General features: G+C 34.9%; 3 protein-coding genes across 3 annotated transcripts; 1 reads left to right on the forward strand and 2 right to left on the reverse strand.

Moving 5' to 3' along the window:
- Positions 1-11214: 11214 nt before the first annotated feature.
- On the reverse strand, positions 11215-114590 carry LOC149807269 (serine palmitoyltransferase 1-like). The gene is made up of 16 exons (XM_089964262.1): positions 114496-114590; positions 106133-106237; positions 100684-100787; positions 91600-91693; positions 89499-89571; positions 83890-84022; positions 81125-81254; positions 80092-80181; positions 79327-79434; positions 69689-69784; positions 64712-64808; positions 57188-57242; positions 41608-41725; positions 40829-40902; positions 26055-26150; positions 11215-18130 (listed from the first exon to the last, which is right to left on the reverse strand). The coding sequence occupies exons 1-16, from the start codon at positions 114550-114552 to the stop codon at positions 18121-18123; spliced, it is 1440 nt and encodes a 479-aa protein (XP_089820388.1). The 5' UTR covers positions 114553-114590; the 3' UTR covers positions 11215-18120.
- An 11257-nt stretch (positions 114591-125847) lies between these two features.
- On the forward strand, positions 125848-181842 carry LOC149807270 (uncharacterized). The gene is made up of 11 exons (XM_089964275.1): positions 125848-126020; positions 133995-134034; positions 135603-135856; positions 139200-139281; positions 140536-140737; positions 144333-144400; positions 152146-152222; positions 153822-153931; positions 155209-155300; positions 159085-159240; positions 169862-181842. Exons 1-11 carry the CDS (start codon positions 125955-125957, stop codon positions 169978-169980), a joined length of 1266 nt encoding a protein of 421 aa, XP_089820401.1. The 5' UTR covers positions 125848-125954; the 3' UTR covers positions 169981-181842.
- Positions 181843-183682: 1840 nt separating this feature from the next.
- LOC149807271 (tetraspanin-18-like) lies at positions 183683-234935 on the reverse strand. Its single transcript, XM_089964287.1, has 10 exons — positions 234859-234935; positions 221107-221186; positions 217781-217901; positions 214793-214947; positions 214438-214512; positions 211877-211981; positions 209436-209606; positions 206688-206771; positions 198707-198837; positions 183683-187858 (listed from the first exon to the last, which is right to left on the reverse strand). The coding sequence occupies exons 2-9, from the start codon at positions 221164-221166 to the stop codon at positions 198709-198711; spliced, it is 900 nt and encodes a 299-aa protein (XP_089820413.1). The 5' UTR covers positions 221167-221186; positions 234859-234935; the 3' UTR covers positions 183683-187858; positions 198707-198708.
- Positions 234936-243454: the final 8519 nt, after the last annotated feature.

The following is a 243454-nucleotide window of genomic DNA, read 5'->3' on the forward strand; positions in this document are numbered from 1 at the left end:
ATTCAACATATCTCATACTGGATGCCAAACGTTGAGCCCTATATAATAGCACAAGCCGATTGGTATCTGGATATATAAAATTATACTGTTAGCAAATGCGTGTGTACAGACAAACATATAAAGCAAAATATCTCACCAACAAGGACAGGTGCAACAAATACGACTAATCAACTTTTTTGTCATATGTGTTGCCTTTCAAGCAGCTGCTCGAATTAATGATCAAACACAACACAAAATCATATTTCCTAGCTAATTAAAGGCACAAGTGCGACACATTATCTTCAGACAGCATTAATCCAGATAATTTAAAGGTGAGCTGTGTGAAAATGATGTTACAGTACGCAATGAATAAATATAAGGGAGAAAGTAAAATTAATATAGCTGATTATTAACCTTGCATCCAATATATGATTCTTATGCATTAAACACAATGAGTAATTAATTAATCGTACGTAAGATACTATAATAAAATGGCAATTAGAATACAATTTCAATTTGCAGGTGCAGTTACCGCATATTTAGTATTGTGTCATATCGAGTGATCGATATATACGCATGAGTACTGTCATGAAAGGATGAATATCTTACTAAAATATTAAAATGTATGACCACGATTAAAGTAACAGGTTTAAACTCAACAACAAAAATTTGTTAGTTATTGTCGAGCTTATACTAAGAATCAGCCAACCGAAATAACATTAAGACTAACAAGTACATCTTTGTACAGATGAATTAATTATGAATAAACAACACTTGTCTGAATTCCTCTTGTAAACCTGTGACATTATGATTTGGTATACATGATAACAAAGAAAATATTTAAGCACGCTAGCAAACAATGTTTTATCTGATATTTACTATTTATAAAAAGTCATACCATAAATATTGCCCTCATTAGAAAATGTTCTTCTTCCAGTAGGCTTAGTTGCCTATCCACTAAGGTAACAGAGAAGACCAAAGCCGGGTTTGGTATTCGGAAACAATCCAGGTAGAAATTTAAAATTATCTCATTAAATATGATCGAATAATATAAGATACCATACATTGAATTAAGATTAAATTTAACATAATATCAAAAAGACCAATTACGAGAGTCTGCAAACAAAACAAAAACAATCCAGCAAGTTGCAATTGGGCTTAAACCATCTCTATTACATGCGAGTGATAAACTGCTATCAGCCAAAGTGCAAATAAAAAATATCAAATAAAACAAATCACGGTCTTGATAAAACAAATGTTCACTAAGATAGCTTGTAGATATTGCTGAAAACATATTTCCTTACATATTAGGGTCTCGTGGTAAGGATATTTTAAGAAAGTTAGCCAAACACCTTTACCAGAAACAATAACCAGATTTTAAAAAAATGAGCTTCTTAAAATGCATTGATAGAAAAATGAAGAATAAGCTAAAACAATCAGAGACCGTTGTAAGAAATATATGTTGACAAAAATTCGAAAACAAAAGGAAAGCATCGTTGTTAATATGGAATACGATTTTAAAGGAAATGGTAGGCATGGGATTTCTCTTTATTATGGTTCTAAAATGATAATATTTGATATTTGCATCGATCTAGGCTGCCTCCAAGTGATATTATTTGCAACGTGTATGATACAAAGTAATAGGTTAATTATTCACAATAGTACGCATGTACAGCACTGATTCTGCTGCATGTGTGGATAGCAGTGTGTTAATACATTATCCACGGTTTTAAAGTTGAGCAAACAATTAATAGATCACCGAAGTTTAGACATCCATATTTAGTCTAAAAATATATGCAAGAAACTATGTAGAATAAGTACATAAATATAAAAACATATAGCCTGAAATGCAGAAAAGAAACATAAAAATTAAGTTTGCATGCAAACAAGAACTGGCGGGTACATTATGAAAGGTAATTGTGTACCATATAATTATGCTAAAACAAGAATTCTGTTATAAAAAACAAATGGTAAATACGATAATCAAGTTTACAACAATTACCAAAGATGAACTGATGCTAACTTTTATAATTACCGTGGTCCTGGAATTACATTACCTGAACGGTCCAACAATCAATTCACTTGATTCAATAACTATGAAACATGAAACATGAAACTTGAGCTACGATGCAAATACTAATAATAAATAACAATATGACAAAGAAATGCTGGCCTAGTTAAACGCATACGGTAAGGCATTAGGTCAAAACTCACTGAAAACATTCGTTGTAAGACTTAGTATTAATGTCAAATATAAGCTTGACCCCCCCCCCCCATTAAATTAAAATTTAGCCGAGTTGGAAATAAAAGAAGAAAAAAATCACCTCAACACAGTGTATTAAACGAAGAAATGAAATATATTTTATAAGGTTGGCTGATTCATATGATAAGAAAACATTTTGTAAATGGAGCAACGGTAAAAATATTTCCTAAAAAGTGTGGATGGGATTAAATTATAGCGAGGACACTGAAAGCAATTTCGTGAATGATATAGTTTATTTATTTATAATGAGATTGAGAAATGAACACTAAACTTGTACGCATCAGTCCAGAAATGGATTAAACAAAAATGATGCGCACCGAATGAAACGACTAATATAAATTACATGATCTCGTTCCTAACTCGATCAAATCATTCATCGAGTAATCAAACAAACGTGAAAGGAAATATAGTACATGGATGATCATTCTTAAGAAGTTAAACACATAAAACCATGTATCACTCACTATGGTTATCAAAGTATAGGATTTACACAACATTGAATAAAGTATGACTCTTTCACCTCTTTCACCAAGGGTGACCAAAACATGGCATTTGTACAAAAATACGAACAATATTTTGCCCACAATATACATTTTTGATTTTTGCTTACGTAAAGTGATATGTGTGTGTCATTTGGATTTTTCACGTAGCTTAACAATTTGTCAGTCATATCGCTACGATGTCTGCAGTGTGACAGTTTATAGTGATATCTAGCTTTGGGGTATCATGTCGCAGACATGTAGAGTGATGTCCCACCCAATCACATTAATCAGGCCGACCAGTCTTAACACTAACCTCGTAATGATGAGCGCCAAGCTAGGAAGCTGTTAGTAACATTTTTGTAAGTTTGTGGTATGACTCGACCAGGGATCGAACCCACAACCTCCCGCATTTGCATGTTAGTGATACTTAGTTAACAGCGGAACATATAATGTAGGCGGCTTCCAGCTGACGATCAAGAAGTATTTTCAGTTCGAACCATCTCGTCGAATGGCTAAGAAGCCACCATATATGACCCACCCCTCCCAGTCTGTCGAAGGCTCCCTCAAGAGCCTTTTATTCGCTGTCGACCCGTTGGTCCTGAACTTGTAGTCTTTCACTACAAGAAAACCACTATCGTCCACCAAGCCAATACCATCCCCGACAGGAAAACAAAGGTTATACGAAAACCCCCAGTCCTACGACTTCCAATCAAAGATATCATCTAAAAATGACTAGAGCTGCATAGTACATAAAACATTGTCAAGTACAAATGCAACGATTTACGTTAAACATGTTCGTACGTGAAGTTGCTTGTCACATACTAAATCATTTCATCGGAACACTGTACGAGGTTATTGTTATAACAACCAGGTTCTTATATGAATCTGTATCCGACAAGAATAATCTCACAGAATTATAAGTACTCGAACATTTTCTTTTCCTTTAATACATGCAACGCATAAATGTATTCATCTGTTCAATTATGAAATGGCTAACTGAACACATACCTAAGTATATTTAATAGCATGACGTTATATGACGTATGTCGGGCTATCTTTAACATTTAAAATAAATACTGCATAAATATATAAAACAATTATGTCACTTAGTACGGAGAGCAAAAAATGAATGCAATTTTATATTTTACGTATCTCTACAGCTGAAGATTGCTCCTGTAAAGTAGAATCTTTCTGACAAAACTTGTTGTCCTCTGACAGTAGTGTCGGACTTAACTCATTTGGATGCATATGATGAATCACAGATTAATTCTATATACATACCAAAACATCCAGTGTGTTCAGTAGGTATCTTTGAGGGGAAAAAAGGTCTTCTCTAGTGAACAAGTTAACAAACTATAAGAAGTGTCTCTGACATTAAGTTACACAACCGTTTACACTTGTTTCCACATCTTGACGTGACGAATATTGGCAGAGAATCACAGACTGAAATATAAGAAACGCCACTCTGTACTTCGCCGGGTACATAGCATAATAAGAGGACCCAGTGTAATTCAGCTTCAGTTAAATTGTTTGAAACCTGTGACTGAAACCCTTTGTGATTGGTCTGGTGATAAAAGAATGGTTTAAAGCTGTGACATTAGACAGGACTCGATAGATGTCATGAAGGGAGCTGAACATAAGTGAAGGGATATAGAAACCAATCCGTGTGTAATTATAATCCTAGTTAACATGTATTATTGAATCTTTGCCTTACTAGTTATTTTACTCGAGTACCAGTTTACAATCACTATGATGAGAATTTTTTTTCGCTTTGTAAAAGTTTTCGAATATGTATTCCCCTTTCAGGACCCATTTCATCAGAAACAGATAATGAACACAAAACAGTACGCGATAGGTAAGCTGATCAAACCATGTCACGTGTTTTCCTTGTCATAAAACTATTCTCATTTGCAATCTTTTCAGGAATAATGCAATTCCATAAAAGTTCTCTTTTTATTAATTTATTGCAATAACCGCTGTTAAAAACGAGTTACGAGGATGTCAAAAACACAAGAACATTATGTGCAAATTGTTAATGATAAGCGACGTTAAGTTTACGTTTTATTAAGATGTAACCTTTGTGAGAAGTTGGCGGTTACGGTTCTGAACAAGGTTTGTCATTAGCAATTTTCGATCAGTTTACAAAATAAGTTATCTTAAAAAAAAACAACGTGTAAAACTGCTCTGACAGGGTTTAGTCAGCAAAAAATATTATCTTCAATACCTCTAAAAACGAGTCCAGTAGGAATAAAAATGGCAACATTGTTTCTGCCATCTTGTTTCAGTGCATGACAGCTAAAAAGGGCCTCCGTCTGTGTCTACTATCTTGCTTATCTTCAATCGAATATAAACCTCGTTTACAGTTTGGTTGGACCAATGATATCGAACGACCGCAGACAAGATAGCCGAAACCGTTGACCAATCATCAAAGTGAAACGTAATTATGGTCATAACACCGCCAAAAGACAAAAGACGATTAACCTGGCTAGACAGAGAAAGGTCTTATCATCTGTATATTTAATGCGAGGCTTAGAGCCGTATATTGAGGAAAAACGATGAACATGGGTAGACAATCATGCTACGGAATGAAAGCAATATTAAACCCAGTTGAATGAGTTTATTCCTTCAGAATACGTGTCAGTATCATCTTGGTGCAATGACAGATGGTTGTTGTTGTAGGGTTTAACGCCATTTTTCAGCACACGATAGGCTATACATGGCGGCCAGTATTAATGGTGGAGGAAGAACCCGGGAAAACCCCGGAAAGAACCACCGACCCACGAGAAGCTACTGGCAAGCTTTCTCACATACCCACATTGGCTGAATCCGAGACTCGAACCTACGCAGACAGAGGTGAGATGGCAGTGATCCGTAACGGACAGCGCTTTAGACCACTCGGCCACTCGGGGCCCCATGACAGATGGAATGACGAAGATAATTCTACAAACTGAAAATGAATGTGATAGCTCTATTTACGACACCTGCAAATAAATGTACGAACATAGACTCTCCCAGTCATAAAACCATACTCCAGTCATAATCTTATGTTAAACTATTCAGACCAATCGAAAGACTGCACTTGTTATTTTTTTTCAACAAGATTTCTGACTGTAATTACATTTATTACTTAAAGTAACAAGCTGAGTTTTGTGAAGGAGATGCCTGGCCCCTCCATTATAAAACTTAATTCGGCTCTAAATCTTTTTCGAAAATATTCAGGCTTATGAAAAGGCTGCATTTTAAATTTAAATACATTTCCACATCTGGAGTACTACTTATTTATTACTCGAATCAGTGTAATGTTTTATGATGGCGGAGTATACCACGACAATATTTTCTGGTCGGATAGTAGTGTTAATAGTTTCCTGCTGCATAAAAACGTGGCACAGCTGTTCAAGAAAGCCACGAGTAACAGATACAATTTAGATATGTATTTTTTGGTGCCAGATATTTGTTTCTTAACATTAAGAAAAGTATTTTCATTCATGTCGATTATACAATTTCTCAACTTACGGAAGAAACTGCCGATTAGTGCACGTTTTTACCAGTTGATTTAGAAGAAAAAACCATAGGGAATATAGGAAACTATGTAATCAAAAACAACCAGCGCAACGGTCGGCAAGTTCCCTATTAAGATCAGATTGAATGTCAGCGTATATTAGATACCTTTATGCCAGTTGCTTCTCGCTGCCATTTTAATTGTTTGTTTGGGTTTATTTTTCTTACCGAAAATTATGTTGTAAGCCAGTAAATGTTTTGCTATTGGAACAAAGCAAATATTCAAAGTTGACAAAAACGTAAATACGTAGATTAAAGAAGTTTAGCTTAAGCGGGATTGGAGTACCCTCACCCATCCCAAACCCCAGAAAGAATTAGTCAGTCAGAAGCTCAGTCAAAACGAATGTCAGCCTTTTCTGAACGCGAGAGAAAACGCTTGGCTGTTGGGTCAGCAGAGCCCCCCCCCCCCCCCCGACGTGCGCAAAAATAAAACGGGGGGGAGGGGCATTCGCATTTACATCAGTTGGTGCCGTCTTTGACTGTTGTGCATCAAGCCACTTAAGCATAGCAATCTGATTTTAGTTATTTAAGGCAGACGCGAACCTTGTTTCAGAGCTTCCGTGGTTTTAAATACAAATGGTTGAGGGATTACCTCCAAGTATACAACAAATGAAGGAGGGGGGTGCGCAAGGCCAGGGGACAGCTTATCGCCCGTGCTAGCAATGCTGGTCTTAGCATGTCGTTCCGAACGAAAACAGAGGAAGAGCAACCTGTGCTTTGTTTTTCAGCTGGTTCAAACAACAAAGAATAAAATTACACAAAGCTTAGAATGAATTAGCAGCGACTGTTCCGCGAACTACTAGTGCCACTTCGTCGATTAAAACCGAGTTGTATGGCTTGGGAGTCGCAGCTTGTATTGTATTTTCATCGTTAAGCATTTGTTGTCATTATCTGAGTTACGCCTGTGCTCTTCTTAGGAGATAGCACAGTCGTGCGTCAAGTTAGATATGTGATCTGCATTATGCTTAGCTTCGTTTCGGCTAAAACGTGGTTTCAAGGTGCTTTTTGAATTTCATGGACAGTTGGCACCTGATAAAGACTACATCTGTCATCTTGAGGCGATTGCCATGTGGTCAGCAACTATTGTTGACAATATACAAGTCCCGCTGTACACGGAGACACAGCCAGTTGGTGCCAACACCAGTCAATGCGTTTACTGTGTGCTTGTAACACTTTTATAGAGCGCGCTGTTGCTAAGCCCCTGTCGGTAAGGTAGGTTTCAGTTTTGCAGATTTTTTTTTCTCAGGCGGACCATTTTATGGGTCTTGCATTTTTGGAAAGATCGACATCATAATTCCTCTATAAGCCGAGTGATTTGAAACTTTAATTCGGACCGATGGCAATACAAGTGATATCAAAGACGATATCTATTTGCTTAATATCACTAGATCTGGAAATAAGACGGGCTTCAACACCTCAGTCAACATGCCCGCCAAGAGGCACAGACACCAAGCATTTTGCCCACAGATGCAGGGACTGATTATCTTTCTACCCGATTACTGCAATTCCACAGGGCGCGTCCTTTTTAATACAAATGGTTTTTTATCAGGTGGAACGAGTGATAGTGGGCCCTACATACTCGAAGAAAAATCCATTAGCAACCCCTGCTCCTCTTAGGGATGTAACATCGGCTGTTGTTCCAACAACGAAATCGCAACTCCCTAGCAGCTCGCGAATTGCTTAGGATGCTCTGCGTAGCCACAATGCTCAATGTGCATCTTCTTTGCAGCCTCGTTTCACCCCACTCTGAATAGGTACATGTCAAGTACGAAGAGGAGTTAATACCCTCGCTCCTAAGGTTTGTTTTCCTTGTCGATGGTAAAACCACTAATGTTCTGCAACTTTAGTGTTGAATCCCAGTGATAGTAACAAGACACTTTGTTGTAATCCCGAAAACCGATGTGATAATATCGCTCGTTAAGGACACGACCTTCAAAGCTGCATCAGTGCTTGTGCTTGCGCTGGCCGTACTAGAGCTATCCGCCAGGTGGTAAAGAGTTTAGCATCTGTGGGCACTTCTGAGACAGCATTAAATAAGCGCGATAGCCTGAAGGCGTTAGCAGCTCAATTACTAAAGATGCCTGGACCAAACTGAGTATGCAAGCACTACTTTTGATTTCACGGTAACAGTGCACATCAGCATATTATCCGACGATCGTACTGAGATCTCCTGATGCTACGTAATCTGCACCAATGTGATTTTCCATAGAAGACAGTATGTATCTCCCAGTAGGACTCACCATACAGACAAATAACTTATAGTAAGGTGTATTTTCATTTTTTTTTCTACAAAGAACACTCTCGTCTGTGAACGAGGCAATATAAAACCACGAGAAGTTGATAAATGCTGGGGCACTGACTGCCGTGTGTACCTACTCTATAACACCTGGGTAATCCGAATCCAAAGATGGGGGCGAGTGAGTTAAGATAGAGCTTTTAGTTTAAAAACTCATGGTACTAATTCGGGGCCCCGAGTGGCCGATTAGTCTAAAGCGCTCACCGTTCCGGATCACTGCCATCTCACCTCTGTCTGCGCGAGTTCGAGTCCAAGGCTCGGCTAGCGTGGGTATGTGGGAAAGCCTGCCAGTAACTTCTCGTGGGTCGGTGGTTCTTCCCTGGGTTTTCCAGGGTTCTTCCTCCACCAGTTATACTGGCCGTTATGTATAGCCTATATTGTGCTGAAAAATGGCGTTAAACCCTAGAACAACAACAACAACATGGTACTAATTCAGTCCCCATAGTACACCTATGGAAACACCATGATATTAAAAATTCAATAACTTAAAATTTTTGAGTGCTCATGATCAAACCTATATTTATCAGTATAGATGAAACCTGGCTGTCAGCTACAGTGTAAAGGTTAGGATATAAGACGCAGCATTTTTTGGACCTGCATGTGTTTGAAACATGTGCATTCAATTCCGCACCAAAGTAAAGAGTCAGGTGCTACGTTTAGTAATGAGTGTTCCAAACTCAAGACTGTTAAAGGACTAACGTTCCATCAATAAAACGTCTATTTTTTTCCACTTACAACTAGGACAAGCTCTCAAAAGATTCTTATTCCTAAAACATAACTTACGTCAGCCTAACCCATATATACTCTATTTATGTTCATCCATTTCCAGGCTGGTTCCCATTTTTCCATACCATTAGTACCATGTGTCCTTAAGAGTGAGTGTGATGCTGACCATCCCAGTTACAGCGATTTGAGAAGTCTGTCCTGGAATATAAACCTGCATTCTTTTGAATGAGTATGAACAGGCCAGCATTAACCCACTTGCAAGACAAGCATGTTATTACAACTGTTTAAGTGTACACTGACACTATGCAATGAGTAGAGGTAGGGCCTGCATGCAAAGCCACCAAACACCACAATGTCAATAAAACTGCACTATCCATAACTAGTGTGACATAAGGGCTTGTAGCCATCTAGTTTCTCACCTCTTGGAACTTTTGTCATGCTTTGCACCTTCCTTGTTGTGGTGTCTACAAGCTATTTTACTAGTGACTTGTGCAGAGGGGCAAATCTTGGGGCCATTATCATGATACTGAGTGCTAACATATACTCGGCCAGCCGCTAACTATGCTGAAGGTTTTATGTAGAAATGATGCAGCTTTTTTTTACCCATTCTTTCATGCTGCTGGTGTCAGATCTGTGTTGGAATGACAGTAGGATGGTGTCGGTAATCATGCACCACCTGTATTTGTGATCTATAGTGATAGCGTGTTCACAGGTGTTTGGCGTGGGTTGTATCCTCGTGTAAATTTCTGTCAATGGACTATTGGTTCCGTATATGGTATGCAGTCATCCTTTATGGTATGCAGTAGTATGCATTCGTCCTTTAGCCATTGAATACATTCTTGTATATCCTGATGTTTTATCTTCTACTTCAGCCTTCTTTCTTCTACAGTGATGTGTTTATCAAGTACTTTAAGCTTGGAGATTAATTATAAGCTTGCCACAAATCTGTTAAAGTGACTGTGTTACGGTCCAGTACATGTATCTTGCATTCGGAGGTTTTCATTGCATACGCTAGTTTCTTTGATTACCACTTCCTCTGATTCTAATGCAATGAACTAATATCCACAAGCCTACATGCATCAGTCAGGATCTCTTCTTGAGGTATGGCAAATAGTCTTCATGTTTGTGCTGATAACGGATTATTTTTAACCCTACTGTTCAGAGAAAGTGAATACCCTGCTTTTGTAGTGTGGATGGGGCTGAGAATTCTCTTAGGTCTCTTTTATGCATCAGCAAGATCCAGTTCTTTCCCTGGTCTTCTGTGAGGGCACCAGGCTTAGTTCGCTTTTAAACTCCAGTTGCTGGTGAATTCCATTGTTTTGTGGTACACATGAAACTCAGCTGTGCATTGTTCTAGTTCCCCATCAGAGGATGTGTCTCTTTTTTGCTCTGACCCACCTGGTACCTAGTTGTCACTAAGCATGGAAGAGGTTCAAGTCATTTACCTAGAAGTGGAATCTGGAAATGCCTGTATCTGTTGTAGCTCCTGGTAAGCAAGGCATCTTCTTCCTTGGGTGGAGGATCCTCTTCATGATCAAAGCAATTTCAAAATTTTCAGTCATGATTTGACTGCTCAACAAACTGAAGAGATGGCATGTGAACTTCAATATAAAAAAGCATGTCCCAATATGGAAATAAGCTTGACACTCTTTGTTGCACACTTGGAGCAAAAGAAATGTGAAGCATTGTTGTTATGACTAATAACCAAAGTACCATAGACAAAAACCTGCTGCTATCTGCGGATTTCTAAACTCCATCCAGAACAAAATTGTTCAGGTACTGCTATGCTTACATTTGTAACTGCTAAAAACAGTGGCTTGCCAACTGTACAGTCATTTACAGTTTTAGCACCATTTTTGGCACAAGATACCACCAACTAATAACTGTCCATAAAAAAGGAAAAGATCATGTATGGTATGGATTTTAATGATAAAACAAGAGCTGGAACTAATTTTATAATCCAGTATTCTGATTGGCTGAAAATGAAGTCCAATTTAAAACTGATTAGTCTAAATTTCTTAAGTCTAGGCTGAACTTGAAAAATCATGCTTTTGAAATTGAAACCAGATAGTACTACAAACAAACAGCTTTGATGCAAAATTGTCGGCCAATATTATGATGATGATAATAAATTGGTTTATCAAACCGTGATTTGTGCTGAACAAACCTGTTATGAGATAAAGTGTTTAAAATCAGACAGCAAAATGATCTACCTATGTCATTTGCCATATTACTGGACCTGAATGATGATAAAATACATTGCAACAAACACCATATTAAGTTCTATGAGTTCCATCAGTTAACTTTAATTAGTAAAAAAGTACAACTAAAGCCAATTTATTATAATTGCACAATTTTAATGTCTTTTTTGGAAGTTATGCAAAAAAGCATATTTATTAATTTACTATCTTTGCCATAATTTTTCAGAAACTGTTACTTTTAAGAGACCCTTATAAAAAAAATAATTCATGAACTCAAAGTTTTCAGACTTGTGTAGATGACAATCTGATTTTGTAATCTAATTTTTATACAGTAAATAGGTCAGTGATAGTTTTCCTTAGAAAATTGAAAAAATTCTTTTTGTAATACAATCCCTAGTATATGAACAAGGCTAGTTGGACATCATATCACTCACTTGAATTGGACAAATTTGCTTGAATCATGCTCTGAAACTGTACTATGGAAAGAAAAGTTTCCAGGATATTGCTGCCATGTTATTTATTAATGCTGGTGACATGCTTTTTTCCTCGATTATATATATATATATATATATATATATATATATATGTGTGTGTGTGTGTGTGTGTGTGTGTGTGTGTGTGTGTGTGAGTGATCACTTGATTGGCATAAAAGGGATAATGTGTTCATAATTATGGCCTCTAGAGTGTTCACACGCTTAGCCAATCAGATGTTGCTTATAATCTAACTCAACTGGGATCTTGACTTTATAAACTGACATGCCAGAACTCATCAGAAATATGGCCTCAAGAATGCTCACAAGTTTAGCTACAAGACCACTTTATTAGAACAAGCAGTTGTCACTTATAACTGAACTCATTAGAGAGCTTGACAGTATAAGCTTACTTGGTAAATCCGACACAAATCTCATCAGAAATATTAAACTCTAGAGGGCTCAAATGCTCAGCAAAACAGAAGCAAGATCACTACATTAATGGGTACAGACATCGCTCATAATCAAATGTATCAGACTTGGAGGATATTTAGCTCACATACCAATCTGATCACAAGGTTTCACATGCTCAGCCACTCAGATGCAATATCATCTAACGATATGTGTAGATGTTGCTCAAAGTTGAACTCATCCAAGATCTTGATGATGTAATATTACTTACCAAATTAAACAAAAATCTCAGAAATCTGGCCTTTAGAGTGCGCTCAGTAATTCAGTTGCAAAGTCACTCCATTAATATATGTACCTGTCATTGGCAACAAAATATATCTGAGGTTTCAATGATATATGCTTACATGGCAAAACTGATCAGAAAAGAAGCCTTTGGAGTGTTCTTCAACAACTGTTGAAGGACACATGGATTATGACAAGTGAGACAGGGCCATACCATTTGTTCATCTGGCCAGGTGAGTTAAAAACCAAAAGAATGACTATGTACACTGCCAATAAAAGACTGTCAATAGTTGCCATTTTTCTGATGATCAACATTAGCTTCATATGAATATATTGTAAAAATTCAAGATTTCTTAAATTTTACATTATCTATACATCGGCATTATTCTAAAGTCAACATCAATCAAAATGCATGACAACAGCAAGGTTCATATCAACTGCAGTAAGTTTGATGGTCAGTTTCTTGTCATTTTGTTGATGCCCTAACTTAATTATAAATGTCTCATATAAAAACAAATTGCATTTATTTCAACTTTGATTTAACAGATATTGTGTATGAAAGAAAATATCTTAGTTTGGCAGATTACAAAATTTGCCAAACAATTACCTGCAATTTAGAATTTGTAAACCTCATGCTAACTGGTCAAATTAAATATTACTCTCCATTTAGGTTGGTGATATTAGTCTTGTATGCTTGTCACTGAAAACTGCTTGCTTAATGTTGAAGGAAGAGAGTGAGTGAGAGAGAGCTTCTAACCAAGATTCTCCAACATGATTAATGTTCACCATGTTAAACATGAACCAACTATTTTGTCATGTCAGTGTAAAGATTTGGACTGTAATAACTTATGGCACTATTCTCAATTCCTCTTCATAATGTATGACACTTTATCAACAGTCCACTGCTGTACAGGATGATTGGTTATTTGTTCAGGCTGCATGAAAATAACAGCACACAAAATGAACAATACTGAGGACTACCATATATACCTGCTTATAAGTCCAAATGCAAACTACACAGACCCAGTTCTGCCATCACATAATGTGCTGTCATATCTGGGTCTGTGCAGTTTGTTATGAGTGATAAGCAAAACAAACATCACACACCCTGATCTGCAGGCACATTATGTTATAACAGGCAGGGATCTTTATTGTTTGCAGTCTGACTTAACTTAAAAGTGATTATATATGTCTTCACTGATGAAATCTGAATTAAGGAAGCAATATGCCTGTGATTTTTATTGCATGAAGGCTTCAGTATTCTTACAGTCGCTCTTCAATATACCAATTAAGCAAAACCAGTGTAGTCTTATATACTATGAGGTGATCATGATCAAATGTTCTGAAAACAAAAAACTTCAATGATGTTTAAAAACTGCCATTTCAATATAGGCTTTTGTAAGTCTCGAAATAGCAGCATTTACATAAATTGTCAAAAGCAAATGATACTTAGACTACACAGATTTTTATTTTGTCATTATCAACCTTGAAACATAACTGTTAATTAGCTTGAAAATAGTGGTAAATCTTGCCCCTTTCATATCCTAAGTTTCTGAAGAATTTTGTTAAGACTTATTTTCTTTGTCCCTAAGTTTTAGTACATCGAAAAAGCTTAGCATGTTTTGGCAGCCAAAGTCATAAGTCAAGATGGTATCCTACAATTTTGTTCCATAAGTGATTTATGTTTTTCTTTAAAAAAATACAAAAATATTAACTATGTACTTTCAGTTCTACTAATTACACTGTACTGAAATGGAAGAATCTATAATATAAATAAAAAGATTGCAATTTTATATCTTCCATGGATTCTCTTTCCATTACAACAAGTTGTTATAGTACACAGACCTGTAGCATAAACTGTCTTACAGCTCTTTAGTAGTATTATTCAATCACAAATTTAAAAGACAATACTACGCCAATACTTTACACAAAATATTATAAAAATCAACATTAAAGAATGCGTAACAATTCTGCTGTGAACGGCTAGAAACAAGCATATGAAATGACAAACACATTAGTGAACAAATTTCTACACAAGAATTAACACAAAAATAAATACTGCAGCAAAGCATTGTTCTGCTAATGATAGCTCACATTGTTTTTCTATGAGATTATATAGACAAAAACAAATAATAATAAAGACAATACAAGTACCAAAACCTTGATTTTTCCTATGCATGATAATTTGTTAACGATTCAAATAATAACTTTTTCAATAGCATAAAAGTCAAATTTTTAATTATATTGGACAAAATAACAAAACAGAATTATGCATACTGAATACATCTTTCCAACAACTGTGCTGTCTTGGCTTATGTTATTTTGTGATGTAAGTGTTTAAAAACATGCCAAACAAATGAAATGAAAAATACTATTCTTAATGCTGCTTTCTTCAATGCAGCAAAGAGATCCATAATTCAACCACTCCATGGTAACATCATTTGATCTAAAGTTAAACAGCAATGATCACACACACACACACACACACACACTGTAAAAAAACTTTACTTTTACAATGTAATATATATGCATTTATATGTTATATCAAATAGGCACTAAGAGGGACATAACACCACACAAGACACCTTGAAGCTTGAAGGGACTGATGCTTCACTGGCCAAAGGATTCACAGGAGTCCACTGTAAATATTTTCTCCTGTCCTTTTATTCATTGTAACTGCTAATTACTGAAACATCTCCGACATTCTTGAGAAACTCCAATTTGGTAACAAAATTATTTTCTTACACGTTCAAATTCACAAGAAACCTCAAATGCAGTGCAAATTATTTGGTAATTAACTCTGACCTTGAACCTGGTATCATTGACAGATGATCAATGAACTTATCTGTCTTGGGTACATTCAAGGTATACCCAAATGCTAAGTTTGGTTAAATATGTAATCATTATATTTTGCTAAAAAGAACAACAAATCAACTTACTGAAATGGGTACCATTCAAGGTATTATTCAGATACATCTACAAACTGGATTTTATATTAATCCATTCATATTTGTTTGTGTTATCATACTTATAAACCAAGCACAGCTAAGTACAAAATTATTCACAGACCTTTAACGTTAAAATTGTTCTCAAAATGGTATCATCTTGTTCACTGGAATGCAAGCAGCTGCAAAATCAGGACAAAATTCATTCGTTTATGTAAAATTCATTGTGTTCGTAAGCTCAATGATGTATAAAAATGCAAGGAAGGCCAATCAGGTCTGATTTTCAAACACCTTCACAAAAGTACAGATATGTAGATGGTCAGAACTGTGCCAATTCATTCAGAACCTATTACATATTAAAGTGTTTTAGGGGAAAAGGCAGTGCCACCATTCATGCATGAAGACAAACAATGAAAAGATTTTCATAATGACCACAGCTATGCCATACTGGAGGCAAGACTATTTTCATTCAGAATTAGTTATATATTTGTTTGGTGGGTTTTTTTTGGTGAAAACACATGTTGATCTGATCATCTGTTCAGGAGAAGCATCTATGTTGAGAGGTTCAAATTGGCCATCTAGGCAACCATTTTGGATGCTGGATCTCCATCACTGAAGTAGGGGCATAACAATATATTGCAGGAAATTAAGTTTTTTTTATCTTCTTAAGAAAACAATCATAAGCAAAACAGACCCATATTTATTTAGCCATCCATTCAAGAACAGTAATGTAATGTGATTTTGTTTACATTTTGGAAGGTCACAGTGGCATCTAATTTATTTTGGAATGACTACATATGGTAAGAATTGTTTTTAGTGAAAACCCCATGTTGATAGAACCATACCATCAAGAGGAGTTGTAATAACAATTTTCAAGATAATCACCATGGTTATCATGTTATTTAGGACCAACTAGATAGCACAAGTCTTTGGGGTAAGTATCATTAACAATATTTACAAGCTGGGTAACATGGCGACAATACTGGAGATCCGATGGCACAATTTTCATTAGGACCAACCACATGTCATATTAATTTATTTTTTAAAGTGGAAACCTGATGTCACTATGCCTATTCATTCTGAATAACTGGCAATAGTTTGATTTTCAATATGCCCCCTTGTTGGCCACAATAGAGATCTAATCTTCATCTTCATTTAGGATCAACAAAATAAGAAAAGGTCCTTCACTGAAAACATGTCAATATGACCATCTGGGCAGAAGAATTAGCACTGTAAAATTTTCAAGATGGTCAAAGTGGCCAAAATGATGGCCAGGTTGACAGTCAAATTAGCAATAGTTTCCTTTAGGATTAACATGATAAAAAGTCTTTCAATGAAAACCCATCTCACCATAGTGACACTGTAACACACTGGTGACACATAGTTCAGAAATAGTGACACTATTTGTAAGATGACCATGGCCATACTGGATGACAGATCAGCACCATTTAGGATCAATTAATCTTTCAGTGAAAACCCTATGTCAATTAGCAATAACAAGATTTTCAAGATGGTGACCATAGTGTCCATGAAGAATATCAGATTGACACCATTTTCAATTAGAACCAACAATATTGGAAGTCTTTAAGTGACAACCCCATGTCAATGTGATAATCCATTCAGGAGAAGCAGCAATAACAAAATGTTTAAGATATCAAAATGGAAGCAATATTGGATGCCAGATTGCTACCATTTTGCATTCAGGACCAACTAGACATCATAATAAGTCTCTTGGCACAAACCAGTCATATATATGACCATCTGTTCAGAATGAGAAGTTACTGTGCAATGAGATTTTCTAGATGGTCACCATGGCAACCATACTCGATTTCTATTTTATTTAGAACCAACTAGACATTGTAATGAATGTGTGTGTCAAGTTGCATATCAATCCTTCCAGTAGTTTAGAAGGAGCTGAGATAATACATTTTACCATCACACAGACAATGCATGACAGGCCATCACTCAGTCTCTTCTAGATCTTGACCACAAAAACTAAAAATGTTTTAAAGAAGCAAATGGTTATAGTGTAAAGGCACACCACACACTATAGCTATGTACATTATATTGTATTATGAAAAAAAACTATAATCAACAACAATAAATAAAAAATCCATCACCTTTGGGAGATTAAAATTTTACTCAAGATTTAATTATGCTACATGAATCACAATTCATTACATAGAAAAATTCATTTAGCAAGTGGAAATTGTAGAAAATAAAAAGTACATCTCCTGAGGATTCCTGGGCCCTACTATAAAAACGTAAAATTAAAGCCCTTGTAATATTTTGGTAATTTCCATATAAAACTAGTAGTTCATTTTTAATTGTTGTGGTCTACAGATATTAACTGGAGGAATAACTAATGTACAAAATGTAAAATTACTTTATGACATACAGGAAATGGCTGACAGACAAACAACATGAAACTTTACAAGATATCTAGGCCTGACTTCTTAGAAAACTACAATTGTCTCCACTTCTGGCTTCCTAGAAAATGTTATCTGTCACAAGGAACTGAAAAACAAAAGATTTATTTGAAATGATATATTTCTTTTATCACCAGAATTATTTAAATATAAAATTAAATATTTTAATCAACTTAACACTTTTAAAAATATGCGAATTTATCATTACATATCTGACAAATAAGAAAGGTTCAAGGACATTTCAGCAACACAATTGGAAATGCTCCCCATAAAAATGCATGTGTTATGCATAACATTTGGTCCCAATATGTTAGTTCTTCCAAAAACTACACATTCCTGAGTATGCATACATTTTTATGGAAATGTGTGTATGTGTGTGTGTGACTTGGATTTTTAATGCAGCTTTAACAATTTTTCAGTCATATCGCTACGATGTCTGCAATTTATAGTGATGTCTAGCACTGGGGCATCACACTGCAGACATGTAGCATGATGTCCCATCCTGTCAAATTATCCTGACACCAGGCCGACCAGTCCTAACACTAATCTCCTAATGCTGAGCGCCAAGCGAGGCAGGTGTAAGTACCATTTTTGTAAGTCTTTGGTATGATTCGGCAGGGATCAAACCCACGACCTCCCACATCCGAGGTGGACTCTCTATCCACTAGGCCACTGGAGTGGTTATAAACAAGTAGCCAATCATATTATCATTCGAAAAATGGCTAATTCTCAAAACTGACAATATCAGCTGTTTATTGATTACAAAATCTACAGACCCCGAAATGATTTTTTTAAAAACCAAATCTGCACTTCATTTGAATTCCATTTGTATTCCATCATCATTTTCATTGTTGGTCTCAAAAATGCATCCAGTTATTGCTTTCATCAAACATTTCCTTTGATTTTTCTTCATTAGAATGAAAATGTATTTACTAAAGTTGGGTTTCCCATTTCTGCACGTTAAATGGAGAGAACAAAAGCTTTTGTACCTGGTCTTAATAAAAGTGTTGTACTGAAAAACAAATACATTAAATACAAATGACAACTGATGGTACAAAATCCCCAAAACTGCAATAAATGTAAAAACACAGTTGTCGAATATTTTGTTAGAGAATTTTATATTCCTTTTTTGTTCATTAAAAAATGGTTGTACAGATACAATCAAAGGTGATAATATTGTCACACTGATTGTGTTTTTATCGCTTCCCTAGGCTAGAAATATACCAGTGGCTTGTACATCAAGACACTGTTGGTCAGTGTGAAGAATCCAATCCTGAAGTATGATGCAAAACAGGTATCATTCATGGAAATTTAGCAGCTTGAAAACAATCAATTTTTAAATCAATTCATGCAATACATGTCTTTGCAAAAATAATTTATTAACTCATTTTATCCACGTAATAAAGATCACTTTCCTTGACAACTACTTCTAAAGTGGTCATGACATATATTTGGTTGTTTAAATACAAATGCAGATCTTTCATTAGCATAATTGATTAGCTTCCAGTGCAGTACTGGACATGGAAGGTAATCATCTGTACAATCAAAAGTGAAAGATTGTTGTTGTTGTCGGGTTTAACGCCATTGTTCAGCACACGATAGGCTACATATGGCGGCCAGTATTAATGGTGGAGGAAGAATCTGGGAAAACCCCGGAAAGAACCACCGACCGACGAGAAGCTACTGGCTAGCTTTCTCACATACCCACATTGGCCAAATCCGAGACTCGAACCCACACAGACATAGGTGAGATGGCAGTGATCCATAGCAGAGAGTGCTTTTAGACCACTCGGCCACCTGGTGCCCCACAAAAGTGAAAGAATAATTACTGTCATTTAATCAGTTCATAACAGAAACCAATGCTGATGTTAGTACAGTGCCTTTCACTAATTCAGTTCCACTGACTTGATGCACTGAAATAAAATGTGATATCCTCATTAGTATCTGGGTTGAGTAAACACAACATAACAAGTCTATGTAAAACACTACAAATCAATCATGCAAATTTGTTTTGCTTGAAGAGCTAGGGAACCCTCTGTGCCATGAAAGGAGATTCCCTCCACAGGTGCATTTCCCTGGATTCTGAATCAACAGGTCAAGAAGATCTTGAACCACAATCACTGGAGCCACAGGGATGCAAGCAGGATAAGCCTGGATTGACAGGTGGCAAGGCACAGGCATACAGCCAATCCCACTTCAGTTTGATGGCATACATCATTCATGTCTCTTGATCTGGCACTGAAGAGACATAGAGAATAAATTTCTCTTTCAGCTTTGTTCCAACAAGTCTACCAATTGTTTTCCCCACGGATGAAAAAGTGTTTCATAGATCATTTCATGAAGACTGCTTGCCTGTCTGCACAGTCTGTCCATCAAAACATTCCACTTGCGCAGAATGAGGCACGCCCTAGGAGTGATCTCCACTCTGTCCAGTGGAGGATTCTCCAAACTTCCATGCTGAGATAAGGGCATACATGCTTGCCTGGCATCTAAGGTATGCTGTGACTAATGTATTATCTCTGCCAACAATGACACAGTGATGTCTTATGTGGTCAATGCACAGATTGTTCATGTGAAGGAAAGGTTCTTCCTAAGACCACAAGCCCTGCAAAACTATTTTCTCAGGCACTAAGGGAGCCCCCTCCCCCCCCACCTGAATCTGTGGCACTGGTGTAAAGGATGAAGTCAGGTTCTGAAGCATGCATCTACACTTCAGTCAGAAATAGATCCCGATTTTCCAACCCAGATGGTGATAAAACCTGGATCCTGGGCAGAGGGTCCTTGTGAGGTCTCACTTTGCAAGAAGCAAGAAACAGAAGGGCTGCATAAGAACCCTTCCTAATCTTAAACTTTTTTCCTTTCCTAAGAAACTCAGGGAATAAAATACTATACTTCTTAAGTTTTTCGTCCTCCCTACTGTGTCCTTCCTTAGAAGAATGAACACCTTTTCCTATAGAAATATCAGTTGGGACTGGTAGAACAAAATGGGGTCTTTGAAAGAGGAGGTAGGTCCTGTAGATGAAGCCAAAAACCCTCCTTAATTGTGAAAAGGCTTAATCTGGTACCTAAAGGGATATTAGAAAGAGGGGAGCACAGCAGGCAAGGTTGCATCTCCCTGTCTCCATTAATGTACCGCAACTGCATGATGATTTATCATATTAATGTCAATGGATGAACAACAACAATAATAACAAACAGTACAAAAAATTATATTTTTATTATCTGACAAGACCCTAATGCTGTACTTGCAAAATGATTAATTACTTGCTAGATTATTTTAATTTCTTTTACATCACAGTATTTTTATCTATATTACTGTCTTCAGGGAAACCTATTCTGATTGATGGTTACTGTTTTACTCTGTACTTGAATAAATAATAACCACCCATCAGAACCAAATGTGACATATTTCACTGCATGTCATACCAGAAGTGTAGCCCTCAAATTTGATCCAAGTAGACAAGATATGATGCAACAGAACTTTGCATAATATTGCTTATAAAATGATCAGGAAAGTACTTAAATCATATATGGGGAACAAATCTGGAATATCTTCTTTACATTAACATACTTTGTCAGTGGCTGATCATACTGAAGGGATAAAATAATTAGCATGGAATGGGGGGGGGGCAAATTTCAAACCATGTGTGTTAGTCACTTTGTGTTAATTTACAGAAGGTGAATGGATGTTGTCACGAGTTTCTCTCTTTTACTGACATACTGACTGCATATACCTTACATGGCCATCTCAGATGAATTCTCTTTTAAAGAATAAAACTGCAAATGACTAATAATTATACATGACTATTGAAAACTGAAGCATCAATTCTTCATATCTCGTACAAATATGGGTATCAATATGGAAAAAGTACTGACACATCAATATATAGATTAATCATTTCACTCCTACTTCACAGATTGTTGTTACAGTGGCAGTAGTTTCTCGGGATGCCCCATACCACAAGTACTCACAAAATTTAATGATTCATCCAGTGAAAGTACTTAAGTGCATGACAACTGTACACAGTCAATCTGCCATCAGCAAAGAGACATGCAACATGCATGACAACTGCACACAGTCAATTTGCCATCAGCCTAAAGACATCTAACACACATGACAACTGCATACAGTCAATCTGCCATCAGCATAGAGACATGTAACATGCATGACAACTGCACAGTCAATTTGCCATCAGCATAAAGACATGTACCATGCATGACAACTGCATACAGTCAATTTGCCATCAGCATAGAGACCTGTAACATGCATTAAGAAAGTTAAATCTGATTATACCAGTGCTTGAGTTCTAGATAAACTGCCATAATCATGCACTTACTAAGTGACCTGCAACTGAGCAATGAAAAGCTTTATCTAATAAGACCTAACCAGTTAGTAAAAGCAGAGGTTGTACAATGGTGGACATGCAAGTTTTCATTATTCATTGGTAATGTCTCTGTTGTCGGGGGGTGGGGGGGGGCGCGAGCATGCCATATTCTCACAGTACTAAAAACAGAAATGAATCACAAATTTAAGACAATCATTTACCTGCTAATGGAAGTTTCTGTACTTGTTTATTTATCATTTATCTCCAATCCTGTATTCAGCAAATGATGCCAATTTTGCAATAAACAACATCCAATATGCTGTGTTTACAGCCATATGCTAAACAAGATCCTCAAATTCTTGGCAAATGATGTAATCACATAGAGATTCATACCAGTTATGAAATGAACACAACCTCACTAACAACACAGCAAATCATTGTCCAAGGCAGAAAAATGAATATTACCAATTTTAAAAGTATTTACATATTTATCATCATTGTGAAACAATACAATTTTATATCCAGTTATTCTCAGAAGAGGTGATATTGGCACCTGAAAGCATGTCTGCTCCCAAATACTCAAATTTCTGAGAAGTATAGCAAGTCCACAAAATATTCCTTTATTTGCAACAATCAGCCATTGCAATGAATAAGTTTCTTATTGGCAACAACGGCAACTTTCAACTTTTCCAAACCTCTGCTCTTATACACACTGCTGTTGAGTTTGTCAAAAGGCACCTGCTCTTTAGGAGAAGTTTTGTGGGGTTTCCTTTGGTTTTTTATCTCTTGTTTTTTTATTTGCATTAATTTGTCATCTTTATTTTGGTAAATGATTGATGGTGTTACTTGCCCACTTTTTATGGACATGTGTTTAAAGAAATAGATTCTTCAATTTGAGAAAGGACTGACTTTGCGGGTTTAATGACATTTTTCAGCATACAATAGGCTATACATGGCAGCCAGTATATACTGTGGAAGAACCGATGACCCATGGGCAGCTACTGGCAAGCTTTCTGACATACCCACACTGGCCAAGCCATGATTCAAACCCAGATGAACAGAGGTGAGGTGTGAGTGATCTGGAAAGGTGAACACCTTAGACCACAAGGCCACCTGTGGCACCTTTAAAGGCAGCTAATATGTTATTATATGTTCTACAAACAACACTCCTCCATTTTCACTTCTTTAGTTCCCTAATTGTTATATATTTAACTGTATTAATTATTCATTACAGCTTTTCTTGTATTTATAGGTTACTGCATTTGTATGGGAAAATATGAACCAGTTTTTCGGATGGGAGTGCAGTATATCCAGCCGACAAAGTGAGTTCATATTTTCCCATACTAATGCAGTAACCTTTTTATTATATGCTAATTTTCTTATTCTACCTAAGGTTTAATTATATAAATGAAAATACACCACAAGAAACAAAGTAACTGAATGTATGCCATATATCAAACTAAATACACAAGCGCAGATTCATCATTACACAACAACAACATTATTAATGCACACATAACTCCGCCCAGAGAAATTTGAATTTAGATGTGCACTGGACATAACTCTCAAAATAAAATGGCATTTTTGTCAACTTAAAATTGAAATTTGCAGTCGTATTGTGAATGAATGCGCACTGCAGCAACTTTTCCATTTGATCTGGAACGGATATTTTTTGGTATTTTTGTTGTTGGACTGCATATATCTGTACCAATTCTACATGAAGTACATCAGACTTCAGCGGCAATGAAGCAGCGTGTTGAGATCTGCAAGTGTGTTTCTGTTCTGTCACTGAATGTTTGAAATCATAATGTGGAAAAAAAATGAAGTCTTTCAATTGCAATTATCAAAAAGATGCTATTAAATATAATATTTATTTCATTTTGAATGCAGTAAGGAGGATGTAATTGCACCTGGAATATAGTCAAAATTACAGTACAATTTTGAAATATGTAATCAAGCTTGAAAACCCAAGACATGGCTCATGTTATTCAAATTTGCAGAACTAAGAAAGTACATTCTGAGGAAATTCAGGATGTAAAACTAAGTAGAGTTTTTGTCATTCTTATTATCAGCTAAAGAAGACAGTTTATGACTTGTCACGCATGTTATTTGTAGGAACCCAGCAATTTATGAAATCTAATGTCTATTGCCCGCCTAAATCCGAAACATTTATCAAAAAAGTTAACACGGAATGTAGCAAAGCAGCTGCTATGTGGCAGTCCATGAAACATCTGCTTTAGTTTAAACAGAAACAAATTTAATCAATGAAAATGTAAAGCGCCTACTACGTGGGTGTACATGATTTGTTTACAAAGTAGTTACCATACAGCCATCGCCGCATATTTCTGATATCGCGTTCATTTACCTAATGCATTGAAGTTTTTTTGTAGTCTATGAATTCATCCACATTGTCAAAGTTGGCATCTCTACTTTCAGCTGGTTCACTTCATCCACAGACAAATAAGATAAATCAAAAGTGCTGGCATCTGTGTCCATTGTTTGTTTACAAACAGAAAGTAGTTCCTTTATTCATGTGAGTTCAATATGAAGTGTGTACAAGTGAAATATCAAAAAATACTGAACAATTTTGACATTGTAAAAAAAAGAATGAGCACATAATAATACTTAATATGAATAATTAGCATTATTTTATTTATAAATTTTTTCATATCATTTATTTATAACAATTAAAAGAGTCATACTGTAACATTCTAGGATGCCATCAAGAATTGAATACAATGACCCTTACCATGTACCTTATTTTGGGCAGCTAGTGATATGAAAGAAAGTTAATCATGTGACTAGACTTGTATCACTTCAAACCATCAGCAACTCAATGACTTTATTCAGTCATGCAGGACAAGATTCTGCTTTTAGTATTAGACACTGGAGACTAATATTTGGAAGGGGAGAGGGGTAATGGGAATGTAGATCTTTGATAAATTTTATATTGATTCATTATTTTATTCTTAATTTCAAGAAAAAGAAATGTTGTTGAAAAACTATGTTACTAATTAATATCAAACAATAACAAAAACACAGCTACAAATATCTGACATATAGTGTGATTACTGATTTGGAATGGAAAGAGTCCATACTGTAACATTAGGTAATCTGCAAGAATAGCAGAAACAGGTATATATGCAGCTCTAATGCATCTGATGTAGTGTCGTCATAACACACAAGTGCTGCCAACTGTGCAAATAATGAAGATAAACAATAATTTGTATCTCTGTTCATTAAAAGTTATACATCACATACATTTGCTGAAACATAGTATACGGAGATCTACTTATAGATATTGTTCTCATAGTGCTCCCTCACCCCATAAAAAAAATCTCCCCCTTACAGAAATGTAATACTCCTGGAGAAATCTCTGCTGGCCATACTATGTGCCAGTACATATGCTGATCTATGTTTTACTTCCTACATAACCCAGGCTATTTCTGGACCGTTTGCTGGCCTAATAACTGGGATCTGGCAGCTACATGGCTATGGTTTGAGTAAGTCTTGGTTTTGTTTTGATACATTTCCTTTTTTCATAGTATTCAGAGTAGTGAGGTTTTGATTGACTGAAATACTGTATTGCAACTGAAAAAAGAAGATTTTTGATACCAGAAACATGACTGGTTGCAAAAGGATATGAAGCTTAGGTCTTTAAAGGTGTTTTAAAGGGAGAACACTCACCTGGTGCACAGCACTGTTTTACTTGCTTCTGATATTGTTCCTACCACCTTGTCAATTTCTTCATCTGATAGCTTGGCATTCACAGCCACTCTTATGCTGAAAACGGAGACAAAATCTGTGTGATAAAAAACACAAAAAACATTTTAACTGCCAACATGAACAGAAAATTCTAGCTAAGTCAATAGCCTTTACTGAGGTCAATGACGGGAATTACAGAAATTCAAAATGTTAAGGAAGAGCATCTGTACTGTAAAGCTCAAACAAATGTGTACAGGTGAATAATAGTTAACTGTATGTAGATATGATTGTTTATGAAGTCATAAAAATAGATTTACGAAAAGATAGACTGATAATACTCTTGGACTTAATTTGCCTGCAGCAATAACATCCATTTAAACTCCCCCTACTAAAATAATGGTGTAAAAATTACAGTCAAACATGTCTAGAAAGTGCACTTAGTAGTTGCATTTTGAGGACAAGTGTCTTTGATATGCAGGTTTAATCTGAAAGTGAAGTGTTCACAGATGTCCTTATCAGCAGGTGTCCCTTAGACAGAGGTACCTGCTGAACTTTCACTGAATGATAATCATAAAATCATCATTTTTTTGAAAATATAATATTCAGCACACGTGGTATACACTGACTTAGAAGTCAAGACCAACAGCAAGCAGCATTAATCCTGATCTGCCATCACATAATGCGCTGGCAAATCAGGGTATATGTTGTTTGTTCTGTTTATTACTCATTGCAAAGTGCACAGACCCAAATCTATTGGCACATATGCGATGGCAGATCTGGATCTGTGAAATTTGCAGTTGGATTCAACTTACATGCATATATATATGGTAAAGTAAAATCTGAAATTATAAAATTCATTCTAAGATAATAAAAAGCACTCTACCTAAAATAAAATATCGCTGCTGCAAGCTAAACGCTCAGTCATGAGGATAATCCATAATTAAAAGCATTTCTCATTTCTAGGAATTGAAGTCCGCTACCCACCTTTATTACATATGTCCTTTTGTTTTGAAAAATAGAACAAAAAAGCTGTATGTTTTACAACTGTTTGTCACAGCATCACCTGATTATGATTTCTATCTACAGTGTTATATCAGTAATTAAGATCAATCATACTGTCATATGGCTCCCTCTAACAAAACACAAATTCATCACAGTGACAAATAATGTTCTAGCTACAACAAATTTCAACCACAAAAATAACTGATAACCTTATTTGTAATCCTTTTTAATATATTTGCTCTCATTTTTTGAACTGCTTTTTCATTCACAAGCCATATTAGTGAATCTGAATCATTAAACAAGGCGTTTACTTGTAAACATGAATCACTACATCAACACGAGTACATCAGAATATCTCACATTATACAAATTGTTACAGAGGTAAAGACAAGAGTCACTCAGGCCTGAAATGTCAGCCTCAGTAGTGAGCAACCTTTGATATTGTTGAGTTTACTTTCCTTGAACTGTACCTACTTAACACTTTTCATGAGTATAGGTGAAATAAGGTCTAACAGAACCGAAACTTTATTCAATATTAAGTTGTATATTATAATTTATAGTGTAATGGGGTAGGGGTCAGTAGGGCTTAGAGAGGACTAAGATAAAACAAAATATGTACATAATTTAAATTGCATGTGTTCATTTTATATAAAGAATTATTTAAGATAAAAGATGATACTGATATAATTATTATAAATACAAATCCTCCATTCCTAACCTTCTTGTGACATTTTTTGATCTGCAATATATGTAAATTTTGGTAATGGATCCCAAAATTTTCAGAAACAAACATAAACATGATAATCTTTACTTTAACAAACATACTTTATCTAAATACACGAGTCTCAAATCCCTATAAAATGTTAATACAACTAAAGAGTAATGTTCAGTTTCAATTGCTCCCATATTAAAAATATAGACCTGTTTATATTCTTAAATTTTATATATTGATGATGTAATGAACAGATAACTGAAAATAAAAAAAGTCACATGAAAACTGGGTCACACTGACCTATAGATGATATTGCTGAGTTATAAGTTACATTCTGCATCCATACACCAAATGTCACAAATTCTTATTTTCCACATAAAAATGTATAATATGATATGAGAACTAAATGATAACCAGTCTACTTGACCAATCTGACTTCCAAAATACTTGGATAGACTTTAGAAATATGTTTAGTGAGAGCATGCATATAGCAACTGAATTTCAAATGAGTGACAGAGTTCCACAACCTCTGAAATTCTGGTTAGGACTCAATAAATTAAATTCATGATCAGTTCAATTACAACTCAAGTACGCATTTTTTTATGTCATTGAGCGATGGCAGAAAATTCAGCGTTTTTCCCTGACTTCCATAAATATCTGCAAAATTCATGGGGTTTTCCATGTCAAGAACAAACGTGTTCTTTTTCCTGCCCTTTACCCAATTTCACAGTTGAATGAACCCTATCCAATAATTGGCCCGATATTCTGAAGCTCGTATGTCGAGTTTTCATTTCTCATATTTTGCGAAGTATGAGGAACAAGTTATCAATATTTAAGGCAATTATATGAAATCTTCCATGTAGATGCCAAAAGGCATTGGTAAATTTATTTGCCCTTTCGTTACCCTTGATATCCATGTGACTAAGCCACCAACAGTACAGAATACCTTTTCCTGATCGAAGGAAGAAAACATGTTTCTGTACGATTTGGGATATACATCAATGAAGTTTTGCATGCTTTTCAGTATGGAAAGAGGAAATGAAAAGATAATGGAATTTGTTTTAGAGAGATTAAATTTGAAAGTTTGGCTCCGGTGGCCTAGTGGTTAGAGCGTCCGCCTCGGATGCGGGAGGTCGTGGGTTCAATCCCCGGCCAAGTCATACCAAAGACTTACAAAAACGGTACTAACAGCTGCCTCGCTTGGCGCTCAGCATTAAGAGGTTAGTGTTAGGACTGGTCGGCCCGGTGTCAGGATAATGTGACTGGGTGGGACATCATGCTACATGTCTGCGGCATGATGCCCCAGTGCTAGACATCACTATAAACTGCCACATTGCAGACATCGTAGCGATATGACTGAAAAATTGTTAAAGCTACGTTAAAAATCCAAATCACAACACAACACAAATTTGAAAGTAGTTCAAAGATTTGAATATGACTGTAATTACAGTTGCGAAAAATGGAGGCTACATCTTGTAACTGACTTGAAATAGTACAATGGCCATTGCAATAAAACCTCTAACCTTGCCCCCCTCTTCCAAACCAGAGACACATGGCCACTACAGGATACTCTGATTTAACTTAATTTATATCGAAAAAGGGATGCAATTTGTTGAGGACATTCTGAATTGGCAAGAGCAAATATTATTTTGTGGGGGTTGTAACAGTTCAAGGCAGTGATTTTGGAACTCAGAATTTTACAGTAGTTACAACAATAAATTTTGCTTTTTCTATTTGGGTGAATTTGCATACCAAAAGGTGGAATAAAAATTTGGATTTTGAGCATCTGAAGGTTTGATATTTGGGTACAAGTAATACACAATATGTGGGGTTATATGGGTTAGAAGAAAGTATGGTAGCATGCTGAAGAGTAAATTTTGTTGTTGTTATTGTTTTTGTTGTTGTGGGGTTTAATGCTATTTTTCAGCACATGATAGGCTATGCATAGCAGCCAGTATTAATGGTGGAGGAAGAACCCGGGAAAACCCCCGGAAGAACCACCGACCCACGAGAAGCTACTGGGAAGCTTTCTCACATACCCACACTGGCCGAATCCTGGATGTGAACCCATGCAGACAGAGGTGAGATGGCAGTGATCCTTAATGGATAGCGCTTACGACCCCTCGACCACTCAGGGCCTCCAATAAATTTTGTTAATCTGAGATAAAAGGATGGAGTGTCTACTGCAATATTAAGGCTTTCTGAAGGGATATGCACCTTTGTTTTGCCATGAAGTGGAAGTAATGCATTTTAGCCATGTGTTCCCATCATAGGGGTACATGCTATGTGTCGTGTAATATACTCTTCTTAGTGGTACATGGTATGTGTAGTGTAATATAACCATCGTCAAGGTATGTGTCACATAAAATACTTGAAATAAAAAATATCATATGCAAAAGTTAATAAGGCTCCATATGTGGTCAGTATTATTTTCTGCCCCACTGGCTGAAGAAAAATCATAATGATTTGGTCTGAGTATTTCATAGAACTTGCAAAACGTATTGTACAGTGTACATAAAGTAATTAGTTTCAAAGTTTAATTTTTAAAACAATCAGAAAATGTTGAACAATACTGGTAATCTACATCTACACAGTTGTATCTCACAAAGTCCCCGTTCAGAAAAGTTGTGTAATACTAGGTCCCTGTAAAGCATCACTGTGAATGTTCATATTTTATATATTTATTTTGTTCATAAAACAGGAAGACTATCCTTTTATTTCAAGCACATCTTTTTACTACATATTATATGAAAGCAGTTCACAGTGGTATCTATTCAAAAAAACTAACGTGTAAACCTAGTTTATTACTTTTCTGGTCACCATTAATGTTATTGTGATTTGTTTTTAAAAGTTAAATATTATAAAAACAATTGTTAGCTCCTTGACAACAAAGTTATGAGGGAGGTAGAGTTATGCACATTTGTACATTATTCCGTGTTTCTTTGTGCATTCGTTACATGGTCATTACACCTTTAGTATGTTCATAACACCTTCAGTTTCTGTGCTCCTTTTTCACCAGTACTCACAACAAATTGTAGGTGGATACATCTTATGGCAAGTAAAAAATGTACCAAAATTCAGGTCATCATGAATCGATGGCATTGAATTTATGATGAACCCAAACACAGTCTGTACCACATCTGTAGGCCTTATTTTTGACCGTAAACTAGCTTTCATTCCACATAAATGTATTAGATACAACATGGACACGTAAAAAAGCCCTGGGTTTATCATGGGTCATGGCAAAACCAGATTGGGAAGCATATTAGAAGGTCTTGATCAGGATATATATACATCATTAGTAAAATCTGAATTTGACTATGGCATGACTGCATACAGATCAGCTTGTACATCTCACCTGCAGGTGCCCACACACAAAATATTTTTAACAAAATTTTAAAAAGATGAACCGATTGCTAGTATCATAATCGAAACAAAACAATTTGATATCACATTCATCTCTTAATTATGTGGGACTTAACACAGAAAAAAAGAAAGCAGCCAGCTACATGGAAATTATTAATGTTTAGATATTATCCGACAGTCAAAAAAATACATCTACACGATATAGTCTATTTATATTTAGCAGGAATATTAAACTTTCAATATGTACTTCTCACTTCAAGGTGAAAGAATATTATCCACAAAGACTGATGAAAGTAAATTAGTATGCTGAGAATTATGAAAACTAAACTGACGGAATGTTGCCATTCAATAACTAGACAGCTAGATATGTAAAAAGAAGCTAAATAAGGTATCTGTATAATATAATATATATTCATATATATTCTGAAGGAATAATCAAATGTTGATGCCCAGGGATGCATGGCGACATGATCATAATTTTATAACACATCATTTGTGACTCAGTAAATTTGGAATTTCTGAATCTGACAGCATGTGAAACAAATGTACGGAACATAAGCATGAAGCACAGATTTCATACATTATGTATAGACACACTTATAAGTCAAGTCCAACTGCAAACTACACAGACCCAGATCTGCCATCACATTATAAACTGACAGATCTGGGTCTGTGCAGTTTGTTAGCAGTAATCAGCACATCAAACAACATAGACCTTAATCTACAGGTGCATGATGCTACAGCAGATTAGGATCTTTGTTGTTTGCAGTGTGACTTGACTTAAGAGTGAGTATATACGGTAATTACTCAGGAATTATAGCCATGTACAAAGGCATATTTACAGGGAAAAATGTAATAATAGATTAATGAAAAGATTAGTGACAGGACATCTGAAAAATGGGTCAAATCAATGTATCATTTAAATTTCATTAATTTTAAGTGTTTCATAATGCTTCAAAAAGGAACAAATTTAGTTAGTTGGGGAAAAAAACTTTTAAAACAAAATGAATTTAAGTTAACTTCTTTCAATACACTTTGTAACAGAGTTTTATCACTGACTCACATTTCCTAATTAAATCCAGTCATCTGCAAATGAAGATAACAAAATAAAAATACTTGGAAAATTTCACTAGTCTAATAGGTTTCTGTATAATTGTACCAAGAAGGTCTTCACTCCAAAATAAACACAACAAAAAGACCACAAAGTACAAAAACTAATTAAAAAAAACAAATAATATTCAAATAGTCTAAAATTCTAGTCACAATATTTACATATGCATGTCAAGATGCCTATTAAATCTCATTTGTTCTTAAAATGGATTAATGACAAATGTACAGACGTTTGGACATACAGACATATGGATGGAAAATAATATGCCTGCATTCTGCTTTCACAGCAGAGGCAGGCAAACATAGCAGAGGCATACAAATCAGCTGATCAAATGAAAACAAACCCATAACTGTAATTATGTTGCTCAAGTGTTATACACACAAAAGGCATTGTATTATAGTAAGTCCTAAGTAATGCAAAATTATGTAGTTAATTTGTCATGTGGATATCTTAATGTTATTTTTCTGTATATTATAGTAACTGAATGACACAGTTTACACTAGCATATGTCAAAAGAAAAATATTTATGTGACTGATTGAGCACATGTGTGGTCAGAAAAAATGTTTAAATGTTTAATTTAAAGACAGATTCCCAATACTGGAATAAATATAAGATAGACATGTCAGACTGTATACACAGTGTATCTTGAGATGAAATCACCATATGAAGATTGATGAAAATGCAAATGTTATTTCCAGTTTTTATTGTCTAGCACACAGGCATAGGCTACAATACTTCAAGGAATTTGGTGATTGATATCAAATATCTGTATGAATCACAACTTTAATAATACTTCCTTAACTATTTCAAAATTAAGTGACAGCCTCCCTCCTTTATTCTTTCAATTCATGTTTGTGGGATAAAAGTTAAAGCTACCATATACACTCACTTATAAGATATAAGACAAGTAAAACAGCAAACTACACAGAAGACAACAAGGGTTTCTTTTTTTAAAAGTAGTTCTGAGCACATGGACACCTTGACAGATGACTGGTCTGAGATGACTAGACTGAGATAAGAAAAGTAAGGTTAGCAAAACAACTAGATTTCTGTCACATGGAGGTGAAATTAAAGTAACTGAATCACACAGTTTACAGTTGCATATGTCAAAAGAAAAAAAATTCAGGTCTTCTAATCAGAAAGAAATAACAGAGTGCCATTAAAATGAATGAGAACATGTCATATACATTTTAATTATATAAATCTGTAAATAAATTTCATACAAACAAACTTATACACACAAGGCAAATAAAAATGTATAAACAACTAACATGTTTAAAATGACAATTCTTCAACTGGAATGTATGGAAAATGGAATATTTGTAAACAAATTACAATGTTATGAATGAAATAATACTAACCTAATGATCTCAATTTCATAATTGTGTATCATGCTTTTTCCAGTGCAGAACAGTGATGGGAAATTTCTCAATTCTTTTCCACAAAACTGCTGTATTTCATCACACAACTTTCTACTGAGCTCATAGTGCATGCAAACTGGCAAAACTTCCCCAATTTTCATCACCACTTAAAGGTTCTTTCACAACTTTTAAACCTTAATTACAAAACATGAAGGTTCTAAACGTGCTGTGGGTAAAGTTGGTGTCCCATGTGCAGTTATAAAACAAGCTAGATGTAAAGATTCTGAAAATGATATTGCTGTGATTGCCAATTTTTAAATTCCTTTCATTATTATTTATTTTAAAAAATCAACTATACATCAAAGCTGAATCGAATATTATGTATTATTTTTTGTCTGTCTCATTTAACCTTTGGCATTCTTGGAGTCTGAATATTCCTATCCTACTAAATGCACATTAAGTATTCTTTGATCTCTTGCACTGGCCACGACAACTTGCTGTTCCTAAAACAGAACACTGGCATTTGCCTCATCATTCTTTACATCCGATGTGATTCTGTTATGGTGTAAAGTCTGTTAAATGTCTATGGTGAGCAAGGTGGGGTGCAATCATCAGGTAAGTATTATTTCATAATGAGGCAGGTGGGGTGTAATCATCAGGTAGGTATTATTTCATGGTGAGGCAGGTGGGGTGTAATCATCAGGTAGGTATTATTTCATGGTGAGGCCAGTGGGGTGTGATCATCAGGTAAGTATTATTTCATGGTGAGGCAGGTGGGGTGTCATCATCAGGTAAGTATTATTTCATGGTGAGGCCGGTGGGGTGTAATCATCAGATAAGTATTATTTCATGGTGAGGCAGGTGGGATGTAATCATCAGGTAAGTATTATTTCATGGTGAGGCAGGTGGGGTGTCATCATCAGATAAGTATTATTTCATGGTGAGGCAGGTGGGATGTAATCATCAGATAAGTATTATTTCATGGTGAGGCAGGTGGGGTGTAATCATCAGGTAAGTATTATTTCATGGTGAGGCAGGTGGGGTGTCATCATCAGATAAGTATTATTTCATGGTGATCAGGTGGGGTGTAATCATCAGGTAAGTATTATTTCATGGTGAGGCAGGTGGGGTGTCATCATCAGATAAGTATTATTTCATGGTGAGGCAGGTGGGATGTAATCATCAGATAAGTATTATTTCATGGTGAGGCAGGTGGGATGTAATCATCAGACAAGTATTATTTCATGGTGAGGCAGGTGGGATGTAATCATCAGGTAAGTATTATTTCATTGTGAGGCAGGTTGTGTGTAATGATCAATTATTATTTGATTTATAAAAATGTAACCTGATTGCAAATTTTACAACTGAACTACAAAAATAATATTTACGTGATAATAACATATAGGGTTAATGCCAATTTCTGAGAAATTCATATCTCCTTTAGAACAGTGTGTATGTAATATTCCATCATTCTGTCAACTAGTCAGTTTATACATTTATATACAAGTGTACTTTAATTTCCATCTTTTTTCTTTTCTTTTTACTTTTGATGATTTAACTCCATACAGTTTACATTACACATTAATACTGTCCAGTCCTGATCATCTACATTATAAGTAAGTATTAAAACTGTCCAAACCTGATATACATGTCAATATTGTCCAATCCAGATCATCTACAACATACATTAAAACTATTAAAACCTGATCTAGAACATGCATTTATAGTATTAATTTATACTGTCCAATTTTCATCATCTACAAGATACATGAATACTGTCCAATTTTCATCATCTACAAGATACATCTATACTGTCCAATCTTCATCATCTACAAGATACACGAATACTATCCAATCTTCTTCATCTACAAGATACATTTATACTGTCCAATTTCATCATCTACAAGATACATTTATACTGTCCAAACCTGATCTAGAATATGCATTCATACTATCCAATCTTCATCATCTAGAAGATACATGAATACTGTCCAATCTTCATCATCTACAAGATACATGAATATTGTCCAATCTTCATCATCTACAAGATGCATTTATACTGTCCAATCTTCATCATCTACAAGATACATTTATATTGTCCAATTGCATCATCGACAAGATACATTTATACTGTCCAAACCTGATCTAGAATATGCATTTATACTGTCCAATCTTCATCATCTAGAAGATACATGAATACTGTCCAATCTTCATCATCTACAAGATACATGAATATTGTCCAATCTTCATCATCTACAAGATGCATTTATACTGTCCAATCTTCATCATCTACAAGATACATTTATATTGTCCAACTGCATCATCGACAAGATACATTTATACTGTCCAAACCTGATCTAGAATATGCATTTATACTGTCCAATCTTCATCATCTAGAAGATACATGAATACTGTCCAATCTTCATCATCTACAAGGTACATGAATATTGTCCAATCTTCATCATCCACAAGATACATTTATACTGTCCAATCTTCATCATCTACAAGATACATTTATACTGTCCAATTTTCATCATCTACAAGATACATTTATACTGTCCAAACCTGATCTAGAATATGCATTTATACTGTCCAATCTTCATCATCTACAAGATACATTTATACTGTCCAAACCTGATCTAGAATATGCATTTATACTGTCCAATCTTCATCAACTACAAGATACATTTATACTGTCCAAACTGATCTAGAATATGCATTTACACTGTCCAATCTTCATCATCTACAACATACATTAAAACTATCCAAACCTGATCTAGAATATGCATTTATACTGTCCAATCTTCATCGTCTAGAAGATACATGAATACTGTCCAATCTTCATAATCTACAAGATACATGAATACTGTCCAATCTTCATCATCTATAAGATACATGAATACTGTCCAATCTTCATCATCTACAAGATACATGAATACTGTCCAATCTTCATCATCAACAAGATACACAAATATTGTCCAATCCTGATCATCTAAGTACAACAACATTCAGAAGGTGCTCTACAGATATTATACACTGAAAGAGTGAAATGTGAAAGGTGAAATTTTTTGCATCTGCAATATACACAATGGAAAGAATGTTGGCATACCTCTATGTTACTTTCATGTACGACTGCTCTGGTGGCCTAGTGCTTAGAGTGTCCGCCTCAGAAGTTAGAGGTCAAGGGTTCGAACCCCAGCCAAGTCATACCAAAGACTTACAAAAATGGTACTAACAGCTGCCTCGCTAGGCACTCAGCATTAAGAGATTAGTGTTAGGACTAGTTGGCCTGGTATCAGGATAATGTCACTGGGTGGGACATCATGCTACATGTCTGCAGCATGATGTACCAGTGCTAGACATCATAATAATCTGCCACACTGCAGACATCGTCGCAATATGACTAAAAAATTGTTAAAACTACGTATCACACACACACACACACACACGCACACACACTTTCATGTACTGTGGCTGAAATTTCTTTGGATATTGTACTTGTGGAAACTGCACATGATCTAAGCTCACAGTTAACCAAAATGGCTGTTCCCATGTGCGTGAAAAATCAGCCTGAATTAGTTTAAATAACTCTATCTATAGCAGTTATTAAAATAGGAAAATAAAACATTTGCCAGACTAGACAATACAAGCTTCTGAAAGTGCAATGAATTACAAAATATTAAAATAAAGTATTTAAAAAAATGGTATCAGCTCCCATTTTTCACAATTTACCTTTTAAGTCCTGAAAATGAAAATGACCAAACTGAGCAAGCAGTTTTTTGATAGGTGCTCATCTGAAGTAAGGCCAAGCTGTGTATTCTATAATCCAAAGTACATTCATCAATCATACACCAAGATAAAGGGAATTAAACATTCTTTTAACGACACCCAAGATATACAAGGTCTCTATCTAAATAGCCAGGATAACCAGTAAGGAAAACATGGAAAATTCTTTTGCGTTAAAAATCTAACCATATGCAAAGTACGAAACTGTCGAGTGCCACCTCATTAATGTCATCCATCATGTGAACCAACTGATCATTCATCTGGATTCGTCTAAAAACCTGAAAGTAATCATTCACTCAGCCAGACTAAGGAACTCACCAGAAAGTTAGCTGTAAAAGTTTCTTCCAAAGTGTCTGTATTTATTTCTTTAAAGAGAACTTAATAAAAGTGGATTTTCTGCCCAAGGTGGCAAATAATGATGCTCCTTTAAAATAGGGCCAGAGAAGCACCAACACTCTTAGTTAAAAAGCCTCTTACTCTTTTAATTTTGTTCCCATTTTCTTTAACCTTCTGTGGGTTGACTGATGTGGAATAGATCAGATGCTCTCTCCAGTATATACAAAAGGTGAGCTAAGGTGACCCCAATTTTTTTTTATATAGAAATCCAAGATCAAATGGTTTTTTCATTTTAACTGTTGAATGTTGAAACCACCTTGTGGCCATTCTATGTTTAAGACTGGCATCTTTTTCATTTAGGATCAACTAGACATGAGACGTCTTCTATCAAAGTCTCTTACTGATATGACCATCCATTCAGAAGTAGCAACAACAAGATTTTTAAAGATGGCAATCATTGTGACCATACTGGATGTAAGATCAGTGCCATTTCCATTAAGATTAACTAGTTATCATAAGAGGTCTTTTGGTAAAAAACCATGTCAATATGACCGTTAAATTATAAGCAATATTTATAAGATTTTCAAGCAAGTCACTATGGTGGCCATCAGCACAATTTTTAACAATAACCAAATAGACCCCATAGTCTTCTGAAGAAAACCCATCAGTGATATGACAATGCATTTAGGAGTAGTGATACCAAGAATCTTAAAATAGCTGTAGTGGTGGCCACATTCATGTCAAATCAGGACCACTTTCATTCAGAACTACCCAAACATCATAATTAGCTATTTGGTGAAAATTCCATGACAAATATGACCATCAATCAAGGAGATGTAAGATAACAGGATTTTAATGATAGCCAGCATGGTGGCCATATTAGAGTTAAGATCAGCACATTTTTTATTTAGGATTAAGTGGACATCATAAGAAGTCAATTAATGAAAACCCATGTCAATATGACCATTTGTGACAAGAAGATTTTCAAAATAGTCACCATGGCAGCCATAATGGATGTCAAATGGGCACCATCTTCATGTAGATGTCAAATGGGCACCATCTTCATGTAGATTTCAAATGGGTACCATCTTCATGTAGATGTCAAATGGGCACCATCTTCATGTAGATGTCAAATGTAAAAGGGTTTCACTGCACCTCAGCATAAAAATGGCTACATGATGCCAATAAACTGAAAGGTTTTAAAAATGTAAAAAAATGTCGAATTGCAAGAAAATTTAGGAAGATAAATCCTTCCACATAAATGTGCACATGATTACTACAAAATAAATGATACATGGTCAGGATGTTAATATTCTGTATGTAGACAATCAAATGTAAAGGAAAAAAAGAAAATTCTTAAAAACATTATGGTCAAAATTTGTTAAGTAGACCACATCTCCTCAAAAAGATTTTTTCTTTTAGAGCATGACCGTAAAGATGGTTCATTGACTTCACATCTTAACTTACCTGTATGGGCCATCTGACATAATACGAAGTGAAATGCCCACGTCAACATGAACTAGTAGCGATAAGCCTTTAGAATCAACTAGAATTTGTCTGCAAAGTTTGGTGGCAAACCTTCCAATCATTTATAAAGAGAGGCAATAACAAACTTGTGCAAACAGGCTATTGCAAAAGGTTTTCTGATCCATGACCAACAGAGCTAAAAATGATCTTTCTCTGGGTGTTTGTTAGTTCTAAATATAGGCTTCATTGTTGTTGTTGTAGGGTTTGATGCCATTTTTCAGCACACAATAGGCTATACATGGCAGCCAGTATTAATGGTGGTGGAAGAACCTGGGAAATCCCCAGAAAGAACCACCCACCATCGAGAAGCTACTGGCAAGCTTTCTCACATACCCACATTGGCCATATCCGAGACTCGAACCCACGCAGACAGAGATGAGATGGCAGTGATCCATAACAGAGAGCACTTTAGACCACTCGGCCACTCGGGGCCTCAATATAGGCTTCCACTTACTCAAATAATACATATAAATGCATCCAACTCTCAAATACAGGTATGTTACAACTCTAAAAATCTTAAATAGCAAAACTTTAAGCAGTGTAAATATGAGGTAACTTTTCAAAGCATCAGAAGTTATCTGAATACAGGTAATTATTTTTAAAAATGATCACAAAATATAGTGTTGCATCCAAAATTGATCAGACAAATACAAGTAGGCCATTGTATTTGCCCCTTCCAACACAGTAATGAGAGGATCTTTTCTTCACTCCTAACTTGTGAGTGAACTTCACAATGAAAAAGTTGTGTCTGATTGTAAAATTTGTTAACAAAGCCCAGTTCGGTTGGTGCATGAGCACAGTCAAACAAAACTGACAACATAAGATTGATAAAATAATGTAATTAAATCACTCTGTTAATAAGTTTCATAACTCAGTTTTTAGCTTCATACCTGAAATGATGATCGTGGCACATAAGTGAACATTGATAAAGGTTTTAAAAGTGTAATTTTAAAAACAATGTTACGTTTCTTTTTTTTTTCTTTATAATAATGAGACCTTTCCTGTTGACCTAAATATGCAAAACACTAGTATATTCTTGGCAGGTGATGAGAAAACTTGACACTGTTGTACCTGGCATGTTTTAGAAAAGCAACACACCCAGCCTTCTTAGGTGGCACCATGCCCTCTCTGGACTACAACCTGCCCTTCTTTGGGGGGGGGGGGGAGAGGCAGCCCATTCTTAAATCTCCAAAGGTTTCTTTCAAAGCATATGCTAAGATTTAACAGATGCATTGTGAGTATCATTCTGGCATCATTAAGCTTGTTAAACTCTATTTTTCACTGATGTACAATTTTTATCTTAAATGCACCAGCAGCATGCATAAAAATACCCTCTCTTATAAAGATAGTACCCTTGGTAGCAGCTTTACTTTGCTTAAAATGCCCTGACAGGTGACCAGCACTCTACCCTGACAGGCAAACAGCAACCCATACTGATAGGCAACCAATAATACCCTTTCCTGCCTAATGATCTGGGGACAAAAACTGCTAAGCAATGGTCTTCATTCACTTGGTGGAATGTAACACACTCTAAAACCGATATACAAATCTTACCTAGGAAGTGGCAAGTGGTGTTCCTCAGCCTCAAGATATCGTGCCAAGGTCAGAGCTACACCATTCTTTATTGCCTGAAAAACGACAGGTAAAGCATCAGATGTGAGTATCCCGTCATCATTTATATCAACCTCTGATTTTATTATTTAACACTGAAACCCCAATACAATATATCCTGCATTTTAGAACTTGATTCAAAAGTTGAGTACTATCACAGTAACTCCCTTGCTGCTACGTATCTGAATATAACATCACAAAATCAATGGATTTTGACAGATACATATTAAATAAAATCCTGCCTCATTCTACCAGACCTAGCATATAAGACTCATTGTTCTTTAAATGAAAGTCCAATTAACAATCTAATAAATTGGCAATTTTATTAAATGGATTGGGATTAATTATTGCATTTTAAATAATCAGGTGGGGTATTTTGTGAACACCACAAAACTGGTACTAGGCGAAAGGGCCATTATCATTATGATGTCATAACAGGAGCAATACCCAGACAAATTTAGAATAAGTTCTTAACTTGACTTGCTCTGCACAATCGGAACACAGTTACAAAGTTCTTTAGTTTTTATTTTGTCAAATTGTTCATGATAAACTACAAATATGCCGCTTATCTACAGCTACAAGTGTGTCCCAATTTCTTGACAGAAAACACTGCACTGCCAATTTTAAATCATAGTTTTTCAACCATAAATTAATGAAATTACATGTGTTTGAATATAAAACCTGAACACAGAAAAAAGTACATGTATTGTAAAGTAACTTACTTCATCAGCAATCTTCTGAAGAGTACATGTATCCAGGTCACGGTCAGCACTGGGCTCCGTGAGGTACAGGTGCTGGATTGGGGCTAGTGGGTCACTCCTTACATGGAAGTATGAAAGCCTACAAAGGATGAAAAAAAAGGATAGAAAACATCTGCTTGTGCTCAAATTGGAGTGTTTAAATTTAAATTTACTGGGATGCATCACTCTTAATCATTACAAAATATCTCTATTTCACTGCTTTACTGAAGAGAACAAACAAATAACAGATACTGATGTAAATATGCATCAAGGAGAAGGTTAGATAGATAGACAGGGCTATCTGTCTAAAATGCAAGTACAATACCATTATGTTATAAAAGTTTAATGCTACATTATTTGTTAACTTGTAAACAACTACAATACCATATCATTATACAATGAAATACCTGCTACACTGAAAATAGTGTGATTACCTACAACACTGCTTATGAAAATAAAAATATTTCATGTTAACACTGTTTACATGTCGAACATCTATTTGCATAGCTTTAAAAAGTGTCTTTTCGGGCCATGAGGTCAGGTGCTTCATTTTCACGTATATTTTGTATACCTATCTATTTAAATGATACGATTTCAAATACAATTCAACCAAATGTCATAATAACTTACTAATCATTAAAACAAATTGCTTTTGGAACTTGCATAGTAAAAACAATCAAATATCAAAGGGGCAGTAACATGTGGCATCAATTTTTGAGCAACTTTCAAAAACAAATTAAAATTGAATAAATGCAGGGATTTCCTTAACAGCCACAAACCAAGTGATTTAACTGGCTGATAATTAGGGGTGTACTTCAGTAATGCAGCAAAATATCCTCTAATATTACTAAGAAGGAGAAACTATCAGACTACCATAACAGGAAATAAAAATTTGAGCGACAAATTGAAATAATGGCAAAGATGCATAAGAATGGTCTTTAAATCTACTGACAACCTTGTGACTAAGTGAGCTGGTTGCAACATGCTGAGTGAAGGTGACATCGATGCAATGGTTAATAGGTAGAAACTGATAGCAAGCGTTGTTGATAATGAATTCAACTTGCAGCCTAGTCAATCTTCTACAAAAATGGAGACTGTAGTAATAGTAATAATTCTGGCACTATTACCTGGAAGAAAAAAACAAATATCAGTGATTCTGAACCCAACCTGCAACCTAGTCACATTTCCACAACAATGAAAACTAGAGTTGAAAAAAACAACACAATGCCAATGTTATTGCTAATCAAGGGAAATTAATAACAGTCATAGCTAATTCAGGCTCTGATTTGCAATCTAATCCAACAGACACACCACAGACAACAGTTACAGAAAACAACGAAGATGACATTTATATCAGAGAGGGTGCTATAACAGGAAATGTTGATTCTGGCCCTGGCTTATGTACCTAAAATATGGAGACCTCTTTGGGACCAATGAACTACAAAAAAATAAACAACATGACTACTTTTAATCTAGATAAGCACAGTAATGTTTTCTTTGTCTTTTCAGCAATGAAAGCTTGAAAATGGTGAAGTCTTTATTTGAAGTCCATGGATCAAGTATTCTGCTTGTGTATTAAGTTATTCAACTTCGATGCAAAATCATCCATGGCAATATGTTGTCCATTCTCATAAGTCATGAAAAGTTACCCAATCATTTTCATTCATATCAAACATTAATATGGGCTGAACCAAAACAAAGTATGAAATAAAATGCTTGTACTGATATAGAGCTTTGATGCCAAAACACATGAACCAAAACACTGGAAACAGGTTTTACAGTGATTTATTAGTGTAACTCTCTATCAATCAAAACATAATATGGCTTGCACTGGCTAATCTGACAGGCTCTAAGCAAAGAATAGTAGAAACTTCTAACTTAAGAGAATCTACAAGGATAGTATGCCAAAGTTATAAAGAAGCACCTGAGGCATGTGATGTCCAATGAAGTAATGGACCATTACAGTGGGAAAATAATCTACAAACTTAAGATATAATTGAATTAATGGCAAAGAAAATTATCAAAGACAATTTTACAAGGTTAAAAAGTGCCCATTACTACTCACTTACATTAGATTGTATGTCAAATGTAAGTCATTCTGAAAAGTTGTCTGTTATTGTGAGATACTGACACATGATGGCAATGTTAACATTAAGAATATTTCATTTGTTTCATAGCACTGAACAAGACAATGGAGGAATGATTGACAAGCATAAAATCAACATCCAAGACTGCTGAGGCCAAGCGTATGACAACAGCACAAACATGAAAGGAAAACAATGGTGTGCCAGTTAGAATCCTCTCTATCAACCCAAGAGTCTTTTTTCATTCCATGCACAACTCATTCACTCAATCTCATTGCGAGGGACACAGTATCATTTTCAGTCTGGTGAGCAAGAATATGTCAAGCATAAGTAGTGATTTTGCTGCATCCAAAAATGATAAAAATATGCCTTGAATACTTCCTTAAATACAGTGATGTAGAGCAGGGTTTCGAGAAACGTTACTGAAGACAAAGAAAATGGCTGAAAAAGATGGTGCTAATCCAGTGTTTAAGTCATCTTCAAGCATTCATCGTAAGAAATGCCAGTTTAGCTATGAAGGTGAAGCTGTAGTTAGTATGAACCTGGAAACCAAGTTCAAAGTTTACTTCAGTGAGCTTGTAGATACCAAAAGAATGTCAAAAAAAGAATGCTTAGAACAGATGAAACAACCAATGGACCTTTAGCTTTTTTTATGACCTGACACAACTTCCTGACAATAAAACTTTAACAAAAATCTTGATGGCTCATCATCACACATTGAAAGACAGGAACAGCTTGGCAAAGAACTTTGCTATGCCTAATCACTGCAGCATTCCAATTTATTTTGAACAATAATCTTCGTGACAACTTCCCAACACCTGTGTATCTCTCAAAATAGTATTAACCCTGCATGACACAGTGGCAAGCGGATCTAGGACCTGAAGCTCAGGAAGACTTCCCTGTGATTGTCCATAAGACAGGACTGGCTTTCTTCACTATTTACCTTTTCAATTGAGAATAATGTGACTCACAACATAAACCAGTTAGATTTTGCATAGACAATGTCATGAAAAGTGTTCTTCTCAATGATTTTTGTTTCCATATTGTAAATTAACATGTACACCATATAAATAATGGGAAATGGGGTAGGGGGCCGCTGAATGCAAAGTTCAGACAGGTCATAATTTTGCCTGGGGCTGGCCCTGTTCATGAGAAAAAAGAACAATTTACTATTGTTTCTCTTTGTCTGATTCTGTCTCTTGCCTTTCTTTCTCTCTCTTTCTGATAGGGATAATTAATGGTAAAACTTTTAGTGTATTAATTAAAATGAAGAAAAAAGAGGCAACAGAGGTAGTCTTGGAACAGTAGGTCAATACATTAAAACCTTTCTTGAGGGACTACTGTTGTGAGAGACCATCTGTTTTGATAAACCAGGATCATTATGCACAGATTTAATGATTATATAGTGTTATGACCAGTTGTGAAAGACTATCTGTCTTGAGAGACCATTTTCTTTTGGCAGAAGAGGGTCTTTTGAGATAGGTTCTACTGTACTTGTCAAAACAGAATCAATGGTGGTATTAAATTCAGAACAAGAGACATCCCGTCAAGTAAAATCATTCCTCCACTATCTCTATTATCATCTCAGTCATAACCTGATGCTGTGTTGCTTCTTTCAAGTACTTGCTCTGGTTTACAAAATACTGAACTTGACACTGTGTTAATTAGCAAGCTCATGTACATACCAAATGACAGAAAACACACGAGAACAGACAGCCTCTACTCGAGCATGAGCACTGCACTGGAAATACCAGTCTATTACATTACATTTATTAAATTCAAACCAACTTGTACAATTTCAAAGAAATGTATCAACTCTGTATTTTTTCCATTAACAAACCCTACTGCACCATGGTAACAAACAATTCATAATCTTCCTTTTCATTCATATCTTTCTACATACAGTCAAACCTGTCAAGAGTGGTCACCCATAGGAAAAGGCCAAAGTTTCCTTGTAGACAGATGATGTCTGAAAGAGGGTTCAGCTCTCAGCTTGGTTCATGACAAATGCAGGTACTATGTACCAAATATCATTAACATTATTATTAGTAGATGTATCATTATTATTTTGCATGTATTATTATTAGCAGTAGCAGTATGCTATCATGATGCATGTATTTAGTTTAGCTATTTAGCAAAAGCAAATATAACAAAATAATTAAATAATAAGTTCCAGACAAGATTACAGTATTAATCCACACATTAATCCATCATGTACATTAAATCAGCGCTGACTCTCATATCAGTCACATGATTTTAAGTTTTGATAAAAAATGTACAGTTCCTTTCATTTGCATTCGAATATTACCCGTGATTGTGAAATGCAGGACTGACTTTTTGTTGGGCCAGCTGACTTAATATGGCATGAAAACTAGTGTTCACACTTCAAACAATTGATGGATTAAGTAGTTGCTCAAGCTGAGACCAATCAGTGAAATGAAAATGTAATTTCCTTCAGCTATTGTTAGTAGCATATAAACCAGTGATTCTCAAACTGTGGGCTGTGGGACACTAGTGTGCCGCGAGAGATTTGCAGGTGTGCTGTGGGAGTTTTGAAAAATATTTAAAATTGCTAGCGTTTTGAAACCTTGTACATATCGAAAAATTAAATGGTAAATCAATGTCGCAAAAGTTTAAAAAGTAACATATATAAAAACACAATCTCTGTCAGTCTGTCATTCATTGGTTCGTTTCGTAATGCGAGACTTGTGCAAGATCTCATCCCCGAAATTCTGGACACACTGAGAGACCTACAATCAGTACTGCAGCATTACTTCCCATCACATGAAAATGATGAATATGGATGGGTGATCAATCCATTCGGAAACAACGAAACTACAAATCTTACAACCGAGGAAGAAGAACGATAAATTTTTCAGTCAACATTTCCCGAAAAGAACCTGGATGAGTTTTGGATCTCAAGAAGTCATATCCTGCAATCAGTTCAAAAGCAATCAAAGTAATTCTGCCATTTGTGTCTTCGTGGTTTTATGAGTCTTAGATTTTCAGCACTGACTGAAATCAAATTGAAAAAGAGAGAGAGACTTCTTAAAATCGACAATGAAATGCGCGCTTGTTTATCGACTTTGGAGCCTTGCTTCAATCTGATTTGCTCTCGAAAGCAGGCACATCCTTCACATTAAATAAGTTCTTCACCACAAATTTTTTAAAATCTTGTCAGGTGTGCCATGAAAATTTTTTGATCTTTTTGGTGCACCGCAAAACAAAAAAAGTTTGTGAAACAATGATATAAACCATAAAGGATATCACAAGTGTGGTTATCTGTACTTAAATGTTTTTTTTCATTGGAGACAACTTTAATTCAAAATCTTAAAATAAAAATTAACAGATTGATCCTATTAATATTGAAAAACAAAGAAAATCAATTTAAAAATAACTGTACACAAAAATGGAATCTGATACAATAAAAGCTGAAGATAATGAAAATATACCTTTCATACTGGCACAAAAGGCAATGGTAATTCTGTCCTTGCATCTTTTTCCCTCAGTACAATCTTCACCCTTGACAATATATGTGGAATTTGTTTCATGGAAGAAACATAAATTCACATGATATGCCTTTATCTAAACAAAACAATTCCTTGCTCATTGAACAAAAGAAGTGTTTAATTTGCAAACCTGGAGTGGTCAATTCTGATATGTTACAGTGACCGCTTAAGACCAGGTGAAAATACTGTTTGGTAAATAACCACGCATGGCAGGTGACCATTAAATACAGAGCATATATATATATATATATATATATATATATATATATATATATATATATGAAAATTGCCATGGGAATCAGAATGACAGTTGTGATCAGGTGACTGTTGAACACAGGTGACCATGGGGACAGGTTTGACTGTATATAAGAAGTTAAGCTGATATGCAAAGTGTTACATTTCTTAGGTTCTTTTCCTCTATTTTAGGAAATGTATTTGGTCCTTTCCTCTAATTTAGTAAACTCCAAAGTTTGATCTCCAATCTTTTCCAGTTTGCAATTGTCTTTTTAAGTCCCTCTTCCTTTAATGTTCCTAAATAAAGCTACCCCATCACACACTTCTGAAAATGAGTTCTTTTTGGTATCTATTACAAAATTCAGAAACTATTTTGACATAATCAATAATGATAACGATTTGTGTATGAGGTACAGGTACTACATTACTGAGATATCTCCAAGCTTTTACTCCTCCATTGACAGATTCCAATGGTCCACATATTCCAGTGGTTCATACAGCCCGAGAGTTATTTTTCAAGGAATTTTCAAAGCCTGTCAACAGTTTTCATGGACTATTTCTTTCTTACCAATATTTTTTCATAGTTTATTGTGAATTTCACTCCACAAATTAATACAAAAAACCTGGAGAAAAATACCTCATAAGTAATTACCACACCACTACAGCAAGGGGATACTACTCTATCCGGTAACTGTGTTGTGCATCATTTAATCCATCCAATTTTATGTCATTTTATTTATCAATTACATGTATATATGTTTTATTCAGTTCTAACATCCTGAGCTCCATATAAATTCAGTGAGTTTGAGGAAAATTTAAGGAGTTCTTTGACATGCTCAGTTTCAAGACAACTTCTCAATTTAAGGATTTTTAAAAATTGTACAAAGCATGGATTCTGTCATCCAACTAGTAATAGTCAATTCAAAGTGTTTCTCTCTTCTGCAATATGTTGTCCTTTTTGAAGAAATGGTGGCATTTCTGACTGTATCCCAGGACTATTTAATAAATCAAAGTAATCTCTGAATTCTCTGAAAACTACTTTTTTTTAAAAAACTTCCTCTTTCAACCATGTGTTTATTTCTTCCTCATTTGTTGCTATTACATACTTTAGGAGGATGCACTGCATCCATTGTTCATGCTGTCACTCAGTAATGGCCCAAGGACAAGAGTGTGAAAGGATTCCTTCTCATTTTATTGAACATTAATTATTGTGATCTAACGTATTTCTTTTCAACGTTTCAAATAATTCAACAATGACCACTGTTGTGTAATGACCTGTTGCTCAGTTTTCCCTATGTATTTAAATCTCAGTACATGACATATTGGTAAACATTTTGACATTATAGATGAAAATATATTCGCATGCATTAAATCTGAGCAACAGTTACAAAATTAATAATGGATGTACTTGGTCTACCCCAGTTATCTTGAGATGTCTTATCAGTTGAATACTATGAGTGATGTAAAGACAAGAAGCTAAATGGTCAGTCACAAGGATTCAAGTGACAAAACTGGTGCCCAACCTGTAAACGGAATTAAAATGATGTAGCTTTCTGCAATGGCAGGCAAGACAGGAAACTATATGTTATGGAACAACATTTTTACTTTCAGTAATATCACTCCAAGGTTCTAACTGAATACAGCAAATGATGTATAAGATATGTGACATTAAACTATTTCAAAAAGAATCTTAACACTCCAATGCTATTGTTGCAGGCAAGACAGGCAATTTCTCCCAAATATCCAAGCTTTAAACTGGCATCCATTGAGCTTGTCAGCTGCCTGACACAACAATGTCACACCCACTGTGGCATTTCAAATCCAGTGAAAACTTCTTGACTACATAGTAGTTTCCCATTCATGTTGTCTTGCTCGTATGCAGGCAGTGTAGCCAGCAGATTTTGTTTTTAAATGTTGTTAGCTCATATTACATGTTTTACCTTGCCTGCTTAGTTCAACTTCTGAATAATTAATATGGCTCTATACTGATATCACACTAGCATAATTGTACAAAATTCATCTTTAAAAAAGGGCCACGTTAGGTCTGATAATTGTGTGAACTTAAATAGTGGGTTTGAGGGAAAGAGATTCACACTTAGGAATGTACTGTACACTTTCTGGAAAAATATGATTTTTCAGCCATGGTGTTTGTGTGAAAAATGTTGGATTTTCAACATGTGTATCTTGATGGTGCAATTTTGCAAAGTATATAATACTATTTATAATTTGTTGTTGTTGTTGTTGTTGTGGGATTTAATGCCATTTTTCAGCACACAATAGGCTATGCATGGCGGCCAGTATTAATGGTGGAGGAAGAACCCAGGAAAACCCCTGGAAGAACCACCGACCCACAAGAAGCTACTGGCAAGCTTTCTCACATACCCACATTGGCCAAATCCTAGACTCGAACCCACGCAGACAGAGATGAGATGGCAGTGATCCGTAATGGAGAACGCTTTTGACCACTCGGCCACTCGGGGCCCCCTATAACTTTTTGCAGGGAAAGGAGATTTTAAGAATGTTATGACTGAGAAACATACTTTTTTTTCCAGAATGTTTTTATAAAAGGTCAAAACTTGTATGAAACAGTAATGAATTTGTCAAACAACATACATTTGTATAACTACAGTGTGACACCGCTAAAGCGCGCTCTGTTATAACACGCATTTGGATATAGCACGGTCGTGGCATGGCTCCCGAAATTTCATATACATGTATTTTTCTTGTGCAAAAAAAAAATTCTTTCTTAAAAAGAATGAAAAAAACATAAAACGTTTGTTATCATTTTGGGGAAGAGATCGTGTATGAATAATATAAGACGATTGTGGATTGGCTCCTGAAATTTTATATGTATATTTCTTGTATAATTAAAAGTACTAAAAAAAAACGCCTAAAAAGTTTATTCTGGGATTGCGTAGGTCTTCGCCAATGTCGCAAATTTTAATTCTTTTTCCTTATTGGCTGCAAAACAGACCATGTGGCTTTTTTTATTATTGGCGACATCATTGGCTGCTTAAACTTTTATATACAACCACTGGTTAGGAGTGCGGAAATTCAAAGGCCCCATGAAAGGAAGCTGCAAACTGGATATAAAATACACTGAAATTTATCTATTGTTACATAAACAAATTCTTTGTCCATATTAACAAACCATCTAAACAGTGCATTGTTATATCATAATCCGTATATCTTGACATCTAGCATGAGTTCTGTATGTTGTGAAATATCCACTCTTTTTGTTGTTAACATTTCTGGTAATGGAGACCAACCGGATGAGGCATTATCTTATAATCTATCTTTCATCGGATTTTCGCTAGTAATTAATATATTTACATAGACTGACATTTGTATGTAGATGGTAAGTAAAATTCCTCTTCTTTTCACTCAGAATTAACTCCTTCAGAACACACATTTTCTGTAATAATCCCTGTCATCAGAACACCTGCGTCTCTATCATCCGTCGACCCTTTGTTAATTTTCAGACACATGCGTGGCAGGCAGCATCACGCTGCTACCACAAACGTAAAAAAATTATAATACATCTTACATATTGGTTTAATCAATAGGCATGGAGGGACAGTAACTAGAATAGTCCAAACGACAGCCAATTCCTTTTCAAAAATGAACCCAGATAATATAGTTTGCTGAAATTTCAAAGGAAACAGATTACCTCTGAAACACCGAGTGTTATGAAAACTTACTCAGCAAATCGAAAAAATACCAGTCTCAATCATGCAATACAATTATCTGATGTTGCTGCCACAACAAGAAATGGGCATTTGTTTGGTTCTCCAAAGCTGTCCTTTAGTGGTGACTTCAATAACGCATGCACCCTTCATCAAAGAAAGCAGACTACAATCTTTCAATAACAGCAAAGAACTTTTCTTCAAAGGAAGTCAGTACCAAACTCAAATAAAAGTGACGGAATCTGATGGATTTTTGCATTTTCCAATGTGACTGGAACACATTAACTGTCCTGTGAAAGTTTCCTTTTTGTAGGGAAAAAGTTGATGCTTACAAACACTACCAATGGTGGCTTAAAACACAAACTAACTTTTACCGACTTGGAACGTACTAAAAAGTAAATGTGCTTCATCATTCATTACGTGACTGTGCTATGTTTTTCCACCAAATTCAGACCAATATGACCTGTTACAAAATTATTGAATATTTTAAAGCTGTGTGTGTGCATATTTTCGATGGAAGCACTTGTATTGTGGATTCAATGTATATCACGAGGTTCGCGGGTGAGTACACGGTGTTAATACTCTATTCATGATAAACATTAGACATTTATATATAAACAGGATTCACATATATGTACCAATTCTTGGTTCTCTAAGTAAAGTAAACTATTATATATGTCTTCTCTGTTTTCACTACAGGTGTATTTCTGATTTAACATGCATCAATTTAAGATAGTAACTGTGCAGATGAAGCACGTATTTTACCACCTGCATTTATTACCTACACCCCCCACAATTTTTGAGGGGTACATTTTCTTCAGCTAACTGACCTGGTCACTTATAACACAGTTTGGTCTATAACGCAGTCGGGTTCTATGGCTCCCAACTACCATGTTATAGCGGGGTCACACTGTACATGTCATAAAAGATAAAAGTAAGTTTTACCATCCAATGAAACATGCACCAGTAAGTGAATCACAAAAATCATTTTTATGTGAAATCATCTTCATTCAATAACTTGGCTGCTTCATGGCAATCACTAATTTCACAAAAAATATCATGGTACAACATAATTACATTTCAATTGTGGGTGTCGCAGGTGTGAGAGTGACCCTATCAGGATTAACATAATCCAAGAAATCAACATCCTAATTACCAAACCAATGTAGGCTTCATGCACTATAACAAGGGGAACATCAGCAGCAGTATCGTTACCACTAGTAATTACATGTTTGCTCACTATGCCAATACTTAACAAAACAGGTAACAACACAATCTGTGGAAACATCACAGTATGCGCAAAAAAAATTTCCTGATATGGATATTAGATTTATTTCATGTGAAATTGTCTTTTCTCTAAAGGCCTGCAACGCATCTTTATATTAGAGCAAATTCAACTTCCCATATTTTTAATTTGAGGATTTGTGTTTAATGAAATATTTATATTTTGTCTAACTGGCAAATTTTCATCCAATTTCACAAGTCAAAATTCAATATGAACACAGAAAAGACTGAGCTGTACCCAGTTAATCATGATACATGTATAGAACAATAGCTAGAGGATTTACAAAAGTTACTTAGTTAAAAAGTACAAAACAGAAACATTTCCTTTTATGATTTAATTGTACTAAAGCAACAACCCATGATTCTAATAAACCAATTATGAAGATCTTACTATCATGCTTTTGTTACCTGGTGTCTTCTTGTTACTCCTTTGTTATTTAAATGACCACCACTGTTTATTTGACTTTGGCATGTCAGGTGATAAAAACATTATAACTAAGCCAATTTTCAGTGGCAGACTGCACAAATCATACACGGTAACCAATTAAATGTTGAAAAAATGGAACATAACAAAGCATTAGGAATACACAGTAATTAGAAAGCAAATGCTAAGTGGCATATCTTGGATTTTAAAAAAATACTAGAGGAATGGTGAAAATTCTGCATATGTAAATATATTCCCGATTTCCCACATCCCACCTCTACAACCTGATGAAGAAAAAAGCTCTCACAAAATCCTAGGAAGTACAACGATTTGTCCATATGTGCATCTTTATATGATAAACCAAGTCCCACAGCAATCCATACAAAACTGAAAGACAATTTGCATTTGAAAGATTCAGTCTTAAACTGCATTCAGTTGCAGGATAAAAAAAGGACAATGACTTGTTCAAATAAACTTGCAAAAGCAAACTGATTTGCTGACATAGAATCTTTTAAAGAAGGCTATAACACAGTTTCATGGAGATTCAACAAAAACCATAGGATCACTGTGATCTGTTGGTATGCACATCTTCAAATGATGACAGTTATGTATAAATGTTTCATGGCAATCCACAATGAAAATGTGAGAATAGTTCAAAAGTCAACAAGGATAAAAACTCTTATAATGGAAAAGTGACTTGACACACACCATTTAACAGCAATCCATCAAAAACTGGGGGATTAGTTGCTCTAATGATTGCTCATGTCAAACAAAATGGCAGACAGAAAGAGACAAGTGGTTCACTGGCCATACCAGCACTTTAACTAGCTGGAGGCAAGTTGAATGGAAATGTGCAGACTAACCAAATAGTACATCACGTCCTTACCACAGAAATTACCCTGGTGGGCAGAACAATGCTGTATCAGCCATCCTGCAAGATTGACTTACAAGGTAGGACAATCTGCAAGGTTGATTGACAGGGTAGGGCAGTCTGCTGCAAGCTTGACTGATTAGGTAGGGCAATATAAAATCTAGAGCAGATATAGGAAATTCAATGGGATCTTTAAGTCTTTATTGCCATGCCTCTATTAAAGTTTCAGCAACTGACACAGAAGATACAGAACGTTTAAAAACTTTAACACGAATCATAATGCTGATGATGACAGCACTACCATCATTATCACTGGCAGGTATGGGATAGCTATTTCTTGTTATTTTCTGGTGTGATGATTCCACTGACCTGCATACACTAACAGTAAACATGCCAGTGCTTCAACTGTTCTGCTGTGGGACTGCAGAAATAATGTCTAATTCTTCAATCTGAGAACATTTTCCACACTTTTTATCCATACTTCTTTCTTTCCTATAATGCCTAAGTATTAAGCTTCTGTCATCATTACAGGATGTTAGTGTAGAACCCATGATCAAGATCATATCAACAAGACAAGTTACCATTTGCAGTGGACTGACATCATTATGTAGATATGATGACATATTACAATCCTTAGGATGTTATACAATTTAAATTTTTCAACTGCTTTAAAGTACACCTGTCATCAAAACATCTTGTCTACAGCTGTGATATATACCACAAACTGACATCAATATCAAAGTAAAATCCAGAACTTATTATCATCACATTTGTTGACATATTTAAATATAACACAAGATATCTCTACTGAAGTTGATATATTTACTTTTCCTATCAAAAACTGATACAGAAACATGTACACTGACTGCACAGTGTGAATGTAGTGGTGATGTAAATATGGATCAGAAGAGGGCTCCGAAGGGCAATGAAATTATTGTACAGTGGTTGACTATTCCAAAATGAAGAACATGAAGCTGTGCATACCCGTGTTTCAAGTACTGTATTTATTATCAGATGTGCAAATTGCAGCTGATGATAGTAGGAGCAGTTTAATTAAAGAATTAAAGATCTCAGTTCTACAATGGACTAATTTTCATACCAGCAGAGTAATAAGTCACTCTTAGGAGCTTCATTCCAGGATGAGGTTGACTATCTTCTTAAAAATTTATGTTGGCCACATGATTAGCTTGTGTTTTCAAAATTCTCACTGAGCTTAATCGATATTCTTCAATTAATCCCATTATTTTGAAGGAATTCATTACCTTTTGACAAGTTATGTCAATTAATTCTTAGAGTATTGTACAACTGTTTGACAATATATCTCAGTTGGATTTGAGAAGATTAGCTAAATATGGCATTTCTCTTTGAGCATTCCATAGTGGCTACTCATCGATCTTGGGCAAGATAAATGGTCACCTATGCCACTAACAACCCAGATAACTGGACTGCATTACTTTGATGGAAAACTCAATGAGCTGGTAATTAATGGTTCTCTCACCAGCCTAAAAACTGTTCAAGGCCTTCATGAAAAATACTAAGACCAAAAATAAAAGAAAAACTAATGCAGAAAATGATCACACTTTTACTAAACCATTCAGCTGTTGTTGTTGTAGGGTTAAACATCATTTTTCAGCACACGATAGGCTATACATGGCGGCCAGTATTAATGGTGGAGGAAAAACCCAGAAAACCCCGGAAAAAACCACCAACCCATGAGAAGCTACTGGCAAGCTTTCTCACATACCCACATTAGCCAAATCCGAGACTTGAACTGATGCAAACAGAGGTGAGATGGCAGTGATCCGTAATGGAGTGCACTTTAGACCACTCAGCCACTCGGGGCCCCAAAGCCATTCAGTAAACAGACAAAAGGGAACAATGAGCTCACAGAATTCAACAACACAGAATATATCATCTGTTACCAAAATAGTGAGAAATTCCCTGGTCAGTATCAGTGATCCATAAAGCTACTTCAAAACGTGATATAACCTTGGCTGACTGATACAGTTGTTGTTCTGGTTTAGAATATATAACAACTTCCAATTCCACCAGGAATGACATGGCTAAACTGCTAATGGGTACCTTGTAATAAGTATGGATGATGTAAAAATCAAATGATGACACTGGAGAAAGGAACCTGTTGCAGGACTACTATCAACACCTGATCAGAAATGTGACCTCCAGTGTGACAGAACTTCAGAAAGATGTATGAATGTTATCAGAGAAAATGAAAGGTATACTGGCACAAAAAAATGTGTCCTACTAACATCATATCCATAAACATCTAGAAACACAACAATGAATGTAAACATGTGAATTGGACTACACTTCTTATACATGATTCTAATGTTCCTGTCATTAAAACAACCAACTAAATGGGAATGTATAGCAACAACCAAAAAAAAAAGCCACTTTCAACTCTTTAACGCATTCCTGCTTTTCATAAGTATATGCAAATAATATATCATTTTTTCCTCAGAAAACAAATGAATTAGACCTTCACAACGCACACATCTATGAAATCCCACAATTCTATTGGCAAAAATTTTAATGAATACCATAATATTTTCTCAAGAAAGGCAGCCACTGAACTACAAATCAGAATTAAGTCTGCCTGATCCACCAAGAATTCAGGTCTCCTGCAACTGATCACTGGGGGTCTAAAACTAATTCCTGCCTATTCATTTCTACACTATAGGGATTTTTGTCCTTTTCAGCCATCCAAATATAAACTCCATCACTCACTGGTGCCAAACTATTGCCCTTCTCATCCTATGTTCATACACATGGTTGCAATATAGTTAATCATAAAGGAAAATCCATTTTTAACAAGTCCAATATTAATGGTTCTTATAAGCAATAATTTGCAAGTATGCCAAAAATGCAACAGAGATCACATTCAGACTCCTTGCAAACAGTCTAGTATATTACTACATGGGCACACAACTCAACCTGGTAGAGAAATCTTTCTGATGATTTATTTGCACAAAGAAAGGCAACCAATCCAATTTATATCAAAACAATGAATTGGACAGTCAATGAAAAAACAAGTGCTGAATATTTATGTCAAAGACTAAAAATGGATTTTGACTTGAATTAAGATGGCATTTTTTTTCTCAAAATGAAGATGACATTTTGGGCATATATTATGTCTAAAGTCAATACAATGTGATGACAACATGACTGACAGTAAGAAGATATTTATATATGAATTCATAATAGTGTCGACATAATCATGTTAAAGCACTGTAATTTGTCTTGGTGATGTAAAAGACATCTTTATCACCTGTGCCATCAAAATATTTTGCCATGATGATAGCACCATAATACTTCCAAAGAATTAGTTCCGATGTAAACACCCTCTCAAACGGTGTCCATAATGCATACTGCCTCTTGTATTTCTTTAAAGTACGAAATAATGAAAGAACAAGTGCAGACAAGTAAATAGACAGAAAGGAGGAAATACATACTGTGACAGACCATTATGGACCTTTCTACAATTATTTCTCAATGCCTGACAGATTTCTGAAAATGAACAAATCACATAAATAACAACAAGCAATAGTCTGAGACATTTACTGGTATCATTAGTGTACAAGCCTCTAATAACTTCTATTCTTTGGTAGGGGAATTTCAAGCAGCAAGCTAATTAACCTATGACCTGATTATACTTTACATGAAAAATAGTTTGCAAACACTGAATTATATAAGTTTTTTTACTCATGATCAAATAAGTTTTAAACTGGAATTCAAAGCGTAGATATTATAATTATTTACAGCAAAATCCAAACAGAAATATCATAAATAGGATATTTACACAATATCTAACAACAAAATACATGTGAAAAATTTGTTCCTTAAAATAACGATGCTTTTTAAATAGTTACTCCATCAAATATATATGTCCATCTCATAAAGGTATCTTTTATTACTGCATGTAAATCATGTCCTCCCACTCACACATTTCTGAAAATTGAAATCTTGTTATTTGAGGGTTTTGAACGATGTTGCATTTGGTAATTAAGTTTGTGGATGTCTCCTCAGGAAAATCAATTTTTAAAGAAAAATCTGTTTCTTTGATAATTCTTACCCACTCATAATGTAAATAGTATATGAACTACCTAAAAAAATCCATCTCCCCCCCATCACCATAAAAATATACACCATAAGCTAAAATAGCTGTTCCCCATATCTTCAGGCTTGTTTCAAGTGCACAAGTGCTACAAGGTTATCTATTTGACTAGGCAGAGGTTAGAGTACACTTCGATAGAGGAACCAGCACCAAATCCCATTAATCACATAATTACTGGAATGGATTTACCTTTTCTTCCAGTGATGTAACTGCAGAAATGGCTTGGGAGGGTGAAACTATACCATGATTGAAATGTATTGTAGAACAAAAATATTTGCCTTTCTACAGAAGAGTTCTATTCCCTCACACCAGAGTTGACTGCTTCTGGAATCCTAATGAATGTGAAGCAGCTTTGAGTTCAAGTGAGATACAGACTTGAGTCTTATGCATTAATACAATTTAGAGAAAAAAAATTGTTCCCTCAAATTTACCAAGTGGTGTAACGAAGTAATGGAGTAATCATTATACTGAATGAGGCCTCACTAGGACAAAGTAAGACATTTAGGATAAGAGGTCTCTGAGGTAAAGTTTCGGAATGACCTCTGTCCCACTGCTTGGACGACACCAGTTAAAGAGTAGTTGCACTTGAATGTCATGCAAGTGGTGACTGCTCTAACCTTATAATCTCTGTGTGTGTGTGTGTTTTGAACTTTTAATGTAGCTTTAACAATTTTTTCGTCATATCGTTATGATGTCTGTAGTGTGACAGTTTAAAGTGATGTCTAACACTGGGGCATCATGCCACAGACATGTAACATCATGTCCCACCCAGTCACATTATCCTGACACCAGGCCGACCACTCCTAACACTAACCTCTTAATGCTGAGCACCAAGTGAGGCAGCTGCTAATACCATTTTTTATAAGTCTTTGGTATGACTCAGCTGGGGTTCAAACCCGCAACCTGCCACATCCAAGGTGGAAGCTTTAACCACTAGGCCACTGCAGCAGTCCCTTTACAATCTAATATATGTAAGAAATTCCTTCCGTCATCAGTTAGTTCTGTCTATACTCAGCTGATTAAATGACTGTATCTAGAATGGAGCCAGATCAGATCATCCTTCTTGTGGTAATAACATATATGGTCCAGATGCTGCTGGGGATGATGGGTCCAACGAAAAATGCAGTTTCAAGACAAAGGAATTTTTTTCCATGAAAGCAGGATCCATTAAAGAGAAATCAAACCACAGTGCAAGAACTACAAGTGGTCTGGGTTAACCATTAAGGTTCATGACTCACTGATTCTATCTGCTGTAGGTAAAGTGACATGAAAGTAGGCCTTGTACAAGAGGTGAGTCACTGAGGTTCTGGACACTGCTTCAAAAGATGTCATATTCAGCCACATCAGAACCCACACATGATTCCATTTTGTACAGAGAGGTCATTGTTTTGGCATCTACAATCCTATCATGATGGCAATACATATCTGATATAATGGAACAGTAGCCCTTGCTTGTGATGGGAGCTAACTTTCCCACATAGAACAATTGGAGGAAGTTAGCTTTTTTTGGCACCAAAGCTTTAAAGGGACAATGTATTCTAGTCCGAGTTTCCTCAGACCCTTGTCACCCCATTTTTGATATTTGGACATTTATGTTTGGGTGTAGAATCCATTCCCTATCGAAAAGTTGGAATTCGCCATTTGGTGACGGCATGGGGTAGCCGCTTACTAGCTGGCCCAGCAAACATGAACGACCTTTCATCGATATATACCTGCATGAAATCGACAGGAATATGATTTATTTTCTCAAAATTTTTCGCATAGCATTCGTCATGTCTTTAATTCGCTGACAGAGATGAAAGTAAATTATTGCTGAAATTTTTCCAGGATCTGGCTATTTGCATCCTGAGTCACATGACTATACAAATCTTGCAACCTACATGTCAATGACATCAGAGGTCATATAGTCATGGATCTCCATCATGAAGAAGGATGGCAAAAGTGGCCAGATGAACAAGATCTAGGGTGAGTCCAACATGACTTGAATGACCCAATTGTTTGTTGGAAAAAAGCTGATCCAAGTCTGACAGAACAGGAGGATTCTGGCACCCACAAGGTCACCAGTGGGTGAGAGTGCCTGTAAATCAGAATCAGTTTGTTGGAGACTGGGTGAAGAAGACACCTTGTTTTATCTTCCCTCTCCCAGTCTGCATGTGGAAGTTATGAGGATATGATTGCCTGCAACTCACTCAGCAACTAAACGGTTGCTGCTGTTGCTGAAAATTACCAATGCAATCGTTTTTATTGACAATCATCCCTTCTCTGGGTGCCCCTGATGGGGTCACAAAAAAAGAGAGACTTGCACCAAGAGCTGAAGGACAGCTCTTGCTTTTTCACCTCCTCAATATGAACCCCAAACAAAAGAGGGAAGGAAGCACAGGCTCACTGCATGGTGGGATTTAAGAGAAAATTGCAGGAGTGTGTCTCTTATTAATAATAATAAAAATAATAATGAGGACTTTGTATAGTGCCTAATCTATAGAAGCTCTAAGCGCTTTACAACATTAGACAACACTTATAATATAAAAATCACTAGGTCTTTAAGTTTGTTCTTGCAGTCAAAATAAATTAGTTTTTTAAAAGCACTCTGGAATGGGATCACTGTGTCTTTGTGGTTCAGTGGGCAATTCATTCCACATTGCTGGGCCCTGGTATGTAAAAGAACGTTGTCCATATGACTTCGTTTTCATAGTGGGAATAATGAGTATACAATTGTCAGAAGAGGAGTGTTAAGTATCTTGCTGGTGTGTACACATGGGCAAGGTCAGATAGGTATGTTGGACTGGAGTTTGACAGTGAAACAAAGCACAAAGAACAAATTTTGTGTTTGATTCTGGATCAAATGGATAGCCAGTTAGGGTACAGAGCAGTGGGGAGGTGTGCTCTGATCGTGGTACTCTAATATGATCTGAGCAGCTGTGTTTTGAACTTTTTGAAGTTTCTGAAGCAGATACTGAGATGAACCTGACAGAAATTGAGTTACAACAGTCCAGTCTTGAAAGTACTAATGAACACACAAGTGTTTTAGTGGCATCAACTGAAAGATATTTGCGAATGGAGCTGATGCATCTCAGCTCAAGATATGCAGCCTTGCATATGTTCATGACATGTTGATGCAATGTGAGAATACTGTCCAGAGTAACACCTAGGTTTCGTACTGACTGTGTGAATTTAATGTAGGTGTTTCTGATATTTATTGTTTGATGTAAAGGATGTGAATGAAAAAGTCTTTGTGTTGTGATCAGAATGGCCTCAGTTTTATCATCATTCATCTGCAGCTTGTTACATGGCATCCATGATTTCACATCAGAAATGCACCTCTCTTTTGATGTTGAACTTACAGCAGGTCACTAGGGGATTAACCATTATACAGTAAGCAACCGTAGTAACTACCTTGGCAATATGGCATATTGATTTCCAGGCATGGTCATTTTCAGCTTTATTAGATCAGCAAAAGATTACAAGAGATGCTGGGTTTAGTAATGAGGAAGTCATCAGAATGTTCTTGACCAACTAAGATTTAACATTTAAAACTTGTCTGTCCACTTTAGAATATAGAAAAGGAGACATGTTAATGGCAGTAATATCCTTGCCTGTAAATCTCAGAGTGTGATCTGTACCAGTGTGGTGAGAGAGTTGCTGACAAATCACTCAGCAACAACAGCTTAAAATTGTTCCCAGGTTTGCAAATTTTATCTGAGAGATACACCATAGTTTCTGATATCTTTGACAGCTGTGATAAAATTCTGAAGGATGGATGTTCATTATCTTCCTTAATTACAGACTTTCCAAAGATGGACTGGATGTCCAAGTTACCCCTGCTGTCAACTGGGGGATCCTCAGCACATTCCGCTTCCAAGGGAAAGGCTGACTGAGGCATGTCCAGCATGGGGCATGGTCTGGCTACGGAATGCCAGTCTGATGTGGTCATTAAGGCCGGTCCAGATAGCTGGATAGATTATTCCCATTCTGATGCTGATCTGCCATGTACTGGTATTATGGATATGGTTGTTCCGATTGGCCGATTTGGATATTATCAATGTAAAAACTGTTGAGTGACGTGCTATTTACCATGCACGATGACAGATTCTTTTGTCAATATCGCACACATGCTACATCCATATGAGGAAGAACATTGTTATGTATATTTAATTTGTATCATTTGTTGGCTTTTCTTAATGATTAAATCTATTATACATTGTATTTTGTACTTGACTTTGCCTAAAATCAAGATCAATGTGTACCTGTAAACAACATAATTTATTATTAATGTTTACTAGAATCTGAGCTTAGGACATTAAGTTTTTCACATGGAAATTCCTAAAATTGTTGACAACTCTGAATGTTTCATTGAGGAGACTGACCTACATCCTGCCTCTATTACTGGTCTTACCTTTTCATATAATGTTGTTTACTGAACAATTATTAATTCTTACCATTATATCCAAAGCAGAATCTGTCTTATTGTTGTGTTCAGTTTTAATTTGGGTCGATTTATTAATTCAAAAATAGTATTCAATAGAATTACAAAGTGCTCAATAATATTCTTTAACAGAAACATTAATTTGGAATTACAGTGAATTCAGGCAAGGACGTTTTGGATTATATTATTGTGAAACATCAAAAAACTGTTAGCACATTGCCACATTCCAAGACATTGGTACACAGCATGTTTGTGACAACAGGCACATCAACACATTCAATACTGGAATTTATTTGGAAAGCAACTTCATTTAGAACTTCATACATCTGGATTTTTTAAAGAACGTTTAGGACTATGTGGGATTTAATTCACAAATCTGTAAGTTCTTTCTGATAGTTTCTATTCTAGGGAAATAAATTATTTGTGGAATTTTACAAAATTTGTTGGTTTTCACTCTTTTCTGTTACTTAAGACCAACAAGTCATAACAACATTTTGTGCAGGCAAGGCATATCTCACAGTTGTGCCCTGAAACTTTAAAGTTTCTGCACACCATTCACTTGACTGACATCTCCGTAATGAAAGAAGAAAAAAAAAAAAACAAGTACATACAACAAATATACAAATTGCTCAAACAGGAAAAACTGCTATAAGAAGACATCCTAAACAATAGGTACTAATCTGAAAATTAACAGCAAAATGCAATTACACGTGTTACACTTATCTATATTTTTGTAACTCCTTGCACATGGTTTTATCTAATTTTTGTAATTTTTATTCATGACTGCTATTTGTACAGAATATCTTTAGTTAGATTTTGCCTTCGTGACCTGATCAAAAATTACATAGGATCTATAAATAGGTGTTTATATACATGTTGACAATTATTCATAATAATCTTGATAATAAGACTTAATGCAACCTTTGGATTAATTTCTCAGTGGCTGATGGATTTTTGATGTTTCCAGAAGAATTCAGTAACTTCCCATTGGTTGGGCTGGGTCACATGAATGGATTTGATGCAAAATGAGTAATAAAATGTCACACAGGGTATATTGTGAAATCTGTCACACAGGGTATATTGTGAAATCTGTCACACAGGGTATATTGTGAAATCTGTCACACAGGGTATATTGTGAAATCTGTCATACAGGGTATACTGTGAAATCTGTCACACAGGGTATATTGTGAAATTTAGTCACAGCAGAAGGTGTCTGATAGGAAAAAGCTGATCAATCAGATTCATTCCGATTTTGGAGTCATCCTCATTTCTTGTGTCCCTGTTATAAGTCTACAGATGTGTTTACTGTTGTACTTAGATATTTTTCAAGAGGATAAACAATGTATGGACTGTTCAGTGGAAACAGAAAGTGTTTATTATTTGAACTATAATATACAGAATAATATATTCAACTGTTGGGAATAATTTTAAGGAGTTCAGAACGATGTCATTTTAACGTCATGATTCTTAGTGGACCAGTACATTTCCGGTTTTAAATTTACACTGAACTTTTCATTCATTTAGGACTTTCACAGAACTTTATGACGGTTATTCTGGATTCACATCACAATACTGCAAGTTCCACTCACATTTTCATTTATAAATTTCATAATTAAATTCTTTGTTAAGTTTTACAAAATTTGTTGGTTTTACTTCTTTCTGTTACTTAGTTTATAACCACAGGGTTGTAACACCTGTGAAAATTTGATTACATATTTGTATCATGGAAGAGTCCATAAATATAAATAAATTCACCAGGTAAAATGCAACTGTTGTATACATCAGGTACATCAACCTATGACTTACTATAACAATGAAAAAAATTGATGGATGAGCCAAACAGATTATAAATTGCAACTGATTCTTCAGTAGAACTGTTCACAACTGCAAGTGAATGTTTAAATTGGTAACATCTGGGATACAGTTGGCCACCAAGTGGAAATATGGCGACTTCATCTGTAAGAGTTACTTCCCTTAATCTATATACATAGAAAGATGTTTTTCATCTTTCAGAGAGGGCTAGATTTGGATGGTTATGCATTTGACTGAGAAACGAAATTGTGGATAATGTGGATATGAACCACACATCAAATACGTTTAAGAAGTTTCATAACGATATCTCGAACAGTTTCAGTGCTTGTAGATTGAAATACAAACATAGGAATAGCTCAGGGCATTACCTAAACACTGGCAGCTGGATAATTTACCTGCCCAAATTTTCCAGAGCAACAGCTACTTTTTTCTAACCCCTACACCTGTTAGTGGAGCACCTTCAATCTCCATGCCTCCACCATTACATTAAAATCCTTACCTGCTTTTTCCACTCCTAAGGAATTATGGACTGCCTTGAAGTTAAATCTTCTCATATACATGGATGTGCAAAACAAAATGGGAAGTGGGCGTGGGAATAAGATGTGAATTCATGGAATTTCATCTTACCTGGATCTCTCTCCATAATATTCAGGGCTTCTATTGCAGCTGTGGCAAGCATGGGAGGTAAGGATGCAGAGAAACAGTAACCTAACCCTGACAGCCTCTGAAATTCAATAAGAACACATTTTATGAAATGAAAATAGTAAAATGTTTGTAAAAGCTATTCAGGTTGAACTCGCATGATTATTATTATTGTCAACAGACATACAAGTTAGCATTTTGTTTAATTCTGAAATAAATAGGTTAAATTTTCAACACCGGCTCAGTTGGCACTAGAATTGTCCAAGTAATCACAGAATGTTGCTCTAAACAATACAAACCTGTATGATTATTTAGTGAACCAGAAAAAGATCTGTTTATGAAATTTTCCACTCTGGATTTGACTTTTGTTACTACCCATTATTTACTTTCACAATTCTCTCATTCTAACAGAAATTTCATTTGTGTCCAATTACAGCACTTCTGCTATCCATCATTAATGTTACACTAGCAGACACCAGCTACTTTAAGGCAAAAATCTAAATTTTCAATCAACAAATAGGTTACTTGTATTGAACTGAAACACTATCTGAACATTTTGATCACCATGGGTGATTTTGTTGATTGCTCAAGCCAACCTAGATTTTAAACATAAGAATTTGAGGTAAATTTCTTCTCAAAATACACAACAATCAAGAGGGTTGTTGTTGTTGTTGTTGTTGTGGGGTTTAACGCCATTTTTCAGCACACGATAGGCTATATATGGCGGCCAGTATTAATGGTGGAGGAAGAACCCGGGAAAACCCCAGAAAGAACCACCGACCCACGAGAAGCTACTGGCATGCTTTCTCACATACCTACATTGGCTGAATCTGAGACTCGAACCGGCGCAGACAGAGGTGAGATGGCAGTGATCCGTAACGGAGAACGCTTTAGACCACTCGGCCACTCGGGGTCCCCAAGAGGGTTGTAATCTTATTTACTGTGAACTTCAATACTGAAACTCTCTGCATTAGGGATTAGTTAGGGTCAACAGGTATAAATTCAGAAAAACAAAGGAGTTTTATAACTTTTGGGCTAGTATTGATAAACTGGATTCCCCCCCCCCAAGCGAGGTAAATCATAATTCCTTTAGAATTCAAATGGTTTCTATCGGGTACAGTGAGGATATAGAACATTATTACCTCATAAACAAAATTCTACAAATCTAAAAATATGGTGGGTCAATTATCAAGTTATAAAATCCAGTATTTGTTAAAAATTATTCTACCTAGGCGTAAGACCTCAACTTAGGTCATAACTAGATCAAGTGATCTACAAGTGGGATCAAGTCATATGACAAGTAAAATACTCAACTGGGTGAAACAAAACAGTGGACATCCTCTGCTTCTAACGCTAAAATGCAAGTATCTAATTGATGATCTGAAAATTTACCGTGTCCAACACAACTTTAGACATACTTCAGAAATACATATGCATTTACAGTTTGCAATATATATTAGTGATTCAAAACACCAGTATTTGCCATAACATTTGTCCCTTTACCAGAAAAATTGAGACTGTCAGTATTCATGTACTGACAAACTGTAAAATGTATTTTAAGTCTTGAAAGTCAACCTGCTTAACATAAAATTCTGTCAAAAACTCATTGATTCTTTTCAGGCAATTGTATTCCTATATTCCAACAAACTTTTATCAATGATCAACAACACATTACCATAAGAAGAGTCTCCTCATCTCATTGATGGTATCAGGTGGCACCATAGGATATATATACAGCATAATTATGCCTCCCTAGTCTTTGTGAAACAGACAATTTACAGTAGGGCTGGAGTTCACATGGTTATCAAAGTACTGAAACATAACATTGGATTGCTCCTGCAGCACAAAAAGCATGGAAGCCAAGTAGCCAATTTCAACATGTGTAATTGCTGTCAAAACAATGCCTGAAGCCATGATAGATACAAGCTGATTCTACTATTGAGGATGAGTAATTGCTTGTGCAAGAAGCAATACAAATTAACTCATTAACCCCTGAAGGTTTTTGTCATTTTCGCCTGAAATGCAAGTAGGAAACACACTTTGGGGGCTATTTCTAAATATGTCCTAATAAATTGACTTAAAAGAAATTTTTGGTTAACCTAAGTCCTAGTTGTTTTAGAAACGTCTTTTTTCAATGGCTCTTTCGTGCGCACATGAGCAGAAGGGTAAAAGTTGGAGATCTTTTTTTTTATCCTTGATGGATCCATCATTTCTGTATCCAGACCACTTTTTATTTCCAATCCCCATCTTACCATACCTTTTGCAAAGGTTCACCTGTCTGTGTGCAGTTCATATCATTCTGCCTTAGATCTGAGGCCATAAGTCCACAAATCAGACACCAAATCCAATTTCGACAGTGGGTGGAAAAATATTGGGTCCAAAAAACTGTTTTACCCTCTGTAATTTGTAGTGCGACTATAAAGTCCAGATTATTTGGTATCTTTGTAGAGCTACATCTAACTTTCTATAATACCACCCACTTGAGTGTATCTTAAACGACCATGATGCTACAAAGCTCAGAAGTAGGGTACTACCTCCTGACAAGCAAATGAGGCACCAGGGGTTAATGAGTTAAAGTACCCCTATTGTTAATTCAAACTTTTTTTTCTTTCTTTTTTTTAAAACAAATTAATACCCACATGTCTGTTTGCAAAGGGACCAGCTTGGTTTGGATTTGGCCACTTTCTGTTTATGGATGATTGTTAGTCACATTATCTTATAAGCCATGCTTACGTTGAAGAAATTAGCTCATAGCAAGCTACTAAATTTGAACATCCCATGCAGTGCTTCACTATAAACTTTGTAAGTAAACTCTAACCAAAGCTGTTAACTGTGTGTGGATTAAGTTGATGACTGACAGTGATGACAGTGGAATAGGATTACGTAGTCTGAGATTCCTCTGACCCTTCTCACCCCATTTTATATATTTTTACATTTATGTTCAGTTGTGGGGTCAGAGACAACTGACTATCAAAAAGTTGGAATTCACTGCCACCTGGGGAAAGCCAGATTCAGAGCACTTGTCAATGGTGACATGTGCCCTCTGCGTGATGAATCTGTTTTTCTCCTGGTTGCTGTGAAAGCAATATGTTTCTGGTTTTTGTTCTTGGAATAAATATGTTGAGAATTAAGTATGCTTTAGTCCTTTTTAAAAAAATTATGTGACTTTCATTTAATATTTTATAACTTTCTGTACAAAAACATTGGAAAGTTTTTTTATATATATATCACATGACTGTTGGACCCTTGATGTTGTGGACATATTGGTTATGAGATATATTTAATCATGTGACAGATAATACAAATGGCAAGTGGCATATCAAATTTCATCAACACTTAGTTTTATCTTGTCTGCCCTCAGATTAAACACATAGGGAATATTATAATGCCAATTTCTGAGATGAATTCCACCTTTTCTAAAGGCAACTGGATCTGACCCTGCACCCCAACTATACTCTCAAAATATCAAAAATGGGATAGGAAGGGTTAGAGGAAACTTGGACAAGGGATTACTCTACTCTCATGTTGTTGATCTGTGATGTTGTCTATTATCAACACAGCTCCTGTAATGGGCAGAAATGAATTCATTTAATTTTCTTTCTCTAAAGTATTGTTTACAACATAATTTTCTCTTCTTTATGCAAATGATAAACCAGGCATAGACAATACTAGCTGATTAGTATCTGTACTGGTAAAATCTGACCTTGTACCAACACTGTTCATCCTTGTCAGTACAATGGGCCTACAGTTGTGCAACTCAAGCTGAATCTCCGATATAGTGGTTAGAGTATCCGCATCGAATGCAGGAGGTCGCAGGTTCGAACCCTGAACAAGTCATACCAAAGGCTTATAAAAATGGTACTAACAGCTGCCTAGCTAGGCGCTCAGCATTAGGAGATTAGTATTAGGACTGGTCGGCCTGGTGTCAGGATAATGTGACTAGGTGGGACATCATGCTATGTGTCTGCGGTATGATGCCCCAGTGTTAGATATAAGCTGTCACACTGCAGATATTGTAGCGATATGACTGAAAAATTGTTAAGCTACTTTAAAAATCTAAATCACCCACATACACACACACCAATATAATCGTTTAAAAAAAAGTGTTTTGACCTTTGACACCTACATATGTCTCAAAGCAACAAACTATTAATGCAGTTTTGCTGTCACCAATCATAAAGTTGTCACAAACAATGAAGCCAGGCAACCATACCAACAAGAGCAAAGGGTGAAATTAGCAACTAAATTGTCTTGCCATGCTTAAGCCAATTTTTAGTCACATGATTACAGGCTTTATTAATATAAATATACTACACTGGAACCAGACTGAGAAAAAAAAGAAAACTTAAATTTCTCACTAATAATTGTGTGCATGCTGGAGATTTCTTTGAGTGGCAGAAAGAAAGAGATACCCCTAAACTCAGGAAATCAACCAACCCATGTGGGAGTTTCATATGCATGTTATACCACTTATTCATATGTTGCACTTATGGCCACCATGCTTAAAAATACACTTCCCATCAAAGAGCACTTGACCAACTTAATGGTCCATTGACACAACATCCATTCATTTAAACACAATAAAACTGGTACAATACCAAATGAGACTGAATAATAATAAGCAATTATGAATCCAAACTGAAAGTCTATATACAAGCAATCCAGCAAAGAAGTACAATAGCAGCATGATCATGTTTCTGATTCTTTCAACAGATCTTTACTTTCTTTTTAAAAATATTTATATTATTAAATTCAGTGTCTTCCAGTTAAATGTTTTTGTTTTGAAAATCAAACATTCTTCAGCGACTAATGCTTTCAAGCTCTTTTCTAGGACTTTTGGAGCTGTCCTCAAATAAAAAGCACTTTCCAAAGTAACCACTGCAGGAAGAACAAAATTACATTAATAACTGACATTTGAATCTTGAAAACATCTGGATATTTTACTGTTCTTGTTGTACCTACCTGATGATCAATAACATATTTCTTCCCACAACAGAATCCACCACAAGAACCAATAGAATTCTCCAGGGATGCTGCAATCAGGTCAATCTCATCCACCTAAAATACATTTGACATTATTACAAATATAAAAAGATTACAAAAAAGGCTGCTCTGTCATTTGCCAAATTAATTTTCATTTGATACGTATCTATGGCAGACTAAGCTTAAGTTACTTTATCTTGATCTCTTTGCCATTTGGTACTGTACTTATCTTGGAAACTTTAGAAACACCACCCCTAGCCCCATAAAATAGGAAGGGACTTGCAGAGCTGAGGTGACCTTAGCTAATATATATTTAATGCCCTGAAAAGTTTCAAATTAAACTGACACTTGAAAACAACTACTACAACTATAACCTAATAATTAAACGAAGACTTGGTTTGGTTTGTTTGTTTTCATGTTTTCAAGTGTAGCAACACAAATAAGCTATTCATTGACAATACAATCGGATTCAAGTGACTTGCCTCATAACACAGTACAGTACCGTAACCATACCCATTCTGACTGAATGGTGGGATTCAAACCCACACCCTTTTCAATCAAGAGTTTCACATGCAAACCATCAGGGCTCCTATGTTAAGACTTTGAGATTCATAGTGTGCTTGGGAGACATGTCTGCTTTCTACCTCTTCAGTACAAGGTTTAATTCCCAAAACCACAAAATGCATGGGCAAAAGGTTATCCAGGATTATTGGTTTCCACAAATTTCCCTGGTGTTTCCATCTCAATGACCACCTAATGTTGACATCTGTTCCACTGAGAGTACTTTACAGAAGTTCAAAAAAACCTGTCCTAGTGCATTTTAAATCTAGGATAAATAAATGTTAAGAGATGTTAAAAATATTTCCATACAAACCATTATCTAAAAAAGGTTCCTACAGCACGGAATTTATTTATATTTTATTATCAACTTGCATTGTAATTAAAATGAAGCTTGAAACAGCTCATGCTTAAAAACAGCACTATTATGCAAAGGAGTTTGTTTAACATATGCACTTTTACAAACAGAACAACATTCTGTTTTATGATTTACATTTTTTTTAAATTAAATAAATGACGTGTAATATATTTAATATATACGTTTAGTAAAAATAGTGTTCTTTTGTTATGAAGTACTTAATCAACAACCAATGCATCTGCCATCATATTTGTTCACAAAAACTATCAATTTTACTGTATTATAATGCATGATAACCAGTCAATGCTTATGTCTTCAACACTCATCATAAACTTGATACTTTTCCTTCATATATGACTGATCTTCAGCCAAAAGATAAGAAAAACTGATCAAAGACTTTTATACTATTGACATTACTGCTCTCCAAACTGAGGATAAATTCTGTCATCAAAATAGCTGCTTCACTTGTTAACCAGAGCCTCTACCAAAACCAAAATAAAGAAAATTCAGCAACCTCCATTTTGAAAAAAAAGGGGAGAATTTTATTAATATAGGAGAGATTTAATGAGAAAATAAAGGTAGGACTTGAAAATATCATGTGCAAAGTCACACATTCAGTTGAATTTTTCATGCAAAAAAACAAACTCAAATCTCACAATCAAGCATCTTACAAGAGATCCTGTTAGCAACAACAACAAAAACAAGACATGAAAATTAATTATTTCTAACATAATTCAGCCAGAGTGAACTAGTGTTTGACATCTGATATATTTACAAAGGCCATGTTCATTTAAGAAACACATATGGACATACTGATGCATCCTACTATGCTATTTTTGTTGATGTGTTAATGCTAATACCAGTTTAAGCTGAGTGATACAAAGACAAGGATTCTTGCATTTGAGGTGTGATAGGGTAATTTTACTTTGAGAAACATAATTTACTAAACAAAATTCTACCATAATTACACTTTTAGACAGACATGGCTTAAGTTCCTATACGAAGGATAAACCACTCCTCTTAATGGGAGGCAGCAAAAACAATGGTCATATGACATGTGAAATCAACACACCACTAATAAGGAAATTAAATGATGTTTCCTTATTAAGAAAAAATCCAGGCATTCTGCGAGGTGGTAGTTGGTTTGGCAGTTGTCTAAACCACAGCCACTGTACCAGCCAGGTTTCATTCATTTTTCAACACTAGCTCTCAGAGATTGAGAAGACTGACACTACCTGCCAGTGAACAACCTCAAAGATGTCTTGGATTGAATCAGATAAACAAGGTAACCAAGACTGCTTGCATTTTGTGAGCTGAAATTTTCATGAGGCATATCTCATCCTGAGAAACTCCAGAGTACTAAGTGTAATATCGACACAAACCGAGACACAAACATTTCAGATGTTATGCCATGTTTCCTGGCATTTAGCAAAAGAAAGAGGTGTTGCTGGGTCCCATGACTGTTTTTCATGCATTTCAGATAGCATCCAAGATCTGTCCTATCTGAGTGGGGCTATCAGCCCTCACTTTTCATTTTACCAACAGTACCAGAACTGTCGTGGGGAAGGTGGGTAATTTGTGCTTCCAATGGATGACTAGACCATTTTGTATTAAGTGTCTGGCCTCTTCTCAACAATGAATGGACTAGGATAATACGATTGCTGTAAATGTGCCTTATCTACACCATGATATTGAGCTAAAATCACTGGTAAAATTCCTGAATAGGATGCATAGGTTGGGTGATTTTGTTGGTCATTATTTGAGGAAGTAGATCACAATCACTGAGTTATGCAACATTATGAAAATTATCCTTCCACAAAGCTGATCCTTCCAGATATGAAATGCATTTACTGCAGCCTTCATTTCTGTTAGGTATATATGAAAGGCACTCTCATCCAGCCCCCAGCTGCCATAATCTGGACCATAATCTTCAGTTACGGTATTTGCAAGGGAATTCCTGATGTGAACTATTGTTTGTCTTAAAACTAATGCAGGAACTCTCATCTTGATTCTAATCACTTTGCCTTTTATTATGACAGTATGTAAGATATGTATTTGTTACTGTGCATGTACATGATAAAACGGATAGGTAATGTGACCAGAGATACCGTGGACATGTGTTTGGGACGCTTTTGTAGGATCTACAATGACTAATAAACTGTATTGTGGTTTGAAAACATGAAACAACATTTTGTTAAAATAAACTGTTTCTAATAATAAGTTTTGTTAACAAACATGTTTCTCAAAGGAAAATAATGCAGCTTAAATAAAAAGTTATCAGCATTATCAGTAAATCATCCTGACATGTAATGTTGTGTAACGTGTACTGCAACCTAGTCTACTCAGCTTTGCCTTTTCTCAACTTGTGATGCCACATTCAATAAGAACATTATCCACACTTTAAAAAAAAATTAACACAAATATCCTACTGAAGAGTCTCTTAAACAGACATATGAATATACATAACTTAATTGGAATGGGTAGTTTCTGTCACTGACAGCCATGTGCATGTTCATATACACGTTTACAAATTTTGTATGCATTTACCATCAGCAAACCAAACTAAGCCATTTACATGTGTCAATTTTGCAACCTTACTTGGTATCTAAACCAAAGGAACATGTGTGAATGCAGATGGATAGAGATACGGAAGTATGCATCAATTAGGTCTATGCTGCACACAAACTCATCTCTTCTGACTGAAAAACTGAAATAAAACTCTGGAGAGTTTGGCTTGCAAACCCTCTCCACCGCCCACTTGGTCAGTAAAGAAATTCTCTCCTTTTTGGAAACATTTCTAGTTTCTCTAGATTGAAAAGAACCTGCCATGGAAGAGGGAAATGAAAGGGGACAGCCAGGATATAGAAAATCTACAGCCCATCAGAAACAATTTCAATTGCCCGTCTGTTTTTCTGAAAAAAGGTTGATCAAAGCCTGCCAAAAAAGGAGTCTTTGTGCTGTTGGTGAGTGGTCAGGCTGACAAGTCACTGGCGACTGTTATGAGGATTGGGGAAGAGAAACTTAGCTTCCTATCCAGTCATATTCAAAACTAAAGAGCATGCTGCTATCTGAAGTTGGACTGCAATCAAGACTGCTGCAGATGAATGGGATTCAGCCTTTTCTCTTCTTGCCTATGACCATCTCTCTTTTATGGCTGACTGATGTAGCTGAAAAACTGGAAAAGTTGGCATAGAAAGCTCAAAGTGTCTCTGTGCTGTCTGCTTCTGCACAACTTTAATACTGCCCCTGAACAGCAACAATGTACCAAAGGGCAGTGAGCATAAAGCCAGTGAATGATAAGGCTTAAGTGAAGACTGGGAGTACAAGGAATCTCATTTCACCACCATATGTAAATTGCAAGAAACAGTCGGGCCATTGTCCATGGAATGATGAGTGATTACGTTAATCCCCATTGCAATACAAACAGCACACTCCCATATATGCTAGTTATCAGATTGTGTTAATCCCCGTTGCAATACAAACAGCACACTCCCATGTACGCTTGTTGTCAGATTGTGTTAATCCCCGTTGCAATACAAACAGTACACTCCCATGTACGCTCATTGTCAGATTGTGTTAATCCCCGTTGTAATACAAACAGCAAACTCCCATGTATGCTCATTGTCAGATTGTGTTAATCCCCGTTGCAATACAAACAGCACACTCCTATGTACAATCATTGTCAGATTGTGTTAATCCCAGTTGCAATACAAACAGCACATTTCCGTGTATGCTCATTGTCAGTGTTAATCCTCACTGCAATACAAACAGCACACTCCCATGTACGCTCATTGTCAGATTCTTCAGCAAGGCAAAATTGCAAATGAGGCCAGATCAAGCATAGATGATGTGACCATGATATTTTGCACCAATCTGATAAGTCGTATGAAAAACCTAATTAATGGAAATATGTGGTTCACACAACCACAGTCACAATGTTCTTATCCAAACTCAGCATGTCACCATTGTACAAGTCAAAGTGTGTCTGTTACCAGTGGGTAGAGAATTATGCTGGTATCTGACACACTGAAAAGAAATCATTTTAATTCCTTGGATCTTGGATTCTGTCATTTAGATGTTTAGAGATTTATTTAATCTTTAATGACTAAGGAAGCAGACATCATGCTGATGTCAATGGCCTCTTGTTGCTATCTGAAATAGTCTGATGGACAGCTGGACTGGCTGGTCAGTGACTGGATTGGCAGCATATGGCACAAAAAGGGTTATAAAATATGCAAGTGAGGGCTTACAGAACTAAGGCCATGCTCAGACATGCAGGGGTACTTGTGCCAAGTCTGTTTTGGAGAGATGTCATGAATGTTAGGATATAATCTGTCCAGAAGCCAGCAACTGCAATATTGCCTACTGAACTAATCTCCTCATTTCAACTCGAGCAGTGCAAGTCATTGCAAAATGGTCATCTCTGGGAACTGACTGTTATTGCAGGCACAGTTTTCATTATTACAGATGGGGGAGGAGCCATTGTAGCATCTCCCACTATATTGACTGATGTCTGACCACCCAGAGCAATCATTGCATGGTTTAGACGAGGAACACTTTGTACAAGAATGGCGTGTCTTGTTTGTGCTCACTGACCATAGGATTCTGGTACTTTCAGCATTCAGTTGTCAGTGTGCAACTGAAATGACTAGAAACAAAAACAATGGGAAATAGCAACCCATAAGTATTCACAATAAAAATAACACACTTTTTAATAAACAAATAAAATAGTTCAAGCAGTCCACAAACTGGAAAAAAGTTCATTATTTTTCACTATAATACAAAATTAACATTGCCGATATCTAGCAAATAACTTAATAAACATTTAAGATGGATGGGAAGAAAGCAAACTAACTTCCGATGGATAACAAGCAGCAATGTGGTGCAATGATGACTGCATAGTTGCAAAACTTTAACTGGTAAACATCTGTACATGGGTGGCCATTTATCAGTGGTAAGGAGAGGTAATTAGTGATTCTTGCTTCAGTCTTTGTGAAATATAGAGTTTCTCTTTCCAAGGTTGCTTATATCAAGAGATTGCAGGTTTTATTTTCCTAACATTGTCATGGAGAAGATATTTGATGGAGAGAAAACATTTCATTAGAGAAGGTATTTGATGGAGAGAAAACATTTCATTAATACATTATGTTTTTCTGATAATATTTTCCCAAACACAATAATGTTGGAAAAAAAGATCTGATATCTCTAAAAACTGGCAAACTACGAATTACCAGTTTAAGCTGAGCAATATAATGTGATCAGGTAAGTATGCTCAGAGAAACATAATTAACCAAAATCTTAACTTTCTCCAACAAATGTATTATCCAATCACATTAACAATAGGAGAATAGGTAAGAGAAGGAGGAAATGTCTGTGTACCCAACTTCTACCATTGGTAACCTCCTAGAAAGAATGGCTGGATTCCACATGAAGCCAAAATGCTTTCCTGTTATGAAGACACCACAACTGACAACAGACAGTACTGCTGCACAGGAAAACAATATTCACATAGGAGAAAATATAGAGTTAACTATCGACAAATCCAACAAAAGCCCCAAATCCACTAGCGAGGAGGCTGTGCCATCCTCATATGGTGTGGTGGTCATCATGGGATACAGCCACTCAACACAACAAATCCAAGTCTCATCTCTGTGATCCTAGATCTCAAATATAAAAACTCATTAAGATTCCATATATATGCAAACCAGCAGCTATTTTTATATCTTAGATATAAAAATGCAGACTTGATGAGACCACTGCAATCTCATGCGTGGAAATCCTTGCAAGGATTATTTTATCCTGTTATAATTCTAAATACACCAAGCATATCACCCACTTCAGCCATGGCAAAATGGAATAGGGGTTTTATCCTTGCAAATGACAAATATTTCATAGTTTACTAGATGACATAAAAGCGACCCAAAAAATAATTCATCTCCTTTACTAACACTGAACTTACCCTGTGTTGTTGGAGGATGTTGTCTACATAGGCCACATTCTCTGCTGATGAAGCCAACCAGTGACAATGCTAGATTTATATCCCAAGTCAAATAAAGACTACCAATGCTAGATCTAACAGAAAATGTTGCCACAATTTTATGTGCAAGGTTTGAGGTGGCATAGAAAATATTATCATCCACTTAAAACAGCAGGGACATCATATTCACTGCTGCAATGTTTTTATCTAATGTTGCAAACTTGGTGGTAAATGTCACTGATTGTGTTTGATACCAGCATGACTGCAACACTACTTGTAGCTGGCATTCAGAAAAGAAAGCTTTAGAATTGCCTGGATAACAGATCTCCTTGATAGATGGCCTAATATTTCTCTATCTTTGCTGACAGCAGCAACAGACAGATGGAGATTAATCCTCCTCTGACTAGCCTTCACCTAGTAGGCTTGGCCCTCAGTTGGCAATGCTGAGGATTCGGAAGTGCAACACACACACTATATTCATTGACAGTCACTGCCCATTCCATTCCAGAGTTGATTAAGTGAAGTCATCAAGTGCTATCTCAACACTTGCTGTGGGAGTTGTCTTGATCACTACATTGACGTGCAGAACATTTCTGTTTGCACGGATGGGGCCCTGCCATTGTCTCTAACTGCTTCATGATATTTCTCTGCCAGATAAGCTATGAACAAAAAACTCACTGGCTTAATCAGTGGAATGGACAGCTAGAGAATATGAACAGCTGCCAGATGGACAATCTGCTCAGAAATCATATATGCAGAATGTGCAGTAACAAGGATGGAATTGCCAAAGTGATCCAGACATGCACTACAAACAACAGAACTAGCAGTGATGGCTTGGTTAAGTGATGGTTTGGTCTTTGGACACTGGTCTGGAGATATGACTAGCCAGATGCCAAGGCTGTCAGCTTGGAAAGTGCCAATACAGAATGTGCAGCAAAATGGATGGAAAAATGAACAGAGTCCCAGTATGTAGCATGGCACACTAGTGTGATCAACATTAAGTTTTTAGTCAACATGTATGGTCAGCAGGATGGCTTGAATGGCTAACTGACAACCATATCTGCAGTGTCCAGTATGGAAGGATGCCAATATGGATCATCAAAATCCAAATAATATCCCATGCACCTAGACCTACATGGTGCCAAGGCCATGCCTGGATATGTGGTGGGTGACATGAGGTAACTACACTGCTAAAATAAGGAAAGTGATTCTCCCTTTAATTCTAAGCCACTATCGGAAATTACTTTGCTTTCTCTCAACCAAGACTTATCTCTTTAAACGTTTTCACACAATTGTGGACTAAATCCCTTCCAGCAACTTTACATACACATTGCAGTTAAAATATTCAATGAACAATCTATGCAAGTGAGACAAGTATTATGCTGACCCTGGCACACAATGTCATCATTTAATCTGAAATGACAAGGACGAAACAGATATCAGAATAACAACCCAAAAGTGTTCACATATGATAATAACAATGCTGGAAGAATCATTTGTACAAAAGAAACATGTTTCATTCATGTCCACATTAACTTTTGCATTAAGTCATCAGTTAATCTAAAATGCACATGAACAATAAAAAACTCTTAAAATAACAACCCCAAAGAGTTCAAGTATAACATTTAACACAAGTAAACAATACATGCAAGTGTGCACAAATAAACAACCAACAATGAGCAGCAATGGTATCAAGTTGGAGCACACGGTCAAAATAAACCACAATGACAAAAGATTAATGTAAATATGGATCAAACATCAAACAAAATGGTCAAAATATGTAGCAATTACATTAATATGCCATGCAATACTGCTCCTTTTTGGACAGATGGGTTGAAATCACAAAAGATATTCAAGAGTTTTAGGACATCTTGCAATACTATGTTAATAGTACTGTTTGATAGCTTAAAACGTCATGTTGATAGGTAGCACTTAGCAATAGTAAGGAAAGTAATGTGTTCCATTTTTCTATGTGGTATAAAGATGGAAAAAATTAATTTTTCAACCTTTCAGGAGGGATGGGTTTGAGCCTGCAGACTTTATTTTGCTAACATTAATGTGAGCAGGGAATGTATTCAAAGAAGAAAATACATCTTTGTTGGTACTTAAATTTCTGGATTGGTCTGAAGTGGTCCCACTATTTCCACATAATGATCATGGTTCATTTATCCCTTAAATTTGTTTCTTGCAGGAACCACAAAATCATTAACAGTAATTCTGCTGCAAAACTTTGGTATAATCAAGAAATCTTGCAAAGTCACAATAGAAAGAAAAGTATATTATTGTGATCTACTTCTATCCACAGTTAGAGGCATCCCTCTCAGTAAATTTACCCAGCATGTCTCATGAAAATGCAACAGTATCAGAAAACTAAGCTAAATAAGAAAATGTAATGGAATCACCAAATCATGAAAAGTAGATAGCTGGGATGCCCTTTTAACTGTAATAAGCAGCAAGGGCAACCATCAAGTTTCCTTCTGTACATACAGCAGAGTCAGAGTAACTGTGCTTAATGCAAAAACCTAAGACTGACACCTTATCCAACAAAAACAAAGACAATACCACCAAGAAACTGTTTGGCCTATGCTTCATACACGACAGAAAATGGCATCCAGGACACACAGAAAATAAATTCACAGTATGGCACCTCTTCCCAAGAGCATTTAACACAAAAACACCACAAGTTTATGTCACTCTTATTTATACATACATTAATTTACATACATTAATTCCAAAATGCTCTGTAACTCCTCTCCCACTGGCTCCAAGGACACCAAAGGAAAAGCTCTCTTCCACAATTATCCTGAGCTTGTACTTCCATTTCAACTCAATCTGAATTAAAAAAAATGAAAATGTTGCTACTTTATATTTATTTATTTTTAAAGAGCAATTACAAAGTCAAGGAAAGTAAGGGGGACAGAGAGAGTATTGTTTGCAACAATTATACATGTTTCTGAGGATACAAGACTATTTTTAGCATTGCATATTTGCATTAGGAGAGGATAGAGTTACAACTGCTCTGTAGTGAATGCAAGTAATTGTCTATACAGGTCAGCAAATCTCAAGGAAAATCAAGAAGAAATATTAACTATTTTATTATGCACTATGAAAGGATACAATAGCAGCTGACTGACTTAATTAGTGTCGTGATACCTGAAAGAATGGCCTTGACATCATTTATGAGGCTGCATCATTAATAAAACATTTCTGTAACTAATTCAGGTTAAATGAAAATTGTCTCTTCAATTAAACCAAAACTATTGTTGTTTATTCATCTCTTTGTCCTCTGAAGCAGCTAAAATGCTCAGCCTTAAGTTCACTACTGAAAATCATTCTTAAATTAAATTTGTAGCAAAGCAATTCATCCGCTTTTCTTCTGCTTTTACTTCACACAATAACTAATGAATGTTCTACAATGATTTAATGTTTATTCAAGTAAATTGTTATCACTCTTATGATATGATGTCACTGAAAAGGGATCAAACATACCAACTTTGGAAGTGGGCAGATATCTCCATGTTTATTATACAGACCCTCAACTACAAGAAATCTCCTTGTGGCTTTTGCCTTCTTAGGATTCTGTAAATAGAAATGGATAAATAAGAATGAATGTGAATAAGAAATGAAATATCTCATTTTGTACACCACTGTGTTGTGGGTCTTTTATTTGTTTTAAAAACTCATTTATCAATAAATGAATATCATAATTTTAGGAAACCATTAACTCATTTCCCAATCCATATCAACCATTCAATCAATCATTAAATCATTCAATCAGAATAAAAAATATGTGAAAGAAATCAATAAATCAATCAATTTACTAATTCATCAAACAAAGATTTCATTAAACATTATCTCTTGCCTATGCAGTGTTACATTATAACATAATTACTGAGACCACATCAAAAACATCACTTTTGTTTCGCCACATTGCTAATGCAGGCAAGATAATTAATGCAGTGATTTTGACAGATAAAAGACTGTGACTAACAAATGTTACTCCAGATTTGGAAATATTACTGGAAATTGACAAATGCAGGAATAGTAGTCGGAACCTTTTGAAGGAAGGCCTCGAGTCAAGTCAAGTTTCATGATAGACAGGCCAGTGATACTAAATAGATAACTGATTTATCAATATGCAAGACCTGGAGTCAAAAAAGGTATTATGATAGACAGGCCAGTGATACTAAATAGATAACTGATTTATCAATATGCAAGACCTGGAGTCAAAAAAGGTATTATGATAGATGGGCCAATGATAATAAATAGATAACTGATTTATCAATATGCAAGACCTGGAGTCAAAAAAGGTATTATGATAGATGGGCCAATGATAATAAATAGATAACTGATTTATCAATATGCAAGACCTGGAGTCAAAAAAGGTATTATGATAGATGGGCCAATGATAATAAATGGATAACAGAATTTTTGAATAAATAAAACAACACCCAAAAGACATAAGCAAACAAACAAAAACAGGATTGTATGTTCTAAATAGCTGATAAGGATAATTACTGACCTTTTGATCCTCTGCCTGTTGTTCTAATAACAGCCTCTCCAAGTCTTCCATATCATTGTGTTTGAAATATTTTATCAAACTACGTGAGGCTACCAGTCCCTTCTGGATGGCAAAGCAAACACCTTCATCACTGAAATAAAAATACAACTAGAACAACTAGATTATTTCTGGTTACTATGCAAATTAGTCAGCATATAGACCATTTAGTTCTGGTTACTATGCAAATTAGTCAGCATATAGACCATTTAGTTCTGGTTACTATGCAAATTAGTCAGCATATAGACCATTTAGTTCTGGTTACTATGCAAATTAGTCAGCATATAGACCATTTAGTTCTGGTTACTATGCAAATTAGTCAGCATATAGACCATTTAGTACTGGTTACTAAGCAAATTAGTCAGCATATAGATCATTTAGTTCTGGTTACTATGCAAATTAGTCAGCATATAGATCATTTAGTTCTGGTTACTATGCAAATTAGTCAGCATATAGATCATTTAGTTCTGGTTACTATGCAAATTAGTCAGCATATATCATTTAGTTCTGGTTACTATGCAAATTAGTATATAGATCATTTAGTTCTGGTTACCATTAGGAGTGAAACGATTCATCAACATATAACAATACATCAATACTTTTGCTCTAACAATACACACATATATACAAGGGATGGGGAATCGATACAAAACAATACTTATCATATGCAAGTGATTTTAGTATTCAGTAGTCATGAATAATTATTACTAGTTTGCCTCATTATTCTTTAAATTTGAATTCATCTGAAACAGCTTTTGCAGTCACTGACACTCACTTTTGTTAGTAAAAATGAAAAAGACTATTGAGAATACTTGCTCAATGTCTACAAATGAACACAAAGTAACATGGTTCATAATCTGTTATCCCCTCCATGCTCATTATCTTAACCCAGCATCATGTTCAGCATAAAGGATACATTCTAAATGTGTTCCACATGTATAATGAAGTACTTTTCTCATCATTAAAAACCACTTTTATGTGAAGTTTCCACACAGAACTGTATCTTGCCTACTTAGGTCAATTTGAAAGCTACCAGAGTGTCACTCAGTGAAATATGTTACATTGAACTCTCACTGGTGGTTACTGCTTGTTCTGGTCCAAATTAAACAATAACCACCAATCAGAAATTAATGTAGTTTATTCTCTGCAGGACAAACAGGAAGTATTGGAAAAGCAACAGAGAAACTGCATGCAAAACTCATTAATAAAGTACTTAAATGAGATGCTGTCAGGGTGCTCAATTGTGTGAATCGTGCAAAACTTTTTAAAAATTCTTGCACTTGGAAAATAGAGATACGCAAGAATTCCCACAAATTAAAGTCCCACATATAAAAATGTGCTCCGCAAAGTATACAATTTTTATTTAACAAATCTTGTTGTAACATTTGCTTTTCAGGTAGGCAGCTGTTTTCACACGTCGTGGTTCTTCAAGCATTACATGGATGGTTGTTAAACAAAATTCGATTGTCACATTGTGCCCTGGAATAAGCATTATTGTGTAGTTTGAACCTTCCATCAATAAAGTTTTTAAATGCATGTTTAAAATGCGGGCTACCTATAAAACCAAAAATGTCTGATTCCGGATGTGGTTCATCTTTTCAGATTACAATTTTGTTACAACCAACATAAGACTTTGATTTTAAAAAAATATTCTACAATATTTGAAAATGACAGTTGTGAGATTCTGTGTGCTCATGCCACTAGCAATCAAAATCGTTAGTCCCAGCTCAAATGTCAGCAACACATTAGTTTTATCATCTTTCAGCAGATTAAAGACAATGATTTTAATACTCGCAATTTCTGAGAAATTTAATAATTTTCAAATCGATTTCATGCAGGTATAACTCATTTTAACGACATTTAAGTTTGCTAGCCCATCCTCTAAGTGGCTATGCTTTAACACCACCATAGTGGATTCTTGTGATCCTAGATTGGTTTTCATACCTTCCATATCAAAAAAGATATGGATATTGAGCTATCTGTGAAACAAAAAGTGTACTAGACGAATCAAATCCACTTAGTATTTGCATTGTCTCAATAAATATATTTATGGCAAGCAACCAAATGATCCATACTGCAACCTCCTAATATTCTGGTTATAACTTGACAACTTTAACTCATGATCAGTTCAGTTACGACTCAATTACATAATTGTTTTGGGCATTGTGGAGAAAAAGTCTCTGGTTATTCCCAACTTTCATCAATGTTTGCAAAATTCAAGGACTTTTCACGGTCAGGGAAAAAAAAATGATCATTTCTCCCAACTTTTTCCAGACTTCCCAGTAGCGTGGCAACCCTGAAAGAACCATGGTCACTCCACTCAAAGCAGTGGGCCACTTGCCTCTTGCTTATGACAGATCTGCAATTAGGTGTATCAACAGTGACAGATGCCTTGTACAATCAACATACTGTACAAATTAGTAAATGGGCAGTGTATAAAAGTACTCTTGCTCATCAGGAGAAAGTACTGGATAGTTCATTATTGATTCGACAAGTTTTGAAAGGTATAGCAGGGTTAGGAAGTTTTATCATCCTCCTCCAAGGGATTGATGATGCCACAATGAAAACAGAAAAACTAAAAATGACCACATAAACAAATGAACTTAAATTGTACCATCTTAACCGAAAATGCCATTCATATCCTGATTTTTATATCAATAAATAGTCTCATTTATTCACGCAACAAATTATGATGTCCAAAGTAGAGCAGGCATTAGAGTAATCCATACCAGAAGATAACATCTCCCCTCTTGGAGTATGCAGGTATAGCACTGGCAATGGTAGCAAATCCATAAGAGTAAAGAATAGCTTCCTCACAGTGCATGAACTTGGCTAGCCTGTCCTCCAGCTCAAGGTGAACATCTGCAATTATAAAAGTAACAGTAACAAGACGAAAATGATCACAAGAACAATAAGACCTCTGTCAAAGGGTCACAAATCTGACAAAATATCTCACATGTCAGTGACAAACATACAGCTGTATGTCAGTCATAATCATTTACCGAGTTTATTTAAGCAAGATCCTTTTCCAACAACCATAAACCCAGAAAAGCTAATCCTATTGTTCCCAATGAAACAAACTCTACTCTTCAGGCCATGATTATGATGGCCATGATTATAATGTCTTTAAAGTTTCAACTTAATCCTTAAAGTTTCTGAAAGTATTTGTACACACAGGATTTAATGAGAAATGCAAATTGCACAAAGAAAGCATGGAAGTAGAGAATGATATCCAGATGGACAAATAGAACAAAACAATTCTCTGACTAAAGTCTAATATCAATGTAAACAAAAATCCATTGCAAATTCTTGGAGTGATACAACTGTGAGACAAATACATGTCAACTTAAGACAGCACTGATTATTTACAGCAGCTGCAAGTACCATTTTTATAAGACTTTGGTATGAATCAGCAGGGGTTCGAACCTGTGACCTCCTGCAACTGAGGTGGACATTCCAACCATTTAGGCCACCAGAGCGTTTGGCTGCAGACAGGTGTGACTAATGTTGAATTAATGGATGGAAAACATGCACTGCAAGAATTCTGTATTCAAATGAAAATACTGTAGCTGAAACATTAGACTTTTGTTAAACATGTAGCTTTACTAAAAGGAAAACTTAAATGTGTTAACAGAGCACAGATACCCCACCAAAGTACCTGAAAATAACCAAAATGCAAAACTTAACTGATGTGTGACAAACTGACAGGTAAAATGATAACTCTGTATGTCTCATCAATGTCACAGTTAAATCAGTAACGAACCAATTTTTCCTGGTAAAATGTTTCTTCAAGAATACTTACCCAATCATAATATCTTAGGAGAACTACTACCTCACAAATTTAGCACTCCCAGATACTACTATTGTTTGCTAGCTAAAGGGACCAAAAAGTTGTCAAGCAGAGTGATCTTCCTTAAGGTATAAGACCATGTCAGCAAAGCCTAAGAACATGGATGTAACTCCGGGAAGGCCGGGAGGGTGTATGTATATTATGATTGGATAAGTACTATCAAACATATTTACTCAGAAAAATTGATTTCTTCTTTAAATACATTATCCAATCATAATACTTTAGGAAAATAGATAAGAGGTGGAGGGAGGTACATCCCATTATCCCGGAGATACCAACTTCAGTTTCCTAAATATGTGAGACAGTGTCTAGGTAACCCAACTAGAGGGGATTTGAAGATGTCATTCCTTGGGAAAGCATGCACTGCTGGTTTCCTACAAGGATGGTAGTAGGTGGGCTCCCCAGCGTTCCATACTTGCACCAGTACATACTGTTATCTTGAGCAGTTGTAGTGATAGATGTATACCTGCCAAGAGCCAAGTTGCCCCAATTCTGCAGCTGGTGCCTCAGCTGTGTGCAGATGGTGCGAAGATGGTCGATTGGGGAAACTTAGGACTCAAATTAAGGCAGAAGAATCACTGCATTGGGCACATACCAAGGCGACCCAGGACTATGAGGTGCGCTGCCTCATTCAGCAAGCCTAGTAAGCAAAGGAATACCCATGCTGATTGAATTCCTCGAAAGTAAAGGTGCTACCATCGTTCAGATTTCCATGCCCGAACTTGAGGGGGACAAAATATGTTGTTATGTATTGAACTCTATGCCTAGAGAACAAGTTGTTCAGATGGTACGAAGTCTTTCCCTGTTGATGAGAAGACCAGATTGGTAACAAGGGTTATTATGTCTTGTTGGATCTAACTCACTGAGTTACTGCAGGATGTTGCCACCATAGAAATAGTCTCGACATGCACTATTACTCGATTCATCAGATAAGTGAAAACCCAGGGGCTGATGTTGAGCCCCATTGGGAATGCTCTATATTGCTATACAATGTTGTATGCAAATTGTTGGAACGTCCTGGAAGCCTTGTGAACAGAGACATGAAGGAATGCACTGTTTAAATCCACACGGACACCTAAGTCTCCCTCATGGATGGCATTCAAAATGCCCTGTGGTGTTTCCATCGAGAACCAAGGGGCATGAATGAATTTGATTGAGGGTGCTTAGTTCGATGACCAGACAATATTTATGAAATTCAATGACTTTTCAAGGTCAGGAAAAAAATTATCATTTCTCCTGACTTTTTCTGATTTTCTGGTAGTGTGGTAACCCTGTCCCCAAAAGTAGCAATATCACTGTCAAATGCTGGGGTTTCCAAATGAAAGACTGGTGTGTGGCAAAGGTAGAACGGCCAACAAATTGAAGATGAAGGCAAATCAGAATGTCTCAAACTCTCCCAGACTGCGGAAGCAATTGAAGATGGACTCTTCAATTTTGTCATAAGATCAACAGATGCTGGAGCTCTGGACCAAGTTGTTGATGGAGTACGAGGAGGACAAAACTCTGGGGAACAAAGGTGGAAAATGTCCTCAATGAAGACTTTAGTCTTCCTGTGCCAACAAATTGAAGATGAAGGCAAATCAGAATGTCTCAAACTCTCCCAGAATGCAGAAGCAACTGAAGTGGACTCTTCACTACTGTCATAAGATCAACAGATGCTGGAGCTCTGGACCAAGTTGTTGATGGAGTGCGAGAAGGAGGACAAAACTCTGGGGAACAAAGGTGGAAAATGTCCTCAATGAAGGCTTTAGTCTTCCTGTGCCATCGGATAATGTAGAACTGATGACAACACTGGAGAACAAGCAACATCATCTTGGTTACATGAGGTAAGGCTAAGGTCCCCTGTAATGCTTGCAACTTAGCTGATGAAGAGAGACAATGTCTGTTGCTCACTAAATTCGCAGAATGCCCTGAATTAGAAACCATGACTTCAAGACAGTAAAGAGTCTTTTCTCTTAGCACAGTGTAGAGAAATTGCGATGTGACATATGTTCAGGCATGAGAAAATATTTGTGGCATCATGCTCAACGAGTGTCTCAAGGTATTATGAGGGTCAGACTGGTCCCCGCACATGTCTGCAAAAGTATGGTTCGATGTACTGGAAGCCAGACTGTTAGTGATTGAGCCCATAATACTGATGTGATCCCTAGTATATTGCCTAGGCCAGTCAAAATGGAAATAGGCCATCCAAGTGGGGAGGATATCATTGGGATCATCAGTTTGGGATGGAGATGGGATGTTTGATCCATGTAAACTGTCTGTATGTCTGCTGAGTGAGAGAGAACTTGGCTGTTTATTAGCTGTCATGTGCTGTTCCGCAATAGGAATCAAGACAAACCCCAAGGAGGCAAGGTAAATGAATCTTCACTAGCCAATGTTCTGGTATGCTGACCCTATCTACACCCTGGCAGATCAAGCAGATATTTCTGTGCTTTGGGTCTGTGAATTTCATTGGATGTTGTGGTAAACCACAGCATCCAATAAAAATTAAATTATTCAAATCTGAACACTGTTCCTACATGAATGAGATAAGAGGTACATACATACAACCTGAATGGATTCCACTGCCAGTCTGCATTTGTACTTTTCACTCAAATATGCCTGTAATGGCTTCTCTCTGGTACATAGCCATACTTCAATTGTTAAACTTACAAAGCAGCCTTTTGAAGCCCATTGCCTCCACCATTTTCGGCCAATGTCCAATGCACTGCTGTTACATGCTACTGGTTAGCTGGCATTACATGCTAATGAAGGCAACTCATGCAATCCAACAGATGACACTAGGACAGAGCACTAAAATATCTGCTTGATCCACCAAGGTGTAGTCAGAATTAACATACTGGAAACTTAGCTAACGAAGGTGAGGAAGAGGGAGTTGCCAAAAAAAGCAGGGGCCTGTGATGGTGACTCAGAGCTGTTCCTGTGTGTCTCAATGTCCAACACTTCGTGGTTGGAGGGTAAGTGGATTTATCTTGCTTGTCTACCAGAAATTCTCATACTGAGGAAAAGTCAGCATGCAAACTGGTGATGTCTTCATCTTTAGTTGTGTGTTTCTGCACTTTGCCCAAAGTTCTAATCTGACAGATAAATAGAACAAAATGGAACAAAATGTATACAACTGTAACCCTGCACCTGTCTTTTAGAATGCAATGTCAGTACAGGGCTAAATCATAAAAAGTTGACCCAGAAATTGCTAACAGAATGTCTAATAAAACAATGAAGCATACAGTTAAAATATAATGAAATTATCATTTGTAAGCAGGAAGGGCATATGGTCCTGCACATGTGATGTTAGAATGCAGTTTGAGTGCTAAGTCACAACAAATGATGGTTACCTGGAAAAAAAGTGATATTAGACAATTACAGATTGTTACAATGCTACCTGTAGGGATGGTCAAGGATGCCATGTACAGGCTGAACCACTGAAGCATGGTGTTTCAAAGCTAAAGATGCCTTGGTAAAGGAAACTCACCTGTATGTACCTGAGATGACAGAAGTATACACAGATAAGGAGTTTCTTAATGGCATAAAGACCTGCACACATATAAATATTGTAGCCGAACCTATCTTGTGAAGTAGCATAGGCTACCCATGCTAGTAACCAAGTGCTCTTTAAATGGAATGCTTATGCAGATAAACATGACTCAAATGTTGCCATTAGAAACATGCATAAGCATGAATAAACCATTGAAAGCCAACCTGTCTTTGTCCAAATAGAGTGGAAGCAATACAGAAATGTACACAAGTATCTACATTACACACAAAAAAACCTTCACATAATAGGGAACTGAGGCACTGTTATAGATATGTATGAAGTAGGTGACAACATCCATTATGAGGCAATTACCTGAAAGAAAAGAGTCTTACACATCACCTGTACAAGCAAATAAAATCAAAGTTGGTGCCTGGACACAACAAATCCCATGTAATAGAAACTCTGTTCCAGTAAAACATACCTAGGACCAGGGAAGGCACTTCTAATGTGGGGTACTCACCCATAGATGCAATTTAGAATTTTCTTATTATTTTAGCATGAACATTATGAAATCAAAGTACCCTTGCATATATTTTTTTAAAAACTGCCTTCCCTGGGTACCATGTATGTTTAAATGGTACAGCCCTCAGGATAAGAAAAGAAAAAGTTGGAAATATAGATGGAGTATACATTCCTTAGAAGTGAAAAACTCCTCCAACGTTTAATGGTATATCTTTCATGTAGATTCTGGCTTTTGTGAGGTTTCTCATGGCGAGAGCATGCATCTTGGTACAAGCAGAAGTAGTAACTAAAATGTTCTTAGGCTCTGCCTCAGAGTCTTAAAGGGAGATCAGTCTACCTGACTACCACATAGGTTGGCAGACAACGTTTAGCTCCCTTTAGCTAAAATTCATATCTGGGAGGGCTGGATTTCCCAGGTATTATCATTGGGTAATGTATTTAATGAAGAAATAGCAATTTTTTTTAATACAAATCCAAACATTTGAGCTCACCCATTGTCCCATAAAATCCCCTTGGTCCACATGATCCCACTCCATACTTCCGCAAAGATTTAATTGTCACTGCCTGTAACAAAGATGCAAAGCAATGGAATCTGGTATAATTACATTACCCATCCCCGCACTATGAAATGAGACCCTTCCTTAATAACAACCATATCAATTTTTTCCATTCACTTTTTATGCATTAATAAAAATTATCCCCAGGTACAAGACCAGCTTTTTTTCATAATCTTGAGCATAAGTCCAGAGAGAGATCTATTTCATGACAATATTTTTTAACGTTGCATGGTTCATTCCAGAGTAACCTTTCAGTGACTCTCTAAAGTTTCCAAATATTACGCTCTTGCTTACTGAAATTTAACTTTGTCCACATGTTGTATTGTTTATTACTGCATAAATGGGAACATATCAAAAGCAAAGCTCAAAATGTAACTAATTAGTGCACCACCACAACAAAGGGATACTATTCCATCTGGTAACAAGATGTGTTATGTACGATTGGATCAACCCAATTTTATCCTATTTTCTTACTTTATTCATTACTTTCAGAAAAATAGTAAACAACAAGTCTGAATTTAAGTGATACGTCTCTATTCAATTTTAATGATCATATTCTGGTAGATCAATTCAAAAGTATTGAAATTAAAAAAGGAGTTTTCCAAAGAATTCAAATACTTTTTAAAAATACCAAACTTTTTCAAAGTCTAAGTTCAAGGATAACCTTAGTTTCAAAGATTTTTCAAGGCTGTGTGAACCACAAGAGGGAAAAATATCATGATATTCCACTGCTGTATCACAAAAGATATGCATATCACCAATATATAACGAAAACTAGATTGTATTCAAAATCCAGATAACTAAAGTGTTCATTCATCCTTTAAAGGCTCTGTTTGCAAAATACTATGCTTGCAATGTGGATTCTTGAGTCATGTTCCCATTTCATGAACTGTGTCATTTATCTGTGAATGCAGATATACAAATCTGTCCAAAAAATTATCTTCCATTGTTACCAACATGATTAAAATTATAGTATTTTGACCCATTAATTTCTACCAAATAGGTCCAGGAAAGAACTCCAAATATAGTGAACCTTTTGCACACTGTTACCATAGTCAACAACTGTAAATTTCCAATAAATAGATGCACCAATGAATGAATAGATGGAGGGTATTAAAAATCCCTGAAGCATGTTTTAAACTAGATAATGTTTTCATTAGGTACAAATGCCTGATTACAATGACTTAACTACAAAACATGCTGACAGACAGACAAATTGACAAACATAGTTAACAATCTATGTCCTTTCCACATTTACTGCAATCCTCAAAAGAATGTGGGGAATAATTATTTAATAAGGATTATAACAAGTCCTTGTTTATTTAACACATTTCCCTTACAAATACAGATATATTAACACATCCTTTTCTATTTCAGATATTTCCTTCACACGTACAGAAATTTGAACAAATCCATATGTATTTAAAATGCTGCCTTAATACATACAGAAATCTGAAAAAATCCTTATCTATTTAAAATGCTGCCTTCATACATACAGAAATTTGAACAAATCCTTATCTATTTAAAATGCAGCTTTCACAAATACAGAAATTTGAAAAAATCCTTATCTATTTAAAATGATGCCTTCATACATACAGAAATTTGAACAAATCCTCCTTTAAGATATTTCCTTCACACATACAAAAGTATGAACAAATCATTATCTGTTTAACATATTTCCTTCACACATACAGAAATATGAATAGTAATATAATAAGGATTCTAACACAAATCATTCATTATTTTAGGTACTCCCTTCACACATACAAAAAAATGAATAGTAATAGTAATAAAGACAATAACAAGTCCTTCATTATTTTAGGTACTTCCCTTATGCATACATAAATATGAACAGTAATACAATAACGACTATAACAAGTCCTTAATTAGTTTAGGTACTTTTTACACATACAGAAATATGAATAGTAATATAATAAGGATTCTAACAAGTCCTTATTTATTTTAGGTACTTCCTTCACACATACAGAAATAGGAATAGAAATCCTACTCGATAACCAAATAATTTCAAACCCACCTCAACGGATGCATCTCCAACCATGCCAAGAAAATTCAGGGTGGCCATATTGATGCATTTTTTACCCCTGATGGTTACATACTTTTCTGCCTTGCTGAAATAATAAAAAAAATGCAGTATCATATAAAATGCCTGTTCATGACAGTTTTCATGGTACTAAAAATATCTGAATCAGACTAGATGTTTGCAACAATGCATCACTATACCTGAATCAGACTAGATGTTTGCAACAATGCATCAATATACCTGAATCAGACTAGATGTTTGCAACAATGCATCACTATACCTGAATCAGACTAGATGTTTGCAACAATGCATCACTATACCTGAATCAGACTAGATGTTTACAACAATGCATCACTATACCTGAATCAGACTAGATGTTTGCAACAATGCATCACTATACCTGAATCAGACTAGATGTTTGCAACAATGCATCACTATACCTGAATCAGACTAGATGTTTACAACAATGCATCACTATACCTGAATCAGACTAGATGTTTACAACAATGCATCATTATACCTGAATCAGACTAGATGTCTGATGTTTGCAACAATGCATCACTATACCTGAATCAGACTAGATGTCTGATGTTTGCAACAATGCATCACTATACCTGAATCAGACTAGATGTTTGCAACAATGCATCACTATACCTGAATCAGGCTAGATGTTTACAACAATGCATCACTATACCTGAATCAGACTAGATGTTTACAACAATGCATCATTATACCTGAATCAGACTAGATGTCTGATGTTTGCAACAATGCATCACTATACCTGAATCAGACTAGATGTCTGATGTTTGCAACAATGCATCACTATACCTGAATCAGACTAGATGTTTACAACAATGCATCACTATACCTGAATCAGACTAGATGTTTGCAACAATGCATCACTATACCTAAGCTTTTTAGTTAATACTAAACACATAGATTTATATTAATACCCATCAGCATCCCAACCTACCCAAGTTAGGTAAACTGGACAGGATTATAAATTCCAAAATCTTTCTTCATATTTGCAGACCACGACCCAATCTTATCTCAAAATCACTGTTCGCTTCAAGACTTCCTTTTCCCTGCTTTAGCAATACTTAAAAACTATTCTCTTTTGTGAAATATATTTTTATAAGCAACCAGTATATTTTGAGAAAATGTAAAACAAGTCATGACATAATTTTATTGCACACTCAGTTACTAGTTCAAACATATGATAGCCCAAACCCACCATTCTGGTATGCACTGGCACAAAATCTTTTAGGCCCTGTTTTCACAATATGATAATTAAAACCAAAGCAATGCATCAAGGTCAAAAGAAAATGAAATTATTTGGCTCTTAAACCTTGTAATGTTTTCTTAAATACCAACCCATGTACAAACCCCGTCACCAAAGCTGATAAGGTATGTCATGCCTGTTCCATGTTCTATATCTGAGTTGTAACCTTGCCATCTCCATATCATGCATCCCAGATGTTTGTATTGGCCAATCAGTCTTAGACTTATAAATACTACTGGCATAATATTACAGTTGGATGCAGTGAAATCATAGATTTGTCTTTACATGTGGTGGCGGAAAACATTTAACTGATTGGGTATCAAATAATGGATGGACTGATGGTGTTCCTGCCATGGAACAAAGCCTATGGATACAAATACAGACAAATTGTCTAATGATGGTGATAAGAGTTGGTTGAAAAGTGCCCAGCATATGGTAAGGGAAGGACTTGTTATTGTTTTTATTTTATTACTACCAGCATATGGTAGTTTAGAATTATCAAAAGAATACTCGTAGAGTGCTTGGCTAGTCAAAACAGACACTTGTGACACCTTCCAGGTAAGATTGAGCATATCTGAGGCCAGTCAAAATAGACACTTTTGACAAAATCTTGTAAAGAGTGAGCATATCTGAAGCCAGTCAAAACAGACTCTTTTGACAAAATCCAGATAAGAGTGAGCATACCTGAGGCCAGTTGAAACAGACTCTTTTGACATAATCCTGATAAGCGATTATCTGTGGCTATTCAAACAAATGATAAAATCCAGATAAGAGTGAGCATATCCAAGGCTAGTCAAAACACTTTTTTGACACAATCCATATAAGAGGGAGAATATCCGAGGCTAGTCAAAATACTCTTCTGACAAAATCCCGATAAGAGTGAGTGTATCTGAGGTTAGATAACAAATTATAAAATCCAGATAAAGAGTGTAACTGACGCCAGAAAAATGGAAACTTCGGACAAAATCCAGGTAAGGCTAAAGACTGAAATATGTCTGAGAGTGTTTCCTTATCTGGAAGATGTGTAATATTGGGGGGGGGGGGCTCCTGATTTCTAATCTGTCTAACAAAATGTGTCCTGAGAAACTATATTTTTGTTGATATCTTCCCTAATTTGCATGTGAGTGTGTGTGTGTGTGTATGTGTGATTTCAATTTTTAATATAGCTTTAACAATTTTTCAGTCATATCGCTAAAATGTCTGCAGTGTGGCAGTTTATAGTGATGTCTAGCACTGGGGCACCATGCCGCAGTCATGTAGCATGATGTCCCACCCAGACAAATTATCCTCACACCTGGCTGACCAGTCCTGACATTAACCTCTTAATGATGAGCACCAAGCAAGTCAGCTGCTAGTACCATTTTTATAAGTCTTTGGTATGACTCGGCCATGGATCAAACCGTCAACTTCTCACATCTGAGGTCGACACATAAGCCACTTAGGCCACCTGAGCAGTCCCGATTTGAAAAAACTTTTAATGCATGTGACAAGTGTGTATATTACTGTAACAGTAGTTTTCAGTAAATATAAACTTCTTGATTCTGAACACAAAAAGACAGCTAAACTGTTCCTGAAAACACTGGAAACTTAAAAAAGTTCAATGCAGGCTGCCATAAAGAAGTATAAAAAAACAATTTTAAAAATTTTCATTTTAAAACTAAATGCCAATTTTGACCCCTATGCACTCCTTGGCTATGCTTTTTCTACCATTACTTCTAATTAATAAAATTACTTGTCCCTTTGAACTTTGTATCCCCCTGATTACGGGGACTGGGGGACACATTATCTTAGCTCAGAGGCTTCTAGGTGCAATGCTTATCATGTATGTCAACTGCATTTACAACAATGTTTCTGTATGTAAGCTTTTTGTTACAGATTAATTTCAGAAGTGCTGAAACAAAAGATAAATATTTTCTACCGCTATTTTTGAATATCATCAAAAACTGGGAAAGGCTGAACATTACCAACATTATGGAGATGATTCAAAATTGTGCAACCAGTAAAACTGACAATAATCAGGGATGGCAGACTGAGGTTAATATGCAGAGCTGGTTGATAAGTTCAGATATAACAATATATAGTTTAGGTATATAAATGATGACTAGAATTGTATTCTTAAATAACAGACCTGTTTATCCTGACAGACTGACATATTGCTATCTATAATTTTAGCCACCAGTAAAATAGTTATCTGTCCTCAATATTTTAAATGTCTTTGATGAACCTCACAAAGAACACATGTACCTGTTTCTACTACACCTGATCCTCAATCAGCTAAGTGCACACTCCCCGATGTACCAACCAGTCTGCACAAACTGGCATATGTGAGTCCATTATCATTGGCATATACCTTCATGTCTAAGACCAATTCATGTTAGCCAGAGTGATCACAAAATCCAATTGTTTTATTTCACTTTATTGCTAGTTAATTGACAACATCAAATTCCTGGAATTCCTTCACTTATCGTAAAGGTCCTTCAGTGTAGTACAAAAGAGCATTCTCAAGACCTTAAGAGATAAAGCTGAAAAGCCTACATATGAACAGAACTCTGTAATGCTGCATATTTGAAGAAAAAGACTTAGCCCTTAAAATAAATACTGTAAATTGATCTGTAGTAATATCCAATATCATTATACCATGTGATGTACATTATAAGGTTTTCTTTGACCTGATTAATAAACAATCCCTGGCTTATAAATCTACGAAACTGCTTGGGCCTCTGTACTTTCTGTAAAGGGTACTACTGATGGCTCATGATGACAATCCCTGGTGTTTTTATTTTACAAGATAGGGAGGAATTGTAAAATGAACATTGTTAACGACTGATATATCATTGTGTGCCTTGCTGTTTTCTGAGAAATTCTTGTTAGATCCAGCCTCAGACTGGCTTGGTCTGGAATTTTCATTTTAATTCACCTTTTTTTGTGAGTGCACATAATAAATTGCTACTGTCATCTTCATTTGTGGGCCACTGAGAAACCTTAAGAGGCTTGTGATGAGTTATTGTGGAATATCCCAATCACATATCAACTTAATATGCCTGTCACTGGTTGTTAGTTCCTGATGTTTCATAAGCTGAATTGCAAAACTGAACCAATTATATACTGTATGGTATGAACATTTGATCAACCATTAGTATTTATCTTTTACCTTGATAGTTAATATATGATACATTACTGTTTGTAAGAGTTATATGGTACATTTTGACTGGTCTTTTATAAAGTACATTTGAAAATTGCATATTTTACTGGAAGATGAACCCCAAGAAATATTATGTGTGTTCAGACTGGTAATAATCTCTACAGGCACATGCTGAGCCCAGCAGACCTTGCCGGGGGGGGGGGGGGGGGGGGGTCAAAGTTTAAATTTTGAGCACTAGACCTAGGGCTTAGCAAATTTTCAGCTTTTATTGTGATTACTTGGAGTTTAATGTAATTAAAAGACAGATGAAGTGAAGACCCAATGCAATGTGCAGCATAGAAAGTGAAACCAGCTGTTTTCAGGAATTGTTTCTCAAACATCCAATGTACTGGTCTACATTTTGGATACAATGTTCTCAAAAACATTTAAATTAACTAATCCAACTAAACTCATACATCTAAAAGGTACTGTCACAGCTCAAGTCAACTCAACTAGGCACTATCAATGAAAGCATAAAAAATATACTCCGGATAGATCTTTACTAACACAGGGTTCTCAAAATATCCAAAGTCATTGATTTTTGACGTTCATGAGCTCATAGCTGGAACTGTTCATTATTCATGATCTTTTTGTCTCATGCTGAATAAAGAGACAAACTTATTAAGTATTTTGTAAAAGACGACAAGCCGACAGTAAGACTGACATGGTCATCACGGATTTTGGTACCAGTGATTCTCCTTCACCATGATATAGAGTGTCCTGAAGTGCACAAGCTTTCAATCCTTACCCTCTATTATTGATTTGTCAACCTGTTCTTCTATCACATGAGCTACGGACTGGTGTTTTGTCTTTGCCCTGTGAGCTTCAACAACAATCGTATGCTCAGGGTTTATCTCATGATGACGTAAGTTACTTTATGCCAAATGGATTTGATTTTCGAGCATCTTTATACTACTCACATATTATTTCCATCTTTAAAATTATTTTCACCCACAGAAGTTCACTTTTCCACTCTTCCTTAAATTTTCTAATAACTTTAGATTTACTCTCCTTCACCTGCGAGCCGACACAAACTTGCTGTGTCTTTGGAGTCTGAGGATCAGACAATTCACCATTGGCAGGTTGTTTCTTTGTGCCACTGTGATTTAAAAGTTAAGATGTATTCATTGAGCACAATGTTCAATAAATCTGTACTGAATGATACAATAATTAATACACCCTAGTTTATGAACATTTTACAGACTCCAGCAATTATTTGCCAATAAAACAAAAGCATGTCCACTTACCATTGGCAACTAAATCACCCTATATTAATGGAAGCAAATAGAATCATATATATTATCAAAAAAATGAATTTTAAAACCTCCGTTGTGTAGCAACTGCAGTCTAACATGGACAAGATAAGTTTACCTGGAAATCTGATGAAACTGTTGACCAAGTGTACAATTTTCATTGCAGCATCAACACATGTCATCTGATTGCAACACACATTTTATATATTGTAAAACCTAATAAAATTATTTATAATGGGCATGTTTTCTTTTTTATTTGATGTTTTATTAATGGAATTATTACTTTATAATCACCGAAAGTAACAGATTTCACGCATCATTGGAAATAAGCGCTGATCATGCTGCAGTCACGTGACACCTCTCTTCTTTGTTACAAAATGCGGGTTATTAAAACTTCATGAATATTCATGAAATTTTCAATCCAATCAGAGGAGATATAAACAGTTTGGTCAGTGGTTGTAGCTCATTCCTATGATATTCCTACATGAAGAAATAATCCCTCAAACTTTATGCAGATTTGACCAAAAGTTTGGCAATTTAAATAAATGCATCATGTATCATCAAAACTGGCATATTCCAAGCTTTATTTTGCAACCAAATTTATATATCGGAAATGTTTATAAACCACAACTAGCACTGAATCTGTAAAACATTTGAATCTTCCCGTGTCGACACTGTTCGCCATATTTGAATTTTCTAAAAGCTGATAACGATGTTAACTTTTCCACAACTGATGTTCCAAAACTAAACTTATTATTAACTTTGTACAAATTGGTGTGCTAAGATGATTTTAAAAAAAATAGTTTTTATCGTATTAACGCTTGTTGTACAGTTAGACAGTTTACAGTTGCAAAATGAACACGCAAAGTGTAGATTTTCATCCACTATAAATAGGTTCAAGTTGTCAATGCTGAAAATATCTGAACTGACATTTTAAGATCAACAATGATCCAATGTATAGCCTCTCATACAGCTACACATTTTAAGATCAACAATGATCCACTGTACAGCACCTTATACAGCTACACATTTTAAGATCAACAATGATTCACTGTACAGCACCTTATAAAGTGACACATTTTAAGATCAACAATGATCCACTGTATAGCCTCTCATACAGCTACACATTTTAAGATCAACAATGATTCACTGTACAGCACCTTATAAAGTGACACATTTTAAGATCAACAATGATCCAATGTATAGCCTCTCATACAGCTACACTTTTTAAGATCAACAATGATTCACTGTATAGCCTCTCATACAGCTACACATTTTAAGATCAACAATGATTCACTATATAGCACCTTATAAAGTGACACATTTTAAGATCAACAATGATCCACTGTATAGCCTCTCATACAGCTACACATTTTAAGATCAACAATGATCCAATGTATAGCCTCTCATACAGTTACACATTTTAAGATCAACAATGATTCACTGTACAGCACCTTATCAAGTGAAACATTTCAAGATCAACAATGACCCACTGTATAGCACCTCATACAGCTACATATTTTGAGATCAACAATGATCCACTGTACAGCACCTTATACAGCTACACATTTTCTTTAATTAAGTAAACTAAATAAACCCCGATTTACTGACTCAATAAAAGATATTAAGATTTTTATTTTGTATACTGAGATCTGATAGCTTCAAATGTCATACTTGCCAAAACAAGAAAATACAAGTCAGCAAACAATAAATGAATGATTTTCTTTTGTTGGAAAATAAAATCTTAAATTTTTTAATGGCAAATTGAGTATGATCACAGAAATGGACAGGAGGATTAGTCTTGGAATCACGACAATTTCTGTCACATTTATTCATTGTTTATTCAATAAATTTAATTCAATTTAACTGCAACAAAATTTATTGTGTAAATTGCTGGATTATAATTGTGTCTGTTCAGTGCAATGCTGCAAGTCAGATGGTTTTAAATAATACAAATAACACCTTCAAAGCTGAAACTGACATTTTTGTTTGAAGCCAATTCTGTAAGAATTTTATCTGTGTTGATAATGGCAACTGCTTTGATTGTGTTTAAAAACATTCTGCTTCAGTCAAGTCTCTCTCTGGGACAGACCATTAAATTTTCTAGGTGGGTGGGGGAAGGTATAAGGAATCTTTTAAAGAAGCTTTAAACAAATGAGGTCTCTTGAAATGTTGGGAAAAAGACTTTACTCTGTGCTTCATTTTATTTGAAAAAAGTATCTTGTAATGAAAGAAAAAAAATCCTGGTTAGCAATAAAATCCCAGTAGTGACATTCACACCCTCCCATGAAAATGAAATGGTTGATTCCTTACCAGACATATTGAGCAGGCACTACTGAATCAGAATCTAGTTGACTCAAAGTTGTGTATATTCAATCTTATGAATACATGCTGTTGTTGACCCTGCGCGCTGCCATTACTGCTGGAGGACTATACATGTGTTCGCATTTCAGTGTAAATTCAGTGTTTTTTGATCTTTTTATTATTTTAAATAGCAGTCATAGTCAAATGGAATTCAACTATCCATATCTTGTAGGATTAATTAATATCTGTAACAATAAGATAAATGTATGCTGCAATGTGTGCCAATCATCAAGATGTCTCTGAATAAAGTCAAAGTGTAAATTTCCTAGAAGTGTCCATCATCTACCTTTCATGATGTATGATGTAAACGTCTTGTGCTATATTGTTTAAACTGCATCTAACATCTGAATTAACTGCAAACAAAAGTATGATGCATAGAAGCCAATCAACCTTTTCTAAACACACATGTAGTGAATATACAAATTTATTTGAAAAGATTTTTAAATGACAAATATATAATCAATATAAAGACAACAAATTCTTCAAACAGTATCCAATCGGAAATCACTATGACATTTGGTCTTTCCATAATTGGTCTTTATGCATTGGCTTTTTAAATATCATTTAATAATGTCAAACAGCCCCACCCCACCCCACCCACATCCCATGGTGAAGAAGTGCAGGATATGTCTGCCAAGTCATGGTGGTGATTTTTAGGCATTTACTCATTTACTCCACCACTGAGCAGCTTCATCACAGAGCAAGTGTGGAGGAGAAATTAAAAATAACATGAGCCGTACAGTGCTGATTTTATTGCTTGGGCTTGGGGGTTTTTTTATATGTTTTTGGAAACCAAATAAAACATTTTTGTATGGTCATGGACAGCACAAAAAAATTGGGTTTTGCCATCTGATGAAAAAATTGAAAAGATGGCATATACATGAAGATGTGGTTACTTCATACAAGTAAAGAAAAACTCTACTGTACCAATACATACAGAAAATAAATATCTCCTGACCAATAATCAGAGTTTTAGTTAAAACTGTGTACATCCTTACCCAGATATGATATTGTTATTCATGGCCTGTAGGACTGGATGATCATCAGGAACATCCGGGGCCAACGGTTCTGGATTCCATTCCTCAATAAGAGCCTCCTTTTCCTGCAACAAAAATGAACATCTACTTAGATCCTATAATCTGTTGCAGATACTGATATAACTGGCACTATTTCAAGTACATTCACTTTGCTCATTTGATTATTAGTTATCAAGAAAAGCTTCTGATAGTAGAGCCCTAATATATATATATATATATATATATATATATATATATATATATATATATATATATATATATATATATATATATATATATATATATATATAAGTGATGCAACTAAATGATGGGCAAGAATAACGAAATCAAGCAATGACATTTTCTACTTATTTCTACTTAGCTACCTGTTCTTACGAGTAACTTGTAACTTAACTTGTCCTGTAGAAATTTTTAGACATCCACTGCATATCAATAAAGCTGAAAACTAATAAAAGACAAAACTGGGTCATAAAAGGAGAATTGTTTCAGCTGTTTCATTTTGTTCTGCATATGACAGAAAACAAACTTAAATAAACACCTGACTGGTCAATTACAGTATGGGCCTGATTGCTGTCATAGACTCAAACCTGTAAAGGACCACACAGTTATAAAATTCTTTCTAAAACTTGACTAGTCATTCTGAAAAAAATGTAATATTATTTTTACTCTGTATTGTTTTTTATTTACTTTCGACATAGCCCACTTTATCAGATAGGGAGAAAATTATTACTTTATTTACCACCAAGGAACTAATTGAGAATGTCAGATATGCTTACAGATGATCACAACTTTTATCAAATGTCTCTCATGACTAAGTACAATACTCTGACAAATTCAGTTAACCTGCATCCCCAAAAAACTGCTTCAACTGAAAGAGATATATAATTTTCAAAACCAGTCTAGCAACATTGTCCAGTGCCTGACAACTGAACAGAATATGGTCACTATTTTTGAAACATTTCTGCCTAAAAACACTGAAAATATTTAACAAGTTAGTTTATTCCTGTTGTCTTAAATGCTCATACAAGTCTGATTCAAATTACATGATTTACTTTAAAAGAGCTCTGATAAAGATTTAGTATAAATGGACACATTTCTGGTCATATGGTACCATGTATGACGCTTTTATCAGAAATACTTCTAACATATTCAATACTTCTAACAGATTTTGTCTATTAAGAAAACTGCAGATTATTGGATAATTCACCTCTGCTCAAAGAATAACAGAATACAAACAATCAGGTGAAAAAGCATCTTGAACTGCTTTTCTGGCCCAGAAGAGGAATTGGTTTGAAACCCACATTTTCTCCCTGGGGACAGCTGTCAGTGAGCTTGAGAAATGACTCCCAGATAAGCAAATGGACTGGTAGAAGGGTTTCCATGAATGCTGTAGCGTAAAGAGTTCCTTTTTGTTTCTCTGGCCTCTCCTGGGAAAGGATTTCTGGGGTCTTTCACACTTAACCTATAAAAGGTAGGCCTGCCAGTGGGTACCCACCCATTGATAGTAACCTGGGTAATAAAAAGAGCCACTGAGTACCCCTTTATACAGTATGCAAGTTTTCTGCCAGTGCACATGGCCCCATATGCCCTTGGCTTTTTAAGGCAGCACTCACTTTGTTTTCAAGTTTAGAATCCTATGATCTAGCTGCAAATATATGTATTTGTTTCGTGCCAAGTTAGTTCTGCCTCTTCCAGTAAATGTTTGACCTTAGTTTCTTAGCTTCTTCTCCCACATGACAACCCTTTGATTGGGCCACAAGTGTAATACTTGCTCAGTGGCAAGTAAGAGACTGGTTATTTGATCTTGCCACACAAATGACCACCTTTAACAGATTTCACAAACTGTATGATTAAAGTGTTGCATATAAAGCCCAAGCTCAGTCTTTACATAAGCACCCACATATGATAGTGCAGCCATGGAAAGGAAGTCATACAATATTTATTATAATAATAACAACAATGATGGAGGATTTCAGAACTTTTTAGACAATAAGGATGAATTCTTGGACTTTGTACCAGATGACATTAGTGTAACTCATGATTTATTTCTTTTTATTTCACAGTTTTGATAACTATATGTTCATTTACTTCACATTTTGATACAAATAAAAACAACATGAACAGTTCTTACACTTTGACCACCAAAATGTTCATGCCAGCATTTACCAACAATGAAGCAGTTAACTGTATTTTCCTTCTGATCAGTTATCCAGGCAACTGATCATTAGGATCATTTAATTGTTTTTGAAAATTCTGACAGCCCTAATTAGTTGTTTGCCTCACTGGTGGCCTGCCTCCTGAATTCCTCAATCTTGCCATAGAATAAAAGGCTTGACAGGGGGAAGAACAACTGAAATTATCTAATCATTGTCCTTCAAGAAAGTAAACTTTGCAATGAACACATCAATTTTTGCTAATTGCATGTTCATGGAGGCCATTACAGCACTATGAAGCAGGTGTTATTCTGCTCTTTCAAGATAAATGCCATTTAAAATACCAATTCCCATGCATGACTTTCAAAAGGATTCTCTGTTGGAAAGTTGAAGTTCTGAGGAGACTGGTGAAAAATGGCTGGAGTGCTGCATGTCTGAAAAGGACTTTCATTCTACATGTAAAGAGGCTGGTTTATTCATTGCTGGTACCACAAGAGTACTGTCTATGACTGAACTTAAAAGACTGGTAAATGTGATCTGTTGAACTCTCCAATGAATCTGGGTGGTAAATGATGCTGGGAGAAAAAAGGCCTGCCAATCTTTTGGTTCCTGGAGCTGTCTAACCAAGCAATGTAGGATATATGTGTCCCATCTGACTGGGAAGCTGCTTCAATGGCAACTAACCTCTCTTTGTCCAGAGGTTCATGGATGCAAAAATTTTGTACAAGAAAATGATAGGTGATTGGAGTAGTGGGCTGACTTCAGACAAAAGCAGATGAAACATTTCTTCAGTTGGTGCTTGAAACAAACTTTTCTCTCGACATCATCAGGTTGGCAAACAAGACTGTGTTTGTGAGCTTGAAACTTAACTGTAAAATGAATGAAGTGATAATGATGAATCTCATAGACAAAATGCTTGTGCTGTAGAAACCATTTGAATGGTGTGGTTAATGTGGTTACAAGTCTGTTGTTATTGAGGTATGGTTGCCTCCAAGCATCTTCCATCATACTATTGCTGTATCAGACTGTATCAAGCCCTCGGGACTGGACTGTTGCCACAGCTAGTACTGGGGCAGTGATGGGTCAACTCCATATTGCTGCATGATGGTACAATGGGTCAACAGTAGCCAGTAACACTCCTTATGGGAGACAACCATACGAGCCATCCAGTGTCAGGTAAGATACGAGGATGTACTCTGGCACTGGCTACTGGGGGAAGGTGATTCACCATAACAAGTGTAGGAAAGTTTCATGTCTGGCCAAGTTTAATCTGACTAAAATCAGATCTACACTGTCCTACATGAAGATCAGACAGCAACTGCTTACGGGTCATGTTCTGGTAACCTATGTTATTACCACAATCGCACAATTGCTAATTTTATCAACCAGTCAGATGAAGTCTAACATCTTCGCATTTGGAGACATAGCACTATGGATGAAGTACATGAATGTGTACCAAACAATTTCAGTCACTTTCAGATTTTTGAAAGCTGCATTTTCATTGGCCAATTCAAAGATCATCAGAACATTACCCTTAAGTGGTCATAGTCAGATTTTCATGTATAACAGCAGAGATCTGATTGTAGTCAGATTGGGCCTAGTTAGGACTCTGTACCATGTCAACTCATTTTAAGATACAAGTCCAGCTGCATCACCAGAGGCAAAAGTTGAACAAGAAAATGGTACTGAACAATTTTTCTCCTAAACGCAGGAATTTTCTGCCTTCAAAAGTACAGTCAAGAAAAAATTTCTAATTAAGTGGAATCTGTAAAAATGCCAACAGCTTCTGAATTTCTAATCTTTCATTTGCTAGCTCACTAACTGGTCCAGTAGTTGCTTGGTAAAATGACTGACCTTCCAACCTCCATCCACTGAGTACAAACATTACATTTATGATCTCAACTGCACCCCATATAATTGATGCAAGTGGGGTGATTATCCTTTGCCAGTTTAAACAGAATGCGCTCAAATAACTAAGCTTTGTACACAGCACCTGATACCTGTAATTAAAGACAGCTAACAAAGGCATATACAGCAGTTAAGTGTCATGTAATTACTGATACAAGGTACACTAACACTGACATAATAATTCTCAATAACTAATGAATAGCAATATACTCTGAACTATAGATAAACTAAATTAGGAATGAAGGCAAATTACTAACCAAATTTACAAGAAACTGGGTCAGTAGAGAAATGGTTTGTCTGTACTCACAACCCATGTACAGACAGTTACGATGGTGCCACCTGAATCAATACATGATGAAATTAACAACCAATGTGATAAATTATTCATCAGGAATTAAATTGGAGCAAGGTAGAAAACAGATAAAATATACTTCCCAGCAATAAGGAAACTCCAATGTTTTGCCCCTGCACTGTAAAGGCATATTTATAAGTGGAATCTGTGAGACCCTCATATGAAAAGTGCACACAGGCATAAGCAGAACTAATTGCTGATAACTATAGGGTATGTGGACACCATCCCTATATCCATGAGGAAACTACTCGTCTGACTTTTTTTCTAGGACAGCAGACAACAATTATTGGACCATTGTTTCTAACCATGTCAAAGATGATTTTAATGTCTTTTTTTAACCCAGGAGGTAGTAGCTAAATTAAAAAGGCACTGGACATATTCTTAATGTATTCATTTAGATCAGGTAATATATTTGAAAAAGAAATAAAAAATATGTAGGTTTTGGGCTGTAACATCATTCTGCCACATGGCATATCTAGTGCACAAAACATATACAGGTAAGACTGCCAATCACAACTCAGTATCTGATAATTACATCACTAACTATGGTATTCATTTTTCCAGACAAACCCAGCACAGACTTCCAGGCATAACAAGAAAAACATGTGCAAGACTGAGATAATTTTTTGAAAATGCTTTTTTCTTCTTAAAATAAAAGGAAACTACAATAACACTCTGTCATGCAACCCTGCTCAACCCAAGATAAGCATTAATTATCTGTCTAGTTTCCCTTAAATAAATTAAAATCTCTTGTTCACCTGTGACCATATGAAGACCAGGTACCTGACAATATCACACTTCATTTCTGTATCTTTTTTTTTTAAAGTGCAGAAATACTATCACAAATAGGCTAAACAGAAAGACCACAAAGGCTCATTCTGCTGAACCCAAAAGATTCAAATGAATCAAATTGATTGGACAATTTCGTGCTAAAATTTAAGTCCAAAGTGTGTTCATATGTTAGATAAGAAAATTATAAGGTTATAAACTTCAATACCTTCTCAGTCAGCACTGTTTTGCCAGGAGCATAGGACTTTGAAAAAATCAGCTTGATAATCCACAGTATAAGCAAAGCCTCAAATATCAGATGATATGTTGGAGCCTGTGAATAAGATAACAAATATCAGATGATATGTTGGAGCCTGTGAATAAGATATCAAATATCAGATGATAAGTTGGAGCCCGTGAATAAGGTATCAAATATCAGATGATATGCTGGAGCCTGTGAATAAGATATCAAATATCAGATGATATGCTGGAGCCTGTGAATAAGATATCAAATATCAGATGATATGTTGGAGCCTGTGAATAAGATATCAGATGATATGTTGGAGCCTGTGAATAAGATATCAAATATCAGATATACTGGAGCCTGTGAATAGGATATAAAATAACAGATATGTTGGAGCCTGTGAATAGGATATAAAATATCAGATAATATGCTGGTGCCTGTGAAGAAGATATCAAAATAATATAAATATGCTTTTCTACTCTTTTTTCTAAATAACATATCTAAAAAATAAAGCAAATTATAGCATGCAATAACAAAAGGCTAACTAAATGTACTGTTTATATTAACCATCAAAAACATTTCATCTCTTTCATCATTCTTAAAAGCTTCAATACAAAAAGCTCTTTGTCATAAGAAAAGAAACTGATGCATTTATTGCCAAAGACCTTTCTTAGTTATCCCATTAATTCCACTTTTTTATCACCTTCAAGAAGTCAACCCCTTATACTTCATGTGTTTACTGGTTCAAATGAGTGACACTTATAATGTAAAGGCTGAGTTCTGTACCTAATACATTTTTGTATTGGATAAAAACAAATATACATTGCATTGTTGTGTACTCCATAATTATTTACAAAATTTGTCCAATACACTGTACATTTCATTGATATTTTAATGTATGAAGAATTATGCTAAAAACTTTACCCTAAAATCCAATACATTCATTATGTATGCTATAACTCGATGGACACAATGGGTCTAAAAACTATTCACAAATATCAGAGTAATTAATTTTTGTACCTTGGAGCTAGCTCTGTCACTCAGCTTGGAACTTGAGAAAAAGTTCCAAAATTACCATATATACTCGCTTATAAGTTGAATCAAACTGCAAACAACGAAGATCCTGATCTGCCATAGTATAATGCACATGCAGATCAGGGTCTACATTACTTGTAGATTACTCCTAACAAAATGCACAGACCTAGATCTGCCAGCACATTGTGTGAAGCAGATATGGGTCTTTGCAGTTTGCATTTGGACTTACAAGCAAGTACATATGGCCTGCCCCTTTTGTACATGGTTTCAATATGGACAACCAACATCCCAAGTGTGGCAAATTTCCAAGCAACAGTTTAGGAGACAGAGTTACATACAGGTGGTTACATGGACAGATGGAGAGTTATTGATGGAAGGTCACATGGACAGACGGAGAGTTACCTACAGGTGGTCACATGGATAGATGCTGAGTTACAGACATGTGGTCCATGGATAGATAGACAGTTACAGGCACATGGTCACACTTAAACCTGATAGCACATAGCCTAGCTGTTCATACCTATTTCTCACTAATGCATAAGTTTATTAAGCATTTGACAAACAGTATCCATGCAAATGAACTGCTAACTAACAAAGCAGAATCTATGCAACTATTCTGCAATAGCAACTTCTAAGATTAAAAAATGATATCATGGATACTTAAAAACAGCAAAAGAGACATACACCATTGTAGCCCACCCTAGCTGATCCGTTTTATACCTGAACCTGCCCCATTCTGTACACAAGTCTAGCTGCTAACCATGCTTCTATTTCATTACTTGCCTCTTATGTCTTGCCAGGCCAATTCCCTTAGCATGCTTGGAGTCAAAAGAAAGCCATGTTTTTCAAGTCAATCTGAACTATCAACATAACTTTCTACTTCCGAAAACAAAACAAACAAGCATAGCCAGGAACAAATTTGGGGGAGGCAAGCTGACTGGACATGTTGGGAATAAACAAATGAGAACAGATAAAATTAAACTGATTTAATCAAATCTTTTTACAAAACATTAATTTTTAATTACTTTTTTAGTAAGTGCTGCTTGCTATTAACCCTTTTATGTACTATGCAACATGATTACTTTTATCAAAACCAATGACAATTTCTGATTTTCTAATGTACTAAAACAATGCTATAGCATTCTTATTTTATACAGTAAAAGACTGTAAAAATCTACAGAGGTATCTTGTTACTGAGCCTAAGCCATCACTATCCTTTTCACATCTTTTGCTGTTCAACAATAGATCAATAAAGTCCTAATATATTTTCAATCTTGCTTTGTTTAGGTAGGCTATGTGCATCAGAGTTAATATATATGGAACTGTATATCCCGGGTGCTACTATTTTAAGTGACCTAAAAGACCAACCATTGATACCTTGGTACTTGCTGACACAAGTGTCAAATCACTGAATACAAAGTACTACATGTACTTCTCTGGGTCTTTCTACCTCTGAATTCAGTCACTGTAAACATCAGTACATTCTTCCTCTCAGTAGCTAGTTGAAGTCTTTGAATTTGTCGTGCAGCTATTGCATCATCATTTTTTTATGACAAGTGCATCTAGGGGTCTTTCAGCCACTGAATTACGTCATTTGTAAATAACAGTACAGCTAAAATCATTAAACAATCAATGCATTTTGCAGGTGGTTGAAGTAGGACTAGTAGTCTTTAAATTTGCTGCCCAGCTATTGCAGAGGTCTCGCTAGGATTTTAAAACTAGGAGTCCAGGACTCCCATTTTGGTAAAAATAGGAGTCCCACCATCAAAGGTTGCAGTCCCTTCTTTCCTACAGAATCAACACAGACATGAGTGCATCTATTTTTAGATGGAGAGGTTTTCGTAATGTAATCACTCAATATAATATAGCTTCATTACAACAGTCCATTGACAGGATCACAAATTTATGGTTTATTTATTTGTATACATACTTGTAGTAATTTTAGGCAATAGTATCTGATTTGCTGTTTTTTCCCATATTTTCGCAAATACATGTCAAGTCAGAAAACAGCTTAGACCTTAAAGAGCATCTCACGAATTCCACAACATAGCATTGTCCCATACGTTTCTGACCTACATAATTTGCATTTGAAAGTTAAATCTTTACTAAGATAATACCTAGGCTTTGGTTTCAATGACCTGTATATTTTTTCTGAATATATCTGCCTAATGATTTAAGAAAACAGACAATTTAATAAACTGGTAAACTTAGCAAAGTCTGCCATTATTTCCTGTTAGGCTTACTAGTTCACTTACAGTTTCAAACTAATTTTATGACGAAATAGTGTACAAGAGGCAGCTAATATATATCCAGATCACCGATTTTGATCTTAAAATAACAAGATTGTTTGTTTTATCATCAAAGGATAGCATGCAGGAAGTTGATAGTTGCTACCTTACAAGGAAAAGGGTTAATGGTCAATCAGCTATCAAAACATAATGCTTGTGAATGGGCAAAAGTTTGACAATGTAACTGATATAAAAACTAGGCCTAGCTACTGATGTCTTGATGAATACATTTCGCTACAAAACTAGAACTAACCGGGCTAAAAAAAAATATGGTATGGTCAGTCAATGTACCTCTTAACAGAAGAAGGCAAAGTTTACATTTTTAGGCAACTTGTCACCCACTTATGAATGGCATTTTGTCTAAGTCTCAACATGTCTTGATTCTGAGGTCAACTGCACTGCTTATTCCACTACATTCGGAAATGAACACAATAACGAAAGCTAAGGTTGTTTATTTGATGTAATTTTATAAATGACCACATGTACATCTCTGGGTCTTTTTGCCTCTGAATTCAATCACTGTAAATATCAGTACATTTTCCCACCCTGCCACCAGTCAAAGCCTTTGAACTTGCCACCCAGCTATTGCATCATGTTCTTTTTTATGTGCTCTTATAAAATGGCAACATGTATGTACATCAAGAGGTCTTTCAGTCACTGAATTCTGTCATTGTAAATATCAGCAAAGCTAACTGATCAACACATTTTCCCACAAAGCAGGTGGCTGAAGCAGGACTGGCAAGTCTTTGAATTTTGCCGCACACCTATTACATGCATAAGGAGGACTCCCACCTCAGTGATTTTCTGCATCCAAGATAAAAAAATTGCATCCAAGAACACATAAGCGTTTCCAAGATCTCTGTATTGTGTGCATATGGAGGATTCCCATCGTGTGATTTTCTGCATCCCAGATAAAAAAACTGGCATCCAAAAAAGCATGATTAAGCATTTCCAAGCCTTCTTTATAAATAGTATTATGTAATAGAATTAAACTACTTTAAATTAGCATACAAATGTAATAGAATTAAACTACCTTAAATTAGCATAAAATGTAATAGAATTAAACTACCTTAAATTAACATACAAATGTAATAGAATTAAACTACCTTAAATTAGCATAAAATGTAATAGAATTAAACTACCTTAAATTAGCATACAAATGTAACAGAATTAAACTACCTTAAATTAGCATAAAATGTAATAGAATTAAACTACCTTAAATTAACATACAAATGTAATAGAATTAAACTACCTTAAATTAGCATAAAATGTAATAGAATTAAACTACCTTAAATTAGCATACAAATGTAACAGAATTAAACTACCTTAAATTAGCATAAAATGTAATAGAATTAAACTACCTTAAATTAACATACAAATGTAATAGAATCAAACTACCTTAAATTAGCATACAAATGTAATAGAATTAAACTACCTTAAATTAGCATAAAATGTAATAGAATTAAACTACCTTAAATTAACATACAAATGTAATAGAATCAAACTACCTTAAATTAGCATACAAATGTAATAGAATTAAACTACCTTAAATTAGCATAAAATGTAATAGAATTAAACTATCTTAAATTAACATACAAATGTAATAGAATTAAACTACCTTAAATTAGCATAAAATGTAATAGAATTAAACTACCTTAAATTAGCATACAAATGTAATAGAATTAAACCACCTTAAATTAACATACAAATGTAATAGAATTAAACTACCTTAAATTAACATACAAATGTAATAGAATCAAACTACATGTACCTTAAGTTAGCATACTCATTTACAAATGTGATCATATCAAACAGCATGCTCATTCACAAATGTGATCAAAGATGACATGGCAACCAAAAGAAATGAGTACTTTTGGAATAAAAAGTTCTGTTTCACAGATACAGTTCATTATGGAGAAATGAGTTCAAGAGTTTACAGTGAACTTAATATTACTGAATTGGCACTCAGAGATTTCCTCAAGCCTGAGAAGTCTCACTATTACTTGCAATGAAAACATGGCATCAATATTTTACTAACAGAAGAATAAAAATAAAATAAAGTTTTCAATGTGGACTGTTCTTTCATGAAATAAATTGTCCATAGTTTTCAAAAAGAAAGAATCCTGTTTTATTGTGAATCAACAACGACAAAACGCAGTGATGATTTACACAATTTTCCTGGATACACATGATGGCTGTAGAAACCGCTAAGAAAATAAATGTTGTTGGATAACTTGAAAATAATGGTATAAAATCTTCTTTATAGACAATTATTCCCAATGTGATTATAAAACAAGTATTCAGAAATTAAGCAGCACAGTTACCAAGCACCCACCCAGATTTTCTCTATGTCCTGCAGTGAATGCACCCATACTTTATTTTTTTGAGGTCTTCTGTAAAGTGTGTCTTTGCTTAAAGTGCAGTCTAGGTTTTTGGACCCCACTGTGTGCGAGATATCGATGCAGTAGAATATTGTTAGCTTTTCATGATGAGAAGCTATACTGCCTAAGTACTGGCAGTGTACAAGCATTTATTACCAAAAGGTAACGGTCATCCTCTTTTTGGTTCAGAAGGAATGTGTGTTGTGTTATTTCACTTGCTAAAGAAAACACAGCATGCTAAATTTTAAGATGAATAATTAGGCAAATCATATAATTGGGATTTAAACAAAGTGAAGTACATGTAAATATAAATGGAAATATTTTGAGTCTGAAACATATATCTCCAAAACAGGGATCCTAAAATTCATAATAATTAATTAATGGAAATTTTCAATAAACTCCAAATAGTCAAGTTTTACATTACCAGGACTTGGAGGCTGATAATCAAACTAGTTCTTGTTGCTAGTATATTTCTATTCTTAATTATGACCTAGGTAAGGCATATTGTGTTCCAAATATCCAGTATAGGCTGATGTGCCAACACACAATATAGTTTGACTGATCTAATAGCTTACTACACACCCAATCATTCAATTATAATCATGGAGATAAGTTTAACACTTCTAGTCTTGTTATTTTATTTCTCATTATACTGTTTAAACACTTCAGGAAACTATAATGACCAAACAAATGCATGGGATAATTATGGGCACCTTATAACAAATTTTGCCAAATCAAGTTAACAACCTGACTCCAAATTCATCTGTCAGTCATTCCTTTCTAATTCAAGGAAAATAATTACCAAATATTCCTTAGTTAATAAACCCACTCTAATTAATGCTTCCTCCACCTTTTTAACAACAAAATATCTAAAGGATGCAGTGCAAGACCTGTGATTTTCATTATCCGTCTTCTTCAGATCCATGATTACAACAAAATGCTATAGCAGTCTCAGTTGATCACACTGTTACAACGTATATGTCAATGTATTAATTACTAAAGTTATAGGCACACATTTGGTCTTAAACATAACACAACAGCTGCCTTGCTGGGCAGCACATTCAAAGATTTACAAGCCCTACTTCAATATATGGTATGTACACTTTCACATTTCATTACATATTCTCGCCATGTACTGACTCAGTATGTCCTTGGAAAAGTCACTTAACCCATTTCCTCTGAATGATATAACCAATAATGTGTTCAATGTGTTATTAAAACCCATAAAAATAAAACAAACAAAAATCTCACCATGTACATGAAAAAGTAAAACTTTACTATGTACTCATCCCAGGGCTGCGACGATACAGATTTGCAACTAGGCTGATGATAAACAAAGAAAATGCACAAACTTCAATTTGGATATAACCTCTAAGCATTTCCTAGATGTTATGGGTTCAAATTATTAATCTGGAAATTTCTTTTACCCATCTGGGAACAAAAACAATTAAAAAGACCCAAAATATTGGGAATGAAATAGTCAAATCAATTTGGGAGGGGCTGTTTTCCTGTTATAGAAAAACACTAGATGAGACCAGAATGGATGTAATAACTTGAACTGACTTGGAATATATGCAAGATTTTTACTATTCAAATTAATTTTTGAGGTGGACTGCATAATCATAGATCTAACCAATAAAGGGCATAAAGTCAATTAAACACCAAACACTGAAAACAGAAAACAAATATTATATTTATTATGCCAAATACTCAATTTCTGACCCAAAAATAATTTTTTTTTTTTAAATTTATTTTAAATTCAACTTAACAAAGAATCATAAAAAGACATCAATAAATGTTTTTGCAGACATAAAAACTTAATTTTAGATGCTTGGTTTAGTATGATTAAACTGGGTTTGACAGTCTTTGTCATGAAGCTGACATCCTGAATAAGAGTATTTGGCTAATTTAGACCACAGTTTTCAAACAGTTCCCCATTCCAATTTTGGCACAAGATTAGAAATTCTCTGCCTTTTATGTCATGGATGCAGTCAATGAACATACAGCACAGGAAAAATGCCTGTCAGATATTTTTCTTTGTGGGGGACACAGATTTAACTTTTTTTGTGACAATTAATTTTTTTTATATAAAAACAACGATAGTCCTAGGCTACAACCAATTTTCATGACAAATCTGCTTTTCCACAACACTTAACATGTTAAATTTAATTGATTTATTATTATGGGTCACTGTATGGTATAAGCGTTGTGAACTACAGCTGCTAATTAGCACCAGAAGTGACCAACAAACAAATCTTACGCATGTTAAAGATAATTACAGGTCACTGGGAAGACAATTCAAATTGGCACGTCAGTCAAAAGGGGCTGAAAATTGTAAATCGTGTTAAATCATTTATTTGATGTTTAAGCAAGACAGAAAGCCGTATCAAATATTTCTAAAACTATATCCTGTACAAAGTCCTTTGACCAGAATAACCTATGAAACGCCTATGAATAGGTCAACAAAAGGTCCTGAACATCAGACGTAGATAGACTGATGGATTATCAAATTGATTTATCCTATACAGTAGTCCTAGAATCATCCAGTAAATACACCTCTTCCATTTCCTATTTAATGTACATCATCTACGAAGCTTTAAATTTACCAGACAGTCACATTAGCTATTTCAAAATATGACTCAACCTGAAAAATGGCCTGAAACATTTCATACATATCCCAAGTGGCTGGAACGATCGCCATTTCGGCTAGATACCTCTAAGAGGAGTCAAGGGCAGCAACTGCGAGAAACTTGAGGACGTGCTCGAATCTGCTGTTCTCGAGCTACCTTTGTACCACAGGGATTTAAACACTATGAGCAGTGTATACGATTATCCAACATTATTGTCTTAAAATTACTAATCACTGATCGGTATTAATGTCAAGTTCTTGTGAATAAAACACCGAAAATGTATAATATTAAGTGTGCTAGATGAAATGCGCAAGGTAGTCACTGTCATGCATCTTTATCACTGACCTTGACCTTTTGAGAAATATAAACCATTCCGATTTATTCCGTTAACTTTATTTCAGATATAAGTCCTTGTACTCAAGCATGCAAGTAAAATGTCAGCGATACGTTTTCCCACAGTTTCCTATGCATGCTTAAGTTTTAACCAGGTAACCCACTGTCGAATAGTTTTCCTGTTAAGTCATGTGTTTTCACGCACTTTCCATGTTTTACTCCCATTACACTGTCGTAGATGCAATTTGTGTAGAAGCTTTATCGGGCCGATGAAAAAAATAAAAGGAAATTTATTGAGAAAATTGCAAGAGACACTTAACTCTGCTATTCTAACGCTGTTCTTATAATGATTTTTATTTTATTAGAGTATTCTTCTCAAAAATTAAAATAATAAAATTTTAGAAAATAAATGATATTGAAATATATATCATATTTAGGACTTGAACCATTTAAAAAATGGCTAACAATATGGGTACGTAAAACATATATCTCTTGAAAGTATGATTTGAAAATGCAATATTTAATGACATATTGTACAGGACAAGATACATGAAGTATCGGGAGAAAGGTTTTATTTTCTATTTTTTCTATCATTCTTCCCACTACCCACAAATAAAAAGTAAAAATATAAGTTTTAAAAAAACTTATCAATGTTTAAATAATTAGGAATGCATTTTTTTTACTTGGTTGGGTAAAATTGCAACTTTCAAAGACAATAGTGTAATACTTTCATAGAAAAAGAACTGTTAAGTAGGATTTGCATTAGCTATGTTATATATGGTAAAAGTACGTTTTTGTTGGATACATTCATAGATGATGTTGAAATACAGTGCAGATGAGAAGGTGAGAGATGCAGTAGTAGAGGTGCGGAGAGGTAGAAAGTGGGTGGCTGCAAGGCTGTCGAAAAAGCAGAATTCAGGCCGAGACACAGCAACATGGTAGGCACAGTAGCAACAATAAGTTTGGGATGGGAGATTTGACAAGCCATGCGCGCCAAGCAGCAAACATCAACGAGAAACGTGCCAGTATCCAAAAGGAAGTATGTCTTGCAGAGGAGGAAGGCAGGCACGTCAAAGCTGTCATCATGAGTGAGCAGAAGCATTGGTTACGCAGAGGAGGTGTGAGGTCCAGAAAACTATGTTGGAGTGAAAATCAGCTTCCTCTTACGCTCAGCGTATGATGTTCTCCTACACCAAGAAATCTAAAAACAAGAAGACTAAATAATGACGCAGCTGTAAACCTTTTGGGAGACTTGCAACTTTAGAGCACGTGCTGTCATCCTGCAATGTAGTTGCTTTTAGAAAATGGCATGAATGTCAAACAGCTCTACTTAGAACTGGAGAGACGCAGTGGAAAATGGCTCCAGTGTGGATGCAATGGAGCTATCAAAGGCATTCGACAGCCTTCCGCACAGCCTCGTCATCGACAATATTACAGCCTTGAACATTGATCAAACTCATTGAAAACTATTTCTATAACTGGAAAAAACGCGTTAAACAAGGAATAGTAACTAGAATATAACCCCCAAAGGCGTACCCCAATGCTCAATACAAGGACCTCTTATATTTAATATCTTTATAAATGAAACATTCAGCTTCACAAAACAAACAACACTATATAATTACGTTGATGACAATTTCATATCTTGCATACATAAAGATCCAAATAATTTAATATCTTTTCTACAAAATGAGAGCAAAATAATAACTGGTTGGCAGCAACTAGTATGAAAGCCAACCCTCAATTCCAGGCTATTATTCTTGGCAAAAGCAACCAATATCACTATAGAAAACCATGAAATACCATGTGGGGATGCTGTGAAACTCTTTGGAGTAGATATTGATTCTCAGCTTTATTTTTTTAACCACACAAGTGAGATTCATTAAAAAAACATCAAGACAAATAAACGTCTTGCAACATCTTAACACTATATGTCCACTAACACTAAGCTACAAATCTGCAAATGCTTTATTAGGTCAAATTTCAAATAATGCCCCCTTATTTTGTATTTATGTAGCATTCATAAGTTGGACAAAATAAGCAAAATACATTATAAGCACTAAAAACTGGCGTTTGATGACTTTGCTAGCTCTTATTAAAGAGCGCATTAGGGATAATGGAACTTCTGTGTTAAGATAGACAGTGGGATTTAACATGGGGAAATTTAACATGGTTAGGCCTATAGCGGGACAAGGGAAAGTTTAATATAGGTTGGGTCTGTATAGGGACAAGAGGAATGGAAACAGGGGTGACGTCACGGTATTGGGCACTGGCAAAAATGTTGCAAGTGGCACACATTACTCGGGCGGAACAGTGTGGCAAGGGGGTAACCTGAATACGCATTATGTAGTGGCAATGAGACATAAACAGAGAGACATAGACAGAGAGACGTGGTTAGAGACATGATGAGAGACATAGAGAGAGAGAGAGATAGACTTATGACACAAACATAGATTGATGAACATCAATCTATGTTACACACACACAAAAATTCGACTAAAAAATTGTGTAGGCAAGAGAGTAAATCGTTTCGAGGCAATGGAGTGGCTCTTAAAAGGGCCTTGGGGTTTCTTCTTCTTTGTCTTCTAATTTCTGTCTTCTCGTCTTCTCCTCCAACAACATCTTTTTTTCTCCACTATATTCTTCTTTTTCTTCTCCTCTTTCTTCTCCTCTTCTTCTTCCTTTACCTCAATCTCCTATTTTTTCCTTTCTCAATTTTTCGATTTCATTGTCTAAGATTGCGTCCCCGTCTGACTGCTGACTTTCCGACAGAATAGGGCCTGCTTCTGCAGTAGCAGAAAGGGAACACATTCGTGTCTACACGACAGTCCACAAAGCCTTTGTCTGACCATTGCTGGTGCCGCTGATGCTGCTGCTGTCTCTGCTTCTGAAGTCTATACTTCTCGGCCCACTCTTCTTGCTCCTTCTTGATTTGATATATGAAGACCTCTTCTATCAGATCTTGGGCCACTTTTACCACCCTGACATTTTCTATCTCTTCAGGCAAGGGTATCAGGTTTTGCCTGACACGATGTAAATTAACGTGGGTTTCGTTCATCTTTGTTAGTCTTGAAGTCATCTGCATAGGTTGACGAGTCAACAATGGATGGTCAGACTGGAGACTGCACCGCTTTACTTTGCTCAAGCGCGGACGCGATAGAAAACATCCCTACAATATTTTGGGTAGGAACGCTATAGCTTATGGTGAGGGTTAGAGAGAGAAGTCAAAGATAATGTATTCAGTGTTCATTTTTAAAACAAACCAGAAACACTTTTTTCAAAAGAGAACATTTTGTATTCAACCAACAATTAACCAACAAGTCATACAATATCAAACAAACTCTTTTTGACAAGGTTAACAACGTTGTGAAGACAAGTCAGTCTTCCGCTGATTGAGGTCATTTGGCCATTGATTTACACTACGTTTCCTAGATAAAGACAAGAGATATCCATAATGGTCACAAAACTATCGATCTACTTTGTCATCTTTTCTAGAAGAGTCACGATCGAAATAAGTCACTAAATGTTCTAAGGGATACTCAAGAATGCGTTGATGAAGAAAATACACACAATATTGTCCACACACCATGGAATCTGTGCCTTGTAATTTCACATTATTGAATCGTGTCGTCTGGACATTTCTTCTCATAAAGTCAATGATGTCGTATTCCAAAGGTGGTAATCCATACTAATGAAAACACTCCACATAGGCATCGTGGGGAAAGTTGACGGCTACCCAGTGGGTTCCTGGGAGATGACTGCCGTCCGTGTTGATGACATAAGCTTGATGGTCTTTAGGTTTGCGATGAGACAGTTCATATTTAGCGCACACGACAGGATTCCAAGAAGTGTTGTGCGAACTGTTTTTCAAAAGGTAATAAAGTTCCAAGGTATCCATTTTTTTTTTCTTGTTTCACAGGTAATGATAAGTCATCAATTCAATTCTGACTTTTTGCTTGAAAATCTCTGTCAAGTAAACGTCTCTTGGCTTTGCCTCCGTAGTATGTGCCAAGAGAGATTCGATGCGACGGATTTTCAGAGCAGTCAATGGAGGGGAAGAATGATCACGCAAGTCTTTATTCCACTGATGCAATACTGCTTCTTCCGAGATGAGACCCCAAGAGTCATCCAAATATTCGTCCAATTTTTTTTCATGACTCATCATCAGACATTTATCGTGTTGAATTTGACTGCATACGAGAATATGTATGTATTTGAAACTTCTCGCGGCGACATAAAGCAGTCTCAATACAACAGTACTAGCTGGCAATTGACGATAAAAATATTAGAATGGCTGAGTTTGAAATTGTGCTTGTCGAAATGGAAAATCATCAACTCCGCGCATAGACACGGAACCGGGGAGTTAGCGACCAAAAACTAGTACAGTGCTTATAAATGGCGGTACTGAAGCTCCTTATAAGAATTTCACTTATAAGGCTACACTCGTATGGTTGCGGGATTAGGAACAATAATCATCGATCGTATGGTTTCATAGTCGTTTGTTTGGTTACTAAACCAGGTTAATGTCTTCTAGCCACATGACTTTGGAAGGGAACCTCTTGGTAGCTTTGCATCGCGGGCTCGCGCGCACTCGCATAAATCATGAGATCGAGCGTGATTCGAGGGTAGAGTCATGGGGTACAGAAGACTTTTACCCGTATCAGTAACAAAGGTTCAAATTCCCCATAATGATACAACTCGCCCGATCGTATAGGTGGTTTAGAACTAGTGCTAGACTAGAGAAAAGGTATATTACTGATAGGCATTGTGGTATTCTTCATATCTTGCCTTGTCTGGCCCTTTGTTGCATAAGGGAACAAAAGTGCTGCATTCTGCAACTGTTTCGTCTTTTTGGGAATGTATATGTTCATAACATCTCGTATGGTCCATAAGGCCTGACTTTTAACACAAATTGTACACCTTTGCTTACAGAAGTATTCTTTGATTCGTGTTTGTGATATAACGCGCAAAACATCACATTCAATGTTTTCTCTCTATGTCTAAGCTGTGAGAAGAGATTTAATCATATACACTTGAAACATTTTGACTTCTTTAGGTTAAAATTTTCATCCCGATCGCATCTCTCTATTCAATTTCCACGATGATAAATGTTGCTTTTGATGTTATTACTTGCTAAATAGTTAATCTGTGACGATTTACACAATCAAGTTTATTTTATTGGCCTTCTTTGTTTGTTTGTTTACTACTGAATAATAAATAAACAAACTCGTGTGTTTTGGTTACTTGACTGATTTTTACTTTCGTATTGTTCTATCCGCAAATACTTCTATTTTAATCAAAGCCGCAACGGTATGTATTGTTACTACTATATATAATACATAGCTAGATATACATGACCGATAAAAGACGATCAACGACGTTAGTTTAGGTAGGATGTACCGGCAGTTTATAATAGAGACTTTGATGTCTGAAAATGTTTGTATCAGTGTAGATAGGATCACTTGGGCGTGGCAGTGTAAACTTTAACCAGGTTTCATGACGGAAGGACTAAGCTAGGATTAGAGTGCTTTGCTGTTAAGTGTTAAACGCCATTTTTCAGCACACGATAGGCGGCACATGGCGACCAGTATACTTAATATAAATAGTGGAGGAAAGCTCGGGAAAAACCAGCGACCCACAGGATGCTACAGTCAAGCTTTCTCACATACCCGAATCCGAGACTCGAACCCACGTGGACGGAGATGAGATGCCAGAGTGTAGTTATGACGGACACTCAAGATAGTCTGACACCCGTCGTGATACGAACATAACTTTGACTTTGATGTCTGAAAATGGTTTTTGCCAGACAAATGGTTTGAAATTATCTGATTTTACAGTTGAGGTTATATATAAACAAAGAAATAATATATGCATTTTGCAGTTGGCTAAAATAATACATATCTTCAAATCACAAAATAACACGAATCGTAATGAAAAATTTACACGTACGCGCCAGATTATGAATCGTTTCAATTTTTTAATATTTGTTAATTGCCACAAACGAACTAACAAACTGGAGAAAACAACAACAACAACAAGAAAGGCAGCAAAATACAGTCACATAAAAAGAAGACAAAAGGTGAGTACATTACTAGCAACAAACAGTTAAAGCAACAAATTTTACAAAAATCGAACTATACCTTTTACGAAAATTGATTGAGATTGGGTAAGAAAGGGGCACTTTTTAAAAAAATGTTCAGTAAATTCATTGAATGATGTTGGTGCCAATTTCAAAATAATTTGTTGAGAATTTAAAAAGATCTTAAAATAAAAGCCTAAATTTAATATGATGTGATTAATACTTGAAAAATTTATAAATGTGCCATATTTGGCTGTCTCTAGTAATATTAAAGGTCTATACTTGAGTCTGTATCCCATGTAACACTGATATTTGAATAGAAAATGAAATTCATTCTCTGTCGTATTACAAAAACGCCATGTTCAATTTTCAAATTATACCGCGTGGCATCTACGAGATGGTGCTCTGAATTTAGTTCGCTTATCTAGAAATATGATTGGGGGGGGGGATAAAAACAAGTTGGCAAACTCACTGGGACAAAACCACCGCATTTTAAAGGTTTTTAGGGCATAATTTTAACTATCTAATTGTAATGAAAACCGTTTCCAGGGCTAAGTTCAGGTTCTTTAGCGTTCATTTTACACGGGACGGAAGGCACTCAGGCTCTGCCCCCGTACCTGGTTCTTGTTACATGTTCTGCATGTTTTTCTATAAGCTGTAGTATTTTAGGCTTTGTAGATTGATCTGGGTCCTGGACAGAACTGCTCGTAACTAAGAAGCTGCCTTTGTACTGCAAGGTTAGAGGAGGAAGATACGATTCTCATGAACTGTTTATTGTATACATACGCAGGTTGTCGAGTCTCCGCTCGCCTTTTAACAATTTTTTTCTTCTTGTTATTGATTGGTTGGTTTAGTAGCACTTTTATCACATTAAAAGTCGGCGAAATGCCCTTGCCAAGGATATATCGGAAGCAGCCGACTTTTGATATCGGAAACAGCCGACTCGGAAACAGCCGACCTTTGGAATACGAGTATGACGTTTTACCAACTGATCTGCAATTTAATTTGTTTGTATTATGTGTGAGTGAGCATGTACATCTTTAGGGGTTCTACGGTAATGTATGTAATTATGATAGACACGAAAACTTCTTACTGTGGCACTTAACCTTCATTTGTGGCTATGGCTATTAATCTAGAAGTATGGGTTTGGTATGTGACGTGTAGCCTAGAGATAATACATTTCTGGGTAAACATTCAAAAAATACCTTTATAATTTCAAAACTTGGACACACAAAATATGAAACCGCAAATTGTGAACAAATTGGCTTGGATAAGGGACTGTGACTGTAGCTGTATGCCAAACAATCCTGTTAGGTAACAAGAATTACACGTGGGATTTTATACATAGTTTCTAGATGTCTGTCAACGTTTTCGGCTTTAATATGGAGTTAAAATTTCCACCTGTTAATAATTTCACGAATTGTCAGAGAAATTACAATCTCAGTACAGTTGCATTTTGTGCGATAAGTATGTAACAAAAAGAGAACTCTTCATTGAACAGATTCGTTATGTTGCTGATACTATGCTAAATGAAATTAGGGTATATATATATATATATATATATATATATATATATATATATATATATTGTTTTTCTGTTCACTCTATTCTAAGCAAAAGCTTAATGTCGAAATGAATGTAAACATATCTATCATATCTATCATATGTACCATATTCAATGCTGCATTTAAAAAAAACATGCTATCAAAGTGCCTTTTTGCTGGAGAAACTTAAATTTTCTCGGCTGTTTCGACAATTTTGTTAAAGGTTTGGTTAATATTTTTTTTTATTGTTAAACCATATCGCTGTTTCACATCTAATATTTGACCAGTCTGCTAATGTCTGTGTTTTGCTGACCAATTAAACAAACTCAGCAAGTCCAAAAGTGATGAACGTTGTTAATACACGTGATTTTCATTCATATGCAAATTTGATAAAACAGAGGGTTTCGACTATTTCTCGTCCTTAGAGGGTTTGTAACATTTACACAATATTCGAATTCAAGGCAAGTTATGGAACATAAGGACCGATCTGCGACAAAACAGGTGCTATCCAACAAACTGTATAATAGCAATAAAAAGCATCATCACCGCCTAATCATTATACCTACACGACATTATACATTAATACTTGGGCATATCCAATCGAACGCTGAACAGGTGACAATATATAGAAATATGTATGATACTGACATGAAAAATTTCAATTACTGTTATAACGTGTACAATAATAATAATAATAATAATAATAATAATAATATTATTATTATTATTATTATTATTATTATTATTATTTTTATGTATGGTCAATAAAAGCACATTCAGATTTTAATGTTATTGTCTATTATTTGTGTCGTTATATATATATATATATATATATATATATATATATATATATATATATATATATATATATATATATATATATATATATATATATATATATAGAGAGAGAGAGAGAGAGAGAGAGAGAGAGAGAGAGAGAGATTCTTCTTTCGTTTTACATGATAGTTATATACTTTAATGTGCCGTACAATTGGATCTTCGTGGAAGTAACATAAATATTTTTTCTTATTTGGTGTTCAATCGGATATTTGAAAAATACATGTATTCGTATTATCTTATAAGGTAATGTAGGTATAATAGTTAAAATTACAAAAATTACTTTCTAGGCAGTTATGACGCTTTATATTGCGTTAAACAGTCAATAATAATGGCACCCGTTATCGCAGACTAATCGGCGTGTTCCAGTATGAATTTTTCCGAAACAAGGTTTGAAACACTAGTTCTTTTATCAATATTTTACGACCTTCATTAAAAAACGGCGCGAAAAGGGTCCAGCCCCTCTTTTTGATCACAAAAATATACAAATGGATGAAGAAAAAAAAACCACAACAATTTACATTTACAACCGTCAGCAAAGTGGTTAAGATTTTAGCTAGTCCGATAAATCAAGTATTTTGATACTAATGGACGATATGTCAGTCTGATGTCAACTGGTCATTAAAATGTGCAAACCTGCATACACTTTAGACACATACCGACAATTGGTAACAGCCATATCCCATTTCTACTGTGAAATTCAAAATTGCCACACGAGAGAGGGTTGTGCTATCAATCAATATCATCACGGGTAAGGGGCTAATTTTTCTTCACCACCCCAGTTTCAAGTGAGTGTTTTGGGACCCCATTTCAGGTGCGAGAGGTTATCACGTGATTGGTGACTTCCGAGTCACCAATTCCCAGGACTACTGTCAAAATTGTCAAGAGCTATTATTTTATAAAAGTTAATTGTTCTTATGTATATTTGATTTAATTTAAATTTGATTTTATTTAATTGTTTGTTTGTTAGTTTTAATTTTTTTTTATATTCCATTACATGTTATAGTGATGTAATTTAGTTTCCTGGAATCTGACATTTTCCAGAAACTAGTTTGACCTGACTGTTTTTTTTTTTGTTTTTTTTTGTAAACACCTAATATTAGAACTTTGTATCTTAATGCTGACCTAGTTCCTGGTCTCGACACAGAATCAGTAAACAACTTTTTTGTAAAACAAAAAAAAATATTGTGGGATTTATAGGGTGAAATCGAGGCTGTACTAGGACTACGTGACCTTAAACATGTAAATAGTTTCTAGAAAGTGATCACGTGACCCTCATACGGGAATCAGTTTTGCTCCTTAAATTGGTGTATAACCTTTTTATATACAGAATTTAGTCAGTCTGGCTTCTGAACAATAGAACATAAGGTGTTTTTTGTTGTTGTGACCAGTTGAAGTTTAATTTTAATTTTTCTTCAAATTATTTGGATTCTAAGAGATTGGTTATTTTCCCTGGGAATATTTAAGTGCTCATATAGAATTCTTGGACAAAGACATTTACTGAAATTTTATTCGGAATTCAAAACTGGAATATTATATTTTGTAATTCAACAAAGAACTGTAGACACATCAGTACTATACTGGTTGCAGTATACGTCATCGCCTTCCATTTTGGATTTTCGTCGTGACTCAAAACTCAAATTCATTAGAACATTTTATCGCTAGGATTTTTCATTCTTGGGTTATTCTTGGATTAATTTTGGATTTGATTCTTAGAACCGTACGTTCTATTTTTCATTTTTACCTTGTTTTTCTAGGTAAATAAATTATTTATTAAAATTTGCAAAGCTTATTGTCTTCATCTTTTTCTTGTTACTGTTTATGACAGCCTAAACACGCAACAGTATGAGTCTAATTTCGAAAGGCCAGGTTTTTGTTATATTTGACTGTATTTTATAGATACTACAATAAGAAACATGGGACTCCAATTTCAGAGATATCTGTCACAGAACCCACTTTGACGTTAAAACCTGTGTGTGTGTGTGTGTGCTACTGTATGTAATTTAATGTATACGCCTCGGTCACTGTATGAGAAATGTATACGTGTCGCTACACTATTTATGATGAGCCGTGTACTAGGGGTTTCACGGATGAGATATATGGGCTTCATCTAGTTACCTCACCCGGTGGCAAAAGACAAAGACATGGAAACAGTAAAAGACAGTGATAAATAAGGCTAAAAATTTATAAAACTTAGGCAGTATTTTTCAAATCTTTTGCTCAATTTGAGCAGAATATCCCAATCCATGATATGTCTCTGTATTTCTCCTACCCAGACTTTGTTTCGAATGTCACGTGAGTGATCTTTTTTATGTATGCAAAAGGACTTATTTGTAAACAAGTTTGCGATGTTGAAAACTTTTTGAGTCCTTAATGAAATAATGTTTAATAGTCTGTAGAATAAAGTTCATTATAGCTTATGCTTGAATTTGCTTTAGCATGTGTGTATATATTCTAAATAATAATGTTTTAAAAAAATCTAGTTGTCTTGATTTTATCATGCGAAAGAGTTGTATTCCGGAACACGAAGGATAAGATCATTTTAATTCTTCTCAATCCATTACAGAGTACGCCTATCAATGGCTTGCTTGACTTCAAATAAAGTCGGCCGTCTACCATCCAACCTTTGTTCTGAGATGTAGTAAAAAGAACCAGTTCAAGATCTGCAGATTTGCAAGATATGAGTTGGGAAAACAAGTTTTCTTCTGTCCTTAGAGAAACGGATGCAAATTTGTCTCGTGTAAAGGTGAGTTACAGTTGGTACCAACGGCAATAACTCTGTAAGAATGTCACAGGGATGACATGTATGATCATGTAATTGTTCACGAGCTCTTCTTAATAAATTGATTTGTCCTTGATACCTATCCCATATTTTTTTTTTTATTATGTAAAAGTTCAAACAAAAAAGCAATGTGAAAACTACTAATACATTTGATTGTAAACATTTTTAAAATTATTTGTTAAAGTTCAAATCTATTTTTATTGCTTAAATGTGGTTGGTCAGTTATTTGGAGGTGCAGGGTCCAAGTGTATCGCGTAACAAAAAGCTTATCACCTCAACATAATTTCTTACATCTCAGGCTGAGAATGGTGAGTGGAAACGGGGATTTAAACAATACTCTGTCAAGAGAGTTTAGGAGTAGATAGCAGATTTTCAGCATTTCTATGGAGAGCTTGAGGTTATCATAATACATATATTTAGACGGACAGAATAAGAATTAACTACTTATGTCTGATCATTTTCATCAGATCTTTCTTTTGTTCTAAATTCTGTTAACCCATGACTGGATCACATGGTAGTAATACTATTAGTCAGTGCTCAAAGAAGAAGAAAATGTAGACCCAGGCCTAGAGCTGGTGACTTTAAATAAACCATAAATCCTGACTCAAATTCTTCAAGCCCAGGCTCTCATTCCCCTATACCCAGAATCACACCTTTTTAAAAAATATTATTTGTCACACAATGCTGCATTTGCTCACTTCAGATGTGAAAAGATAAAAACAAAATCATATTAAATAGACTTGTATTTGGATCTCAAACAAATTCACTTAAAGCAATGTTTTCATCCAGGTCTGAGGCCAACTATTGTCTAATTGCTCTATCAAACATTGAATCAGGAGCATTTATGTTCATTAGCATGTATAGATTTATACAGTTTCATTTTACACTTTTGAAGTGTTTCATTACACTAGCTTAATTATTATTCAAAAAACTTTAACTTGAAACCTCTTAAACAACACAACAGCAATTAAATAAGACCTAAAAAAAGTATAAAATATTTACTTAAGTGTTTTTGCCAAAATCTTTTTTAATCTGTCTTTCCTTTTTATCTCAACTCAAAAGGACAGACATTTTTTAATCAAAGACTCTAAACAGCCTCATATGATACTAGTGTTAGGACTGGTCGGCCTGGTGTCAGGATAATGTGACTGGGTGGGACATCATGCTACATGTCTGCAGTATGATGCCCCAGTGCTAGACATCACTATAAACTGCCACACTGCAGACATCGTAGCGATATGAGTGAAACATTGTTAAAGCTACATTAAAAATCCAGATCACAACAACATCACTTAAAAACCATCCCACATCTGGCCTAAACTCATCAGATTACAACAGTAATCAGTTGAGAGCATGTCATGTATACACGCTAGCCTTAATTCCATTTCATGGCCATGCATCACTGCACCAGTTGGAAGAATTGCTAGAAGTTCCAGTACCCATTAGACTGGTTTTTACTGATTTCTGTACTGCACATAAGTATCCAAAACAGTAATTTAGAATCACATATATGTTAAAGCCATTTGAGCACTCTAGCAACCCATGCAATTTTCCTCATTCATAGGTCACATGCTTCTCTTTGTGCACAAAGTTTGATAGAAGTATGATTAGTAGATGAACTTAATATGTTAAGGGGCATACATGGCGATAAATATTAATAATTTACTAGTCTTTCAAATAAATTTTGACATTTCATCAGCATGACCAAAGTTTTTTATGCAAATTAGACTTTTTTCGACATGCCCAATGGGAACCTCACTTAGTATACATGTACAGGCGGTGTCCAGTCTGAAATTAGAGGGGCCCTGGGCATTGGGCTATTAGATTTGTTTGAGCACTGTTAAAAGTCAGAGATCTAATTTCTATATCATAACAAATCAGATATCTAATTTCTCCATAATGACAAATTCAGATTTGATCATTGTGTACCACGCTAATGCATCAAACAACAAGAATAAGGCATATCAAGGTTTACCAAGGAAAAACATCACAGTTGGTGACTTTGTATACTGTAATGTCATCTGTCAACACTACATGTTAGCTACTTATATCCTTCTATTTTTACTATTTTCAAACTTAGCAACATTGTTCTCTGTATCAACATGTTTAACTCATGGACCTCATGAGTTAAAAGTTCATATATATATATATAATCATTCAATATCGTTATTCAGTTTCAGTTAATACTAAACCAAAATAATAAACGACTGAACATACTGTCCAGTAAATTTTGACTGAATGATATATTAATTAAAATACCCAATTTTCAAATGTTTTGCAAATCGAAGCAAATTAATTGCCAATTAAATACAACCCCTACTAAATGAATGATCATATCAACATAGGGTTTTCGCTAAAAGACTTCTTATGATGTCTAGTTGGTCCTGAATGAAAATAGTGCCAATCTGAAATTCGTTACGGCCACCATGGCAGCCATATTGAAAATCTTGATATCGCTATTCTGCCAGAATGGATGGTTGTATCTTTATTAGGTTTTCACTGAAATACTTCTTATGATGTCTAGTTGATGCTAAATAAAAATGATGCCAATCAGATATAAAATGTGGCCACAATGGCAGCTGTGTTAAAAAACTTATTATTACAACTTGACTTTCAAAGAAAGTTGTATTAATGTGTGGTTTTCACCAGGAGACTTTTATGATGTCCAGTTAGTCGTAAATGAAAATGGTGCTGATCTGAGGTCCTGATCACCACAACAGCCATCATGAAAATCTTGTTACTGCTACTCTTGAATGGATCATCATGTGTTAAAAATATTGTTATCTGTATTCATCTCCAAGCATGAGGTTTTCAGCAGTAGATGTCTAATGAAACCTAGATGGTCTGAATGAAAATGGTGCCAGTTATACGTCTTAAAAGTCTTTTTGTCAGTATTGATTGGTATGACATGGGATTTTCACCAAAGGACCTCTAATGATGTCCACTCCGTCCTAAATGAAGATGGTGCCAAACTGACATCCAATGTATTTTCTGCAGAAGCTAATTTTAAAATCTTGTTATTGCTAAAGAATATCAGAAATGGTTTCAACTCGGCAGTTAATAGGAAGAAATGGTCTTAGGCCCCCCCACCCAAAAAAATTGTGTTTCCAGTTGGCAAACTGTCCTTGTTGTTCATTGCTGACCCTAGCACTTTCCCACCCCTCATCCCCAGTAAGAAAAACAAAACAAAAAATAAGAAAGAAAAAAAAAGAGAAAAAACATCCCTAAATTGATTTGTGCATCTAATTGACTAATTGAGTTGGTTTAGCCCAGTAGCTGAAGTGCTTATTACATTATATAAACTAATCAATATAATATATAGTGTTTACATTAAAAAGAAATTTTAAAAAAATCCTGAAATTGATTTATGCATCTACTAAAGCCCATTATTGAAGTGCTTACTACGTATAAATACTAACCATTATAATATATGTAATTTTAACCCCCCCCCAAAAAAAACTAACAAAACAAACCTACTTACCTGCCCTAATTTTGAAACCAGTATAGTTGGAAACATTTTTTTGCCTTATTCTGAATTCCTGGAAATTCATTTTGCCCAGTAGATACTCAGTCCCCACAAGTGGCTCTTGCTTTTAATGACTTATGTGCCAGTACACATGCATTGTAATGTAAATCAACTGAAAACAATACTTCTTTTGTATGTTTACATGTTACATGTACGTACAATTGGGTGCACTTTTTCGGATGATTAACTACCATATTTCATGTTGTTTTTCATACACAAAAAAATAATTATAAATTTCAGTGTACGAAAAGTGATATGTAAAATAAATAATTATCATTTGGTGGTACTGACCGTGTACGAAAAATAAAGGGATCATACCTGAACAAGTTCTACAGAACACTCGACAACCTAACGGTACAAACGTACAAAGTAAACGTATATTTTCTGTCTTATTCTGCTCTCAACTCAAGAATCTAATTACAATAAAAATAAAAGTACTCAAATATTTTTGTTGTTATTAGTGAGAGAGAGAGGATTATGTCTCAGGTGCAAGCTTGTCTGCATTTAGAGCATTATGTAGCTGTTTTATTGTGTAATGTTGGCAAAATGATTAAGATGGTCTGAACATGTATTAGTTATGGGTATTATTTATTGGTAAATTATATGCGAAGATCTGAGACCACATTGTCAAGAAATTAAGTGCAACTTGTTTTTTTTACATTAATAATAATCTCATTATCAAATTGCAGTAAAAACTAAAGAACTTAAAATCACATTTTCGTTAATGTGCTTGAGCGTGTGTGTGTGTGAGAGAGAGAGAGAGAGAGAGAGAGGAGAGAGAAATATGATACAAAATTTTGTCAGTGTAGAAGACCGTATTTATTCAGGGTGGTTTTTATTTGTAGTGTTTGCAAAGAGAAAAAAAACAGACTGCTACCTGACGATTGCGATAATCCTCATGTATTATGACCCTACTATATTCCATTATCAATAAACACCGCTAAATCAACAATTCATTCTTGTTTTAATTAATTTGTACATTGTCACAACAACCACATGGCTATGCAGTGTTATTTACACGGTAATTAAACATGCTTAGTGCTTTGAGTTATTCCAGTTCAAACCAGATTGAGTGCAAGAATCAACAGAAGTAGTCAAATCAGCAAGGTAGGGAAATGAGGCTCTCTTTAGGAAAATGAAAATCTGTCAGGAGAGTTAGTATAGGAAGCAGTCTGACACTAAAGCTAGTATTTACTAAGCGTTTTGAACAGAATCTTGTGACATATTTTCAGCTTCATTTGCATGATTAAACTTGATGTTGTTGTTGTTGTTGTTGTTGTGGGGTTTAATGCCATTTTTCAGCACTTGATTGGCTATACATGGCGGCCAGTATTAATGGTGGAGGAAGAACCTGGGAAAACCCAGGAAAGAACCACCGACCCACGAGAAGCTACTGGCAAGCTTTCTCACATACCCACATTGGCTGAATCTTAGACTCGAACCGCCGCAGACAGAGGTGAGATGGCAGTGATCCGTAACGAAGAGCGCTTTAGACCACTCGGCCACTCGGGGCCCCTGATTAAACTTGAAGGAATATATATATATATATATATATATATATATATATATATATATATATATATATATATATATATATATATATATATATATATATATAGTGTTTCCCTTTATGCACATTTGTGCATCAGGGACACACGCTGGAGAAAATTGACGCACACATTTTGTTGCCGTGCGTTTTTTTGACGCAAGGGATTCGCATAATGAGATCAGGATTTATTTAATATCCAATGCGTTGTACGAAGGGTGGCATCGTGTATACTTCAAGCATAGGCATTGACTGGTTCCCCACTTTGTTTACTTCCTGTGTTGGGCTCCTCTATTCCTGTAGCGGAGTGGAGCGCAGGGAACATACGAAATAAGGAACCAGACTAGCATAGGCAATGTTATGACGAAGTAGCTTCCCCTAATCTAGCGAGCTCTCACACGATTTCCATTGAGCTCAGCAAGATGTCATCTTGATGTTTAACCTCAATACTTGTTGCACTAGAAAGTGATCTCCAGATTAAAATGTTGTGCACTAAAAATCATTAGCGAAGAAAGTGAAGGAAGCAGAACACAAAAGTAATGGTGGATCTAACTTTAATGAAAAATGGAGAAAATAATTCCCTTGACTGGAATACGACACATCCATTAGGATTACCGGTGTGATTTCTGATAGCCTGATTGCGAAGACGGCAAAAGTGAATAATCCTTTCGTGACAAGAGTTTAAGAATTTTAACAAATCTGCCCTCGGTTGCCACAAGATATCTGGAGAACACACTATAACCCAAGACATTCTTTCACAACAAAGAAATCAGTAAACTTGCTGAGACAGTTGCATTTATTTGGATTACACAGTCAGGGGGTCATTGCAGATTTTGTTGGTTTTTAACTTTGCTGCAATAAAAGAAAGACCTTAAAGTTCAAGTGTAACTTTTTAGAAACAAGATGAATCATTAGCCTCCTTGATTTTTGGATAAATTTGTTCTAGGACGAAGTACAATGAAACTGATGATAGTACACATTTTATGATGGGCAATAAAGTGACTGCCATTCAGTTAAAAATATTTATTAGGCTTTTTGTATTGGCTTGTATGTAATATTACGGTCTATAATATTGCTTCAAAAATATTATAAGGAGACTGTTAAAAGTATGAATTTAAAAGAAAAATGAACTAATAAAATTATTCTTTGAATGGACAATGCATTTGTTTGTTAATTGTGCTTGTTGGTTTATTTGTATATTTAGAGAGAGAGAGAGAGAGAGTATGTTGTGCAAGTTGCAATATCCTATTTCAAGCTGAAAAAATATGAGTCAGATGAAAATTTGTCAGTATGATTTTGACCCCCACATTTTTTATTTGACCCCCAGTTCTGACACCAAGGGGTTTTTTACCCTCAGTTTTACACCCCTGGGGGATACACTGATATATATATTCAATATGATTTTGGGGGGGTCATGTGACTCTCTTGACTTATGCTATGGGCGCCCATGCTTATGCATCAGTCTTTGTATTTTCTCACCAACAATTAATTATTTTTTTGTAAAAACAAAATGGCAATATGCTATTTTAGATCTTTTTTGCAAACGTAAATTTTCTTAGAAATTTTATGTCAGTTAATTTAATGGATTTTTTTGAAAAATAAAAAGTGATACATGTGTGTATGAAAAATTATGATACACTTAAGTAATTATTATTTTGATAACTAGATTGTGTATGAAAAATTAAAGGGTACAAAAAAATACATGAAATATGGGTACTTCAAAAGAGGAAATTCTCAGAGCAGTTACATTCAGCGCATACTTAGAGTTCCCAATCAGGAATGTAGCATACAATTTTCAACTGCAATATTTGATTACCCACTTCTGTACATGATGTGAAGCCCTATCTTCCTTGTTAACTGTATGATTTACTCACTTTTGTGCATGATATAAAACCCTGTCTTCCTTGTTAACTGTATGATTTACTCACTTTTGTGCATGATATAAAACCCTGTCTTCCTTGTTAATGGTATGATTTACTCACTTTTGTACACGATGTTGAACCCTGTGTTCCATGTTAGCTGTGTGATTTACCCATGTTTGTACATGATGTTGAACCCTGTGTTCCTTCTTAACTGTAATTTACCCACTTTTGTATGTGATGTTGAACCCAGTCTTTCTTATTAACTGTATTCCATCAAGACCAGTTCAGGGAAATCATCATATTTGGTATGATGTTTTACTAGGTTGAGGAGATGACATTGATGGTATTAGGTCCCAGAATCTGCCATCAGTGAGAGGAGAGGGTGAAGGGTGAAATGCCACATTTTCATAAATGTTAGTTACTATTGTTACTTAAACATATCTACACCAATACCTGGGGCTGTTTTTGAATTGTAATTTGGTCACATTCTCAATGCCATTACTTTCCATTTTTTGAAAGATGTTTGTAAAGAAAAGAAAAACACCAAATAGAAATTTAAAAAATTCCAGTGTAATTTACCTAGAAAATTACCATTGTGATTATATCAAGGGATTTAAAGAATTGAAGGCTGTTGAAATATTGAAATGTTTAAAATCTTATCCCTGTTAATTTTTGTGGTTAACAATATGTAACGAAGATGTAAATTTTACCATCTTGACCTTTTAAAAATTCCCATTTTTTTTCTTCAGTTTTAGGTCCAGTTTTGAAAATTGTGGAAAAATCCCTGGAATGAATGCATGGGAGAAGTTAGCTGAAGTAGTTTACAGTCGGTGATAATACACAGATGCAGATATTTTGTTATGCCAATGCTTTTTTTCTTCTATCTGATAAAATGCATCTGTATTTTTTAGATTTTCTTCTTTTTTTAAAAAGCATTTTTGGATATTTAGGTTACATATATGTCTGGAAGAATTTAATAAATGAATGCTATGTCTGTCTTGCAGCAGAAGTATCATCCTGCATCATCAGGGGTCTCAAGAGGATGTAAGTACACACAGTTTGACATTTCAGCATTTGTGCTTGCTTAGGGTCTTGTTATCTGTTGTTCCAGTGAACTTAATTAGTTTGCATTAGCAAGCAAAATGTTTTCAGTAATGATTGTTATCGCCTTAAAAGTGAAAAATTAAAGTCATTTGAAATATAAAAGTTCATATATTTCTATTCATTATAGTCCTAAGTTATGTTATATTCAAAGTCAGAATTCATTAGACTTGGAATTTTATGAACGATATCCTTTGTTTCTTCACTTAATATATTTTCACTGCCATATACAAATTAGTCATTTAATTATAAATCTTTGGTACTAATTATCACAAGTTAATTGAGTACCTTCTGTGACTGCCTGTTCCTTAATAAACTATTGACTCTATTCATCACAGAAGATAACTTTTCACAGTCTAAAGTAGCTGAATTTCTTTTAAGTTAGTTTCCAATGACAAATTTGTCAAGAGTCAAGACTGTTTTCAAATAATCATGACAGAATGACTAATATAATATATATTCCTTTCTGTTAAGAACAGTATATCAGTGTTTGTATCCTGGATTAACTTCTTCACTGTATTAATGTCATAGAGCTAAAGTATTTTTCAGAAGTGTTTTATTTTCTAGCTTTATACGTCTTAGTAGGAAAGACCAGAATGTGGTTTCAGAGAAATGGGAACAAATCCTAATGAGAGGCCTAGATATTTTCCAAAAATTAACAAGAACAGCAACAATCATTATTACAGTAACTGCTTCTACTACTACTTATACTACTGCTTCTATAAAAACAACAATAATAGACTTGCAATAGTGTCCTAGCAATTGCACACCATCTTTCTCCCACACACTGACCCCTATTGCCATCTTCTGACCCATGGGTAACCAAGTAGATCAAAATAAAAATTTAGCAATATGGTTGATTTACCATATGATCAAGTGAGTTCCTGGACCCATGCAAATAAAATCTTCTGTATAGTGTTGAAACCTGACTTATGCTTCTTACAGTATTTCTTTGGAGAAATTCAGTTTGAATCACAAATCTCAGATCATCATAACCAGGCCATCATTGGGCTAGCTGGGTGCTGTGTAACTTTTCATTATTTTGAAGGCAAAGTATACTTCATTAAAGTGTTTCAATTCAGTTAAATGTTTATTTCTGCCATATGAAATTTAAATTTTTTCAGTCATTGTCTCTTCTGTCATCTCTATTGTAGTGGAAATTAAATATTAAAAATCGTGGGGAAATGCATGTCTGTAAGGACAATGTATCATTTCAGTTGAATGCTAATACAGTAGAATCCATCCTGAAAGTCCACCCCTTCTGCCAAATATTTATGGCCTATCATGACAGGTCATAACACTTAAATCAATGAATCTGTGCATGGAGAATCTGGTCTCTCAAGAGAGGTAGTCTATCATAACATTGGTCTCTCAAGACAGGTTTTCTTTGACACAGAGGTCATTTTGTGTAGGTTTAAGAGAAACCCTATTTATCATGATGAATAAATAAATAAACCGTGTAGTCAGTTATTTGTTTACCATTGCACTGTAGATTTTGTTTTCACATATAGTTTCCAGTTCAATGCGGAAGGCCTCATCCTTACTGGACCTTTCCCAGTCTTCTACTTTTGGTGCTGGCAGGTATAGCTACTTGTGTCAGAATGGTTTAAACCAGCCAACACAAGGGCTGCTTGCATACCCATTACTCCATGGTGCTACATACAATGGTCACCTGACCAATCTACCCCCAACATCGCTTGCACAGAGCAGCTACCCCCTCAGTGACAACAGCAACTTACCCGAGAGAATCGAGCAACAAGGCAGAGTAAGTATACTTGATTTTTGGAAAATTTCCAGATTTTGAATTACTGGTAATGCAGACATATTTTGTGTTTTTGTTTACAGTAGACTATCATTTTTAAAATAGCAGAACTTAACCATGTCAGTCTTGTATGCACAGTGGATTAACATAAGGCATTTTCTTCAGTACATTGAATAAATTTACATGATGCTAAATGTAAGCATGTTTTTTTATCATTATAAACTGGACTATTTTGCAGTGTTGTAAATTTGTCCAGTTTTTGGAAAATGTGTTTAAACACATAAAAAGTATGTTTCTTGTTGATTTTTAATCAAACTACTCACCCAGAACTGTTAGAATCCAATCCAATCATTTTTTGAATAAATGCAGAGCACTTTAGGCCTTTGTTTGTAAGACTGACAGTTTAAAAATGTTACTCTCAGCAGGTGCTCAAATTAGTTTCAGTAATACAGCTCTTCCATATTATAACACAGATACATATAAATATATAATTGCATTAGTAATTAAATACTGCTCCTTCAGTAACTCATGAGCAGCAGGGTCCATAAACAGTGTATTTGCAGCATAGGGAAGGGAGAGAGTGCTAATGTTTGCACAATTGATTTATGTTCATAAGGCATCAACACCCATACTGGACAGAGGCATTTAGTACTTCTGATATATAATTCATTTTTTTTTTCTATAGAGATAAGCATATCTTGTGGTCAAACTGCATATCTTGTGGTCAAACTGTATCCGATATAGATCTGACAATGCCATGTTACAGTTGTTATGAGTTCTGTCCAGGATTTGCTCAGCAGGGAAGTTTGGAGAAAAGTACCATCCAGTCTCTAGATAGTGCAAAGATGAGCACTAATGACATTTGTGTTACCTTCAAACTCCATAATAAACTACTGAAAGCAGTAGTGACTGCATCAAATTATGCATATGTTTTGTTATTTAATGGATTTTAAAGACAGAAACTTGATGACTGTTTTTATTTAATATCAGTGTGGTTGTGGTTATGTTAGTGTTTGCAATGTGTATGTGTATGACATTGATATTTGACAATACAAAAGTCTACCAACTATACCTTTATTTGTAAATGTATTAAATACTTTGAAGAAACAGTCAAGTTAATTTGTTTCTTCATATTTGAATTTCCTAGTCATTTTCTTTAGACTTTATGAAAAGATAGCTTATTCTCAGCTGGATGACATGTCATTTTTGAGTCTCAGATAAACCCCAACACTGTCATGGAATATGGCAGGTATGAAATCAATAAAATATTGACAGACATTTCATGTAAATGAAGCTGACATGCAGTACACACAAATTTATATTGTAGAGTTTCTTTCTTTTTAAGGTCTGAGAACATGTATCCTTTGAAAACACAGATTCAGAAACTAAGCTTCATATAGAAAATTACACTAAATAAACCTACATAGCTTAATCTATAAATATATTTGCACTGGTCAGTTCCTGAAAAAAACAATTTAAATGTTACACAGTATGTATGGCAAAGACTTAGTACTGTATATCTCCAGGTAGTATGTACTAATAAAGTCCAAGTGTAGAAATTGTACTATGTCCATAAACACTACCCCGATATTGAAAACAAAAATAAAAGAGAGAAAATAACTATGTGCATTTTATTACAACTCACAAGATACTTTCAAATTTATCACTGCAAGTTTTGAAGAATAATCCACCGATTATCCAAAGAAACAACATAGTAGTCACCTACAGTGTGCGATTCTTACAAGAAATTAGGCTGACCCTGCACATGTTACCAGCATGTATTATGTATTCTGATTAACTGGAGAATATCTGTTGATTAGTTTTGTCTTCAAAGGAACTTTCAGTCTTCAACAATTGTCAGTATATCAGCTAAGCTTTGAGTAGGTTAAGTTATTACCGCAGATTTTTTATTTTGATTTCAGTGTCCTTAGGAACCTAATCATTACACACAAAACTCAGTAGTATGGCAGATTTACCAGCTAGTAAATATTTACTGATTTCTTTTTTATTTCCCACAAATGTCTATTGATAATCAAACATTTTAACCTTTAAAATGTGTCAATATTGGATGTCTAAAGGTAATCAAACTTTTTAAAGTGTGTCATTATTGGATGTCTAAAGGTAATCAAACTTTTTAAAGTGTGTCATTATTGGATGTCTAAAGGTAATCAAACTTTTTAAAGTGTCTTTATTGGATGTTTAAAGGTAATCAAACTTTTTAAAGTGTGTCGTTATTGGATGTCTAAAGGTAATCAAACTTTTTAAAGTGTGTCTTTATTGGATGTCTAAAGGTAATCAAACTTTTTAAAGTGTGTCGTTATTGGATGTCTAAAGGTAATCAAACTTTTTAAAGTGTGTCATTATTGGATGTCTAAAGGTAATCAAACTTTTTAAAGTGTGTCATTATTGGATGTCTAAAGGTAATCAAACATGTTAAAGTGTCAGTATTGGAAGTCTAAAGATAATTAAACATTTTAACTTTTAAACTTTGTCAGTATTTGATGTCAGAGATAATCAAACATTTTAAAATATGTCAGTATTAGACGATCGTGTGATTGGCCTTTTGCAAAACAGTCTTATTTTGTCATTGTGCATTTAATAGTTTTTGTGTTTGTTTCCAACTTTAAAAAAAATAGAAGATCCATAAATGTTATTTTGTTATAAGCAGTTTAACAAGTTATCAGGGCACAGATTAACTAGGAAATCGTGTACTTGGATTATTGCATGTATATATAGAAGATACATTTATTGTTAAATTTGTCTCAATTTTTTCCTTACCCAATTGGACCTGACTCTGAAGGCAGTTTTCATGGATGTAGGCTGTAAATTTCAATATAGTAACTGGAGGTGCAATACTTTAAGTGAAGTATTTTTAACCCTCTATATAAACTTTGAAATTATGAGACTTTTCAATTTGTAGAATGTGTTATGTGTACAAGGAAGAATTGCAAAGTGAAATATCGTCCTATATATATATATATATATATATATATATATATATATATATATATTTGCATATTTGCTTATAAGTCAAATCCAACTATGAAAAACATAAACTCTGATATGCCTTCTCATCAGGACCTGTATTATCAGTTCAACTGATTACTCTTAACAAACATCATATACCCAGATCTGCCAGAGCATGCTGTGCTGGAAGATTTAGGTCAGTGCCATTTGCTATTGGACTTGACTCATAAGTGAGTATAGCTGGTAATGGAGTTATCTAGTCATAAGTTTGGATGATGCAGCTATGTCCATGAAGTCCTGTTGGGATGAATTTTAAAACATTTGTCTCGGATTTAAATTCATATCCTATTTAGGTAAATGATTTCGTTTTCTTTTTCAGACAATCGATCAACTCTCAGCAATGGTTCATAGGCTGGAAATGGATCGTAATAACTATCAGCAGCAAGTTAATGACCTTAGAAGTAAGTTCAGATTCTGTCGGATGAATTACTTTTTACTCTTTTTCTCATTGCCTTGGGAAGCTTGAAGCTCAGTGTTACCCTCTGACATTGATGTGGGGACACCTAGAGGCTTTTCTGCAGAAAATTCATTTTCAGAAATACTTTAATGGAATGATAATCATAGAAAGAAAAACAGCCAGAACATGGTGAAGAACTATGCTGAAGTACACAGTGTAAAATAGTACTTACATGTAAAGCATCCTTATTACTCTATGCAATTATTCACACAAGTTAAAGAAAGGTTTTTAATTTTCTCAAACTTAAAAAGAGAAACTTATAAATGCTTCAGCCATGATGAAATCACCTCAGTCAGTGAGAGGCCTTGCTGAACACTAAAGTGATCATGTGTTGTATAGGCTGTGGTGGCGTCTGTAATATTTTCAAGATGTTTTTCTAATTGTTTAGGTTGCTGTGCATTTCCTCATTGTACTCTTTTTTGAATATCTTTCCACAAATAATGACCAAAAAATTGTCTACAAATTTGAAAATAAAAATTATCATCTTTTGAATTTTCAACACCTTGTAGCTGACAAATTAATGTGAGAAACATTTTGAATTGGTCTATAAAAAATATGGTAATATTGGTTGAAAGAAAGATACATGATGCTTATCACCATATATTTGTTTCCATTTTTTTAATAAAAACATTTCTTGTTTTATTATTTTTTGACAAACTTTCTTAGGTCTCCTTGCATTTTGTTTATTCCACCACACCTGATCTTCCTGGCATACATTCATCAAAGTTTTTATCATGTATGTTATCGACTTCTTGGCCAAGACTATACAAATTAAACAGAAATTACAAAAATGTAAAATTTTAAACATTCAATAGCTGAAATTTTCTAATTGAAAACCAATGTAACTGATTTGGTTTATCAGATATATGGTAATCTAGGTTAAAAGAAAGCAACATGAAGGTTAGTATTAAATCTTTGTTCCCATTTTAAATATTATTGTTAGACAAAGTTAATTGTTTGATAAGTGTTTTGTTTTTCCCCCCCCCACCCCTGACACATGCAGTTATAACATTTTTCAAACGTTTCGTTATGCCAGAGTTCATTATATAATGCAATCAGCAAGTATGCACTGCAACTACCATGTTATAAGCAACAAGATCTGTATTAAACAATTCATCAAATTTGCACAGACTAAAGAGCATATGGGAATTTCATGGTATCTGTATAGATATCTTACATATGGCCATGTGAATTTCAGATGAATTTCTGCATCTATCAGACCAAGCCTCAGACAAACGTCCAGGCTCACAGCTGGAGCGTCGAATTGAAAATGTTAAGCGAGAGCTACTATGTGAAATCCAGCTTCTCCAGTCTCAGCTCCAGATGCAGAAGGCAAAGGGCACGGGTTCACATTTATCTGAGAGCCACGTCCTATCACTCAACAAGGATCTTCTAGAACTGTAAGATTTTTAAACTAGTGACTTGACATTTTGTATTGCAATAGAATTTGTTAAGAGAGTTTGAGTTAAACTGAATAGTTTAATATTTTACATAATAATTAAACACGATAAATGATTATTAAATTAAACGTTAATGTTGCGTTATCTTACATGCAAAACACAGACTGTTATTTTTGTTTAGTTTTCTCTTTCATTTTGAGATAAGGTCATCTTTTTGTGTTTTTTAAGCAAGATTTTACATTTGGATATTTTTTAAAAAGTATATTTGTGTGATTTTGTTTAAGTATTATGATAAAATTTTATGAAATTTCATCTTCCTCATTTATTGAACATACATTTTTTATGCCAGTTATTTACTTCCTGTTTTGTAGCTATGTTTAGAATTTTGTTTTTCTTTTTCATTTTAATCTTGTTTTCATATTTCAGCCGTATTTGTACTTTCCTGGAAAATTAAGTCAAATTTTTGCTTCTCTTAATTGTAAATTTCTATGTTGAATTATTGCAGTTCATAAGTATAGAATCATTGCTGCCCCTTTTCACATTTTATCAATTCATACTGAATCTTATAATTACAAGACATTGAACAAAAGCAGTGTACATCTTTTTCTTCCAAATCGCTGTACATAAATACAACTACACTTCTGTTGCTATTTCTTTCTTGTCCATTCTCTCCTTACATTAACCTTTTGTATTTTAGTTTTTCTTTGCTTAACAATTATGTCTGCTGCTTTCTAGATATATTTTACAACATTTAAATCATTTCTTCCTCAAAATTTTTGAAGTCTTATAATTCATTTTTTGCCTTTTTCTTTAAACTTCCAGAAAGTTTTCCTATTAAACTAATTTACTGCAAGAATTTCCTGTTTTTTGCCGCATTATCTGTTTTTTTGTAAGAACTTCCTGATATCTGCCACCAGTTTCATAGATTTGTGTTCTTTCACTACGTCACTGTTACTAATATTGATTTGTTAACATTTTAATCTGCAGAATTTGTAGTTGATTTATTCCTCTGGACTAAATTGTGTTAACTTTGTGGTGAATTGCTCATCAAAGATGCATAACACAACAGTCTTCAGTACTGTTCATTGCAAGATTCTATTCTTGCTGCAGTGCATAGGCAGCGATCAGTCCATGGAACACAGAAATTTTTGAATTTGACACCAACCTGGAATGGAAATGAAGGTTGGTGTGTAGAGTAGTTCATTGGAAAGTTAGCACTATTTTAACCACAGGCTTAGTAACTTCATTTTTATGCCCCCACTGCTTGTAGTGTGTGCATCTTGATTTGGTAATGTCCATCTGTATGTACATATGTTTAGCTGTCTATCCTGAAAAACTTGTTAGCAAGATTGCACAGAAACCTTTGACAATTTTGCTGGCATAAATGTATGCTTATATAGGTGAACAGATTTGATTTTCAGGCCAGTACCACAGTGGTTCCATTATTTACACAAAGTTTGAACTTTTTAGACTTTTGTCAGAAATCTTGTTAGCACAATTAAGCAAAAACCAATTGAGTTACACAAATGAAATTTGATAAGGATATTTTCTTCATACATAGATGTCATGATTATTGTTTCAGGGTACTAAAGCATTTTGTTTCAATTTTTAGCAAATTTTTTAACTTGTTGTGACTATTTTATTTGTATATCTGCACTTTGGGGAATTCATGTTTTACAAAGAAATCTACTTAGTCATGGTGGTGAAAAAACCATTTATACAAATGCTCATTCTTTTAAGTTTCATTTTCACAAGTGAATGTTACGAGCATGTTTTACAGAACAGATGTATTAGAACTTATTTATTTGAACTGCTCAGGGCAAATGTAAATAGGAGGTTTTACAGGTGAGTTTTAGTTGTGCCAGATCAGTACATTTAGAGATATAGATGTGGTTTGTATAAACCAGTTATGTACTTGAATGAGTTTAGGATAGTCACAATTCACAGTTGCTAACAGGAAGCAGAATTTTTCTTTCAGCAATTTTGAGTTGGAACAAGGATTTTAATTGAATTAGTGAATGTTTTCAGTAAAATTTATTAATTTTGATGATAAAAATAGTATTTGAAACAAGTTTAAGAAGTTTGATTTTTGTTTGTGGATTAAATGATTGCAAAGAGGATGTTTTAAAGAAAAATCTCATTGTTAAAAAAGCAATAGAGCTTCAGCATTTTTTTTATAGATTTACTAACATGCCATACTTTTAGTTTCATCTCGTCAGGTGGAGATATGTTACTTAAATATTCTTAGGACTGAATGTTGGTGAATGAAGAAGTAAACAAATAGTTTGTACTTGTGTTTTAAATGTTTCTGATTTTGAAGTTGTTCTTTGCACTTGCAATGTCAGAGAATTTGAATTTCCCTTGAGACTCCCTTATCACATTTTCATCTCAGAATCCTTGGATTGTCCAAGTAATGCACACGAAATCAGTCAACACTTTTCAGAATTAAAACTTTTCATTACCGAAATTAAATGTATGCATAGAACCTGTCCTGTTGGCACATTTTGTAATGGTAGATCTGGGTCTGCACTGTTTGCTCAACATATAACTGCAAGCAGACAGCATGACCTTGATGAGCTGGTACATTGTCTGATCGTAGATCTGGGTCTGTACTGTTTGTTCAGCATACAATTGCAAGCAGATGGCATAGACCTTGAGATGTTGGCACATTTTGTGATTGTAAATCTGGATTTACACTGTTCTAAATTAAATTGCTTGCACAGAGGAGCGTTTTCTCCAGGACGCAGGATTGCACAAATCCTGTGAATTGAATGAATCCCCACCCTATGCTTAAAAAAGAGTGAGCATGTGAAAGACACAGTTGATTCGCCATGAGCATAGAAAACATGTAATATTCATTAACAGACCTCAGTCTGATACTGTAAGCACTCAACTTCTAGATCAAGTGCCATAATCAAGCACTTTTTGAGTAACCTTTTGCAATTAAGCTGTAAGACTTCTATTAATTATCTGCTTATTAAAAGTATTTACCAACTGCATATGGCAAGTTTGAACAATCGATGACGTACAGTTTTTGATATTCGGTAGTAATGTCTCTGCTGTTACATGCAGTTTTAAATGCATATGACAATGCCATTTGTCATAATACACAATAACACCATAGGTGCCACTGTGGTGGTAATGAAAATAAACAATTTTAAGTTTTTTCTTTATTAATAAAATGGTTTTTTATCACACACACATTTATTGAAGAGCCGATTCATAGATACTCCCCCTTCCCCCCTTTCCCGGCTTAAAAATTGATAATTCCTCTTACAAAAAGCCCATAGGGAGCATTCCCTCTCAGTGTGAATCCTGGAGTTATCACTGAGTCAGCATGGACTCTGAGAACACACCTTGTGATAGTAGATCTGGGTGTACACTATTTAGAGTTTAGTGTCCATTTTAATTGGATAAATATGGTTTTAAGTTTTTATTTTGAAGAAAAGAAATTTTGATGTATGCAGATTTAGAAAATTAATATTAGCTTAATATTTACTGCTAAGAAAACAAATTAATTGTATGTAAAGAACAGCTTTCATTTCAAATGAACCTATTTTCTTCCTCTTCAGTCTGTACATTGTTGTTTTTCCAGTAAGCATGCTTATAGAGATGAACTAGAACAACTTAGACGGGATGTGGAAATACTTAGATCAAGAGTGGGTAGGTGACTCTTCTGTTACTAACCTTTATTGCAGGCATAAACAAGGTGTAAAATTATTTCTTCCACAAAATTATCATCATCACCACTGTCATGATAACATTATCGTCTTCATTACTACATTTTGCAGAATAGTCTCATAATGGTGCAATGTGAAGATCTGTCATTATAAAACCTGTAAGTTACAGATGGTAAAATGCAAATAAGAATAAAAATTTGTAGCTATATTACAAACCCTGCAACATAATTTTACCAAATCTTTATTTCCTTTACATTTCATTTGTGCTTTACTTGGATTTTAAAGTTTTCAGAATTAATTTTGTTCGCATTCCATTCATGTTTATTTGTTAGCTCTCATCTCATCATTTTCAGGATTTGTTTGTCTCTTATTTGCATTTTATTTTATCCATTCATCATTCCTTTCATTTCCACTCATTTGGAGTTGAATAGAAATGCATTTGAAGTTTCTGTTCTTGATCAAGGTTCAGAAGATAATCAAGGGAAAAATAAATCCATATATCCTTAATGGCTTTGTCTGAACTCAGAATTGAGTTGATTCTGTGAACAATGTTGCAACTCTCTGTTAAACCTTTGCCAAAATTGTTCTATTATGTTAAAGTCAGGACTTTGGGTTGACCCTCATCTACTGAAAAACAATATTGATAACAACAACAATGAAATGGTAGATGGAAAATAAAAAATAAACACTTTTGAAGTTTCATGGCAGAAGCCAAATTAGAATGTAATAAGATGAAAAGAAATAAAACCTCATTTCTACTAAATTTTAAAGATAACCACATTGAAAATATGTTCATTTACATTATTCGGATGTAATGCTACACCTTGTTTTGCTTGAATACTCTTCTTTTGTTTTACCTTGTTTTCTAATCTTTCACTAACATTAATTGATTGCTATTGTACATGTACTTCAGACCCTGAAATTGGTAATTTTATCAAATCTGCATTTTTTTGGGATATTGTTTTTGTTCTGTTTGCATTCCATTCATGTATGCATTTCATCTTTCATGTCATTTTTTTGTTCGTGCTGTTAGAAATACATTCAGAATATGCATTTATTACTTTCGTCAATCATTTCCTTTCATTTTCATTCATTTGGATTTGCTAGTTGCAAGAGTTCAAGGGAGAAAACTCCAGCTTTTATATTTTGTCTTAATAAAAGTGATTTAATGAAATATCAGTGCATAAAATGCAAAAGACAGCATTGAATTTATGATAAATTAAAATATAACCATAACTGCAAGAAATTTAGTTCTAGAGAATTTGTCAGCAAATTTGATTTCTTTTCTCATTTCATTCCAATAAAAGTTATACGGATGGATACAGCGACAAGTTATATTATCACTTTCATGCCAGATTTGTTATGTCTTCCTTGACAGCAACAGTGTCAGGATGACTTGTAAGGGTGTTTGTAAGTGTAAAGAACTTCTTTCTGGATTATCGTATGAAAGGACTTTTGACTGTGGACTTGAAAATAATCTGTATTAAATCTGTTCAGAAATGCATTTGTGTTTCATTCTGTGTTTTTTTGTTTGTTTGTCACTCTGCCTGTTGCATTTTCAGTCTCCATTTCTTCAAATTGCAGTGGTCTAAAGCGTTCGCCATTACGGATCACTGCCATCTCACCTCTGTCTGCGCCAGTTCGAGTCTCAGATTCAGCCAATGTAGATATGTGAGAAAGCATGCCAGTAGCTTCTCGTGGGTCGGTGGTTCTTTCCTGGGTTTTCCGGGTTCTTCCTCCACCATTAATACTGGCCGCCATATATGGCCTATCGTGTGCTGAAAAATGGCGTTAAACCCCACAACAACAACAACAAAAATCTTCAAATTGCATTCATCATTTCATTTGCATTAATTCTGCTATTTAGTTTTCGTGTTCATTCAGCAATTCATTTAAGTTGCATTAATTATGCAATTCTGCATTTTGTTTGCATTCACTTTGCATTGTCATTTAACTTTAAAATATTACCTATTTCGGGTCTGTGGTATATAATAACACTAACCAGTAACCATCATCTTTTAGCTGCATCGGCATGCACTAGACAATAAATGTTATTTAGTTTTCACAACTAGTTATGCCAAAGGTGGGATTTCCAGCACACTCATGGGCATTTCTGAAATTTGAAAATGACACATACCAGCATCATCTTTTACTGATTTTTCTCAAATGATTTAAAACAAAATCCTCTGTGTGCCAAAACCAATTCATAACTACATAAACGATAAATAGTCCTAGCTAAGTGATCATAGATGATTTTGTGAGAAAATTTGCATTGAAAAGCAATGATAAGCTAATACAGATGTGTTCATTTATTTAATATAAATCTGTTTTGGTCTGTGTACATTCTCACATATCAAATAAACTTTTTGTGTCATTAGTTGGTATTTTGTCGTTATGAACATTTCATATGATTCATTTGCCATTTCAACAATGATGGGATTGAATAATTCACTTATTTCTGGCTGACTACTGCTTAAATCTAATTGATCTTCAAGATTTTCCACTTCATTCTAAGATCACCAAGTGGTCTAAGGTGCTTGCATTTACAGCTCACTCACACATCTCACATCTATCCACATACAATCAAATCTTGTCTTGATCAAAATTAGTATGTGAGAAAGCTTGCCAGTAGCTTCCTGTGGATTGGTGGTTCTTCAAGGGTCTTCTTGGTTCTTCCGTCACCAAATAAATAGGCTGCCATGTATAGCCTATCATGTGTTGAAAAATGGCAGTACACTCCATAGAAACCAAAACAAAACCAAATCTACTCAATTCGCTGAGTATAACAATACTTCATCCAAAATATTATATGTGTGATTATAAAATGATGCATAGTAAACCATATATTTTAAGATTTGTACAAGGTGTAGAAGTCATTTATTCTAGTCTATTTTTTCAAAATTTGCAGCAAATTAGTATTGGGCATTTATTTAAGAATCTCACATGGTTACTGTAGTCAGCAAATCAGTATTGGGCAATTATTTAAGAATCTCACATGTTTACTGTACTCAGCAAATCAGTATTGGGAAATTATTTAAGAATCTCACATGTTTACTGTACTCAGAAAATCAGTATTGTGCAATTTATTTAAGATCTCATGTTTATTGTACTCAGAAGAGTGTAGTAAAGGTTATAGTACATTAGAATGAAAGCTTTCACTTCTACCAAAATACATGTACCATCTAATTTTCAAATAATTTCCTTCATTTTTAAATATCTTTTCATGATTTTTTCTTCTTTTAAAATAAGCCATATCAGACCTGTAATCATAGTTTGAATTGTTTGCAATATTTTTTGTCATCAACTAAGTCACTGCCTACTGCTTCATTAGTTATATCATCAGCAGCAAAACAGAAGAGGCCATCATTTTGCTAACAAATTAAATTTCAAAAGGAAAAATTAGATGTCTTGTTCAAAAAGCCATAATGAAATATAAAAAAATGTTTATACAGATTATTTTGCAAGAGATTCAGGATACTGTGTGGAACAAATGAAGGGAAGAAAAAAAAGAAATGGAGAATTAATTACTAGGTCTCACCAGAGAAGAGAAGAAAAGGACACTGATTTTTTTCAGATCATTAATGATATCAAATTTTCCATTGATTGCTGGTATCATTTACATGATTTGCAAACAAACTTGTGACATGGCCAGAGCATGGAAAATCACTATTTGAAGATCAGCTGTAAAACAATAAAACAGAAATGTGAACCATGTCTTCATTGCTGGAGGCAAGGTGTCACAGAATGTGGAGTTATCCCTGAAATGTTGTAGTACAATATATACCTAAATACAGATAATAACACTAAACATAGTAGTGCTCTCAAAGCATATCTCTGAATGTAAAAAGAGTGACTGTATGTAGCAATGAATTACATAGATGTAGTAGGTACAAGGAGACCGCATGCAAACAGATTTGTGTACTTCATCGGAAAGGGTGGAAAGATGACTAGAAAATGTTTATTTTTGGACAGCTTATATCAAAGACATTTAGTGTAAGTTTCATTTTACCGTCTTGATGTATTAATAGTTAGAGTCTATACAGCGAAGCACTGTGACTATAATAAACTTTGTGAGTCAGTGATGCATCAGTGCTATCAGACAACCTCACTTATTATTGTACATGTTTAAACAACTTCATTACACATTTTTTTTGACCGCTCTAGTGACCTAGCGGTTAGAGTGTCTGCCTTGGGTGCAGGAGGGCGTGGATTCAGTCCCCAGCCAAGTCATACCAAAGACTTATAAAAACAGTACTAACAGCTGCCTCCCTTGGCGCTCAGCATTAAGAGGTTAGTGTTAGGACTGGTCGTCCTGTTGTCAGGATAAGTGACTGGGTGGGACATCATGCTACATGCCTTTGGCATGATATCCAAGTGCTAGACATCACTATAAACTGCCACACTGCAGACATTGTACCGATATGACTGAAACATTGTTAAAGCTACGTTAAAAATCCATATCATGCACACACTTACGTTTTTTTTCATAAAATTTTTGAAGCCTTTGGAAAATCATGAAGATGAATAGGGTTGAGTAGACATCTGATTGAAATTATTACAGTATATTCTCGCTTGTAAGTCGGGTCAAATTGCAAACAACAAAGATCCTGATCTGCCATAGCCTAATGTACCTGCAGAGCAGGGTATATGTTGTTTATTCTAATGATTACTCCTCACAAACTGCACAGACCCAGACCTGCCAGCACATTATGCAATAGGAGATCTGGCTCTGTGCAGTTTGCAGTTTGACTCAACTTATAAGCAAGTACATATGATAAATCATGGTTGAAAAGGCAAGTGAATAGCAAATCCCAAAAAAGACCGCTAACAGGAGCTGCCATACAATTTTCTTAGGCTACATAAAACTATACAGAATAAATCAGATCCCTTTGAAATAGATTAAATCTGTCTGCATGCTTATCATTCTTCCATCATAACACATTTTCTGAAAATTGTGTTCTGATCATTTCAGTCTTTTAGGTACTGAAGTTGTGTGATGATTAGACCATGAGAATTTCTGGCACATTGGAGTTTTAGTTTGCGAAAAAATGAATTAAAAATGATATAAAAGATGCAAAATTGCTAATATGTGTACATTATTAAGATATGAAATAAATACCCCAGTGTGTCAGAACTTGTATAGTTTATACTACTTTTTTATTATCCATTTCCAGTTTCAGCTCAGAGTCATGTGATAGTATGTAAAACAAAAAGTAGAATACAATAGTTTATACTACTTCTACATTTTCCCATTTAAGTTCAGATTCATGTGCTAGCATGTAAAACAGTGAATGTTCCAGTAGCAAGCATTGCTTTTTGTTTTCAGCATCCCTAGTTAATGCATACTTTATAACTGTTAAATGTGTGTTGATTTCTCTGCTAAAAAGTTGCATCTTCTGGAATAAGTAATTATATAATTGTAACCCTCCTATTTAGCTGTCACGTTTTTTTTCTATTTATATGCCTTCCATTTTCTGAAAATACGTTCTGTCAAAGATTTCTATTTGAATTATAAAAATATACAGACTTTATGTTTATAGACCTGTAACAGGAGGACATTTTATAAAAACTTTGTAACTGCTTGTTCATATTTGTGAAAGTTTGTGTACATGTTTTCACCGATGTTTCCATTTATTCCATTTATATTGTGTGTTGCTATTGTTTTGAAGTTTGTCTTTTTTTGTTTATTCAATGTTTTTTCTTTTGTAATAATTTTCCTTTTCCCTTTACCATATTATTTGAATTTGTTTTTGGCATACACCTTTGTTGTAAGTTCTTTTTATCCAGAAATAAACAAGAATAATATGTTTTTGATACCAAACTAAAACATTGGTTAGGGCACATTATATTACCTATGTCTAACAGTATGTCTGTCCATTTGTCTGTCCACCTTGGTTTATAAGGTTTACATTTAGGTCATTTTATGCTTTGTGGAGGAGGCTTCATGTTCTGAACACATTTCTAAATGACAAAAATATAGTCTGTACATTTAAATATTTTTTTGCACTGCTATTTTGTTTGGGGGATGGGTAGTAGTGGTGGTGGTAGAATAGTTATCAGGAACTATTGAAAACCTTTTGACAGAGCATTCATCTTCTTGTATGAATTTATCAGTATTATATATAGCACTTTGAAAATTATTGAAAGAATGGCAAACAAACCTTTATAGATTTTGAAATATCTTAAATGGTACTGAGCCATCTGTCGGGTAAGGTGTATCAGTTATACGTGTAATATGAATATGTCTTGTATGTCTGCATTTCAAATTTTCATGACCTTTTTCTATTTTCATCAGAGAATATAAATCAAAGCAATATTCTGTGATAGAAATTCATTAGAAACATGAGGGTGAAACATTCATATTTTTTTGCGGGTAACCATAATAAATCAATCATATGATGCACATTAAAAACCCTCAAAACTGAAAACCATGGGACCAAATTTAAATTTTGGGTTTGTCAGGTGTCTGGTTTACTCAGGGTACATCAAGTGTCAGTATACAAGTCTTTCTATTTATAAGTAGCTGTAGAAGCGCAACATCATCGATACCAGGCATCATTTTTAAGCAGAGAAACCAATGTAATTTTGTAAATCCAAAAATGTCCATTTTTTCACATGATTTGAGGTAGACAGAGAATTTATTTATGTGTACATTGCGAGATTTGGAAAGCATTTATGCGATGAGAAAGAGAAAAAAGAATGTAATTATGAGATAATGTCTTTCTGTGTGTGTAAGAGTGCATAAATTAAAAATTCTGTTTGCTTTTTTGACATTTATTGGAATGATTAGAATAAAAAGAAGACAGATAATCAGATAAATGGAATCTTTCTTAGGCTTTCCTACCATAGTTTACTTGGGAAAAATTATGATATTAAAATTTGGTACATAATACAAATTTTGACTTTATGGGGATTTCATTATACCAGTTGTTGGTTTTGAGGAGTTTGTTAATTTATATATATTTTCTCTTCTTGAACTTGCATTTTAATGCCCCTGTCTCATATATGGCTGTGTGCATATACATGTTACATTCATCATACATGTCTATTTATTCTTCATATATTAACAACTTTCACATTCGTCTGTTCAGCAGTCCCTCATGGAATCCATGATGGCTTACTGGTTAGCATGCTAGACTCAAAATAGAAAGGGTATGAAATCTGATACTGCCATCTGATAAGTTTGCTAGTTTGGCTACTGTGTTGTTTCTTTGGGCAATGCAATTTACTCCAGTTGACTTGACAGAAATACCTGACAGTGTGTTTCTGCATCATATACACAAAACCAATCCAGTATAGTACTTTTTTCAGTTGGAACCATAAAAGTTTTTTATATTCAGTCTCACCTGTAAGGGGAGGTTGGAGTGTTTGTTGTATACAATACTGAGTATAAATAGATACATTTGAGGCAAAAACTACCTAATAATAGTGTATGCTTTATGTGAAATCAAATCAGGTATAATAGCAAACCAACAACTTGAATTAAATGAAAAAAGCAGCAATTAACACAAAATGTTAACTTAGTATGCTGAAGCCAAGGACTGTTCACAGTGTTGTAAGAGGAACCATGATTACTGTTATATTGAGAGCCTACAATATTGTTCAGCTTTACATAGTTAAGTGCCATACTTTCTGTACTGTTTTATGTCACTCTGGTCTCCTAAGTTTCAAGTTAAAAGAGTTGTTACAATACAGTCTGAATAGTTTCAATATAGTTTTCTTTTGCAGTAAAAATTGAGATGGAGCTTTCCAATTTCATTTTCAATAGGAGAGAGCTTGAAAGACGGCAAGATCATTTGGATAGAGTGAGTATTCGAGAAATTATTTTCATATCCTCTGATAGTTGTCATCTTTTATCATCAAACAAATGTAATAATGGGCAGACAAATTTGAATTGTCATGGTCAAGAATTTTGTTTGTCTGTCCCACAGTCTAACTCACATATCACTAAATTGTCTGGACCAGCTAGGCTGGTTAGTAAGTAGCTGCATGTATATAGACCACCAAACAAAAAATAAAGATAAAAAATAAGTAGTTGTGCCAAACCCTTAATTTTAGGAAATATCAGGAACCCCTAGCAGGCTAGGGGATGTAGAACAGGCCAGATGCTCTCTCTCCTGCATGTTGTAAGAGGCAAATAATGAAAGCAGGAACCCACAATGACTTAGTGGTTAGCATGCCTGATCATAGTGTGTGCGTTTGAATCCTACTATTGGATCAGCCCATTCTGTTTACTGGTGAATTAGGTTGGTGAGTAGGTGGTGTGTCTTTAGGCAAGACACTTTACTCTAATTACCTTAGTGCTAAATAACCTATTGTGTTGCTGTACAATAAAGCACCAAAGTAAACATGAATATATTCTGCAGTTGGTACATCTAGATCTGGTAAGTAACTTGTATAAACAAATTTGTTTTTACAAATTCCTTTCATTGTAAATCCTTGTTGCCATAAAAATGTCTAAGCATACAAATTTAACCAATACTAATAGAGCAAAATATTGTAATTATACTAATGTTATGGATTTTTACTCGGAATTAAGTATTTTTGAAGTTAGAGTTTATAGTTTGGTTCAGCATATTTTTAAATGTAGAAACTGATTTACTGATCATTACTCTTATACCATATAATGCAGAAGTTTATTAATATGTGCTTTTGCTACAGCACATTATTAAGTATTATTATCACATTTAACACAGGATATAAGCATAATATCCATGGCATCCAAATATAATTCATATCACACATTACACAGGATATAAGCATAATATCCATGGCATCCAGATATAATTCATATCACACATTACAGAGGACATAATATCCACGGCATCTGAATATAATTATATCACACATTACACAGGACATAAGCATAATATCCATGGCATCTCAATATAATTTATATCACACATTACAGAGAAATTTTTTAATGAACTATATATACATCCTAAATTTCTGCAAAATTTTATATTAAATATGTAAAAGACATTATAATTTCCATGTTAAGCAGGGTTTATTCTTTAACTGGACATTGAGGGAAGGGGGCAAGTTCAACATTCCATTTGAAAACAAGGGGTGAATTTTCTAAATATAGGAGGGATTAGCAAAAAATAATGGTTGAGTTATAAATGTGATGTGTGATTTTCATTCAATCAGTTGTTTTTCAGGACAAATATTTAAGATATTTGAATGAATTCCACAATCACACATCCATGAATAAACCCTGGTTAAGCTAGCAAAGCATCACATAACAAATTTCTTTAAAATTCAAAAACATTTCATGTTATAACTTGTATATATGACTCAACAATATTTCCTCTATGTCTGCTTTTGACAACCATTGAATTGGTTGATTAAATAATCTGATTGTTTTCATGTGTGTATCTGACCAGATTCTTTTATTATCACAGACAGTTCAGACAATTTCTCTTAGTCCTAGTAAATTCTCACCCAACTTGGCTGGAAATGCATCACTTACATCACCCAGACAGTATGACGGGCTGGAAACATCAGATCTCAGGTAACCAAATAAATAAATATATTAATAACAAAACAAAGAAACTATTATTTGGAACAGTATATTAACATCTTATAATATTTGCAGTTTAAACATTTATTCAAAATGCTTATCTATGCTTTATTTGATAAATTTCACCAGTTATGTACATTCACATAAATTTTAGTTTGGCTGACAAACTAGTTACAGTTTAGTTAACATATATGTTATTTTTTTACCATGGCTTATCCTTCATCATGCTTATTTTTGGAATTAGAAAATGCATTCTCAAAAGTACAATATTACACATTTCAGAACAGTTTTTTTTTAGATGCCTGCCATAAGGTGGAGCTTTTAATGTTATGCTGTTCTCTGTCTGTTCTTCCATCTGTTTCATTTTTGTTTCTGCACAATAAGGTGAATTTTCTGCCCTTTACATTTACTAGACTTTGAGGATGGCTTGCATTTGGTTTAAGGAAGAAGGCATTATTATTTCAGGGTCTCAAGGTGAAATGACAAGGTCGTTGTGACGAAACAGATAACATGGTTTCTGCACAATAACATTAGATTTTCCCCACAAACCTAGAATAATCTTGCTGAATAGCTTGCACTTGGGGTAAAGAAGAAATCTGCTGAGTTTGTAGTCAAAAGGTGAAAAGACAGGATAACTGTGACTGAAAAAAGAAACATGGTTTCTTCATGATAACATTGGTTCTACATCACAGACTAGGACCAAACATTGTGGATGGCTTGCAGTTGAGGTCAGGAAGAAACCTGTTAATTTTTTGGTCAAAAAGGCCACAGGTCAAGGTCATGTGACAGAAAGAAATGTTTCGTGCATAATAGCTTTAGTTCTAGACCACAGGACTAAAATTTGTGGATGGCATGTTTTTAAGGTACAGAAGAGGCCTGTTTATTTTAGGAACAAAGGTCAAGGTGGTTATGGCTTAAAAATGTGTTTTGCAAAATAACCTATGCTCTAGAGTAAATTCCTTGACCATACTCTGTGGATGGCTTGTGCTTAGGGTAATTTCTGTGCTATAAAATTAAGTGGTCATTTTCATGATTTGTTTAATAAGAAAATAATGGTTTCTGCACCATAAGTTTAGTTCAAGACTTCACACCTTGACTAGAGGTCCAAGATGTCGAGACCTATTGGTCAGTAATCTCCAGGGTCAGCCATGCATTGTTATTCCCACATATAGTCCTTGGACACTGGGCTGGTATATAATGTGCAATTAGTAGTAATCCTGTTTTCATTATATGATGATTTTTATAACCCTTCTTGTCAAAATTTGCAGGTCTATGATGATGGATTTGAAGGGCAAGATGGATTTTATGGAGTCCCTGATGAAACGAAAAACATCCACCCCATTGAAGACCAGAATTAATGGTGAAATGCATATATATATATATATATATATATATATATATATATATATATATATATATATATATATATATATATATATAGTAGAGAGAGAGAGAGAGAGACTGTCAATTTCACATTTGGATTAAAAAATTATGGATTTTAGGAAAACTTCTTTTTCCAATCCATGATCAAAGTTATCAAGAAAAATTTCATTATTTCGAAGATTTACAGAAAATAACATTAATGAAAGTAAATGAATTTACAGTTGATGATAGAACAGTACCAAATACAACTTTCTAGATTAATCCCAATTTTGGGATTTTTGAGGTTTTCAGTTTACTGAAGTTCTGTATTTTTCTGTACAATATAGTAACCAATCAAATTAATGTTAAGAATTAACTTCTGCTACCACATAAATCCAGCACTCCGTGAAAGATGAAAAACGTCTTTTCCATCTATTTACAGTTATTATATAGAATGCTACATGTATTATAATTACCTCTCATGGCTCCACTTGGTGATGGCTACCCATATACCAGATGTTCTTCACTTTAGGCTTTTGCTCAGTAGATTGTAACATCATACCAGGATACATTCAAAAGTACATTGGAGTTGCTATGGGTTTTTTAAATATTTTTGTATTTTCTTTGCTTCATGATTTTTTCCCCTTTTCTTAGGCATCTTTCTGGGTACATTTTTACACTGTTGTGTACTTAGTCTCATACCATGTTGTTTTTATGCATTCGCTGTTTTTATGCAAATATACCATTTTCGTCACTTTTGAATTTCTCTACTTTTTCATACATTATAACACTGGTGCATTATTGATGTATAATTTGCACCCCTTTATTATTCATTATATTGAAGGTATACAATGACAACTAACTAGATTTGTTAGTTAAAAGGTGAAAGGTCTCAGAGGAGACAAACCAGATGTTCCTCAGGTGTACTGAATGTCCTTCATCTAAATATTGCATTGCATACACAAGTTTGTAAGAATGCACTTGGTCCACTGTTATGCAGAAAAAATGAAAGGCATGTTAAAATGCTAAAGAGCCAAGACAGTGGATATCAGAGAACCTTTATTTCAACACTGTCAGTTGCCAAAACAGTGTTGGATGCCCTTGTGGGTCTACCCCATCTCAAGATTGCTTGTAAATTCCCATAGGTAACCATCAGTTCGAGAGAGCTGGAGCAGAAAAAGCGGGATATTATAAAATTGAATATTGTGCTTGAATCTCAGGTGAGAAGATTGACCTTTTACATCACATTAGAGATAATGATTTATGGCACTTTTTTCTCACCTCTCATCACAAATTTTGATTAATCACATGCTTGACATGAAATCTTACTCCAATTCTTTTAGCAGCACAGTGGGCATAAGTACTCCTGTTGACTAGAAAAGAGCAAGATTGCCTGTATGTCTCAGGAAATGGGAACTTTTGCCAACCTTCGCCAACCTTATCTGAGTTTTCCACACTATGCAGAAGCTGTCCATGCCATATTCTGCTGTCCGGGTTCCTAACTAATCTGTCCAGCAAGCCATTTCATGGGAGAACAGATATAGGTCATGACAGGGATGTCCCTGATTAGTTGGTCAACTTTAATCTGAACTATCCAGGTCACTCATATTGTTTCCAAATTGGAACCATTCATGGATTTTAATATGGCTCAGTTTTCAAAGTTTGAGCTCTTGTCATGCAAAGCATGCTTTTCTGGATATATTTCGCTGCAGCTAGCAGAGTGAGTTTTGGTCAACCCAGACTAACTTCAATTCGGTTCAGATGGTTTGGTAGTTCTAATGATGCAACCAATATTTATAACCAAGAACCAGTTGCCATCCACAGGTAATAGAAAATGTTCATTCTCTCCCTCTTCTTGATAGACCCTTCAAGAGAAGTTATGTTCCAAGATCCACTTAGTGCTAGCATTCGCTACCTGAAACACACTGAAAACATTAATCAGGGCCAGCAAAGACTTATGCTTCTGGTGAAAGCGGGAAATATAATTTCCCACACTTTGGCCTCTTGGCAAAGGTGGGGTTATTAGCTCATTGTATTGTGAGATCTGACAGAATCGGATATGCCACTGAAAATATTGCTTTATATACATTTCTCATTTCTCTTTGTCTAAAGCATCATGGTAATTGGATCTGTTGGGATATTATCCCTCAGTTGTGCTGTCTGTCGTTATGAGAATGGTTTTGTCATTCACATGGAAATCCATATCATAGCATACTCTGAAGGGGTGACCAAGGTAAAAGATGGATTCTCATGCATTTCCTTCTCCATTGCCCTTTTATCCAAATATTAATGTGATTGGGTAATGTATTTGATGGAGAAAAGGAAATTATTTATCATAAATTTTGCTTGTGTATGAGAATACTTACACATAATGACATTATGATTAAGCCATTCCACACCTCTCTGCAGATGTGAGGATATTTTTGATGTATTTATCAGGATTAAAAACTGGAGAATATCCAGTATATGAGTAGCCACATAGTGGTGATTAGGGTATACAACTAGAATAGGCTCTTGGAAGAGTTGCTTTCCATATATACTATTTTTAGCAACTGCATTGTATATAGAAAAGAAAGATGCATTTTCTCATATCCCAGGAGTGCTGGATTTGGAGGACTCATGGTACTAATTCAGTTCCCATAGTAAACCTATGCAAACACCATGATATTAAAAATTCAATAACTTAAAATTTCTTAATGCTTATGATCAAACCTATATTTATCAGTATAGACAAAACCTGGATGTCAGCTTCTGTGTAGAGAAAAGATATGATCCACAGCATTTTCTGGACCTGCATGTGTTTGAAACATGTGCTTTCAATTCCACATCAAAGAGTCAGGAACTAATTTCAGTAGTGAATGTTCCAAACTGAAGACTGTTAAAAGACTGAAGTTCCATCAATAAAACAATGTCTCTATTTTTTCACTTACAGCTAATATAAGCCCTCAAAAGAATGTTTTTCCTACAAAATAACTTTCATCATTAACCAGTCCTGGCCACCCAAACTCGTATATACTCTATTCTATGTTCAGCCATTTCCAGGCTGGTTCCCATTTTTCCATATAATTAGTACCATGTGTTATGGAAGCTTAGTGGAAGTTAATTCCTAAACTTAGTGTGAAAGATTAAGTTTTCACAGAGAAGCAAGTTACAGTCATTACTGACATAATTTTGGCTACTTATAGAATTTTGTTATGGGGAGACTAGCTAAATAGATACAGTACATGATTCTAACTTAAATTATTGTTATTAATTTTTTTTTAAATTCATAAAAATGTTGTGCTTGTGAAGATTTTGCTAGTTACAGCAATATGCAAGATAAAAAATGAACAAAAATGGTCACAGTTTGAAATATGTTACAGGCATAAGATTCTTCAGGGAAGTCCCTGATTGCAGGGAATTTTTTCTCCCATTTAATAATTGAACACTATTCCCAGTCTGTCCAAAATTATGAAAAATGAAGGATTTTAGGAGTGGGATTCATATTATCAGGGAAATTCACTATAACCTAGAGTGATTTTGATATTTGTGATGCCTGATGTTATCATGGAGTTACATTTTTTGTCAAATTTAATAAAACCTCTAATGTTTCAAACATCTCAGTCAAGTTGGATCTGACTTATTAGGAGGTATATTCTGTAATATTTTAAATCATTGTGACTATTTTTAATCTAAAATAGTAATGTATACAATTGTACACAAAGTTAAAAACGACTAATTTTTCCATAGCTTTCTTGATAAACAAAGAGCTTACAAAGAACTACTTTTTTTAATTTTTACAGGACACAAACCAAAATTAAGCTCCGTTCAGAATGGACTTGGATGTCTTGAGGAAGAATTGGATCTTTCTGACACAGACAGCTCAGATTTTACTGATTTTAAGGCAAAGAGTTATGTGAAAAAAAGTAAATCCAAGAAAAATCCAGACCTATATACAGGCAAGTTTTATTTCTTGATCCATTTATCTGTATTCAAGATAGTGTATAGACACTGATTACACAGTTGATCAATGTAATTATTATGCAAGATGTCCTGTCTTTCATCAAAGCACTGATCTCTTGACTGTATGGTACAACATTTTTCAGTTATCTAAACTCACTAAAAGGATATATGATTCAGATTTTGATTGTTTTTTTTTTATATTTTAAAAACTGTGAGTGGTGGGAATTTAGTTCGGAGGTAGGTTGTGTTTCAAAGGAAAATGTTTCCTCCATCATTTGCATCATTGTGCCTGAGATGCAGAGAGGTCCACCTGTAATAAAATTTGTCAGACATTTCAGAAAGTGGGTGAAAATTGTGGAAATTTTTTAAACAAATTTTCATAAATAAATTTCAAAGTTACAGAAGCAAGATATGACGTGTAATATATTGTGATCATTGTAAACTCATTGATTAGTCTGGTTTTGCCTGCATAGATGTACACAGTTTGACAAAATTGGGAAAAATGCTAGATTTTAATTCAAATTTTAAAAACTGTACATTTTTCATCCATAACCTTGAATAATTGCAGTCATCTAATTCCAGTTTTGAAAAACAAGATTTGTTAATCCCACATTTATAAGCTATAATTTATGACAGATTTTTAGGGACATGTGCTTTTAATTGTACTGCTGAGTTGGGGTAAAACAATACACATGCCACATATCAATACAATTAATGATACATAGCCTGTGATATGATACATATCGATACACATGTTAACTTGATGGTCTTTCCCCCTTTGGGTATGTGAGAAAGCATGCCAGTAGCTTCTTGTGGGTCGGTGGTTCTTTCCGGGGTTTTCCCGGGTTCTTCCTCCACCATTAATACTGGCTTCCATGTATAGCCTATCGTGTGCTGAAAAATGGTGTTAAACCCCACAACAACAACAACTTTCTCTCTTTGGAATTTTCTTGGTGTCCTTTTATGTATGTTGACATTCTTGGTTGTATTTCTAGTATGCAGGTTACAGAAAAACATATTTACCATATATTTATATGATATTCTCACTGATGACAAAGTAACAAAAATACTTTCAAACCAACTACCTGTTGGTTGTCAGTGAGTTTTATTCAGCATTTTAGGCTATTTAATGGTGACTCCATTTAACTCATAGCCACAAGGCCCTATGTTTTTGCACTGCATGAATGCTTTGAAAACATCTTATTACCAATTGCATGTCTCACTTAAACTTGGAAGACATTATGATGATATCTTCAACACAAAAGAAGTAATGCAATTTCCTCATGTAAAAAAAATCTCATATTTAACAAACCTAGGCAAGGGAATGAGGATGAATGCCATCAAAATCTATCACATTGTACTTCCTGCAGATGCAAAAGACTAATGTGGCCACATGAACTTGTAGTGAAGAAGGAAAACTATTGACAACACCCTGTCCTATTCTATACTTTTTTTTTACCTTACACAAGATGATAAACTTGAGCAGTTTGAAATCTGCACCATCGCTGATTCTGTGCTTATTTTCTTAATTCCATTGACACATTCATTCACAGGTTAAATATCTCTGCATACAGAGAAAAATTCTAAATTTGTTCCCCATGTACAATATAAAAAGAGATACTGCCAGGATTTTATCTTAAGGGAGACCTTCCCCTTTGTAAGGGAAATAAGGGGGAGTGGGAAAAAAGAAGGGGTGGGGAAAGAAATGGTCATAGTTCAATATTTGTCTAAACTTTCAATCTCTCTCTCTCTCTCTTTCTCTGTCTCTCTCTCCTTGCTCCACTTTCTTAGAGCTCTACTGAGATCAACATTAAATTGTTTGTGTTTTAATTAAGCTCAGTATTCTGCCCTTTATACATTGAATTTAAAAATACTGCTGAAAGGGAGATTGACCCTCATGCCCTCTATTTCATTCCATCCAACATGTACATCTGACTCGTATTTGATACCATTTTCTGGCTCAAAATCACTCAGTGGTATCTCCTTTAACACTTTCCCAGCTCCAGTAATCCAATATACTTCATAACTTTAAAAATTATTGTCATTGTCAGTACCATCAGCCGGTATTTGCCGAATCAAATCGTAATGAACCATGTTGGGAATCGGACTTTTTGGGTTTTCTAAGTAGCCCATATTTTAAATATGCATTTGTAAAACTTCCCTCATGGAATGTTCAAACTACACCATAATATGGCTTATTCCTGGTCACCATGTGCCAATCAAAAATAGTTTAACAACCATTCATGTCATGCTTGAAGAACCCAGATGTGTAAACAGATGTCGCCACAAGAATGGTTAGCCAAAACTAGATTGTATACTTTGCGGAACACATTTTCACATGCAGGATTTTCAACTAATTTGCAGGAGTTCTTGCGCTTAAGTGTACTCCAAGTTTACAAATTCGTAAAAATTTTGCATAGTTCATTCAATTGCACACCCGTATGGCATCTCTGCTTAAAGTACTTTACATATCAATTAATGACTTCTGTGCGAAGTTTCTGTTTCTTTGCCAATACTTCCTGTTTGTCATGGAGGGAATAAGCTACACTAATTTCTGATTGGTGGTTATTGTTTAACCTGGACCGGATAACCACCAATCAGAAATTAGTGCTAGCTTATTCCCTCCATGACAAACAGGAAGTATTGGCAAGAAACAGAATTCGCACAGAAGTCATTAATTGATAGTAATTCAATGCAGAAACTTCACTTAAAATTGTTTATTAAATGATTAGTAAATACTTCATAATACATGTGGAATATTTTTGGAATGTTGTGGGTTAAGATAATTAGCATGGAATGGGGAGGGCAGATTACAAACCATGTCACCTATTGTTAATTTATTAACAGCAAGCAAGTATTCTCAATATGATTTTTCATTTTGTACTAATAAAAATGAGTGTCTGTGACTGCAGATGATGTTTCAGATGAATTGTAATGACTACTGAAGCTAAAATAACTTGCATACAGTATCATTTTGTATAAATTCTCTGTATTGATTTATGTATCATTACAGCAAAAAAGTATCGATGCATTGATATGTCAATGAATTGTTTCACCCCTACTGCTGAGCAATTGCATTACACAGCATTTTAATAAGCTATCACAGGATACCTGTTTTTTTAAATGAAGCATGAATAAAAATTGGGTCAGTAAGTTTACAATGTTTAAAACTTATACAAAAGACAATTTGTCCCTAATATTACAAATGAATTCAGGCTGATAAAATAGTAAGTGTGTATGAGTGATTTAGATTTTAAATGTAGCCTTAACAATTTTCTAGTCATATCACTATGATGTCTGCAGTGTGGCAGTTTAAAGTGATGTCTAGCACTGGAGCGTCATGCCACAGACATGTAGCATGATGTCCCACCCAGTCACATTATCCTGACACCAGGACAACCAATCCTAACACTAACCTCTTAATGCTGATCACATAGCAAGACAGCTGTTAGTACCATTGTAAGAAGTCAAAATAGTAAGTAAAGATTTGGGTATATTTTGGACAGGTCCTTTATCCATTTAGTGTGTTTGTTGCGGTAGGGCACATACAGCTAATTCAGTTCCCATAGAACCTAATGTTAATATTTTGCCAAATTACTATAATTATTTTTGTAACACTATTAAATCATGTTTACATCCTATCAACTATTTTTGCAAGAGGAAACTATAAAAATGAGAATTTTCCTTATAGGTGCCTACTATAAAAATCACACAGGATGAGATGTCTCCATTTGATTCATTAATACCTGTGCAGTGATATCGATAAAATGAAATATTTTAAAATTTGAGCTTACTATAGCATTCAAATTACCCATGCATAGGCTCCATTTTTGGGGAAAAATTGTATTAATATTTTGTTTATTGTTTACAGTCAGTCAGTGTACTTTATTCTTTAAATATGGTATTTAATATATGACTACACAGGCTGGTTCCAAAAGCTGATAAAACATGAAAACAAGTAGTTGCCTCTGGCCATATATGTGGTCTTCAAAAGAAGATAAATGACATCAATATCAATAGACAATGTTGCAGCTGTGTGCTTCAAGCTTTTATTTCACCTGTCCAGTTTTGTTACGTTCACAAGATTACATATCTCAGCTACCCAGGTGAGCTATATCAGGCCCATTTAGACCTCCTGTTTGCATTTTCATTGTATTTGAAACTCCAAATATTAGCAGCTTGGAATCCTATTAAAAAAAATTGTTTTTCATCAACCATAATACTGTCATGAAATGTCCAAAACCGTAAGTTACAAGTTTGGTTTTCATTGGATGAACCATAATGTTGGATAATCAATATGCAGATAATCAGAGCTTTACTGTATCCAGAAATGTTGAAGGCATACTAGCAGCTTAGGAAATCTTGATACATTCTTTATAAGATGATCTAAAAAAATTATCTACTTTTCTGTATTATTTTGTAAGATATAAGGTAATCAAATAACTATTGCATCTATAGTATCAGCTCTTCTGTCTTTGTAATACAGTTTATGTTACAAAACAGTTACTAAAGTGCTCTCTCTTATGACATGGTTTATGGGAGTCATAAAAATGATCTGTATTATAAGTGAGGAAGCCTTGTAGAGAGGGATTTTACAATAAGGCTCTTTCATAATAGTGCATAAAAACAAACAAATGTAGATTTAATGATGTGAAATCATATTAAATTGGTTCTTATTAGCCAAAAGCTACAAAGTTAAATAATTCAAGTATCAGTGATAAAACAAAATTCAGATAATTTAGTGGGACCCATGTCAACACTAATGTTATAAGAGGAACATCAGTATACCAAGGGGCATTATGATAAGGGATCCATATAATGGATTGATAACAACACCCATGTTATAAGAGGGACAGCAGTATACAGAGGGATGAATTAAATTGGATCCATGACCACATTCATGTTACAAAAGGGACAACAGTATGCTGAGGGGCTTCATAGTGAGGGATTAGTTTAATGGGATTCATGACAATACCCATGTTATAAGAAGGACACTATTATGCTAAAGGGCTTATAGTGAGGGATAAATTAAATGGGATCCATGACATTACCCATTTTATAAGAAGGACAGTATTATGCTAAAGGGCTTATAGTGAGGGATCAGTTTAATGGGATTCATGACCATATCCATGTTATAAGAGGGACAGCAGTACATGTTGTGAGGGATCAATGTAATGGGTTAGATGACCATACCCTTGTTATAAGAGGCACAGCAGTATACTGAGGGGCTTTATTGTGAGTGATCAATTGAATGAGATCCATAACCATACTCATGTTATATAAGGAATAGCAGTATTGTAAGGGTCATTATAGTGAGTTATCAATTGAATTAGATCCTTGACGATACCCATATTATAAGAGGGACAGCAGTATATGTTGTGAGGGATCATTGTAATGGGTTAGATTACCATACCCTTGTTATAAGAGGGACAGCAGTATACCTTAGGTCTTCATTATGAGCGATCAAATTGAATTAGACCCATAACCATACTCATGTTATTCAAGGGATAGCAGTTTTGTAAGGGTCATTATACACCTCTCCCTCAATAACTCACGCACAACGGGTCCACAAACATAGACCGCACTATAAGCAAGGCACGAGTTACAGAGGGACCTCCAAAAATTGAAAAAAAAAGGAAATGGGATGTTTAATGACTGAATCCTCACATTACAATCATGTCGATAATAATTTTTAATAACATGCTTTTTCTAATGAAGTTGTTCATTATTCTGTTTAAATAACATTTATTTTCAGAGTGTCCAACGTATGAAAGATCGTTCCAACTGGTTTCAACAACCATAACGTGTATGAAAAAAATCTGTGTATTACATCACTGCTTTTTGTTTTCTTGATGAGTCTGGTTTCTGTTGTGGTGTTTAAAAGTATCCTGCCAAATTGGGAGTCCACAAAGCAGGGAACTAGACTAACTGTTGATACACCACCAAACAAGATTCCTTTCTTTAAAAAAAATGCAACATTTATTCTGTGAGACAATTGTTTACGTTGAAACTCAATTTTTGTATTGTTCAATTAGTACAATATTGATGTCGTGATTTTACTGGAAGTAATAATGAAATTTCTTATCATCCTTGAGGATATCTCTAAGTGCCAGTTAAAAAAATCTCCGAAACTCACTTGCCCACAATGGTCCATATCTATGAAATCAAGCTCTTTATTTTATGAAGTATTTATTTCACTTGGCTGCCTTGTTATCTTTGATCACATTTATGAGAGATTTGGTTAATTTAAGGTAGTTTATGTTACATACACAATAACATTTTTAACAGTGTTCGATTGATCAAATGAAGTGAGTTCACCCAACATATGACCAGGGCCACTAGATTTTAAGTTTGTATGATTTTCGTGCCTTGTAACTTTTCTTTTTTTTCACCTCCTTTATTTGATTCAAAAGACATAATTAAAATGATAATACAAAGGTGGCCAGCTTTTAATTCATTGCAACAATACAAGAAATACTTCCGCAAGTCAGTTATTGAAACACAGTCAGCACTTAATTAGGTTCTCAGAGACTTGCTTGCAGACATAGCTGTTATGGTAGATTGATGCATTTTACATTTAATTACAAGAGGACACATTGCATTTATGATAATTACACTTAAAAGGAACTAAAAGATAAAACTAGAACACAAATTTCAATTGATAAAAAAATTATTTATTTTGTATTTATTTATTAAGTACTGTCTCCACTCGGCGTGACATTGATTAAAATTTCCAGGTCCTATCTGCCGTTTTCGACGATAAAATGAGCGATAGATCAAAGTTTCCATTACCAATTTTGATTGCGATTTTCAAGTTCAACAAATAGGGACCAATTTGGGGTCATTTTCGGGTTTAAAAAAATGCGATCCAGGCCTGACCCCAGGTTATAAGTGGGTTCGCGAGTTATCAGGGTGCACATTATCGAGAGAGTGGTGTAGCGAGTTATCAGTTGAATTAGATCCTTGATAATACCCATGTTATAAGAGGGACATCAGTATACTGAGTGATTGTTAGTGAGGCATCAATTGAATGGGATTCATGACCATACCCATGTTACAAAAAGGACACAGCATACTGAGGGGCTTTATAGTCAGGGACCACTATAGTGTAGTTTGATAATGAAAATGATAATTGGTCATAAACAATCAGTCCAACATATATAATGCTTACCTCACTAGGTTCAGTTGACAAAAATATTGTTAAACTATTTCAGTTAGAAACATTTCAAAATAATGTGTAATATTTTGGACCATCATGTGCACTCATAAGTTGAGTCCAACTGCAAACTGCATAGACCTAGATCTGTCGTTGCATAATGCACTGGTAGATCTGGGTCTATTCTATTCTGATTGCTCCAATTAGTAAAACAAATGGCATAGACTATGCATTATGTGATATTGGATCAGGGTGTCTCCTGTTTGCACTTTGAACTTGGCTTACAAGGGAGTAATGTGTGAAGTTAATTTTGTGGCGAGACTCCTAGAGCAAAAGCAATTATGTTTGCTGTTTCAGGCTAGATGGGATATAGAAAATTATCTTTAGAAAATTAGTAGTTTAGTGATCTCCATATATCCTTCCTACAAAACAACACTGGTAAAGCTATTATCTGTCATCACTAACAGATATGTTCCAGGTTTGATTCCTGGTGTTGACTCATGCAATGATCAGTTGTTTTCTCATTGTAAATTTTATTAATTTATTCTTGGTTATTAAGCTATGAATTACATGCTGCAACGAGCATGGAAACAGTTTATCTTGTCATCAGAATTTTTAAGAAAAATAACCACTAACAATGATACCATGCTGGATTAAATGAGCCCATTAAACGACAGCAAATATAAAATACCTTCTCAGACCACCTATATGTGTGTTTATAAGGTGTCTTATGGACTTAATTGCAAGAAATGTCTCACTTTGCAAAATTATGATATGAACAAAAAATTGTTCTGTGTAGCCAAAGGAATGAGTTTACCTGAAAACATAATTATCATTGTTATCATTAATTTTAACAATTTAATTTTACTTCTGTACATTCTTTTGATGTCATTATGAAATGGATGATTTAATGTTTAATATACACAACTATACCAAGTGAGCTTATGGTATGACCCATTGTTCATCATGCATGGCCTGGCATCTGCCTGGTGTGTGTCAACAGTTGCTATTTTCAACTTCTAAGAGACAGCAAAGCCAGTTTCAACTGAAACTGGCATAGTACATCCAAATGACTTCTACTCAACTACTAAACACGGTATAGTCAAAGTTGACATTTCATGAAGATGTTTCAAATTTCTACCAAAAGTGCTCATTAACCATGAAATAATGGCTACTGATACTAAAAATAGAAAACCCTTTGATGATTGATTCTCCAAAACCACTGAATAAAATTTGATCAAACTTGACAGAAATTATCCTAGCATGAATACCTTTCAAATTTTTACAAACCATGCCAAAGAGCCATCAAATATGGCCAGTTACTAAAAATAGAAAAAAAAGAAAAAAACTTTAAATGACCTATCCAAAACCACTGTTTAGAAAATAGCCAAACTTGACAAAAAGCATGTTTTTACAAATTACGCCATTAAATATGGCTGATTTATGAAAACAGATAAATGTTCAGTAACTTATTCTAAATAACTGCTTAACAAATTAGACCCAATAACAAACCTAGCTTAAATGTATTTGAGTTTTATATAAAATATGCCATTATAATGGCAAATAAGGCTGCCATTAGTAAAATAAAGATATTTACACCGCTTTTAAAACCTGGCTAAATAGAAGGTGACCAACTTTAACCCAAAGCATCTGAGAATAGGGGCCTTTCCTTATTGGACAAATAATGTTGGATGAAGAAACAGAAACAAGAGAAACGTTTGAAACAGTTGATTTCATGACAGCTACAACCAAAAGCACTGTAAATTTTTATGATAAATCATCATACTGATCCAGACTTTTTAGCAGATATTAAGTTAGCAATCTGAGACTCACTTGGGCCTCTTGTTTATTATATGGGTTCTGTCTTTCAGTCTATCTTTCATTCATTCTACTTTCATTTCCACAGCATAACTCCATAAGCATTCAGGAAGGATCTCACAGTAATCCAGATATTCATTTTGCTATTCCCAATTATTCAGATTCAAACATTTTAATGTTGATTTATGTCTTTTTTCATCCATCCATTCATCATTCACACTTTTGCTTCTGGAATACTACTACAACATTGTTAAAAATATCTGACTGAAACTTTATACATGTATAAGAATAGTGTTCTTGATGTGCCTTTTGCTGTTTGCAATTCTTATTTTCAGTATTTTTTAGCTTTCTAATAGTTGGTCTGTCCATCCAGCCATCATGTACATCTTTGTTTCTGGAGCAAAACTCCAAAACCAGTAAATGTATCTGTATGACACTTGGTGAATATATACATCAGACTAGTAATATAAGTGTGCCTTTTGCTATTGAGAAATTGTCTGCTCAAATGGCTTTAGATTTTTTCTCCCATCTATCTGTCCATCCATCCATCCATTCCTATTCAGTATTAAAAAAATCCCAAACTGTTCAAGATCTCTTACTTTACAAATGCTGTATATATCAGATTCATTATATATCAGATTCATATTCAAGATTTGCCTCATGATGTCTGTCACTTCCCTGAATACTTTGTAAATACAGACTGCCTGTATATGATGCCTATTACTTCCCTGAACACTTTGTAAATACAGACTGCCTGTATCTTAATTAAATCACTTCCCTGTATACTTTGTAAATACAGACTGCCGGTATCTTACATTTAATCACTTCCCTGAATACTTTGTAAATACAGACTGCCTGTATCTGATATGTGTCACTTCCCAATATACTTTGTAAATACAGACTGCCTGTATCTGATATGTATCACTTCCCTATATACTTTGTAAATACAGACTGCCTGTATCTGATACGTATCACTTCCCTATATACTTTGTAAATATAGACTGCCTGTATCTGATACGTATCACTTCCCTATATACTTTGTAAATACAGACTGACTGCATCTGATACATATCACTTCCCTGAATAATTTATAAATACAGACTGACTGTATCTGATACGTATCACTTCCCAGAATAATCTGTAAATACAGACTGACTGTACATGATGTTTGAAATATCATCGAATCCTTTTGACTCATAACATATATTTAGATGGGGGGGGGGGCAGAGTGGCCAAGTGGTCTAAAGCACTCTCCGTTTCGGATCACTGCCATCTCACCTCTGTCTGCGCTGGTTCGAGTCTTGGATTCAGCCAATGTGGATATGTGAGAAAGCTTGCCAGTAGCTTCTCGTGGGTCGGTGGTTCTTTCTGGTGTTTTCCCGGGTTCTGACTCTACCATTAATACTGGCCACCATGTATAGCCTATCGTGTGCTGAAAAATGGCGTTAAACCCCACAACAACAAGATAGGATGGGGAACATATATGATTCCATCTTCTTTTGTTTATATTGTATAGGTAAATAGATGAAGTAACAATACAATTTATTTAATGTGAATGTTTCCATTTTTTTTAATGAACTAGACTTGCAGAAATTGCTATACAATAATTAATGTACTTACCATTTGTTGTATTTGTTTTGCAGTGAATTTGGATGATGATCTGGAGTTAGATGACCTTAAATTGAGTGATGATGATGATGATGATGATATTATACTATCGGAAAATTCCATCAGTGATCCACTGGAGAATGAAGACATGTAATCACTAACAATATTTATAATATTAACTCATAAGAGATATGTTGCTCTGAGCCAATGAATTTAAGTACACAGCTCTCATAAGACTGTTTGAAGCTCAGGTTCCAAAAACTAGATACAGTATGATCTGTTTAATCAGGCCTTCTGATCTGTTTAATCAGGCCTTCTGATCTGTTTAATCTGGCCTTCTGATCTGTTTAATCAGGCCTTCTGATCTGTTTAATCTGGCCTTCTGATCTGTTTAATCAGGCCTTCTGAGTACTTAGGATCCGTGACTATTCCGACTGCAAAAAGTAGTTCCTGTGTGTTACCTTATGGATATGACAGTGAGTTTGGGGGCTCTAATACAACATTTTTGGTCCTCATGTTAGGTTTATACTGGTTTTATTGTACTGTATTTTGTTTAATACCTCTGCCATGTGAACTGTTATTTTGGTACATTTCATAAGGTTTAATCTAATCCTAATCAGTGCACACCAATGATAACATAATCAGGCTCCATATAATGTATGTGCATGCAAGCAGAGTATGTTGAGCACTTTTCACATTAGAAGTGCATTGCCTTTTCCAGAATATGGTTGCAATGAATAAAACATATGTAAGATTAAGTTTTATATGCCTGGGATTAGACTGAGCATATATTCTTATGATTTTGTCCATCCATCAGATACCAATTTTGTTTCTGCACAATAATCCATGTTCTCCACCATCTACAGTTACCAAATTTTGTGGATGGCGTATGATTGGGGTAGCAAAGAATCTTGTTGATTTTAAGATCAGGAGGACAAAGTTCAAAGCCACTGTAACTGAAAGAATTACAATAATTTCTGCACAATAACTGGAGTTTTAATGATCTACAGTTACTAATCTTTGTGGATGGGTTGCACTTGGGGTTAGAAAGTACTCAGTTGATTTCAGGGTCAAAATCTAATGATGAAAGAGGAACACTGGTTTCCATGCAGTAACTTTTGTTTTCCATCATCTGTGGTTGCCAGACTTTGTGACTGGCTTGCACTTGGGGTTGTGAAAATGCCTGTTGATTTTGAGGTAAAAGACCAAGGGTACTGTGACTGAAAGAAAAATGGTTTCTGCACAATAACATTAGTCCTGTATCACAGATCTGGACCAACTTTGTGGATGGATTACTCTTAGAATAAGAAAGAAACCTTTAGATTTGGGGGTTAAAGGTTATAATTCAACTGCATAGACCCTGGTCTGCCATTGCATAATGCATCAGCAGGTTCAGATCTGAGCAGTTTTTAGGACTGGTCATTAGAACAAACAACATAGACCCTGATCTGCAACCAATAGGTTTGGATCTGAGCAGTTTTTAGGACTGGTCAGTAGAACAAACAACATAGACCCTGATCTGCCATTGTCTGTGTTGTTTGCTGTTGGACCAAGCTTAAAAGTTAGTAGATACAGTATATCAATTTATAGAATATCTTGTTAGTCCAGTACTAGTGAAGGTCATATATCTACTATCTATGATAGTGTAAGTTATTTTATTTACCTTTTATAGTCATTCTCAGCTTTTCTTTACTGATAATAAATTTTGCTTCTCATTCTTTGAATATTTTTATTATGCACTTTAAGCACAAGCTCAAAATCCAATGGTTTTGACATACTTCAGTTTGTTATGTAACTTTAGAACTTTACAATTTTAACTGTATAGTTCTTTTCCATGCAGGCTTAATTCTATTTATGTTATTTTATGGAGGTGCCATTTCAGATTTTTGAATGGTGAGGTTCAGATTTTGGGCTTAGGATGTTTTCAAGAAAACAGGGTACCATACATACTCATAAGTTATGTCCAGCTGGACACAGCATACTCAGATCTGCTGGTGTATTATGCAATGGCAGCACTGAGTCTGTGCAGTTTGGCATGACTTATAAGCAAGCATACATGGTAGATCTTTATTTGTAAACACCCAAGTAAAGCTATAGGATTAAGAGTTGCTGTGGTGATAATAATTACAAAAGCATATACCAAATTCTAGTGCCTATATATTCATACAAATTTGCCAGGTGTTTCTTACATAATTCTGAACCATTTTAGTGAAATTAATACTTAAGTTGGAGTTTCTCCCGGAGTAAGGCATTATATAATTGGTAGGCTTTTCATGGAATGTAAGATTAATTTCTTGGTTTATTCTGTTCTGTAATTATCATATTACATGCCCATTTATTTAAATCAACATTTTGAATATAAATCTCTTGCTACCTGCCTTTCATTTTAAGTGGACATTTTCAGTATATATCTCATGTTAAGCTAGAATTATTTCTAACAAAAATGTTTTCTGACTTAAGATTTTACAGAATCAGTATTTTCAGTGAAAAAATGCAGTGAGTGCTTAGTTGTTTTTACTCAGCTGCTTAGACCATCTAGACCATGTAAACAGGGGGAGGAGTGCAAATTTGAGCACTTTTGACAAACTGTAAAAGACATCAGTTGAAATTCTCTGTGGTAAATTCATACTATATTTCTGCCAGAGATTTCAGAGATGACTTACACAGAGCCCAGTTTTGCTATAATGTTGATGAATTTGCATTATTACTAATTTGGATGCAATGCGTGATGACTTGATTACTTAATTAGCAGGATATACCTTGGTTATTTACATGATAAAGCTATAAAAATTTTCTCACTCAGATAATCAACTTTTTAAACTTAAATCAACATATTTTGGCTGTAATAATTTATAATAGCATCATATACATGAATGTTATAAACACCATGCTTATCATATCCAAGAAAAGAATATAACATTGAGGCATAAATTAAGTGTGAAATATAGAAAACTGTTGGCAATAGATTTTTTTTTTTATCATGCAAAGATTTCCAATCATGCCCTGTGATGAATGATTGTTCATGTTTACAAACGTTATAAATACATCTAGAAAATGATCACTTTGTAAGCTAGAACAAATATATGGAAAAAAGCATTATCTTCCAGGATTGGAAATTATTTTTGGCCTTTGGCTGAAGAAATTTGACCCACAGCCATTTGTGACTCTGTGAGGTTATTTTCCCAGTAAAACCCATTGTGATCAATTTGCTGAATCAGACTTTGTTGTGGTTATAATGGGTTAAATAGTTTAATGATTGTCAGAAACATAAGATTAGGACAATTCAAAGCTATCACTGTCTTGTCAGAAACATAAGATTAGGACAACTCAAAAGCACCACTGTCTTGTCACAAATGGAATATTTGGATAATTCAAACTGGCCACTGTCTTATCGCAAATGTAAGATTAGGACAATTCAAACCTACCACTGTCATGCTACAAATATAAGATTTGGACAATTCAAACCTATCACGGTCTTGTCAGAAATGTAAGAACAACTGAAACCTATCACTGTCTTGTCAAAACGTACGATTAGGACAACACTAACCTACCACTGTCTTGTCACAAACATAACATTAGGACAATTCAAACCTGCCACTGTCTTGCTACAAACATAAGATTAGGACAATTCAAACCTGTCACGGTCTTGTCAGAAATGTAGGAACAACTCAAACCTGCCACTCCCTTGTCAGAAACTTAAGATTAGGACAATTCAAACCTAACACTGTCTTGTCACAAATGTAAGACTAGAACAATTCAAACCTACGACTGTCCTGTCAGAAACATAAGATTAGGACAACACAAACCTTCCACTGCCTTGTCAGAAACGTAAGATTAGGACAGCACAAACCTTCCACTGCCTTGTCAGAAATATAAGATTAGGACATTTCAAACCTACCAGGTCTTGTCATGAATGTAAGAACAAAAACCTACCACTCTCTTGATAGAAGCATAAGGTTTGGACAACTCAAACCTACCACTGTCTTGTAACAAAAGTAAGATTAAGACAACACAAACCTACCACTGTCTTGTCAGAATTGTAATGTTAGGATAATTCAAACCTACCACTGTCTTGTCAGAATTCCAAGGTTAGGATAATTCAAACATACCACTGTCTTGTCAGAATTCCAAGGTTAGGATAATTCAAACATACCACTGTCTTGTCACAAACGTAAGATTAGTACGATTCAAATCTACCACTGTCTTGTCAGAATTTAAGGTTAGGATAATTCAAACCTATCACTGTCTTGTCAGAATTGTAAGATTAGGACAACACAAACCTACAACTGTCTTGTCAGAATTGTAAGGTTAGGATAATTCAAACCTACCAATGTCTTGTCAGAATTTACGGTTAGCGTAATTCAAACCTACCACTGTCTTGTCACAAATGTAAGATTAGGACAACTCAAACTTACCACTGTCTTGTAACAAACATAAGATTAGTACAATTCAGACCTATCATAGTTTTGTCACAAATGTAAGATTAGGACAACTCAAACCTACCACTGTCTTGTTGCAGATGTAAGATTAGGATAATTCAAGCCTGCCACTATCTTGTCAGCAATGTAAGAGCAAATCAAACCTGCTACTGTCTTGTCAGAAACGTAAGATTAGGACAATTCAAGCATGCCACTGTCTTGTCAGAAACGTAAGATTAGGACAATTCAAGCATGCCACTGTCTTGTCAGAAACGTAAGATTAGGACAATTCAAGCATGCCACTGTCTTGTCAGAAATATAAGATTAGGACACCAAAACCCTGCCACTGTCTTGTCAGAAATGTAAGAGTAGGACAACACAAACCTACCACTTGTCTTGTCAAAAACATAAGATTAGGACAACACAAACCTGCCACTGTCTTGTCTGAAACATAAGATTAGGACAACACAAACCTACCACTTTCTTGTCACAAATGTAAGATTAGGAGAACTCAAACCTACCACTGTTTTGTCAGAAACATAAGATTAGGACAACTCAAACCTGCCACTGTCTTGTCTGAAACATAAGATTAGGACAACACAAACCTACCACTGTCTTGTCACAAATGTAAAAGTAGGACAACACAAACCTTCCACTGCCTTGTCAGAAACATAAGATTAGGATAATTCAAACCTACCACTGTCTTGCTACAGATGTAAGATTAGGACAATTCAAACCTATCGCCATCTTGTCAGAAATGTTGGAACAACTCAAACCTGCCATTGTCTTGTCAGAAATTTAAGAGTAGAACAACACAAACCTACCAGTGTCTTGTCAGAAACACAAGATTAGGACAATTCAAACATACCACTGTCTTGTCAGAAATGTACGAACAACTCAAACCTACCACTGTCTTGTCAGAAACGTAAGATTAGGACAACACAAACCTACCACTGTCTTGTCACAAACGTAAGATTAGGACAATTCAAATCTACCAAAGTCTTTGTCACAAATGTAAGATTACAACAATTCAGACCTACCACTGTCTTGTCACAAATGTAAGAACAACACAAACCTACCATTGTCTTGTCACAATCATAAGATTAGGACAACTAAATCACTGTCTTGTCAGAAACATAAGATTAAGACAATTAAACCTACCAATGTTTTGTCAGAAACGTAAGATTAGGACAACATGAACCTACCACTGTCTTGTCAGAAATGTAGGATTCGGTCAACTCAAACCTACCACTGTTTTGTCAGAAACATAAGATTAGGACAACTCAAACCTACCACTGTTTTGTCAGAAACATAAGATTAGGACAACACAAACCTACCACTGTCTTGTCACAAATGTAAGAGTAGGACAACACAAACCTACCACTGTCTTGTCAGAAACATAAGATTAGGATAATTCAAACCTACCACTGTCTTGCTACAGATGTAAGATTAGGACAATTCAAACCTATTGCCATCTTGTCAGAAATGTTGGAACAACACAAACCTACCAGTGTCTTGTCAGAAACACAAGATTAGGACAATTCAGACATACCACTGTCTTGTCAGAAATGTACGAACAACTCAAACCTACCACTGTCTTGTCAGAAACATAAGATTAGGACAACACAAACCTACCACTGTCTTGTCACAAACGTAAGATTAGGACAATTCAAACCTACCAAAGTCTTGTCACAAATGTAAGATTACAACAATTCAGACCTACCACTGTCTTGTCACAAATGTAAGAACAACACAAACCTACCATTGTCTTGTCACAATCGTAAGATTAGGACAACTAAATCACTGTCTTGTCAGAAACATAAGATTAAGACAATTAAACCTACCAATGTTTTGTCAGAAACGTAAGATTAGGACAACATGAACCTACCACTGTCTTGTCAGAAATGTAGGATTCGGTCAACTCAAACCTACCACTGTCTTGTCACAAATGTAAGACTAGGAGAACTCAAACCTACCACTGTTTTGTCAGAAACATAAGATTAGGACAACTCAAACCTACCACTGTCTTGTCATAAATGTAAGATTAGGAGAACTCAAACCTACCACTGTCTTGTCAGAAACATAAGATTAGGACAACTCAAACCCTACCACTGTCTTGAATCATTCATGTTTTTTTGAACAGCCTTTGAATACAGTTGAAAGTGAGGTGAAGTTACAATCTGGAGCATGGAGGCACTTTTGGATGGGTTTAATCTTCAGCAAGTTTGGTATATAATAAAAAATATTTCCCTGTGTAAATACAAGATATATTTTATCTTGTGGTACAAAAAAGGCACAGTGCAACTGTGCCAGTTGTTGAATTATTACAGTTTATTTGCAATATATGATGAAACATGGCCATTATTATTGCAAGAAATGAAAATGTCGTCTCTTTATAATGTTAAATATTAAATATTGAGAATACTTACATTTGTGGATAGGTTCTTAATGAGGAAGTGGTCCAAAGGGGAGCTTTTACAAATGATTGATACCATGTGAATAACATATATTCATGGTATTTGTTCTTTTTCTATGCACAAGTTTTACAAAAAGTTTGAAGAAAAAGAAGAAGTCAGATCTGGCTTCAATTGACCAACATAATTTTTTAAGTAAAGTCTAGATTGAAATCATCTGATAGGTCAGTTTTAAATCAGACTGACATTTCAGCTAATCAGATTGCTGGATTCTAAAGTGAAATTTAAATATAGACTTAAGTTCTGTTCATGAAATTCAGACCTTGTCCTGTGTTCTTGAAAGTTTTGAGCAAAACCCTTAAGTGCAAACTTTGTAAATTGTGACTCACCAAAATTTTCATTACAGTAGAGTAAAGCAAACAACAAAACACTCAGGATTTCTTAAATTGTACAGCACTCCCTTACTATAAGGCCCTTCATTATGACACAGTTCATGTAATAAGGCAAGTATGGTCATGGATCCCATTTCATTAAGTGGTAGTAAATTTATGTTTTATATACATATTTATAAAGCAATCAAATTATAAGTTTTTTAACTTTATGGCCCATGGACAGCTTTATATAGAAGTTGTACTGCATTCCTCTGCCTGTATGCTTAATTTTAATGATGCAGATTTACTCCAAGTACCATATAATTGGGGGCTTGAGCTTGTGTTTAAGAATATGGGCCCCATATGTTAGTTCCATGATTAGGCCATTGAAGCTTTAGTCTTACCTAGTATGTACCTTAATTAAAGTTATATTTATTACTTCATTTGTTTTGGTATATATTTAACATAATTTGATTCATGTTTTATACATGAGCATTGAGTTAATGTTATTAAGTTAATTGTTGATGTGTGTTATCTTTATAACAACTTCGTACAGCTGTTGTGTGAATGTTAGTACATGTGTTGTTCAAGTTAATTTGAAGCACCTCTTAAAGTATATGTATTCACAGCACTCCTTGACTTTAAGGCCATCATTATAATATAGTTCCTGCTACAGCACTCCATTGCTAAGGTCCTTCATTATAACAAGATTCCTGTTAAAGCACTCCATCTCTATAAGACCATTCATTATAACATGGTTTCTGTTACAACACTCTATCACTATAAGGCCCATCATTATAACACAGTTCCTGTTACAGTACTCCATCACTAAAAGAACTTTAATTATAACACAGTTCCTATTACAGTATTTTGTTGCGATAAGGCCCTTCATTATAATGCATTTCCTATTACAGCACTCCATTACTATAAGGCCCTTTATTATAAAATGCTGTTATAAAATGGTTCCTGTTATAAGGTGGGTATTGTTATGGATCCCATTTCATTATTAAGTAGTAGAATTATATTTATAATGTACTTCATTATGAGGGATTTCACTATAAGGTGATAAACTTTGTGACTTCTATGGGAAGTGTTATAATGAGGGAGTATTGTATATACAGTACTTCACATCAATTAGTTATTTGTATTATGGTGCCATCTGTGCAAAAGAGTAAATTCCATATTTGATGCAATCCTTAATGTTAGAAATTACAGAATGTACAGAGTGATCGCTTTTGGGGTGTTGCAGAATATTGAGGGTTGAGCATAACCTGAAACATTTGTCAAAATGATAGAATACTAGAATGAAAAATGACAAAGTAATACCGGTATATGAAATTCTTTTCAAGCACTGTGTTATAATTTCTTGAGTTTTAAATTCAGTTTTGGTAGATTCTGAATAAACAGTCCTTTTTCTTTTAATTTACCTGTCAGTTTTACAAATATTTCAACTACATCACTTCACCTAGTTAAATTTTTCTCAAGAAGCAACTATATGCAGCCTTTGTAATTTGCATTTTAATTTCAAGTATTATTTCAGCATTGTTGCAGAGATTTATTTTTTGTAGACTGAAGGATGGTATGTTTTTCTTTCTATTAGAGCTGTAAAAGACTGATCTGCATATTATGTGTCACAAAGTACCAAATTATTCTTCAGAGTACAATCAGTAGGATTAGTTTTTTGGCATCAGGAATGCAGTGTGATGCAGTAGTATTCCTACCAATTACTAAATGTGATAAAAGCATCATGAATACATGTACTTGCCAGTGTATTTGTTTGAGTCTTGACAGATCTCAGGGTGATATAGAATCCATATTATCAGAGTTCTCTAACTACAGTACTATGGGTCTAATATTTGTCCATCATTAATTGTTTTTAGCTCTAATATTCATTTACCAGAAAAATTTATGGGATGGCCTGTTATCTATTGTTTAATATCCATCTTTTCATTAGCACAAGTTTGTAATTGCCAGTCATTAAACTACTTGGAGGATTGCTATGAAAAATTATCCACATGTTTATCCCAAGGTCTAGTTGGTCCTAAATGAAAGTGGTGCTCCTCAAGGCATTAAATAAGGCCAGCATAACTGCAATCCTGAAAATCTTGTTTTTGCTGCTCCTGGCAATATCAGTGTAGGATTTTCACTAAAAGACTTCTTATAATATCTAGTGGGTTCTAAATGAAGACAATGCATATTCTGACACCCGTTAAGTCTGCCATGACAGCCATCTTGAAAATTATGTAATCAATACTTCTCCTGAATGGAAAGTCATATTGACAAAGGGTTTTCATCATTAAATTTCTTATGATGTCAAGATGGTTGCATTGAAAATGGTGCCAGTAGAACCTCAATATGGCCATCTTGAAAATCTTGTTTTCACCACTTCTCCAAGATGGATGGTCATATCAGCATGGAGTTTTCATCAAAAGTCTTCGTATGACAACTAGTTGGGCCTAAATAAAAATGGTGCTGATCTGAGATCTAATATGGCCAAAATCATGGCTGCTGTCCTGAAAATCTTATCACTACTCCTCAAATTGACATGGTGTTCAACCTGAATTATATCTAGTTAGTCTGAATTTATTATGGTTCTGATCTTACTTTTATTATGGTCACCATGGTGGTCATCTTTAAAATCTTGTTATTGCTTCTCATTATAGATGAATGGTCATATCAACATAGGGTTTTCACCTAAAGACTTCTTTGATCAGTTTATCCTAAATAAAAATGGTGTTGATCTTACATCCATTAGGACCACCATGACAGCCATCTTTAAAATCTTGTTATTGCTTCTCATTATAGATGAATGGTCATATCAACATAGGGTTTTCACCTAAAGACTTCTTTGATCAGTTTATCCTAAATAAAAATGGTGTTGATCTTACATCCATTAGGACCACCATGACAGCCATATTGAAAATCTTGTTATTGCTGCTACTCCTGAATGGATGATCATAATTATATTGAGTTTTCCAGAAGTTTTTGAATGGTGTCGACTAGTCCTAAATGAAAATGGTGTAAGTCTTAGATATGGTCACTACAGCTTTTGTTATTGCTCAGAAATATCAGACAATTTTAACACTCAGCAATTAAAAAAGGAAAAAAGTCTTATTTTTTGAATTCCTGGAAATCTTTTACCATTAGAGCATATGCCCCTTCAAGGGACTCTTGCTTGCACAGGGGATAGACACATAAAATCCACTTTGGATGAAATTTTGATAGATTGTACAAAAACAACATGGTGTCTACCATATGTAGCACATACTTTTTAAAAAGTCTCTGTTAAAGAAGTTAGATACACCCTGCCATCATCTCCACAGTCATAAATAATGGGATAATATATTTTCTCATAATTGAAGCACAAAAAAATTGTACATTATGTGATGGCAGGTCTTGTTCTTTATTTTTGCAGAGCTGGAAGCTTTCTGTGCATTAGTAAATATATTCGAAATTACGAATCTTCCTTTTTATGTCCTGGAAATATTTTGGAAATATTGCTTGACATCAGGAACAGATAATTTTTCTTATCTTGAGACAAATAAAGTCATGTCCAATGCATCCTGATTCATTTGAGTCATGTCCAATACAACCTGATTCATTTGAGTCATGTCCAATGCAACCTGATTCATTTAAGTCATGTCCCATACAACCTGATTCATTTGAGTCATGTCCCATACAGCCTGAGTCATTCGAGTCATGTCTCATACAACCTGATTCATTTAAGTCATGTCCCATACAACCTGATTCATTTGAGTCATGCCCCATACAACCTGATTCATATGAGTCATGTCCCATACAACCTGATTATTTTGAGTCAAGTCCCATACAACCTGATTATTTTGAGTCATGTCCAATACAACCTGATTCATTTGAGTCATGTCCAATACAACCTGATTCATTTGAGCTTTAATCATCAGTTGATATGATTCTTCATTCAGAACCACAGTGGCTCAGTTGTCATTGTGCCTGAGTCAGTATTAAAAGGTTGTATGTTTAGATCCTGCCATTGGATCAGCCTTGGTTAGCTGCTGCCATAGTCTGCCCCTGTCCTAGGAACTTTACTCCAGTTGCCTCAGCATGACATAACCATCATGTGCTGATGTGCCATATACCACCAATCAAACAAACAATTTAATAATTCATATTTAATAATTCAGATTATCAGTAAGTTTGTCAAACATAGAAGAAACAATTATGTGCCTATGTAACAGTACACATAACTCATTGGATTTCCCATTATCCAGACATTTCTGTGTCCTTTAAGGAGATAAAAAAAGGTTCTGTTATAGTGCTCTATTGTAAAATTCTCAAATTCTGGCTCTTTTATTATTTTCTGTATTATTTGAGAATGCATTTTATAAGTTGGAAATCAGCAATTACAGTATATAATGATTTTATTTCATTGTTAAAACTGATGAAAGTTGGACATTAGAGATTTTGGCAATTCCCATTTTCATCTCACTTGTGAATGGTGATTTCCATGTACATTTATCACTTTTTCAAGCAATGTCAGCATTCTAGCTCATGTATTCTAGAAGTTAGGTGTTAATGTATTTCTGGGTCACCATGACCAGTATAAGGTTTGATTTCAACCTGTCAGTCCAAATAATGCAAATATAGTTATCTGTGATATCGAATTGCCAGCCACTCTCTACCATCTTGATGCAATTGAAATATTATTAGCCAGATGTGTTTCAAATATTGTCTTATTTTATACAATGCATATGTGATTGACCTTTTTTTAAACAGTATTACATTTCATGTATTTTGTGTATGCATAAAAGACAAATAAATTGTATTTTGGTCATAATTTTTTGTCTGTATCATGATTTTTTTTCTTAGTTCTTACAAGTATGAAACTAAGACTTAGATGAGGTGATTCAATCTTGTAAGTTTTTTTGGATATTCTTCAAGGTAGATCAATATTGGTAACAGACTGTGTGCTTTTAAGAAAAACTTGGAATGAAAAAGCTAAAAGAAAATTGGACATTAGCAATTGAAAAAAATTAATTTAAAGAATTAAAGAAAGAAAACTTAGGTGAATAAAGGTGACAGAGTCCAAATTCTCAGAATTCATCATGTATCTTTCATGTGTTATGTGTCATGCATTTTTTCATCAACAACTGCCAATTTCTACTTCATAGAACTTCAAAAGCAATTTTGACCACAATTTTACCTGGTGAATTTATGCACCAGTGACTTTAGCATTTGAACCAATGATAGCAATTTGCAAGTAAAATTTACCTGAAATAGGTACTCAGATGGTGCTGGTGGTGGTTGGGGGGGGGGTAATAGCAGTTTACAAGCAGAATTAACCTGAAAAGGGTACTCATTTGGGTAAGGGTAAGTTCATCTGTTGAAGGCCATGTTATCTTATGGAATGGCCCAGGATCCATCAGCGGCTGCCATGTATAGCACATATTTGACAACTTCATAACTACATGGACAGTAATGATCAGACATTGCAGGATTGTTTCATGTGCTGATGACAAAGTTGTATTTTTCTTTAGTTTCACAGCAACTATTTGATTTCCATAACAACCAAAAGTAAATTATAGTTTCTACACTAGCTCCAGAGGAAAGAATGAATTCATTTGGTGCAAGCTAAGAACAGATATATCTTATTACATTGTCAAACATAATTGTGTTTTGGTTGCCTCCATAGTGTCTGTTGGCCTTCCATTAAAAGCAGTTGAATATGTATTTTAGATATTTAAAAAGAAAACTGACTGGGTCAGTCTCCTGGGGATTCGACTAGATTTCAATGCCAATAAACAGATTTATGAAGCAACAAAGTAATCAACTAAATAAAGAATAACATCTATAACTTTGGTCAAATTAAGGCAAAATTTCAGAACTTATTTCAGGTCATAAGATGGTCATCCAGCTATTTCTGTCCATCTTGTCTTTTCCTTTGTGTTAGAAATGTTGGTTTAATATTTTCAACACTTCTACATCATCACGTACATTATAATTCGAAAATCAGCAAGTTGGAATAGTTTTGTAAGATACAGCATAAGAGACTTCTTATAAAATACAAAATAGAAACAAAAAAGACTAGAAATCACGTTAAAGATTTTGATGTAAAATTTTGAATAGGGCTCAGTAGTAATATTAATACATGTATCGCTACCCAGCTTTTCTTGGCTGGAACTTAACAACTTAATTTGAACCCATAAGTTTTACTTTAAAAGTCTAAAAGTACAAATTTACATCATTTATACCATTGAAACATCAACTTTCAATAAGCGGCATGGCATGAAAACATGATAATGTATTCTATCCTACTTACCACAGTTATTAACACTTAGAGATGTGATATTACTGATTTGATGAAACCCCTTTATTTTATATTAAATGTCAAAAGATTTAAATTTAAGTTTTTCTAAACACAGATTTTATTCTTTGTACAGTAAACACTGCATCATTGTAATTAATAATATTCATGCAATGAAAAATCAATATGACAAGCAAGTTTTAGAGTTGTTGTAGTTAAAAAATGTTCAACCCAACCAAAACAACCCCATATCCTTGTCCACCAAAACAAAAACAAAACTTTTGTTGTCTGTACTGTGAATATGATCAGAATGAGCAGCTGGTGCAAAAAGAACCAGTTTTGTAAAATAAAAAATGAAATCAGAAAGTAAATGTGCTTTTTAACAATTTTATTTCAAGTACAAATACATATGCACACACACAATGAAATTTTTGCTTCAGTAATGCATGTTCTAAACTTATTTTCAACCTGTCATGGTTGAATGGTTGAGGTATCACATCAGAGATGTATTTTTCTTTTTCTTTCTGTTTTGAAATGGTTTTCTAGATTTTGTTAGAATTGTACCAGAAACAGACATAAATTGTACTCATTGGTTTTTATAAACACGTCAGATGGAAAGCTGTCAGTATTTAATTTAGTCAAAATCCATCTGTTAAAATCACAAAATGCCTTCAGTTTCCATCTGATATAAATCATTGACCATGACCCATCTTTGACTAAGAAGTTTCTGCTTACAGGTTGGATTAAGGTTTCTTCATTTATATGATATTAGTGGACCATTTGTTTTTGCTGAATATGTTTCTAATCGTTTTTTTAAATCTATTGTTCAGTACAGTACTTAATTTCTTTGGAAAGAATATTTAATAAGATTTGCATTTGGTTAGTTTTGGAATATATATTTCTAATTATTACATTCTTCTTACCCCTTTTGTAAATCAGTAGAGTGAAACCTCTCAAGACCAAAACCACTCGAGATCAATACGAATTACTGTGTTGAGACCAAACCACTCAAGATCAATACGAATTACTGTTTTTAAAGATTTTCGGTTTACTGAGATTCTCTATTTTATCCAAAAATCAAACTACAGCTACCTCTTTTGAATGCCTGCAAGTGTTACCAGTGGTATGTAACCAGTGGTTGAGCAAGATGCTCACATCCTGTATCCCAGAGATACTTCTTGTCAAGTCGTTATATCTTAAATAAGATGTAATCACCTGCATGCAGTTGTATCTTTGTGTACCTGAAAATCTTTAATTAAAACCTGATTTATATATATATATATATATATATATATATATATATAAAATGTGTATAAAAGAGAACAAAGTGATATCTTATAGTCCTGGGCTAGTCAGAACTGAAAGTTTTTTTCAGTTTCCAGAGTAAAGGAGTTTCTTTTCACCAAGTTAACTTGAATTAACTTGAATTGAAACAAAAGAAAACAAAATTGGAAACAAAACAATATTTCAGTTTGAAAAGGAGTTTGGTTTAATGAACTTTTGGTCTTGAGAGATTTCACTGTATTTTGGAAGTGTAGTTTGCTTTTTTTTGTACTGTGTCAAAGCTTTCACTGTAAAATGTATTCAATCCATACCATTAGCAGATAAGCTAAACACAACATTAAATTCATCACACACCACTGTTGCAGTCATTTTGTGTCTCAAATAGGTTGGTCAATAGGACGCACATGAGAGATGCAAATTAATTATATAAATTGTTAAGTACCCATGCAGCTTCCACAGGTGCAAATTTTTTATTTGAAACTGTAAATTTAGAAAATATATTTAATTTCACTAACACTTAACAAGAATTAGAGGCATGCTACATCAATTGATCTAATTAATCAACTAAAGGTCACACTAAATTTGGCTCACACATATGCTTGCCCACAGAAACTCGCATCATTTTCAACTCATATTATTGTCAAAAGGTACAGTACTTTTTGTATGATACAGACACCAAGAAATCTTGCCACTGGTCTGTTAGCAAATATTTACAGCATACATATATAAAAGAATGTATCAGCATTTCATTACACTAAAAAGATTGTTCATTAAATAAAATACAGTAAATTATTCCAATTAAGACCACTGAGACTAAGAATTATACATTTTAATTGGGATATGATCTCATTACCCAGTATAAGCTTTATCCTGTACGTAGTAAAATTGACTTAACAACAGTTGTTGCTGTTTGGAAGTGGTCATTAATCACAGGTGGTAATAACTGAATGCTTTACTGTATAATGAGTCCTAATATTTATTTGGGTAATTTAAAATGAAATAAATTATTTACAAAAGCGCCAGCGCCTATATGAAATTAAAAGCAATTTTCAGTACTCTGTCCCTTGCATTTCAATTCGTGTATTGCTTTGACATACAGGAGAGCAATGGGATTCAACCACAAGGTTTCACAACTTGTCAAGGGTCCTGCATCTAAGACTTATTATACACAGACATGTAAGTGTAAGAGGCGGCACTAAGTATACAGTGATAAAAATACCATATTTTAAAACAAAAACATGACAGTACGTACAAAATAAGCAGGAAATGAAAAAACAAAGCAAGAAGAGGAGTGAAAAGAAAAATTGAAGGAAAAATAAACAGTTATGGGAAGAAATAAGAGTCAATGAGTAGGTAGTAAACAAAAGTAAATTTACAGGAATCAGTTGAATCTATACGATTCCTGAATAAAACTTTTTGTTGCAGGATAAACTTATGATCAATGGAAGAATTACCAGTTCTGACCAGATTCGATCATTGTTAAAAACAAACTTGAATGAATATCCTTAATGCATGTATATGTTTCTTCTAAAATATAAACACAAGAAAATAAGATGGGAATCGGACTTAGTAATTAAACAACCTGATTTAATTTAAAAGTAAAGGTTATCAAGGTCTGATTGGCAGCCTAGGCACACCCCCCCCCTTGCCCACCAGAAATAATAATAATAACAATGAGGACTTTGTATAGCGCCTAATTTTTAGAAGCTCTAAGCGCTTTACAACATTAGACAACACATATAAGATAAAAACATAATGATATGATTACAAAAACAAACACCATGAAATTAGAAAACATTAAATAAACATGCTGAGAATATTTAAGGTAGGAAACATTACTGAAAATTTATCCTCTTTGGAACACCCGGATGCACCCCCCCCCAAATCTTGAGGTCCCCCAGGGATACCCTCATGACTTCAATGGGCCAGTCAGACCCAGGGTGTTTTCAAATATGTCCTAATGAAGACATATTACTAAAAAGCTCAATACGGTTATCACAGTAGGTTTTTTTGTCCATCAATAGTGGGTCGTAGCTATATAAGTTGTAAATAACGGATCATAACTAGTAAAGTCACGGTTAAATTTGTCACTGCAATATAATATTTAGATTTAGTAATTAAGTCTTGATGTCGTTGGAGCAAATCAGTTAAGTATATTGTCTCATTTCTTAAAGACTTCATTTGAATTTCACATTCCCCATTTTGTTTTACTTGTTTAATAGAACCTTGAAGTTGCCTCCATATTGCATGTATTTAGTTGATATTTGTTTATTTACCTAATTTATTGGAATATTAGTTTACAGTTTTCCAAGTTTTTGGTCATGCTATACATTATAGGTCAAATTTAGTTGCTGACTAATGCCATAAAAGCAGGGGCAGAAGTGGAACTTAAATACCACAAATTATTATTCTCAAACAAGGATTACGTCTCTGCTTCTCTGCAGTTCATTTGAAAGTGACGTTAACTACAATTCATTTAACTGTGTGTAGTTGCAAGCCCCGACAAATGATTGCACAATGAAACACATGTCACCACCTCGGGGCAATTCGTTGGCCTTTTCGGGCTCAGCTCATTATCATAACAGTAAGGTAAAAAGTAGACCCAACCTCATTACACCACCCATAAATGTACTTATTTATAGGACAAGGGACAGCAAGACTGAGGAGACAGATAAATTGAATCAAGAATGACACTGCAAGGTGAGCGTCCTTAGAGTTCAGAATTAGGGAAGAAAAAATAACATACTCCATGATTGTTGCTGCAGGCCACTTTTAGTGACTACAGTATAGATTATATATAGAAATAAAAAATAATTCAAGTCAAAAGGTATACAAATGTATATCTAAGTCACTGCTATAATGCCATAGTTTCTCTATGCACACTTCATACGTTCTTTAGCCTTACTTTGCACACATAATGAAGCTCAAGTGCTTGAAATTTTGAGCTCTAACCTCCACAAGACAGAGAAGGCCAGACACACCCAGCGCTCTCTGTGTAGCCCAAAATGGAAAGAAGAAGAAACAAGGGGGAAGACCTGCAACAATCAAGCATGGCAAACAAAGATGGAACGAAAAGAAAGCGTATTGCTGTCCCTCGTGCTATAAACAAACACCTAAATATAAAAGCAAGTTTTGCTGGGTTACAGTCTTATCAGTATGCCCATGATTTGCAAATAATAAAAAGTGAACATATAAACTCCAGTTTCAGTTTCTCAGATGTGCCATTTAGCTCGGAAGATCCTTTATTGGTATTCATGGAACGTGCCTGGAAAGAAAGAGACAACAAAGTAATTTTTCAAATATGATATTGATTCTTAATAACATATATGACATGGACCACAAAAAAATGAACATTCATGTATATTTTATAGCTATGGGGATTTGTACATATTTAGAAAGAAAATTGAGATTTCATGTGCATCATGTTTTATTAGGTAGCGAACTCTGATATTGAGAAAAATGTTTAGTCAGCTCTTGTCAAAGTGAGGATAACCACCTGTTAAATTTATACAAGACATGATGCACAACAATTGCAATGTTTGTTAACAGGAATAAAAATGGCGGTGCCCTGTAGGGACACTAAACCTCTGTGATGTAAAGGTTTTAAAGCATACAACATCAAATCATTGGACACACAAAACGCTTAAATGAAAACACTTTCAGTTTCACCAAGTAACGTTTAAGTATCTGTTTGTGGGAAATCAAGTACGTATTGAAAGGTTCATCCTTGATGACCAAGTCCTTGCTTAAAAGCTCTCTCTCTATATATATTTCACAAATAATATTTTCTGTTCCTTTAAAGCCATCTGGAGGCGAGTTATGTTCCATAGAACAGTGGAAGTGGTTCAGGGGGTCAGGGAGACGTAATTAAGTAGGGGACTGCTCAAAATCCGTTATGAAGTCTTGCAGACCAATTTTGTCTCAACATAAATGCAGCGAATCACACTGTAAGAAGTGAGACATTTTACACCAGTGGCAAATAGACACCTCCCAAGTAGCAAACATTATTTCCCAACTTAATTACACATAGTTCAGTTATCAGCCACCAGGCATTTATCTTCAGATATATCGTGACAGTGCACTATACATTGCTGAACAAATAATACAGAACAGAAGTATAAAAGAAAGAAATTAATTTTGTTACCAATATGTTGTATTGCATCACTGTTTCTATTATTATTATTATTATTATTATAATTATCTTCATTAATGACTACTGGACATTCTTTAACTTACACAATGCATGACATTATCCTCCAATGAAAACCAGAACGCAGGAGGATTTTCCCATTAAGAATATTTAAGACGATTTTTAGTAGGTGTTGTTAGTCATGAACCAGATGGGAATAACTTACCATTTTCCGCGTATTTCATGGGGGGTCGGGATAACTTTAATAAATTATATTTTTTGTGTTTTTCAAATCGGGTCGATGTAATCTTATTGCATGTTTACATTCTTTAAAACAGTCTTACCAAAACCAAATTGTATTCAGATAACTGCGATGTCTAAGAAAATAGTACACATCAATATGCATCTGTTTAAAGCTGCTGTTTTCAAAGATGATCGTGGTTAGATGTGTTCAGTCATAGACAAGATTTTAAAACATCTGCTTTTCCATCGTACTTATGGTTCTTTCTTCATATTATTGTGGTGAGTGAAATTAAAATGTAATACTTGATTGATTTGAATTAAATAGAATGCAAAGTAAATGAAAAATACTAAAATGAAACATACTGATTTTTTATGTTTACAGTATAGTCTATGTAACGATTTAGTGAACCTTTCTTTAATCCATATGTAAAAGTGTGTGTGTGTGTGTGTGTGTGTGTGTGTTGAGGAGAGGATCGCCATGAGAACTGCCTATCTGTTTACACTGCATCATAGTTTTCACTTGATGTAATCTGGTACGCGTACGCATTCTAAATTGCGCGAGACAGAATTTTGTTTTTGACAGCAAAATGTCTTAGCAATATTAAGTAAAAACAGAAGATGCTTGGTAAAGTTAAAGGGAAAATTTATTTGCATTTTCTGCTTAAAAGGTTTGAAGGAGCCATCGTTTCTAAATCAGCTCAATCCATTCCCTTAAGTGTGGTTTCACGGGATAGCAGGTAGACAGGGGCATCAGAATTTTTTGTTAATCCAACCATGTGTATCGACTTGATTAGATGATGAGAGACTAATAAAATACTGTGCAAGTGCCAGTTGTCGAGTTCTTTCAAACTATATATATATATATATATATATATATATATATATATATATATATATATATATATATATATATATATATATATATATATATATATATATATATATATTCTTTCTGACACAATATACTTTTGGCAGAGCAAAGCTTGTCATTATATGTAGTCATAATCACGCAATCACTAAATGCGGGAAAATTTTTAGCAGGGAAACTTTCGTGAGATTGAAGAATAATGAGCAGTAATATAGGCAGAAGATCTAGAGTCGATATTTTTTGTTGTTTTGCTTTGAAAAATGGAACAAACATCAGTATTATTTTCTAACAAGACTCCAGGAGCCCCGCGTGGTCTAAAGCGCTGTCCGTTACGGATCACTGCCATCTCACCTGTCTGCGTGGGTTCCAGTCTCGGATTCAGCCAATGTGGGTATGTGAGAAAGCTTGCCAGTAGCTTCTCGTGGGTCGGTGGTTCTTTCCGGGGTTTTCCGGGTTCTTCCTCCACCATTAATACTGGCCGCCATGTATAGCCTATCGTGTGCTGAAAAATGGCGTTAAACCCTACAACAACAACAACAACAAGACTCCACTTGGCATCCCATCAAATGATAAAGTTCCGCTCCTCAGCTCAGTGTAAGCACCAGTGATTACCACCAATCTACACGACATGGTTAATTAACTTTTGAAAATTAAGGAGATTTATAATGTTCTGTTGACTTTTTTAACCTAAAAATATTATGATGATTATTAGTAGTAGATACTGGCTCATAGTGAACTTTTATATAGAATATTTGCACCAGAAAAGTTAACCAAACACAAATGTCTAGGTTATACTGTAGGTGATTGGATAAATACTGATAACTTTAAACTGACATCATCACTGGCATGCAACATTTCAAACACAGCTATCAGACTCACTTGAGTAGGTGACTGACTCCATTTGTATCCTTTTAGGCCTTTGTCTTTGATAGCAAATAAAATCCTTCTAGCTTGCTAGTTTTGTTTTAAAATCCTATGATGACAAAATTAGACTCTTGTAAGGCACGATGAAAAATATCACCTGAATAAGCCAAATGTTTTCACCTACTGTTGTAACTCCTATGTAAAAAGTAATAATACTCAAACACACAAGTCGAAGTTAGACTATATGTGATTGGATAAATATAATGCTTGAAGAATGATCGGTTGTAAAACTAAAAAACTATTAACATGAACGAGAGCTGTATGCTTTTTATTGTTTTGAGAGTATCGTCGTGCCAGAGATAGACGGATACAAAGTGTCCGATACAATCGTATCACAGGTAGAGACTTGTACTTGGCTTTCGGACATATCCAGGCCAACCAATATAGGATTATAAGCTAGTATATACGGTTTTATATATCTCCTATGCACGATGATAGAACTAACAGCGTCACTCAATGGCTGCTTATTTAGCTTTTATACACGGCTGTATAGGGACGGTTCAATGAAACAGCTACCAACAGCTAAAGAAAAGTTGTGTTCCTAACTTAACGATTTAAACATAACAAACTTCGATTACCAATATGTTAAAGACGTGTAAAAATATCAATCAATTGATGTGTACATGTGATTTATAGCATGAATTATACTTTAATGTTGTTCGTTGATTATTAGAACAAGTTCCTCGAGGATAATTTAATTTCACTTACTGTATTGCTTGTCATGTTATCGGTAAGTTTAACTTTACAATAGCTGTTTCTATTTCATCATGTTTTAAAACTTTGCCGTAGATTAATTTTTCCTTGAAAGCTTTTGCAACAAACATTATCAATACTGTACCAAGCACCCTAAAAGCAAAATTATAAATTACACCGATAACTACATATTTCTAAAAAATATAATCCAATTGCTATTACACCCATATCATTTAAAAGGACAGCCATGCTAGCCTCTGTCCAATTGAAAACTTTGCATGGTACTTCGTGTTTCATGTCTTTTGGTCATTTTCATTTTTAGATTATTGACCCTCGATTAATTTGTAATTCATTTACAAGGTTAGATCAAAAGAAATCTGAATTGGAACAAATTTGAGTTTCTCTTCAACTTTCCTTTCTATCAAGCTCCTGTTCCAGGTAAATCATTGCTTGGCAAAATAATAGAGATAATGGCGTCAAGGCTTTGATGAATTATTTGCTTCAGGTAGCGATAGAAGTAACAGTAGATAGACCTTATGTAAGAAGGTGGTATGGGAATCAATCTTGGCGAGACAGGTTTAGCAATCGCGATCAGGAGGCAAATGAAGGTGCAGGATGCGATATTCTGTGACTAGGGTGACAGTTAATTGTTCATAAATTTGCCATTATGTTCTGTCGTAAGTTAATGTGTTTTGTCATCTTTGTCATTTTAGTCCTGCTTTCACGATGCATAAGTATTAATATGCCTATATTGCAAGTTAATATGAATCTTAATATACTGACCTGGAATGTTAGAGGAATTATGTCCTCTGCTCTTAGCTTTAGTGCAATGCTGGATAAATATAATGTTGACGTAGCTTGCGTAACTGAACATAAACTATTACAGCACATACTTCCATTTTGCGATACTATTCGTTCTGATTATAAATGCACTGCTAAGGCAGAGGATATTTCCTCTAATTGTATGTTAATAAAATGTGGTAAAGGAGGAGTTGCAATCTTCTGCAAAACTTCTCTCATGAGATATGCTAACTTTATAGATGAAGTTAATAGTGACAGAGTTGTTGGCATAGAATTCAAATTTCCTGATATGCAAAATGTATATATTTTTTGTGTATATATGCCGACCCTATTATATGGCATAGATTGTTACAAAGCGCAAATTGAGTTGATTCAAAATCTCTATGATCAGTACTCACAGCTGGGGGACGTGTATTTTACTGGTGATTTCAATGCAGTAGCTGAACCAGCCACTTTCAGAGATTACAAAGATAGAGTATTTCATGAGTTCTTGCGATATAATAATCTAGTGAGTGCTGGACATTTAATAATATGCACTGGTTCCCGCTATACGTTCACCCCATCAAGAACGATGATTGATCATTTTGTACTGTCGGATCAATGCATAGGTAGATTACGAAGTGTGCACATTGTTTCAGATCACGAAGAGCACGCGATATCTGACCACCTCCCTATCCTTACTTCCCTTCGTACAGTGACCTGTGGGAGAAACTTCAGACAGTCTATGAAGAGAAACAACATAGCCTGGAATAAATTAAACGCTGATATCTTGAAAAACTATCAATCTGAGCTGGACCTTCGCCTGAAAACTTTAGATATAGATACTATTTCGGACAATGTTGATAGCTTTTACCAGCACATTGTTAATGCAATACAGCAGTCAAGCGACATCGCGCTTCCAAAGTCTAAATTCAATTATCATGCCAAACCATATTGGTCAAATGAACTCAAAGAAGCACATAAACTTCAAAGACAAGCTAGGTATACTTGGATAAATGAGGGAAGACCGAGGGGTAGTCAATTTAATTCTTACAGAGAATATAAAGATAAGAAGAGAGACTTTAGAAACGTTCAAAAACTGGCTGTGGAAAAATATATGGGGGAGGTGTATGAAGAAATTGAAAAAGCACATGAATGCGATGTAAGACACTTTTGGAAAATGATCAACATTAAGAGAGGGAACAATACAAATTTCTGTCAGGAACTATCAACTGATGGAGTTTGTGTCCGTGATGATGATTCCATCGCAAATGGCTTTGCTAGATACTATGAGGACATTCACACGCCGAATTTAAACCATAGTTTTGACGGAAACTTTTATGAATTTATAGAGAGAGAATTAAATCGGGGTCTACAGGACGAAGTAAGCCATATCGAGGCCTTACAGACCAGTATCAGTTTAAATGAAGTAAGAGAAATCATTAAAGGTCTAAAGAAATCAAAAGCATCGGGCCATGATCAAATTTGCAATGAACATTTGAACTATGGCAGCGACTACCTCATCGAGTGTATGACAATTTTATTTACTCGGATGATTGATCAATCTTACATACCTGTAGATTGCAAAAAAGGGTTAGTAATACCACTGTACAAAGGTAACAGAAAATCAAAGAACTCCCTCGAAAGTTACAGGCCTGTTACTTTACTGCCTGTTATCTACAAAACCTTTGAGAAAATTATTCATGAACGTTTGGTAACTTGGCTCAAAGATACTAATTCTAGTATACCCAGTTCACAACAACATGGTTACCAAAAAGGTTTAGGCTGCACAACAGCGAGTTTTGTGCTGTTGCAATCAGTACAATATAATGTAAACATGGGTTCACGGGTTTTTGCTGCTTTTCTTGATACAAAAATGGCATTTGATACCGTGTGGCACGAAGGACTGCTTTTTAAATTATTCACGTTGGGAATTACGGGTAAATCCCTTTTGATATTTTTTAACATGTATACAAATTTACAGAGTAAAGTTCTTGTAAATGGGCAATTTTCAGATTGGTTCTCAATTGGCCAAGGAGTGAGACAAGGGGGTGTTTTGTCAACCTTGATGTACACAATATTTATAAATGACTTGCTGCTACAGTTAGAAAATAGTGGATTTGGAGCAAAGATTGGATCCTTAGCTGTGGGAAATCCAACCCTAGCTGATGATATTTCACTTTTGGCTATATATCCTAGCAATCTACAAAAGCTGTTAGATATAGCATACGACTACAGTAATAAGTGGCGATTCGAGCTTAGTGTTACAAAGTCATACATTATCATTTTCGGACCCCAATACAAGAATTTTATCAATATGAAATGGTATCTTGGCCCGTCATGTTTGCCGGTCACCGATTCGGCAACACACCTGGGTCACCGGATTAACTCAAAGCTGACGTCGCATGACGCAATACTCGATGCATGCAAGAAAGGGAAAAAATCTTTTCACGGTCTGTTTGGTATTGGCATTAAACCGAATGGTTTAAATCCTTTGGTTGCTGCAAATGTAATTAAAAAGGTAATTTTCCCTTCAATGTTTTATGGAAGTGAATTATGGTGTAACATTTCAAAAAGTGACCTCGCTTTATTGGATAAAACTCTGAGGTATTTTGCCAAACATTTACAAGGTTTTCCAATACATACAAGATCAGACATTGCCCTGGGAATGCTAGGATGGACATCAGCGCAGTCCGAAATTGATAGAAGAAAACTGATGTTTTTACACAGATTGTGTTTGATGCCTAACAATGTACATACTAAACGTGTGTTTAACGTTGCGTTATTTCACTTCATTCTGAGCGGATGCATGTCAAGCTGCAGGTTAATTTCAAATTTATATTATACCTCAAAGAAGTTTGACTTGCTCGGGTATCTAACTGATTATTTACATCATTCTGAAATTCCAGATAAACATAATTGGAAAGAAATTGTAAGGTCAAAAATTGTTGGTCTTGAAAATAGCCTCTGGAGAGTTCGTATGTCTAATCAAGCAGATTTTAATAGATTCTCTTCGATACACGAATACTTACGACCTGCCTCAGTGTGGCAGTCGGCTAAAACTAGACAACACACTAAGGTATTTACATATGTAGCTAAACTATGGGCTGCTGTTCCACAAACACAGCTTGATATGTGTATTAGATGTGGGAATGTTTATACAGACTTGATACTTCATTGTTGTGTTAGTTGTCCTTATATGTCGAACTTTCGAAATTCTTTCTGGGATTTCCTTACTGATAAATTTCCCCTGAGCCTGCACATTACGTTATTTAATGCAGAAGATGAGCTGCAACTACAATATCTTTTAGGTAAAAGGTTACCATCAGGAGTAATCGACAAAGAAAACTCCAAGCTATTCGTCCTGTATGCAGCATACTTTGTCATGCAGTGTGCAGCTATCTTCTGTAAATAAGGTACTGAAACTTGCAACTTATGAGTTGACGAACACTTTGTTGATTGATATTGTGTAAGAATTTGTATTCCAATATAGAATTTTTTTTTTTTTTTTTTTTTTTCTTTTTTTTTTTTTTTTTTTATGTTTATTGATTGTATTCAGATGATTTATTCTTATATCATGTAATCTTCCATGGAAGGAAATAAAGATGATGATGACCCTCGATTAATTTGTAATTCAATTTACAAGGTTAGATCAAAAGAAATCTGAATTGGAACAAATTTGAGTTTCTCTTCAACTTTCCTTTCTATCAAGCTCCTGTTCCAGGTAAATCATTGCTTGGCAAAATAATAGAGATAATTGCGTCAAGGCTTTGATGAATTATTTGCTTCAGGTAGCGATAGAAGTAACAGTAGATAGACCTGTTATTGGCTGTCGAATATGTTATTTAATAATGCCAGTCAATTTATTTCTCTAGTACCTGAAGATGTATTGCTTGTTTTTCATATTAGTGGGTTTGTTTCTTGCAGTGTAGATCAAGGGTGGAAGGAAAGAGACCAGCAGGACTGAGCGAAACTTCGCACAGATTTAAAGCATGACCGCACATTGTTTTCATATTTCACAAACCAGTCGAAAAACAACTTTAGCAGTTATTAGCATAAATATAAATTATTGTTTATTTCATGGTCAACAATAATTCTTTTCAAGTTTCTAGAACGACCTGTGTCAACGTAGGAACTTCGTCATCTAGGTCCTTACAGATGTGTAACTTTTACTCACTTTGTCATTTTCGTCCTCTTCAATTTCTGTTTGCGCTGTCACATATCGTTGGTTGGCCATTTGGAAAACAATTGTCTCCACATAGGTTTTAATGGCATGGTTTAAACAAGGTTGGAACAATTTAACAAATATTGACATGAAACCGCGACAATGAAAGAATTAAAACATCAACTGCATGCGAATCTGTACTGATCACAAAACCAGGGAGGAAAAAGAAAGCCTATCCAAACCCACCACCAGTAAAGAACAAAATAGTGCATATGAAGAACGTAACATTGTACACAATATATTAGCTGGGTAATTGATGACATTTTTGAAAAAAAATGAAAACATAACATTTTTTAAAACAAACAGAAAGTTAAAAAATGGACTAATTAATTGATACCACCATTTTTACAAAACTAAAAAGGCAGTGTTCTTTATATTTGTTTTGCAAGTCTGACGCCACCTACTTACCGTACATATTTAACGATGTATCCAACGTACTGAATAAGATAACAACATACTAAAACTAACCTTTCTGAATTACAAACTATTCAACATGTTTGATGATTACACTTTAATGTGACTGTGTTGACTCTGTAAACCCATAATATGCACAATATGCCATGAAATCTTGGTAGTATCAACTTAATTGGACAGTATGGATAGCAACAAACAAAAAGTTGTAGGATTTCATACTGGCATTTCACAGGTAGAAATATACCAGAATATATCAAATCATTTTATAGGTTTCACACTTACCTATCGATAGGAACACCGCTATATGAACGTGCTATTCCATTAATATGTGTACAATATTTCAATGCCAACAACATCACGTGTTTTAAACAAGTTAACATGTACTCACAGAATATAGTATTGCCAGATCACTCTTAAGTGCACAAGTCCGAAACATAAATCTATTAAACAGACGCTACAATAAAGTTAATAAACCTGTTGATTTTAGATCCCAAACGTTATGACACAGATGAAAGTATGGTGATAAAATTTCAACATAACATTCAAAAGTGAAATTGGTCTATTCAGCTGGTGATGGTAGTGTATTTTTACCGACTGTCCTTGCAATGAAAATGGCTTATATTGCTGAATGCAAGAAGAAATTACAGCTCATTATTATTTTCTACTAACAGCATCTAGTATAAAGACGCAAGATAATTAGAATCACTAGCTCAGTCAAACCAGGATTAACCACTTCCATTAATATCGATGAGAAGCATCGCAGATCGTGAAAAAAATGCAATCTCTGTGAACTGTTTTAAGAAGTATGCTTAAAGTGGAGCCCAAACGATCTCAATGATCAAGGATAGGTGACGGGTAACTAAACAATACAATTTGGGACTAAGGAGTGTCAGTTTGTTGAAAGTATTGAATTACATACTTCCTTTATCGTGATTCGCAGTAGTTACATTATTCCAAAATCTCTGTGAAAGACGTCGTAACTGATTTTGAGCTGTCCCTTAAATAATTGCTTCTCTATTTTCCACTGAACCACTTCCACTGTTTCTAAGATATATAACACACCTCCAAATAGATTTAATGAAAATGGAGAAATAATTATAATGAAATATAATGGGATTTTAAGCAAGAACTTGTTCATCTTACAGAACATGTGCTGTCGTTAATCCTTGATCTCTGAGAACAGTACTCAGTTCCCCAGACATACGGTGACAGATGACCAACGTTTACCAGTGAAAACTTAAGTTCATTAACTTGGGCGTTCTTTGCACCATGTGACTTGAGAAATAATGCTTTAAAACCTTAATATTCTTTAGATTTACCGTGTCCATATAGCACGCTGCCATTTATCCTCTTGTTAACAATAGCTGAAATTGTTCAACATGCTCTTATCCATTTAACATGTGTTTATACGGACCAGAATGTAGACGTGCACCACGTCATGACTTGGACAATATATGCACCCATAATGCAGGGTGAAAACATAATCTTCTACGTTCTCAACCAAGAAGGGTACGGGTTCAAATCCTTCCCAGGTCTAATCCATTTCTACAGCTCTAGTGCGTCTCTGGGCAAAATAATTTGTTAACATTGACTCAACACGATACAGACGATGCTCACGTGTAGTTGAACACCAATCTATCCATCATCCTTTTAACACGCTTTCATTTTGTAGCGGAACCATAGTAACATCAGCAAGTCTTTTGACTTTTCTAGATTAGAAATATCTGACTGCAAAGATGCAAGTGGGCGTGTTACTGTTGCACTATCTAGGTGCCATTCTGTGTGATCCTGAGTTAAATATGTTAACGTGATACAGTAGCACGTGAACAGCACTTACCACTACCACGTGGCCATAACTATTTGTTGACCTTGTCTAGGCGAAGAACGTCCGCGATCTTCGGGATGCACTTTGTGTTTGGTCTTTCCGCTTTGGTTAGCAATTAATGCGGCAAACACAATCAAAATAAGCTGAAAATAGATTTCAATTGTTATTATCCAAGCGCAGTAGAAGAGGTCACATATTCCATGTTTATTAGTTTCACCTATTAATGATAGGGAGAGAGAGAGAGAGAGGAGTTATTTGGATCATATCTATTATGTAGATTATTTGAAATTCATTTATTTTAATATCATTTAGCCCTAAGTGTCTAACATTAGAAGGATCACACACACATACACATTATACATATATAAGGATGTATCATTAATTTAAACAAAATAAATGTACAAAAACTAAAATAAGTATGTGGGAATGTTCCTTATAGGTAGTATACGAATGATTTATCGGTCTATTATTTGTCCAATTTTTTTTACACACTTTTATTCCGACATTGGTACCAATAAAGTTAATTTTCTTGCTTGACCTGTAACATCATGACAAGAAGAAAAAAACCAACATAAAATGGTAATACTATTTTCCAGTACCCGCGAGCATGCTGACTGTACATAATATTCTTCCTATGTTTATTTTCTGCTTTATTGGAAAGTAGTCTGTCAAAGATCATAATTGTTACTAAAAAAACAACAACACAGCATTGGATCTCACAAATTTTCACTGATGCAGTTAAGTAATACACTTATTTAAAGAAGCTATTACTTTTGACATGTCAATCATACTTCGCATTTCCTTTTCTTATTATATTTATCCAATACGAGAACTACTATCACTGACATGGTGCGAGCAGTTATAAAATGTTTCTAAACAGTTTGATTCTTGGCACCTTCTCCCAAAAAACTAACAAAAACATTCGAAAAAATATAGCAACGTAATGCTAAAATAATTTCGAACGATTATTTTGATATTTATCAAGCGTAGAGACTTGTTTCACATTTAAGTAATTGGATGTCTATTATGATTTTATTTTTGTCGAAACTTTGTAAATTTGCATTAGAGGAATAAATTAAGTGTGTGACTTGAACCAGTACCGTATGTAATATATCCTGCATAAACAATGTTTATAACGGACTGAGAGACCAAACTGTTTCTTACCGTCATTTATTCTGGAGGTATTGTTTTGAAGGCATTGTCCTCAGTTTAAATACAGTACTTAAATTGTTATTCTCTTAACAACAAAGTTACTTCTCAGAGTTTCCCCGAGTGGCCGAGTGGTCTAAAGCGCTCTCCGTTACGGATCACTGCCATCTCACCTCTGTCTGCGTGGGTTCGAGTCTTGGATTCGTCCAGTGTGGGTATGTAAGAAAGCTTGCCAGTAGCTTCTCGTGTATTGGTAGTTCTTTCCGGGGTTTTCCCGGGTTCTTCCTCTGCCATTAATACTGGCCGCCATGTATAGACTATTGTATGCTGAAAAATGGCGTTAAACCCTACAACAACAACAACAACTTCTCAATAAAGCTAGCGGTTGATAGTAGACTGTACTTCTCAATATGATGGGCATACGTTGGTACTGCCTTCTGGTACCTGAGTAAACTTTCTTTCTACTATAGTGTAGTAGTAGTACGACGAAACATTGGTAAAAAGAAGTAATGCAGGCTTTAATGTGTCTCCCAAAAATATAGTCTGTCGATACAATCTGTCGTTCGTCCTTCGCGTTCAAAGATGACCAATTATCACTGATTCGTGTGGTTTCTGTGAATACGTGAGTGGCTGATCAGGCCAATTTGTGCTCTCAACTATATGTGGCACACATGACAGGAGATGCCGCTTGGGTTTTGCTTGATCGGCAGAGGATGTTCTGTTTTTCTAAGATTTGCGTTGCACATGCTTCTGCACTGTCTCTGCAGTTCCTCTGTTTAAAATATGTAGCTCTAGTATGGATGAGACTCTGCCAGGGGAGCGATCCTGTGTGCGATCTTCCCAAGACTCAGGGTCAATGTTGACGTTTTTCAAGGGTTACTCAATGGAATCTTTGATGAGTTTCGTCTGACCACCATGAGATCGCTTTAAATTCCTTCCGTTCACCACAGGTCTTACTTGGTAGTCAGTCTTCTGATACCCTGGTGACAAGACCTGTCCATCCCAAGTGTGATTTAATCAGCAGAGTATGGATGCTTGGAGTGCTTGCTCGTGTGAGAACCTAAGTGTCTGGGATCCTGTTCTTTCATCTTGTCTTCATTAGTTTCCATAGCCAACCCATGTAACAATAATTCAACTTCTTGGCATGTGGGTCTGTGTTCCGTCAAAGTTTCGCAAGCATATAGAAAGGTCGACAACACAAATGGCTTCGTAGGCCTTAAGTTTTGTTTAGTAGACTGATCCCTCTGCCTTCCCACACGTTTGCACGTCGTCATCCTAAGGCCACACTTACTTTAGTAATTCTGGCATTGGTTTCATGATCGATGTGGACTGCACGTGACAGTGCTGTCGAGATAGGTGAACGTGTTCACTTCCACGAGGGTTTGTCCATTTATTGTGACTGCAGACTCAACGTATGGCCTTCCTGGTGCAGGTTGGTGTATCACCTCTGTCTTCTTGATACTGGTCGTGACAATTATCGCAAGCTGAAGAGAAATGGTCCATATTGTGTTGCATGTCACTCAACGTCATCCACAAAACAAGCAAGCATGCCAAATGTTGCCTTGATCTTCAACAGGCCTGTACGGCTAACAGTGTGAAAGGCTTTTTCGCAGGTCAATGAATATTTTGCACAGCTCGGAGTTATGTTTCTGGCATCGCCTCTGGAGTTTACAAGCTGCAAACACAATGGATGTGATCCCTCGTCCTTTTCTGAAGCCACACTACCTGTCAAATTAAATAGCTGCAATCGGCATCAGCGAAGAATTCTGGTGAAAAATAACATTGAAATCAGCGGCGTTGCAGACCGAAATACATTACTGTTGACTGAACGTCACTTCAAATACTACAATAACGCCAAGAAATCAAGAACTGGCGTTCGACATGGTATTTCTGCGAATGCGATCAGCGATAAAACAAACATCGGCGGTATATTTCCGTTTCTAGCGGCATTATCAGCAATAATTTCAGCACCTACTCCAGCTGTTGCAAAATCAGCTGTACTTGGTGCCGTTGGAACTCCTGCCGGTGTGGCACTGAAAAATCAGCAGGCCACGGCATAAACACCTCAAAAAAGGGATATGGTCTAAGATTACTGGGAACTCGGCATGGTCAAGAGTCTAAGACAGCCGGGGTCGCTTTGCTCAAGATTCACATGTCCAATTTCGATTTACTTGATACTGCGCGGCGATTTAACATAAAAATTTCAGAAGATTTTATGCGTGATCAATTACCGGAAAACCCAAATCGTGTTGAAACCGGTATCATTAATTACCATGGACGTTCTGGTCCAGGTACTCACTTGGTTTCATACGCGGTTGATCTACGTGGAGTTGTTTATTTAGATTCGTATGTATTGCCACCTGCGAGGGAATTTTTATCGTATAGTGGCTTACTAATCTGGTATTCAACATTACCAACACAGATAATAACGTACTCACCAATATGCGGTCCAGAAGTGCTTGCGGCACTTAATGAGGTGTCGATGTCATCAGAGCCGCCGCATAAAGTCGAGCGTGAGTTTACTGTCCGTCGTTTTAGCAAGTTTAATCGTCCTTGCTGATCCTAGAAAACAACAACCTAATTGGTGTCAACATCGGCGAGACGCCAAAGAACAGTAAGTTCAGCTCGTGTTGCATATTTTGATAAATCAATATCACCCTGGGGTTTGCTTTTAGCAGATCTTACATAAATATCAACCATTATAAACTAATAAGCTGATTTAAGTATCAGCGTATGTAAATTTTGGTAGAAACATAAATAGAAAAATAAAAAAATTCTTTGGAAATCCAACCGTCATAAATAGAAATCTCGCTGAAATTCACACACAACTTGTTGATCTAGTTAACTTTAAAACAACAATCGAAATTATTAACAATGAGCTCACGAACATCAACTCAAAAATCAATTCGATAAACACTGAACCCGAACAAAATGAAAAAGATTGTCGATGGTCTAATTCCCACTACTCCGCTCATCAACATGGTATACACAGTGGCGCTGGCGGCTGGATCAGAAACATATACAACGATAAATAGCATTATCAGATATATACCACTGATGTTACCCGGGTGTACAAATTCTTAATGTTCAGCGACGATAAACTTAATATAATTGCGACACATATATTGCGTCATTAAGCCGACGAATTATCCGGAGCTATCTTAGTCGTGTTAAATCAAGGTGTCGAGTAAGTATTCAAACCGGATCCAGGAGACAAAAAATTAACCTCATAGGCGTGTTGGTGGTGTCTGGAATTCGTCGCGAAGACATCTTCATTGATTACTTAGTATATGCCATAATGAAATCCACGTAATCTTTTCGGTATAATCAAGTATGTGCGTGGAAGGCATCGCTGAAAGAAATCATCGACAAGCATATGACAATAAAATATCGCAGACGAATAATCGTCATCGACAATTGTGTATACGCAATCTCCTCGCTGGTCGCTGAAACAACGACGATAATCGGTACGTTATCAGCGACGCACGTGATACAGCTAGTGGTTGGAATCGGTGTCGTTGTTGTTGTCGGTGTTGCTGGCATACTCAATATTATCGACAAAAAAATACATGTATGTACTAGCAAAAAATTGCATGAGCACACAGAAATAACTTAATGCTGCGACAGATGCCTTCATAAATATTTCATCGATTCTGACAGCGGGGTTAAAAGACGGTGCAATATCAGACAATGAATTTATGCAATTAGGGATATTTATTATCGATATCACAAGAACGCCAACGTGCCACTGCACATGTTGCCAACTCTACATTTAGAATCAGCCTTATAGATAATAATGACCTCAGAAATAACCACAAGACTGGAACAGATTAATAGCAACAGAACACCGCTGACCACAACAATGATATCAGCAACGTCAACACGGTCGGAATTTGATATTGGTTTTCCAACTCCGATAAAAGCTCCTAACGGTCGGTCACTTGAAATCGCACTGGCACGATTAGGACTTTAATTTAGTTGGCCAAATTTCAGAGGAAAAAAATTGATAGATTGGACGCTAACAATTCGCTGATGTTCTCATATAAGACCACCACTTAAGGAACTGTCGAGCCAGTCCCAATCTGGAAAGTCGTTATCATCCCAACAGGATGTCTGTTGTCATAATGAGGCATTATTTTATGCTAACTTCCGTGATGCTAATTTGCAACGTGATTGATGCTACATTGTACTCATGATTTTAGAAGGTGCAACCTGTGGAACTTGTGATATATAAAGTTTATAAATAGATTGTTAAAAATTTTAATAACTGACATAGCATTTGCCATACGACAAACTACAGAATCAATTCAGTAGTTGCCAAATTGCAAGATACAATGACGCAGAAGGAAAGTAGATCGAAACACTTGCAATCAGCCATTTACAGCTTGCATCAATGAAGAATAGAAAATTTATGACTAGAATTATGAATGTAGCATTTGCACTTGCAAGCAGTTATTTATAATAATGCAGAAAGTAGCACTTGCCAACTGCCACGTACAATTTTCATCAATGAAAATACAATATACGTTGATAGAATTATACAAGTAAGCACCTGCAAGCAGCCATTTACAATAATGCATCAATGAAGATTAGAAAATACCCGCATAGAATTAAGGTGGTAATCCCCCTCCATAGTCTACACGTTTTTGACGTAGAGGTACCGGCCCAGACCTTAACTGGTTGGTGGAGTTGGCGTTAAGAGAAAAACACAATTGTGTGTAGCTTGTGGTGAGAGAAAATATCGTGCGTTGGAAAGATACTTCGAGATAACAAATGCTTCAGATGATGTAAAATTAAAAAATCAACAAGATTAAATTGACCGTTATATTAAAAGCAACACAACTGATCAAATTAGTGAGAAATCTGTTAAACAAGTTAGTGAAGACCCTTCCGGCGCTCCTTAGGTCTATTACCCTCCCCCCCCCCCGCATGTTGTTCATATCAACTAAAATATTCACATGTTATGGCACATAGAAAACATCATGACGTGTCACATACAGTTTATGTTACTGTTCGTTGGTCATTCCAACGGTTCCATGTATGTTTTCTATTTTTTTCCCCACCCATGTCTGCGCCCCCCCCCCCTTCGTTATGTTGTTTATGTTCTGACTTTAAAAAATATTCACATTTTATGGAACATAAAAATATAACGATGTGTCACATATAGTTTATGCTACCAATGCGTTAGTCATTGTATTTTTTAAATTCATTTTTTCACCTGTGTCTGGGGCCATTAAGGTCGGTTGCCCACTTCCTGCTGCTTAAGTTATACGTGACGGCTAGTATATTTGGAGGAGGAAGACCCCGAGAAAACCTAGGGAAGAGCCACAAACAGGAAGATATTGGCAAGCTTTCTTACATACTCACGTTGATCCATCGAACTCACGCGGACTTGGGTGAAATATGTGTGATCTGTAAAGGCGAGTGCCTATATTACTCGTCCAGCAGCTGCTACTCAAGAAGTCTGTCACGACGGCTGATTTATGGCTACGGTAGTTGTCATGTACAGGTGCGCGGACTGGTGGTTCAGTAGCATTCCACAACTTCTGTCAACACTTTGGAAGCATAACATGTCCATTTACACTAGCAGAACGAGGCACGTGTACTTGGACGACCAGGCCTTTTGCATCGAATACTAGTGCGTATACAACTTTCTTGACAGTGCACTACGTTGAGTGCATCATGGTCTCTGTTCGTATTCTCCGGTTAAGACTTTATTAATTTCTCTTGAGACAGGTTTAAACAAGTAAATCCATGTTTCATTTATCTGTGAAATTTTATTCAAATGTCTCTGTTCACTTTTTTCTTATTAGGCGGGTAGTTCTTCGGCAATTTAAACCCGTGTGTGTTTCTTATCAATATTTAACAAACGTTGTACCATTCCGCAGATAAATCTTTCGGAGTTTGAACTGAATCTTCAGTGAATAACGGCTGATGAATTGATGCTATTAATGGTGGACATATTTTCCACTGTGTATTGAGCATCTTGTCAGTTACCCCCTTCACAGCAACTACTTCCTGCTTACCAATCGCAGACATCGGTCATCCGGAAAGCGTTACATCTTACATTGTTTCACGACCATCTTTAAAACGACGAATCCATCTCAAAATTATAGGATATGACAGATAATTCGATATTTAACAGTATGCTACTTGCCAGCACATAACTAACAGATACCTGCATGATTATACACACAAAATACCTGCCTATATATGTATGCATATGACGGAATGCATAGTGTACGTATGACCTACGTCTACATAACAGGCACAAAACACCTACCTGCATGGATGCGCATAAGAATCACCTGCAATTAATATCAATACGACATTCCAGCATCAATGTCAATGCACATCATTCGTACCTGCATTGGTGTACGTAGGGCCTACATGCATGTATATGCACAAGGTCTACTTGATAGAAGCGCATGGATGTACGTATGTTCCACCAGGATGAATATCAGTATGCATAAGACCAGCTCCCCTGGATGTTCAAACAGCCTTCCTGCATAGATGTACATAAGGCCTATATTCAATAGTGTACGTACAAAAAAGCATGCATGAATGTATGTAAGACCTATATGCATTAGTGCATGTACCTGCATGGTTGTACGTAAGGCCTACGTGCAAGATGTTCGTAAAACCTACATGTAAGGATGTATATTAAATCTACCTACATGGAGAGACATTCAACCGGATCCCATCTGTATTTATTTATTAGTAGTTTTGCTTCTAAAATGAAAGCTCAATGATGCGTTTTTTCTCTCAATCGAGACCAATGCGGCTGACATATTTTCCGCTGAGCAAATATTGATAATGTTAAAGCTCAGCATCGGGTACTTACCTGTGCTAGGAAAAGGCCCACGAGGATCCCTATAACAATTCCTTTGTATTCCATCAGAGCCTGCCACATTTTGTCAACACAGCCCTTAATAAAAATGATAATAATAATAATAATAATAATAATAATAATAATAATAATAATATCTACTAACAAATCCCCAAGTTTGTTTATTATATTATTCATTCCCCATCCCACCCCAACCCCAACCACCGTTCCAGAGCATGGCTCATCGAACCTAATCCTAACCCATACCCTAACCCCGAATTGTTTCATATATTGTGCATTTTCCTCCTACGAATGCATGCGCAAATTTTGTCAAAAATATCAAACACTGTTAATGTGGTTGCACTTTGTGCATTCGTTTCATTTGACCACCTCTCACTGACCCCCAAGGCTGCGATCGAAATATCATGCCCATCTCACAGACGGTTACCACATGGGCAACATATATACGAAATAGTAGTTTAGAAGGAGCTGTGATTACGGACATTTAAATAGACGAGGGGTATCACAATATTTCCTCGCCAAAGCTACTACTACTAATAATAATGAAATCAACAATAACAGGACAATATAATTAACAACAAAAAGTATTACTGCTACTACTACAATGGGTAAACGATGATATTATGACCAACACCCAATGCTTATAGAGAAGAGTTATGTCATTAGAAACAGAGTAGGCAGACTGGCTAAGGGGATTTTTGTTTAAAAAAAGTGAAAATATCACTTATTGGTCCACTAATTGTCATGTACAGAAACTGTATTTCGTTTGACTTAATTCCTACGACTATACCAAGCTCAAGGTCTTGTTGAAGGGATAGCATGTGGCGAACAAGTCTCCATTTTCAAGAAGAAGGTTAAATTTTGGGGTTGCATAAATGCGCCAAAATGTGTTTTATCATAATGGAAAAACAAACATATAATTGAGATAAACATATATAAGGTTTCACCAGTCTTTCTGCCATAAGGACCCAGACTGCTAAAGCACGATTCTGACGAAGCCTGTTGCATATACGGAGGATTGTGTAAACAATCAAATCCTCCTGCCAATAATTTGTTATAGCTATGATATATATTACTTATGGCCTTAAATATTTAAGCAAGATCACATCATTTATACCAATTCAACCCAGATACCAATTATCTTCTCAGCCTCTTTATATTCATCTTTATAAATCCGTCGCATATATACATAGAGCACACCAGTGTCTTCTGTCTTGTCACATGAGACGACGAGACCGTTGTATCTTGCACAAAATGGTGGGCACTGAAAGTGATCTCAAAAATCGTCGCCCCTATGTGAAGGTATCTTACGGATACTAAAGTATTTGAGGCTATCACATCGAAGTTTTGATATTGTTACCCCAAGCGCCTGCTATATAGTTTTTCCCTGTCTGCGTGGGTTCGAGTCTAGGATTCGGCCAATGTGGGTATGTGAGAAAACTTGCCAGTAGCTTCTCGTGGATCGGTGGTTTTTCCCGGGGTTTTCCCGGGTTCTTCCTCCATCATTAATACTGGCCGCCATGCATAGCCTATCGTGCGCTGAAAAATGGCGTTAAAACCCACAACAACAACAACAACATATATTTGTTCCAAGCGTGTTATTAGTATACGCAAAGCATTTATTGTACAAGAATGGAACCTATATTGTGCTCAGGCTAAAATGGTGTTGAATATTATTGTCTTACCACTTTGACTACGACAGTTGTTGTTATGAAATCCAAAATTTAAATGAGAACAGTATTTATTTATGACATGCCACATCAATGAATTACATACTGAGCTATGTGGGGTAAAAAAATTTACCGACCATTGCCATCTCACTTCTGTCCTTGTAGGTTCGAGTCTCGGGCTCAGCTAATGCGTGTCAGAAAAATACTAATATCGTTCCCGTTGGTCGATGGTTCTTACCGGGATTTTCTCGGGTTCTTTCTGCACCAGTAACAATGGCTGCCATGTATAACAACCTATCGTGTGCTTAAAAATGGCGTTAAACCAAAAACAACAACTACTTCTTGTCAGGAAAAATGTTTTGTGCTAAATGTCGATGTGTAAGAAAATGTTTACTCAGTATATGTAATTTCTTTACCCCACATAATTTGGTATGTAATTCATTGATGAGGCAATCACTTCTAATAGCTCTCCTACTTCTACTACTAGCTTCAACTAAATCACTCCTGTTACTGCTACAACTACCACTACCATTACCATTACCACTACTATGACAACTACCACCGCCACCCCAAACACTCCATTCACCAATAATACTGGTAGTACCAGTACTACTGTTATTCCAACAACTACTAAAACCACTTTTGGTGCTGCTACTTTCACTACTACTACTGATGCTACTTTGACTACATCTGCTGATGCTGCTGCTACTATTACTACTAATATTACTTCCACTGCCAGTACTACTACTGCTGCTGCCGCTACAGCCATCACCTCAATCACTCCCCCACTACTAATCACTACCATTAATAATGCTACGATTTTGCTTCTGCTGCTGCTACTACTACGACTAAATCATTCATCAACTTACTTCAGCAACTACTACTACCATCACTAATTCACCTGTCATCGCACCTCCAACACTACTAATATTACTGTATTACTACTGATATTATACTGTGCGTATGTATGTATGTATGTTTGTATGTATGTATGTATGTATGTATGTATGTATGTATGTATGTATGTATTATGTATGTATGTGACAAGGCCGATAGAAAGAGAGTGTCAAACCTTGTCAAAGTTGTTTAGACTGGAATCGAGGGAATTAGCACATGTATAGTCAATCGTTTGAGGTAAGGTTTTGCAGCAAGCCAGTGGCATCTTTATTACTGACGGGGCATTGTTACCCCACCAGGCAGTACTGCTAAAATCCTTGTAGTCCTGCACTCCGCAACATTGGAACTGGAAATAATACAAAGAACATAAAATCGTGAAACTATTTTTTTTAAAAATGTTCTTGGTTAGTACCTAATACAGAATGTTAGTATGGTTGCAGACGTTAGTTTAAGCCAGAGAGATTTTTCTGAGTATTACCATTTCGCGACTCTGCCTGGTCCCGAAAAGACACATTGCCAATTGAGTTTTCCTTTTATCAAATAAACATTTAATACTACAGTGTTCATCTGGTGATTGATTCGGGTTTTCGATACTCATTTCCGTAGCATACTGCCACATTAGAGCTATTTTAGTTTTCCTTCGACGTCCGCGCATCGACCATCTCCGCACCATATCGAACTTTTATACGCTTTCTAAAGAATTGGTCGAGAAACAAGGTATCCTCGCGAAATGGCACTGTACCGTTTCATTGCTTGCTACAATTCGTGAAACGATAGTCAGTTAGGAACGAGGTAGAGGTCGTGAAACAAGGCCGGGCCAATATGCTGTCAACTGCCTCAGACTTCGGTGATTATCAGATCGCACTTGACTATAGTCTGACTCTACATCCAGGTTTGTTTGTACCCCCTTATCGATTTTAAAAATGAGACTGTTTAATGTGATAAAAAGTGCACAGAACTAAGTCAACTGAATCATTGATTTATAATTTCTAACATGGCTGTCACCAGAATGGACAAATGCTGGCATCACCTGCACCATTTCATGCTTAACGGACTTAACATACTAACACGGCGCCATATTGCGTACACTATAGGCTAGTTTATTTCCATCAGACAACATAATGAAGTAGTTCATCCTGTTCAGCAACTGCCGGATAATTCCGTAAATTATATAACGTTGAGAGTTTGAAATTATATCCCTTTGCATATATGAACATAGAAATTAAACCGCTTTTTAAATCCACATGAAAAGAAAATTTGTAGTTGTTATTGTTTTCCTGTGCTTGATTCGACATTGTAAATATCGGAAGCAGATGACTTATGTATGTACATCTGTAGTCGTAATACAACCCTTTGCTGAAAATGGACTTGTCCAGAAACTGGAAATGGATCCGAGCATGTCCGTCTATTACACTGAAAACTTCCGTTAAGCATGAAACGCTCATAGGATGATGGTGTTAGGGCCACTCTACTCAAAGTCAGTTAGAAACTATAAATCAATGAATGAATTGAATAAGTTCTTTGCACGTTTTATTACATCAAACCTTCCATTATTTAACTGATAAGCGGGTACAAACAAACGGGTTTGTATTGTCAGACTATAGCATTCAACATTATCGCATGATCCCTGCCACGCACTCCGATACGCAACTAACTAATGGGGAGACATATTTCACTCGTTACCGGTCTACGATATTGGCTTGCCAATTTAGGCCTCGTACCAGCGAACATAGGAGCTGTTAATCTTAGCATGGCTAGCGTCTACGATTCACTTTGCTCCGCATAGATCGGTTACCTAGACTACCGAAGATATTGGCCACTTTGAAACAGAGGTCGCGAAACGGCTCGCAACAGGACTAATACTGTAGTGTTTTAATTGGTACTGCATCGCTAAACATGGATTAAAATAATAAATCAACTTTCATGTGATACAATACTATTTCTTAAGTTTGATATGAAACAAAATCGCAATTAACGAAGTAGAATCTCGTCCGTTTAGCACTGATTGGGTCTCTGGCTAGATTCCTGGTCCCTGTACGTGTATATGTACTTTGTCGCCCAAACACAGTATAATGTTTCCTTCGAGCTTTCCTGTTTATTCCACATTAAAATCACATCACGTCAACGTCTTGTCCATCAAGAGCGCTTCTTTAATGGTGTAAAATCAATGCAAAAGGATTATAGTTTTTCCTTACTTTTTTCAGTTCCTTTTTAGAATACTTTAACTTCGGGCTTTCATAAAATCGAAGGCATGGTGGCACTAATCGATTATTTGTATAGATGGATGTTTCTTAAGGGAGTCATTTATAATAATGATTAATCGGTCCGAAAGACATTTTCCACTCTCAAGCATTTTTGGGATGCGCTTATCATGGAACTAAAAAAAATCATTGTATTAGCTGAATATGTAAGAAGAACACTGATCTAACATGTATTCACTATAATTATTATACTTTTTCATAATTTGGTAACTTTAAAGGATGGTGGAAAGAAATTAAGTTATGACGGTAATATCAAGTCGTGATGGCAAGCACCTGTCTATCATGTAGTGCATGTTGGTCTCCTATGTCTTTATTAATTGCTTGTGGAATGCCTTACAAATCATTGGCTTCTTACCGCCTGCATTATGAAGTTCCACGCGATCGAGGCGACGTTGGTTCCGTTCAGTCCTTGAAAATCTTTCATCGTACTTTGCAAGGGGGACTTGATAAATCCCTTTGCCTTTATTTGAAAGAATGAGAAAAAGACAAAATTGTGAACTGTTTAAGAGAAGAAATATGACATAAGTGTGATAAATCGTCAAACTATTTTGTTATACAAACTCAAATTCGAACAGAACGAGACCACGGAGTTCATGAATCAGTTGAAAAACATTAAGTTACATATTAATTATGATCTGTAAAAAAAAAAAAATAACGTATTTAATTTCGGCATGTTTTAGATCACAGGGCAAAGTTAATGTAAATCGAACATACTGTACTCTATAAAACATCATCCTGTATAATGACAAATCTAGTATTTATGTGTACCATGTTAATTTTCTAGTTGTGATTCCCAAATCGAGGGAATTTCCTCTTAAATGTACAGTGCATATTAAAGTTGACTAGAATATCAGGAACTAGATATAATACGTATGTTTGTGTGTGTGTGTGAGAGAGAGAGAGAGGGAGAGAGAGAGAGAGAGTTGACTATGGCTAGTATTTATGACAATTGATTTTATCACTAATTAGCACAGGTGTATCTAGTGGTAATCATCTCTGTCTGAGGTGCGAAATATTACTTGTATACCGGTTTACCGCGTTATGTTGTTTTTTTTTTTTTTCTGGTTGTACGTGTCACGATACTTTTTCACTGCACCTGTACTTCTTTAGTTTCAGTGGTTAAAGAATGTACTCAAATTCTGAAATAATCTTGTGACGAACTTGATGATATTTACAGCATTTCTTCATGTTTCATAATAAAATAATTCAAAGAATTATTAATTTCTTTTTGTGTACAAAACAGGTGACTTTGTCACAAATTAATTTTGAATATTATAAATATAATTATGTTCCTTTAATCACATGTTTGACACATATCACGTATGGCAATGTGGTGGCCAAATAGGAGGTGTAAAATATATTCGGGCCAAATGAAGCTTTTGGACAAATTCTGGATTAGAAAAGACGAAGTTTTGGGGTTTATTCACTAGCGTTGTGTATGTATTAAGTCAATTCCTTGTAAGATTGCGAATCATCCAAGATTCTCCTGAGAGCATTTTTTTAAACGTAATTTCTCAAGTCCATTAAATATTTTCTCGTTTGTTGAGAAAATAAGTTTTATGTTTACAAGCCCCCCTCTGATAAATATGTTGCCAGGGTATTGTCATCCCACTCAAAGGTTCTCTGTATATATCAATTGTGTAGATGTGGCCGCAATGTTAACACTTCTGGGTTATATTTTATGAACCAACATATGGGATCTGGGATCCTGTTGTTGTTTTCTTTTTGTTTTTGGTTTGTTTATTTTTACTTTAGGGACAGATTTTAGTTCACAACTTATTTAACAATTAACACGCACATATCAAATTCATTTAATTTTCGATGGTGAGAGTGGCAGCTTCGATTTTGTTTTGAGCTGTGATATTTTATTTTATTTTATATCAAGATAATTATTATTTCCAAATAATATAATATATAATACAGTTTTAGTTTGCTATAAATCAATGTAATTTTTTCCCAGCGATTTACAGAAGGAAATTAAAAAAGATACTGTCAGGCTCTGCCCCAGAAAATGAAAATATTGAACCTTAATATAACTGCGGTATACATGGTACGTTTTGCAGTGTGTACCGCGGTACATAATGTTTGGTGGCTCTAATCTGTATCAAAACCATCAAGAGATTCCATAACTATCCAAAAAACAAAACAGCACTTGTAAGAATGAGATTTTGGCACCCCCATGACAGAATAAGAAAATAAGAAATAAATCACGAACAAATAATTAAAGCTGCTTTTAAAAAGGTGCGGGGTGGAGGGGGCATTTCAATGGATATAAATTCACCTCTGTTTCTCAGCCTAGAAAGATTTTTACACAAAGACCAGCGGTCACATGTATACTTTCATATGCTTTTTACATAAAGACCCTTGTGTAACATGTACACTTCGACATACTTTATACATAAACACTCCTGTTAACATGTATACTTTGACAGGCGTATTACTTAAACACCCGTGGTAACGTACATTTTAACATGCTTTTTGCTTAAAAACCTATAGTAACATGTATCCTTTGACGTGCTTTTACTTAAAGACCCGTGGTAACATGTACGCTTCGACATACTTTATACATACACACTCCTGTTAACATGTATACTTTGACAGGCGTATTACTTAAAGACCCTTGTGCAACATGTACACTTCGAAATACTTTATACATACACACTCCTGTTAACATGTACACTTCGACATACTTTATACATACACACTCCTGTTAACATGTATACTTTGACAGGCGTATTACTTAAAGACCCTTGTGCAACATGTACACTTCGACATACTTTATACATACACACTCCTGTTAACATGTACACTTCGACATACTTTATACATACACACTCCTGTTAACATGTATACTTTAACACACTTTTTACATAACAACCCGAGGTAACATATACACTTTGACATGCTTTTACTCACCGTGTCTGTGGCTGCGAACAGTATGATGATGAAAATAACTTGTGCCGCCAGGAAGATAGATACGAAAACAGCGTACTGAAAAGACAGTGAATTAATTTAACGGAACCGCTATGGTTCATTGGACACCTTGCAGAGACACTTGATTTCAATTGCTTCAGCACTATAAAACCTTACGTCTGCTTATGAGCCATTAAATACAAGGAAACGAAGCAAACAGCTCAATTACTAGAAAGATCATAATAAGTACAACGGTCAAACCTGTCACTAATCGAATCTGTCATTTAATAGAAAGTATAGACTAAGAGAGAGAGAGAGAGAGAGAGAGAGAGAGAGAGAGAGAGACTTAGAGACTTACAAATATGAGCAAACATTTTATTTCGCAGCAAGCTCCGCACATACCGCAGAAGGATACAACCATCAGAACTGCCCCAATTACTATCATGATGATAGTGAAACTCTCCAAGTAACTACCCAGGTCAAAATTATCCGCAGAAAATGAGCTTGCTCCGTCTGAAAATTGAAGACAGTGATAGAAGATAAACAATTTTGTTATAAGAAACGTACCCCAAATGCAATGTGGTTCTTGCTTCTAAATATAATTCTCCAGGAATCCTGGCTCTGTACTCATTAACGACGTAATTCAACAATTCAACAATGGATATCCTCCCAGTATCTGGCAAATTTATCCTCTACCTTTTGACTTAATGAATAAACATGACAAAAACAATACAACTGCATATTGATGGTCGAACATTCATATAACAGCTTCATGGCTATAGTGATACCCTTCGTCAATGTCACTTTTTATTTGTCTGTCTGTCCGTATGGCATCAACAAATTTGGATAAAATGATATCAAGGTGTAGGACGTATTTTTAAACAAATAATTCAAAGGCTGCTTTTAGCAGAAATTGTAACTGAAAATCATGAAAAGAAACCGAGTAAGGTATGTGGCACAATTTTGAATGTGATCCTAGAGTTGTGTCCCTTGGCTGGTGTGATTGCGTCAAGGTATGAAGGAAACTTAAAGGAAAACCAAGCACATTTATGTTATGTCATGAAAGTAATGTTGTCACAGATAGTCTCATGATAGACCTACGGTGACGTCATGCTACTTTGCGTCAAACATACCGCGCCCTGCTTGTTTACAGAACCTAACGCTCAAAAGCGTGGAAACTTGACTGGATCATCACACACCCTATGTTTACACCGGAGATCACACGAAACAGAAACAATATGATATAGGTTTATGAACCTAAACAGCACAGTATACAGGTCACGAGATGTTTCCACTGGCTGTCCGATATTTCTAATGCCAAGAATTGAGTTTTGAGCCTGTGGTCTCACTGTCATATATATATATATATATATATATATATATATATATATATATATATATATATATATATATATATATATATATATATATATATATATATATATATATATATATATATATATATATATATATATATATATATATGGTTTCATTATGATTATTTCCCAATTATTTCCCTTAGTTACGTTTACCATTTTGTGCCCTTGGCCTCCAAGGTTTATACGTTAAGGTGAGGTTGGACTGGTATACTGCGCACTGTCTAGCTATGGTGTTTATATCCAGGGACAATTGTGATACCAATATAAGCAAGGAATGATTCAGTCTGAACAAGGAACACACATAAATTGTCCCTTGCCATGACCTTGAAGTTCAGATGGAGACCTAATGTGGCTGGTTACATACTGATGTATATCCGAATAAAGTTTAATAAAAAGGCCTTTAATCAGTGGTTAAAATGTTACAGACCTGTGACAAAAGCTGACCATGAAAAAATTACACTTGACCTTTCCTTGACCACAATGTAAGTTTTGTGGTCTTGGAACGCGAGCCAGCGTGTAGTCATGAGTAATATCCTGGTAATGTTTTATGAATAATCCATCTTCCCCCTCTTCCTCTTCTATATCGTCATTTTCATCGATGTCATCTCACAATATTAGTAGTGACGTATTTGCTACATGTCGAGAATTTGATAAAATAATACTGACACGTTGAAAGGGACACACTTATATTATAACCTATTCATCGATTGAACTCTCATTACAGTCAGAAAGTTATCGCATAACAGAGGCTCGTATTATCATTATAAAGAATTATGCTGAAGATATATACACACCTTAAAAAATGTATTTAAATTTAGAAGTTGGTATCAGACGCAGTTTATTTAATGTAGTTTTAGGCATATTTCGTCTAAATGATCTCAACCTGTATTAGCTGTTTCAGTAAATTGTATTGTTTTTACATATGTATATAACGCATACAATGCTTGCCGACATCTATTCCTTATATCTCTAATGTAGTACCTGACGGTGAAACATCAAGTAAAGTATTTGATTTAATTGTTTCTTTTAACTGGAAGTCTATAAGATAACAAAGCTCGATTTTGCAATTGTGAATGCCTAGACCCTCTAGTATGATGCACATAAATGACGGACTCGTATGCTTTTTAAATCCACGTCAAATACAAATTGGCTTAATGGAGATGAATACCACGGGAAGCTGAGGACATGTAATCATTTTCTGGTTCAAACAGATAAAGAGAACACAGACACCAACGAAGAAAATGCAATACAGCTATGATATACTTATCCGAGAGTGAAGTTTTGCACACCAATCGTGCCATTTATCGATGCCAACCAAATTACTTTCATGTCTTGCGTGATTCATATGATACTTAAATATTTAATAATTTAATAAATACATGATAATTCTGTTTGAGATTTTATTTTTCCTGAATTTCTCAAATTTATCTCCAAATAGGGCACCATAATGCGTAAATCTCACACTGCCGTCATCATACAACTGTAAAAGTATCTCACATAACAGATGACCCATAGCAATGAATGACCGAAATGCTTATAAAATTACGCGTTTCTACGGTTAAAATATAACGGTCGCAAACTTTCTTATAAAATGCATGTGAAAACATGTTGAGTCAGTAAGACTTACGTAGATGCACAATTTCTCTCTTCATGATGTGTTGAGAACAACCGGTAGCCTTCTGCATTAAGAAATTAGTGATTAGGGGTAAATTCGAGTTTTCAGACTCGATGTCACCGTTTTAGGCCTCGATGATTTGTAAAGCACTATATATTATATAATCTTTTAAGGGTTTCCACACTTTTTTAGATATAATTTTATAGTCACTGGCGTCACTGAGACTCTTCGGAATAATATGATTGTTAAGATCCGAGGAAACCCGAAGATTTCGCCTACGTAAAAAAGACGACGTTTAAGCCCATTGGTTGATACCATGGATACTGGAGAGAAAATATGACCAAGATCTTACCTAGACCTGCACTTGAGATGCCTGCTTTGATCTTATCCAGCAGTTCTTGCTGGTACTGTTTAATTACATCCTTTCCAAATCTGACGAATAAACCACCAGCCAGCAATGCCATGGAAACGATCTGAAATAATTCTGAATACTTATGAAGAGGAAAAGTTTTTTTAGTCGTCCAGCGGAAGATCAGACAAGCATGGGTGTCGGCACATAGGGGCAAGGCGGGGGGAGGGGCTTACATGCTTGCGCCACTCCCCGAAAAATGTCTGATGGCGCCGTTACAAACTAGCCACTTTCAAGAACTTATGTCCTCCACTTTTCATCGGAAGTCTGGGACTGAACTGTTAAAGACCAAATAGATAAATGACGTTAAAATATACTTCTAAAGGAAGATACAGCTGAAGATGTAGCACACTGACAATCGAAATTAGATCACGCTTCATTTATAAAAAGCAACCTATAACATTTACACGAAACGAAGACGTGATTAAGGAGTAATTATACTGAAACAAAATTATTTTGGTCCAACATTCTTCGGCTGTAACTTCACTAAGTGATAATGTAGTAAGCTGAGAATCAATTTTTTCTTAAGATAGATCAATAAAGAGCTGTATGGGTGTCACATAAAAGTACATTCCAAATTTTGCCTAAAATCAAATTGGAATCAAATGAGTTATTGAGTATAAAAGAACGTGGGTGAGTCCGAGAATCGGGAGCGATTATGTTTCATGCTTAACGTATAACTTGCCAACACTAACAATCAAACCCACCCGAAGTCTCGTCAATATTATGCTGACTACTAAATTTGATTGAAATTCATTAAAGGAGACAACCACGGCATATAACTCCCCTAAATAATGTCATGGGATGCAGATGATCTAATTCCACCGGAGCGGTCAATCAAAAGTGGTAGGAATCCATTCATAAAAAAAGCTAGCAGTGTGAAAATGCAAGTTTTATGTCCGATAATTAATCAAGAACTATAACTCGGCTAAATGATGATGTAGAATACTGACAGCAATCAAACTCAGAAGAAGCCCAATCAGTATCAATCTGTCAACGCATGCATACACACACACACACACACACACACACACACACACACACACAAACATACATACATGCACGCACGCACGCACGCACGCGCACACACACACACGCGCACGCACGCACGCACGTACACACACACACATACATACATACATACATACATCCATACATACATACTCATTCATGGAGAGAGAGAGGGGGTAATATTCTTGTGAAGAATCCAGAGAAAATATTGAACTGGGAGTAAAAAATTAGATGGGGGCAAAATTAATATGATTCTAATAAAAATGTAAGTCCAATGTATTGTACATGCTGCCAATAATTATTTTACATAGGGAGAAAAAGAAGTTTGTAATGCCTCTGACTTCTTGCATGGCGGTTTTATGTCAATTCAAGACATATGAGTCAAACATGCCTTTGTATATATATATATATATATATATATATATATATATATATATATATATATATATATATATATATATATATATATATATAATTGAATATCATCGACAAATGTGTTGGGTATTGTTTTCAATTCACTCCAATCCTTCCGTTTACTCTTCTAATTTAAACTATTGTGCGAGAAAGATGACATTCTGTATAAAACACTGTAATTTCTATATTTTTGTCTGTTTTATAAGCTGAGATCTATGTACTTATGCACACTTTCAGAAATCATTGTAAACTAATGTGATACTATTTTCTGTTGGGTCTTCTTTCTTCATATTTTTGGCTTGCTAAGGATACTGAGGCATTTAGCTCCCATTTACTGGGTATAAAATAATCAATAATGTATTTAAAAGTGGCATTAAAACCATCACAACTTATTACCCAACTCCATTTTCTACCAATAAATTTTCTGTTTAATTTTATCAAGTATAAAATTATAAAATCCAATTCAATAGTCATTTCTATGTTCATTTCATCCATGTATAGGTCTATTTCATTTTTAACTGTATCAGATTTATTGCTTAATCCAACAAGTGTGTGCATCTATTTTAGTTTTAAAATCATTTTAATTAAATTATATTTTTTTCATCTAAATTTGTTTAATCTTTCCATTTTGTATTGTTTTGCTTAACACGTTAATAATATCCTGTAACAAAGCGATATTATTAACTGCATGTATGCCTCGGTGAACCAATTCCGTTTGCCCGATTTTTCAATCTTTTCTTTAGGGAGTGAATTCATCTTTAAATCCTGAAAAAGTCTAATCCTTTGTTGTTGAGTTTAATTATAGTGGCGTGCGCACAATTGTCTGATCCTTTAAAATTTTGATTTCGTCATCTATACCAATGAGTGATAAATCATAAGTCCTTTTCAGAGCTCGGATCATGCTCTCATCCACATTAATGTCGTTATAATTATCGTTAACATCATTTTTGTTGTTATTTTGTGTTAGTCATTTGATTTTGCTTTAAACTATCATATTGGGATTGTACATTGTTAATGGCTTCCAGATATTTCCAGATATTCCTTTATTTTCCATAGCACTATCTAATGAACTCATCAGAGAGTTTATCCGTTACTCGCTTGGTTGTAAATATTGCTGAATATTCGGTATTTCGTAGGCTGTTTCTTTTACCGTATTCAAGCCGTGCTTATCATCAGAAAAAGTGGTGAATTTCTGTTTAAAGAAGTCCTTTGCATCTCAGTTTGTTTTCTGCTGTCTTTAACATATTGTTACAATTCTTGAATTTTGTTTGCTTATTCACAATAACTTTGTTGAAAAGTAGTTATTTTGTTGACAACGTGTTTTCTCCAACTTACAATATTTAACAAACTTTAAGACCTAAAACTATTACTGTCTAAGCATCAACTTGTACAGCCTCTTTATTAATCTCATAACTTATCAACATGATCATCAGCATTTGTGATAAGTTTTTTTTCTTTTCTCCATATTATTCGCACAATCCAAACCAGTACCTCGCACAGATATATCTCCTATTTATATATATGCAAGGATGATAACATCAGACAATTAGATATTTTAGCTGATCATGCGTTCACACATACTTAATAGATTTTAATGAGAAAACAGACACCAAAAGTGTTATTCCTTTAAAAATAATGCAGTGACGTCACAATAGATATTGCTGCCTCCATGTTGAATTTCTATGGAGGCTGTTCAATTAGGACCACCTCTGCTCTTTTCCAAGATGTAACAATTATGCCATCCATATTGAATTACAGCTCTAAGCGACACAATTAACCCCTGACCTTACTCACTGGAAATGTACCTTAGCTAGACAGTTGATGTGCAAGATTTCAGGTCTTACCATAATAATCAGGTTCAACACAATTAGGGTTGCCTTTCCACAGCATGTACCGCACCCCATTTTTGCCGTTGTCTTTGATCCTGGAATAAAAGATAGGAAGATCCAAAGACTTATTTCGTAAAACCCATTTCATTTTTAATTCTTCCAATAGTAACTCAAAAGTATATCACTTTTATATCAGCGCTATTGTTAATATTTTGATTGAGAAAGCAAACTAACTAAATAAATAAATAAAGTATTTTAAGAAATGAAAGAAAAGCGAAAGAAAGAAAAAATAAGACTTACAGAAAGAAAAGAAAATTTCATTCGGAGTGAATTTATATTTTCCTTGATCCATAATTATTATCGGTAACAGTCACTGATTTGGCAAGGTGTGAAAACTTAGGCCATAAAGCGTGTGAAAACAGACAGTCACTTCTCAAAAAGCAGTTGTAAATTTGCATTTAAAACTGTAAAGGTTATCGAATAATTAAAAATCAAAACAAATATAGAAAAGACTAATTCATTTCAATCCCTAAATGATAAGCTAGTGTATTAAAAAGAATGTGATACGTTCGTGTGTATCTGCTTAGTTACTGCTAAGAATTAAGTTTATGAAGTTATATGTTATTTGAAAACATATTGCTAACACTGAAATGTGCCTGAATAAATTACAGTGAGCCAACTATTTCTTCATATCATTAGCTTGTTGTATTAATTCTGACTATGTGCTTAATTTTGTTTTATGTTAGGCTGTGAATTAATTGAGCTTCCAAGAGAAATAATTTCGATTCACTGGATTGAAATACCAGAAATATTTTTTCACAGCTCCATCAATAGACACATATAACATTGTGGTCAAGTAAGCTGAGTCAATTTTAAACTCCCCGCTGCTTGGACTATTGGTAAGTGACCCTTCCTATGCACACGAACCGAATTCATAATCACACAATGTGTATACACTTTTTCTTCAATTTTTGTGATGTTTTCCCCCTAATTATAAAGGATAGTTATGTTACTACCGATATTTTCAAAATATACACAAGACATGGCAGAACACACAAGGTGACATTGTCCCGCGATATACAGAACGAAAACTGCTACGTCAAGTTGTTATACTTGTTTTGAGTCAACACGTTTGAGTACTAAACAAAAGAAATTGATTTGCTTACAAAATAAATTGATTTGCTTGCTGCGAGTCAATAACTCGTGAACATTCAAAGTTTTTCACCTACTCGATGAAATTTGCCTGTTATTCACGCATTTCAAGTAAATATCCTATCTGTATTTGAAAGCGTTGTCTAGCATTAATGCGTGACAAACACTAATATATTGACGTGGTGAATTAGAAACATATTGAAAAAGATTATTATTATTAAGTTTGACACAACGATTATCATAAAGTTAATTGTAACGTAATTAAAAACGTACACATGCGTATTACTGTCATGATGCCGAAATTTTACCTTCTGATTCACGATTTCGGTTTAAAGTGGGCGTTTGAGATTTACGGCTTATACAAAAATTGTTTACATTTATAAAATACATTTACAAAATAAGATATAATAGTGTGTCAATATGTTTGTCATGCATTTATGGTAAACACATTGAAATTTATCCTCTTCGATGGTCGCGTATGTGTACGTGGTACATTTAATGTTAAACTAAATGATCCTGTCTTTTATGCGAGGTATAAAAGACTCGTACTTTGTCCCAATTCCACGTAATGCGAATATAATTTACAAATTGAATGCCAAGAGGAAGATAGGCAGGGAACCCCCAAGTGTTCATAAAATGTGGTGGATTTCCCTCCCATCCCCGATCAGTCTAATTTATTATCCTGATATCATCATGGAGCATATTTAGCTTTATCCACTGACTCCTCGTTATAATCTATCCCATACTCCTCTCCTAATCCCTATCGAAATCAGCCATCTTTGAGATCTATTCTGTTTCGGGGATAATCAGAATAAGTAGCGATAAACTTTCCGCGAATTTAAAAAATTTTAAAAGATATTATTCAAGTGACAATGACAAAATCGAACAAAGGAAACAATTAAAAATTGAATTGGGTCATGCGAATGTCAGTGAAGAATCTCAGTTTTTCTATTGGTCATTTTATTTTGATGAGTAAAAATTATCGACAATTTTATGACGTCAAAATTATGGTTTAATTTAAAAGATGCATGTAACGACACCTAAATGTATCTTAAAACTGAAGCAAAATATATCAAAGAGGACGATGACAGAAGATCGAATACCAACACAACGAGGATTGACTTTCTTTCAATAAACCGACCTAAATTACACTGTTTCAAATGATATTCCAACATAGATGCATATTCATAAAAAGGAGTTAAATTTCTAAAACCATTTGATCCATATGAGGTTGAAATTCCCTTGAAATTTAATTGAGCGAAACATTATTAATAGGTGATTGTGTTTGCTTGTATTCATGCTGTGTTTATTCCGATAAAGGGACGGCTTAGACGTTAGCGTGACCATTATAACTGCATTGTGTACAATGTACCTACATTGTGTACAATGTACCTCATCTTAGTGTTGCAAAGAACAAAAGGATCGCTTCAAGTTACGTTGGAATATACCAACTCAGCTAACAACCGTTATAAATCCACATCGTGCTCACGAATAGAGGTAAATATTTATAATCATCTCTCGGGAACTTGTAATGACATTGTTTTGGTAATACAAGGCTCAATTATATGTACAGATATATAATATATCGACAGCAACCTGTTGCTGCCCCCACGCTACTAAATGATTAAAATGAACTGAAATGAGTTCAATCAGTTAAACTGACTAGACAACTTTAATTTTATTGATTTAATGCTCGTGGTTTAAATATATTATGTTATCTTATTCTTTTTTGGGATAATTATACGTGCTTTTATTATAATGCTCTGTGCCTTGTTGTATTATACTATACTATAATATACTATACTGTACTGTACTGTACTGTACTGTACTGTACTGTACTGTACCGTACCGTACCGTACCGTACCGCACCGCACCGCACCGTACCGTACCGTACTGTACTGTACCATACCATACCATACCATACTATACTTACTATACTATTTTATACTAAGCTATACGAACGCTTAATTTACTAAAATCCACTCTAATTAAATATAATTTACTTTAATCTATTCGCTGTTAAAAAAGACTGCTTTTGTCACAGTTACTTCCTTTTTGTACACACTGTATTTCTTATGTTAATACAATATCAATATTCTAACGTTATCGCCTCGTTTCCTATTCTGACGTTCATCCTTTACCGTTACGTTTCTGAGATTTAAACTTCCCGTATACTGCAATCTGTCTTCTTAACCCCAAGAAAGTTTCTCATAAGTGTTTTATACTTAATGTAAAAATGACAAATTAGTTACTTGTTTATTTGCATTGGTCTTTACTGTTTTATTTAAAAAGCGTGGTGACTCTACAGTTCCTTAAAATTGAAACCTTTTGCAGAAAATATTTGAGGGCATAAATGGATGAGAATGTAGGTGATTTGATGTATATCAGTATAATTTAGAATTGGCACTGGAGAAAAGTGACAGGTAGGTGTATATTTTTACAATAATATTGCAAGATAAAAACAAGCAAACAAACAAACAAAGAACAACAACAACAACTATTTTGAACTCTGCGCTATTAACCGTAAAAACCTTCCAGAAATGACCGAAAAGTTCAATACAACTTTTAACAATTAGCTGTGAGGGTACATATTAACATTTAATTCAAAATTAATTTACCATTTTCTGTAAAAACCCTGATTGCTTCGTTTTGAATAGGTTATAACTATTATTTGTATCCATCTAGTTTAGTAACAATAAGGAGTGAAGAAAGTTCTTAAGCTTCAGGCGAATAATGTCAGAAAAATGGAGGCAAATGAGCAAACGAGCAAACAATAATCACTACAAAAATGAAGAAACTGAAGAAAGATAAAATAAAGGAATAAACATTAACTGGAATATTAAGTAAAATAATTTATAGTATTGCTAATTAAAAGACACTTTAAATATATGAAAATTACTTGTAGTTAATTGCCAACTATTTTTGAATTAATGGAGTTGAAAATTTAACGTAACTCCTCCCACAAATAACTCTTTCTTTATTATTATTTTCACCCCTTTTATTTATAATCATGAAATTATGTTCAAAGCTATAAAGCACTTGAATACCTTTGACCCTTGTTAGACAACTTGGTGCGAGCAACCTTGATCAACCATGTTCGACTAGAGACATTAGCTATGTGATAGATTTTATATGTTAAAAAATGAGTTTATCTGCTTTCTCTCCCGCTTGAAAAACCGACAGATAAGTTACATAAAAACCTTACTTCATAGTCAAATAAATCATCATCAAAGTTTACTCAATATTTGATATTTAACAGTACTTATTACTAACGCTCACACAAAGTATGCGCTAAATACTGTTGGGTTACACTAATATTTAAAATTACAATAATAATAATTCGTCTTATAAAACAACTCTTTTGCCTAATGACTTTCATCGTAAAAAGATCTGACTTGTTCAGATTGATGATCGAAGAATATTGAAAAATATCTGATCAAAATAAAATAAATTACTTTTGGGGCACTAGGTTTTGTTCCGATCATAAAAAGCTATTCAAACTTCAACCTCAACAATGAATTGTGGAATTATGCAGGAACCCATACGCTTTATACAAAGCTTGATAATACGAGACCAGCTGCGATTGGTAATTATGTTAATACTAGTGTTATTGAATATAACAAGCAACTGAATATAACAAACAATTGAATATAACAAACAAGTACTTGTGTTGCTACAACAATATGAAATATACCTTAAAAACAATATGTAGTAAAGTTAGCAATCCTTTTGATACCAGTGCATTATACATTACGACTGGTAAATTTGTATGTAGTCATAAGAGAACTCAAGGCAAGCATTTAAATTCTCTAGACAGAACGGTTATATAGTATATTGGATTTTTTAAATTCAAAAGAGCGCAGAAAGAGATACTAGTAGAAAATACAAACGGACAATAAATAATAGTTTAATAAAGTATTCAGGGAAAGGTTTTATGTCATATAGAGAATGTATAAAGCTATCACTACTTGTATGAGACTTGTGGTGAATATTCAAGCATTTTCACATACCCAAAAATATTTTCCTTTTGTCTTTTTCTTTATTTCTCAATGACATGAAGTAGTTTTTCAATTTATATCGTTGCAAAGGATCCAAAACACAATTTATGCAAGTGATAAACTACTTCATTCTGATGTACAATTAGTGATAATAAAACTGATATTCAAACTAATGTTAAATGCATTCCACAATTATTGCAATAGATGGAAATGTAAAGTGAACACAAACAATAAACTATTATAGATGGCAACAGAGGAAAACGTAAATGCATTTTTCAACTTGAGAAATAAATTAAGAAAAGGTGTAGATGGATAGAAACATTGGGAAGTAACATTCTATACAACTATAAGGTTTCTGAAAGATAGAAAACAGTTTTGCAAGAACGTAATTTTTTTAGCTTCTTACTTAAATTTAAAATTAGAAATGTCGATTTATCACTACGTCTTAGGCTGGAATATTTAGTCAAATCATGTTCTTGCAGTCCTTTTTTACGGATGTGAAGTATGTTGTTCTGAAAATCTTGATACGACTGGGAAACAAAACAAAACAAACCCCCAAAAAATAATATACTTTATGTTGCGAAAAGCACTGCTTTTAATTTATTGTGAATTGGACGACATCATATTACCATACGGTAAATTTGGACGACATCCTATTACCATACGGTAAATTTGGACGACATTCTATTACCATACGGTAAATTTGGACGACATCCTATTACCATACGGTAAATTTGGACGACATCCTATTACCAAATGGTGAATTTAGATGACGTCCTATTATACGATTTGTTTATAATCTAGAAACGCATCATTATTCAAAGGCATAATTATATAAATAGAAGAAAAAAAATGAATCTATATGTTGTATAAGTTGTTATTTAATAATGTTGAAAGGAATTTATATTAACACAAATTAACATTTATTATACCGCATGTATTGCTCCAAGCTGCATCGACCCACATCTGTCGTCACATTATGCGCCGGAACATCTAGATCTATGCATATTATTATGAGTAATTAGCGTAACAAGCAACATACAGCCTGATATACCGGCTCAGTATGCGACGCAAATCATGATCTATGTAGTTTGCAGTTGGATCCGATTTTGCAGGCGAGTAAATACGGTCAATATATTAACAGTTATCGTTGGATAAATTTCAATATTCCTAATGGTATAAGTGTTAAATTCTTTGAGGAACAAATCTGAGAAATAAATTTGTAAAAGAAAAATTTATAGCATTTTTAAAGAATGATGTTTTTGATTGGAGAATTGTTAGTTAAGTTTATCTTTAAATTTGTTTTTATATTGGTGAAATGCACAACTGAAGATCACACGCAGAATAACCCGGAAAATATTGAAAGTCCCTACATATTGTAACAACTGTTTGCGATCAAACTGAAGAAGTAATCCATCATCATTTTAAATGTTCTTTTTCAGTGAATAACATAATTGATATTTTGAGGCAAACCCCAACACAACAAACATGAAGACATTGTTTAATGCTGGACATATATCTATCTTACTAAAGATTATGTAAGTTTACTGACCACGTCATAAATTTAAAAAAAAATTGTTAGTTGCTGTTTTGGGTTTAATGCCATTTATCAGCGCAAGATAGGCTATACTTGGTGGAGGAAGAATCCAGGAAAAACCGGTAAGAGCCGCTGTATTACAGCTACCATTTCTGCGATAAATTGTAGCAGTCTAAGAAAACATAGCCTTCATTTAATTTTACCTTATTTTCTTTCTTTCTTTCTTTCTTTCTTTCTTTCTTCGGCGAAACTCAAACCTCAAACGCGCATGACCCTCTCTACCCCGCATTTGCATGCCTGTAAGCAACTCTTCCCCCCACCCACCCCCAAGACCGGCACCACACGCCACACATCACCAAACATGACCAATTACTAAACAAGTATATAACATGAACATATATAAAAAAATTCAATATGTTAAGAAATCAAGTCCAATCTACGAAATCAACCCGCGCTACTATGACGTTTTCGCTCAGCGATTGGCCAACCACCCGTCTCAAAAACGTTTTTCCAGTCCCGACATCCCATTATCAAACAAACAATCACTGAAACCTAACAAAGCTATATACAAAAACGTAAATACGAATACAATATACACTCGTTTTGTAACATTATTATTATTATTATTATTATGATTATTTATATCATTCTTATTATTATTATTTGTAGTTTTGTTTTGTTGTTAACGTCTTTTCAGCTACCATTTTAAAGCGGTAATGAATTTTTGCAAACACATGCTAATTTGAAGAACTAAATGATGCCCGTCTATTTTGTTTTCAAATTCTTGAGATATCCATAATAGGAAGATGATATTAGATGAACGATATCTTTGCCAAGGCACCTCCCAGGGTTTGAATAAGATGAAAATGTAACCTATTTACGGATGACATGACAAGAGTGGATTAACTATTATTACAAACATACAAATTTATCAAACTAATGCGAATATCACTTTGTGACAACATCAACATCATAGTTTTGGGAATCAAGATTAAGTGATATGTTTAATAAAAATCAACGTATTACGTCATAGTAAATATGGAAACGAAGAACGGTTAGGGCATCAACTCCACGCATCACTTACAACAGCCCATCAATAGTATTGAATAATATTTCGATCTATTTGTAACGCTTATTGCTGAAATTGCTAGAATGATGTAATTGATAAGATCGTGTTTTAGGTATATCCCAGAGATGCATTATTATTGCTGTTGTCAACAACAACAACAACAACAACCATCATGCATCTTGTAATTTTGCATCAAATTCATGTACTGTATGCATTATTTACTTTTAAAAAAAAATGATTTCGAATATATAACTCGATTAAAGAGCTTTGTAATCAAGAATGGATCATAGATAGACTACTTAGTATTATCGTTTATAGATGCAGTAGATAAAGAAATTAAATCAGCACAGTTAAACGCGTCTGGATCTATCCATTTGTACTTGGGACTATACTTATCCTCAGTTCCGAATACAAACGACATTCAAGAAGGAAATGATATTCATCTTCTAAAATTAAACATCAATATTTAATATTTTATCCTGGGGTCTTATTTGCTTTAGTCCACCCACCGACTTCAATTTCTAATGTATGCAACAATATGTTAAGTTTGTTCATTGTATCCTATTAGTCTATGATAGTTTCTAACATGTTTGAGAGCTAAAATGTGCAACGGTTATCTAGAAAAGGGTTCTTGGTGAATTTGCAAGATTAGGATTCAAATTTTGCGCAAGGATGTCTGACAACGCTGGTTTTACACCAGGTAAAAATAATTTGTATCACCTACACCTTGGACAAGACAATTACTATCGGACCATGGTGCCCTATTCTTCTTCTTATTATTGTTATCATTTTTCACCATATTGTGTAATTGATTTGCATAATCCTATTATTTAAATCAACACTTTGAACCATAATTTAATAATGATAAAATATATTGTAATGATATATGTAGTCCTATAAACTTCACCATCTATAAATTGAGTTGGTGTTCAATGTTTTACACTAAGTAAATTTTTGTATGGTAAACAGCGACTGTATCTTTTAATCGATATCGTCTATGCAAATACCCACAGTTACAGGCTAACATGGAAATTGAAACAGTTATCATGTACAATACATAACTAACTTCAATATATGTAATTTGCAACTTAAAGCAACTACCTTTTCAGCTTGACCGTTGATAGTGTTTTGAGCTGCAGAAATGAACCAACATCCTTAGCACAAAAATTTGCCCATAGTCTCTGGCTCATAGCCATCAAAGAAAACCTACAAATACCGTCACACTTCCTAAATACCCTATCTTTTCATGGAGTGTTAAAAGAACAATAATGCAATAATGTTGACAGCAGTAATGATAATATAAATGGTTGGGAGATTAATGAAACTATCTATTAATAGTATTATTATTATCATTTTGAATTCACAGACAGAAGGCGTAGGATATAGCGATAATGATGCTCTTTTGTCCGCCTATTCGTAGACATTGTGGTCTTTGCAACAGAACTTTCGTTTGTTGTGGTCATCGCCCCCACTCTACATACATCTTATGGGGCTTACTCAGGAGCAGAGATAAAAGAATGTCGATGTTAGGTATGCTAGGTATAAGGGCAATGTCACTGCAGCTGAAAATATGATTTTGGTGCTTTCTGCAGAATAAGACAAATTTCAGTGAACCAATTCTCATACAATTTTATAAGTAGTCAATATTCGAGTATTGATACTCCTTCGCTCTCAGCCACCACCACATCACCGATTCTCGTACCCAAAGGTCAAAGGTCAAGGTCACAGATGCCAAAGTGGAGGGCAGCTATGATTTTTATGGCAATTAGTTTTTGTTATTGTTGTTAATGTTGTTGTTAAGTATAACTGAATTAATTAGTTTTTTTGCATAATTATGAGATAATTAAAGGTGTAGAATTGATAACAAAATAAAACAAAATGAATCAGAGACTATGAGATGTCAATTGTACATAAATAGTAACTATTTTGTACATATTATCAGCAAATACATCCTTATATATGACAGAGTATCCCTTAAACAGAATGCATTATTACCTATAGGGCTGGGAAGGGTAATATTCATATCTTTTTGGAATCAAAACTGGTAATTCAAGAGTCTTTCTTGTTTCTGCATCTCAACGTGCTAAATTGGTATTTCTTACGATTTTAGTATCACAGGTTGTGACAGTGTAGAAATCAACCCTAACAATCGAATTTATATACTGCATATGTCTGATCAAAGTAAACATAGAGATTTATAATCCAAATAAGGAAGCATATCAATTCTACAAAAAAGTTTAGTAAACAATCGAACCATTTGTCAACATTTTCATCATTAGTGTTGGGAACTGGTATGTTCCCACAAACTACGGTCTTGATTCATTGATTTAGCCTAACACTAACAATCCTAGGTCTCAAGAGCAGACGGATGACATAATAGCTCTGGTAGATTTAGCAGAGGTTTGAAGATAGAAAAAAAAATCCAGATTACAAACGATCTACTTTGTTCAAAATCGCCCCCCACCCCAGTACATACAATGTTTAATTTCATCAGGCGCACAATAATTTTCTGAAAAAGGAATAAGTTAAATAGTCAGATTTTTCACAAATGATGCTATCTTTGACATTCGTTGATCAACAAAGAGACATAACAATTTGAATGTTTAATAAAGCCTATCAACTGATCCTCAGTGTGTGAGAATCAGTAAAAACTTGATTTTTTAGGATACCGTAGGTAAATTTCAAATTTTTGAGAATAGAAGGCAAAAGGTGTGTTGGTGGGATGATCGAACGTTTCAGATCGATAACTAAACAAAAGTTACGGGCTAAAAAGGTACCAATTATTTCGGAAAATTGATAAAGACAATTATGTAGAGAAAATTATTCCAAGAATTAGTTTAGATAATAGTAATAAAATTACAAGCTACAAATAGTGTTTTGGAAAAACACATTTCTATCAAAAATTTGTACTCCGGTAATTTGATGAGCTGCATTCTTCGGTTTTCGAGCTGACAATCCTTATGCTACAAATTATCTCAATTAGCCTCGTATTTCAATAAGACTCGTGTTTCAATTAGACTCGTATTTCAAGTAGACTCGTATTTCAATTAGACTCGTGTTTCAGTTAGACTCGTATTTCAAGTAGACTCGTATTTCAATTAGACTCGTGTTTCAATTAGACTCGTATTTCAAGTAGACTCGTATTTCAATAAGACTCGTGTTTCAATTAGACTCGTGTTTCAATTAAACTCGTATTTCAAGTAGACTCGTATTTCGATTAGACTCGCTGCAAGCGGAAGGCCCATTACCTATACCAGAGTATCCCTCTGCGCTTAAGAAAATGAATAATAAAAACTCACCAGGACTTGATGGGTTCACATAAAAATTTTTATAAGTTTTTCTCCGATTCGACTGTGGACATTATTAGCTCATATCGTTAAATTATCCAGATGTGAGTGGTTCTTTTCAGTTTCTCCAAAAATTGGGTATAAAATTTATTTTTAAAAAATTGTACAACAAAATGGATGTCCGACATCGTTACTGAATGTGAATATGAAATATAGCTTTTAGTGAGCAGTATGGAAATATCACTCCTAGAGTACTCACTGTTCCATAAAGACTGACGAGAAGATTGCAAATCAAAGAAAATGAAACGGATAGATTAGTCGAATTTATAACATTTTTTTCCGAACTCACTAGAACAATTATATTTTTGTATATTTTCACATTCCGTTAGGGTCACGAGAAAATTAAAAATAAAATAAACAAATTATTGGACCAGTGAATGTATAAAGCCAAATAGCAAATCGAATACAAATTAATGAATTGAAATCCTTTACACATTATAAATAATCACTAGGGGTAGTCGACTTCCATTCCTTACATGTGCATTAGGCCCAAGACTGGTTTGCACTGCATAGCACAAAAATAGGAAACGATCTACAATATTTTTTAAAATGAATAATATGCCTATTTCTTCCTTTGGTCCTGACAGTAAAACTAGAGCAGGATTTTACAATTCAATTGGTATAGTACAATTGAAATTAATTATTAATTATTACTCAGCAAAAATAGGATCGTAATTGTGAGAATGGTTTAAAATTCAAGCGAAGAATCTATGCTGATGACTATATTGGTATTAACATTTATAATGTTCAAAAACGAATACGGTGAAACGAATAATAATGGGCGTGACAAAAACGTCTTGTGAATGAATACGTCAATTAAAAGTACCACCGTGATGGAACGTTCAGGATTTATTAATCTAACAATTAATATAAATTTAAAGGCAACAAAACAAGGCATTAAATCAGAAAGAACATTAAATATACGCATTGTACCATATATTGACTTTGATCGGAAATGATTAAACTATACAACACACACACACACACACACACACACACACACACAAAACACTAACATTTGAAACGAAATCAGCTAAAAGTTACAAAAAATAAAAGTAGGCTCGAAAATGTTTTATTATGAAAACTTGATTCTATGGCAAATTCAGTATAATTCAAATTTTGGAACAATAGCTTCAAGGTAATGTTAGGACCTAGCACAAACACGATCGATTACAATAATTTTTTTTAAGCATTAGCTGGACACAACAAGGCTTGAATTCACAGCTGAACAAAAGCAACTAATACAAATATCAGAAGAAACAAGAATGCAAACTGTTTAACCAATAGATACTAGAGATGGGGCTGTAATTTGCTGATTCCGCGGACGAATTAAAAGTGGAGGGCTTCTAACTTCAGTTACTAGATTATTCATTACAGAAGATAAACATAAATTAAGTGATAATACAGATGTTGCTGATGCTGTAGCATCCCACGAAATCGGAGAGTGCATGTATGGAAAGCATATTTAAGACTTCGAAACAAGATAAACACGAACACGAACATAATAGTTGTATTGCAAGAACAGTCGAAATGTGTTGAAAGTAAGAAAAAGCTTAATTAGTTGGAAGTCTAACATAGTTGGAAGGATTTTCGGAGAAAACATTTAAATTATTTACAAAGTTAGGGACAATTTACAATTGGGTAGAAAACTGCAGCAACTGGTTATAGAAAAGTGTTGTTTAAGGTCAAGATTGTAACAAAAACAGTTATTACAGTCACTGCTGTCTGCATAAAAATATCAGCTTTTTCTCAGACTGTTAGTGGGGGGTGGGGGGTTGAATGTAGGAGGCAAATGTAATTCGTTTGCTAACAGTTAAAAAGGACCTGATAAATGCTGGTTCTTATTTGTTTCCGTTAGAGACAATTTCAACAGAAGCTTTACCTGGCGGTATTGATAGTGTAGTAAGCTAGGTTTTTTTCTTCTTCAAACAGCTGAACAGGCAAAAGTATCGCTGCACGTGATATCTATTAGACGAATTCGTAAAATATTTCAAAAAGACAAATCTAAAATGCTCGCGCAGATATTAGCCACTGAAAGTTAATTTCTCTATAATGCTACGAAACTTTGATAAATTAATATTTTTTTCAGCCGTTTAAGCGTCAAAGAAAATTGAAGAAGCAAGTACCAGAACGAGAAGGAACAGTTTCCTAAAGGTAAGTAAAACAAAATCAACAGAAAAGTATAGTTTATTTAATAAACACTTCATGGCCAAAGTAAGCATGGATTTGATGCACAATATACGTCTATATTTATTTCCCCAGTACAAGTATTATTGGATTACCTGTGGTTGTTCCCTACTGAACTACCGCCACCCGCACCAAACCTCAAATTAAATCATCAACGACAATAGTTTTTGTGTGAATCTGACGTTTCAAGAATACTTCCATTCTCACTTGAAATCGCACTGTAAATCACGCAACTTTAACGATTAACAGTTGCAATCAACCCACATTCATTAAAACTATTATTGACAAATATACATAATATTGAAGATTCGTTAGTTACAAACAATTTTTATGTCGCAAATATGCTCAATTTACGCAAAAATATAATGACTTACAGTATTAAAAAGTTCTTTATACAAAGTCAATTTCGTATATAATGAAATAGTATCACACACACACACACACACACACACCTTCATCGCTGGTTGAAATACTGACCTTAAAGTTGACGAAAGAGATACCTCTGTATACACAATGCACACTAACTGCACGACAATATATTTGTCTTTGGTAACAACTAACATATGTATAAAGGTTTTGTCAATCTGTTTAGTGGGATAGTCCACGCTGCCTGGGATGAAGGTTTATGCTTTTGTATTTGGCACATCGTACGATTCATGTTGCATTGTTAAATAACTTAAAGGGATATGTTACGGATGGGTGCAATATAAACATAGTATAATACAGGTTGATTCTTCAGACATACCGTGTCTTTTTTAACAGATAGCCAAACTAAAGCTCGCGATCATGGGAAGTGTGCCCAGAAACGTGACAATTAAGGAATTAAAGGCATGCTATAAATTGAGACATTATTGTTATCATAAACAATATATCCCTTTATTCCAACCTCAGACCTGTTATCACTGTCGGTATATGTCGCCTTTATATGAAAACCGCACATTTAAGAATCCATGGAGCTTACGATATTTAAGTTCAAAACTACTGTCGTAGAAGCCTAAGAGCAGGCATACCATTTTTTTTACTCCCCTCATCAACTAATAAGCCCTGGCCCGATTATCATAAAATACATGGTTAAAACGAGAGAGAGAGAGAGAGAGAGAGAGAGAGAGAGAGAGATTTACATATTGGTAATTAGAAAAGTTAACCAAATGTATACTTTACCAACAGCTATCTGAGATATTGTATCCGGAATATTAATTTGGACGCCCAGTGACGCTTAACTACGGAATGCACTTCATATCCTATGTTTGTGCCAGTCTGTAAGCCGTTTAAGTTGTATTTTTTGTGTTTTGTATGTTTAAAAACCTCTTCTGTGTACATGTTCCTCATTTAAGGATTACTCCATAGGTGGAAATCAACGTAACAGCAGGATTTTGAGAGAACAAAATGGCGGAGGAATCAATGCATTCAAGAAGGAGGTAACTTTCCTTTGATGTTCACTTATAGAAAAACACAACACACCGTAATAACAACGTACATTTATATTGTTTTGTAATGCGAGTAATAGGATCAGAAGAGCGAAGTTATGTTCTGTTAAGGGGTCGGAATGGCTGGCTCGAGTAATGTGTTGTTACGAGGGGTCGGAATGGCCGACTCGAGTAATGTGTAGTTAAAAAGGGTAAGAATAGCAGAAGTTCTACTATGTTTACGAGGGGAAGGAATGACGGACTATACTTCTCGTGTTAACCATACAGCTTACAGTTCCTCCTAATTTATTTAGCATTTTCATCTAGCAAGAAGTACAATGTAACTTATATACTTTTTAATTTAAGATTATGTAAAAGGCTTTGTTTTCTGCTGGCCGCACCCACTGAATAACTAGAAGACGAACTTCCGGTTTCATGCAAATGATTATGCCACCTATTGGATAATTTGCAGACCTAGGAAACTTCATTTTCGTCGAACATATGCTCCGAACCTAAGAAAATGGTATTTCATTTGACGATCGTAAATAGGAAAACATAACATACTGTAACAGTAACATATAATATTTTTTTCTGTTACAGCGGTTAGAATCGCCGGGTAAACTAACAAAGAAGAGTACATTATTATCTTGCATTAACATACAACTTAAGGTGCAGGGTAAATTAGTATATTACATTACTATATATATATATATATATATATATATATATATATATATATATATATATATATATATATATATATATATATATATATATATATATGTGTGTGTGTGTGTGTGTGTGTGTGTGTGTAATGTGGTATGTAACGTATTTATTATTATTATTATTAGTGACTGAAACAAAATATACACAAACTTGAGCTCAAAGCAAGGTTTTCCCATATTAAAAGAACACCACCATCCGACCACCAAAATTTAAAAAAAACAACAAAGCATTGTACCAGTTCTAGAAATTAAGTCCCACACACCATCATGGTATCAGTCAGTTTTTCTTGATACTACGAATACTCTTACGTGCTGTGTGAGCAGAAATAACAGACGGTCTTCTGAGATTTTTCAGATCGATTATTTGTTAATAATTTAATAACTAGACGTTCTAATAATAAGAAAGAACAAATTGTTATTTGTTTTTGTTTTAATTACATTTCCTTCTTAATATAATGAATTTAACAAATTAGATAGTATATGAACAATGATATATTGTTTGTTACACAATGGACGAGAAAACATTCTTTTCTCTGCTTTCTAGATAGTTTGCATTAATCTTGAGACTGGAGGAAAAATAATATAAGTGATAACCAAATTTGGTGATGTACAAAGAGGATATTTTTAATTTAGCGAGATAATATCAGAATTTATTTAAATAGTTGTTATTCTTTCGAAACAATCACAATTTCTCTTTATGATATTCTCTAGCGTGTTGACTAGTTAAAGTGTATAACGGATTGAAGTAGAAGATAGCAGACATGTTATGTTAACGTCAGCTGTTTACCAGTTGTTCGCATACAGACTATAAGTATCAACAGAATTCTCTTTTCCCACTCAAGGTAAGAAAGCACATACATGGAAAAGAAACTGACTCAAAAAAGGCAGACAATAGTGGGTTTCGAACGTGGTTCGCTAACGTGTCGCATTGACATGTTGTATTGCAAAGTTCTGGAGTAAAAAGAATAAAACGGAAAATTGCTCAAGTGAATTATCATTAGTATTTCTCTTGGAAAATGTACTGATTCACGAACTAGCGTAAAATAAAAAGCATTAACCACTGAACTTGTCGAACCTGACAAATGAGATGGCCACGTGAAGGCGCTAACCTGCTAAATTCCACTTTCTCCAATAACATTACTCAAACTCTATCGCAAAAGCGTATACGGTGCAGTTTTGTTGTATCAGCACCCCAATATAAGCAGAAATGAAAATTATTCATTTTTGTCATCTCTACAATCTTGCATCCTTCGTTTTAAAAGACAAAGGATATAATACCGATATGGAAATTTCGCAAATTCCATCTGGTATGTAAATGAGAAAATTATTTCAACAAAGTACGTTATTCTCAGTATAATTGTACACATACAAATGATCATTAATTAGTTGACTATAATATGTAGTAAATTGTCCACAATATTGTATGACGAAGCAGGCTCATTACTGGGCTTTTACGAATGGATAGTAGAGAAAACCTATAGGTCCTGTGTACAAGGCCTGGTTGTTTTTCTTTTCATAACACAAGTCGTACAATGCTTGAGCTGCTAGGCAGATGCGGCGCGAGGGGGTTTGGGGTTTGGGGGTAGGGTGGTTGGGATGGGGCAAGCTCAGGAGATTTGTTTGCTTTGCAGCTGAAATTTTCATTGTATTTCACCTCCAAGTTAGCGCAAATGAAACAGTTCTTCATGAAACTTTTTAGGGTGGGGGAGGAGAAAGGTTTGCCACCAACATAAATATTGTTCTTAGCAAAGTATGAGCGCCACTAAAGAACATTGCTCGCATATCTAAAACTCACATCATCATTTTTATTAGGTATTTGAAAATAAGTTTTGAAACGTTTGTTTGGAATGATGTTTTTCAGTTTAATGATGTTCCCAGTGCCATGCCTTGTTCCACTTCAAAATTTATTCGAACTCAGGCATGGAGATTTTATATGCATCTAACTTTCCTTATGTTCATATTCGTAAACAAAGGGTCCCGGGTGACCGAGTTGTTTAAGCTGTCGGCGATAACAAACAATAAAAGCCATCTCACCTCTCTCCGCGAGTGTTCGAATCTTGGGCTCGGCCAGCGTGGGTATGCGAGAAAGCTGCCAGTAGCTTCCCATAGGTCGGTGCTTCTTACTGGGGTTTTCACTGGTTTATTCTTCCATCAGTTATATTGGCCACTGTGTATAACCTATCTTGCGCTGAGAAATGGCGTTAAAAAATCAACAACATTAGTAAACAGACACATAACCATACACTGTACAACTATGACCGTTCTCTATTCATGTTCCTAAAATAAGGATGATGGCATCAGTACGGTATATTTATTTGATCGCATGGACACAATATACTTGATTGATTTTATGTATTGACACAGTACATAAATATGAAAGCTGATTAATAAAAAAGTCATGCAATGTGCGTTTCGCATTCGGATTTACATATGCCTTTCAATTGCCATCACTTTGGTAAGAAAATGGCAGACTATCAAAGGAGTTAAGGTCGCGTTTCCACGGGAATGCCACATCATATTCGTTACGGTAAATATCGATAAAACGATAGTTAAAACCCGAATTATCTCCCTTAGACATTAACTCTGACCCAGAGTAAAATACATCTAACAAATAAAAGGTCTCGTTTATATTTCAGCAATAAATGTATAGATTAGTAAATATATAAAGACTACACTGTTTGCAGCATTTTATAAGACATTTAGAAATTCAATATTAAGGGACTATTCCGCGGCATAGGAACACGGCCTTGACTTTGGAAATGATGTCAGTCATGCTACCATGGAGGGCGGATGACTCGCATTCATTATTTTAGGTAAGGCATGATTTGTAAATATATTTCGAATGGCATCGAAAAAATTGACGAATATTTGGATAATGTGGGCCAATATGACCGACACTGGACCCGCTATATCACGGCAGACACGAAAAAACACTCTTCTAATAACCAAACAGTATTGTCTGATGAGCCCCAAAAGCTTTCGAAGGGAGGTAACTTCTACTAGTTAAACTCAAAAACATAGCCCAGTTAGCTTTTTTATATAGCAGAGCTATTTCCAGAATTCTAAATTTCAAATATTCATATTTACACAGCGTTGTATAAGAGTGAATATCACATTCTAATTTACAACAGTTCTTTTAAATTCACTGCATAGAAAAAGCAGACAATGGAACATGAAGAATACTAGAGACTTTACTTTACCACATCGGGGCCCCGAGTGGCCGAGTGGTCTAAAGCGCTCACCGTTCCGGATCACTGCCATCTCACCTCTGTCTGCGTATGTTCGAGTCCAAGGCTCGGCTAGCGTGGGTACGTGGGAGAGCCTGCCAGTAGCTTCTCGTGGGTCGGTGGTTCTTTCCTGGGTTTTCCAGGGTTCTTCCTCCACCAGTTATACTGGCCGCCATATATGGCCTATCTTGTGCTGAAAATGGCGTTAAACCCCAGAACAACAACAACAACTTTACCACATCCGTTTTAATGCCCTTTACTCACGAATAATTGGCGGCGCAAAATAAAGCGTAACGAACTTTCCAATCTTATGTAAATACACCTACTACTAACAAATTTTCATTCCAAAAATGAGAGAAAAATATTTGCAACTTCAGTAGTGTCAAGACACAAACCAATCAATTTCTAATGGCCCCCATTTTCTTTGTAATAAATATAAAATGTAAAAAGGTATGATGACACTGTCGTCCTTACCAACGATATGAGAAAAATACTAGCTCTCTTATGCATGCATCTAGGTGTTCAATCCATTTCCAGTGTAATGGAATGTGAGACACAAACACTGAATGTTTTCGTAGATATATCTTGCAAATTGTCTTATTGAACCATTTGGTAAAATCGAGCAAAAATTAGCACTCTCCAAAAATCATTTTAGTCTTCAATTTTGTCAGCGACAATAAAAGTACATGCAAAACACGCAATTCTCTCCATGTTGAGGATTGCAAAGTTTTCCCTTTTGAATATATACAGTTTGAGACCTCATTTATTCAATAGGAACATCCCCAGTTATTTCCGCGAGTTAAAACATATACCTTAACGGTATATCGGTGAACCAATATACAAAAATAATGTACATTTTATTGATCGGAAAGGTGATCGCAAAAAAATAAACAACAATCTATTTGAACCACCTTGGCTGGCTCTACGATTGGATTGACTGTAGCGTTGGCGAGAAGATGCGAATGAAAAATAAAATCTAATACATTCGAAATTCTTCGGTCAATCCTGGTTTTGTAAATAACAGAGGTGATCCGAAATGCAGCTCTGAACATACATTCGAGGTAGGATTGACCTCGAAATTGCGAATGATAATATTATTTTCTCCACGTCAAAATCCCGTATATTCAGAGCAACTAGTATCAGTAGAACATGTTAATGTCATCATCATCATCATCATCATCAGTCCCGTAGTCTGGTAGACCGTTGGGGCACCGCACAAGACCGAACAACCAGCTTCCTCCATTCCTCTCGATTTTCCGTCTTTCTCATTGAGTCGCTCAATGTCAAGCCTGTCCACTCTCGAATGTTATCTTCCCACCTCTTTCTTTGCCCGCATCCCTTTCCTCTTCCTTGTACAGTGCCTTGCAGGAATTTCTTGGCAAGTTCTGATGATCGTGAGACATGCCCATACCACTGCAGTTTACGTTTTTTCATTGTTATCAGGAGGTCTTTCGTGAGGCTTAATGGCTTGTCTGATCCTGACTTGTTAATGTCACCGATACTTTAATTTGCTTCAAGCTGACGTTTGATAACTTAATATGTTTTTCCACTTATTACATGCTGGATAATTTCTCCGTTTTCATTACATTGTCAGAATCTGAGTCTTTTTCCATACCGAAAGGTTTCATAATGCACGAAATATGTCTAAAATAATGACTTGTGGTAGAAACTACTTTGATTGTAACAAACAGTGTTATTTCATGTAGCATCCGATTTAACTTTTAGGTTTATTAGATTTGTGAATAAACTAAACAAGCTGTTTCGCCCATTTGTAAGTAAAGATGATAACGTTAACAATGTGGACCAGTTCACCGAATCACAAATGAAAGTTTCAAACAAGCAAACGAATGAACATGGTCTTCGCAATGTCCACAACAAACGTGTGGTATGCAGTATCAAAATACCATCCTGATAATTTAAACAGTTATTTTGAATAATGTTCTTTTTTTTCTTCGCAAACAGAATGGTTCAGACAATGCCCAGTGATGTCTAGGGTCTATAACAATAGCAGAGAAGAACATATTCAGACCAAGAGCTATCGCATATCTATCAGATACGTACCATTTTACAGGTCAGTCAAATTACTAAATTCGAGAAAAAATGGAACTGAAGATTTTGGTAGAAAAATGAGAGCCCGAGAACCAACAATCCAAGATGACAAAGTAGTCTTGTTTCCGCTAGATGTCACACCGTAGCTGTTTTGCAAATTTCCCCGTTTAAGTTTATTGATATAATGTTTTGGATGTAGGCTAGCGACGGAAGCCATATAGGTCATGTACTTAGCTGGGGTCTCTCCAACAAAGAGCATGCAAGAGACGGCATGAACATACGTCCTCTTAAGCTGGTAATACGAATGGCAAAAATATACTTACTTTTTGTTTCGTCTTGAATTTCCACAAAATGTACTTCTTATTTATGTAAAGCCGAATTACATGAGCTATGTCATGGGTTCTAAAACTTGATTCCACACCGCGAAATTGTACTGTAATTTCAATTACGTTTCCAACTGCAAATACATGTATTCGAAGAACAAAAAGCACTTGGCTCGAAACGCTCATTGTGAATACTTTCAACACATAACATTTATGACCTTATTCTTGATTTTTTCGTTTCTTAAAGAACGGTATATATAGCTAGATTCTACTCAGAAAATTGTTCAGATTTTCATAAAAGAGTACAAAACCTAATGACTTTTATATAGAGTGAGAAGCAATAATTGTACCTGACGAACACTGTATTTTGAATCTGCTAACTAAATTGCAAGGGTGCAGGGTAAGTTAATTTATTTTGAAAAACTTGGCATAGTTTCGTGGGGAGACAAATAATATAACCCATTAACTGGGATTTACTTGTCTCGGTCCAAACCCCAACATAGATTCTATTTGAACACAACAAAAGTGATATATGAAGTATATAAATTTACATTCTGATAATTTAAACAGTTAGTTTGAAGAAATGTTCGTATCTTTTCGTAAACAATGATTCAGACTATGACCAGTGCTCCATAGGGTTTAGAACAATAGAAGAGAAAAAGCAAATTTCATTTACTGGCTATCGCATATCTCTCAGATAGTTACCATTTTACAGGTCCCTCAAAATACTAAATTCTTGAAAAGAAAGGAACTGAAGGTTTGGAATAAAAATAAGAGCCTCAGAACCAATAAGTCAAGACGAAAAAGAAGTCTTATTTCAGCTAGCTGTCACACAGTGGCTGTTTTGCAATTTTTCCCGTTTATGTTTATTGATACAATGTTTTGGATGTAGGCTAGCAACGGAGGCCACACAGGACCTGCACTTAGCTGGGGTCCCTCTGACATAGAGCATGCAAGTGAAAGGGCATGAACATATGTATTCTTTAGCTGGTAATAAGAATGGCAATAAATATACATAACGTTTTCATCTTGAATTTCCTCAAAATGTACATTTTTAGTTCTGTAAATCCGAATTAAATAGCCCATGTCAAGGGTTCCAAAATTTGACTCACACTGCAAAAGTGTGCTGTAAGTTCGACTACATTTATTACAGAAATCACGTTCTCCTTGCTGCACTCAACACGAAATGAATGTGATATTCCATTGCGTCTTTTTGATAATTTCAATTAAAAGAATTAATATGTTTCGCACATTATGATTCCAAACAATCAAAGACATAACAGAAGCATAGGTCGGGTTGATTTGATGCCAGTCCACTGCTCAAATCATATGTATATTTAACG

The sequence above is a fragment of the Sinohyriopsis cumingii genome, chromosome 1, assembly GCF_028554795.1.
Source record: "Sinohyriopsis cumingii isolate HCF-2022 chromosome 1, ASM2855479v2, whole genome shotgun sequence".
Lineage (NCBI taxonomy): Eukaryota > Metazoa > Mollusca > Bivalvia > Unionida > Unionidae > Sinohyriopsis > Sinohyriopsis cumingii.

Bases quoted from the DNA above. Each gene is read 5' to 3' on its own strand.
- LOC149807269 (XM_089964262.1), bottom strand. From the start codon at position 114,552: ATGGCGATCGTTCCAGCCACTTGGGATATGTATGAAATGTTTCAGGCC. The intron at 100,788-106,132 runs GTATTGAAGTTT...TTTTTGTTGCAG, and splicing joins AAACAGTGCTGACTGAGAAG to GAAAAGGAGGCTCTTATTGA. The intron at 69,785-79,326 runs GTATGTAAATTA...AATGTATTTTAG, and splicing joins CAGAGCATTTTGGAATTAAT to GTGGATGAGATTGACCTGAT.
- LOC149807270 (XM_089964275.1), top strand. From the start codon at position 125,955: ATGAGTTGGGAAAACAAGTTTTCTTCTGTCCTTAGAGAAACGGATGCA. The intron at 134,035-135,602 runs GTAAGTACACAC...TTTCACATATAG, and splicing joins ATCAGGGGTCTCAAGAGGAT to TTTCCAGTTCAATGCGGAAG. The intron at 140,738-144,332 runs GTAAGATTTTTA...TTGTTTTTCCAG, and splicing joins AACAAGGATCTTCTAGAACT to TAAGCATGCTTATAGAGATG.
- LOC149807271 (XM_089964287.1), bottom strand. From the start codon at position 221,166: ATGGGGTGCGGTACATGCTGTGGAAAGGCAACCCTAATTGTGTTGAAC. The intron at 217,902-221,106 runs GTAAGACCTGAA...GAATTATTTCAG, and splicing joins TGTTGAACCTGATTATTATG to ATCGTTTCCATGGCATTGCT. The intron at 214,948-217,780 runs GTAAGATCTTGG...TTCAATTTTCAG, and splicing joins CATCTCAAGTGCAGGTCTAG to ACGGAGCAAGCTCATTTTCT.